General features: G+C 34.0%; 1 protein-coding gene across 1 annotated transcript; it reads left to right on the forward strand.

Moving 5' to 3' along the window:
- Window positions 1-5,664: 5,664 nt before the first annotated feature.
- On the forward strand, window positions 5,665-234,666 carry LOC150094600 (cell adhesion molecule Dscam1-like). Its single transcript, XM_090411601.1, has 21 exons — window positions 5,665-6,007; window positions 97,305-97,466; window positions 118,936-119,082; window positions 125,851-126,144; window positions 132,211-132,480; window positions 136,130-136,540; window positions 139,100-139,261; window positions 148,768-149,058; window positions 158,567-158,686; window positions 161,261-161,434; window positions 165,005-165,152; window positions 176,365-176,513; window positions 177,799-177,930; window positions 197,136-197,312; window positions 202,674-202,744; window positions 205,272-205,509; window positions 205,634-205,732; window positions 217,252-217,437; window positions 221,767-222,060; window positions 225,676-225,846; window positions 234,404-234,666. The coding sequence occupies exons 1-21, from the start codon at window positions 5,665-5,667 to the stop codon at window positions 234,664-234,666; spliced, it is 4,302 nt and encodes a 1,433-aa protein (XP_090267727.1).
- Window positions 234,667-288,358: the final 53,692 nt, after the last annotated feature.

Below are 288,358 nucleotides of genomic sequence, written 5' to 3' on the forward strand. Positions count from 1 at the left end.
GTTAATTAATGCTTAGCGGATTATTTATGCTTCAACAACTCAATGGTTCTCAACAGAATCGGTAGTGTGTGTCGAGTGTAGAGCCATTACCACGCAAACATATGTTCCTCGATAGTGTCCATAATATATGTACTGAATTTCGTTACCTCCAGGTAATAAGGATAGGACCGTTGGTGTAGAGTAATATTAGCAGCTCGTAGATAATTCTCGGTGTGGAAGCGACGTGTATATTCGAAGAGAAAGCTAATAGTATACACTGAGTTAGCTTTGCATTAGGAACACCCACATAATAATGCGTTGGTCTACCTTTCTGTGTAATCACGGCTCGCAAACGCTTAGGAACAGATTCCACCAGGTGTCGAACCTCCTCCATGAGTAACTCGACCCATGTTCGCTACAGCAACTCCGTCTGTTCACGTTCATTCCGTGGAGGAGGAGCAGTTCTCATGCCTTGTTTCAACATAGCCTACGCATGTACAAGTGGGTTACAGTCGGGGGAATATGGGGGAGAAGGCAATGTGGCGAGTTCGTTTTCGTGTTCCTCCAACCAATCATTAGTTTTACGAGCCCGATTACAAGGCTCGTTTTACTGTTGAAAGATTGCAGTATGGCGGTGATAGACCGTCTACAGATATGGATGGAGATGGTCGGCTAACAGGTCCTTGTGGCGTTCAACGTTTGTGCGATGACAGACAACAGACCTAGGGCTTGTCAGGAAAAAGCTCCCCGGACCATAACACCACCTCCCCCGGCCTGTTCAACCCCAACTATGCAACCAGGAGGCTTCATGTTGTTTACACCAAATGCGAACCCCGCCATCAGCATGGTGCAGTAGAAACGCTACTCATCACTCCAGGTGACCTTCCATCTGTCGAGGATCCATTACCGAAGTTCCATGGCCCATGCGAGGTGTTGTTTGTGATTCCTGGCTGTTATGATAGATACCCTTATTGATCTCCAGCTGTGGAATCCTAAACGAAGCAAAGTATGCAGAATGTACGAAATGGGCCAAATTGCCCCGCTGTACTAGTTGGTGAGCTGTGTGACTGTTGCACGTGGTTGCTGAGATACCAGACGTGACACCCGATGCTCACCTCTAGGATCAGCCACGTGTGGTTGGCCAATGTAAGTCCTTCTGCTAGATGTCTGTTCATGGAGTAACCAACAAGTGCGGGTATTTCCGAAAACTGCATCCGCCCTCAGGGTTCAACTATCTGCCCGAAGTCAAATCGGCTTACGTCGCTACCTTTCCCAATTACTGGCAAACGTTTACGAGGTATGCCTATTTATAGTAACCACACGTGACTTTGATATCACGTAGTACTTCGCTATCTCGCCGAATATGTAAATCAGGGGGGGGGGTTTCTAATGCACAAGCTGGCTCAATGTTTAATGTAGTTTTAAAATTAATGAATAGAATAATTCTATACTTATCAGAGAAAGAGTAAAGTGAATGTTGATTTCGTATTGGAAAAGAATCCAGTAGCACACAAGCAAAATAAGTGCATACGTAATTATTTACTAGAATTTAGCAAATGCTGATCGGAAGAGCGACTTCGTGTACCTCGTTTTAGAATACTCAGTTTTATTACTCGTGCACAGAGTGCATAAGGAATGTTTCCTTGCTAGTGAAGATTCGCATGATATATTCCGTTTTATTTTACATATTTTCTGCTATGTAGTATTTTGTATACATTCCGACATTTTTGAGAAAGGGTGGAAATGCGTTTATTTCCCCCCTCCCTTTGACAAGCGAATGTTTGAAACGTGCTAAATTATGACGTATTAAAACAACAGAAAAATCTAATGGTATCTAAAGTTTTCCAGAATTTCAGTATCCCAATTTCTGAGATAATTTTTGAGAAACGAAAACACTAACTATTTCGAACTGAAAAGCACGCAGAATGGAAAAGTCTTCATGATAGGTGAAATTATTTCTTCTCCGTAAAACGAGTGATATCGCGTATTAAACCTACAGCTTTACCCAGGGTCATTCAATAATGCTTTAAGTATCAGCTATACACTAGATAATTCCTTTGAATATATTCACTGAATAACGAAAGTATTGTTTCATTGACCGTAATCAAAAAACTAAGCTCACATCGTGAGCGACTAACTCACCATTCGTCGAAAGAGACCAGATAAAGGTTCCTCAAGTCACTGACGAATCGAACCTAGGTCTTTCCGACCAAATGGTGCTTCGTCTATACTGACTGAGCAACGGAGGCTCTCAGACCATCATACTCACGTCATATTCCATCATCCTATAACGTCAGTTTCGAATTTTTGTTATGCACACAACTCTTTCGATATGGAAAGACAGGATAGTGCTATTTCAATTCAACATAAAATCAAATACTAAAGCAAACGTTGCAGTACTTCTACGTCTTTCAAGAGAATTTTTTATCAACGTAATATGACCAGAGCTAGCATGAACCTAAGTTATGTCTCTGCTTTTCCTCTTGCTATCAAGTTTCACTAATTCCAACTTAAAGCATGATTGCTGAAATTAGGTACTGGATTTATGAAGTAACGATAGATAATAAGACACTTTAATTTTGCTTATTAAGATATTTCTCTTGAGCATTATTTAAAAAAATAGAAAATTCTTGGGCAGAATATCCATGATATCCAGCGCACGGCCATACTGATATCGGTTTATGCTGATTTCAGAATTCGTAATTGTTCCTGTCACACATGCTTATCTGTTCGGAAGATCAGCAGAACTTTGAATGCTCTGCATACATCGAAGCTTGTTAATTCTGAATATACCATCTTGTTGAAATAATCCTCACCATCTCTAATCTTGGAGGAAAAATTCCAGCTTAATTCCGCTAATGTGCCGATTAATAATGCATTAGCAATCACATATATATTGGACCATTGATCGCAAGTAAATGTTGGTTATATATAATCGACATTTAATCCTGATTACATTGATGGGCGAATTGTAGACTGCGAAATGAGAAACGAAAACAGCGTAAAAACGAATCAGAATGTACTTCGGTGAAGATACATCATTGCATAGTACTATAACGAGAGGAATTATTTAAAATTTCTGGTTTTGTATTTTGCTGTATTTTAATCTACGAATTATATTCAATAAAGTGAAAGTATATTCCTGGGATATAATCATGCGACAGCTTCAAAACTACAGAAAAAAAAAGTTGAATATAATTCCAAATGATTTTTTTCATTAACTTTCTAAACGAGGTTAAACAAAAAGAACTGAGAAAATTGAAAAGGTTTCGCTAAATGCATTGGACATCTTTGTTTCTCCAGTAAATAAATACCACAGGACTTACAAAAATGCAAATATACTTTTTTTTTCGAATATGCATAAAAAACAGCGCAATGCTACACTTTCACTTTATTTTTGCACGTAAATATACTTATTATTTAAGAAAAAAAATTCGATACTCTCCTCGTCTTCGTTACTTATTGTTTCCTCATGCTCCCTGTTCCAACTGAGACAAAGCTGCATTCGTTTCCATGGCAATAAGAACGCCTTGATTACTTGGTGATATCTCTATGCAAGTAAAAGAAAAGGGCGAAAAAAAGAAGTAAACTTCACTCGAATGAGCAAAGTGTCGTTAGCAGAAGGGGAAAAAAAGGTAATTCTGCAGTTCTTTTAAGTAAAAGTAAGGGAGAATGCTTTGTGCTGCGGGTCTTGTAAAGCGTGTAGCGTGCGCATTTCTTATGACATCCTCGCTCTCGCGTACTCTGGGAAAATTTGAATTCCACATTTTATCTTGCCAGGACGTGTGACAGACACAGGCCAATAAGCTGTGACACGTGTGGTTTCTCTGGTAGCAGCGCGACGAGATCTTTGTTAGGTAGTTCACATGACCGATATTTGTGCATTTTTACCGTGACGTAACAACGGAAGGCCCTATCGAGGCCGGAAAATGTAAGACACAGATAGAGAGAAGCGCAGTTCCAGGGAAGTCGGATCACAGTGCGGAAGAGTGCCGCGCTAGACGGACCGCAAGAATATATTGACCACACATCTCCCGCGCGCGCTTCTCTCTCTCTCGAAACGTGACGAGGTTTCTAAAAGCCTGTCTGCGAAAGCTTTGTTTGCTCTGGCTTCGATTCGCTGTTGTGACCCGAATACGAAGTTGATCTTAAAAGGCTACTTAAACACCCTGTCACCACGGATAGAAGGCACTGTTTTCTTAGAGCAGCACACACAACGAGAGGCAGCAATGAGTGTCTTGGTCTTATTCCTGATCACTATCGGAGGTAAGTGTGTAATCTAATCTAATTGATTGTAACTTGTATGGGAGTCGAAGCCGTTTCGTTTGCAACTCTGATATACGGCTCTGTTTTGAAAAGTGAACAATGTATCTTAAAGCGAAGAAATTTTGCAAAGTTTTGTCATAAGGTATTAAGTTGAAAAGGTTTAGTTTATGAGCGCGGAGATATATGCGAATGTCAGATAACTGTTCCGGTAAAATCCACGTGGTTTTTCGAAGGCTGCAGGTGGGCTCGAAGTCTCTTTGTAGCCGAATTAAACTATTGTTCGCGTAAATATTTGTTCAGTGTTAGAAATTGAATAAATAAAAATATCATGTAATTAGCATTATATTATATGACTGTTTCCTCCAAATTTGTTTATTTCTGTTTTTGTACAAATTATCGTGTTAGGAAACAGTTTCTTGAAGCTATGCCCAGTTTAATGAAGTTTAATTGCGATGCTTAGGGACTTCTAAATGAAAACAGTCTACTGCAACTGGTAGCAGCGCGATAATAAACAAATTGGCCTATAATAAACATAGGCCAATTTGTATATTACTTATGTTTAGTTATTAGGAAAAATTGATTTGCATACTAGATCCATACAGTTTTCTGTAAAAATAGACCAATTTTTTCATTGTTGTGTTAATTAAATAGTTTGAAAATAGTTTATTAAGATGCTGTTTGATAAAAAAAAAAAAAATCAGATGAAAAATTAAACATTTTAGTTTTTCATATATGATAAATAAAATAAACCCTGTTACATCTTAAACGCTAGGAGAATTTTTGAAGATTTTCGTGCTCTTCAAACAAGAATTTTTCGAGATTTCAACATGCTTTTTTTTTCGAAAAACGGAATTACAAGAGAATTTTTTTCTTTTTCAAGAATTAAATTTTAGATTTTTTCACTGAATTTTTCGTGATTTTTCAGAATTTTAAATTTAATTTTAGACGAAATTTAAGATTTTTATGAGAGAATTTTTTTTCATGCTTATTCGAGAAACGGAATTTCAGATTTCTAAATAGTTAATTGTTCATACTTTTTCAAGAAAGGGAATTTAATACTTTTCTTTCAAGAGAATTTTTCATTTTAGTTGCATTTTAATTTAATATGACGATTATATTTTACTGTAATGCATATACTGCATTTGCTGTTTTAGTGAAAATAATTCTTTTCCTCTGGGAAAATAACTGTTTTCACTAAACACTTAATTTAGTAAATTAGTTTTAATAAATTAATTTTAAATAATTTTTCACTAAATTATTTCAGCAAATAATTTTAATAAGTGTATCGATTTTGGTATTTCCCTGTTTTTTTTTTTTTTTTTTTCGCTTATTGGTATTTGTAATATAACCGATAAAACAGAGAAATGCATTGTGAATAATGTTTGCCTTATCAGCATTTTCTTAAAATAGCCCCTTAACATGCAGTTTCTTCGATTTACAGGAACGTGCAGAGGGGAAGAAGAAACCAGTTTGTCTTTCATTCAGGAGCCGCCAGTTAGCGTGGACTTTACGAACGCTTCTGGGGCCGAGATTCCGTGTAGAGCTGTTGGAAATCCCATGCCAACAATTTCGTGGATTACTCAAGAAAACGAGGTTGTGACTGATGTTTCTTCACTTAGATACGTCCGAAATGACGGCTCCCTGGTCTTTCTGCCATTTCAAGCGAACGCCTACCGCCCCGATGTTCATGCTACTGTCTATCGTTGCGTAGCATCAAGCACGGTGGGATCTATTGGTAGCAGAGACGTGCATGTGCGAGCAGGTGAGTAATTATGTAGAGCTGTGTGTGTGTGTGCATTTGGAATTCTCGTATAAAAGTGATGTTCCTAACTATTTTTCCCCTTCAAAGGCTATGTTGAATAACGTTGTTATTTGCTCCTAAGCCCCAGCCATAAAATAGCTTACTTGAGATATAAAGGCGTGTATATTTTATTATCTGAAGTGTGCCATTGCTTTCAGCCGTAACAGCTCACATAAAATATCTATTCGATAAAGCTCGATCGTTTTGTTTTTTCGAAGGCAAGTAATCAATTCTTACGGTAACAAGGGCAAATATTGGATATCTGACATTGTTGTCATGTTTGCTATAGTGAGAAATTCCAATATGCCATAGCCGCTAGATTCGGTAGATGAACTGTGCAAGCGACTGGCTATACAAAAACTGGAGTCTAGTAATCAGTATCTATAAACATCATAACAATATTTTTATACTGAAAGATAATTTATATCATTTAGTTTTATTTGGCGCAGGTCTTATTTCCTCAGATCAACATCTTTTTATACTTCCGTGCACTCAGTTTATCTTCTTTACTAGTTTTAAAAGCAGTACTTGAAAAAGAAAATACGTGGACTATAAAGGTTATAAAACTTAACCAAAATGTGCTTACGATATATTCAAAACTACGTTTGAACTTCGAAGTGAAGGTTTAAATCCTACTATTATTCACTTGCCTGTCATAAGCGAACATTATGCGGCCACATTTTATTCCTCTCACATAGAAAGGGTTAGCAACATGCCACCAAATACGTGACTGTTAGTAAGATACCGTCATCGCGTCAGTATTTTATGCTATCTTTATATTTACACATTAAAGGGACGTGGCAGAAACTATTTTCGTACCATGAAATAAATCAGTGAAATGGAAAATAAATCTGAGAAGGAAGATAAGCCAGGAAATGCAACATGCCAGAACCAGGTTGGAGCACGATGTTAAAAGAAGTTGAATAACCCGTAAAAATAAATCATCTTAACAACAGTTAGAAAATACGGTCAAAGTTATTATTTGGAATTACAAAAAATATATCTCAGATAAATCAACTGCAATTGTCATCCGAACTATAACAGTTGTATTGCATTTAGCAAACCTTGGTCTGCTGTTTTTAAGAAAAAGAAGTTCGGAAGAATAGCTTTAGCTCGTGAGTATTGCACTATATATTATGCTGTAATAGTCATTTCAACTGATGTGGGACAGTGGAAAGATATTTTTCGTTTAAGTCTATTTTTTACTCGATTGTTTTCCAGACAATCATCGAGTTTGGTTTAATCATTAGATTTCGATCTTAATTCTTCTAATCTGAGCCACTGAGCATATGTAGAATACAAATAAAGTACGCCGAATCAAACCACGCGGTCATTGCGAAAGGGAAAAGAGCAGTGGTAGAGGATAAATGGCAAAGTAGTTCGTGGGATGGGAGATGATTCTTTAAGATTTACAGAAAAAGTATTTTGTCATTATAATTTTGTAATGTTTTAAATAATTTTCATAAGATTTCTCTGTATAGCTGAACTATTTATTGTAATGTATTATAAATCCTATATATGTTTGAAAATCTGCAATCTCCTTTCTGATTTTAAATGTTCAGTTACTTTTCGTTTCTCTTCTTATATCGGGAAATTATGTGCTTGATAAATTGGAGAAGACCTTTGTTTCCTTTTGATCAATAAATCGCACTTGTAATTTTCTGATGTCGCATTTTTTTCGTATTAGAGAATTTACAGCATTCGAATGTACCTGTTCTTTTCTGATATTATTATTTGTCGCGTCCAGGGAGTCCAAAGACTCATCGAGGGAGGGCATCTCCTCTACAACTCTGCTTCCATCACTCACAATTCACCAACTGACATGAACTACACCAACTCCATCTACCGCCGACCACCACTAGTATTTCCACAGACAATCACAAACATCCATACCCACAGCAGGATTCTTGACTAGAGAACGGACACAATAATTACTCAGACAGACAGTCAGGATGGCATATGTAGAAAATAAGTAAATAAATAAAGTGCTTAAGATCTGCATGCTAGTATTCAGATCTACAAGAAAAAATATGCCAATTTTATTTTTAATTATTCAAACTAAAAAAAAAAAACATAAGGAAAGATTAAGAAAATATCTGACATCCAGAAAAATTTCTTCTGCTTACTTTTTTAAAATATTAATTTCATCTACAAGACCTCACAAAAGATATGATACAATAATACATACCGTATGTGGGCAAGTGGTCAGGGAGAAAGAAAAAAAATCTGTTAATGTTTATTAAAGAACTATGAGAAAGTAAACATCCGTGACATTCAAGAGGGAGGCTACTCAAAAGAACAAATAGATGGAATGAAGGAAGAAAAGGTGGTGAGGTAATTTTTTAGATAAACCGTGTATGAATTGTGACTGTTCGTGTGGTGATGGCATTTTGTTATCTGTAAAACTGCAGTGGAGAGGCTGCGAGAAAGCAATTGGATAGTGAGAGAGAGAGAGGATCATTATTTGAATTGCCTTCCTAGATACAATGGAACATAATTAGGGAGGATCTGTGTTTGCCATCCCAAATGTGAGAAGAATATTCTGAAATTGGCTGGATTTGAGATTTATTAAAGTGTTAGGAGGAGGGGTGGTATTTTGATCGTAAGTTGATTATGAATATGATGCGTTTGTGCTAGGATAGGTTAGATGTGAAAGTCAACCTAAGAAGAGAAAACTGATCTTTGAAAACTGATCAGTCCAACCAACAAACTTTGGTTGGACTGATCAAAGTAAGATGGAGCAAAATATTTTTTTTACCCGAAATAAGACAGAATTGTGTTTTGATAGCATTGAAATTCACTTGGTTATCTTCATCCCGCTAAAATGTTGAGACCAGTTTTAAGAGCGATGGTCATAGAAGATATTCAAATTAATAAGGGGAATGGAGTGCATCCATGGATAGGTGTGAGGTTAGTGAGAAAAGGTCATTGATGTTTAGGAAGATGGGTGGGTGTACATGAAAGAAGAGTCCTGAAGTACACCAACATTAATAGAGAAATCTGATGAGAGATTCCTCTGTTCTTCCCATGACATTCACGGGAAGAACAGAGATCCAGGTGTCAGTCCAGTTACAAAGGACAAGACAGATCATATTATGGTAACCTCTTAAGGACTCGATATGAGATTGCGTGATGTGTTATAGACTAGATTATTCAGAACTGGAAAATCCTGTTCAAATATTTGAACAGGATTTTCCACTAATAAAGTAGGAATATCTCTCTTTCATTCATACACGTACAATTAGAAACTAATCGATAATAGCATCTGATAAGTAAAATTAAATTATTTGGCTTAAGACATCACGTTAAAAATAATTTGATTTTTGATAAACAGCAAAACAAGTAAAAAAGGCTTGTATAAACTTCATCAACAGGTGAAGATTTATACCAGCTTTTGAGAGGAGAATAAACGTCCAGATCTCATTATTCCAAATAGACTGTTAGCTGCTTCCTTTACATTGATAAATGCGATTATCAATATTGTTGGTGCGCAAGAGATGATGATCATTGGAACCTTTTGTTCGCAATGCGATTTAGTTATTTATATTGTATTGGTTATATTGCATCATTATGAAATGTGATTATGACGGCCTCTTTCAGAAATTCTCTCTCTCGTTTTTACCTCTCTAAATAGGGTTCTTGATGCTTTTGACATGATTTTGATCGTCAGATTCTTGCTTTAACATTTCTAATGATTTTCAAAGATTTATACCAAAATTGAGTTACGTCTTTGTACAAAGTAAATTTCTCATCTTTACAACACCGAAGTAAACAGAGTTCTTTCGCTCTGATGGCAACATTCCGATTCGATTAATAACTAAATTAATCTATTAATTTCTGACACGTCAGGGAGAGATAGCGCATACAAAATACTACTTCCTCAAAGATGAAATTAAGAATTGTTTTTCCATTTTATAAGGACTGGAATTGAAAAGTAATGGTTCTGTTACATTTACACCGATGTATAAATCATATTTAATTCATTCGTTTGGTGTATCGATAGAGTTATTTTTTAAAATGAACAGTTTGAACACCTCTCGTCTTAGTTAAAAAATCATAATGAAACAATATCCATTTGATCATTTTCTTATGCGAGGGTATTTGTACTTAAGTATTCATTATTAATGAATATGTACAGAAATATTTCAAAATTCAATGATTCATTTAAACATAATGCTGGAATAAAATAGTACACTTACTGTACGCATTTTATTATTCATAAAATACATTCAGCTTCAAGGAGGGTATTGAAGAATACAAATATGTCAAAAATAAGATATTTTTTAAAATGTATAATAAACAGTTCTTATGTCTTTATGAGGTATAGTATGCTATACCCCCAAATAGTTCAGTTTAGGGGATTTACCTAGTCTGTGAAGAAGCCATTTTTGAACATTTTTCCAAATGAGAAAACAGTTTTTTTTTTTTTTCGTTGAAGAGAATTGTTCATCCGTATGTTCAGTACATTAATTTTAAATAACTATTTTATTCATTACAATTTTACAACAGAAATGTTTCCTTTGATAGCATTCCTCCTTTATTTAGACAATGTTTTAAATTAGATTTGGTATAATTTATATGGCGAAGATCTGAAATCACGACTATTTCTACATCACACCAATTAGCAACGATATTATTTCATTAAAAGTGCCGTGATATGTTTCGGGACAGAAATGTAATTTGCTTTAGATGTCTGTGTTATATTTAGCCTGAATTATGGCAATATAATAATTGAAAACTGCTAGAGCAGTCCACGTAGGACTCGAAAGAGATTACCTTCCGTATTGCAATTAGAAGTAATTAGGGCGGACGGATGACAACACTACAAGAAGTGATGGGTTCCTGATGTTGCACGCTTCTCTGTAACAATGAACAGTAACTATTTGTCTTCGAAATGACTGCAGTGATTAGTTAAAAGTCCGCACCTAACAGAATTACTTCACTTATAGGAAAAGGTCGATATTTCGATCATCTAAAACAATATAACAAACTAAAGATTAGGGATGAAATTGTCATTGAGATGGAGTAATAGGAAACAAAAAAAATAAGTTTTGCCCCACGATGTTAATATTATTGCTACAGCCAGTGTTGACTAAAAAGCTAATGTCGTAGTATATTTCAATGTTGTATTTTCTGTTTTCCATTGCGTTTCCATCGATTAACTAAAAGGGTCACATGGGGGAAAGCAATATGTAACATAGCAGCTCATTGTTTAGAGAGGGGGGTTTAAAAACCTCTCTCTAAACAATGGTCACACATCTTTCTTGCAACCACCAAAAATCACAAAACCTAAAAGTGCTTTGCTAGGTTTGAAGTTAATTGAAATGTAGCCAGTGCATAAGAAGCACTAAAGGTTACTTTTCATATCTTTGTAGGCTTTCGCCGCTTTGAAGTTTCATTTTTCCATGTAGGAAGAGTATTAATGATAATACGTATATGGAATTACTGAGTGTATCTGTATAAGTAAGAGACAAAAGTGATTGACGGTAAAGAAAGCATTTCATATAAATTACTTTGGTTCAATACTGATAATATCGAAACTGTTCCAACAATTTTCAATTAAGAAAATAGTGGAGGGTTAAAAAGATGTTTAATGTATCACTATGCATCTTAAAGCATGCTTCATTTTCTAACTCCCTAGATTTATGAGTCTAGCATTAAAAGAGCTCTTGCAGTTTTTTCCTTACCTCTTTGAACAAGGACAATTTTCATGTATATTTGGATTAGCATAAAATGCTAACAAAATTCTTTGTGCAAAATATTCATGTCAGGCATAAATCTATAGAAGAATAATCCCAGAATCCTCAGAAATAAATCCTCGATGAATATTCACATGCTTGCGAACAGTCACATCGTTTTTGTTTTTTCTAAATATAAACGATTTTCGTTAGGAGCATTTATTTTTTTTAATACCTTTCCTAATGCATTTGCTTTTCGTTAGTATTTACGAAATTATAAAACTGTGCAATCTATTTTTGGATTCGGGGGTTTGAAGTTTAATTACTGTAACAGAACTGTCAAAAACTTTATTTTCCTCGTCGGCAGTGATGATAAAAAAAAGTTCTGTTTGGCTTCACAGGTTCATCCATACTCCGTAAACTTCGTATGATTCATTTCACTTGTTATCAAGCATAGAATCTGAATGTGAAATCAAATCAACTTACAGCGCTTAGACGTAAAGTTGACAGTGCACGAAGCAATTTCCTGGTGGATAATGACGTTAGATGGAAATTTCTATTTGATACATCCAAGTCGTTCGCGAAAAAAGAGAGAGGAAGTATTTCTGTTGTGTATGCATCACCAAACTTTCGTATAAGTTCTGAAAAATTACTCGTGAAATTTAGAGTTGCGGCCGAGAGAACCTAGATGAGCTTGGTTAAAGCTGTGTGATATGCAAGTGAAACTCGTTTTGTTTTTTTTTTTTCATAGTGGAGCAGCAGAAAATATTACATGGGAATCCGAGGTTATTCTGATCTCACAAACGATAGTTAAAGTTTCAAATTTTAAAGATTAGTTACAGTTGTTTCTAAAACCTATTTTAGAAATAATTGAAAAGAATTTGTGAATTTTATGCTAATAGAGAAATCATTGGTGCGTTATTAGTTATTCAATTCTGCATTAAACTTTAATTTTAATATACACCAGTAACTGAGTTAAGAAACTTTTGATATAACTGATGCGCCACAAATTGTTGCATCAATTTTAAATCATACGTTATGGTAATTTAGAGAATAAACAATGCATGATTCTCAGATAATCTTAAATAAACCTTTTACTTATTTTTCAGTTCTGTAAAATGATGAAAATAAAGCATGGATTAACAATATTCTCCCCTTTGTAATAATCATATATGCATGAGACGACAGTACATAGTACTGATTTTGGCGTAAATATTAAATGTGCAATGGAATTCTGCTATTATATGTCATATATAATTTAGATCCTGTTTCCTGTATTCATTGCCTCTTCTGTTGCCATATAATTTTCTCAATTTTCTTTGTGGTACACAGCAAAATGATAAGTTTAATCTTTTACTAGAAACAAATCTATGAAATTCATGCATTCTATACGATACCCCTTCAGGGAAAAGCTTAATTGATTTAAAAGTAGAAAAGATAACTTCTGTGTAATCTCTGAGTGAAATTACATATAAAAAATTAGCATGTTCTTTATAAGTATATATATTATTCACATACCTTTGATACAAAATGCATATTAATAAAAGGAAAGTAATGTAAAAAAGAAAGAAATATATATACAGATGTTGAATACCGGCGCTATCATTTATTTAAACTGGGTTAAAAAAAATAAAGCAAATTACTTATTAGATATTCTATACTGCATACGAATAAAAGTTATATTAAATGCTGTTTGCTTAAAAAGAATTATAATTGCAATTTTATGAAACACAAAACATTTTGCTTGGAAGTGCATTGTTTTGTTTTATTCACTTGTGGTTTATGTAAAACTCTACATAATGCAATATGTCTGCAGTCTGTTCTTTGTGACTACTTGGTTGGAACGGCATGGATTCAAATTCCCTGTAGGGCGTCAAGAAACTTTATAAGTTCTTTATGAATTAAAAGATGTTTTTCAGCCTACGAACAGAATACTACGGATTAGCTTTAGTTGTTCGACCGTAATCCGAATTTCATGGTAATTTAATCCCAGTTGTGCTTTATTAACACTGTTTGTTTTTCTGTTATGTTCTCTATAGAACATAACAGAACAGAGGTTATAATATAACATATTATAACCTCTCGTAGAGAGGTGATAATATATATCCAATTGCAAGATGTAACCTAGTTTTTAAACCCGTCATTTTTGATGGTTCGTCTCAGAGTCTAGTTCTGGCATTCTTTGTTCGTATGAAGAAGGACCATCTTTACTCGTCCTCAAATCAGCAATGTAAAGAACGCCTAAACCTGCCAAATATCGCCATCTTCTAAATGATTTCAAGGATTCTGATGAATTCAGAAATGGGGAATTACATGCTGAAATACAAAATTCGTTTTCATTTTTGATGGAGAGCGAACAGTTTCGTCTATCCATTTGCATAGATTACAAATTTATATAATGTTCATATAGAAAGCATCTCTCCATTGTTGGTTGCTATTTTACTTTGCTACTAGTAGGAAAAGTGACAAAAAAGTTACTTTCCTCTCGCCAAATGTTCCAAGCAGTTATAGGCGAGTTTTCGTCTGCTTTTATTCATGTTAGTTCTAAAAGGTTCGTAGTTTATTCAAACTATGGATTTATAAGTTTAATTATTAACAAGACGAATTCTTTATTCAGTAGCACATTTTGTTTAATAGGGGGGGGAGAAGCAGACTGAGCATTTGAAAGTATTGCATGGCTTTATTGCTTGAAGTGAATAGTATGTAATTAAATATATAAGATGTGCTACATAAAGCACCGAAATTAAAACCCATTCGAGTCATGTACACAATGATTGCATTCAACAGAAAATATTTATTTGTATTTGAACAAGTCATGGAAATCAAAAAAGAATTACTGGGTAATAAACTATTTAAACAACCTTGAATAACATAATATTTTCCTTTCAAATGTTGCAAATATTTAAACCTCATTGGAGATGAAATTCAGGTGCTTTGTGAATGGGGTATAATTAAATAGGAATATTATCACACAACAAATTCGTATCATCACAAGCAATTCTTATGTCACCTGATTAAACTGGTTCACTAGAATGAAGAGAAGTTCTTAAAATTTCGTAGTCTTGTAATTTTGAACTTTCCATAATTTGCATTTATGATGAAATATTTGTTTAACCAACGTTTGCATTATTTGAAAAGCATGTTAAAAAGAGTAAATTTATTCAGATAACAGAACATCATTTATCTCTGTAATCGCATTATTTCTTCCTCACGATAACGTGCCCATAATTAAAACTCTTATATTAAAAAAAAGTACAGGAAATGCGCCTTTTCTTTATTTTAAATGTCGCTCCACTTTTTGGCGCATGCTAGAGGCTCTAATGTTTTCTGGTAAAAGAAAACACTATTACGGAGAACTGTTGAACTAATGATTCTAAAACGATAAGTTCAAAACAATAATTTCATACTTTGCCGATTAACAAAATTCCCTTTTTTAATTAAAAGATAACATTTTCATTTATATTATAATTTCATCCGAGAATTTTTACTCGTCGGATTCCATATTACAAGAATATGAATAATCAAACTTAATTTTAGACGAAATCACTATTCAAATAATTCTGATTTGTACAGATGGTAATTAATTGCTGTTTTTATTTTGAAATTCGCCAGAAACAAGTTCAAAAATTAATTTACAAATTGTTTATTTATAAGCTGCAAAATTAAAAACCAGATATTTCAACACTTTCAGAAAATAAAGCTTAGTCTGAACAACGCGCGTGCACACACGCATATATATATATATATGCACTGTTTTGAAAGACGTTAACGGACACCATAGTGTGAGGAACAAATAGCTATGCCTCCTTCCCCCCACCTGAATAAAACGTAGGACCTTCTTTCGCTGCGACGATTGTAACAATCCCCCGGGCATACTTTTCACAAGCGTACAATAGCGATCAATGAGGATTTTTTGCCACTTCCTGTACGCATGTAATGAAGTCCTGGACTGTTGTGGGGAGGATGTCCCTTGACCTTACGCGACGCAGAGATAAATAGGGTGAGATGAATGCTCTGTGGAGGCCAGTCCAGTATAGTGACGTTCATGTCCACAAACCACGCAGTTACAGCAGCGGCCTTGTTTCGGTGCATTGTCTTCCTGAAAGAGACCTACTTTTTGGGGGGCTTCTATGGAAGCGCCACAAAGTAAGAAGCATTGCATTGTCCAGAATGTTCAGACACCTCTCGGAGTTCAATGTCCATGGCACCAAAGAGAACCGAGACCAAACCAGGAAAGACTGGACCATACCATCACATCGTCACCTCCGAAATTAATAGTTATGGTTACGCACTCGGGTAAGATACGTTCACTGGTCATCCGCCACAACTACACCCTTCCATCTGCAGAGGATGTAGCCTGATCGTCGCTCCATGACACAGCTTTGCAGGCTTCCCTCTCCTACTGTACAAGCTCTTTGAACTAATGAAGGTGAAGCGTCATGTTTGTTGGGTAATGTGGGGCTTGCATATTGCGGTTCTACCATGAAAACCCGTGCTGCGAGCCTCGGTTCCGAATGTTTTTCTTGTGTAGATTCGTGTACCACCCAGTGCCCGGAATTTCTCATTCAAAGTGTCGTCTGAGGAATGGACGACTCACCATACTCACGTCCCGTGGGTGTGGTGAGTCGTCCACTGAGAGTTGCACTTACTGTTGACCCCTCCGCTTCCATCTCAGTACGGTATCACTTCCTGTTGACCTGGGATGGCCAAATTTTCCAACAGTTTGTTAGAACATGCCGAACACATCCTTTAAAACTTCGTCGGTTCCTTTCTCGCAGCCATTTCGCCCGGACGCATGATTTTCGATTAACGATTAACATTTCTGGCATAAAGAGTGAAGCAAAATGCTTTTCATACTCCCAGCTATCTGATAGGGAAACGGTGAGTTGAAAAAGATTTGGGAGCCAATTGCTCGCCCTGAGCGGGCTAGTAGATTAGATATAGGTATTGAGCTGATTTTCGAGCATCGTATTCCTCCAATTTATACCGGCTACAAACACGTACCTCGTTACATTGCACGATGCACCTTGCCCATGAATGTATCTGTTGTCTTCTTTCCAAGCAGTGTGTGTGTGTATATATATATATATATATATATATGTATGCATATATATATAATATATAGTTCTGAAGATATATTTTCGTGTCGGTGCAAAATATTTCACGATCAGAAAATAAGCTCCATTCATACGCTCCTTTCACACAGTGTGTGTGTGCATTTCTGATATACAGTATGGTAATTCAACAGTATGTTGAATTCTTGGAATCATTGGACTTCGTATCGGGTAGCAGCCTAAAGCTCGAAAAATTGCAAAGTTATTGATATTCATCATTTCAGGTGATTTAAAATTATTTTAATGGTTCTCCTAATATAATTGGGAGTATTCCACCTGGAATATGCTTAATGCGTTAAAATGGAGAAAATTCATCTGAAAAGCCACAATCAATCTCTAGCTCTCTTGCAACTCTCTCTCGAAAGCAATAAACAACTTTTTTTAACTGCGTGATAACTACTTGTTATTTCACTAGACATACTGAATTCAGCCTTTTATACCCATTCCAAAAGCCTTGCCTTGTTTGTGCAACTCTAATTACACTGTGCGAACTGCCCATTGAAATTGAAATAACAGTGGAATACTAATGAAATAACGTGGATACGAAGCATAAATTAAATGATATATTTCATCCTTATGGTCGTTTGTGTGTTTATCACTCCCTATAGTACAGGCTGAAAGAACTAAAATCAATTTCGTGTGTAGGCAGAAGTCGAGAGAAAAGTAATTTGATATTCTTTTTGAAGAGCTGAAAGTTGACATTATGGTATATTTCATGAGAAGGTGGTTCCACAGAACCGAGATAGATATAATGAGTGATGATTGGGAGTAGTAGTAGATTCACTTACTGTAAAACCATGATGTGACTATTGAGCAAGAATTCTGAAGAAGGTGCGGAAGGAAGTCCTTCATTCCAACCTGAATAATTTCTGTAAGGTGATATCAACATATCTGGAGAGCGAAAGCAGTTGTCCGACAACGGTAAAGTGAAGTAAAAATCCAGAAGACTTTCCCACTTGATGTTCTCAAGGCATGCCATTAGAAAAGAAATTTGGATGAAATTATGATCTGAATTACAAGATATCCTCTCAACAATGGTCGCTGGTTGAGTGGAGAAGATTGTCAAGTATTTTGGTTGAGGGAGAGTTTAATTTCGGTCGTTGCTTCCAGCAATTACCTCAGTCTCTCTTCAGATTTTTCAGTGGAAATGGGAAAAAAAGAGCCATTTGGGGCTGTGGACAGACACTTAAAGCAGTAACATTATTGAAATAATTATTTTTTAAATCTCTCAGCATTATTAAACCAATTCAAATAGATAATAAAAATGCGATTTCGTTAAAACTATTAGAAAATACTTTACAATTTTTTGTTTAAAGAATGGGAAGAATGTAATATTTTAAAAATGAATCAGTAGTTCAGAAATATGATTGTATAGATGATTGACAGAATAGCTGGATTCTATATATTTAAAGCGTCGAATTAAAAATGCTTTCAGCCAAAAAACTTCTTTCCTTCCCCTCACATTAATAATCAAAACAAAGCTGGCAGTTAAAAGATTGTTAAATGAACATAAGGAGTCAGACTTCAAACAGTTGAGTACGCTACTATATCACAATAATTAAGAAATTAAATACATGCATTTAAGTGCTGAACTATTTAATACAGACAAAGGTGTTTGCAAGAGGAAACAACTTCGTGTATGTCTTCAGTTCTCTGAAGAAACCATCAATAGTTTGATTTTTGTTGAATGTTGCTCCATTACCATAATATCTTGGTGGAATCATGGTTCACCTTGCTTGTTGTTCACTGCACCAAGGTTTCCAGTAGAGAAGTTCGGGTGACAATGAGGAAAGAATCTAGAGTAACATCGTGACCCACTCTTGCGGCACTTATAAGTTGATCAACTTATTCTTTATAATTTTCAGCTTTATTGTATTCCAATAAGCTTAAATAATATTTCGAACAAATTCAAGGCTACTAGTTATATTTAATCACTCATTTTGAATTCATCTTTAAATGCTTCTATAACGAATTCTTGCGTTTTATATTCCCTCTTGACGTAAAATATTATTTTAAGGCGATATTTTATTCACATAATGTCAAGTTGTCAAACTCTTCAATATGCATGTGTTGAGGCTTAAGTGTTGCGAGGAGTTCGTGTTAGAAGTTTAATGGAATACTAATAGTACTGAGAGAGGATTAAAACTAATTTTAATACTTCTAATATTTCGTCTCCGTCACAGAGACATTTTCGGGGATTACAAAAACGTTTTGTAAACAACACACACACAAATACAATACAAAGTGAAACTAAAATCCTATCTAGGTAATGCACCCTCTGTGGGCATTTGCAGGTGGCCTGGGATGTAAGGAGGGATCTCTGATAATTAAAGTTTCCCAAATTTTGGAAAGTTTAATGCAACCGTATTTGTTTAAATTAGGTTGATTCCTAATTTAACTATTCTTTGAATCTGCATCTGCACTCTGGAATCAACCTCATTTAAACAAATACCTGTGCATTAAACTTCCCAAAATTTGGGAAACTTTAATTATCAGAGATCCCTCTTTACATCCCAGGCCACCTGCAAATGCCCATAAAGGGCGCATCATCTGGATAGGACTTTAGTTTCACTTTGTATTGTATTTGTGTGTGTGTTGTTACAAAATGTTTTTGTAATTCCCGATGATGTCTGTTTGACGGAGACGAATGTTGGAAGTATTAAAATTAGTTTTAATCCTTTCTGAGTGCTGTTAATATTCCATTAAACCTCTAACATGAATTCTTCAATATGCATAAATGGTGGACATGTTTCATAAATCTTGTTTGCATATTCAGCAGTACTATCATTTACATTTATAAAAGTATAATTTACTTCTCTAAAAACTAAATCACAACGGGAGTAATAAATTATAGCGTAACAATATGAGGATATCATTTTGTTTCCTGAAGCATGGACTTCGTTTTCGGAGGTAATATGCCCGTTGTTGAAGGTAGGATCCTAGGTTCAAGCATTTGTTTTTCCAGTTCAGGAAAATTGTTAGTTGAAAACATAAATTCCTTCATCTGATGACAGCGACTTCCACATGAGGAGGAGGAAATGGGGGGAAAAAAGCCATCCTCTGTCAGTTTTTCGAGAGTCTGTGGTAGTGAAGGACGAAAGAATTAGGCACATGATATTAATATTGGTTTTATCATAGCAAATTCAAATTTATGTATTGCAATACATAAAAAATACTGTTGCACGACCTTCTGGTTTTCTCTAAATCAGTGACATTCCAAAAGTTATTCCCTGAATCAACTGAGCATGACAGCTAGGCAAGTCACAAGGGGAAAAGGAGGAGCCAACAATTTTATCACGGTTCTCAAAGTTACACGCCAAGTCAATAAACATTATATAATCCCTAACGCTTGATGTTGGGAAGATGCTTGTTCGTTTATGAGTGTTAACACTGTTAAAGAAACCACATACACACAATTCGTAGAACCAGTCCAGTTTTACACCATCTATCTTTTAAATATGATAATTATTAATAATTAAAGGATAAGTTGAAAGACATCTGTCTTTCAACTTATCCTTGCATGCATGAATTCTAACATGAGTTTGTATTACATTTCATGTTGATTGATGTAAGAATGATTCAGATATTCCAAGCAGCTTGAAATTATTCTAAGATGTTGCTTGACACAAAATGTTCGCTAGGAGTTTAAAATTTGTGCGGTTAAAACATTTACCGAAGTAAAATATTAAATTAATTTGCAGTCTGATTTGGAATTTTGGGAACTTGTGCAGTGGGAAAAAATTCCTACAATGAAATCTGGTTGAAACAACCCAAGTGTGGTTTTCAGTTTTAAGCAACCGCTTTGTGCCGTTGAATCAAACGCACAATTAAGTGATCATTATTCGTTTTTAACTTTATTTCTAAAACTAAGGGAAATTGTGAACGTATTTATATTAAGAAAAAGTTGGCATGTGTTACCTGGAATTCCAGTACTTGTGAGTGTAGAAGATAAATCATTTTTCAAGATTTCACGCTTTTGTCTGAAAAAAATGTTAATAAATAAAACTGTCTGTAATGCAAACAAGTAAGACTTTATGTGCATGTATTATTCAGCTCATTTTTCAATACTCTCTAAACCAAACGCTTAAATTACTCTTAATAACGTCTTTAATATGATTTTTTTTTAAATTTTACCTTCCTTTAACTAGAACGATAATTGATTTCCAACAACTTATATCTTCTGATTATCCATGCTAAATTAGGCTTTCCGTTCAATATCGCACGTCTAATTGCGTTTTGATTAACGTCTCAAGTTCATTATAATTATCTTAAACTTCATAAAATTTCTTTCTTCTTCGGTTGGCCCAGTTGATACGTCCAATACTTGAAATGAAGTGGTAGCTCATTTGTTTTCTTTGTCACGAGAAAGAAACAAATATGCCAATTAATAATTAAAAACTCCTTTGGGAATAAGAAGTGTTTGTTACAGTACTGTTCAATTCGAGTATATGATTTATTGTTTATTAATTTCTAAGAATGAAAAATTTTCCAATTAGCAATCAAGCAATTATGTGTGAATACTTTTATACGATTCAGGATTAAAAAAAGAGAAAAACAGTGAAAGCAAATTTTAGAATAAATGATGTAATTCAATTGTTCGTAACCATGAGAGAGAGAGAAGGTGAGTCTTAGAGTTGCATAACAAATTGTTTTAATCAATAGAAAAAAAAATAGTTTTACATAATATGGCAATGATAAGTTCACACTGCAACAAGGACTGAAATATTGCTTCGTTGTATGTGTGTGTGCGCGCGCGCTTATTAGATATCCAGTTAAATCATTGCCAGTAAGTCATCTTCATTTATTTTTCTCCGTAATCCCGTTCATACCTTTGTTGTAAACTTCATTTAAATGCAGAAAGTGTATTTTTATTTTTTTATTTTCCACAAAGCTGATGTTTGTAGGATTTTTAATGTAGCAGCCCTCTACATAAAAGGATGTCTCCTGGTGCAACATTTTCATACCCAAAAATTAAGATATTTATGTGAAATATGATGTTGCCTATAACGTAAAAGAGGTCACGTGGCTGGCTTTATTTTAAAACATGCTGTGTTTTATTTGTTTGTATTTTTGTTGCTTCTCTTTGGGTATTTAGTCGAATTTTATTCTCAGTTAAAACAGTAATGCTAGCTAAGTAGCCGTTTCTAATTTGCAGGCAGCCTCTTGCTGTTTAGAACTTAGCCTTATTGTGAAATGCATTGATTTAATTGAGAGATTATTATTTTTAAAGAAAACAGTTAAACTGAAATTAGCACTGCATGCGCCATTCTTCTATCTGCAGCATTTCGTTTTCTTCTCTTTCCTTTATTAATTACCTCCAGTTTCGTTCCTTCGATTGTGGCGATATTCTTAGTAAACAAAACGAAGGAATAATTGTTACAAATTAGGTCGAATGTGCTAAATGATTCACGTACAGTGTGTGTATATGCGGAGGAGAAGAACGACACTTTTGGGACAAATTTGTTGTTTTCAAAGTCCTACAATTCTTTAAACTGAATATTATGCCTGGAATGTGAGTTATATCCTTGAACATACCGGTCGGTCAAAAGTGGAAAGATAATGTAATATTCAATCTGGAACTAGAGGTGCGATGATTCCAGCAGAAACGGTAATCTCCAACTCTTTCAGTACTTCTCTTGGGAGTCACCATTGTTGTCTCTTAAAAAGATCTGATGCAGCACGTGTATAAAATATGCATGCGCTCAGTTTGGCACGATGTAGCGCGACGAGTTTAATATTGCATTTTTGGAATTCATTGCTAATATATGGAATTAATATATTAGCAATGAATGGTAATATATGCTAATATATGGAATTCATATATTAGTATTTTTGGAATTCATTGCTAATATGGCTCACCTTTTTATATGAAGTGTTTTTATTTTTAAATGAAGAGATAAAAACAGTCGAAATGGATTGACGATTCTGCGTCACTTTATCACTCTCTCTCCATGCATTCGTTCTGGTCGAATGTTTAGAGAACTTGAAGCTGTGTACTGGCGGTTGAAAATTTGGTGAAATAATTTATACGATTCGAACTGAAGAATTATCTGCAGAGGAAAATGAGGAAATCGGTTATTGGTCATTTTTCTCTGTTTCAAAGTACACTGATTCTTTCATCAATTTGGTTTAGTTTACCAGTTCAAGTTTTAGTAGACTGCGTTGTCCATTTGAAGACATTCTGTCGCATGAAGGAGGCGTCAGGTAACATCCATCTCAGAACTAGAATTACTATTAGTTGAAATTTCGCACTAATGATTCGTTGATTCGTGTAACAAGAGTAGTCAGTAAACCAGCTATTATCTTCAAACTAGTCGATTAAAACTGTATACACTGAAAAAATACATCGGTGTTATTTAATCACCCTGATTTTCCTTAAAAAAAATTCTTTTATTCTTTACAACTCAGGCATTTACTTATGTCAGTTCATAATGGGCATTTTCCAGGACATGGCGGTGCGCAAGGATTAATGTATCATGTGGCAATCATAATGAACAGTTCCATGAAAATCCATCGAAAGACAGTTTACCGAACGGTAATTCGTCGAATGAACAATTTAACGAATGGCAATTGATCGAATAAACAATTCGTCGAACGATAGTTCACACGACAATTCGTCGCAAATGCGGCTGATCGAAAAAAAAACAATTCAGCAATAATTTTTCGATGAATTCTTTCATAAATCATCGAAAGATGAATTTTCTTAAACTATTCTTTTGAAGTAGTCGGTAAGAATACTTGAGATGTTATTATTAATTTTGTTTTTTTCCATTATTCTGTAAGCATATCTGCTACTTCGCTGTGTAGATAGTGAATTCTCTAGACAAAAAAAGTTCGTTCTGCCTATTTTTTTCAAAACAACAATAATCAGATTGAAATGAAAACTGGCAAATTTTAATAGATCTTAACTGTAAAATTTCATTAAATTTCATCCAGGCAGAGCGGAATTATCAATATCATTTCTAAACTTCTTTACCGAAATTTTCTAATAAAAGCCCATTCTACAAAGTCAGAGAGTTATTGCAATATAAAATGTCGGCATCTTGTCCCTTTGTAGCCCGAATATAGTGGAACTGAAAACTTGGACGGTTCGACAAAATTTTGTAACAGGTTCAACCAAATCGAAGTAAAATTCATCCCATATAACTGGCGTGTGGAGCCTTCGTAGTTAAGTCGGTATAAACAGAGCCTTTTAGATAGAAAGACCTGAGCTCGAATCCCGTGTATGACGCGAAGAATTTTTATCAACTCTCTTCAAGCTGACGGTGAATTATCCTTCAGTCTTATATGGAGATGGTAGGGATTTACTCCAGGACACTCGGGCGTATCATCCTGGACTCTCTCTAACTGTGCACATCTGGAAAGGGGTATCCAGAAAATTCAACGAAAACAATTCATCGAATGAACAGGTTTAATCAACCGATCCCTGCGGATATAAAACCTTTACTGTATAAGGAAGACGATGAGAAACTATCTAATTATTCCCCAGTAACCATTCGTTTGAGGAGAGAGGAGGATAAGGGGAGAATAATAATTATGATACTTAAGATTTTTACTTTATTTATTTTCAGTACATAATCTTTTCCAGTTTGTGTAAAATACACGAAATACTTATACTGAGAGAGAGAAATATCCCTAAAATTGCCACGCATATCTACATAATATATATAAAGGGAATATCATGCTAAATTTCAATTACATCAAACTAATCCATTAAAAACTGCAGTGGGTTTTGATAAATTCACTTCACATGTCTTGTAATTCATTTCTCGGCGAACTGTTCATTAAACGAATTGTTTTCGGTGAATTTTCTGGATACCCCTTGCCAGATGTGCAGTGTTAGAGAGCATGGTTAATGTGTGAATAAAATATTATTTGTATTTATTCTCTTGTGTTACAAATTGTTTCACATTGATATGCTGTCAGAAGTTTAGTGCAAAATAAAACTGATATTCGCAACCTCTTCTAAACTGAAATCGAGCATATTTGCCTAATACGTGATGCTGAACGAACGTATTTCTGCCAGATCATACTTAACGTACCACAATTGCCTAAATTTTTGGCTTCGTTAGCAGAGTTACAAATGAGTAAAACTATTCTTTCAGATTAATTGTAGTAGTATTAACAGCGTTATTATCCTAAAAAAAAATAATATAGTGGAATAGATTTCTTAGTAATTATCATCTATCACATAAAAAGGTACAAATTCCATGGATTCAAACTGCAGCGTAGAGATTATTACATTTCAGAAATGGTTAGAGATTCTTTTCTTCGTTCAAAATAAGTGTCTGTTTCTTAGTAGCACAGTCGGATGGACCACTCAAATATCGAGTAATAACAGACAGCGTAGAACTCTTCTAACTGCAAAACCGACCAATTGGGGACCGGCTTATACTGACCTCTGAACTTTTATCAGCATCCATTTTTTCCACCAATATCTGCACGATGTCACCTGTTAAAAAGAAGACATTTACTCATTTATATCAGAGTTTTAGATCAACACTTTCAATTACTTTAATTCCGTATATTTTCACTGATCGATAAAGGAGTAGACATCAAGTTTAGTTTCTCCTTTCCTCATATGTACTTTGTTTACATCATTAATGAAATGAGAATACATAATTAATGGTTTATAAAGCTACATTTTATCTAACAAAAGAAAAATGTCCCAATTGTTATCTCCTCATTACCGTATCTTGTAATGTTTGGGATCCTCCTTTTATTCAGAAGCTCACTGATCGATCTGTTGTGAATATTATCCTTACTCGTTCACTTTTATCACCTTTATATAAAGATGATGTACTTCCAAAGATTCCGAAAAGGGTTTTATATAACCTGCTTTTTTTATTTCTTTCTTTTATTCCTTGGAGGTTACTTCTCTCACGGTTACTGCAGCAAAGGTTTTTAAAAGCATGTTATTGTTAGCACTGTGCAAGAGTGTTATCAGATTATGACTGAGAAAGACTACCGAAATAGGTGGATTGCTATAACGCACTCCTATTCATTTCGGATGTATACTCTTTCGGTAACAATCATTAAGTGTGAGCACTATCGTATCGGGTCACTCATTTATGTTTCGATGTTAGCATAAACGAGTTTAATCACTAAGAGTGGAACAGACTAAAAAGGAGATGCCTGGAACTCATATAGCAATAAAAGTGAATAAAAAGAAGACTAGTATGTTTTCGTTAACTGATATTAGCAAAGGTACTGAATGTTCAATGAGGAACATATCGACAGCTTTCTAAGGAACATGATACTTACTTGATGCCTGTTTACATATTAAGCCTTTGAATATACATTGCGCTGTCTTAGGAAGTGACGAGTTAATAATGAAGGGTGTGTAGGTGCGCATTGAGAGATAATGCAATATGATATATTAGGGAGAAGCCTGTCAACAGGTTGAGTAATTGTTCGTATTAGAGCATCAAGTATGGAGACAGAGAAAGATAAGGTTATGATGATGTCTAAATTATTAATCAGTAAAGTTACTACCGTTTTGTGGAGCATCATATTACGACATGAAAACAACTAAGTTTATCAGCACAAAGTCAGGAGGAGCCTCAAGCGTTTGTTCTCATTTTCTTTTCACAGCACGATCATAGGATGCGGCGAATGCGATGGTTCCCAAATGAGGATTTTATTTAGGAAAAAAACACAGGAAGTATTAAGCGAAAGATTACGAGTGGAAACAGAGTAATCATTGCAGACTTTTTTACGCACTTTAATGATTATGCAGTGCTCTTGATATGTATTCAGTGACAGCGAGATGTTTATTTCTTTTCGTTACTTTTTGGTACTCTTTCTTCAATTATAAAGAAGATTCACTAATCTAGTGATGCTGCCATCGCGATGGAGAAGTTATATTTTTCATTTTTTAGGCCATTAAAGCACTTCTTAGAAAACATAAGACATTACAATCAATTAAAATGAAAATAATTCTATTTGTAAAATAAAGTAAGAACTTAAGTCCTATTTCAGATATGTACCTACTAGGATTTTATATGTAGGTGATAGCTTATGGTTGGCTTATTTAAAATGAATAATACTTTTTCAAATATTAGACAAATTAATTCCACTTATACTTGTAAAGAATAGGAAGTGCATTATTATTGATTCCAAAAATACTTATATTTTTAACGGAAATAAATCTCCAAAATATTTATTATAACTAGATGCTTAATTTGGGAGACAGCTGTTCAATGCCGCTTTCAGCCCGAAAGCGATAGGATATTTGTATTTAGTCACGAGTACAGAGAGAATTTCAGTTCTCATAACTGAAATTCTGTTTCAACAATTTGTGATATTAAAGGAGTGATTTTTGTGTTCTCGGTTTTGAATGGAGGAAGTAGTATTTGCTCAATAAATGCGCAGCTATTTTCTCCTTATGTAGCGTTTAAGTTAATATCGTTAAAATACAAAAACAAAACTTTCATATGAATTTCTCCTATGAAAAATTGTAAACCTATAGTGTAGTGGTTAAATTAAAGAGGTGCGATTAAATAACCCGAGCACCCAGCTCTAGGAACCAAACATCAATGATATTTCTCGCTCTAATAAGCGGGATCCTGAGTAACGATTATACTAGTTTGAATATTTCTTTCGAATATTATCAAAATCAGCAACTTAGAATTACTCAAATTGCGATATGAGGATGATATAAAAGGAGGTTAGTCAGTATACTGAGTTTTCAGTAGTAATACCAGCCTTTAAGGATACTGACTGAAGATCTCAGTCAGTATACGTAAAGTTATTTGAGTTATTTGCGTTTGTCCGTGCAATAATTTACTGTCAGCTCCTTAGCACCAAGTTTTCCTTTTGAACAAGTGTTTAGTATCCATTAAAAATTTCTGCAGCTGGGTCTTTCCACATAAGTATCTATAATTACACAAAAAGTTTCTTCAACTTTCAATTTCGCGTTTTCTCTTTTTTCTCTTCGATTGTTGAGATCAATCTCCTGATAATCAAATTGCAAATCAGTCTTATTTATCAGTGAAAAGTTAATCATAAGTTTTAATGAAAGCATCATAAGGAAATAGTTAATTAACAAACCAGCGAATACATCTCCGTTAACGTTGCTCGGGTAATTTTTTTCTTCTTCAAAACTTTTAACGCCTCAGAAGGAAGATAGGTCATCTGCCTTGAAATGACCTATGTGTGTACCAGTGGGGAAAAGACTTAACATAGTTACAGAAGGTTTAACCTGATTATAATTATTTGGATAAAAAAAAGATTAAAATAACTTCTAAATCATATTCCAAATGTCGGTCAGTATTTGTATATGACGATATATTACGAAAGTTGGTATCCATATTTTTGAGCAACAGTCTTAAAAAATGCTGGTTTTAAAATTACCTCCACTTGGTCTGACAAGAGGATAAGTGATCACTGTTTAGATAAAAGCATATCTGACAGGTGAGAGGTTGAGACTGACTTACTGAATGTTGTCCGGTCATCACACCGGATATTAGTTAGTAGCTGTCTTATGCAATATAAAAGTTCTTCTTCCTCCGAAAGAGACTCAAATCTTCAGAGAACACCCGTAATTAATTAACTGAAATAACACAGTTTATCCTAGCCTTAGTAACTCACTCGATAATTTCTAACGAATATCGAGTTGTATTTCATAGGATTCTAGTCAGAATTCTGATGATCAGTGAATGCGCTAGATTTGCCTTTTATGAACCATATTTAGGATCAGTTGGTTACACACGTCATCGTAGAAAACTTTAGCATTATTCACTACTAACTTCAAATGCTACATAATTGAATGAGAAAGATGTAAGATTTCGAAGTTATACAGCGATAAAAAGGCGTCTTAATCACGTGGACAATCGTGACTGCAAGTTGCAGAAGCGATTTGCTTAAGACCTCCATAACCCTTATCACTAATCTTTGTTACAGTCAACATCTTTGCTTAATTTTATCTTCTCCTCTCCTCCTCCTCCTCTCTAAATCATGGGAGTAAGAGTTGGTGAGTTATTCGTCAAACTTTAGCACTGTCGAACTTTAATGATGCCCCCTCTCCGGTGAGACTTTCTGGCTAATATCTTCTCATTTCATTCCTGGCAGATTGTGAGCAGGATTGGACTTGGATGCAAGATGACTGAACCTTTACTCTGCGAATCAGTTGTTAAAGATAACATAGAGACCAAGTGATATTTCGTAGAAAGTCTTAAGGTAGTTTTCATTTCATCCTTGAAGTCTACATAATGTCATAAGGCATACATAACTTAATAGAAATGCGAAGAAAATTGGACGCTTGATGTTTACTGCCTGATCTCCAAACCTCCACTGTTGTGACTAAAGATTGTAATTGCTTTATTTTTGGCATTTTTTGTGGTTCCCCCTGCGAAAGGTTTATTTGCAAACCTATAGCACATTGGTAATTTGGATGAGTTAAGGATTATTATTTTTTATTTATTTTTATAGAGTTTATATATGTTTTGCATTGTTTTATTTTTATGTGGTTCGGAAATGGTGCTCTAGAGACCAAATACTCAACTTTTAAGCCACTTCAGACCTCAATAAGAGGGGGGGAGGATTTCAACCAGGCGTTGAAATCCATCTTCCACAAGACATTCGAATTCGCAGCCTCTTGGTTGGAGAGTGGATACGCTAACCACTCTGCCAACCATCCTGGATGTTTACATACATCCCTTTTGCATCCGATCCATTAAACCAGCAGTCTAATATTTGAAGAGCGCCAAGAGTTTATATATATATATATATATATATATATATATATATACATAATCTGCTCACTAATTCCAAGGTGTACTCTTTGATAGAATTTTTACAATTCTGTACGCATGTCATATCTGGTTCCCAAATTAATCCATTCATCATCAAGGACCACTTATATATCTTCATCTCATCATAAATATTAAACTCTAACTAAGCATACTGATGAGAGTTAACTTCATCAGTTTGACTCGACAAAAAGAGAGAAAAAAAAACTTCGATCGGACTAGGTTATTCGATGCGAAAGGAGATCTTTCTTCGTTCGATACTGCGTATCGAACGAAGTCAATAGAGTTGTATTTGCTTAGAACGTGCAGCAAAGGGTCACGGTTGAATTCGGTGTCCCTATTAGCATTCGTGCCGCGCACAGGTCAACTCTAGAAAATTTAATGTTTCGTAGTATATTGGCCGGGTATCTCCGGAAAATCATCAACTAACTAGAATGAAAGATCAAATCACAGTTGGTCTCGACACAATTCCAAAACCTGACCACAAACTACTTCTCCTTCTCCTCTTTTGAACCCTTCTCGAAACTCGTTATTTGTTCTTATGGTTATGTTCTGCTTTGTACTTTTATCCTTTTTCTCCCAAATGTCGTTAGCTATTACACATTTTCCATTTAAATTGTTTAGTGTTCTGTTAGTTTCGTTCTCGTGAAATTATTCGACCCTAATGTAACTACAGTGTTTCCTACTTTGTGTGAACTAAAAGTTGAAAAACCAGTCTTCTATTTGGTTTTATACGTAACAGTCCAAGTAAATTAATACATGCTGCTCAGATTTAAAAAACATAAATAGCGCATTCACTTACGATGCTAAGGTAAGAGTAAATAAAAAATGCTTCCGATACAATGGATTCCCCGTTTTGTTAGTTACAGGTTGCACCTCTGATAATTGTATTGTCTTAAAACGAATATGTATAAAATCCTTTAATCATATGCTGATCAACGTATCTGCTGGTTAAACGGATGTAGCGTGGTATTTTATCCAATAAGAAAATTCTTCTTCCCTTCAGTACAGCCAATCTTAAGTAGACATGTTTCGATAGTTGTCATAAAACAAGTGCCGGAAATTATCAGATATAAAATTTTAGCCATTGGATGTATCCCATTTAATGTTGAATAATATACCAAAATTAACGTATCTGTAACAACAATATACTTAAAAACATATAAAAAAAGTTTATTTTTTCTGTTCCTAAAACCAAATGAACACACGCTAAAAAGTAAATAAAAAAATGCTGCACTGTCACTAATTGAAACCACAGTAGTCATTTTACTCTTAACATGAGTGCAGTGTCGGTTGCAATGTGGCGGTATGACAGGTAGTATTAAAAAGTGAACAAGCAGATAAACATAACCTACAATTATCCAAAATACTTAGTAACATTAATTCTCTTGAAATACCAGTTACGTACGCTTTTTGGTTCTTTTTGATTGGCAATTCCAAATTATTACATATTTGAACTGAATGATCATCTACTGGAATGAAAAGGAATCAGTATTTTATTTGTAAACAAGAAACGGTTGAGAAATGCAATTTATCTGGATTCTGCATTTTCATATGAAAGGTTTTTTTTCAGTATTTCAAAAAAAAAAGTAAGATTTCTGCATGTTTTACTATCAATGTAGCAACGTCTAGGCTATAGACATCAACTGTTTATTTCCCAAATAAATATAGTCAATTGGAAAAACATTAATATCAAAACAATCTTTGCGTAATATATATTGATAGGTTCTTAGACTATCGTACACGCTTACTCAGAAACGATAGTCTAATATTATATAGTAGATACGCCACAGCCTTTTATTGTATGAATATGAAATGATATAGACATTAAAATATCAAATTTCGTTCAGGGAAATGACATATATGTAAACCATCCGTAGTCCAAAAACAAACTATGATGTATATGATGACCCGTGTAATCCGATATGATTCAGTTGAGGCAAAATATGGACTTTAAATCCGAAAGATGAGAAACGAATTTTAGTTGCAGAAATGAAATTCCAAAGTTCGAAATATCGAATTTCGTTCAAAGAAATGGCATAAGAAATATATTTAAACTATCCCTATTAAAAACAAAATACTGTAATAAAATCATATGTATATTGTAGTCCTGTATATAACAGCTTTAATATCTATGAAAGCAACATATGGACCGTAAAAAAATGAATGGAAAATCACAAAAAAAAGCCATTTTCCAATTGAATATAAAATAAAAAAATCATTACACAAGTAAATATAAAGTTGATAAAAAAAAATAAATTGAACGGATTATAACCAACTTTTCTCGAACTATTTAATAACCATAATACATGGGAAAAATGACTGAAAAACAGAAGTAAGAACCACAGGCCTAAAAAAATAGTTGTTTTTTTTTTAAACTTAAATATCATACCATTTGTTTTCGGTAATGGTAATTATGTATTAACACTGGATATTCTGTGGTCCCTAACAATAGATAAGTTCACAAGATTAACCTGATTCTGAAGATTATTTAGTTCAAGTTTAAACTTTCGGCATCCGTCAGGAAAATTATAAATTTATTTGTGTTAAATTTCAACACTTATTTTACTTAAAGAATTTCCGATTAATTATAGCTTATACGAAAAGCTATAAATTCTCACTTTTCTAGCAATGATGCGAGGATTAACTTTTATCTATGATTCAGATTTCTCATTAGTTTTCAAGATGTCCGTCTCTTGCAGTTAAATGTAAAAACGAGTTCGTTTGTCATGTGCTTAATTATGCTCATTAAATAAATTAAGATATGCTTAATTGCTTTTTATAAACGATTGATGCATACGGAGCCACCGACTATTCACACTAGAAATCGTCTAATTCGAAACCAACGTGCATATCCGAAAACACTATTTTCTATTAAGTTACGAGTTCCTTATTTCTTTGAGCAGACTAAAGCTAACTTTTTTTTCTTTATCTCGAACGAAGTGTCATCTCCTCGCTTGCGAAATCCCGAGGCGGTCTACATGGTGAATAGTTGACCGATGTGCAGCCAACCAGTTATGTTTACAAGGTCGATATTTGGGGAAGGCGACAAAAAGGAAGTTTCTTGTTCTAGTGTCTGGGATCGAAATGTACGGCCACTCTCTAAAATGATAGTTTGCCTTTTCTACTGAATTTTAGGCGATGACGTAATAACACCTTCCCGCTCTGCATAGCTAGGTTTCTAGATAGCTGAAAAGAATTAAGCCTTTCGGATAGTTTTATATGAATGGCTTAATGGTTAGATAATCCTCTTCTCCTGCACTAGAGACCAAACATGCTACTTTTTTTCATTTTTTTTAATATTCTGCTTTGACTATTAACTAATGTAGAAAATGCTGCCACAGGGCAATCAAAATGATTTACCAAGGCAAGAGTTGCTGGTTTTCCCGAATATCCTGTTCACGAGCAAACATAAAATACAACATTTTTTGCATAAACCAAACCACAGAGATTTCTTGGGTTTCGAACTCGCTGAAGGAAACCCTCTATGATTGAGATTAATGTAAATCTGCTAAAAATACAAATAATTTTGTGTAATACTAAAGCATCTAATCTCGAGGTCATATGCATTATTTAAGCCATCATCATGCTATTGCTCTTCTCAAAAACACTGGTATTTCTTAGCGGAAATTCATCTTCTAATTAGTGTGATTTCCAAATTATAAATAGCTTAATTTTCATAGGTATTTTAATTTTGCATTAATTATTTTTTTCATTGTAAGAAATAACGGAAACTTCTTAATCTAGATCGAACGTTCCAGTATTTGTATTGTCACAAGACTTGTAATCATTACCTCTTCAGAATAAAAAAGAAATTCAAATAGTTTCAAAATAAAACCTGCCAAAGAACATTCCTTTTATGGTTATTTCAAATATTTGTTCTTATTTGACTACCTTACATTACTTGCTACGATGTTTAAAAGTACCCTCCCTCCCTCCCTAGGGCATTCACGAGAACGTGACCAAATTAGATATAGGCTTAAAAGATTTCGGTTCATATAAGGTGTAAAACAAAAACCGTCAAACAGGCTCCTCATGCGATGAGTTAGCCCAGACTTTCAGGACCTACTTCCGCTTTTAAATTTTAGTAACGCCGGTATCCCCCTCATCTAAAGCAAAGACATTTTGGAGAAGTTGTCATTTCATTCCAACTTAAATAATTATAAAGGTATTTATTTTTTAAAATCTGAGTTATAATAAATTATAGATATGTGAAAGTTTTTATTATTAAATACTTTTTTTAGTCATATGATTCAATATACATATATTAGACTTAGTTTAGATATTTAAAGAAATTTAGCGGCAATTTCCGACTCGCTTAGTTCGAACTGTTTGAATTTAAACTTTTAAAGTAAACGGTTTGAACCATGGGACTGGAACGCGATCTTATCTTGAAACGCGGTCCTTAGAGGTCAGTCGTACATGGTTGGAGATTTTAAAACTTTCTTTAGTTTTTATAGTTGTTGAAAACTTAATTGTAGACCTTATTTGCGACAAAACTATAAAAGTTAAGGAATCAAAATTTGAAAAAGGGTCGTGTATCCCCATAGACCTTCCGCTACCCCTGAGGCCTACCACATTTTGGGAAACACTGGAGTAGGCGACCTCACAGTGCACTTCATTGTGAGGCGACCTCACAATGAAGTGCACTAATTTAAATCCGCAAAAATGACAAACCATATAATGATATATATATATATATATATATATATATATCATTCAATGTAATTTAACCTATTCGCGGGAGCACGTGCACTCTCTCAGTAATTATGTTCGTAGGACATCAAGCTGTCCTGTGAATCATGAAACTGATGATTGTTGACTTTCAATGAGCTACTTGGGCAAGAGTGCAGAAATGCCATTTTATAAGCAAATTAAAAATATAGTTTTACCACATATATCCTTCTGCTGAAAATCTAGCGAATTCATTCGACTTCGAATGTGGAGGGGAAGGCGGAGAGAGAGAGAAGTAGAGAATCGTGTTATGTGGTAATGAAACAAGAGAACGAAATGCTTTATGAAGCTGAAATACTAGGTCTAGCAAAGACATGGCACTACACATTTTCGTAATAAAAACGCGTTTCTTCCAAATATCTATTTTACGCAAGATGTTTATTTATTCATTTTTCTCATTTCAAATGATTTACATTCATATAAATATAGCCAATAATGGAAACAAAAATAAATGTGCAGCTGTAAAACTATTGCGCTTTCTACAAATTCAACAAGTCTTTCTTCTCTCATTTCAATGAGAGAAGAAAGACTTGTTGAATTTGTAGAATTTGTTGAATAAGACTTGTTGAATTTGTACTTCCAAGGTATGGAAGAAAAGACTTTCTTCCATACCTTGTACACCTAAAGTACTTTCTCCCTGTTGTTTCATGCCCACTTTACAGTTAAAATAGCTCGTTACAATTTTCCAGTGACATGCACTATCTCTGATAGTGTTGGTGAGATCCTCATAGAAATGATTAATTTCTTCATCAGATATATGAATATATTTGTATTATACTTAAATCACCCCACTTATTAATTTTCAATCTACGAGTTGTAATTCTCTGGGACATTGGTTTATTTACTTTCAAGAATGTTATTTTTCCATCTTTTATGGGCCATAGTTTTTCTTGATCTCCTCTAGCAGTATGAAGAATATAATTGCTTGTTTCTGAAAGTCCAATAATATCTCAATTTATTTTTGCCAGTGCTTTACACAGCTCTTCGTTTTCTTCTGCTTTAAAATTCCTGACATACAGATATTCATTTTCCTTATCAGGGTATTTTCACAGATGTGCTAGAAGGACCTCCCATTTGGGTTTGAGTCAATTCTATCATTAGCATGAGAAGTAGATATTACATTTGAGATGATATTGTCCTTCGCTGTTACATCCTTCAGTTCTCATGAACTTTATTTAAGGTGGTGGGTATTTGGTAAATCTTCCCATGCTGACCAGGGGTCTTGGGATTCAACCAGTCCTACTTCAAATTTTTGAACTCCAAATTGCATCACATTTCAGGATTTCAGCCAGCTTTAGTCTGTATACTGTGTTTGCGAGTACTCCTAGCTTCACTGAAAAATTCTTTAATAATAGATAAGGTAAAAATTAACTTAACTCTGAATTATTTCTGTCTTGCTGAATATTCCTGTTCTCTTCGTTCCATAATTAATTCAAACATTACTTCCAGTTGAATCGATTTTTTTTTTTTTTTTTACATTTTGTCTCAGAATTTATAGCGACGAAAGAAAAATATCTTAGCATATATAAAAATATATTTCGGGAACAAGAATTTTTACGCAAGTCGAAATCAATTTTGCAATCTTTTTGGGTGTTCATTGGAAACAGAATTTTAGAATTCAAGAGATGACTATTAATTTCGAGTTCTGTTTGACGTCTCTCGTTTGTCGTACGTTTTGCCTTCTTTAGTTCTTTTTATATTGGTAGTTATACTATATAAATGGAATTAACCTTTCAGTAGATGGCTATCTTCATCACCCGTTGTGAGACCAGTGTCTTGCTTGCTGAAGACGGAAAAGACTTGAAAAATATTTGCCTCGAAAACAGTATTTACGAATTTATCTATCGTTTAACTCGTGTAAGGCATCAGTAAACTATGGCTGTAAAGTCTTTCTAAAGTGAGCTCACCATATTGATTATGAATGATTTATAACTAAAATAAATCAAATCGGACACCCTTTATTCCCTAAAGGCAGTACACTGAGCTGTTAGTCCAACTAACTTTTGAAAATCGGTAGGCAGCTAGTTATCGCCCTCTGTCATTGATGATTTTAGAAAAGACATTGGGACGAGAGTATGACAGGCAGTTTCCGTCATTCCGTGATTCTTAAATCGCGATTCTGCATTACCAGTTTTTTTAAATCTAAAATACGAGTTTATTGTCGATCGTATGAAGTAAAGATCAATCTTTTATTCTTATTCTTCCTATTGAGTCCTGTTTCTCATCTGAAACGAGTGGTCTTCCTTATCGAATGGTTCTATATTAAGGATAATAAATCTTCTATTTTTTTTTATTAAATTAACTTCTATTTCTTTCAGAAGAACTGATGAATTCATATTGAAAGAAGTCATTTTTCTGATTTCATATAAACTGATTTAAATAAAACGAATCTAATAGGCATTTTTTTTTTCATTTTCCGAAGCGCACCTAAAATCCAGAGAAAGATCTTTCTCAATAGTAACCTAAGTAATATTTTCAGAATTAAAATATGAATGATGTTCCTTTCGTTTACAACACTGTTATAAGCTATTTTTATAGTTATTTGAAATTATTTTCTCTGAATTTCCAAAACTCTTCTTAATGGGGAAAAAATAATAATTACATCCCATGATAATGAAAAAGCGACCGCCTCTGAGCAAGTCTCTTATTAAAAATTTATTAATCTGTCAACACTTGGCTTAATATGTCTCCTTGAATTAAAAAAAAATGGTGTTACCTAGACTGAAAAAAAAAAAAAAAAAAGCTACTTCCTGTCATTCTATGAGAATAATGTTTAGCCAGGGCACCACACTGACGGGGCGTCTCCAACAAATATGGCATTCAGTTGACCGCTATACATTCGATAAGCGCAAAGTACTTCGGCTTCACTTTCATAAATTATAAAACTGCAGGAGGACTATAAAATGTGTGCGATTTTAAAATGCTTGCCGTTGATTTATTTCAGGCCATTCTTTAATGTTATCTCTGAAAAAACGTGCTTCATGTTGCGTGTTTTTCGCTTTGGAACGTATAATATTTATAACGATGGAAAAGTAGAGAAAGCATACAAATGAATTAATAAATGCTTGATACAAAAAAATAATAAATCAAAGTATGCCTATGCACATGTAGAGAGAAAATTTGTTTTGCTCCAGAAAAAGAAAATTCATCATTTAACAACAAACCCTGTAAATTATTTTAATGTACTGTTTCTGCATAGAAACAGTAACGAGCAATGTAACTCATGAGAAAGAAATTTTTATGTGCTGATAAATATAAAATTATCCATACGTAATAGCAAATGACCATTCGAGATATCAAAGTTCAACAGAAGATTCGAAAATAATGCACTCCATATTCATGTAATATTCTCTGAGTTGCCTTAGTATTACGTTCTCGAAATATACATTTTCATAGAGTTCTTTTGCTTTTTATTAGTATTACATTTTGAAAAATTATGGAAACAACTGTTATAGAGTAACACTTTAGTTTAATATAAATCAAAATCAATACTCGACGTTTCGGCCTTCATATCAAGGTCATCCTCTAGAGCATACACAATATATACAGAGAAACAAGTTGTACTACACTCTACATGGTTTGTTAAAGTTACTGACCAACCGTTACTACAATTATTGGCCTGACTTCTGGTGAAAACAAAAATGCTCCAGAGGATGACCTGATATGAAGGTCGAAACGTTGACTGTTGATTTTGGTTTATATTAAACTAAAGTTTTACTCTATAACAGTTGTCTCCATAATTTTTCAAAATATATTTTGATCACCGTGTAAACATGAAAGAAAGGATTTATTAGTATTACTTTGAAGGGTTGCAATGAACCAAAAGCACTGCTTCACACCCCTTGATTTCTGTATTTTTGACTAATCTCCGAGGAAAACCAATTTGAAACACGAAATATAGACGCACATGTCTGAATTGTGCTGTGAATTATGGAGTATTAGTTTTCGGAAAGTAGCGTTGTATTGCACACTCCGCTATGCATTAAATGTATTTGAACGAGAATAACGTTTTCTCATTAATATTAGCAATTCTGTTTCCATTTTCTTTTCAATAAAATATTTTCCTTGTTATTTTCGGACATTTATCACATTTTGAAGTTTTTATGTCACTGCTTCTTTCAAATCGAATAGATATAGGGAAAGGCGTAGTTATCAGTTCGGCTGGGTAAATTATAATGCCAGTTTCATTGCTAGGATCCCTGAGTATATCTCGGGAAATTGTTTATTCACGGAAAAAATACTGATGAGGAGGAGTGAAAATTTTTCGACTACTATTCGCGTGTTTCGCAACATTGACGATGAGCACATCTCATTGTAATGATTTGTAACAGTCCTCTATCAGTGTCATTCTTTGATTCCCGAGTTTAGCTATTCCGCTGAAATAAATCCGACAGGTGTTTAGTGAGATTTATATCTTGCGAAATCGACATACTCTTTGGTTTCTAGAATCACTCACGCGATGTCATCACACACAAAATGCCTGTATTCTGTTATGACTGTAAGCAAAAAGACAATCCTTATGTGTGCTATTGGCCTCATGCATGACACGTAAGGGCTTTTCCCGAAATGCGGAATATCGTTCGGCCTACTAGCGGAATCCTACCATTACTTAAATTAAGGGGATATTAAATCCCACATAGTTTTAAAACCGAATAAGAAACTCAAGGATTGGAATCAGAGAGTTTCTTGCCGAATATAGTAAACTATAAAGTATCGGCGACACTAGCGTTAGCCAATGCAAGTGATCCTAGTACGTAGTACAATACCGGACGACTCGTTGCAAAGGTGGGGGAAGTTCAGATCGCTATTCTTAGGTATTTTCCATAATGTAAAAACACATTTCCTAGGAAATGTATGCTGTTATTACATTATGGAGGGAGGTCACTACCCAGACCGGTTTCAGCCGTTTTTGAGGCTTCATCAGTGAGTAGCTAAGTAATTTAAGTAATGTTTTCATTGCCGAAATGAAGCTTATTAGCTCTTTATTCTTAAGGAATCCTACCATTTTTAAATTTATTCCTTGTCATATATGGCAAGTTTAGTCCCAGGATTTCCAAATATATAAGTGTGTTTCTGTTAAATATGTTCTGAAATTAGACGCAGGAAAATTTTTATATTTTCAATAAAGGCGATATGTAATTTTCAGCTGTGTCAAACTATTAACTTGCTTATTTGACTGCTTACTTCACGAAATACCAGGTTTGATTCGAAAACTTTCTGGGTTCATCTGAATCAGTTAACAGCAGTAGGGATGTCCCGCGTGTGTGCGCGCACGCACACACACATTATATATATAACAGTTGGCCCTTGAAGAAGGTGGGTTTGAACTGCGCGAATCTACTTATACGCGATTTTTTTGAATAAATATTCGAAAAATATTTGGAGATTTGCGACAATTTGAAAAAACTCGCAGACGAAACGCGTAGCTTATAAATATCGAAACAAAATAAGATGTTATATATGTCATGAACTCATAAAATAAATGTAGATAGTAGTCTATTTTATAATTTACTAACATAAAATATGCACAAATCTGTTATAAAAAGTTAAACTTTATCAAAACTTATGCACACAACACTTACAGACGCCATTCGCAGTCAAGAAATGTAAATAAACGTAAAGGAGCAGTATTAACTACTGCTAAAATTAGCAGTAGTTAATTTTATAACGATCCCTTCATTAGTATAGCAAGCCTGCACAACGTGATTGTCTTTGAGGGCCAAACCCAACTTGGACCACCCGACCAATTGCCAGATCACTTCGGACCTAGAATCTTAGGCTAGTCCGCTGCAACGGACTAGTCTAAGATTCTAGGTCCGAATTCTAAGTCCGATTTACTAAACTTAAGGTCTACAGTAAATACTAATTAATATGCATATTTAAATTTTTTAGAAAGTGATATCAATTTTTTAATTTATATCACAATTAAAATTATAATCAAAATTATTTACAAACAGATATAGCTGCAAAATTTCTCAACAAAAACTACCTAAACATAAACACAAAGTTTACTAATAATTTCACTGAGAATATCACACTTATTCTCGGTGAAATATCAGTGACTTTATGTATCAATATGACATTTCTTTGTTGTCGCTATTTTATCAAAGTTTGGTGTCATGTTTGAAGTGGCCGTTCTTAATAAGGCCTCTAAATTCATATCACTTAAAGATGAACTCTATTTGGTTTTGTTCAAGTTCATGACCGAAAATGTTTGTTCACAAGTATATGTGCTCCCAAACATCCAGAATACCTGGTAGGCATTATCCAACAAACTTTTAAATTTATTCTGATCCAGAATAGAATAAAACTCTTGTAAAGTATTTATGCTTGACCCGATAGTTTTCAGAACACTGGAGATCAATAACTTCCATCTGGAGTTTGACAGGTAGATTTCCTGCTTCGACAGAAAATGGATCCCCAATCACTTTTATGTTTTGAGGATCCATGTTCTCAATGGATCTTCAAATTACTAATTTCATTACTCAATGGCATTCTTTTCTGAAACTCCTCACTTAGAAGTGATATGTGCTTCTATTTTCCACTCACCATTGAATGATATTCTGATGAAATATTCTGTCGAAGTTAAGAAATGTGACATATCCCCCTTAGCAAGTTGATTTTCAAGAAAACTTAATTTCAATTTGAATGCCTTTATAAGAAACATTAACTGAAAAACAAACTTATTTTTTCCTTGAAGCTGTAAGTTTAGGTCATTCAAGTGACCCAAAATGTCACACAAGAAAAATAAATCTTTATTCCATTCTTCATCCATTATTTCTGGGAATTTTTCCATTTCTTGAGATTCCAAAAATTCAACTAGTTCATTTTTTAGAGCGACAAAGCGTGACAAAACTTTACCGCGGCTCAACCAACGTACATCAGTGTGGTATGGTAGATCCCCGTACTCGGCATTATTTTCTTCTAGAAACGCCTGAAACATTCTGTTTCAAACTCCGAGCTCGAATATAGTTCACCAGAGCAAATACTACTTTAATCGCATGATCGAACTGCAAAACCTTTGAACATAACACCTGCTGATGAATTAGGAAGTGAAATTTTGTCAATGGTTTACCTGCATACTGTTCAATAAATGTTACAGAACCAACATTTTTTCCACACATAGATGGGGGCACCATCAGTGCAAACTGCTACTAAATTCTTGAAATTTAAGGATAGTTTTTCGGTTACACACATCTTCACATTTTCTGCGATCTCCTTTCCTGTTGTTCTTCCTTTTATTGAACACAAACCAGCAAGCTCCTCTGTCACCTCAACATTCTTATTAACGCCTCTTACATATATTAAAAGCTGTGCAGTGTCTTCCACGTCAGTACTTTCATCCATAGCAAGCGAATAATAAACAAATTCACCAGCCGATTTTTGCAGGTTATCTTTAAGATCCTCGGCAATATCAGCCACCCTGCGCTGAACAATGATACTGGACAAACTGATCTTTTCAAAATTATTTTTCTTATAAGGACACAATTCACAAACGACAATCATCAGACACTTTTTTATCAACTCTCCCTCAGTAAATGATTTTCCAGCACAAACTATTTCTTGTGATATTTTTAAGCTTACCTTTGTGGCAACTTCATTTGCAGATATAACTTTTTTAAAGGCTTGTTGCTCACCGCTAAGGACTTTCAATAACTTTGCTGCTTTTATTTTCTTTTCACTTGCATCCAACTTGCCAAGGTTAGGATGTTTCGATTCAAAATGACGGCTCAGATTTACTCTTTCGGTACACCGATAGATTCCCTGCAAAAAATGCACACTATTTTGTCTTTGAACAACGTAAGAAATATTTGTTTGTCCACTGAGGGTTAAATGCTCGATGTTCCGAATCTATTTTACACTTTTTACTTAAGCTCATTGTGTCGAGATTGACAATATTAATTACAAAAAACTAATGATGAAAAACTCGCAATAATGCAGGTTATGATAACAATTATGTAATGTATTGCTCCAGCTACAACCAACCACTACACTGCCTAAACTAGTCAAGGCACGGCCAACTTTGTGTAATACGATTCGTTCTCGTTCATAGACATCAAGTCGTTATCACGGAGATGTAACTTTGAATTTCCCCGCAGCGACACTAGCGCTAACAAAACCTCGAAGCGATTGTAATAATTTGTTATTAAATACGACAGTGGGAATAATTCCAAATGCAATTTATTGTCGAGTTGAAAGAGTGTGACATTAATAGCATGAACGTCTTAATAGCATGCAGTCTTAGTAAAGATTTAATTCAACGTTAGGAAAAAATCGTCTAATTTCATATTCCCCTGTATGATTAAATAATTCAGTCAGGCAGGCGGGCCAAAATAAATAGCATTGCGGGCCGCATGTTGTGCTAGCGAAGCAATCGTATCGATTGCACTAGGCTACCATAAAGTCTAGAATGAATCCTGCCATGAATTGTTATACTGTACCTGTCAATAAATATATACGAATAATTTCTTTTTCACGTTATCTTTTCATTTTTGATATCTAGCGTTAGTAATACGTATTTCTACAACTACAATGTTTTGTATCACATAAGACAATATTGATGAAGGTACTGACAGGCATACGATTCATCTTGTAAACAGACGACGTAAACTTACGGTACCGATAAATACAGAACAGTACTCTAAATGTATTTTCTTCATTACGATTTTCTTTTCTCTAGAATGTAGTATATATTATATACTACATTCTTACTTTATTGTAAGAATGTAGTATATAATATATACAGACCATGCAAAATATGTGTTGATCGAATGTTTGTTATCGGTAAGTCTTCCGGTCAACAGTAGGATATTAGTAGTAAAGTTTTTAGGAGTCAAATAAGTTATATGCGGATTTACGAATAATGCGAGGAGAATCAGTGTCCCTAATCCCCGGATTGTTCAAAGGTCAGGATCAACTGTGTGTGTGTGTGTGTATATATATATATATATACACACATACACACACACAATGGACAAAACATTAGATACCTTGACAGCGTGTCGGTTCTCCGTAAATAACAGCCTGTACTCTGAGGCATTGACTCCACCAGATGCCGGTTGTAATTTCAACTGTGCCTGTTGAGCATTGACCATAAATACGCCTTAGATGTCTGTCCCAGATACATGGATCTGATGTCTCACTCTATGGCATCCCACAGAGATTTGAGCGGATTTAAATCCTGGAACGTTGGAGCCACTGGATGGTCCAAACTCAAATAAGTGTTTCTTGATCCATGCCTCAGTAGTTGCGATCCAGTGGGCGCATTGCCCTACTGAAACAGACCATCGGCTGCAGGATAGCGAAGGCCATGAAAGTGTGTAGGTGATCAGCCAGCACATTCTGATAACTCAGCGTTTAAGGACCAGTTCCAGACACACTAAGGGACTTAATGAGTCGCATCAGAAGGCTCCCCAATCCCATCACAGTCACCACCTCCAGAACACAGCTGACCTGGCATGATGGGGCCATGGTCTCATGCTGTCGACTACACACTCCGTTCCTTCCGCCAGCTCGGTATAACTGATAACGGGATTCACGATTCGATCATGATTCTGGTCCAGTTTTGATAGTCCCAACACCAGGTGAGGCACGACGCCCAATGATGAGCTGCCAATAGTGGTACATGATGAACACGTCGGCTGCCGTAGCCCATGGTATGCAGGGTACGCCGCACGGGTCGCTCGCTGACGCTGCTTGGACCTACGACGTTGAAACTGGATGTGATTTGTGTCGACGTTGCCTGGCGGTTGGTCTATACGAGCCTGGACAGTCTACGTCGACTCTAATCAACGGTGTGTGGTCGGCCACCACTTAGGGGCAGTGGTACGTCCGATGTTGATGTATGGTTGCAGTCGAGAGCCCTGGGATTCTTACCACTTGGCAGATAAAATAACCCATCCGTCTTGCGCCGATAATACGACTACAATCAAAGTTACTAAAATTGTCAGATTGAACGGGGCTGACAGTATCGTTTGCGATACACCTGGGAAGACCCGGTTTCTGCGTATTTACCGTTTGTGTTCGGTTTTGTTTGGATACGTTTCACTCTGCGGAGAGGAGATGCCGTTGTCAACTTCCTATCAATCCTATCTATGTTTTGCCTATTGAGCGTGTATGTATATATATATATATATAGTATATATATATATATTTTTATTTAACAGCTAGATATATATATATATATATATATATATATATATATATATATATATATATATATATATATATATCTTGTTTTATTTAACAGCCTTTGTTGCGATGATGCCCTAGAGCGCTTAAATTTTGAATTCCGCCTAAAACTCTATAAACCTTTACGATTTTTATTTTAATGCAGGCCCACCAGCTAAAAAATCCACTCAGTTTAGCAGAAATAATATATTCGTTAAACAACATTAGTTGTCTCAGGCGTAATTCTAACCAGTCCATTCCTTTCCTGGTAGGGAAGAATGACATGTAAAAAAATATCTTTGATGCATAGAATCATCTCAACTATCTGTTTAGTGTCTATAAAAAAAATATGTCAAGGTGCGCAGCTTCATACTTGGCTTCTTCAATATGAAGGGATGGATTTACATTCCATATGTCACTTTCGGTTCCTTATGGGGCCCCACTTCTTCCGTATGAAGAACTGGACCCATAAACAATGGGCAACGTTCCGAAGCATAATTGGCATTTTTGGTGTATGCCATATTGAATTCATTCTGGTCAGGTGTTTCTGGTTTCGATTTCTCTCCATCAGAGTAGCTAAATTCCGTTGCTATGAACATATTTTCTTCTTTTCTTTAGTAATAAACCGGTCTGAATACCATAAAATGACACTTTTAGTGGAGTGATGTCATCTTTATCCTCAGATTTTTCCTACACTATTAAATTCCTCAATCATCCTCTCTCCCTGGAATACAACATTCTTAACTGTAGTATGTATGCACTTAAACATACACGAACACAACTGATTCTTCCTTCTTTCACAGGTCTATACGAGGGGGGGGGGGGTTTGAATCTCGTTCCAGCGTTTCTTCGCTCTGTCATTATTTCTTGTTCCCTTTGTTTTGTAATTCATCATCTTCCTGAGTACTCCTTCATCCTTTCTAGGTGTTCGTTCCATTTAGTTTTCTGGTATTTTTCAATTGTTTTCGTTACTGGTTATTGTTTGCTTTATTTCTTTTCATATCTTCATTTCGATTTCTATCTAGTCTTGTATAACCTGCTGTTCTTCTCATATATTTCGTTTTTGCTGCAGCGATTCCTGTCTCGTATTGTCTGTGCGTCATTTCCACATAATAATGTTAGTTTTGATAAAATCTTATTCATTCTTTGTCGGTCAGCATTTTAACGAGTATTGCTGGTCTTAATAATTTAGTATTCAATGAACTTAAGAGAATATATTTTGATTAAAAAAAATAGAAATACTGATGGTAATCTTCATTTAATTGAGTAACCCAATTTTCTTTTCAATTCGACGGTTTTTTTTCCCTTGAGAAATTGACATTGCTTTATTATTAAATTCAATTTAAATAGTGCTTAGGTGTGGACTATCCTCAGTTATTCCAAATGTCACTTGGTAATCCGCAAGGAGTAAGGTAATTAAGATACTTCATCTTCCATTCTGTGATTATGCCATTCATATATATTTCAAATAATACTGAAGACAGAAGACATACTTATATTAATCCTCCTGTTCAAATGCTTTGATTCTTGCCCCGTTTCATGCTCATTATTGTTTTCTCATGTAGACAGCAGTGTGCTATTAACGAATGTGTGGATAATTGGCTTTCTTAGTATACCGAAGTGTTTCCTGCATATTTTATTAGTCCTGTTGGATTTTTCACTTTTTGCCTTCTGACATTAAGCTGTTTGATATAGTATTATCAGTTACATTTTCTAAAAGTCTTCAACGATAAATATGGTATTTATTTCCAAATTCCAAAACTTTTTAGAATTTGGAAATAAAGTTTTTTTAGATTTTCGGTTGTAGTTGTATAATTTTCTAATATAGTCATCCCAATGTATTCTACGGAGTCTCATTTCTCTTTTTCTAGTGCACTTTTTTCTTATAATGCATTTGAGATAAGCCAGAATGTTTTTTTAATCAATTATATTCTTGATTTCATCGTTCCATATTCGGAGTTTTTGTTTTCTTTTCCATTTTTAGTCTTTTTCTAAAATTTTTTGCTGCTTTATGTATATTTTCACTGCCAGATTTTTCCATTCTATTTCTCTCTCTCTCTCTCACTCACTTCTTTCCATTCTCTTTCTTTTAAGGTATTTGTTTTCTCGCTATTCATTTGTTTTGTTTGTAGTGATATTTATTTTATATATTTGCTCATTATGATTTGATTTTCTTTAGCTATTTGGAGTATATTTTCTATTACTAAATGATTTGAATCAATATTATAACCTGTAGCAATCAAATAGCAAATTGAGTTTTGATTGATAGCTGCACAGAGAAATTTAAAATCTTTCTATCTAAAAAAAGTATTCATTTTTTAAGTTGTTGTAGGATGCAAAATTTAACTTTAAAAAAAATTAAGACAGTTTTCGGCACAATTTCCTATCACAGATTGTACAAATTCATTACCTGTTATTGAATTCCAGTTACCTGTTAACAATATAAGATCATTTGGGTTTATTTTATTTAGTGTATCTTGTAATATGTTAGAGAATTCTTCACTATCTTTGTCTTCATCTTCTACTGGGGCATACAAGAATGTTTCTATAATTGTTAATGTCCTCTTCTTGTTCTAGCTTTGCTCAAGCATTCTTTATCTCCAACCCCACAGTATATCTGTATATAATGCTCTTTAATTCTTCAGTTTATTTTTTTTTGTTCTCATTGTCACCGAAAATCTTGTCTTGCGTAGTTTTGCATCTGTTCCTTGTGTGTGTTAACACTCCGAATTTCACGTGACAACTGTATTTTTCCATTTATTTGTTTTCGGTAACCGATATCCGGTCCTGGGTGTTTATTCAAAGAGGCTGTGCGATAAAATTTCTTTGGAGATTTATCAGTAATATGATTCCCCTGAAGTTCGTTACCAACAAAATTGAGGTAAGTCTTGTCGTGGGGTCGTTTCCTCCAGACAGGTACCAGGAAAAGCATTTTCTCAGTTCCTGATGTTCTGGCTACCGCCAATAGTTGGAAGAGGCTGTGTGTTGCGCGTTACTAACCCATTAGCGCCTTGGAACATAACTGCCAAAAAAAAATAATAAAAAATAAAGCAAGAATATACTATTTGATTTTTCGTGGATGTGCGTGCGTTAACTTGGACCACACCAGACTAGACCAGCTATCATTACCGCCCTCATTGTTTCTTTGTGTTGTTTACCAATGCTTCCGCACATATGGTTTAACCTAGGCCACGTCCAAACGAAAACAAGTTCGTTCTACATTTTGCCGCATCCAAACTGAAACTGCTGTTATTTCTCAACAATGAAAAGCTGTGCGACTAAAAATAACTAGTGAAATAGTATTATTACTGCTTTCCCCCCATCTTCACTACTACCTGAGTGATACCACGCTTTGAGAACGTATATATATATGAACCAGATGACAATATTTACTGCAAACTACCTTTGTATATAATGATTGTTTAAATTTAAAATAAAATTTTGATTGTTTTATAATATATAGTGGACACCTTCTTTCCTTTTCATTTGTCATTAAGGCAATATAAGGGTAATATAGAATTTCTGTGCTTCAACAGAATATAACATCAGTCGTATGCGTCTTTCATCATAAGCGAATACCATAAAATCAAAAATACGTTTTGAATGTTCAATCTGAAGATAAAAAGAATCATACGCACGTAGCACGATGGCTGGGGATCTTGCTGTCAACCCTTCACTGTGCATGTCCATAATATATTAATTACAACATAAAAGGACAGTGTTCATATTTTATGTGCTATTTTAAGCGAACAGCACCTGTTAGCGTCGTGTGTTGGTTTTGTGAAATAAATCAACTGCAGATTGTTGATGAATTTAATAACTGTGATATAACTTTGCTAAAACTTTTATAATTTTTATATAATGATATATAATACGATACGACTTTGAAATTAATCATACAGCAGTATTAATTCTTACTCAAATCGGACAGCAATAAATTCAACATTAAATGATTTTTCGTTGCTTCAGTGACAGTGCATCTACCCTTGGGTGCTATTATAATTTTGTGTCCACTCCCAAGGAAGATCATAATTTACATCATTCCCATTGCGTTTAGTTTATTCTGCGCGTGTCAATGATTTGTTTATCCTTCTGAGTGTACGTTCATGTAAGGTGAATATGTTCGAAGACAATAGTGTTTGCTTGCCAGGTATATTTCATATTACTGAACCACTGTTGAAGTTGCTATATTTGGATGCGTGAAATATCTCCATTGAAAGAATCAATTTTCCTCTTTGTGTCGCTCTGTATTTTTTGGTAATTTCTGTTGTCGTCCAGATTAATTTGTTGTTGTTGCTGACCATCCAGTTGTGATTTATGGAGATTTGAGTTTTCTTCTTTTCGACTGCGTATGCAATTATACATGTTGAATTTCAGACACTAATTATGCCTTGACTTCTCCTTGAAGAGTCCTAAGATTTATGGAGGAGTGCTGATTTAAATAGAGATCTGATTTGTTTAAGAAAACAAAAATTGAACTGTTCATGTCAAAAGGCTATTAATAGGTATTAGGATTACATATTCCTAATGCGTATTAATAACCTTTAAAATATTTATATTTTAAAGGCTGTCATATATTGGGGATGTAAAGTACATTTAAATCACCCATTAAAGGATAATCCCTTGAGTACGAATTGTCTTGTGAATAAAACAGTATAATAGTTTATTAATTACGTATTGTTTGAAACGGTGGTTTGAAGCGCTGAGAAGTTTTTCTCGTAGATTCCGTTAAACGATTCTTATTGTGCAAGCACCGAATACAATGTACTATCTGAATTTCTATTTTCACTTGGCAAGATATTTGTGATCCTGGTGTTCACGAATATGTCATAATCATCCATTAACAGGCTTACAAAGTAGAACGCATAATATTCCTCTCAATATTCTACTTGGAAACTAAACAACCAGTTCTTGACAATATAGAATTTTCCAGCCAAGCATAATTAGTGAAGGGTCTTCTTAATCGAGTAGGATTAAACAATGTAATTCATTGTTTAATTGCTGCTGTAATTTAATAAAGTAAATCGTAGTTTTGTTTTGGTTCGAAAGCTTTAGAACCTCTGACATGAACAATCGCTTAAAGTTGTTATTGTTCTCCTTAAAGACGCACATTCTACGCATTTTCGTGAAATCTTTTGGACAAGAAAATCAATCGATGATTAATGGTGTCCTCTGGGTAACATTTTTATTGCCGTTTTGTCATATTCAACTTTGATCTTCCACCTCAGAGAATCAAAGTTTATGATAGATATTATTCTACTTCTTTTTTGAACACCAACAAGTGAAGCTGCCCTTCTCTATGAAAATGACTTAAGAATAACATGGCAGAAATTTGGTGATAAAACTATAAAGTCCAAACTCAAAGAGGTACATAAGATGCTAAAATTTCCTGAAAATAAGGATTTCGGGATAGAAAATTTAAATCCATAAATAAACAAAATCGTTTTCGCATTATATCAATATTGCAAATATTTGCCTTGTGTCAACAACTTCCGCTTCCTACAGCCATTCATATTATTGTACATTTCCATACGTAATGAAAAAAAACAGCTTGATAAAAAAAAATACTTGCGTAGTATCTTGGCTGTGCTGCCTCAAAATTTGACCTATATTACGTAATGACGCCGACTTAGTTACTTCTTATAAAAAAAGAAAACAAATTCAAAAACGTGTGATTCCTCACTTATTTCACTTAGTCTAGTCCCACTTCAATGCAAGAAACATTCACCAGGCGAATGCTTCATAATTCTTTCTGGAGACAGAAATAAAATAAGGCAGCGTTTCCCAAATGGTAGGTCACGACCCAGCACCGGGTCGCAGAGAAGCATTAGCCGTCAAAAGAATGCCATTGCTTTTAAAGGCAACTATGCAAGAGTGTGTACAATTTATAAACTTTATAAAATCTCGTCCATTAAATTCAAGAATATTCTTTGCATTGTGCAAAGAAATGGGGAATGAACATTAATGTCTTCTTTTACTCTGCGAGGTGCGATGGCTGTCAAGAAGAAATGTTTTAAGAAGACATTGAAATGAAGGATGAAGTTTTAATGTTCTTAGACCGACATCGCCTACTGGCTAGGGATGTAATATTTGAAGTCAAAGACAGTTTGCATGGTGTCAATTGGTCAATTAAGGTTGCCTACCTTTGTGACATTTTTGATTTTTTGAATAATTTAAATCTGACATTACAAGATAGCAATGTAACTGCATTTAAAGTTCAAGAGAAGGTGAAAGCTACAACCAAAAAAAAAAAAAAACTCAATTTGTGGTCCCGTCGTGTGGAAGCAGGGAATTACAAATCTTTTACAAATCTAACAGAATTACAAAAAGAGTATAATCTGAGTTCCATGCCGGATGAGATTTCAGCTGTTATCAAGGAACATATGCGAGGACTGCAGGCAAGTCTGAAGGCATATTTCCCCCCAATCAACTGCAACAAAGCATGGATAAGGAACCCTTTTACAGTGAATAGATATTAAATCTATAACTGAACTGTCGTGTGATACGGCACTCAAAGACATCGTCAACACATTACTACTGATTGATTTTTGGCTGTCTTGACGTCAGGAGTACCCAGTTTTAGCAGAAAAAGAGATAAAATTTCTAATGCCTTTTGTCACAACCTATAAGTGTGAAACAGGATTTTCAACACTGGTTTTTCTAAAAAATAAATATAGAAGCCCAACCGGATTTAAGAATAAAGTTATCTTTTCCTCCAAACCTGAAGTTTCTAGTTAACAACCAACAGCATCACACTTCTCATTAATAAATTACTTGACTTTAGTTTAATTTCTTTATATTTTTGTAAGAGTAAATGCTTCTTTATTATAATAATAATAAATGAAAACTCTAAAAACATTCAAATCTGTTTTATTTTACCTACTGGCCATAAAAATTTTGTGGGTCACGAAGATGAATTATTAAAATAACCAGGAAACGAAAAAAAAAGTTTAGGAAACCTTGAAATAAGGAATTCATCGAAACAATTACATCGAATTGAGGAAACTTTTCCAGTCTTATAAAATAATTATCCTGAATGCTTCGATATTTATATATTAGTTGTAATATGATTTTAATGATATTTAACGAGCGTATCCTTGTACGCTGACTCAAATTTTGAAGTTGAAGATAATTTTGCATATAATTTTGACAAGTCATTCGATTCCGGTGCCTGTTTATACTGTAAACAGGCATTATATTGAAACACGGTTAATTGCAAATGACAATGGCGTGCATTTATATTCTCAAATATCAATATTTACAGTATATTTAAACAATAAACAGTTTGCTATCATGTTACTATAGCAAAAGCCTCAAGGCTTATGTATTATTCAGAAGATGTGAAATTAAAATATATAATGGAAATGTTTTTCAAAGCAGCTTTGAAAAAAATATTTTTTAAGCATTCCATGTCAATTATGAGGTCTTGTGGCTTAAAATTTTTTCGTTAGACATTATTTAAGTTTGAATTTCCAAAGTCTTATGCGTTCCTTTACCTCAGATATAGGAAGCAACTGTTGTAAATTCATGTGCCGCTTCTTCGATGTATACACATACACCCTTTTAACCATAAAGCATGAGACGCTGTTTATTTCTTTTTTTCTAAGCGTAATGAAAAATACGAACGATTCCTTTGAGACACAAAAGTTAAAGGTATCTTCCCGAGCTCTAGTTAAGATAGTCGTCTAGACAGCAGGGGGTTATGTGTGCATAGCATGTCTTAGCTGTGCTAACAGAATGATCCAACTGTATGTTCATAGCTCAGTAGGGAATTCCTTTTGAAAAGTAATGTCGCAATATCACAGGATTTATTATAAGCTTACTCCTGCGTTATTATTTCATCGTATCTTTATAGCCAGGGACCAGGCAAAACTGTAATCATACGAAACGAGGAATCGGGAAGCACAGGTGCACACAACAACCACAGCGAAGATCTTTAAGTCAGAGATATAACTATCAAAAGCTTAAAGGAATTCACATTTGGTTATTTTTTTTTCCTTTTGTGAAAAATGATTTAATTCAGTCCTTTATGACATAATTCTTATACGCAATATTAATTTTTCAAAGAAATTGAACAATCGTTTCTGTCTTCAGTTATTCCAATTATGGAATATAAGAAAATGTATTGATAAACTTTAAAAAGCTAACAGGAATTTAAATGCATAAATAGGGATAAATAAAGTTAAAAACCAAACTAGATAAAAGGAGGATTTTTGACTGAGATAAGGAAAAAGAATCTACTAAAAGAAATCGTTCAAATTCTTCTTTTATCTTGGAGCTTTTACATTGTTTTTATTAAACTGTATCCAAATACAGTTTGAGACAAAATTTTGAAACTGTACTCCAGCTCGAAAGAGAAATAATAGTTCCTCCCACAAAATATGCAAACTGATCTTTTGAGCACAGATTTTAACCAAGGATACTACACAAAAAATTATAGCATATGAACCAATTTGTGATCGGAAACTTTAATATAATAAATACATTTTATATGATCAACAACGACCACCATCAATGCATTTATAGAAATTATATTGTTCTAAAAGAAATGACCAATTACAAAGAAAATTATGTATTATGTTTCTTCCTTTCAGTTTTACTGCTTCTGTCATAGAACGTACAACATTTGATTTCCCACGAAGATATAGGCTGACTGCTATTTTACTTTGTCGTTCCTCGCTTGGGAAATGTAGGCTAGAAATAATAAATGGAGTGTGATCGTGCCTTCCATTCAGGAGGAGTCACAGAAGTGACTGTCATACATACTTGAATGTACATTTAACGAAAACTTAGACGAAATGCTACGATGTAAATTATAAATTACTCCAAATAATTTCCTTTTATATCTACCATATGTAGTGTTGAGAAATTTAATTAGTATATTAAAACAATTACGAAGATAGCATAGTTACTTATGAGTAATGTTTTTAACGGTAAAAGCATCATTAACATTTCATGAGACACGGCCTAATCTTTTCAGAGACACCACGAAATGGTAATATTTTCCCTTTGTAATGTACAAAAAACCTATACAAAAGCGAGCAAAAACGTTTTAATTTTTTATTTTATTAATAGAACATAACGTTAATAACTTTTTGTTAACAATTAGAATCAATGATTTTCTTCAAAACACATTGTAACAATCGTTAAAATCGTTTTGTTTTTTCTTTCTGACGTTGTTAATGAAGTGTTTCCATTTCAATGCGTTTCGCAACATGTGCATTAACGTTTTGTCTGTCTCCGTTCTTCCTGGTGTTATTCCTCGGCTCTTATTGGACCATTTTAGTGCAATTCAAATCCGTTGTTTCGTTTGGTTAGTGTATGTACAGGGATGTGTTATCAAAAAACAGCCTAGTTAACCAATCAGCCCATTGGTCGATTACCTAAATTCCTTCTATTTAATGCTTCTATTAATGGTTCCTAATCGGATCCTGATGTTTTTTCCCTCAAGATAAATTTCCAAAATAGCTGTCACAAATTGGTGTTCCACCTAGACAATGTCAGCCCAAGATTTAATGCATCCATTATATGCCTCGATCTTTGTAGTATGCTCTTAAGCGGTTTATCTTTTTCCGGGAAGAAAAATTCTGCCTCCTCCGTTTGAGACTACCGACTAACTCAGCTGTGGGTAGAATATAAGTATTCCAGAGACGTCAGCGAGATTAATCTATCCTAAGGTATTTCCATTCAAACATTGTATTCTTCGTCATCCTTCTTAGTGCACTATGGAATTTCTATTTGGCACTCTTACAGAAAAAAATAATAATGTGACCGTTGTGTTAGCATTCGAATGCATAGTTCAGTCGGGGGACGGGAGAGTATTGTGTATAGCTAAGACTGGCAACTGAGATTAAATTTACCTTTAAAATAACAAATATAAAGTTTTTATTTTTTTTATTTTAATATCGAAAACACAACATATTAGTTATTGGAGTCTAGATTAAGAAGATTTTAAACTTATAAACATTTATGCAAATCGTTTTATAAAAACACCTAAATTTCGGATTCCCAGTAATATAATCTCTGGTAAACAAAATTTTAATTAACTATTTGCTTGTTTCAAATGGTATTCATAAATAATTATTAGATATGTGGTAACAGGCATCATATTGCCGCAAATGTATTCCTCTGCAAATTATGAGACTGGCGTTATTTGAACACGAAGTCGCATCCCTCTCTTGAACTGATCCGTGCCGCAATGCGTCAGATACTGATATAGTTTTGCTTTCATACACTGTGTTTATAAACACAGTCATGAAGATTGATTTTCGTTGTAATATTAGTTGTAAAAAAATCTGAATTATGTATTACTTCGAATGATGTAAGACTGTTTTCCTGCATTATGATTTCTCAACACTCGTGAGCTGATCCTGAGTGAGATTTATATAAGAACTACTTGGAGAGGAGCATTTCAGACTAGACTTTACGACCTCAACAGCACTTCCATTTTGAGGTCAAAATATCCTCTAACCTATTCTAAATCGTTATTAGCAATTAAATTAGAGGCGAATCCTATTCCTAATCTTGATGGTTAATTAACAATTACACAAATTACATATCTTCATTAGCGTAATATAAACAACGTTTAAACTTTTCGATTTTAAACATTCCGCCTTTATTTTTCGAAAATATTTCACGCGTTATGCAGAACAGAACGTCATTCATTGTGGCGTATTATTACTTTTATTTCATTTCGTATTATTAGTATCTTTCATTGTGATCTCATTGCTCTCCAACCAACAGATTGTAAGTGCGAGTTCTACAGTGGGTACAAATTTTTGTTACGGTATTTAGGAGCTGGATGAATTTCGTTAGCCAAGATGAGACTGGTTAATTGTTAGAGCGAAATTACTTTACAATGTGTTTATAAATATAGTCATTATGGAAGTTGATTTTGGTTGTGATATCAGTTGTAGCAAAATCTGAGTTATGTATTACATCGAATGATGTAAGGCGGTTTTCCTTTTTTTTTTCTTGAAAAAACATATTTAGTCTTTAGAGGAAGGTTCCTGTATTATATAATCTGTCTAATCAACGGTACTAATGGATAATAAGTTTACAACCTTTAGTGGGTGTGATTCACATAACATCAGCTGAAGGCAGAATAAACAATAAATTCTTTTCTCACACTATAACAAGTGTTTAGAATGAAGAGTATTTCCTGTGAGCCAAACGTGTCATATGTTAATATATAATGGAAACAGAAATCTGTAGAGTCGTCTGTACATTTCTTGACGAACGGCGTGTGTAACAGAAGGCTTCAAAGTAGGTGTCATAGGATCGCTTTTAATCGGCCTGGTGGAAATGTACGAGTGTCCCCTTCAACCAAATAAATAAACTGAAATGATGAACCTAGTATTCTGGAACCGTCTTTCTTTCCTTTCTTTCTTCCTTCATCATGATCATCAGTACATAAACCGTCGTTGAGAATACTAATTACAAATATTATTGTTATCGCAAAGATATACTGTTCTGGAACTGTTTCTCCTGATACGGATTCGAACTTGGTTGCGGTTCTTTGAAATATGAATGTCAACGAATATGTAGCACTTCTAGATCATTTGCTCCACTGTCGCAGTTCAGGGAAGCGGCCTATGTCTCTTTTAGCGTTAGCGAATCACGTCATATTGTTTAATCTGCACACAATTCCATATCAAGTATAAATTTTCGAAGAAGTGGAATGTCAGTGAGAGTCAGATTTGTGTTTTTCAACAACTGTATTATGTACTGATCATGATGAAGGAAGGAAAGATGGTTCCAGAATAACAGGTTCTTCATTAGAAACTGGTAGAATGAGAACCGATATCATGATTTTGCCCTGATCGATGTATGTACACATTAGATTTCTCTGAAATCTAATTCTGTTCCCATAGTTTTCTTTATTCTGTGAATCCTACCCAACAAAGAATATCATTCTATAGTACAATCGTACGCTATGTAAGCTAAGGATAAATTATCCGGAAACTGCTCTACAGATCAAACATGGAACTTCAAGATACGTTTTAGATAAGCAGCATTCAGATCTAATACCTGTCACTGAAATTCAACAACTCTCTAAGACACTCACAAACATCCATCAGTTAAACGGATTTGAATCCCACCGTAGTCGGATTCAAATCCGTTTAACTGTTTAAAGAGCAGCAATTCTATTCAGTCATTCAACCAGGCCGACATTGATCAAAGACGCCATGTCTTTCATGGCATTCCGCTACCGTCAGCTTCTCTGATGAAGTACATCTAATAATAGTTTATTTAGCTAATTTCCTCTCATGTCTGTGGAACGCTGATATTCAGAGATATATGAATACTGCTGAGAGCAGGCAGTAGAAAAAATTATTACATTACTTCCTAATATGAATTTTAAATTACTTTTCAGATTGTGTTTATAGTAAATTGCAATTTTCGAAAGGAGAAAGTATCTGTCAACTTTTTTTTCATGTTCAGTATAGTATGTTTTATGTAAACATGGATACAAATGAAAGCGGAATCCTTAATTTATTTCACCATAACATTTTACCTCATTAAGATAGCTATTAATTACTTCAGATTTAACTGCTTCTGTCATACATACAACGTACACCATTTGACTTCCCACGAAGTTATCGGCTGATTGCTATTTTGCTTTTTCATTCCTCACTTTGGAAATGTGGACTAGAAATGTACTTGTTGAACCCATCAAGCAAATGGAAGTAGTTGAGTTTGATTAGGGTCAGTCCTTAAGTGATAGAAGTGTTTCTGAACTACACTTTCGAATGTGAATCGAAGAAGCAGACGCACTTCAAACTCTTCAGCAAACTTTGGAGATTAATTTTGAAAGGCAGCATGTCTATTTTACAACGTTTCTCACTGACTATGGCATTGAGTGCATACTGTATGAAGGAAATTGATCACTGACCAAGATAATTCCTTTTCTTTACCGAAAAACTCCAACAAAATTACGTTTTGTTGATGAATGAATGCATTTTGGAAATTTCTATTTTTCGGAGCACTCCACATTGTTTTCCTCTCTTAGAAGGTTTGCCATTCATCTCCTGCGAGGTTTCAATTTCATTCTTATCATGCTGGTAATATTCTTGGATGAAAATAACAAGGGTAGCCATTTTGTCTTCGTTTCATAGTCGAAGGCTTTATCAACCTTCTTCTTATAACATAGCCAGTTATGGATGATAATTTATCATCACCCACAAACGTAATTATCATAAGCAGTGTATTTGAGTAGTTTCAAATACCTTTGGTATAGGACAACAGCACGCACACCACAGCCTTATTGCCCAACGTTGTTAAAATTCTCAGCTGACCGGACCTCTCCTCATCATTCATATCGGCTTCTCCCAGTTTGAATTGCTTGCCAACAATTTCTCTTCCAACATAGTGAATATTCCCCAGTTCATAGTGACTGTGCCGATAAATGTCATTTCATCTGACCTCTGGCGACCGCGAGCGTCGTACAACCTTCTTCGTCTTTGGAATAGACATGAACAGAAATGATACTATATTTACAATATTACAAACACTGCAGTCGCAGTCGCCGAAAGAAATGATTAACAACAAGAATTCGTATTTTTGTGTATTATAATATATCGTTAAGAATATTAAGAACCGAATATTCAAATAAAATTACATTACCCTCTTTTATAATGGTGATGTGTACTGTTCATTCAGAGGTGGTAATAAAATATTTCAAAATAAATTCTTTTACAAAGTTTAAGTGAATAATTGCGTGTCAGACAGCAGTTCTTACAGGAAGGCTTAAAGATGCTTCCAGATCATTCTTCTGAGAATAGTCTTCGTCTATTTGATTTCCTTCTCAGAGAGCCGACATGCGTCTAAGTGGCTAACTCATAGAAATGAGTTAATTTTGTCAATGCAATTTATTTTTAAAATTCAGCACTGTGAGCAGCATATAGCACTCCAGGCTGTTGCATTATACATACAGTGTGTGTGTGTGTGTGTGTGTGTGTGTGTGTGTGTGTGTGTGTTAGTTTTGAATACCAGAGGTCTACAAGATGCCAGTAATACAGTACCCAATAGATCTCAGGTTAAGCAATCCCTGCTTATTTAAAGGCAGTTTCGTTCTTTGTTCTCTAGATGCTTAGTCCCATATGACTAATCGATATTTATGCTCATATTTTCTCTTCCTTTGAGGTAATATTGGACTACACAGGATTGCTTTGATTGCCGCATCTTAGATGGGAAAGCATATCGCTCTCAGGAGATGCAACGTTAATTAACGAGACGAGAACTAGAAATATTATCGCATTATATAGCAAAGTGACTTGGTGAGAAGACAAATGTGCCTTGTCGTTACTTACTTAGGTCAGCAATAGAAATTAGACTGGATGGAGCAGTACTACGCACAAAAATTAGTATTTTATTATACGTTAATACTGTATATTTATATATATATATATATATATATATAATCAGCTAACCCCTTTTTATTCCCGTATATAGGGAGTAGGCGAGGCCGTTTATCCCTATCTAACTTTTGGAGACTGAGTGGACAGTTCAATCTCCACTGGTAGCCAATCAGAGATAGCTCTTAAGCGGCACGAAGTGAAGATAGACGGCTCAACAAGTGCCACCATCTGGTGGTCCCTAACCTTAACACTCGTATTTAATGTCTAAAATAATGTGGGTTCTACGGTCGATTTTCTTGAGTTTACGGGACGAAAAACCCGAGTTTCCTGGAGAAAAAACCCCGCTTTCCCGTGCCAGAGATCGACAAATTCGGGAACCGGTCGAAAAAAGGCTTAGAAAAATTTCCTTTAGTCGACGACTAGATTCGAAACAAAGTCTTCCTTCGTGCGGTCAAGCGCCGTGGCGTGCAAACGCCACATCCACTTAGCTACACAGGCTCTACCTTCTGTAATTTAACTAGATATATAAAATTAAATTAAGCTAACATTATGAAAATCGTTTAATAGTGAATACAAGAATCTTCAATGATTATCATTTTTATTAATGTTTACCTTTTGGGAAGGTCGAAATCCTTTGCTACTTCAAAGTTAAATGCAACGAAATGGATACACTTCCGAGATAGAAAGTTTAGCAGGTTTTAGCATACCCAGCCTTTCAGACTATTTTTACAGTTTAAGGCCCGAACTATATAGAAGGAATTAAAGGTTTTTAATGTGTATTTAAATTCAGAAAACAGCAAAGAAAACTCATTTGAATTACATTTAAGTTTGAAAGTTAGAGATGAATCTGTTTTGTACAATTTATTTTACGTTTTATTTAAGGATTAGTGGAAACATTTCCTTCTCTAGAGATGAACTGGTCTTCCGCTCTGCATTTTCTATTTAAACAGATGTATGACTAGAATCCACTTTACAACTGAAGGTAAATTATCCAGTTTGATACGTGGATCGAACGATTTTCTTTCCTAAAACTAACTCCGGTTTTTGATCGAGTTAAATAGGCAGATGACTCAGAAGAATACAAGCAGTTAACAGATGAAAGCACTAGTTTCAAAGCTGTGGTTGCTTCGGATAAATTTCAACAATATGAAGGATTACTTCCGCTGACGAAGAGAAACAAGTATTATTCACAGGAAACTGACTATGTAAAGTGATATTACCAGAATGAGTTTGTAAGCTGAAATTACGTGATGAGTTTGATGCTACTCTTATAGCAGTATAATACTTACATAGCCAGATTGACACAAACAATTAAAGATTTGTACCGAGTTAATAATTAAGGCGCAATTTTATATTACAAAACGAAGATATTAAATAGCATTTAATCGTAAAATTTCGTCCATGGTAAGTATCAAGTTGCTTTGCAGTGTTTGAGCGAAGGTTTATTATATGTGGCAATTTATAGACTGTGTTATGCATTGTGATCAGTCCGTCTGAAAAAAATTCTGCACTTTATCTAGCAAATTCATGAAAGAGATGGTGCCTTTAAATGTAAAGTTTGAACAGGGCCTTAACTGACATTATGAAATATGCAGAAGAAGAACGAGCAAAACCCCTATGAAGAGTATGCAGGTGGCGTACTTCCTTCATTTACCTTTGTAAACGTCTGTCTAGATAACTGCGAACGAATCAGAATAATTGTGATTACATATAATGTCCGCAGTTGTATTAGTCAACAGAAGTAGTGCAATTATTTTCAGAAAGACTGAACGTGTGAGTTTGCAGAAATTCTAATATTCGTTTATTTATCTTACAAATCGGCAACGGGTTCCCATCCAGCCATTCGCAATTCAACCCAACTGTCTCGCGTCGGCTTAGAATAACAGAAGTAAATTGATTAACTTCTGCAATTGGCTCCGGTACATAAGGATCGTGTAATTCACTTTCTCAGTCAACTGCAAATGATTAATTGCCAAGACTACCGGATAGAATATTTACATATACAGTTCATAGGCTGTAACCATTAGAATGTTTCACTCTCACCTAAACATAATTTTCTGTAATGATAGGTTGTTTAAATTTAGTATTTTGGTTACAAGAGAAAATTGTTGCTTATGCAAGATAGTTTCATTTTCGATTATGTGAAAAACAAGTGGAATAATGTAGCGAAATCTGATATGAAAACAACTTGATTCATAAGTAATATTACAAATATTATACTTACGAGTTTATGTAAACTTTTTGATACTGATATGTAAAAAAATAGTCGATACGCAAATTTTCTAACCCTTGATATAATGTCAACTTCTTTACGTACTTCTTGATTGCTGTGCGTGTGTTTTACAAATCTCGAATTCTAAACTAATTTCAAAATGTAAAGTCGTACTCCACGTTCATTTGAAATGAAAGAAAGATGATCAAAGAAATTAATAATTCTCAGTAGTGTAACAATATTAAAGTCGTATATCTACAAGACTACCTTAATAGAAATATTTCCAGAACAGATCCCTTGAAATTTGATATAGAGTTTTATCGTAATTACAGTAAAAACGGTTTTGGAAACAAAATTGAGCTTAATAACCTAACATAACAAAACGTTCTTTGTCTCAGCAAATACCCTAAGTAAAGCCTTAAAACACCCTTATATTGGGCTTTCCTCTGCTATACTCAGCTCGTGCCAGTTAGGATGAAAGTGATGACAACGAAATGCATGATATCATTAAGTGTCGCACGAATATCTGCATGAATTGATGAGCCGTCCTTTGGGGAATAGTTCGCTGCACGCCCTAATGTGTTTGGATAAAAACCCAACGCTATTACTCACATTTTAAGGATAGTCCAGTGGTTTTATTACACGGTTCCCGTCAATTCATAATTCACTTCCTAAAATCAGATTAATGGCTTTATCTCATATCTTTAGATTGTTTGGAGACATAGCGATATGCAGTTCTTCTTCATGCATGCATATCCTATCCTACTTACGATCTGCATATCAAAGTGCAAGTTATCTTTGACAATGGGAGAGTGATAAATGGAGTAGGACAACAATAGTACCAGGATAATGGATTCCAGAAATTCCTCCTTGTTCACTAATATTTAAATGGAATGTTTCCTCCAAATGCAAATAAAAGAGATGGAGAACTCGATTAAAACAGCGACTTTTGAAATGGAATTAAGTCTTTTCGCTTATTCATCATATAGATTTATCAAAATGTAAAATTAATCAACTTGATGAATTATCGGCTAATATTATTCTAAACATCAAGAGATTTATTCATTTGTATATTCCTTTGTCGCCGAACATCTGTTTATAGCATATATCCAGCAACAAAAGCATTTACAAATGAATAAAATTACACTAAAATCGAGATTGAAACATCTTGCTGATTTCTAGCGCTTAGCAGGTATCTGTGAGGAGATCTGGAGAAAATACTGAAGGAAAGAAAAATATGTGTTCCGAACCATCTGTTTCAAAACTTCGCTGCGTTGAGCTTATTCCATGGCTACGTGTATTCCGGTCGTTGGCTAACATGATATTCTTCATTTCACCGAATACTACTGCTGGCTGTTAGTGTCAGGATTGCACGATGAGAACATAACTTTTTTTTAATGAAGTTTATATCAGGAAAATGCACCTTACGGAAAGATTTACTGCACAGCACCTCAGCCTAGTTATCTTCAGTTGCTTTTACAGACCTTTCAAGGAAGCATTCAGATTATGATAGATGTAACAATGCATCATGAATGTCTTTCCGGATTGAATACATACTACGCAGTCCTTCGCTACTGCAACAGTAATAACTCATAGTATTCATTTTTCTATCATCTGACTGACACCCATTCATAAAACTTTAAAAGAGGGAGAATTTAACATCAAAAAAAACAAAACATGCCAAATCTTTTTCTTTGATTCATAACTCTGCACATGTACGCAATTTAACAATTTCGAACTCGATTATGATAATAAAGTTAGTAGTCTACCCCGAAACTTAGTAAAAACAATTTGATCGTACATGAGTGCCTCTACCAACCTGGGGAGTACTATAGTATATGCTAACGCTCAGGATCAAACTCTGTTAGAAAGATCGATATCTGCTTCATAAAACAGAACGAAGGAAATGCAAATAAGTATTAAATCAATTTTGAGGGGAAACGCCACAGTTTTCTGCCAACATGCAATAATAATTGGCTATGATTCATTGAAAGCAAATATCACTAACAAGAAATTATTTAAGAATTATTTATTTTACTTGTAAAAATCGCATTATATCCTTCCTTGCCATTTAACGCTTACGCGTAGACTTACGTCATACCATGACGTGAGTGCCTGTAACCGAAAAACCATATCCGACCGAAAAAGGTGATTAATCGTTATTCTAGTCGTCTTCTATATTGCATGTGTTCTTCTGGCTAGTTTTTCTATTTTGAGGGATGAAAAATCAGTGTTTCTCTACAGAAAAACTCTTTCACATCCGTATGAGACCGACTAACTCACCTTCAGATCAAAATCATGATAAAAGTTCTTCGTCTTAGATGAGATCCGAATCCAGGTTTTTCGAACCTAAAAATCGTCAAAACAAAGCTACGAAGGCAACTTCATTATATACTAAATAATAATCATAATCCATACTAATTATTACTCTTTTTTTGATGTGCCATGTTATTTATTTTGACATGAATTATAGAATTGTAATACTTCCATGCAGTTAATTTTTTTAAAAACCTCTCAATCTTCATGCGAATCAGATTTGGTTTCCAAAATGGGGGAAAAATTATTAACAATGTTCTCTCAGTGGATGTGTGTAGACCGGGAGCATTCCTTTCCTATTTTTAGCCTCAGGGTGTTGCAATATTTATTTTCTTATGGTTTGAAACTGTTCCTATTTTTACCTGTTTTACCACAATATTCTTATTTTCATGAGCAGATAGGTTAGCAATACGAATCATTTCAAATGCAATCTGTTTTATTCACAGCTAGCTGACTATAGTCTCCTAAAAGTGGGATAATGTAACTGATCGTTGCGAATGTAAATTATGGCAGTTGCGTAACTACGATTGTTTCCTTTCCCTCATCAGGGACATCACCATTTCGAGTATAATAACGGCGACTCTTTGGATTTTTAATGATAGAGAATTTCGGCCACCAAAATTATAGTAAGTCCCTTTAGATTTGCTGATTCCCCCCCCCCACTAGATTACAGCCTGTATACTAGTTATAAACACAAAGAGCAGTTAACATTGCACTTTCTTGGATGAAATGCTTTTTCGAAAATTTTGCGTACCATTTCAGTCGAAGGGAGGTTAATTTATTCCGTACTACGGTGGCAGTTTTACTCCTTGAAACTTTGATTTTTACATCCATAAAATAGATAACTAGAACGTTAAATCAACATGCATCCAAAATACGTAGGGTTAGCTTAAGTGATATATATATATATATATATATATATATATATATATTGACTCGTAGCATTGTTTTTCTGTCGTAATTCACTGTTCCTGATGATATCTGCAGAGATTATTTATTCAAGATGATATTAATTAAATGGAAATATGGATGCATGAGCAATAAGGATTATTGCTTCATCACTTTCATCTGAAATTATAACGAATAGTTTCAGCAGAAATTTTAATGTATATTATGGGGGATTAAATTGTTTAATTATATTTTTTGTTTGTTTTGTATTTATCGTTTTACATAATCCAGAAACTGTTCTAACAAATATGGAACATTTTGAAGTGACTTAGGGCCACCAGTAAGCGATATAGTGGTCTCATGCCGGCAAAAAAATTCATCTCTCATCTTCATATATTCACTTTCATAAACATCACGACTGACACTTACCTTAAGTGTTAGTCGTGATGTTTATGAATGTGAATTAAGTGATAACAACGAATTCGAATCTCAGTAGTTTGTTGCCATGAGACAATTACGCTATGTACTCGGTCATCCAGGTTAGTGCTTATAAACGGTAACCTTTTCTCCCTCTCCCCTGTACTAGCGCTCAAACTCTAGTTTGAGCTCTAGTAAGGGGTCTAGTCTTGAGACCTCCAATAAGTATGGTTGCTTTGCACAGGATAGTTAAAACGATTTTTCATTCACAAACTATTCACAATATATATATATATATATATATATATACACCAAGATATGCATATGTTATTATTTTTCATATGTAAATTAAAATGAACAAATAATTTTAATATTCTATTCAGCGATACCAATGTTATCGTTGTCTATGGCCAGTCAATGGACACCATTTTGGGGACAGATCAGCATGGAGTCTGTTCAGCGGATGTGATAAAATTTCATACGAATAAAGAATATGAAGTTCAAGGCTGACGTGAACAAACATCTCATATATTATTCATTTGTTCTAATATATTATTCATCGAGACCTCTATTTTTAACCATTACATGCTAATTCAAGCTACTTAAAATCTTGTGGAAGGCAAGCAGAGAGTAATGTTCAACGAATTCTGGTATTAAAATAGCACTACTTTACCGGAAAGCTGATAAATACGGAAAATAATCATCTGCATTATATGGAGTTTTATCATGTGGAATTTCCACTGATGAAAAACGGAAAATTCTACACATCAGGGAATGCGTTTATGACTGTTACAAAGTGCAACCATACCGACCACACGATTAACGAGATGTTACTGCTTCTACAAGAGGTTCCTCTCGGTTAGCCACATATTTCGGACCATCTGGTGTATCCTTTTTTGATTACGAAGTCGAAACCAACAAGTTTCAAAGAGCAGAAGTCTAAATTACTGACTAGATGAATTACGCAATGCAATAACGGAAAAAATCAACGTCAACGTTCAAAAAAAAAAAAAAAAAAAAAAGCAGAAATCGAGACGGAACGTAACCAAAAAAGCAGTTAATCGACTTGTTGTCCCGCACTTGAAATTATAGCAAGGTGGATGATTGATGACAAGCTTTGTGCTATTTTTCAGTGGACATTTTCATGCAAAAATGTGTACTCTGAGTAAATGGATTCAGCATTTGTCACTTTTAAATGGCTACGTGAATACTGCAGTGTCCATAATCTACCTTGTACAAATATTAAACTGAGAACCGCTTAAACGTCCCTTGCAAACATACAACTTATATTAGCTGAATGACGATGTTATTCTGTCTGTTTTGGTTTTGTAGAAATGTATGAAGCAAGCCTCTCAGTGGCATCTGTACTATTTTCACAAGTCTTGTCTGCATGTGTCATGCTCCTCAATCGATCGGAGGAACTATTCCAGTATTACATGGTTTTATTTCACAATGCTTTCTACGTTTACTTTAAAATACATTAAACTATAAATTTATCGCCTAATGTGTTATTTACATTAGGCGATTATGGCATCTTACATTACCAAGGGTATGACGATATACTCATAAAGAAGGCATTTTAAAGAGAACAAACATTAGTTGGTTAATCACGGAATATTCTCAAGCTAGCACGATTTTGATATCTACTGCATCATATACGAAATGTGACCATTTCTACTTTATAAAACGCATCGGGAATTGCTATTTAAAACATAAAAATATACAAAATTATAAATTATGAGTACGAAACTGTGATACACTACACTAACCCTTTTCCCTTAGCGAGTGAAGATGACACCCTTTATTTTTTTTTGAAAAGTCCTGGGTATGAATCTAGTCGAACAAGAAGAGCCTCTACAGGAAATTGTGTTAGTCATTTTCGTATGGCGGTGGAAAGGTATACTTCCTGGAAATTCAAGTTTACATCCTGGGAAATTGGCTAACCAGTCAAAAGAACACACAAACAATAGTAGCACATGACGTATACTATTGTTTATTTGAAGTCAATTTTTCATCCCAAGATCAACTGCGTGTGTATGTGTGAATATTTCCGTGATTAACCAACTAATGTTTGTTCTCTTTAAAATGCTTTCTTTATGAGCGTATCATACATGTCATGCATATCATATATTGGTAATGTAAGATGCCATAATCGCCTGATGTAAATAACACATTAGGCTATAAATTTATAGTTTAATGTATTTTTAAAGTAAAAATAGAAAACGTCGTGAAATAAAACCATGTAATATTGGAATAGTTCTTATATATATATATCGAAGTTCTTCCATGCCTTTTCCATGGAATCTACTCTCAATTTTTAATGAAATTATGTGAATAGCCTTTTTATACTTAAGGAGAATATCTGGTCTCTGATATTTTTGTCTCAATCAAATCGTGATATCAAGCTGTAATATTTCCTCAATGATTCTTTCAATTAATTTCGCGCATTCGCAGGATAAACTAATCTAATGAGCTTTATTTTATCATTTTTATCATATATATATATATATATATATATATATATATATACATGCATATATATATACATGCACACACACACACACAGTGTATTGGTAATTTTTCGTATTGTTCCAAACAATAGTAGTTGTTTGGAACAATTAATTAATTATTAATTAAATACAAATTATATTACTTCTAAAGATTTATCGATATTGTTTAAATATCAATAAGTTGTAGTTTATTCGTTCCTCTGAGATTGTTTCATTTTTCACTGTGCACAAGAGTTTTTCTGATTTTTCACATCCCTTTATTTTTAATATTTATCAATCCTTGTTAAGAATCATATCATTCATTTTTTTAATCTGACTTTTTTCTATTAATACAAATAAATATCAATTAATAATATGGATTCTCTTTATATATATATTTTTTGTTTATATTTTTGTCAAGTTTGAAATCCACACATGCTTTTTTGATTTTGTCCACGTTTTATCTTTTCTTGTCTCTTGCTGCGTGTTTTATCAACTTCAGTTCGAGTCTTCCTATTTCTGCTGCAACCTTTCTTTCGCAGGAATAGTGCATTTATTCCATAATATGGTCCCTTTCGTTTCATTATTTTAAAATTCTTTTCGGTCTCACACATGCTTCCACCACTTTTTCTCGAAACCTTATTTTTTCTACAGTTTCCATTTCTTTTCGTTTTAAATTCAATTCTTTAAGCTGATAATATCAGTCGTGCAGTTTCGGAATCCTTCAGTTCCTGAAATTTCTTTTGATTTCCATTTTTAATTTTGCTAATAGCAATCCATTGTCGTTGCTGTCTAATATAATGCTAAAATATCTCTCACGGTTCTTCGTCCCCCTCAGATATTAAGATAATGTGATAAGAATATTTGCAATTCCTCACTTGTTTTTAATTAAAAAATTACTCTTAAGAATTATATGGAAATATTACAACATGGAAGTAACATCTCAAAGCGTTATCATTAACAAGAGATACGTTTAAAATATCATTACACGGTGTTTTATTCTTTTAACTATATCTGACATTTGGTGAAATATGATAAAGTATGGCAGAGTCTGAAATTATAAACAAGATATTCAAGTTTTCTATTTCTAAAAGCAAGACTTTCATCTTTAGAGTCTCATCCTGAAGAGAAGTAGTCATGCACGTTGTGCCGAGAATGTCCTTGTTATGAAAAGAGATGAATGGTTTTTCTACATGGCTACGGACATTTTGGTATTGAAGCCTTTCTTCAAACTCAGATAATGTTGCTTAATGGAGTCCGTGATAGTTTTAATGGTCAGAAAGATGGGGTCGAAAGTCTTAGAAATCCGAAGAAAGCTATCGGATATCCATTAGAGACCCCGCATGGAGATAGAAACGTTTCTCTCCATTTTCCTTATATTCCTAATGGACTTGACATCAAAACTGTTCTTAAATCCTTTTTACTTTCCTTCCGAAAGATTAAAAAAGCGTAGAGAATTTTATATTCCCAGTTCTAGTTTTTCAGTTTTCGCTAAATAGTCTTACTTGGTTACAGACAGCCCTGGTTTAGTGTGTAGATCGTCAAATGCGCAGTCAAAAATGCAATTAAGCCTTGAATCGCAATGTAGAAAATTCGGTAACCCCAAAGAAATGGAGAATATATATAAAGTATAATGTTTGAGAATAGCCTATAGGTCTTGACAGGCTATAGATAAACATCAAAATGATGTTTCTTTCCTGAAATAACCTCATTTGAAGACGGTGATTTTCATTAAAATTACTTTCCCTAAACCGCCGTGGATTTTTATAACTGTTTGAAAAAGGGGTATTATTATCATAATCGAAAACATTCATATAATTTCTTAATATGTTAGTTTGATTCATTTTCGGAGATCTAGCTGGTACTACCTTTAGTTGTTTTTCAACTGTTTTAAAATATGATTCCAGACCTTAAAACTTTGGTAGGTCAAATTGCTGCATGAGGATTTAGTTTTATAAAAATTTCCCCGGTGCTTGAAAGTTTGTTTTACGGTTTGCACCTGATGCTCGCCGAGGGGCATAGGACATCGATTTCACTACTGTACATGATTCCAGGAAATCCTGAATCATTACATAGCTTCACAGAGTGCGTAAGTCCTACATCTGTCAGCACCTGCAAATTATTGGAAGAAAGATGATCTAAACTGGATAATGTACTTCGGCTCGCATCCACGTGCTATCCAAATATTTGAAAACAAGCATTAGAAAGAGTGCATGTTTAGTAGGAACTTTGTTGCACGAATTTAAGGAAAAGCAGTTTATAAAGAAAATAGAGAAATTACGTGTCAAACCTGGGAAAGAACAAAGAGTATTAAAATAGATATTCGCGGATAATTTATTGAGACAGTATTTCTGTTGCTTTTACTCTTATGGTTTTTCTAGTTTGCTTATTGAAATATCAGTGAAAGGTTTTACGCATGATACCTACATTAGTAGTGTTTCCCTGATATAGGACTGCTCTTTATTCTTAGTACTATTCCATCGGGAATAATCAGTGTAATGGATACTGATTAACGGTAATTGTTATAAGAAGATTATAAAATTTCGCTGTTATGAGAATCACTTTGTGATATTTTAATGAAGGACTTTTTTATTCAGCTCTTTTTTCTGACATCATTGATCATAAAAAAGATTTGATTGAAAGTAATTATTGCAGTATTATTGGCTTTCTTTCTTTTTAGATATGTAATGTACTAGCTCAGTGGTAGCGAACCTTTTAATGTGCGCGTGCCAAAAATTTACAAATCGAGTTGCTGACGTGTCGGCGCGTGACAAAAATTTAACAATCAATTTGCTGACGTGCCGGGTAGTTTTTAATATTTATAATTTTATAAATATTTTATTTTATTCATAATATTTATTTATATATAAATTTATAATGTTATTCAGTGTAAAATTGATTATGGTATTATTAAATTGATTTTCAATATGTTGGTTTGAAAAAAAAAAAACAGTAGTGAGACAAATATTTATGCATTGTAACTCACCATCGAAGTTAGCTGAGCAAGGGAAGCAGCAGAAGGATGCCAACCTGTCGACGAAATACCATATTTAATCAAAAATAACTCGCCCTCGCGTATAACTGGCACCCCTGATTTTACTTTATGAAAAAAGACATCAAAAAGTGTTGCATATGACTCTCCCACGAAAAAATGATTAAACATGTTCACATCGAGGCGACAGTAACCCCCTCTCTGCGGTTAACAAGACGTCCTCCCCAACAGCCATTATACTGCAGATGCAAGAAAAACAAGTACATTAGTTTTATTGTATCCCGATTAAGGTATGGAGGCTTTTGCAGTCTGTGTAATATATTTCTCAACAAATAATGCAATTAGAGACAGCTGAAATAAAAACGGCGCTAACTAATGAATCACGTGTCCCCTCACAGAAACTACCCTGTATAGACTCGAACAAAACCATATGTTGCACTGGAAACATAGTATCTTTGTCCAATTTTTTAATTACAGGAAATAAGTGTTTGTTTTATTGCATTTGAAATTCGCGATGTCATTATGACAGATCACAAAGGCTAACTTCAAATAAAATTCTACCACAAATTGAAACATGTCATATAATGCATGTGTGAGTTCCTTTACCAGCTCAAACGCAAACAAGCAGCAATAAAATTCAACCAAAGGTTGAAACTTTGTGTGAGTTGAGCCCACCGATAAAGAGAAGTTCCGTCAGAACGATAAACTACACCCCGTCGTGAATGTGTTAAAACTAAGAAATATAGAGTGAATGTTGTTGTGACAGTTTCACATGTTATGGAATTCGGTTGAAGAGAATTAGCATTTCAACACAACAATTGTAGTTTGCCTTTGTTTTGAGGTCGCGCGACCTTTTGTTAATACCGCGCCAATCATATACACATCTTATTAGCTGCTCTATGGTGTAAAACAAAATTTAACTTGTATGTATTGATTGTAACAATTAAAAAAATGTTGCATAATTTATAAGCGTATAAAAGGATATTCTTGATGGGCCAGCAAAATTCTCGGACGTGCCACCTCTGGCACGCGTGCCATAGGTTTGCCATCTATGTGCTAGCTAATGCTGTCCATCTTGAGTTGTTGAGAAGAGGGTAAGAAAAATAAAACATTAATAAAGACTTGACATTTCGTTTGGATTTCTTTGATTTCCTGGTTTTTAAATTGCTACATAATTAATTTTATACTTCAAAAATTATGTATCATATTACCTGCCGATATCGTTTGAGCAGGGGAAGCTATTTTTATACCACATACAAATAATCGCATTTCGAGTAATTTATATACATGTTATTTATAATACAAAAGTTCCTAGCAGGCTCATTCATTTATCTTGCTCACTCTCTATGTGGAAATTTGCTGTTTATTAATGTAAATACACAGTTGATGAGAAATAGCGAGTCTCAAAAGGAGAAAGATCTTATTCCCTATGTTTACCCGATTTATATATAGATGTGTGTATATATATATATAATTAATCATAATTCGTATACTACCTGATATGTAACCATAATTTATCAGCAGAGAAATGTTAATCAGTTTGTGCAAGCTCAGGAGCCTTTTTCCTTCGTTTCCCAGTAATTTTGTTCATTATCCAAATAAAAATGTTTAATATTTGCATTCCATATGATACGTAAACATTTTTAAACTAAGTGTTTAAACAAATTCACGATTCACACCAAAACATTTCATAATAAAATTATAAGCCATGATTTTATTAAAATATATTTTCGTGATTTTAAAGTGAAAGAACTAAAGTATAAAATTTAAAATATAGTAATGCTTACTAAAATAAATATACTCATAATATGTATATCTAAACAAAAGCTGAATGTAGATTTATAAGAAATTAAAAGATAACGTAAAAATGATAAACTGGGCCAGTTCTTACTTTTTTTTTTTTTTTTCAGAAAGAGAATAAAAATAACTTACTTGAAAAGAAACTTTGGGCTTTTACTATAACCTCCTCTTCCAAAAAAAAAAAAAAAAAAAAAAAAAAACAAAACTATATTTTCCCTGCAGTTTGAAATATGTAAATGAATGTATATCACATAATTCTATATGGATATTTTTCAAATAGTCATATTTTCATTCTGCAATTCGAATCCACTTTCAGAATGTCAGAGTACGTGGCAATTCTTCAACTGTCTCACGAGATAAACCCATCTTTGAAGGTTGGTATTATCGCTACTTTGCTTAAAGGCAGGTGATGAAGACCTAGTTTTCCGCAGGCAGCGATTTCCGAAGAAAATGACCCGAAAAGCTTTTCTCAACTGCCAATATTTGTCTTAGTAAAAAAAAAAAAAAAAACGTGATTGATCTTTTTGGATAACCTTCGAATCAGTAGTCGCATACTTAACTTGGTATATTCCTATGAGTGAATTAGAGTAAAATGTGCGATTTAATTACATTCCTTTTTCACGCTGATTTTGCTAATGTTTTTTTTTTAAATTTATCTTTGCGAACATTTTCAGATACATTTAATCTCTCTCTTATTTCTTACTTATCTGGAAAACGTCGAAATCAAAGAGGTATCCGTAAATTTACCGTCTTTTAATACCTTCAAGACCACGTATTTGAAGTCTAAAACGCTTGTATCATCTGAAGGAAAAATTATATCGTCTTTGAATATATAAATTATTACTGCTTTTATATTTATATATAAGGCTGAGTTTATTTAAAATAAAAAAGGATACACCGTACATTGTCTTAGGATGGTGAAATCGAAGATATTAAATTCGTTTTATTTTGAATAAACTATTTGATCAGTGAAACGGTTTCTTTCTAATTTGTGCATAATTAATACCATATTTTGATATTAATAACGTTGCAACGTTTAAAGAAGAGTTGGATGCTATTCTTTTGGCACGATTTCGAGATGCCTTCAAATATTCGACAATATAACATGTTCCGTGCACTATTACGTTTGAAGATTTCATTTATTGAAACTCATAATTTATATGAAAATGTATACATGAAAAAATATTTCTGTAACCAAACATGGCTCAAGCATACACATAAACAAAATAATATTTATAAAATTTAATTTAATTTAGTTCAGAATTCATATCTCTTGCTTTATGGTATTAACATTAAAGAAATTGTTTTTTTTCCTTCTTGCAACAAATAAAAAAAAAAAACATCGAATGAGGATAAGATAAATGAAAAACCTTACTTTGACGCTAACTGACAAAGAAAAAAAAAACGGTGTTGATAATTACGTTTTGAAAAGCGAATTGACGTGTGTTAGCACAAAAAAGGAAGATAGTTTACAAATCTCTGGAGACCTTCTCACATCATCGTTTTTGAAGAACATGTTTTAGAAGCGAATGTCCTTTTTTTTTTAAACTTATGTACAAAAACTAACTGCGTATTTTTTTTTCTTTTTTAAGCAAGATTTGAATGTATAGCCATAATATGAGGAAATCGATGCCTGAGCTTCTTTTTGACATGCTGTCCTGGTTAGCCTAGGAGTGGTGTGAATATTTCTAAAATCCCTTCTGGTCGATAATTTTTGCCTTGTCAGACCATCCTCACCTTGCTTGTTAGAGGGGCCCTGAATTGGCATGAAAAGGGCCATGATTAGTTTCGAACGGCGCTTTTAGTCATCTACAGTACTAAATATGTATGAGAGGTTACAACTCTTCGTTGGTGATACCTAGATTTAAAAAAAAAAAAAAAAACTCAGATGAAACAACACTATTAAAATTTTAGATTTTGCTCTTGATAAAAAAATAAATATATGCGATACGTTTACTAAGTAAATGGCTAGTTTCTTCAGAATTACCAATACAAAAATGAACATGATGAAAAGAGGCCTCATTGTGGCTTAATACATACATACATCTTCAAGGCCTACCTTTCTTAATTGGGTTATGGGGCAACAACTGCAAGAGGAACTTCCAATGGTCACGATCCTCTGCCACCAAGCTTAGGTGTTCTGGTGGGATTCCCAAACGTGTCCACCCAAGGTGTTGGATATAATCTATCCAGCGAGTCCTTGGCCTTCCACGTGGCCTCCCACCCTCTGGCTTGGCAAAGAGGGCCTGCTGAGGGAGCCTCTCTTGTGGCATTCTGACCAGGTGCCCGTACCAACGTAACTGTGATCTCTCAACACGGAGAAGCAGCGGTTGAGTATTGAGGGTTTCCCGAATTGCAGAGCTTCTGACTTTGTCGAGTCTTCTCAGCCCAGCAACCCCTCGAAGGAACCTCATTTCAGCCACTTGGATTTGTGTCCGCATTCTTTCGGTCATTACCAAACTCCCATGACCATAGGTGAGGATGGGGGACATAGACTGTATTGATGACAGCCAGCTTTGCCTTCTGGCTTAACTCCCGCTTCAATACTACCGAACGGCCAAGCTCCCGCAATATTGAGCTTGCTAAGCCAATTCGAGTATCTAGCTCTATGTCCCATTTTCCATCATTCGTCAATATGGACCCAAGGTATTTAAACTTCTCCACCTGCCTCATTCGGACTCCACTTACATGTAGAGTTCACTGGGGTGGTTGTCTTGAGACCACGAATGTTTCAGTTTTGGCCACACTGATCTTCATTCCGGCGTCTGCGCAAACATCTACAACCCTATCCAGGGTCCGCTGGAGGTTATCTGTGGAAGAGCTAAGCAGAACTAGGTCATCTGCAAAAAGCAGACGTCCAATGCTACATTTTCCAATTCTGTCACACTCACTGCCTCGGCTGTGCCTATCAATCCAGTCCATAAATATTATGAAAAGGAGGGGTGACAGAACACACCCTTGGCGGAGGCCAACGGAGACTGTGAAAGGTTCAGTCTTTGTGTTGTTTACCCTGACACAAAACTCTGGGCATTCATACAGAGACTTGATGGAAGCTAATAGTTTGCCATCCACTCCATACTCCTGTACTACTTGCCAAAGCTTATCCCGAGGAACCCGGTCATATGCTTTCTCCAAGTCCACAAAACATGTATAGACATTCTTGGCATATTCCCAATATTTCTCAAAGACTTGCCTTAAAGTGAAGATTTGGTCAGTTGTGCTTCTACTAGGACGAAAGCCACATTGTTATTCCTGGAACTTTGACTCAACTATGCTCCTGCACCGTCTTTCTAAGCACCTAGCATACACTTTCCCAGGCAGGCTGAGCAGAGAGATGCCACGATAGTTACTGCAATCCTTCTGGTCTCCCTTCTTGAAGACTGGTATTATTATGCCTGTCTGCCATTGCTTTGGTGCTCGCCCAGATAACCAAGTAGCCTGACAACCTCGAGTCAGCCAGTGAACACCTTCTCGATTTAAGGCTTTTAGCATTTCGGGCCGAATTTCATCATCGCCAGCAGCCTTGCCCGGTTTTAGCAATTTTATTGCTAAATGGACCTCTTCTGCTGTGAGACTAGTCATTGCCCCGATCTGCGCCTCTTGGATATCCACAACTGTTGGACCACCCGGGTTAAGAAGGCTCTTAAAGTATTCCCTCCATCTGTGGAGATATCCTTCTTGTGAAAAGTGCACCATCAGAGGCCTTAATTGCCCTTGCTGTGCACGATTTCCTCCCTCGAAGGCGGCGGATGGTCTGCCAGAATACTTTGTTTGCATTTGCATAGGATGAGTTTAATCTTTCTCGAAAGGATTCCCAAGCCTTCTGCTTTGCTGTCTTTACTGCCTCAGCAGCAGCTTTTCGTGCTTCAGCATACCGCAAACACATCTCAGGTGACCTGCCCCTAAGCCATGTTAGGCAGGACTCCTTTTTTGCTGGGATAGTTTTTTGGACTTCTTGGTTCCACCAAGGTGTTCTTTTCTCACTGCCCATTGCCACACCGAGCCGCTTTCTGCCACAGCATGAGAGTGCAGAGGCAGTGACAGCTGTTCTGAACAGCTTCCACTCCTCCTCAACATCTGCAGTATGCTTGGGAATCTCTTTTTGAACCTGGAGGAAATGTCATCTGCAAAATTCTTCCTCACAGCCTCATTTTCCAATGCCTCCCATTTCACGCGGTATAGCTGCTTAGGCCTACCAGCAATGTTGGTAGCATCTGGTTTCTGAAGCCGTAGAGTGGTTCACAACAAAGTGGTGGTCAGTTGACAGTTCTGCTCCTCTTCTCACACGAACGTCCGATGCTGAGGAAAATAGGTTTGCTGGGACTATAAAGAAGTCAATCAGAGACCTTTCTAGTGTATCCCTGTACCAGGTATACTTATGGACTTCTCGGTGCTGGAAGAAGGAATTCATTATGAACAAGCTGTTAGTACAGCAGAAGTCCAATAATTTCAACCCATTCGCGTTAAGGTCAGGGGCGCCGTTCCTCCAAACCACACCTCTCCTTGTCTGGTCATCTGTTCTAACATTGCATTGAAGTTATCCATTAGCAGGACTGATTCTATTTCTGCCACCCTGTCAAAAGCAGCATCCACTTCCTCTAGGAAGGCAGAGTATTCTGACTCCAGATTAGGTGCACAGACTTGCACCACAGCCAAATCATGGTTTTTCGTCTGAAGCCTTAACACGCATAAACGTCCCCCAATGGGATCCACTCAGCAACACAGTCTGACAGCTGGGGCCTTGTGAGTATCCCCACACCCGCCTGAGCAGACATTGTCGGGCTCACACCAGAGTAGTAGAGCTTCCACCCCTTATCCAGGTCGACAGTTCCAGAGCCTCTCCTTTTGTTCGAAGAAAGCCCGACTAAGTTTAGCCAGTAGCGCTTGGCTTCCTCAACCAGTTCCAACTCCTTCCCTGTCAGAGAGATGTTCCAGTAGCCTAAAGCCATAGTCTGGTGCCGTTGTCGTTGCCATTTCCATCATTTTGCAGAATATATATTACAATCAAATAATAATATAATCCTATGGGAAATCAGTTTCTTATTGTGAACGTTATTTTTGCTATCGGGCTTTTTCATTTTTTTTTTTTTTTTTTTTTTGGACTTGACTAGACTATTTGTTTTGGACTATTTTTTATTTTTTAATTTTATTTATTTTCACGTAGTCGTAAAACACTGAAGTATTATAAGATTGGATAAGCCATTTCTCTGTCTTGAAAAAATTCAACTCCAATGCGATCGAATATCTTCAATACATTCCTTGGAAGATGTGATAAAATTATCTTTTCCCTGACAATAAAACAGCACATTTTGTGAAATGAGTCGTATTTCTTGCAAATACAGGACGCTGTACTCATACTAAACCATTACACTACTTGTGATTAGAGAAGGTTGGCATCTTGGCAATGTCGCTCATAAAAATTAATAAACAATAAAACTAATAACCATGTAGAAAATTGCTTATCGGATCTTGTAGAGTACCTCAGATCTCCCTTTGAAATTAAAGGGAAGAAAACATTATTATTTCATTCCCATGAGGCCAGGATTATGAAGGGTTGTACTTATTTGTAGCGTCGTCATAACATACAGCAAGAAATTTTAGCTTAACCATTTTAACTTCGAAATTGTACTTTCAATTTATACTCAGCTATAAGCTATAATCATGCGTAAGATGTCTAACAATATACTCATGTGTAGCAAAACTTGGGAGCTGTAGTAACATAAAAGAGCAAATCTTTTATGTTATTAAGGTAAAGAAATTGATCATAACCAACGCTTAGTCTTAAAATTACTGATTAAACTTATTTTCAACATGTGATGATTTGCATTAAACAGAATATTGACCAAATTATACCCCTGAATATTTATACATGATTAAAGTTAAAATTAGTTTAAAACGTTATTTTTATTAAATAAAAAATATTCTATTTTGTCCAATCTGTCGTTACTCGTGAGCTGGCAAAATCTACTCGCCATGGACGAGCGTATTTGTCGAGTTCTGATCATCATATGTTAAAATTTCAAAGTTATCATTAAGAAGATAAAGTGGTTATGAGCTTGTAGTGATGATTGTTAGTTTGAGAGTAAAAGACAGACGACCGCCGTTTCGGAGAGATTAAATAGGGTTTGATTATTTATGGCATATTATCATAGCTGTTGATTCTGAACCGTGTAATCTTTAATTTTTTTGAAAACCAATGATGGAAAATCATTTTTCATTTTTTTTCTTTTTGAAAATCGATCGGCATTTAAATTTGACCATAAGATTATATCACATAAAACACAAAAGTACCATAAACTTTCAAATATCATACTATCTGCACTCTCATCATTAATGTACAAAATAAACAAAATAATAATAAAAGCATCGATACACTCGTACAGTGGTAAAATCCCCATATACTCATCAATCAAGTCATCAAACGTATCTTCGAACATTCCAATTATAAAATTGCCTTTACTACCAAAAACAAATAAATTAAAGATGCCAAGAAATTATATACTTGGTTTAATCCATTATCCAAGTGTAAGCAAACAAAGTTTGCATCTGAAGTATCTTTCAGGACTGGGGCGCCTCGTGGCAAAGGTGGTATAACTTCTCATCACTTGCCTTAGTATTCCATAATGCAAAGCACATCTCCTTGCACAACTCCTATGCGTGTATAATGCATAGTATTATACATGTCCGCATTACACAGGTATGGGATAGTTGCCTTACTATCCCATAATGCAAAGCACATCTCCTTGCGGACATGTATAATGCTATGTATTATACATGCATAGGAGATGCTATGTATTATAATGCTATGTATTATACATGCATATAATTTCTTGGTATCTTTAATTTATAATATAACCAAGTGAAAAACATTAAAAAACTAAAGTGGTCTTGAAACATTCAGCTATAATAATTCCATAGAAATATTACTATGCCACACTGTTGTCATCTTGTAACTGTCACTATGGATGAATATTGGATCCGATATACTACATCGGATCCAATATTCATTCTTTGACATTATTAAAAAGAAACTTTACCATGATAGCAGTATCCCCATATTTAACTATTTACAGCAAGCAGTAAAAGCAAAAATACAAACAAAAGCACGCTATCAATATCGACAAAATCACTCTGAATTATCGTTACATGCCATACATTTAAAATACTCCCAGGAAATGGAAGACGTCACATTCTGATTTTCATAAAAACGAAAGCAGATTACAGTGCTCGGAATGTCTAGTTATAAGAACTGGTCAGTACGAGATAAACGCTAGTTCACCCTAAATAATTTTCCCCTTTATAAAATTTAAATAACATTACCTCCTTTACGCTCAAACCAAGCCTCATGCCGAGCTTATAGTTTCACCTTCAATGATCTAACGATTTCATTCGACAGTACACCAGCATCCTAATGGTGCTGGCTGGTTCTATATCTCGTAGGTCGTTTTCTCTGTTCCAGGATTCTGTTTAGTTTATCTTTTCATTTTCTTTGGTTGTCTCTTTTATTCTTGCAATTTTATATATCTCTGTACATTTATTGGTTCTGCACACTTTCGCATTTCAATTTAATATTATTTCTATCCCCATTATTAAATGTAGAAATGACTATTAAAAAAATAAGTAACCAAATATTGAAGCTCAGCAAATAAGGTGATAATTTTCCTTCAGGTGTATTTAGGTATGTTTTATTGTTTGTTTTATGTTTAAACACGTTCTAATAAGCGGGAGAAAGTTGAGAAAACACAGTGGAATCCATAGAATTTAACTTTGTTAGCGATTAAGGAAGAGGTAAGAGCTACATTTATCTCTCAGAGAGGATGGGGATAGGTTTGCCTGTGGAAGCAGTAAGAATGAGTTGCAGCTAGTTTGGGTGATGTATAGCCTCCTCGATGAGTCCTGACTCTCCGGAAGTATGGTAATACTAATCGTTAATTTTAAACATTTAAATATTTTCCCTTTTCCACGGAGCTTAACTCGTTTGTTACAAAACTGAATATCCATTAAAGTTACTTTTAGAAATATGAAACATTGTGAGACTCTAATAAGGCATTAATAAGAACACATCTCGACTATTGCGCACAGATCTGGTCACCTGGATAGCTTGGTGACGAAGAAATGGTTGAGAGGATCAAGAAGCAAGTTACAAATGTTAAAGATTGTTGTAAGACTGGAATCTTTCCTCATAGGAAATATTGAAGATCTGTGTGCTCCAAAAACTAGCTGATAGACGTAAGAGAGTAGTACGATAGAAGCATATAAATAATTAAAAGGGCTTTATAGGATTGATACTGATGCCTCTTTTCTGAACAGTGCAGCAAGGGAGAAAATGAGGGGTGATGCCTGGATATTTTGTAAGAGCGTGGTTAACAAGGGTGTTAGGACTATATATATATATTTGCTTGGAGGGTGGTGAATGTGTAGAATGCATTGTTAGAGGTGGTGATGAATGAATGTATTGAAAAGTATGGTAGCTGTTGTGTGAATAATAGTTAGTGTGTCAATATCTATAACAAACCGTTAGTTTTTAAATGTTTCTGTGTTTATTCTTTTTATATTGTATTATGTTAATCCAACCACTCATAAAGAGAGATAATCTGACTTAAGATTTATTATTACTTATTATGCGATAAGTGAAAAAGAATGTTTTAGTAATCGAAAAGTGTTAACGTCTTGGCCGTGATTTTTTTTAAAAAAAACCATCCTTCCTTCATGATGTTGCACTTTGGGTAGCGATTTGAGGAATGCGGTATTTTATTAAGGTGTGGAGTTGTATATTGAGGAGAGTCAGAAATCTACGAAATCAGTCTTATTTTTTTATTTTATTTATTTTTTTGTTATTTTCGATTAAAATATTTTAGCATCATTTAAAAATCTTAAATATTTAAAAAACGGACTGAATTCAATATTTGCTGATTGGTATCTGTATTTTCACAAAAGTAGCGTTCTCAAAAATCTTTACTCATCGGGATAAATAAAAAAAAAAAAAAAAAAAACCTAAAAAAAAATAGTCGTGGTATTGTTAATGACACCAAAGGCTGTCAGTAGTGTTTAGACATGCAATCCATTATATATAATTTCCTTTATTCTATTTCCAGACTAATGAAAAATGCATGTTTTTATTGGGAGAATGTTTTTTTTTATTTCCTCGCGAAATATTGAAACCAGCACAGAAAAGACCATTAAACAATACACTCGTCTTAGAACGTACATCTTGAAGTGAACACGCACTCATCGTATAAACTATGTGTGCGCGCGTGCATGAGTATGTTCTACTTTATTAAACTGAAAAATAGCGTCTTTGTCATTTCCTTCGTGTGTTGGATATTATTGTTTAGTTTTCCTCCATAAATAGACACCTAACGTTAGTTTTATTCCGTCTTCGAAATACATTTCACAAGCGCACGCACTCCTCCACATTCATATTTGAAATATGAGCGTTTTGCGTAGAAACAAAATTGTTGTAAAAAATTATATATAGATTTTTTTTACATTCCTGATAAGCCTAACCATTATCTTAATTAAGTAATCCTAAATAAGAAAAAAATAATTTAATGCACGACTTTGTTTACTAGAAATGCAATATTCATACAAACAAGAATAACGTATGAACAAAGATTTATATTTCGTGATTTCAAAGCTACTCAAATTCTCATAGGACGGCGGAGATGGAGTGTAACCTGAGCTTCAAAGTAATCAGAAGTAATCCAAGAATTTTGAAATGCGACGAACGGGTTTAAGTTTCTGAAATAACCTTTCCTTGCGCTGTAAGGTATTGATCTGTTTGTAACTTGATTTTTTTCTGATAAAAGTTGTTTTTCCCCTTTGGAATGTTTTTCCTATGCAGACATAGCATTACCCGAATAATATGTTTACTCAGGCACATCAACGAGCTTGAAGAAGCTGTTAAGTTTCAAATATTCATTGGTTCAGCTATAATTAGCTTATTGCAGAATATTTGATCGGAGCAGTGGCTGTTTTGGTTGCCACTATGAATAAATGTTACGATGTATCACTTGAAAATTACGAATTATCCGTGTACGTATACGCGGAAAATTGTGCATTTTTATTTAATAGTATTAAAATGCTTTCTTTTAATTAGTAATGTTATTTATTCATACGAAGATCCATCTTAATTGACTGGATTATTTTGAAAGGGTCCTTCTATGGGAAAGGAAACTAAATATAGTCGAGGTAGCCTGCCTGGATCTCAATTGTGTAAAAGGTTATGTCAAGTGCTTGGCTATGTTGTTTAGATGGGTACCCCTTTCGTGAAGGTGGCTGTTTTCCTGATAAATGATTTATGGAGAGATGGGAATAAAAGAGATATTATCTGTTTGGAAAGGGAAAGCATACTGAAGAATGTGACTGTCTGTGAGAAAGAATGGGAGAAGCCGCAACTATCGATTAGAAAGGATCGGAATTTCTTTCGATGTGTCCGTCCAAGGATCAAGAAAGAGACTGAGAGACCGTGGGGTAAAAAGCACGTACAGTCTGCATTAGTTTGAGAGTTGGTAATGGATGATTTAGAAGTAACCGTGTGCTAGGTGATTTATCGTTTAAGAGAATGGATATCTCTGCTGAGAGTTGCACCTGAATGGTGTGCACCACCACGCTTGAGAAGTTTGTTGATTGGGTGATGCTTTTAATTGCTCAATGTTGAGTGACTTGCAAAAGGTACTATGTTTGATCTCTAGAGTGAGGCTCGTATACTGTTTTCATCGTCAGTCTACCTATGGTACTAATGTACTACAAAATTCTAGCCTTTTGTGATGGCATAATGACGAAGCAAACCATGATAATTGAAGGTTTCACTTTTAATCTGAATGCTGTATATTAAGCATTTTCATAATTGTCTTCATGACATACCTCAACGTGGTAAAGGGAGAGTGAGTTGCGATTGTTCTAGAAGACAAGGATAATTGTGCAAAGGTTGCAGAACCAAAGATGATAATTCAAAAGATCTCTACTGGTTTGGTACAACTTCTTACGGGGACCTCTGTTTTATGCAACTCCTGTATTTACACTACATTTTGGGTAAATTAAAACTCCCAAATCCACGGAAACTAGTTTCACTACGGAAGCAGTATCGAGAGAAAGAAAGGAAGGGAAAAAAACACACTATTTCGGTTTGATGATATTTTTACCTTTTCTCTCACAGTATTCTTGTGACCAGGCATAATTAATTGCCTTAGGTTTTCATAATGTGTTGTGTATTAATTATTATTTAACTTGAATTAACGGTCTCAGGAAAACAGTTTCCAAGTAAACACAGTTTTCGATAATCTGAGCAGGTTAGCCTAGTGGTTGTGCTCTTCGCGACCGTACGCCTGTAGAAGGAGTGTCCTAGGTTCGATTCCTGTAGACGACGTGAGGAGCTCAAGGATTTTCCTCAGCCATAGCCAAGTTAGCCAGTATTGGGCATGGACAGTAGAGTTTTTCCCTGCAGTTTATCTGGGGTTTTTCATCCTTCAATCAGGCAAACTGGCCCCGTAACCCACACGGATACAGTCAAGAATTCACCCTTAGGGGATGCAGCAGAGGAGTGGCGAGCCGGCTGGATTAATATGCCAGTAACTCCTCATTAGGAGGCTACTCAACCTGTCTTAGATGAATGAGAAGGATGGGATAGGTTTCTTTATAATTCCTTCGGTTAAAGAACTATTTATCTTGACTGTGCGTAGTCTGTCAATATTAATTTAGCGTGTGAGGGATCTCGATGTAATTTGAAATGCTGAAGCACGTTTGGCAGGCATTTGGTAATGACTTAACCCTTTTTCGTAATGATGTTTTTTTTTTTTTTTTACATATAATTTACCATGTATAAATCTGTCCTGATAAAATAACTAAAATGGTGTTTTAATTTAAACTTTCATGAAGTTAAAATTATTTATGCTGGATTATTTTGTTTTGATAACAGAAGAAAATAATTTATTTACTTCTATTCGAGAAACAATGACAGAAATCCCATAGTTTCCCACTTGAATTCAGAGATTAAAACAAACAATTATTTGTAAGTCTGATAATGATATATTTTTATTACAACACGTCCAAGTGAAGGAAGCAACTTTTCAATGAGATAATATTTCCAATACACGCGATAAATAGATGAAAGTAAATTCCCGAGATAGAATAGTGGAGTGTCTTCAGCGAGAGCCCTCGATAATAATTTTAATTTACTATAATAAAACTTTATGAATAGAGAATTAAAATAAGAAACATTGTACCTTTTTTTTTCAGTCTGAGTGAAGTATTTATAAAACTTTTAAAAATAGTTTCGATCCATTTACCTGTAAGCTAGTTTCAGGAGGGAAAAACCCCTCAAGGCTTAGTCTTCGGCATCGAAAATTGTTGAAACAAAACAGATATAATAATAAATTCCTGACTAGAGTAAATTTCAAAAACTAGTTTCCATGGTATCGAAAGAATGTTTTCAGCAGAGGATTTCTCCCTGGTGTCAAACGGTTTGAAACATCTATCAAGGTTAAAACAAGTAATGAGAAACACTAATAATAAAAAAACGTGGTTTTGTCTTAACATTTTTTATTATTTATTTTTTATTTATTTATTATTATTTTATTATTTATTTTATTATTTATTTTTAAGAAGTAGCGCATTAACAAGAAACTCGTATTAAACGTCTTGTTCTCATAAGCTTTTATCCCATTAGGAAATTTCAGCTTCAAGGCAAGCATTGTTACACCTTCGCTATAAAACAATATTTACTATGTTAACCGATTTGCACGCACTTCCTAAAATAACTATGATCTACTTTGAAATTTTATTAGTTCTGAGCTATTGACAATTAAAATATTCAACTGCGCTCTTCATATATCTTTGAAGATGCTTTTACTTCTTTTTCCAAAGCCAGCGAGTTCTGAATTGGGACATACAACTTTACCTGTATTACAGAAATTGTACGTATGTTATTTTACTCTTTGAAACCGAAATGAAGCATTTCGTGGGAGGAATTTTTATTGTAGTCCTTGGTTAGCCTCCTTCTGTACTGCTGGTACAAAAGGAGACTAATTATTTTATTTATTTTATTTTATTTTATTTTTTATTTTTTTTCAAAATGGTAGGATACAAATCGATGGCATCTGGACTTTTTCTAAGAAAACTTAATAATAATGGTAAAAGTCTGTTTTGGATGGCAGTAGCCTAATGATTATGGACGCTTGTGCAACTCACTCAGAATAACAGAACAAACTTCAAATGAAGGTAGGTTAATCAACTTCTGATTATGGTTATAGTTTCCTCTCGGCAAAGAACCAAACAGTTAGTTTGTTTTTAACGCGAATCCCGGCGTTTGATAGATTTACTATCTGCCGGGATTCTTCTTTAATACCCACGGTGTGATAGGTTATAAACCTTCGAGAAATGAAATGCAACAGAAGGATATGGTCTAACAGGAGAGTATGTTGCAGAAATATACGCAGAGCCACTGTTATTTGTTCCTTAATAAATATACTATTGAAACGTAACAGTAACTGCAGCTTCAAAAGAATGTTTTTAAAACGAGTGCTTTCATCGCATTATATAAATCGAAATTTGCTGGATGTTTAGCAAATAACGTTCAGGGTGTGCAAATAAGAGAAAGCCGGAAGTAATCAGAACTTGCAGTCAGATAAATATTAATTGCATTTTCCACAATGAACTTATACAAAACATACAGTTTGTATATTTAAGTTCACTACGTATTTAGTAACAGATAAAATTTCTTGTTCAATTAGATACTGCACAAATATAAAATAATTGAATCATTGTCATTTGTTGTTGATTTTTCAATGATGACATATATTAAGACATGGATGTTATAAGAAATATATATATTCTAAATTTCAATCTTATCTGTTCTTGTAAAATTATTGTAAGGCTTTATAATGGACTGCAACACATTGAAAGGAAAAACAAACTCAAGCTTATTAAAAGCCAATATTTTTGTGACACTAGCATTTTCATAACAGTGATCAAACAATGAACAATTCACGCGAAAATTCGATTCACTTTGATAATCTTGTTTAAATTGAAAAGCGTTGCTTCTTAAAAATAAAGTGAAGATATTAAAAACGTTAATTTTAAAATAAAAACTTAATTATTAAAAGAACTACTAAACGTCTTCATCGCAATCCGGTAAGAATTCTTTGCTTTCGCTAAATCTTGACGAGACTTACTGCGTCATGCTCTCTCACTGGGGAAATATTTATCGATAAGGTGAGTATTTAAATTTTTTCAAATTTCTTCTTAGAAACAGATGTCGATTAAAAACTTCAGATTATTTTTACATTTCTTTTTTATTCCGTTATAAAGGCTTATAATAATATGTATAGTTCGTTAAATTCCACGCATTCAATTAAATATATATATATTCAATAGCCCCCCTGATATGTATGAAATGTGTACAGATATCGGATAGTCCCTATTCGACTATCTGTATAAAAAAACATGGATTTTTTTAAAATGTTTAAATATGGCACTTTTTAAATTGAACGACGTTGATTTTGTTTATTTAAAAAGAAAAGAGAAAGTTTTATTTTTACTATAAATGTAAACATTTAACTAACTGCCGGTTTTATTTCTTTTAGATATGTTTGGTATACAAGATATGTACATTTTATCTGAGCAAACTGGTTAATTATGATATTTATTGGTAACAGGGCAGAAAAAGAAGAAAAGGAAACCTCAGCTTGAATTTAATTTTATCTCTAAGTTGAAAAATCGACAGGAAAAAAAAACATTGAATTTTAATACTGTTTCCATGCCATTACAAACTGCTGTAGCCTTGTTTATAGCAAGCGATGATTTTGCTTTCTTTTTCACCGCCATGTTGTTTTGCTGGGCTTGGCAGCAGTGGCTTGCACATAGTTTGCACTTTAAAATTTTGATATAGTGGGAGAAGAATACGTTCTGGAAGATTAAGTTTTGGTGACAAATATAGTACAGTAATACTCAGCCTTACGGCGCTTTTCAACTATGACCATTTATACGACTTGGGCACTATTCGTGAACTCAGTTTATTTACGACGTCGTTGTTCGTTATATCTGTATTTAGGTGTTTCTCTGTGAATTCTAAACTGTTTATAACTATTATTTTGCTTCATTGTTGTTAATAATGGAAAATAAGATTCAAATTAAAAATGCCTTTGCTTCCATTGAAAATAAGACGCTTAAATCTATTATCTTACTCCCTAAATAAGGGATTAGATTAAGCGACGATGGCATATCGAACACTGAGATAAGCAGCAAGTTAAACCTACTTCCCACTGTTGTCGTGACATTTGTTCAAAACAAAGTGCTAGCGCTATTCGTAAACGTGACAATCTTATTGCTGAGAAAAATCTTTTAATGGTGTAGGTTGATACCCAGACTGGTTGGCATATTTCCCTGAAAGTAATTTGAAGCCAAGCTACTGAGAATAACATTTTTGTTTGGGAAAATTATTCTAAATCCGACGTGCATAAATGCCTTATTTACATCATTTATACGCATACATGACTGATAAATTATTAAACCATTATATGCATCTATTAGTCCCTGAAAACATCAGTGATTCACTATACAACGGTTGTGGAATGGAATCTAACGGATTATGTCCAGAGTATGTTTGTATAAAGAAAATGATGAGGAAAAAAAAGGTGTAAAATAACATTAGGAGGGAGAAAGTTTCTCGAATTAACGAATGAAATTTCTTTCAAAGGAAACTGAATTGAAGTGTGGATTAAACAGTTAGGAAGGATCATATAGTTTTCCTATGCGCCTTTTACGGGTAGATACGTTGATCAACAAGCTACTTAGTTCAATGTTTTAAACATGGAAGAGATTAACCATTTTTTTTTCTCAAAGATAACAAATGAGTTTAAAGAAGGAAAAAGAGAACTTTGAAATTATCTTTGTTGTATTTAAAAGAAAAGATAAGAGGGATTATTATATGCTTAAGGGAGGCATGAAAGTAGAAACACGGTCTAACTCAAGGAACATTATGCATAATTATTATTTACTTCCTAATTTGTAAGAAAAACGGGTATGAACTATCCAATTGGATTTCAATGAGCACTGTAGAAAGAAACAGAGCTTATTAAGGTTGGATTAACTGGTTTTGTTGGTTTGTTCACATAAAAAATCAATGATTCTGAAGGTAAGAAATAGGAAGATTTTTTGCGTGATGTTTGTTTTTTTTCTATCCCAGACGTAAAGTTTGTGGCCGTTTTTCTTTAGATTATAAGTTTTATGACCGACTTATATACAACGCTAGAGAGACAAACACTTATCACACCAACTGGTACCCATTAGTACCATATTTTACAGTGATATTTACTTGTAAATGAGATATTAATTTGAATTTATTTTGTTTCTCAGTCAACCTCTTCATTTTAATCAACTTATTTTCATAGCAGTATCCGGCATAGAATTATTTAACTGGATAAAAAAATCTAGTTAATAAGCCACTTGGTATACCGCTGATAGAATTCTGTGATAACACTCTATCGAAGTTGAATTTCTAAGTTCTTCCCCTCTTGCCATCAAGAATATACAGTGAATTCCAGGACGTGTCTATTTGCTATGCATAGCAGTATACATACTTGCGAAGAGACAAATATACATATTAGCATGTTTCCTTTTAAAATTGTTTCAAAACTAATTTCTACATAGGGTGTGATGATTACATCAGACTAATAAGAAGATATTCAATAAAGGATAAAGTGACAGCAGTATACTGGGATGTAGATCATATAAGCAACACGTTAAGTAAGTCCTATTTTAAGCTGATGAGATGTATGAGACGAAGCTAATATGACAATGTTTAAATTAAGTCGTGTACGACGACTTATTTGACAGGAATAATAATATGAATATGACAAATATCATGACGCATCAACTTAAATAGGATCTGAGGATATAATGAGGAGTATGAGATTTACCTGACATAATATAGATAATATTATATAAGCAAGTTAGGCTATGAATATATATAATAATCCCTTATTATACAGGGTGTTTCAAAAAGAATGACCCGATTTCAAATAATTATATTTAATAATGAATATGTGGTACAGTTACAAAACGCCTTCTGTTGACTAGACGCAATCTTCTCATTAACTAAGCGTAGCAGCTAGTTCGGAGCTAGTAGTGGCATCTATGAGTCGTCATATCAAACTCTGGGCCAAGGCCGTTCACATGGTACAAGTCGCATGCATTTGTGGTTCGTGGTTGCAGAGATATACAATTTTCAAATCGGGACATTCTTTTTGAAACATCCTGTATATAGCGTGACTTCGACTATAAAAAGTCAAGCTCTAGCTTGAAATTTGCTAATTATGGCAAACAGCGCTTCAAATAAATCAGGTATCAGATTCACACTGAGAGCAAATCATTAAGATCAGGTTAATACAACAAGTATTGTTGTATCCAGTCGCCCGACCGAGATTGATTCGAGTGTTATTATGAAGGATATCATCGACAAAAATCCGTGATAAACAGTGCGGGAGATTGCTGCAGTACTGAACATATCCCATACAAGCGTTGAAAACCATTTGCACAAGTCAATGTTTGGGTGCCGCATGAACTGACTGAGGCCAATATGGCTGCTCGCATATCCATCTGTGATTCGCTGCGACGTCACCAAGAAAACGACCCATTTTTGAAGCGAATGATTACGGGAGATGAAAAATGGGTCGTGTACGAAACGTAGTACGTAAAAGATCATGGGGACACGAGAGCGAACCACCGCAAACAACCTCGAAAGCGGGATTGCACCCAAAGAAGATCCTGCTCTCTGTGTGGTGGGATTATAAAGGTGTTGTCTACTGAGGTGTTACCGTCAGGCAGAACGATTGATTCAACTATTTATTGCTCACAGTTAACGCGACTGGCCCGTGCAATTAGCACAAAACGTCCTGAATTGGCTAATCGGAAAGAAGTTGTCTTTCACCACGACAACGCCAGACCCCACACATCGTTAACAACTCGGAGTAAATTGTTACGTCTTGGCTGGGATGTTTTGCCGCATCCTCCGTATTCAACGGACCTGGCACCTTCCGATTACCACTTATTCCGATTGTTGCAGACTTCTTTGAACGGGAAAACCTTTGCTAATGAGAAGGCTTCTAACAGGTGGTGGTGTTCTACTTATTATTGCAGACGAATCAAAAATCGCATGAGTCTGGAATTCTCAGGAAAGCTACTGTTGCATGTAATTAAGAACCTGTGGACTGGGAGAAAATAGTTAAAATTTTGAATGAGCATAAGTGGTTTGTAGTGTTTAATGGATACCATTCACTTGTAATAACAAGTGAATTTTTCCCTGGTGATTTACTGTATAGTTCTATATCAAATTAGCTGCAGTTACTGAATGAGGAAATAAGAATTAGTAAGTCAATAAAGGGATGCGTAAATAAATTCAAATACTGTAAAAGCGAAACTATCCATAACACCGAATTATTAGTTTGAGAAGCATCATTTTTGATGTATACATAAGAAAGATGCTTTTGATGCAAATGAAAGATTGGAGATACGCCAGACGTATTTCTGAGGAAACTTAGATACATTGGCAGAAACATCAACTGTGAAGAAGGAAAGAAAAACAATATTAAGAAAGTAAAATCATGCTTAATGTAAGATGATGCGGCTAGTATAAAAAGAATTGAAGCAAAATGGCAGGAATCAGAAGAAGAATAAGATATGAATCGATATATAAAAGTGGGTTAAAAAATGGAGTCAAGGATTATTAAATTAGACACTTAATACTTAAATAGAACAAGTTGGCAAAGGGGGATAGAAAGCTAATAATGCTAACTGTGTTGGCTTGTCGTGGCATCCATTAAGTATCATCAGAATTTTATTATTATTATTATGGTGAGGAGACGGTTGATGATGATGGCTGTCATTTTAAATGTTCAATAACTCACTCCTTATGAAGTTATTAATAGCAATAGCTGTACTCTTTTCTGCACTGAGCTATCCTCTGTCTTTCGGTTTATGGACACATTCAACATAAAGTGCACGAACAAGCCAATTTTCGCTTATTCTAGATATTGTGCGGTCCATACGAATAATATCTTTCAATTTCAACATTAAATCTAATAACTAAAACACACGATGTATCGGAAATGTTTCATAAGATTAAAAATAAAACAGTGCAGTAAGTAGATAAAATGAAAAGTTGATGGAAAGTTTCAGCAATTTTATAAATTACAGATAAATGCGAGTTTATATTTTAACACTAATTCTATGGGTTAGTGAAAAGAACAATAACTCTTTCGCCATATGTCGATTATAGGTATCATTTTTCGACGTTGGTTCTAACAAATAAAATATCTTTCCTTGAAGGCTTCGAGAAATCTGCCGTTTCCTTGATTTCTTTTTCTGGATAGACGCGGCACTAAGATGCATTATCTCCATGAATTTTACAACAACGGTGATGTTTCGATACGTAGAAGTGGAAAGAAACACGTAAAGACGCTTTGAGTACAACTGTTCTATATGTTTGTTCCTTATCAGAGAAATGATACTTAAATTGTGGCCACGGATAGAGTTGAGGAAAGGGCAGTAGAAAAAGACTACATCGGAAAGCAAAACATTCTCGGAGTATTCGATACAGCCGAGTTATATTTACGAAACATTCTGATAGCCGTTATTACTCGTCAATCAAAGTAAGTAATTTTGTATAAAATTTGTTTCGCCGTAATAAAGGAGTGCATTGTTTTCCTCTTATACTTTTATATTTCGGTTACACGCATTAAATTTAAAATAAGCAACAACTATGAAAACAAAACACTCAGTCCGTCGAGATGAACTTTAGTTTATTCGTAAGCTGGCTTTACATATATATAAAGCCAGAGGATTTTATTTTAGTATTTTCTGAGGATAAAATTTCCTATCTACGTCTCAAACCAACACAGGAGGCGTTGGTTTGAGACATCATAATCAGGTAAGGGCGAAACTTTGGAGAAAGTTTGCTAACGTTCAAATGAGTGTGTGTGTTTGTAGTTATTCGAATAGTCTTCATAATTCGAGCGTTATGTGGAAGTTTTACTGCGTAGTGTGTAAGTTTCTTCATGATACCCCTAAACGTTATGGAAAAGAGAAGAAAGATTTGAATAGATTTTGCCTCTTCATTCTCATCCGAATATCTGAGGTTTGTTTCGTGCAATCTGAATAAATGACAAACATTTCCATCACTTTTTCATGTTCCATCTTGTTTTTATCCGAAACCAAACTAAAGCAAGTATGCTCGCAAAAGAAACAGAGGTTGTAGCAAAAAATTGTACTTATTTTTCTGAATGCAATTTCATGAACATAAAAGATATCATCAAACGCTTGCACTGTGGTTCCAGATGATGGAGACTATAGTTAGTACAAAACTCCTCCGCTAGGTGTATATAGAAGAAATTTTTTTGAATTATTCGTTGTTTATTTCAAAGTTCATGTTTCGTTCTGGCGAAATGTAAATTTGTGATTATTTACGGTTCTCAATAAAAATGTCAGACTTAAGCATCTCCTACGTACTCATTCCAATTTCATACTGAGAAGATTGTTTATTATTCATTATTATTATTATTGTAGTTTTAACTTGCAGTCTTAGGGGAAATAGTGAGCAGAGCTTTTATAGTCAATTGTTTTTATAGTTTAAAACGAGTGAGATTTTACTGATATATATATATATATATTTTTTTTTTTCATTTATGGACTTATGCTTTGGGAATTTCGACCTCTGAATCAAGCTATGAAGTAATATTCCTGTACAAATGCAGGGCGGAGAAATGACGCGTTATATTCTTAACTGACCCCCTCCCCTGATGCTCTAATCAAGTCTTACATTCTTTACAAACGAGATTCTTCTGCGACATGCTACTTAAGGTTGTCTCGCATCAGCTCAATAAATTCGGCTTCATTTTGCTCATGAGATTTCACCGATACTCAATCAATGTTTGATAATTATTCACCCATGATGATTATCTGTTTAGCATCTATTGGGTTGATTTCGCAATGCATTTCACCAGCAACTGAATCTCTAATAACATCCCAACATGTAAGATGATCTTAGACTTTGTCTCACGCCAGATTGCTTCACTGCTGTATGGAAAACTAACTAATATTGCGATCATAACTTTCTATCCTAACTTGACCCAAATCATTTCCTGTGTTTACTTTTTCTCGTTTGGTTCCTATTCCTGGAAAATAATTGGATAATCGGAAACTATTTATTTTTATTTGATATTGGTAGAGATTTCTTTGCCTTGCCTATCTGGTAAAAACATATTTCGGGAAAATATATTTATGAACTATGGTACGAAAAATCTTAAAAGCTTTAAATATTTAAGCGTTAAGATCTTTCATTTAAATTCAAAGGAATTTCGCCAGCAAAGGTTAGTCGATTGGTAAAGCCTCTGCTACTAATGGCTCACGCAAAAAGTTAAGCAAGTTTAAGCGCTGTTAGTAGTTAGACGGGATAAAATCGTTCGATCTTTTTGGCACACTCTCCCTCGGTGACTCTTTAGACTCCCTGAGGTGTCACATAATAATAATATATCCATTTGTTGGTTTACGCTGACTTCTTCATGGTAATGTCATGTTATCCTTACTTGTTACAGTAATAGGACTGCGGCACAAATGTATACTAATATGTAATAGGTCAGCGATTTGAAGTACATTATTTCAAGTCTGAAAAATGGCTTAAATAGTCACTGGTGGTCATATTTTCAGAATTCATTATCACTTCCCTTAAATGAATCTTCTTCGGTTCAATTTACGGTACTTAAACGTATGTCCTATTTTTAGATCTACCTTATGTCTTTACTCTTTTTTCCAGTTTAGTAGATCTTAACTAAAACCCTGATTAATAATAAAGAGCAAACTGTCCGAAATGATTTCAAGCCAGGATAATTCTCCCTACCGTGGCATTACAAAAAGAGTTTTTTTCTTCCCTATTCAAATTTAATTTTCCTCTTGAAAATGGATTTATATTTACAGGTTTCAGTTATTGTAAATATTTCGAATGTTTGGGATTTTTAGTTATCATTCATATTTTTGCTAAAAATTGCATCGAACATGTTGATTTGCATCTTGAAAGAACACATCTGACATTCGATAAGATCACTGTCCCAATATGGTGAGAATTCGTCATTAATTTACATCTTTACGAATACAATTTACTAAGTTACTAATACAATAACGCTGAGTTAAATTTTGGAATTGGTTGGCTCACCTGTAAAATCAATCAAGAATGTCATTTTATTACATCTCTCTCTATTTCACACACGCACACACTACGATCCGATAGGGAAGAGTGCCTAGATTAATGCATTATATATATATATATATATATATATATATATATATATATATATATATATATATATATATATGTACACACACACACACTGTAAGTTGCAAAATCTTTCCTGATCATGTATGCCTTACAATATGTAGCCGAAAACTTGAGTACATAGGTGCTCAAGTGAAGGAGCGAAAATTGCAAATTTTAATTTATAAGGGTAAGAGGACATCATGCGTGAAGCATTGGATGAACTCAGGACAGGAATTAGGATAGGAGGTAGATTGATCAATAATCTGAGGTATGCTGATGACACAGTACACCTTTGTAATGACATGGAATAACTAGGACTAATTCTTGAAAACGTTAACAAACAGAGGACTTCAACTCAATCCTAGCAAGACAAAGATTATGGTTCTCAAAGGAAATACAAACAGGGAAGCTCTTGAGAAACAAGTGTACCTTAATGGAGAAAGAATTGAGGAAGTCAGTAAGTTTAAGTACCTGGGATCCATTATTAATGTGAAGAATTGCTGTTCAGAAGACGTCAGAAAAAAGTTAGGAATAGCTCAAACAACAGTCAGAGACCTGTCTAAAATTTGGAAGGATGGATCTATCTCCATGGGAACAAAGTTGAGGATTTTGGATGCAGTTGTTTTTACAACAACTTATGGATGTGAGACTTGGAATCTAAAGAAGTCAGATAAGAAAGGCGTACAAATGAATGGGTGTTAGAAAAGATCAGTCGAACTTTAAGGCTCCTTAAGGAGATTGACAGAAGAAACCTAAAATATTTTGGACACATAGAAAGGATGTAAGGGGGATTTCTCAGAACAGTAATAGACGGTAAAGTTCCTGGAAAAAGAGGCAGGGGTAGACCGTCAATGAGATGGATGACGCGTGTGGAGTGACCGATCTTCAGAGAGTTGAGGCCACCAGAAAAGCAAACAACAGGACTACATGGCGAGGCCTGGTGTGGCACATCATCGAGCATCGGAGTGACCATACGGCATCTGTAGATGCCAAGTGAACATAGGAGTAATGGTAGTAAGAAGGGTAAGGTAAAATTTCCAGAAATCATTTTCATGAATAGCAATACTGAATTTTTCCTTAATCAGGATAGACAAAATGAAATTTGAAATAAATCAGTGTCTAGGACTACGAAAATCAACAGTGAAGGAATTTTTCTGAATGATAATTCTTAGTTGTGCTATTTTCTAATCACCTTTCGATTCCACCCAGATGGTCGACAAGAAGCAATAAAATCTTTTCTATATATTTTACTACTGTAGACCTGAAATGACTAGCCCGAAAGCGCATTACCTTTTTTTTTGTCTCGAGCACATAGCCCGCATTATATAACCTTTAGATTAACCAGACGCACTAATGCACATTGTTCCCAGCCTTCTCTGGATTTGGTTTTCAAAACATTCACGTTTTTTTTATTTATATCCAGATTTAAAAAAAAAATTGCTAGAATAAACAATGAAGAAAATATTTTCCTTATAGCATTGTGATATGCAAAACCCACACAGCAGATCTTGAAATGGCTCACTTATTATATACGGGTTAGAGCTTGAACAGCCCAATATACAAAAGAGCTTCTGTTCCTTTATATTAACATATTTAGATAGTTTTAATGCTCCTTTTTTCAAGAAATAAGATATGCTTAAACTAAGAATAAAATGTTAATGAAATAAGGGATGAGTTTCAATTTGTGGATGAATGATCAGTAGAATTGACCAAATTCTACTGATTACCCTCTTCTTTTTTGTCTGTCTTCATTTTTCTTAAATTAAACAATGCATGTTAAGTGTAATATTTGAACTATGAAGAGCTATCCACTGTTAAATTCCTCTACGCTTATTTGCTTCTTCCACTTTATTTAAAGAATTTATTTTTAACTATCCATAATTCGTTCTATAAAATTAAGTTGGTAGAACAACGTACTTTAATCCTTATTTGTTCTTATTTATTTGTTCAAATCATCGTGGCTGCAATTTAATAACGAACATTGCAATTTAAAAGAACTATCAAAAGTTTTCTCATTTGAAATGCTGATAGGCAAAAAACGTTCTCAAACTTGTTCTTCTTTAGGCGGTTTCTTCTTTAATCTGAATGGATTTACAGGCTCTTCTTTTCGCTTCAAAACTCAGAATAGAAAAAAAAAAGTAGTGCAACGATTTATACACTGGAGGTAAGAAAATTGCTTCCTACTAAGAAACGGAAATCGAAGCGGCTTACTTTTCTTTCTTTCGTTCTTCCGGACCAGAGAGGTCGTGTTGCTCGAGCTAAATGTTTACGATAACAAATTAAAGGCTTCACTTCTGTAAAAGGAAAAATACGAAAGTTAGTTTCTTTCTCTGATAAGCAAAAATCATAAAAGTAAAAATCCAATGCATGAAATAGAGTAGAGAAATTTATTATTTTAAGTGGGAAAGTAATTATTCTGTATGAATTTCAAAACGAATGGATAGCTTACAAATCAATACTACAGATCAAAAGCATCAACTAAGAATTAAAATTACAACAAAAATCACTCATGAATATAGACTGCTTCGCAATTTTAAAAGATCCAAATCAATGATAATAACTAGAATATAACTGATGATTTATTCAGAAATTAAAATGGCAGTCGGATATTACTGTGCAGAGAACTTGCAGTTGTTTAATGAAAGCATTGATTAATATTGAAGCAACAACAGATATTCCAAGTCAGACGAAATGTTTGAAGTTGAATTATTTAATGCTCTTATTCAGAAATCCATATCCCTAACAGAAAAATTCATGCAATATTCTTAATTCAACCACATACTGATACAAAATATGTGGGCAATGATTCTCTTCTACCTTTCATAAGAAAGATTAATATACCACGATTCTTTTCGTGAAAATCATTATTAATAGTTTTAAGAAAATATCTGATTCATACACAAATATATTTCTTAATGAAATGGCTAATGAGTGAAATATGATTTTATTTTAAATGTTTAATAATATTAATTCAGAACGATTATTCGTGTATTTCTTAGAAATTTGTCATCGATACTGTTTTTGTTGTTTCAGTTGTCCTGCAACATTACGACATCAGAGTACTCGATGAGTTCGTTCTAAGGGGAAATGTTGCTGTTCTGCACTGTCAGATTCCTAGTTACGTCAGTGAGCATGTGAAGGTGACATCCTGGGAAAGAAGTGATGGCTTCGTCATTACACCAGGAACTATAACTGGTAATTCCTTACCTGCCTAGTTATTTATTATAAGGAAATGACTGATCTTCGTACTTTGATTGATCAAAAAGTAAAAATTAAGTCAATTTTATAAGGCACATGATCAAGAGCCATTAACATGTTAAACAGCTGATTTTCTTCATTTCCAACCAGATATACAAAGCGGTGAATTCCGCTTGTAGTTTAATATTGGCTTTCACCATGTTCGTTGCTAATTAATCAGAAGCATGTTTAATTACATTAGAAGGTGAACAGAGCAAAAATGAATCCGATGAATAAATGTTTTTATACCTGTTGCCAGTAAGGTAAACTTGGTTTTTTCAATTTATTGGAAATACTAACATATCACAAACAAAGTGTTCCATTTTTGTGGAAACAATGGATTATGGTTTCTAATGATTTGTTTTTGTATCACTTTACCGTGACATTTTTGTGTTGATATCTTTATCTGAAACAGTAATATGTACAACGTAGATGTTTCTTTTTTTCATTCACAATCCCTCCCACCAGAAAATTTAAGTAAGTACATTATTTATTAACTTTATCAAGTTATTAAATTTTATTATGCGAAAAAAATAGATAATTAATAATAGTTCCTCAGTAGTATAATTGGAAGAACGATGAAACATTGTGCTCTTCAATCGCAAAAGACCCAAGTGCAATTCTCGTCTAGGAGAATCGAGAGGAATCGTTGCGGCCATTATCAATTGAATGTTAGTTAGCAGATCTCATACAGACCTAGCAGGATTTTTTTTTCTCCCAGAAACTCGAGATTTTCATCCCGCATACAGAAAATACAGAAAAAAGAGCGCACACTCAGATTACAAACCAGAATATTATTAGTGGAGAGTAGATGGTGAAGTGTGTAGGTGTTGTTCATTCACAGGATTTGATAGTGTAGGTAAATAAAGTAAAAGTAAAATAGTACGAGGTTGGGTAGTCTCCTGCAGAAAGTCCTTGGAGGCCCCACGTAATAAAAACAGTAATTAATAATTGAATATTTTATGTATAATTGTAAAATCAAGTGTAAACCTAACAGACATATCAGTTGTCAACTAAAATAGTTAAGAGAAGATGAGCATATCAACAAATATTAAGAAGTTCATGGAATGGCAAATAAACCACACGCTATATTATTATCATTATATTATAATGACCGAGGCGAAAGGTTAAAAACTGTCGAAACAAATTGCTTCAAAGTATCCTTTAGATGGTGTTGTTATGCTCGAGCACTGTTCTGTTCTACTTAATCATAGCCATTAGCTTTTAAGTTATGCCTTCAATAAAGTACGCAAGTTATTAGATTACCTAACTAATTCAAGCATGAAGCAATTAACTTGTTTGTTAGCTGAATATCTGGAAACACTTGAAAAAAAAAAAAGTCTGTATCATTAGACTCTATTCTTAATTTAAATAACCTTTCTGTAGGTACTACGTTGTAGTGTTTTCGTAATGGTAAGTGCCTTTCTTGCAGTGGACAGCGACTAAATTTCTATTGACATAACTAGCAATTTTATAAATAAATTAAAAACTTGTAGTTAATTCTTGTGAACCTATGACAACTCTTGCACACCCTTACGAAAAAAAAATATTGTGTTAATCAGAGTATCAAAAATACTGAGAACTGAATCAGTAGATAAATGAAGGGCAGCGATATCTTATAATTGGCTGTTTGAAATAGGAATTTGTGAAATATACGTCAAAATATTATCTAACACATTCTGAATGAGAACAGATATTCATTCATGCATGATTGCTCACATGAAGTATTCTGTCCATTTTATAGACTTTATGAATACAGTAAATCTCAGAAAGGAGCGGGGTGTCTTCGGAGGAAGGGTCAAACGGTACTCTTGATAAGCATTATTACGACATAACCTGTTGATGTAGCGCTAGGAATGAGGAGCTCATGAGGCGGTTGTCAGAGGATACATATGTACTGTTGGTGATTTTACCTTATCCGGAAATCCTGCTCTAGAGACCAAACATGGAATTTTTTTAAGCCGCTGCAGGTCTCCATTAATTGGATGTTGAACAAAGGATGGAGAAAATATCACTCGTTTAGAGCCACATAAACAAAATGGTTCTGCTAAGAAATTAAATTTCGTTGGACATCAAATCTGAATATATTTACATTAGTATGCTAGTTTGGCTGTAACGTCTGGATAATTTTATCCTTTGTTAAATAACTTAAAATGTCGTAGGTCATGTTTGCGCAAGAGGAAGATAGCCCGCTTTAGTTTTCTTTTAATTTATGTATGAAGTAAGCATTCTAAAACTCAACTGCATTCCTGTGTGAGTGAGCATTAACAACTTTATAGTTTTGACTTTGCACGGTTTTAATTTCGATTAATTTCTTAATGTCTACAGGCTTTCATGACGTAGACATACTACAGCACGATTCACATTCCATCGTTTAAAGGAACCTTTTATGAAGTTTCCAATGCAGTACCGTGTTGAACGAAAGTGTCAGTGATTTTAAACCAGAAAATCCTCTTCAAAAACCGACAAGCTAATTATTTAGTTCACTTTGCAGCTAGCCTTATTACATGTCTGTAATTTTCGATACGTATTCGTGTAATGCACTCTAAGAAGGGGATATGATATGAAGAAAGATAACCTAATTGTTTTTTTTTTGTTTTTTTTTTACATTTTTTCCTAATTTTTGAGAATCACAGCAACCTTTCCTGTTTATTATGGCAAGGTTTAACACATGTACTGGGTTAAGTGACAAAGAAGCGGGTAACGCGAACATCATTCATCAGCGTATAACAAAGAATATTCAGTAACAGCCAGGACAGTAAGGTAGCTTTAGGAATTGGGAACATGATCGAATGGAGGAAGAATTGAATGGATAAGTAGGAAAGATATTTTCATATTTTGTAAAATTAAACTTGAACACGGTTATCAAGTTATCTACTTGAACAAGTAAATTGGAAAGAAATCGAGTTGCAGACATGAATATTTATGAATACCTTTAGGTGTAGATGGATTGAGTTACTTGCAGGAATACCAAAACTCTGTTTATTCAAGACCTCAAGTGGTTTGGAAAAATACCACGTTTGTCTGCAAAACAGGGTTTCCGAATAACCAAAACTTAGTATGTCCATTATACTAGTAAGAGCACTTAGGCATGGAAACTTGTAATGGTTTCATTTATAAAATTATCTGAAATATACAATTATTATAACACTTTTAAAGTAACAACGATTTAGTTTGTTAGAAACCAAATATACTCCCGAATGCACTACTAATTTTTTAAATATTTTTCGGAAAGAGCGAATTAAATACAAAGATTTAAGATCAAGTTGTAACCGTTTCTGGAACAATTGCAAAAACAGACGATATAAAGTGCCTAGTTAGTTTTATGGCTATTTTTTAAAAAGCAAAAAAAGTATTATAACCAAAAAAAATCAGAAATGTTCGTGTGGAACTGTGAAATACTAGATATTCTCGTAACGGAAAATTACTTTGCCTGTTTGAAATAAACTTTATGTAGTTAAACCAGGAATGGAAAACATTTGGTAGTTTGTGTGATTGATGGTCATTTTTTTCCTCCTCAGATAGTACATTTTATATTTGTATAAAAGTGAAAACTGCATACGATTTACGTTGTTTGCGATTGTTTTAAGGAAGAGTTTGGTTACGAATCCCATCTCTTTCCTTTTGACTATAACGTAGATAGAAATAAATCAGTGTCATAGTAGACCTGAAAGAGTACTTTCTACAAAATTTGAAAACTCTCTATATTCCAGATTAAACAAACGTACTCCATCAGTAAAGGTTACTGTTTGGAAAGCACACTTAATGTAGTCACATGTTTCCCTTATTGCCGAATTATACAAATATACATGAGATATCGCAATCTTCTCACGCGAGGGTGCCATTATCTTCTGTGTTACTAGCGCGCTACATGGTACTGGTAGAACAGATATTGCACTCCGAAATGACCTCTTTCACAAGCAGAAAGAAAATTGATTTGGGAATTTCTAGAAACTTGGGTATTTATTATTGTCGCCAGTCAGCTATCTATCGATAAGAATTTCACTTTCGAACAAGAAATGGGTCACTAGATATAATGCAGTTTGCACTGGAAATCCTATACTTTGTTTCCAGTAATGTCAAAACGTAGCAAAAAGGAAATTCTCATTACTTCAGTATCAGATTAGGAAATGTACTGCTTGAAAATCACATTTTCTGCACTTAATCGAAAACTTTGTGCGCCAACTCCTAACTGCTGTTCTGTCTTTACGTGGAATAATTCTCCTTTCAATTTATCCCTGCTACAACATCCAAGCGGAAATTGGCAATGCTGTTAATCAGCTAGACACGCTCTGCCTGTCCAGATAGGGAAAGTTCTGAAATTATAAGCACAGTTTCATGTGAACTAATAATGGCGAGGAGTTTAGTATTGCAGTATAAACTGATTTTTATAAATGTCAATCGTGTTGATCTGATAACGGAGTTCCGGGATAATTGTTATAAAGGATATCGTGCGATTCAATTTGCGGATGCGAAAAAGTGTCGACTGTTTCTGTTGCTAAGGAAACATACAGATCAGGAGTAGTATCGGTAGATAATTAGAGAGAAAATATAGTACTGTATTTATTGTGCAATGCTTCGTAAAATCGTCTTATTCTTTTGACGAAACTAAGCTAGTTTCGATGTAATAATTTAAAAAAAAAAACACGATTAGATTATATTTTAATAGGTTAAGAGTAATAACTTCTGAAACGTATATTACCTTGTAGCTTTTTGATTAATGCAAAATCAGGACTTAATAATGCCCATCTGCTAGTGTTTACTAAAATGCAATATACTATACTTTCGATTTTATCACCTATTTCATTACTGGCAAACTGCTATGCTAGTCGTCGTAAATCGATCATAAATTTCCCATCTGCTCAGTATCGTGAATTGGGGTTATGTTCTAGAAATAATTTGAACTGTAATATAAACCTTTTGTGTATTCATTAGGATGATGCTTATCGTAGAATGGGACAAATGAAACGGGTCCATTTCGATTATTCTTCATTCCTGAAGGCTAAACATTTCATGCTTCTAATGCTAATGCTGTCTGCTTATTTAGGGATTCTGTATTCTCAAATTCGTTTTTCCTCTTTCCGGACATGGTACTTTTAAGACAAAAATATGTGCAATGTGCATCTGTGAAGTGATCATGGAACTATGACGTAGAGGGGGGGGGGGGGAATGCGAATATGTATGCGTATTTTGTGACGTAAAATTCAACCATTGTATATAAAAATAAACTACGTTGATTCGGTTATTAAAAATTCATAGTGATTAAAATCGTTTATTCTCGGTTGTACATTACGATTCCCTTCACTGTAAGTCGCCGTGCCGGATCACTTAATAGGTACAGAGGAGAAGCATACGATTAAAGTGAACTGTTTTAATTTGCCTAGCTCATCATTTATCAGTTTACCTTAAAAACTCGGCAAAATAATCAAGAAGACAGTTACTTTAGCGCAACTTGGGCTATTCCAAACATTTCTATATTCATAATAGAAAATGTTGCCAATCATAAAAGTACGGGGTACGTTAAATTTCTTTCCTTTCAGTTATATTAAAATGCCAATTTTATTTTAAACCTTGTAAGTGTTGTGAATATTCAACATTTTAGCATCTTGGAGTATCCAGCAAGTTGCGCTAAAAATAACTGCGTGCCTTTTGATTCCTTTTCCAGTGGAAACGTAACATTTCATCGTTTTTTTTTTTCTTTTTTTTTTCGGGATTCATAATTCTATCTTCGAGTTTGTTGTAGTCGTTGGTGAGTTGTTTTGATGGACGCGTATAGCATTATTTTTCCATGTCTAACCAGGATTAGTCCCATGATGGGCACCTAGTACAATAAAACTAGCTAATGGGCACGGTTGTTTACGTTTTATTAATGAAATACTGTAGTATACTCAAATGCCTATTAAACTTGTTGAAATTGCTCTATAACAGTCCTTATATTTTGTATAATATCGATAAAAACATTAAAACTCGTGTTAAAAAGCAATTCTAGCCTTCTAAACTATGGATGATGGAAAACTTGCACATAAAATTCTAGCGCTCATATGCCACTCTGGTTATCAACTTCCATTAAATCGATATCGAAGCCATTTTGAAGCTGTCATTAAGATAGCGGAGCATTAAAAAAACCTGTGTGGTCCTCCAGCCAATAGAGTTTTCATTTACTAGTACAGTATGTTATACTGGTAGGGTTAATAATAGAACTGCATTTTTTTACCTTTTCCCCAAAGATTGTGCAGTGTAAATGACACGTTTCTAATTGAAAAGATGGAAGATCTTAATGGGTCTGTAGTCATATTTTGTGAACCTCATGAGAAAGGAATGAATAATTTTGAATTATTTATAGAACATCCAATCGGTTGTTACACTCGTACCATTCCTAATGGTAGTCACTCTTAAGATAGCGTTCTTGTTATTCATGTTAGTTTTCTGCATAGAAAAAATGAATCAAATGAGTTCAAAGAAAAAAGCTTAAGAAGAAATTAAATAAACTTAGTCCTTAAATAAGATAGATTTAGGTATTGAAGTACGAAAGTCATAAAATATATATGCAAACAGTGAATTGCTGCTAGTTAACATCTAAAGTGATCTTATACAATCTTCCTGCTCATCATAATTATCGATATTTTTGGGGTTTACATCTAAATATATTGCTAATTTATTGTAGAATATTTTGACATTTGTTTTTTGGATTCAGTGCCAGTTGATACATGGTAATGATTGTATCGAGCCTTCCAGTCATAGGCATCAAATAATCAATGTAGAGAAGAATATCTATTGGATTACACAGAATAGCTGATGAAAGAGGTGTGGCATCCACAGTCTTCAAAGGTAAGCTCAGAACTGGTACTAAGCACCCCGTTAGATGACTTTTATTCTAGTGGTCATTACTTGCTGTACGTTTCATGCGAACAGAACAATGCTATGTCCTGACAGAAAAGCACACGTTTAAAACTATTATTCTGTAAACTTTCACTACTTGGAGAAAGGAGAATTCAGCACCGACCTTAATGATAATCCCTGTTGTATTTCTGCAGATCTCACATCCGAGAAGTCGTATGTCGAACAGACACCTACCGTACCATGGTTTGACGAATGGTTGTATTTTCCCCTTGGGAAACTCATGATTAGTTTTATTTTCTTGGAACCAATATTTTTATAACGATAAACTTTTCTACACTCCAAAACCCCAATATACACACACTCCTCTTGACTAAATGAAGGCTTGCAAGAAACTCCCCTTGTTTATTTTACTTTCTTGAATAACTCAAGTTAAAATTTTTAGTTGCAAAGAATTTAATTGTGTATACAGTCTTTCGGTATTTACATACCAGAGATAATCGATTTAAAATGGTCTGTTTTCGATCTACTTTGATTCAGCTTCTCTTTCTTTTGGTCATATTCAAACATTGGCTCAATCTCTCTTCGAAATTCTAAACCTTATGATCCTCTCTATCATTTCATCTTACTTGATTTAACATCTCGAAATATGGTACAACACTTTGGAACTATATTTCAGGAAATTTCTTTTTCAACTTGAGGTGCGTAACGTGGTCGATGGCAAGGCATTTGTTGTCCAAATGCCTTGCCATCGATCTTCAAATTTACGCTAAGTTTGATACCATCAAGGCATCAAACTTAGCGTAAATTTACCATATGTTAAAGTAAAAAATCTTCTACTGGCTTTTATTCTCCAAAACGAGTAGGTGAAACTCCAAGGTAACATTTCGTAAATCAGTAGAAAGCTGGTTTCCATTCTTAGCCATCAACGAAACTGAGTGAGCCTGCGTAGCTCAGTAGGTATAGACGAAGCCTTTGGTCGGAAAGACATGGGTTCGATTCCCTTCCATGACGTGAGGAACCTTTATTTAGTGTCTTTCGACTAAAGGTGAGTTAGCTGGTCTCATACTGTGGTAGAGTTTTTTTCACCCGGAAATTCTGATTTTTCGTCCCGCAGAGCAGGCCCGTGGACACACACGGATCTACATTCATAAAATACATACTTAATCCCTCACTAGGAGGGCTCAACCAGTCCTCAGGGACGGGCGAAGGAAACCCCATATGAATAAATAAATAAACGAAACTGAGCTTGCGGCTACCGATATCGATTTTTCTAAGTTATAGAAAGAACTCAAGTTTACAGAAGGGAAAAAATATACTTTTCTCTGCCAAGGACAAACTGGGAAACCAGTCTAAAAAAAAAAATTGAAAAAGAAAATCCTCTGGTTGGCATATGGAATCGAACTTATAAAGAGCTTTCATCTGGGGGAGGCTAGCAGTGTGGAACCAGAAACGTTTCGATTGGGGCTACACAGGGATCATACTAATGAAAATAGTCCATTATTTTATTTTTAATAATTGTATTTCTTACTCTCCAGTAAGTTGAGTCTTCTAAGTACATGTGATTACTGTATTTACGAAACAAATCACATTCTGGAGTTATTTTCCTTTGGAATATCACTCGAGTAGTCAATGCAGCCTAGTTTTGGTGCAACATAATAATAATAATAATATATATGCATATTATTATAGTTTCTATTTTTTTTTATTTTCTTGATTACAGCATTGTTTTAATTCATCTGATAGATATATCAGCATCAAAAGTCTTCCACAGATGTGAAAACGTTTTACACTCCATCCCGCTTTATATTCTCGTTTTAATTTTTTAACAATCATTTTCACTCTCCGAAATAAGAATCCTGTAATACATCGCTATTGACTCTTACTGTCTTCCAAACTTCCTTTTGTTTAGTAACATAATTCACAATAACAGTTCACAAATCCAAAAAGGCATTTTTAAACGGACAAAAGTAGGAAATTTATCCTTCCCAAATCCACTTTCTTAACGCGATTGGCTGCAACTTCAATTCAAAACTGAAAATTTTCAGATTTTTCCAGACTTTTAGGTTGGCATTAATTACTCTAATTTTTTATTTTATTTCACTTATTACTTTTGTATATCAGCTTGCCTGAAACATTAGTCCATCACTTCCAATTTTCTTAAATGAGTCATAAGAATAATCCGGTTGGAAAACAATTCGAGATTCTTTCCGCGGTCTAACAACCTAATTTTCAACTAGTTTGATTTTTTTCCCAAAAAAAGTTTCTCATAACTGATATGAATAGCAAATTTTAATCCAGTTGTATTCTGTTCAAGCCACTGCCACCAGCCTTGCTGCGTAGTAATGATGTATGTGTATTTACTTCTGTAAGCTCTTTCCAAGTTATTCTGTTGAAGCTCAGATTTCTCATAACTGTATGTAATGATATATATCAATGATTCACCAGACCTCTACTACAGAACCATCACAAACTGCTACTAAATTAAATATACTGCAATATTACTCCTTTAAAGATATTTGTTTATAATGTATTTAATCCTTCCCTAGGAACAAAAAAAAACACTTTTTAAAGCCCTTTTTGGATGTGTATTCTATTCAGCCTGCAGATGAGGTTCAGATCTGCAAAAAGTGTTTAACTGTCTTGACTTTGAATTTCATTCATCTTGTTACAGAAAACGATACAGAAATATTTATGCATACCTCTCTATATAAAAATTACACTTAAGAAATAACTAGTAGGTAATTTGTTTCTGGATAAGTTTTATAATAATAAAAATGAAAGGAAAATAAGTATTTTAAAGCAAACCTTTCTCATAGAGAGATTAACTGGAGAAATGTCTTTCTGTCAGTGTTAATACTCAGAACACAAGAGTGGAATGAAATCCACACTTTCTACTTTAAATGTTCTTAATTTCATTTCATTTCAATGCTTGTGCGATTAATATAAATAAACAAACAGCAGTGTTTCGGTTCTTTGACTTTCGTAATGAAACGTGCAGCAGTTCATCCAGATGTTCGCAATAGGCCGATAAAATGAAACGTGATGTTTGCCATCACATTCGCAGTAGCATGTAGACAGACGTAGCCACGGGCATATAGACGGAATAAAAGCGGACTTCATAGGAACATGCAAATCTCTGTAGAACTGTAAGATCCGTATCGATCATGGCGAAGTAACGATGTTAATGATAGGAAGTTGTTTGAGACGGAAATGTGAGCATGAAAGATGATATGAGAGAAAATTTATGAAAAGGTGACTGAAAACAAGAGAATCAACGGGCATAAAATATTACTGTAAAATAAATAGCAGATTTATTGAAATGTTATAATGATAGTATTGTAGCCATGAAATAGTCAAATACTAGATATCACCAGACGGAAGACGTTGATTAGTTAGCAAATGAAGAGAAACGCATAGTAAATAAAATAAAACGCTTCAATTAGTTATAAATAAACTGTAAGGTATCATTGCCCTCTCTAAAGGACTAAAACAGTTTTTCTTTCATATTTTCATTTCCAGAAATATACAATTTTCAAAAGAGTACAGTCATAATGAAACCAATTCTTGTAGTGTATATAGAGATCATCTGGCAAACCAAAATTTGTTGTAAAATAATGAACTGTTCACTACATAAGCTGGCATCGGTCTCAAATATTTGTTTTCGTCTCTTCCCCCCCCTCATTCCACAATCTACCTTTCGCTTAGTCGATTTTGAAAATCATTGCTGGACTTATTTTTCGGGCACCCATGTTGTGGATAGCGCGGATGCATTTTGTTACATGAAGATGCATCACCAAAATTACACTTGTAAAAGGAGGAAAGAAAATAATTCAGTGACCTGTCGTCATCAGGAATTTGCTGTTCAAATTTGTGGTAGAGGCAACTAAATCTAAACAGCTGCTGAAGGCCAGCAGTTTGTCTTTATTGTAGGTGTATTCCAGTGACCGTTTGCCCGTTTCATGGCGAAACAAATGTCTCAATAAATCAAATCTATGCGTATATTATTAAGACATTTGGTCGAATGCAATTAATTGTAGGATAACTTTGAATATCAATTAATTGTAACCAAAACTGCGCTGAGTGGGGGACAATGTGTTTGTTTTAAGATACTATATATTAGAAAACAATAATGAAGGAGAATGCTATATTTGGTTGGTATATTTGAATAACTCAAATATACAAATTTTGGAAGAGGACGATGAGGCTTATCCCTTTGACTACAACACTGTTTCCCATTAGATATATGGGCAAAACACTATAATTTTATCGTAAATTATATAATAAAATCTTCTCTATATTATATATAAAAATTTGCATACCACGTCAGTTCATACTTCACGCACGCACGCAAAACAAATGAAACTCATAAAACAAAAATAGTAACTGATGGCAACGTTCAGTTAGATTGGTTGGCACAACAACCAATCACAGCTTCTAGGTGCTATTGTTTCAGAGCTCACCCTGCCTCGCCTTCTGAGCGGTTTAAAACTACTAAACGATAAGAATTCGACCCGCTGCGCTATCTGTGTACATCTTTACAAAGGGCACAAAAGTGTATGTATTTTGAACGCACACACACGGGCTATTAACGCGAATATGATGCAATGTTTACGCATTGAAAAGTGTCCTTTATATGAAACATTAGTATATTCTGTTTAAATTTAGTAATCACGCGAAGTCTGGAAACAGTTAAGGGAGTCTTCAATGGGAATAAATGCAAAAATATAATATCCGTGATATTGCTATTCGGTGGATGAGTATCTAGCGCACCTCGAATATTCGTCCCTGGATACTATGTATGCTGTTTAATGTGTGTATAAACTTGACAGATTAGATGGAAAGAAAACAGCATAAGGTTGCTCTCTCCATGATCAATCCTGAACCAAAGCGATCGCTTTAGATCCCCGCTAATTTTGTTTTAAAATGCTGAGGTTCTTTCAATAAAGCAAAAATACATATGAGCCAAATATTTTCTACACTAAAGATTTCACTATGCGGAGATCTTTCCCACTGTTCTGCTACCTTGCTGAAAAGAAATTGCTATTCATTATTACATGCAAACGTCGCAAACTGGCGGCCCGCGAAGGCTTCGTATCCGACCCGCGACCTTAATGATTTCCTTTCTAAAAATCAATGTTTGTAACATCCTGCGAGGATTAAAACAGAAAAAATTCAAACTTCTGAATGTTTTATGACAGCTTTAAACAAAAGTAAAACTTATTACTATAATTCTTTGTACCATGTGTCTATCATCAAATGTTGGCAACACTGAATGGACGTTACTTGTCACGCAGCCATTTTAAGCCACGTGATACAATGTCAGTAAGTTACAGGTTATTTGTAATACGATAGTGCGTTAATAAAAAGTTACCTCAACAACTTATATTCTTCTTTGCCCATAACAATGTCTGAATTTAAAGTTAAAATAAGAAAAAATAGATCAAGAAGGTAGAACTTTTCAAGAAAAATGGGAGAAGGCATATTTCTTTGTGAAAGTAAAAAATATTCCAACATGTTTGATATGTAGACAAAGTGTCGCCGTGGTGAAAGAATGTAACCTAAAACGCCATTATGAAACAAGCCATAAGAACTGTGATAAATATACAGAAAAGATGCGTGATAATGAACTGAAGTTTCAACAGAGGATATTTTCGAATGTTATCGCAATAAGTGATGCTGCTGTTAAATGTAATTACGTCATAAGTGAAAAAATTGCTCGAAGAATTACAAATGGAAGTAATTGAACTCCAGTACAATACTGAACTAAAAAATAAATATAACGATGTTGGCATACCAAATTTTTATAAATACCTCGGCAGTAAATATCCCAAATATAAAATTTATTGTGCAAAAATGTTGTCAATCTTTGCAAGCACCTATTTATGTATTTGAGCAACTATTTTCAATTATGAAACTCAATAAGTCAAAGTTCCACTCATGGATAAAAGATTCTAGATTAAATGCGATACTTCATGTTGCAACACGAAGCGAAAAAGCAGATATTGACATGTAAGTACAGAGGAGAAGATGTCAGGTTTCAGGATCAAAATCAAATTAAAAAAAGGACTCGTAGATAAAAATCTTTATTTTTGTAAGTCAAAATTATATATTTAACTAATTTTCTTAAAGTATGAATAAAATGTAACTGAACTTATTTTTTCTAAACTTCTTATATTTTAAAAATTTTAAAAATAAAAATGGTTATAAATTTAAACGGTGGTGTAACTGTTTACGTAAGTCGTAAAGGCCCGAAAACAAAAGGGTATTTATTAAAGCCGTTCTTTTTTTAGTTTATGTTTTGGTTCACAGAATAATATCGAATACGGCCCGCGTCAGATATACATCTAATTGACTGGCCGTTTGAGTTTGAGACCCCTCGTCTAAATGATCCTCAACATCATTCGATCCAATTACATAAGGCAACCGATGAGCATATCTAATTGTTTACGTCAGCCTCACCCATGGAAAGGTAATAAAATTATAGTACGTCAGTAGCACACTCGAGATTTAATCTTGGGGGGGGGGGAGTTGAGCAGACGATTCGAGAATACACACTACGCATTCATACGATCTATGGCTGAGCATCTGCAATGATCGCTAATTCATAAGTAGTATAGAAATAGAAGACACGGCACAATATAAATAAAAATATGAATTTTAATTAGGAAAAGATTTTTGGAAAATATTCTAGTGTTTTTTTCCTTTTTCGTTTGGGGAGCCAGGGTCCCCTTGCCCGTACCCTCCTCTTGGTGCGACACTGTAGTACGTTAATACCGTGGTTTATGTAAGGATTTCATTTACTATTTTGTATTAATTTTTATGACTATTTTGCCTATTTTTTCTTTAGGAATACCCCTTTGTATAACGTCATTGGCTTTCTTACTAAATTTTTTAAAACATTGTTGATATTTTAGAGACATAGATACATGAAAAATATAAGAAATAATTTGGACTTACATTTGTAGAATGTTCTTCTTTTGGCGTAGCATCAGGCGTGTAATGATAAACATTTATGTATCATTGATGGGACATGAGAGAAAATAGGGAACAGAAATGTGGAGATAGAGAAAATGTGGGAGCTAGAATTGCTGATAAAACAAAGGTATGTCGATTAAAAATCGAGTTTCAAAGGATAGGCTATAAATTCGTTTTTGGAAGAATGTGAAAGATAGAATACGTTTAGGGGAAAGGAGAAGGATAGTGTAAGATGAATCAAGATTAAGATTGGGAGCAGTAGCGTCCAGTTCATAAGGGCTGCATTTAATGCCGCCCTTGAAGCCCTTATTGACGAGCCGCCACTGGTTTGGAGTAACGGGGTGTGAGCGCCGTTTCGACTGAGTTTCGCAACTCGACGACACTTAATCGAAAACGAGAATAGCTATAAAAATTAATTTTGAGGAGTGGCATGAAAATTTTCCAGAAATAATATTTACTTTATATTTTAGAACATTTAATTAACAGATCTTGGAGACTTTAAGCCAGTAATAAAAGGGACTTATGAAATTTATTTTCTACCTAAAGATAATCTCAAATATGCTCACTCTAGGATTCGAACTAACAGCCTGGATAATTGAGCAAATTGGGTTAATTATCTGAATCTCTCATGAAAGCAGGAATCAACTTCAGAAGGCGATTTTCTGGTTTACAAAAGCGTTTAATATAAATGTTTTATATCCATGTTTATAATATGGAGAACTGAATTTATGAATAGGAAATGAAGGCATTTCACTCCAAAGGCATATTTTATTGCACATCTTTACAGCTGTAACGAAATTTGTAGTTCATTTAGTAAGTGTGAAAGAAAATTACATCAGCATGTCATTATACGGAACACAATCAAATGCAAGGACACCTTTCGCAAGTATATGGTGATTTAAGGTCATCGCACTTTTGTTTGGATTGCACTGTCTTTAGTCGAGTCACTACTGTTTACTCTGATCATGGGATAGTCGAATAAAGAAGGGCCTAATTAAGTATTCCTTAAAAGGCATCATTTTACGTGAAAGTAGTGTTTTCAAAGCGGAGTAACGAAATACTTAATGAAGGTATCTTTGTTAGCATGCGATCAAATAGCTTTTGAATGATAAGTTTCGAATACAAATTAGATGTCATTAATTTCAATGCATGAACATCTTCGAAATGCGTAGTTTCATAATGAGATGCGTAGTTTTATTCTATCAGTGATAAACAGATCGGAATTATTTTAGTATATTAATCAGAAATGCAAAAGATCGCAAATTATCTGGTATAATAGTTGTGTTTGAGAAAGAAATTAAGAAAAGAGGAGGAAACTTACTGATGTTTTTCTTTAACATCAGTAAGTTAAAGAAAAACATCTTTAACTTATTGATGTTTAAATCAGTAAGTTAAAGGGCTTTTAAAACTCTACGTAAGTAAGCATGTTCAGGAAGGCGTAGTTTAAGTATAAAAGATGAGAGAAACTGGTTCTGTGGCTTTAAATTTTGCGATCATAATTTGCTAGCGTATTTTTAAACAAAAAATTACGGGACTCTCCTTTACATACAAAAATGGTATTTTTTTTTAAGTGATCGACTCCGATAAGCAAGACATTAGTTTCACAGAGGGAGACAACTACCACCTGAAGGCATTCACAAACATCCATGCTACGCGAGGCTACGAACCGATATCCTCTATATTGGAGTATTGTAATACAACCTAGTCGACCAACCAGGCATGTAAAATTAGATTGCAGAGTGATATTCATTTTGACAGATTGTGCTATTCCATACAGCATCAAAATATTTTAGGATTTATTGTGCGCTACTTCAAGTGCGACCACAATATCCTAATGATGGGCGCATGATATATAGTGTCTTAAGATAAAAAAGACACCAAATATTTGGAGGCTGATGGACTGTGGATGTGTGTGTGCTAGGAGTAGTGTCAGAGCAAGAAGAAAAATCTGATTCTGTCCGGAGATCTGGATATTATCAAAATTATGGAGAGGCAAAGAGAGAGAAAGAAGACCAAACATTTTCAGTTACCCTTTTGTAAGACAAATGATAGACCTGTTAGAATGTTGGATGTCACGATATGCCATATTTACATTCTCATCTAGATTCTTGTATAGGCAACATAATTGATTACTTAAAAGTCCGTCATCTGAAAAAAAAATATTCAACTTTTGAAAGGACAAATCAAATGCTGTCATAAATATATTCTCATTAAAAAAAATCTACCACTTTTCTATGAGAATCATCGGAATGGCATATAGATTGTTTGCTGACTATTATCCGCAATTATTAATCATTAAAACTAAAGAACCAATACTTGCCAAAAATATTCATCAGAAAATGGTCTGTTCAAAACATTTAATAAGGGACTTATGAAGTCTTAAAATGCACCTTTACAAAGTTTCATAAAATAACGGTATATAGATATTATTATACAACTGGCATAGTAAAATGTAAAATGCACAGACACAAAATCGAATCACAATTGAGTAGCAGTAGTTGGATAGTAATAAATATCGAACGGGTAATTGAATCATCTAATAAAATTAGAGACCCATTATTGGTTTTCTAAACAAAATTACTGCGAATCGGGTAATTGTAGATGATAGACTTTTATGGCCTGCTCACCATCTGTGATTATTAGGATATTGAAATAGCATATTCAGCATTTAGTGTTCGCTTCCGGATTGTATAATCTTAGCTTATTCGGTACTAATGTTCTTTAAGTATGTAACATTGGCAACTTGGTCGTAAAAAATTAAATTTTAGATCATGACGTGTAATATATAATTCACAATGTTATGTTAAGCTGTCTGAACGGATAGGATATAACTGTATTTCATTTAAAATGTTCTGGAAAGAGGAGTACATTTGGCTAAGCATTGTGCTGCACGCAAAATACATTCCTCCATAAATTTCCTGAAAGGTGTCAACAGAAAAAACCCGTTAAGTTTAAACCGATAACACTGTTAGGTTTTTTCATAAATTACGGCAAGAAGGATGATCAACTTCCTTCCTTCTTTTGACATGCCTTTAATATGTACAATACCGTACTTCTATTATATTCGGAAGCCGTCGAATTAAGTATCACGGAATATGCGTGACATCCACTATGAACATAGTAACGCATACAAATGGAAAGCAGTAATAGTTACCTTATGTTTAGTGCAACGTCAGTGGAAATAATTTGTTTTCTGACAATGTTTGAAGCGAAATCTTCTGTGTTTACACGAAAGGTTATTCTGCTACCTCTCTTAACAACAGAAACGTATATTATCACGCCAAAGAATATTGTTTCGCTAAATAGCACAATTAGATCGTGTTGTTAGAGTTATCCCTGGTTTGTTTTCCTCGTATATATTCTGTCTGTTTACCGTCAGCTTACGCGTATCCGATGAACCCATCATATGTTTTAATTATATTTCCTGCAATTGTTCAGTTAGCACAGGAGTGAAGTTTTGTAAAGAGGACGTCAGTTAAAGATAACTTTTGTTCCACTGATCTGGGAAGTATAGCCTACCGAGCCACTTGCAAAGGATGCACTTGGTCGATCAGGTAATGCTGTTTTCAGTTCAGTTAGAATCACTTATATCACTCATATTTCTTGGCAAGTAGCAATACTTGTCGAATTAGCAATAGTTATCTCCTCAAGTCAAATAGACTTGATGAGATAAGCACCATAGAGCTCTTACAAACCATGGACTGTAAGCTTTCTAGTTTCTTCAGTGAAATAATATTACTTCTGACTTGATTAAATAAATAACGTGGTTTTGATTCTTAATTTAATATCATGGCGATAAGCGCTTTTTTGAAATTTTCATGACATAAAATAACGTGCTGACAAGATGGAATATTACATGATCCTCCTCCTTTCTGTGGTTAGTATATTTCTCATTGATGGTATTTCGCTTCAGTCAACCTGCTCATCCGACATGCCAATGCTTAGACTTCCCAAGCTTTAAAACCAGCGAGATAAACACTGAGTTTCCACACTATCTTTCAATGGGACGAGGATAAATCATCTTCAATGCCATCAGAGTACATTCTTGCCTTTTTTTTCTCACAAACGGGATCTCAACTCGCCTTCCCTTACACTTAGTAATACCCAAATCTCCAGAAAAGATTTGATCTCTCTCCTTGGACCGAGATTTACTTCCAGCCTCTCTTGGTATAAACACAGCTTCCTAACTTTCCAAAAGTAGGTATTCGTTTTTCACTCAGGGTATTACTTTTCATCCACCCAGTTTGTACTCCGTACAAATTCCTAATCCACGCATCCGCTGATTACTGTTCACGTGTTTAGGGTGGTACACCTCAAATTTCTCAAAAAAAAAAAAAGTCTTAATTCTGTCCGGAGGAGATCTATTTGACTGATAAATGACCTTCTCACTGACTCACTTTATCTATTATCTCACAGAGGCACTAGTTGGGTAACCAAATTTTTTTAGCAATATTTCCATGGACACTGCTCGCTGAACTGCCATTCATCCTTCCTTCACTTACTGTTGAGCTTGTTAGAAAAAGGGCAGTGCCTATCCGAACATTCAGTCTACCTCTGTGTTCGGTATAGGCCTTCTTCACGAGCGTCCTCAAAAACTTCAACCTCTAGCACAACAAGAAAAATGTCAACAGTTTTCTTCTTTACGAGAAACTCGCCGTCAGTTCGCACACGGCACAGATGTGCTAGAAGTTCTTCTACCTATTATGTATATGATTGGTATAAAAAATTATGTGGTAGTATAGATAAACAGAAGATAGAATTTTATAATGCTAAATTATTTCATTTTAAATATCTCAAATGTCCCTTATTTAAAGCGACTTTTAAAAGTCTGTCCTAGTATCCAAAAATGTTAGTCAAAGAATGATAGCTGGTGAGATTTTGAAACTGGTTTGCAGAGTAAGCTATCTGATTTAAATCGATAGTCAGCAAACAAAATATGTGTACGAAATTTAGAACCCCATTCAATATAACGTAAAATGCTTATCTTCACAGAAAAGAGGATTTTTATACAATAATCCATCCCTTACTCGGGAAGTCTTTATCTTTATTTTCCACTGTTTTAAATCGGTGTTACAGTTTCACGAAAAATAAGTCGTTCGTTATTATGTTTAGTGGCAACCTTTCTTCAACATTCTTTCAACAGTGTGACACTGCCTTATCTCATACATGGTTCCAACTATGACAGCTCTCCTTAAGATATTTTTCATAGGGATCTTATCTGCTCATAAAACTGATGTAACAATTTGTCGAAGTACAAATATATCTTATAGCTTAAGGGCTATAACGCATATATCAATTCTGTACCGCATACAATAAAAAGTGAGCAGCTGAACGAAATGCTAAATTAAAACTGAGCTGCCAAATTTCAGATTTTCATTAGTCAATTGCTGCAGGCTGAACTAGTCCAGAATAAATTACTCATCCCAGAATTCTCACACGGAAAGGTTGGCTTTGTGTTCATCTGTATGTTCAATATTCGTGTTAGAATTTAACCTGGTTGGTGTTTATTTAGAGATAAAATGCTAAGGAAAATTTATATTAACACTGTAATAGAGACTTTACTATCGGATTCCACCTGTGCACGAGGATTTCTTTTTAAGGCAGGAAAGTTTCGTGGCAGGAGTGTATCAAATTCACTATAAACATTTTATGCCGCTCATATTTGAGAAACGTCTCTGCGTAAAAGAGTGGTTGCATTAAATAATGCATGTTAAATCCTGAGAAAAATCAATACATATCCATGCATATAAAGTGAAGGTTGTTTTTACAGTATACTGGCGTTATCTACATGACTAATGCATCGTGCCTGAATCTCTCCAAAATATCAGACACTTGATCGATGAGCTAAAACGATCTGACTGATGTATCTCCCTACAAAATTCTTCAAAGTGACACCGATTCAACCAAAGGCATTTATGAAGGGAATGTTTTAGTTAGCGATTAACTCCCAGCTGAGCTAGTCTGCTTGAGAAGCAATGTAGAACAGGGTAATGCACTCGAAAGTTTTGTATTCAATAATATCGACTTTGTTTCGTCTAATTTCATTATGATGAGCGAGTCATATGCCGTGCGAAGTGCATCGTTTTACTAGTGATATACGCTTTTAAGAAAATGATTGCAAGGAACTGTTTTATTCAATTATGTTTCTTTATTATTTTGCAGTTCATAAAAATTTATAACCTTTAAAGTTATGCTTAAAGTATAACTAAGTAAATTGAGTAAAATAACTAAAATGCTATAAGTAAAATAAGCAGCCGATTAACAGTTATTTAGAAATTTCATATTTTCGTTTTCGCATACGAACAATTAAATGTATTAAAATGTTTGAATTGTCGTTAACAGTTTCCTTAGGATGCAGTTGATATCTCATTATCTAGCAGTTGAGGCTCAATATTTTTAAATTAATTTCATTTAAACATTCAGTTAACTTTGAAACAAATTTAAGCGCATTTACCAATTACACTTCATACTACTGTGCAATGCGTAATGAGAACCGATTCCACAATAACATGTCGTGTTGTTTAAAATACATTACTGACCAATTCTCCGAAAATGAAATGAGTGAGATTATTCAAAACTCCACTGTATTGAGAAATAACTCTAAATCCTGTAATCCGTTTTGTTGTCCAGAGGGTCAAGTCGGAATTCTTAATTATCAAAACTCACAGTCCGCTCCCTTCGTCATCACAGATACTTGATTTCGCAGTTATCAATGTTTTTGAAAACTTCGGGGAAGAGGTACGGCGCACAACTACAATCGTCTTTGATTCAAAAGCCTAACTTGTATTATATAAAGTAGAGATTAACATTTCGGTTTTTCTGAGTTCTAGGATTAAATATCCTCGTTTCCAAAACGAAAAAAAAAATTCTAGTAAAATTCTCCTAATCCGCAACTAGAATTAAAACAGTTTATTTTGGTAACCTAGTATTGTGAAACACTAAAGTATTTTTCCAATCCGAATCTTCTCCCATCTTAAAATATCCATATTGAGGTTTAAAAAAATCTGTTTAGATAATTCAGCTGATCTGCGATCTTTCCTCTCTGAAACTGTAATCACTAGTCATCAGTCCGAATGACGTAAAAAAATATTGTTCATATTTGGGAGAAAAAAGATTCTTGGTATTTTGATTCGTGGTGAGTTTAACTTATTGCTTGAACAATAATCTCTTTCTCAGTATATGAATCATTACTTTTTATGACTAGTTGAGATCCTTAATAAATAAATTCAGTATTGAAGCAACTTCTCGTTTTATTTGGTTTGATTTCATAAAGAAATGCTTCATATATGTTCTTTTGGCAGTCAATACAATGATTCATTACCTTAGTGCACAAAGGTACAAAATATATAATCCTCATATAATATTAGGCCATCCATACTCTTGATATCTAGCATGGCACTTTTTCAAATACTTCAGTCCTCCAGGAACAGATTTTTCGCTTCGCATTGCGAAGGAAACGAACTTGCTTGGTTTTATTAGTAATTAGTTTTATTAACCCAAACTACTTTTATGTCATTTTAATACAAATTTTTCCAGAAAAAATTGAAATGTTTTATTGAAAAATAACCTATTTTTAATCAGAAGCAATAATCTATTTCAATTATATTTTCAGGTAAATATGGAATTTTAGACACTGGTGATCTTTACATTCATGACGTATTGGAGCGAGATAGCGTATACTCTTTCAAATGCCATACAGAAAACACACTTTCAAAAGAAAAGAGAACAAGTTCTAATTTTTCCAAGATATCTGTTACAGGTAAGTTACTTCTGATGTTTATAAATTCCGTAAATATCTTAATGAATTTATAAACATCAGTATTTATAAAAATGTATAAACATCGGCGGACGATTTTATTTAACTGTGACTTTAAAAAATTAGTTCTGGCATAGTCTTCTTTTTCACGCAAAAAGATCGATTTTTAATTGTGCCTGTGTGATAGCGTGATAGCGTATACTCTGATAGAAACATGTGTGATAGAAACAGTGAGTACTTTATTAAAGACAACTTTCAAAGAAAATTCCTACTGACAATTTTAGCGTGCTGTTGTAACTGTCACATACTTTCAGGTCTTCATATTTGTTTCTTTCTCTCTCGCTCTTTCTCTCTCCTGATTAGTGTTATTTATTTGCTTTTGTGATATAGTCTACGATACTACATGTAAAATATAGTTTGCGATAATACATGAAGTAATTGTTTATTTCTCAGCTTCTCTTCTCAAATCTACAGCCGTGTATTACGAACTAAATCCTATATAGCGTGCTTAATTTCTCAGGCATTAAAGTTTAGTCATTTTTACTGTTCATTGTGATCTCACTGATTAGCGTTGATATACTTTTCTGCTAATTATGATTGGTTGTTTAAGGAAGTTACTTTGCTATCGTTAGGTTAAGCCTCCATTCTTCTTCAGATTGTTGATTAATTTTCTAATCAATAGTTTAATCCCTTCCAATATTGAAAACAATTAAGCGGGCCAACCTTGTATAGCGTTGTGTCTCGAAAGTATTCAGGATTCAATCACTCATATTCCTAACAGATTGGAAGTTCATGAGCTACTTAGATTTTTTCGTGTATCCATTTTTCCGAGTGCATGTGTTTTGGAAATAATTAGTAACATCAGGACGCCTAATAATTCGTTTTAATGACTTCTTTTAGAAACCATTACTTGTCTCAAAGTAACAAATGTCAGCAAAAGGTAACATTCCGACTACAGAGATTCGTGTATGTTTCTGCAAACACTTGTAAGAAATGAAAGAAGAAAAACGATTATTGAATTTTTTTTTATCAGGAAACCAATCCTCGATATCTGTTAAGTTGTACAAATTTTTCATTGCGCCAATACGGTTGTTTAAATAAATAAAATAAAATACTTATTGGACTAGCTTGATAATCAGATGCGACTTCAAATTAGTGCTCTTTCGATTGCGCGCTGCCCGTACTCCTGAAGAAGCAAGAATTTCCAAGCACATGTCAGTGACCACTACTTTGTTAGTGTATTTGGAAAGACGTTTTCTGTGTGCCAAAGACCCACTTTTTTGCGTACGTATTTCTTTATCAACAACCATGACTGTAATAAGAATGAACTAGGGCTATTTGAAAACAGCGAAATCAACCGGAAGAAAAAAAAATCTTTCTCCCTCGAGGACACCTCCATATTTCATTCGTTTTTTTTTTTCTAAATTTAGTGTTTATTGTGTCGTTGTTTCTTACATTGCGTAAGGCTCACCTGAGATATACATCCAAATTGGATCGAAAAGAAAAAAGAATGCTAAGAGGTTGCTTTCAACGCAGAGACATCGAAAGTTACATCGGCGCATTAATTTAGATCAAATTTTGAATGCAATGATCTTACATTGAAAAAGCTGTTCGAAGAAATTCCTTCTTATCGAAAAGCGTTTGCTGGAATTATTTTCTCCTTTAAATAAAAGATTTATATTACATAAAAATTTGTAATAGAGTTGTATTCTTTAATGCTTAAGTACCCCTAACAATTTCAGCAAAATTAGGTTAAAATAGAGAAGGTTGTGAAGGAGCAAAAAAAAAAGTGAAATTCTCAGAACAGAGGTGGTTTAGATTCTAGATGATTTTCATTTGCCCAGTGTGGAACCAACACTTATTAAAAGCCTGAAATGGCTTGAAAAGATATAATGTTTGGTCTGTAGAGTAGGATACCAGATTAGCCCACTAGCGGTAGTTGAACAGCAATTGGCTTGCATTTCCTGGATGAGATTCACTTAAAAAGAAAATTACAATTAGCATCGCTAATTGGTTTTCATAATTTATTAGTTGACCGTTTTACGTTGATAAAAATAAATCAATAAACATAAAAATAAAAGATTGAATATTCTACAAACAAGCATAAATGGAGCCAAGTGCTTTTCTTTGCTAATTATTTAAACGACGTCAGTAAAAGAGTTTTGTAAATTGCAGCCAACTTTCATCCATCGATATGCTATCCACTTTTCTCTATACATGTATGTCTAACATATCAGATTTTTTATCTTCATTTTATTGCATTGTCTCTGAAATTAAAAAATTAATGAAAAAATCAAAAACAGTGATACTCCACAATAATTAGTGCTACTGGACTCCGGAATGCACAATAATCTTTAAGTATCACCATTTATAGAGAAATACTGCAAGATTTCTCTTGCAGATAGCATAATGCACTGTGTACCGCATCAGTACGCATGATCTGACATCGTAAGAAATTCAGAGGGAGTATCGGAAATTTTAGCAAAATTGGAAAGATAGGCTTTCTAAGTAGATAATCGTCAAATCAAATTATAAGTAACGACAAGGATATTCTGATAAGAAGTTTAGAATGAAATGCTTCTGCGGCAAAAACAATAAAGATTGCAATAAATATGGCCTTTGACCTAGAATTTAGCACATTTGAGAAAAATGCTTGGTATCCAGATTATTGAAGGTAATCTCAATAAGGTGACAGTATCCTCACCAATATACCGTTGGAGAAGATACCATTTTCATATACAAAGACATTCTCCGCACTTTCGACTGTGAATATTTTATTATACGCCCTTTTAATGTTTGACCCACCCACTATAGTTTGGAACTCTGTGACCTGCTAGCATTGGGGTGGGGATGAATGTTAGGATAACCGATAAATGTCTCTACTTCGAACACATTTAGAATACCATTTTGTCCACTTCAGGAATACAATATACAGGATATGATCTCGCAGCAATCCAAGAAAATTATGCATCTAAAGTTATCTATTATGCTATGATTGGAACTCCCAATCGATCATTCGTGAACATTTTATTCACATTTTATTCGTGAACAGCAAACTAAAGTTAAAATGTATACACAAAATTAATTATAAACTAGTATTATTCTTGTTCTTTTATCACTAATTCAAGTATTTCATGTAAATAGGATTATAAGAATATGTAATTATTCCGAAGAAACACTAAATTATGAAATCAACAATATAATGCCAGTATGGTGATAATGCAAGAAAAATGTTTTACAGGACATTTTGGACTTATTTCTATTTTAACAATTTAAAACGTCAGATAAAACTACATTAAATCAAACTGCACAACAGAGTTAGTAACCAATTATATTGATCCTTGTTTACCATTAGGCAGCGAAACAACTGCTACGGTATTAATCTTCTCGGTCAGTAATTCTCTCTGGATTGCCGAATTACTACAAACATGATTTGCAAGCGTTACTATTTTGACTACTCTCAGCTTAATCAGCAATTTGACCTTGTATCATTCAATCATCGATTAATTTCTGTTTAGAAATGAAACCACTGAATTCAACAGATATGTCAGATAGCATGATAGCTTTATTCAAAGCAACACTATTATATATATAATTTAACTTTGGTTAAATTAAATTGCACAGTTTAGTATTTATTGGGCCTGGACTTCTTAATTAGGTAAATGTAATATCGGATATGATCGCTACTCTTCTGCAGTTGCCATTCACATACATCAGTTTTACATAATAGCTACAAGAAGGAAATTCTCAAAAAGTCCCTTCTCAAAAATATCAAAATTGGTTATAACAGATCCATACCATGTGATTCAGTAATATAGTTTATAAAATAGTAAATAATCGTAACGTGTGTATATATGTAGGTATGCCTTCACCAGTGGCATTCAATATCAGGTATATTTTGAATATACCTGATATAGTATATATACGCAACCATATATTGGACATCTTTTCTAAGATGTCCAAGATATGGTTTCTAATTTCTAATATTCTTCATGTGTGTCTATGTAAAAATAATAATAATAAATAAATAAAAAGCCCTCGGATTAGATAAGTTGCAATTGTGTGTTTACAGAGAACCTTGGGTAGGGATTAGGTGTTTAGGAAGACCACAGTTAATAATGTTTTACTTTCTACCTGCTATAAAAGAAATTATGCTCCCATGTGCGTTGAGTGATATATAACGTAATTTACGGACTTAGTTTAATTTTGACATTTGGAGAGTATATTATGTTTTTTCTAAAAATATATAAAATAATAGATATTTGTATATGTCTTAGGCCATTCATAAATAAAATATAGTAGAACGCATTAAAGAATACATTAATGTGCAAAATGTAAAGATTTCTCTGTGAACAAATCCGTATATGAAATACAATTAATAAGGTGTGGAACATCGCAAACTAACGCATTCATGAAAGTATATTCTATGTATAGAGAAGCCTAAAAGTGTAGCTAACATGTTTTAATTTAAACGAGCAGGAGGAAGGGAAGGGAAATAGTCCACTTTATATCGTGATCATATGCGTCAGACAGTGTTATAGCCAAAACCATAATTATCGTTAAATATGCTAGTAATTACCATGCTATTCAGTAAAATAATAAATAATCGTAACGTGAATATACGTAGGCATGCTTCATCAGTGGCAGTCATCAATATCGGGTACGTCCATTTTCCTAAGATGTTCAAGCAATGGTTTCTGCTATTCTTCTTGTCAAACGGAAATAAAAAAATGTTTGTTCAAGGAACATTCTCCTTTACCTTACTTCCTAGAACTGTTTTTATATCTTATCATTATTTTGGGACTGTTACTGGATCATTTTCCTAATAGGTTGTAATTAACCTATTTGGCTCGTTGGCTAATTAGGATATTCTGTAGGATATTTCCCGAGTGTATCATCTGAAAGTTAAGTATAGTGGTGAAGGTGTAATAGGAGAAAGCTCTTGTTTTTTTGTTGTTTTTTCCCCTTACGAATTCGATTTTTAGTCTGGGATATGTTTTTGCACGATGAAAATCTGAGTTTCCGAGAGGAGAGGAAAAACCTGAGAGGAAACTTACACTGAGTGTTATGCCACCAAGAGTATGCAGACAGGATTGCGTTCGTTAGGTTTTATTGCTATATAAAATACCATTGCTATAAGTCTGTTCATTGCTGGCGTATATCAACTTGCAATTAAATTTACCGTTTGTTTTCCTGCTTTCTGAGCATCGCGACAGTTGCGGACTCAGGACTTAGTCTGCCGTGCCTAATTCTAATACTATTGAATAAAATGGCTTGCCATAAATATTCCATTTTGGTATCATAAATGCTAAGCGACAGGGTAAGATGATGAAATATAAGCCTATAGATTCATACTGCTGGGCAAAGGCCTCCCTACTCTTCTTTCACAGGCCATCCACATCTCTTGTTTCTGCTTTTCCTATAATCTCATCTCCCCATATCATTCTCTGCCTTCTTCTGGATTTCTTCCTCTTTCTGAGAATCCAGACTTTAACTGTCTCATCCCGGTTACGTGGCCAGCCTTTTTATATTTTAACTGTTTGGATTTTAAATCACTTAAAACGATTTTGGCGTTATGCCTAATATCTGAATGTTTTTTACAGAATAGTGATTGTAGGTTTTACAGGATATTTTAGCGACAAGGACAGTCATCGTTATTTTAGAGTTAAGTACGCACGCAGTGGTTTCTTTTGAAACTCGATAGAGATTTCAATGAGCGATCGGTTTTCGTAAACAGACACCCCCTTGAATGAATTGCATGGACGTTATGTTACGTAAAAGGCACGGTTCTCATCCCTAGAGTTGTCTTTCACTAACATTTTTATTAAGAAATTTATTGGTCCGTCAGCTGTTACGAAATGCATTTCATATATGGTTTAACAGGAGGGTTTGCCTTTTGATTAATGCAACACCGACGTAGCACTTGCCAGAAAATTTGTTCTGGAACATTTCTACAAAATTTAAATTGGAATACTTATCTAAAATAACACATTAAATATCCATATCCTTTTCATTTATTAAAACATATCATGTTTTTTTCCCAAACATGTAAAAAATATATAAGAAATGATTTTTTAAGTATTTTATTTTAATAATACTGGGAGAAATTTTACGATTTACGTGTATGTTTTAATGTTTATCCCATCTGCAGCTAAGAGTTCGTTAATCTGGAAGTTCCCTATAGACGAAACGGATTTTTTCAAGCCATTTCTGGTCCACAATAAACAGAATGCTGGTTTTCTACCGCTGACGAAATTCCTCTACCACCTAAAAAGAACCGCAGTGGGATTCGAATTCATAGTCTTGGAACTCGAAGAGCGTTTTCCTCCTCAACTCTTGACCCGCGATTGAATGGAATATAGACCTCATTAATGCAAAAATTCTAACCGTTCGTTAAATAGATAAATCATCAAGAAACGAATACACTAATATTACGCTTCTATGAATTCATTAGATTTGATTGTCTTCGTTCTTTGAAACTTATTTTTAATTTATGTTTAATGCATACATAGAAATCAAAGTTAAGGCAATCTTTTGACAATTTATTCAATATGACAGAGAGAATGTTTTTCTGCTGCCAAATTTAATCTTTTTCAATAACTTGTTTACATTTAATAAAAGGTTCTCATAATATTTTGGCCATAAAATGTGTATGTTATAATATTTCTAAGGTGTTATAATAATTTTCATGCACCTTCCAGGAACTAATCACATTTGAGGAGCCATGAAGGTCTTTCACAACAGTAATCCTTTATTTTGGTGCTTTTATAGCTCCGGATGTTTCACAGCCTCCAAGAATCATGCGAAGAAGTGGACGAAGGATAAGTAGCGAGAAGCAACAAGTAACTCTAATGTGCATCGCTCAGGGATTCCCAGTGCCAACCTACAGATGGTACAAAATGCAAGATAGCCTTCTGATTTTACCCGAAAACGATCCTCGCGTCAGACCAAATGATGGCATTCTCTTTATCCAAAGCGTTGTGAGATCGGACAGCGGCAAATACGTTTGCGTTGTCCGTAATAACATTGGAGAGGATAGAGCCACCAATGAACTAATCGTGGAAGGTAATATTGTTTTAAATGACATTAATGACTCTGAAAGATCTGTTTTTCTTGAAGTTTTCTGAAAATTCTATCACATGTTATAATGGCTTATTAATAATAAAAAAAAAGCTGTATTTGCCATGTCTTCATATTTAAATCATGTAAAAATAACTTTATATAAATTTTATGTGAATCTATCATGCAATGCTTTCTGTATTTACGTTTTAGAACTTGAGATAGTTTTTTTTCTTAAAACGCTGTCATCCGACAATGGTAATGAGCTATTTCATATTATATTTAATAAATAATCGAATTTGATTCAATCCTTCGTACAAGATTTATGAAGCAACCGCACGAAAAGGTCAATGACAGTGTATTGTATTTACGAGTGATGTTTGATGAAATTCCGTTCAATTGAATTCAAGTTATGAACTGATTCATTATTCAGAGTTTTGTGTAAACTACTAAGTCTGCTATTGAAACAACTAGTTTGAGAAATGTTCTTAGTGAAAACAATCGGACGTGACAGATGCTGATAATGTTCGATCTATTTTTACAAGCTATCATAAGCACATCAAAGTAAAACGGGATATAAAAATTAATTTTTATAAAGGTATAGACTGAATGAAACTGCATTTCATTTAGTCTATATCTTTAAATATACTTTGTTACATTAAAGATAAGATTGCTTCTATTATGAAAGATTTTTCCCTCTCGTTCATATATTAAAAATATCAGAGATTGCAAAATATATAGCGCATTAATAGCATCAAAAGAATTCAGCATATCGCTATTCCTTCAATAGATTCCCGAGATTGAAGCAAGAAACAACTTCTGTTTAAAAATACTCTGTGAAGCAGCAATTCTTTTTTAACGTATTACGAAAATAATTGAATTGACACTTTCTTTTAGTGAATTTAGCTGTTATCAAACTTCGGTATACTTCTTTCCCTGTAATATTTGTTTTATGATTAATTCTAAGGACGAAACAATATGAGATTAAAAGAATCATTTTCAATGTATTTTAACCTCCAAGGAGATATTTCAATTTTCTCACGATGGCTAGGAATTCATAGAAATCTTCATTTAGTCTTATTGATGATGCTAAGGGAACGTTAGATCCTTCGGAATCAGCAAATAGCTTCGGGCATAAAACGTTTTGTGCTGAAGGAACCTCTGTTGTGTTGTTGCCGCTACAAATTATTCGCTTTACTTGAATGCTTATCTTAAAAACATCATATACTAGGAGGGGAATGAAAAGTTCTGACACCTATAACAAAAATTATATTAAAGCAACTGATATAACCACAAGAACATATTTAAAACTCTCTAACCCCCCATGTTTCATTAGATTGTCAGAAGTCGTCCCTTTTCTTTAGGATATATATAAGAAGACACATCAGAGGTTTGAAGAAGAAATTCGAAGAAATAGAGGTGCAAGCCGTCATCAAGTTCTTCGTGCACCAAGAAAAGTCTGCAATTGATATTCACCAAACGTTTGTGAGACTTTGTGGGCATGTGTCCCAGTATATATCGAACAGTTGCCAGATGGGTATCCAAGTTTATAACCGGGCATCCTGAGACAACAAATGCTCCCCGGGTCAGGAAGACCTTCCACAGCGATTACACTTGAAAACATCGATGCAATGCATGCCATGGTTCTTAAAGATATACCACTACTAGCCAAAAGCATTGCATAGAGTCTCTGGGGATATCCAGGGAACGAGTTGGGATCATTACCCACCAGCATCTGGATATGCAGAAGCTGTCAGATGTTTGAATGCCTACCAAAAGGGAGAACGTGTGCTGTCATCTAAAGGGATTTGGAGTCACTTTTAGAAATCAGGCGCAAATTATTTGGCTCGTATTGTGATAGTATTAATGAAACATGACTTCATCACTATGACCCAGAGACCAAATAACAGTCAGTGGAGTGAAGACACAAAGGTTCTCCACGGCCAAAGAAGTTCCGAACCCAAAAGTCAGCAGGGAGGGTTCTTACCATTGTCTTTCCGGATATGGATAGTGTAATCTTACCAAGTGCCTCAAAAATGTGAACTGTTACAACAGCAATTTATTTATTCAACAGCTCTGAAAGAATTGATGGAGGTACTGAAGGAAAAACACTGTGGGAAACTGAGCAGAGGCGTGCAGAAGTCATATCTGCAGCTCAGGGCTGGTTTGTGCAACAAGGGAAAGACTTTTTCTCAGAGGATTGCAAATGATGCAGCAGCGTTGTAACAAGTGTATAACACTTTGTGAAATTATGTAGATAATATGTAAGTTGCATTGTTCTAGTTAAATTCCTTCATGGTGATTATCACAACTTTTCAGCACACCCTCATTACCATCGGAAATTTTCAGATAGGGAATGGTTAGTTTATGAATAAATATATAATGCCATATACTGTACTCAAGTTTAGGATAATCAGCATTATCCATATCCTTTGGAACTACAAAAGCAAACAAAAAAACATGTGACAAATATACCTACTGTACAGTGTAAGAAATAATTTCTTTCTTTCTTTCCGATGGTGACCCATAACGATAGTTCTATGTTACCACGGGGAGAATACTGTTACAGACGACTCAAAATGGCGAATAGAAGAAAACTTGGCAACTACTTTCATGAAGATAATTAAATAATAACCATGTAGAAATTCACAACTGAAGAAAATGATGGAAATAATTCATTTTAACGAAAATAATGAAATAGTCATCATTACAATCAAAAAGGGTTAATATATATTAAAATTATAAATCACAGTTATATATATTAAGTATATATTTTTTTTATATTTACCGTAAGAGAAAAAATAAATCACTCATCAAAATAGCAATTTCTGAAGGACTCCTCATTAAATGAACTTTCAGTATTCAACTTTTTGGGTGCGAGGGGAAGGTAGAGTTGGGAACATATTGCTGTTTTGCCAATAGATCTAGACGTTATAAAATCCATCGTTTGTTATAACATCTCAATGCAACAGATTTGGAAAATATAAACTTATATAACAAAAGTTAACACTTTTCCAATATATATGAAATACGATATATAATATTCCGTAAAATATATAAATGCCATAACAAATAATCTTATGTAGCTGATTGAAATACCGTAGATCCTTGAATATGTGTATGCCGCTACAGGTATTATCCCGTATTTTTGCTATAATAAATCTTCACACTTTCCTAAGAAAATGATTTATACGTTAAGCTTCTAGATGTTTCTGGCTTCACGTGTTGTTATTTCTGGAGTGCGAAAGGTTTTTCTCTTCCAACTCACTGATGGTAACAGCTGTCAGAGATTATTTATTTATCTCTGATAAATAGATCAGCCTTTCCAAGACAATACCGAAATAACAAAGAAATATTGCTTCGCGGAAGTGAACAGCCACAGGTACACGCACATTGTATCAAGACCTGAGTCACCCCTTCTACGACGAGAAATAATTCGTAATTTTAGACGAAATTTATTACCAAGTAAACATAAACGAAACTTATGTTGCTCTAAACTAGGAAAAATATAAAATAAAGATTTTTCCTTACGAGGGAAAATAAATAGCATACTTCATTTAATGAATAAATATAAATGAAATACCTTGTGATTGCAAGTATCTGCAGCCATAATGATCTAGCACATAGGTTTCCAAACTTTTTCGGGCCACTGCCCACTTTGCAAGACATAAATTTTGTAACGCCCCCCCCCATTATTTTGCAACGCCCCCCATTGATCGTGTAAGACGGGTATAAGATGAATTAAAATGTAATATTTAAATTTTAAATGATTATCTAATCGAAAAATCACGAAAATAATTAATTTTTAAATATATATTATTAATTTCTTCTATAAAGAGCCACCGACCCCTAGACTGCCTTAACGCCCCCAAATGCTTCTGATCCCACTATACCCCCCCCCTAGAAGGCTTCAGCGCCCACTGGGGGGCGGTACCGCCCACTTTGGGAACCTAATTCTAGCAGATACATAGACAGTAGTGGATGTAATATCCTATTAGGTTTCGTTGCATATCATGAATATCTACGCATAGTGCATTACTTTGGTGCTGTTTTCAGTAATAAAATGTTATGAATTTTTAAACCCCCCTTCTTATTTATGGCTAGCAATATATTAACAGAAGAAACCATGCTCCTGAATATCGCTTTGAATGATCTAGCAATCATGTGCTGAGTTTCAAGTCCAACGATTGGTGTATACAGAATTCGTTAGCTGTTATGTACACGTTTCATTTTATTGAAAACTTATATGTTTTAGGGGACATCCACCCACGAAAAGTTGTAAACTTATATTACCTTTGTACTGTAGTGGGCAAAGGTTTGATATTTTATCGTTTTATATTTATTTTTGCGTAGTCCTAAAATCCTCCTCTAGAAACACTCGAGTTGAAGCTATATCAGGCCTGTGGTATGCGATGAAGTGTTCTCGCACTTGGCGATGAAATTCATTTACCACCTAAGAAAACATTCACAAGCATTCATGCTGGGATTCAAATTCACACCTATTAGTTAGAGAGCGACAGTGCTGTCCACTTAGGTAACCATATCCACCTGGTTCGCCAACAATAATTTGTTGACCAACTAGGCAAAACAGTTAAGGAAAACTCATTTGGTACGACAGACATCCACTCCACGATGTTCTGGAAACATTTCACGAAGATAAACGGAATTCCTGCAGTTCCATCACGCTTGCTGATGGTATCCTTCCCTATTCCCTTATGAACACAATTTTGCCATTTCCCTAGATCATCCATAGTGCAGATAGCCAGTAACCAGTGACTGGAAAGCGATAATCTATAAGATGAAGCTACTGTCTGTTCCTGTCAACCATTCCAGGACTACACATGTTAAGATGATATATTCTGTTGCAAGTGTTCATGCTCAGGGGTAAAAATAAACATGAAGGGATGTAGTTACTTGACAAATATGTTTAAATAGGCTGCAGCATTCAATATTTGTTCTACTGGCTTCTAGGGACTAAGAAATGACACAGAAACATACTTCCGGCTATCACTGCAGTGGCGCTGTTATGATCATGATGAGCCATGGTTTCGTGTGGTTATCACCCTCTGGTTTCTTCCGGGATAAAAAAAAAAAAAAACACTTGAGGGTGTAAACAGGAAGCAACTCTTCTATCGCATTCAGTTATGGAAGGATTCTTTAATGACTATTCTCAAAGGAATTTTTTTTTTAATTTTAAATTAAATTAAAATGTTTAGTTCCATGAGATAAAAGTGGGCGAAGAGACAGTAAAAACAGAATATATATAAAATAATCATTAATGTGAATTACGTATGAAAAAAATAGTAATCCCGATATTATTGTATTCTAAGATTATCTATCCAGGTGATTCTAGGTCGCTATCGTAGCTGTTTCCGATTTTTTCGTGATATTTTCTTGTATCCTGGCAATGGAACGGATTTTCCTTCTAATCTCTTTATTTGGTAAGTGTGCAGTTTATAGTATCTTCAAAAGTTTACTGTAGCACTTAATTTAGAAGGCCAAATAGTATTTTCCTCATCTTCGTTTAGCAATGTCTTATTATACAGATGTGAGAGTTGGACAAAGTTAACAAGGCTATCCATGAGATAGTCTTGTAACTAGCTGTATTTTATTGTCCTTCCAAAATGGCTGTAACCTCTCAAGATCAATAGTTGCTTTAGCAATGCGTGCGTTAATATATTTATTGATAGATATCTATATTTAATCTAGATATTTAATAATGTATAGCTCGACGTATTGTGTGACATGAATATTGATAAAATACAGGATTCGTACTCAACAAGTTGAATTTACTTTCTAAAGATTTCTTGTATAACCAGTCTACAATCAGGACCGTACTGAAAATTTTCCCGAGGCTGGCGAGGTCGAAGCGCTAGTGCCCCGGGACCGCCTCCTAATTTTGGGGCCCTTAAATTGGCCCTAATTTTTCGCGGTCCCCAGCTAGAGCCTCGTGCGCCTGTACATAATTATCGCCCTGTCACCAATATGCGCATGTTTCCTGAAAAGTTCATTGTATGTATATGTACAGCTTTGTTGGCTAGTAAAATGTGTAGTATTTTATTTATGTTACAGAGCTTCTGAACATCACAATCACTCCTAGTGAGGTTCGCACAGAGGTTGGGAGATCTGCTACTTTCAACTGCTCGGTCAGCGGAGGTCATATAGGGTCTCTCGCTTGGAAGAAAGATATGCATTTTTTATCACCTAGTTCAAGATTGAGCTTCCCGACGCCTACAGTTCTGCATATACGTCAAGTGAAGCGACAAGATGCAGGAGTGTATCAATGTTTTGTCTACCGAGATTTGCAGTCTGCACAAGCGTCATCACGGCTAATTACGGGAGGTGTGTACTGCTTATCAATAAACATTGCTTACTTTAGTATGTAAACATTCTTACATAGTTGACTTAAAATTTGACATTCAGACCTGCAACTGAGTTTTCAGAATATCTGAGATTCAAAAAATTTGTATTCTCTTGTAGAGAATGCAATTTTATAACTATCAAAATAAAATCGTATTGTTATCGTTGGAATCAAGGGTATAGTTAGTGTACATGGGTGTAATGATGATAAGACAACACCATTCCTGTCTGTAGAGGATCCTCTACCTACTCTTTAATTGCGTGTGCATGAAATAAACATTAATGATACAGTATTACATCAGCAGTAGTATCTAATATAATGCTTATCTAGTAAAATATTAGTTTTAGGACATCAGTTTGAGCATTTTTCTTTTTTGAATTATTTTCGTTCCGCAAATTCTTTTCGAGAGCGGTGGAGAAACGAAACCAAATACATGTTGTTATTTACAACAGTGTATATTGAAATCAATAAATACATACATTATACAAAATCAATCAATATGGCAGATATACAAATTTGAATTCCTCGTTGTCCCATAAGTTTAGCTAATCACTATACATTATAACTGCTTTGAACTAATGCAGTATTCTATTTTTAAAATGTCACAGTATTAGCACTAATATACTACTGTGTATATTTATCAGAGAAGCAGATATTCAATGAGAACTACACGAAGTTAAGTTTAGCACTTCATTCAGGCACACTAATTAACTAAAGGTACTTTAGTCCGTTTTAAATATCGTTTGTTTTCCGTCCTCTGTCACTCTAAAGCCCGCTTTAGTATCTTATCTTCTCCCTCTCAGTGCTGTCATCCTTCTATCTAATCCCCTTCGGTACACCGGTTTCTCACTTCTATGATAAAAGTACCTTAGATCCTGTCAACAGCTACTATCTCAATTTCTTCATTCTAATCTTGGACCAGATTATTACATACCTACAGTTTCTTTGGTTGCAGGAATAGCTGTTTGCCTTAAAATAATTGCAGTGTGAATCCCTTCCATGAGGACTGCAACCCTATAACACACTGAGTAACTGTACTGTGGATGGACTGAATGTAAGAAATTCAGGAAACCCTTCTTCTCTAGAGACTAAATAGTGAACTTTTTCAAGCTCTGTCACGCTTCCAGTAAGCCGGTCGATAACATTCACCTACCACCCAAAACCATTCATAAACATTCATGCCCACGTAGGGAATTCGAATCCCTCCCAGCCTGTTGTTTTGGGAAAATGGTAAGTTTTCTCTTCATTCAACTAGGTCAACAATGTTTGATAATTTTTGATCGCAAACATTTATAACAATCGTTCCCCTAAAAGATTATAAATGTTTATTAGGAGTTACTGTAGTTTGGAATTATGACTGAAGCCATTCAGGCTGAAAGTCCCATGTATTATGTCTCTAAAGTGTATGTGATGTAATCTGTCCAGTTCATCTATTGTACGGGATAAAAATCCCGAGTTTCTAGAAAGAAAACACCACCACCTCTATGAAATAAGCTTACTTGACTTCCATTGAAAAACCATTAAAAAGGCTCACATTTTAGATGGAATTCGAACCAAGGTCTTCCCAACCAAAGTGTATCGAGAAGAGTTCGTGAATGTGCTAATGGCAAAATTTTTCAGGTATCCTGCTCTGTAGATCCAAAATGCACTTTATAAGCTACTTCAGGACTCCAATAAACAGTTATTCGATTGGGAAATAAAAAAAACGTTTATTATTCCAACTTCTTATATGAATAATAAACATTCAGAATAATTTGTGTGACCCTCAATACTGCGAGCAAGAGCTTCCATGTTGTACGTCAAAACATCGATTTAAAAAGTACAGTACAAACAACACGCCTGAAATAAATATGCTTTTTGTAATATGCTAATGAGATGTATACAACTAATTATTGTTAATCGACTTTTCTACGTCAGAGGCCAGACAAGAATCACCAAGCGGAATATGATTCTTCCAGAAATTATTGAACAGGTTTAGTATATATTTATTTTCTACCATCTGAAATACTCACCGCTTCTTAGTTGCTGGCATAATATACTTTCATTTGCAAATTATGTGATAGGAGAGCTCATTAAGTAAGAAACACTTCAAAGTGCAATATAATTAGTAAATTCTAACTAATATTAAATTCTGTTATTGAGCTTTCCGCTTTCTCCTTAATTAGGTTTCGTATACTCTCTTCAATGTTTGCGCTGTCCTAACTCATATGGTTCACTATACTAGGAGTAATCAGCTGATATATTTCTGATTAACATTTTTTTTTCTTTTCTTTTCTACCCTGCTTTTAATGTTTTCGATGTCAATGAACTTTACAACATACTTTTTGAAAACCTTCATTACACAGCATGTCATTATCAACATTTACTCGATAAACACTCGTCTCGTATTTGAATGTAATCACATTAACGAAATGGTAATAAAAAAGATGTTGCATTTTACATCAAAGCATATCTATGTAGAATATTCAGCGGCACGACTCTTTCACTGTTACCTCATTAATAAGAGTGCTACCAATAGAAAACATGTTTTTTTAAAAAAATCTCTCATATAAGCAAACATTAAAAAGTCGAGAACGTTTGGATTGATTTGTAGATGATTACACAGGAATATCTCATATGTCTTTAAAAATACACATCATCGCCTTAATAAACCATAGAATTGCGATGTGTTTAAAACTCGAGAATAACATTTGAAATGTTATTCTCGAGAATAATTGAAATTAAGCAATAATTGATTTAACATGACTCTGTAAATAATTTCTTCCCACTTCAAAAACAAAATATAAATAAATAAAGATGCCATTAGTTTACTTTCATTAATTCATTCCATCTCACTTCATTTGCGATCATTTCAGTCATACTACACTGACAGAAGCGTGTTAAAAATGTAAATTATAAGGTGGTGGTGGTGGTTATTGAGAATTAAATTTGAATCTCCGCTATAGCCCTTTAATTATTTATCGAATACTTAAGTGAGGATAAATGCTCTACCACATTGCTGAGATTACTGGCAGAACAGAGACGCGAATAATGCATTAACAAAAATTACTTGATTAACCATCTATCTCTGTCTGGTCACTGATACACAAGGGAGTTGGGGATGCAGCCAATATGCCACTATGTTGGGTTTCTTCTTCGTGATAAAAGAAGAAAACAAATAGCCATGCTTATCAGATACGATGATCCCTGGCAAGAGAACGATCCTGTTGCAATCAGTTATCCTCAAAAGAACTGCGCACAGATAACCTAGCATTACAAACTCCCACCGGATTCTCAGAAAATTATTGGACCATCTGATGTGGGGTGCCTGTTGATAATACAAATGAAATTAGGCATATGCTCGTTTCTTTTAGGAACAAACCTAACTTAATGGGAACAGAACAGCAATTTCCATGTTGGGTATTCGTGTGTGTGTATATATATATATATATATATATATTATTTTTTCGCCTGATAATTGATATTCAGGTTTTTCTATGAAGTGACTAACTATTTTCTTCGTTACTTCACGATGGATTTTTATTCTTCATAAGACATGTAATTAGCAAATAACATTTTAGTATTTTTGATATTTAAGAAGTTGACAGCTGAATGTTTTAAGTATCTTCTAAATTTCCCTTTGTATTACAGATCTTCATCCAGAAATAAAATTTGCGTTTGTCGAGAAAACCGTTCACCCAGGAGCATTTGTGTCCTTCATGTGTATTGCTAATGGTAGTCCATCTCCGAAGGTTACCTGGATGTTAGACAGACTATGGAAGCTCTCCACCAGACCAGGACTGTCTATTAGTAGTTATAATACTGAAGACGGTGACGTAAGAAGTTACGCTAACTTCTCTTCGGTAGATGTTCGTGACAGTGGTGTATATAGCTGCACTGCGACTAATTACGTTGGAAGAGCAGCACACTCTCGTCGCTTGAATGTGTTTGGACAACTGTATATCCGCACTCTCAGTGATCAGTCGGCTTTGGCAGGAGAGAGTTTTGGAATCCAGTGTCCCTTCGGGGGTTATCCTTTTCACAGCATAACGTGGAAGAAAGGTATGTATCTAAAAGGTGGCGTGTGTAATAAAACATGGAAACACAGAGCAACTAAACAGATAATAAATTATTTTCTTTCATTTCAATTAATATGAAATAATCTTTTCAATATTTCTAGCCGTTTTAATAATTTTTAGCTTCTTTTCCTTCGAGGATATCGCCTGTTTATCCAACTGTTACTCGCGATCTTAGGTGAGGTACTTTTCTGTGGAAATTAACCTTAATAGTCGAATAACAAAGGTAGTAAAACGTTTATCATTCGATAGTCATTGACAAGTATTCTACCACCACAAGGAAATTCGTAAAAGCCCACTCGATATTAGTAAACTTTTCTAACATCGTTAATTACTTGAGTGCATTTCGAAATAATGGAAATGGATAGTTACATAGCTCTTGGATATTTGCCACATCCAAGTGCAACGAAATGGACATTTATAGAACAGTTTCTTCGACGCGACATCGTAGAGATCTAATTTGATATTTTTTCTTTCACAGGTTGAAGATTGGCCATTAGCACTGCAGGTTACTACAAGCATTTCAAAACTTAAAAAGTGAAAGTACACACACGCTCCCGCATGTTTCTTTGTTTTTGCAACTAAGTTGTTTATCATTGTTTCTACTCCATTCTTTAGAAATCATGAACCCCTCCCTTCAGTGCGTTCTTTCTCGGAATTTAAGAGGCAATGCCCTTCATGTTTTTCAAGACGTAACGACTAGCGATTACTTTGGTTTCTTTTAAGTATATCTACCCAACGTGTAAAATTCTGTGGAGTGGGCTATAGCAATAGCCACTTCTAATAATTCATATAACTTCTACAGTTCATATATCATTTCTAGGATATTTTTAAATATGATAGAAAAACAGTGTTATATTAATTAGTTGTCGGAAAACATATACTTTGGAAACAATGATTGTGTGCTTACCGACTTTGATATAAAAAATAGTGTTTCCATTCAATGTGAACCAGTGAGGTAATCTACCGCAAAGCAGAAGGATGTCTCTTTAAGATAGTTGGAAGAATGAGTTCCTATGCTTAAGAATAACTTCGATTAATCCTGTTATTTGGAATTTTCCAGTAACAACATAGTTCTTCAGCGTGTTATTTCAATTCTCCCTCAAAGTAATAAACAAAAAAAAAACGCCTAGAAGTCTCTCTCTCTCATTTGCACAATACTTTATACCTCAAAAGTTTCATACAGATCTCACCAACACTTATGTGACGCTTTGATACGTATTATTTGTTTCGTTTATTTTGTTGAATTCATGGAGTTGACAAGATCTTGTATTAAGCTTGACTCATGAACATTTGCGATGGCTAGGCTGAATTAATGAAATCGCCCCGGCATCCTTAACATATTATTACCAAATAGTTATTTTGAATAAAGGTTAACGAATAATCAATGCCAGAGTTAGCTCCAAGTATTGAATCGGGAGCGACAATGCAGTTTTTGTGTAACACAGTAAGAAAATGTTTGAAACACTAACGAATAGAAAATATAATGGAAGAACAAATGCAGATAGTTGGGGCTATGATCCATAAAGTAATATAGTAACGAATGTAATATAAGACAAAGTGTTATGTTTATGTTATCGAAGGTATAAAATTAAATGTAAACGTAGTTAGGTGCTTAGAACGAATTACTAGTACTATACCAGAGGAAGAGGTCTTCCTTATTAATAGGACAATTATTAAATAGATCGGTTTGATTTTGAGTCATGCAATGAATTTGTTTAAAGTTCATTATTAATATTAATTTTTAAATATTTAATTCTAATGTAAAAATATTGATCAAATGCAATCGTATATTGCACTGATTCTTAAATACAGTTTATCATATATTCATTGAAATGCTTAACAGTTTGCATTAAAATTCGGCCAGTCAGGAAAAAAATTGAAGTATTACAAAGGCTAAATCAGAAGAGTTCTCCATATCGCTCGTTGTTTTCGTTTTTATAAAACATATTGCAGATAATTTATACGCACATAAAAAATAAAATAAAAACGAAAATGTAATAGTTTTAAGGAGCAATTCGTGACAGTATTCTTATATAGGGAGGGCATTAATTAAAGTTGTTTGGCATTAATTTGGCATTTGTAAACATAATTGTTTTGTTGAATGAAATCAAAATTGACAGATTTTTATGACATTTAATTAAATTACATCAGCTAGAATTATTTGTACCAGTTCAAAATGTTTTACCATATTTTGCTTCCTCAAGGATATGCCTGAAATAAAAACTGAGAAATGTGACAATTTTTCCGGATGTAAAAAAAAAAAAATGTCAGATCAGAGTTGAAGAATAACATACGACAGACAAACAAAACAAATAACAGAAGCTTACACATTTTGTGCCGTCTTATAACAAATGATTTCAATTCCTAATTCAATTAAAACACGGCGATAAATAATTAAAACGTGCGTTATTTATTATTCATTGTCTTCGTTTGACAATGAAAAAATATATACTAATCTATTTTTAAATGACTTTTGATTTTACGTGTACTTCTAACCTATTTTAAACCGTAGTTCTAATATCTGATTTTTTCCCCCTTTCAGATGGGAGACGCCTTCCACTTAACCAACGTCACAAAGTTTACCCGAATGGCACGATGGTAATTTTTAACGTGCAGAGATCACAAGATGATGGGCAGTATACGTGTGAAGTACTCAATAATCAAGGGATGTCTGTTCAGCGTACATTCAAGATAATAGTGAGAGGTTTGAATAGCTCACATTGTACTGTTAAGATATATAATAATGTCATGATTTAAGTCAAATAATTTTATTTAGAATTGTTTATCAAAATATTCTCACTTTCAAAACCAAAATTTCATTAAATATACAATTTCATAAAATAAAGGATGTTGTGGATCCATCCCTATTCTATGGCCAAATTTCACTGACTTATAATCGACAGGTTATCATTATTTAGAGTTAGTTTAAAAAATCGAAATTTTATTTCGTTAAATTCGAAGGTCGAATAGCGTTTAAAGAATAACAACCTAGAGCAAGACAGGCGTCATCCAGATATTCCCCTATCGACTCAAGCAATTGATTATGTGCCCGACAACTTATTAAGGATGGATGCATGCAGAATAATAGCAGTATCAGATTTTTAAAATCTTAGTAATATCGTAAAACTTCTCCCGGGGACATTTATTAAAAGACTAAAACAGCTGAAATTATTCTGGGAAACTCATTTTTGTAAGAAGTTAACGCTTCCTTGATGGTTTTCTGAAGTTTTCAGACCAGCGACGAAGGTAAAATTTGCGAAGTAATTTAAATATTTACCACACTTCACTTCTGTGAGTGTATGTCTATATAAAGCTTCTTATTTATTCGCGGCGTCATTTTGAAATGTTCCGTTTCGATCGAAGTAAATCATTAGATACGTCAAAGATCTTTTGAAGAGTTCTTTACTATATCTTCTCTCTATTTCCGCACTCTTAAGCAATTTTGTCTAATTCACAATATTTGTTTCGTATACTCTGCAAAAGGAGAAGATTCTTTACGAAGGAATTGGTAATGAAGTGACGATTCAATTGCTGAGAGAACTAAAATGATTAGCACCACACTTCATTCCAGTGGTTGTTTCCCTAGAGGGCAGATTTGGGAAGCTAGCACACGCAAATGTTCGCTTCAACGAACAAAATATTTCAGCATGTGCTCTTGTAGGGAATCTAGTTACTGAGCTCTTTTTTAGGAAGAAAAGTTATTAATATTTAGGAGATATTGGAGAGTATAAGCCACGAATCAGAAGCTTTTCATTTCTACAATTTCATTAAATCATATTTACTAGTTAGTACATATACTCGTCTTTTTTAACTTGAAACAATTTTAAATATGGGGAATACGCTTCTCAAAATTTCATCGAAGAAGATTAAAAGAACTTCTAATACGGCATTGATTAGTGGGCCACTAGACATTAGCTATAACGGCTGTAGTAAAAGAAAATTTATATACATTTGAGGCGTAACTCCATTGATAAGGAATTATGGTCTTCTTTTAATACATTCAAAACATTTCAATTTATGCATTTCTATATGGCACACGGATGGATTTAAATACATTCGGAAACTGGAAACAACCGTTGGACTTTCAGCAGATTATGTATTATTTAAATATGATTGTATTTAAATTTATGGAGCACAGTCGCATTGGCACATTTGGCCTCCAAAACACCTGGGTTTGAATTCTGTCTAAGACGAGGAAAAAAACTTGAATAGAATGTAGATTATCTGTTGTTAGCCGTTGTTATTAGCTTCATTATGCAAAACAGGTAAACCTCTCAGACAATAGCATGCAATTAACAGAGAATATTCTCCTCTTCGTTCATTTTCTTCACTCTCAATTTCAACAAACTCATTTTCTATATTTGCTAATTTTATATTTAAAATCAGTGTTGTGTGATCCGACGTCGTAAACGCATATTTTTAAGGAAAAAACGGCGTTTTAATAACTAAAAGGTTGAGAAGAAAATAATCGATCATCAACACCAATAAAATAGACATGTCCAATTAAAAGTCAGAATAACTGGCTTAAAGTGACAGCACGTACTCTTCTCCAATAATTTAACACACCTATTTTAATCAGGAACCAGAGCTAAAAGTAACAGCAACGTCAAATCAGCATACACTTGATCTAGAATAGCGTTACTTATCATATCTCGAAATGCTTTTATTTATATTTGCTAATTTTATCCATTTTTATGATCAGCATATTGTTTATTTAATAATTAGCATCCTTGCTGTGGTCCGGAGTTATTCATTCAAAATTATTAAATTTCTTTATTAGGCATATGCTGTAATTCAAGCAATAGTTGCATATTTATCAGTTAATTATTCTTAAACAAAAATAAATAAACTCGCATCATAAAAATATCTCCTTTAAATTTTGTAGAGCTCATGAACGCTTTCCGGTTTTATGTTGATGTTTAATCTTGTCTTCCGTGAGCATTCATCAGTGATGGCTCGTTTATCACAAGGCATTAATTGATAAGAAATACAGTAATTAATAAAATAAGTTTGTATTACACATTACAATAAACATTTAGATTATACCAAATGATATACTTAACAACCTTTACTCAAACCAAAGTCGTGGAAATTCTGATTTGCTTTAAAGAGTGTCTTAGATGGAATCACACGTCCAGTAGCAATATATACGTATTTATTCTAGCATGGCGATATAATTATTGTTTCATGAAGCAATGAAATACGAATAACAATTTATGAAACAAACTATCTAATAGAAGTGCCTGTCTTTTGTCTCTGTTGGCTTATACTGTTCTACACATTATAGCATAAGTCACGACTATTAGTTCATGGATGCACCGACCGATAACCCTTTGACTGGAGAGATCTGGATTAGAATGTCATCTAGGACGTGAAAAACCTTTATCCGGGCTTAAGTGAATTAGCCAGTCTCATAAAGTGGTGAAAGGGTTTTTCCTCCCGATTTTCCAGCAGAAAAAACCCTGGCAAAGTGACTTAATGACAAGAGGCTATGTGATTTTCTAAAAGACCTTCAGCGTGCCGCCCTCAGCAGAGGATGTCTTAACTTGCCGCTCAACTTTCCTGGGCTGTGTGTGTGTGTGTGTGGAAGCATACAGTATCCAAAAGTTCATAGTATTTTCTTCCACTCTGGATAAAAGAAAACTATTCACCTGAAGAAATGAACTTTTCTCTCTGGGGACCAGATTCCCTGATCTCAAAGCATACTGAGATCAGAGAATCTGGTCTGAGATGTAGTGATGATGTTTTGTTTTAAACGATAGGTGTCGGTATTGTATTCTTTGCTAGCAGGAAAATAGGAATAAAACGGGACCGCATCCATTTGTCACTGTTAATAAAGGTGCAGGTACTCCGTACAGTTGAGCACCATCAAAAAATAAATAAATAAATACAAAATAATAATCAGAAACTGATTATAAAAATAACGTCAGTCTATTGGGTTTCAAAATATTGTAATATCAAAGAACTTCGACTTATATTCCTGGTGTCGGAGTTTCGTGATTTCATTTAATAAGAGAATCGCAACCACGAAAATTTGAGAAGAAAAAAATAAAAAATAAATATATATATACTACTCTCTCTCTCTCTCTCTCTCTCTCTCTCTCTCTCTCTATATATATATATATATATATATATATATATATATATATATAAAGATAAGCCGAAATTTTAAACGGTTTTATGTCACGTTTTTTGTCTCCGGCTTACCAGCCCGGAACTCGGGGGGAGGGGGTCCTCCAGGAAAAAAAACCTTAGTGTGTATATATATAGAATATTGAGATAGCAAGCGACGTGAGTGGATTTTACTTCTTATTTAAACAGTGTTACAATTAATTACAGTAGCCTTAATGAAGAGTAAAATGCAGATATAATTAATCATTTTTTTCATCGTCGACCTTGACGGTTCTTCTCCCTTATAACTTATTGACAGATAAATAAATCTTGTTTCGGTTTATCTTTGAAAATGGCAACTGAAAGTCAATTGTCATTTGTCTACTAGCATCACTACTGTTATCTGAAATCTTTCGTAGTCCACGAAAGATTTCGTTTACATACATCTCCGAAGGTCTGGATTTAATGTGATAATGCGTAAAAGACTTTCGTTGTAGGAACAGTTTTGGTACCGCATACTGTATTGATGAAGACTGTGGAAAAATCTTGAGATGACTATTTTATATTCTTGATAATTGTCCTAAATGGTATAATAGTACACTAAGGGTGTTAAGACCTCGTATTACACTCATAAACTCAGAGAGAAGCGGAATAAATGAAGCATAACGTCAATCTGTTGAGTTGCAAAATATTTTAATATCAAAGAACATCGACTTATATTCCTGGTATCGGTGTTTCGTGATTGCACCGTCAATAAATAAATTGATACTTGGTGTTGCAGCATTGGCGGTAAATTACTTTTGTGAATGTCGTAACTGACAGTTGTGTAAGATAGAGATCGCTTAGTTGTTCGAATGTACATAATGAACAAACCATCTATTCTTATCTCATACAGAACGGAAGTTCTAGGAGAGTGGAGAAAATTACTCCGGGAAAGGCTTAACATGCGCTACCTCAAAAAATCATACTAACCCAGTCGCTATAAAAAAAAAAATTAAAAAAAATGCGCATCCTGCTCGCCACACCAACACACAACACCAGATTCATCTTAAAAGATAACCTGCATTTCCTGTATAACACGCACACACAAACTCCAGGAAAAAGAAAAATCCACTAAAATATACTGCAACAATAAACACAAGAACACAATAGAAATATTATTAAAAATTAATTTCAAGAAACTAACAAAAGAGTACAAAAAAATATAAACCGAATCAACTTCGATGAAAATAAAAATTATGCGCATGATAGGTAATAGTGTACCAAACGGCGGTGCATCGAGCACTCGAGGCACGTCACTTACGTACTGTTGCTGTGCAACAATAGCCTGTTTTCTGAATACCATCGTTAATCGAAATCACATGACTAGGCGATAGGCTACTGACGTCATAAGAGGTGACGTCAATAACCTGTTAAAACGCCGTGATGCGAAAAGTTATTTATCATTGTTTGGCAAATTTCACAAATATCGAATTTGATTAACGGACGCAAAGTAACAAAGAAGAAAAAATGCGACAAATGACACTACATATGTAAATCAAGCATAAAAATAAACCGACATGATTATTACTACTATACAAACATCTCCTGGAGTCGAGAATACTCAACAAAAATCTGATAAAATGCAAAGCACCGCATTCACTTATTAAAGCAAGCAAGCGGAGGACAAGTAGCATAAGATTTTCCTATGCGACATGAAAGTTTCATAAGATTTTCATAGTAATAAGATGCAGAGGATGTTTTGTGGAGCAGGTACGTATGGTACTGTGTTCTTGTGTTCCGCTCTCCAGATGTGCTTGGTTCTTAGTGCTCGCGTTTCTGGTATTGTTTTTTCATGTTCTTAGATGTTTTTGCTTGTGTTTACTATAAATGGTGATTAGTTCGTTGCACTGAATTTAAATGAATTACATAACGTGGAATCAAAATGTTCTTTGCCTGTATATAATAATACGTAATGTACAACACATAACACACTCGCTGATTATTTTTCTGTAAACAGTAGTGTCTGCTATTAAACCAGAGTTCACGAATTCTCCGTTCAAAGTAGTGCCGCCATCTGTATTTCTATACCGTTATTTTCGCCACATATATTCTTAAATTATTCAATATTTGTGTAATATAGTTCTATAAGAACTATGAAAACAAAACTAAATATATTAGTTTGAATGTGCACAATGTTTCGACCAAGTGTAGCCATTCGGCTTTTCATCAATCACTTCATTGGAAGAAGAGGATTCTCCCTAACAAGTGTAACTTGGCATTTATAAAGTCGTTGCGATATTTATGACCGTAGTAAGGTTGTCTTATATCAGATTCGTCGACATGCCAATGGTGCAATAAAACAAGAGAAGCTGGCAGGTCCAATAAAAGTCCAGCTGTCTTGGAATGATTTATAATTTATAGTGTCTTCTGTAAATTCGGAAAAGCTCCGATGTTCCTTTTTATTTCCTTGCTGTCTAAGATGTTGTAGCATTTCCTGAATTTTCAGCGTCTTCCAATTCAATACTTATTTATTCTCGTTTCAACCGAAAGTAAGAAAAAATATATAATTTATATGCGTACAGTATATAAGTGGTAATGTTTTTCTGTAATGCAATGTCGAAACAACCCTTTGCGATCTTGTTCTAAACGGAGAATTCTCAGGAAGAGTTTAAGAAATTTGGAGCATCTGTTAGTCATTTATCGAAGAATGATTGTCTTGATGTTATCAATTAGTTACGTAAAAACAATTGGCTAATTGACAAGTGTTACCTGAAAACAAATTACTTTTGATTGTTGTTTACTTGTGTAACTGTTTACAAAATACAAATATCTGAAGAATTAGAAAAGCAGTGATCGTTCAGTTAAAATGGGGAAAAAATCCGTCTGGACTAAATGTAGGTAATATAATTAAAAATATTTCCCTCTTCGTTTAATTCAATACGTTTATTAAACTCAATATCACTGAGAAAACACAAATAATTATTTTTTTTTAACATCGTTTAGCTAAATGAGAATTAGTTTTTCATTTTTAAACTACGTGAAACATCAAGATTTTGAAATCAGGCATATTAAATGCAAAAACGCCGTTTGATTTTAATTAAATCTTATCCGCTACTGAAAGATTCTTAAAGAAGAATTCAGTTTGAAGGATTTCATAATAAAATATAAATCATCAAGACCAGGAGAGAAACACAGGACTAAAAAAATGATGTAGCAACTAGAATACTTTTCCTTACCATCAATCTTCAAAGTCAGGTGCTAGTTTGGTATTTTTATAGCTAAGAAGAACCATTTTTCATATACAAGATGTACTCTTTTGGAACGACGTCCAGGATGTGATTTATGGAAAATTTAAGCAGAGTTTCTAATTTGCCTTAAAAAATTAAATGTGGAGTTTACCTGTTGTAAAAAAACTCTTCTTTCTATGACCTCCGTACACCATTTGAAGTACGACGGACTTTGTGCTCAGCATCATAGTTAAGTTTTTAGAGCCCTTGAAAAATTCGTAGCTAAGCGCCTTTTATAGTGTGACAATTTCGATTATTGATAAAATATCCTACAACTGTCTCCCTTCTGACACCACCTCCTTTGGCAACTGCTCCGATAGCGAAGCGTTCTTACGTCCACTGATTGCACTAAACTGGAACGGACCTGAGTTCAATCATCGTGATTAGAAGAATCTTTATATGGTTTTTTTAATTGAAAATGGATTTGTCCATATGATATGCAGGTGGCAGATTTTCCCATCTCAGAAACTCTGGTTTTTCATTCTGTGCACATGCAAATCAGCAGTGTTTATATGCACATGCAATTTAGTGACAAAAACACTATTCTTGGGCGCTGCGTGTAGATGATGTACAGTGGTGTTGTATGGGTAGGTACTACCTACCTATACAACGCTTATACCTGTACAACTACATTCTACGTATTATAAAGGATTTAGCAGAATAGACAGTGGGATGTGTCAGAAGGAACACTATCCAAAAGTGTGTGGCAGTATCAGATAATAAGAATAAGTATGTGAAACGTATTTATTTCTTCTAATATTAGCAATGAAAATGCAGTCTCAGACTAAAAGTAATATTTCCGTGTTCAATGAAAGAAAAAACGCTTACGATACTAAAAGATGCTTTAAGAAATCTGCAACATTTTTTCATATCTTGTTGAATAAAGATGACTTCTTCATGTTGCTGAACTTTGATGAATTCAACAGTGCTACTGACAAACCTGTAGGACTTCATTATCGGTGTTTCTAGAATATCTAATTCATGTTTTTTTTTTTTAATTGCAGGCCAGACATAACTGAAAATGTAAATAAAAAGTCACGTAAAACCTTTATATAGCATTCCTTCAGCTGCAACGTTTTGGAAATCTGTTAGCATCCAGGATTCATCAACTTGAGCGCATTTTACTGACAGGCTGATTGGATTAAAGAACGCAGAGAATAACAACTAAGTGTCGCCATCTCATATTCGTAATCATGGCTAATGGAAAGAACCTCTTTCTGCTTCAGCTGAATTAGCTCGAAGAGGATTCATAAAAAAAAGTGCAGTACTTTTGAATGGTTTCTCTTTTAAAAGTAATTTCGAATTAAAGTACGTAGTTTAAGAGCCATAGTAAAATAGGCTTTTGCCACTTCATGGAAGCTAAATAATAAGTGAACGTAAGGATAGTTGTATTCGTTTAGAAATCATTTTAATCCTTTAAAACTAGAATTTTGATATTCATATATTGTATATCGCACAAATTATATTGCATCGATTAATCGTTACCTTAATCAGTTTAGCTAAAGGCAATTCTGCATCAGCTCTTCTTAATATACCAAACTTACTTTAAACGTACGTTATTTCGGGCATCCAAAAGGTCTAGTTGTGAGGACAAGACTGATCTTGGGATGCTTTCAGATTTGGGCGTCAAACTTTATTTTGACACCAGGCCGATATTATCAGATGGCTAATATCTCTTGATCAAAATCCACTGGGGCGAAAGCCTTATGTGTAGCAGATTTTCGTTATCCACTGAGACCAATCTTCTTTGTTCGATACCTGAAATAACTTGAAAATTTTAATGCTAGATTCTATGGTAAGAAAAACGGAATTCTGACATCATGGTGTGAAAATGTGTTACATTGAGTAAGTATGAGTAACATAAACAAAAAATAAATAATAAACTAAATATTATTCTGAAAAATTAAAAACATTCGATAAGAATGTTAGGAATCTTGAGATATTCATGAAAATTTTATTTCCGAAAACAAATTACATTATTAGCCTTTATCGATAATTTTCTTTCAAAATATAAAATATTTACTTCTGTTATTTACTCTGAAGTTATCACGATATCCTCATTTATTAAAACAATGAAAGTGGTAATGAAAAATGTGATTATCGAGATTTATTAAAAATACTTAAATGAATTAGCAACGAGCGAGCGGGATGAAAAAATGCAACACGTGTGAACATTATTCAGATATATAAAATATTTTTGTTTCCGTTGATGACATAATTGTTCACTAGATGGCACCACATTAATAGTGGAAATGCAAAGCATTTTCAATTGTAATCTTTAAACTCGGAAAATTTTACGATTAATATTTGCCCTCCTCACAACGAAACGGCTATATTATCATTGTTATTGTTTATGTGATGGAATTTGACTGTTGTAAATAAATTAATATCTGTTTTTTTTATTTTTAGAAATTCGTTTTGTTTTAATAATTTTAAATGACTACGCCAGCCTGGCTGACCGAGTGGTTAGCATATCCGTTTCCCAGCCAACAGGCTGTGGATTCGAATCCCACGTAGGCATGGATGTTTGTTATGTCCTCTCCCAATATGGACTGGGTCACCATGGGAGCAGTAGACCCAAAACCTCCCACAATGGGAGAGGCCTTCACCCGGTAGTGGGTAGAAAAAATAGGCTAAAATTTATTTATTTTTTATTTAATGTGCATATTAAACCAATTGATTATGGAACTCTGTGTATGAAAGACATATTTTTTTACTGATGTTAACTAGATGAGTTATCCCATATCATTTTTGATAAAGGTTCATTAATGTTTATGGCATTTGTTATAGCCCTGTCTAAAATTAATAAAAGTTTTCGCAAACATTTCAGCCGGTCCAAAGATTGCGCCTTTTGCTTTCCAAGATGATTTGCACGAAGGAATGCGAACTGCTGTAACTTGTATTGTGATTGCTGGAGATGGTCCTCTTACCACAAAATGGTTGAAAGATGGAAGGCAGCTGTCCGAACAAGATAAAGAAATATCCATCATTTACGACGAAGCAGGATTCATTTCTACCATGACCATAAAGACACTTGCATACCGCCACAATGGTAATTATTCTTGTGTGTCAACTAATGACGTTGCCACAGGGTCATTCAGCACCTCCCTAACTGTGAAAGGTAAGAAAGTAACGCACTTCACCTTATAAAATAACATGGTACACAAAATGCAAATAACAAAAAAAAAAAAAAAAATCGTTTTTCCAATGCATTTTATTACGATTTTTGGATATGATTTATTTTAATTTGAAATTTATTTGCTGCTTTTATTTAACTCCCTAAAAACCAATCCTTCCGTTTTGTTTTAGGAAGGAAAACAAAAGTATCGCAGCTAAAGTAAAGTCAAAATATTTTAGTTTTCTTTTGTTTCTTTAATTTTAGAAAGTGTTGTTTAATTGCCAATTCCTCCCACTTAAAAAAAAAAAGTTAATTACAGCTTATGATTGCTAGGGTTAAGTAATCCAGGAACCTTGCAGCGGTATTTCAAGCCTATTGGAGCCATGAAGTAGCTCCAATAGGCTTAAAATATGGCTCCAATAAAGCAGTGCTGTATCAGATCGAGTGATAAAAGTTACTTTTCCACTGTACATAAGATGCATGTTTTTGGATGGAAGTGCTATTCACACTCTCTAAACCAGACCATATGTATCCACTTGCAGCTTATAGCAAACAGCTTAACTAAATCAGTTTTTCTTCTGTGTTTGTGTAAACTATAGCCTCGAAGACATCACCATATTATCATTATTAGCATCTTTATTTATTTTTAAATTGTTCTTGTGTTAAGATCTCGATCTTTATATTCGCAGAAATTTACAATAAGAATTATCTAATGCTGTCGGGAGACAAGACTGAGTAATTGTTATGAATGAAAAATCACACAATATTAATCTAATAATGCGCATTTATTAATATAATTAACTAATAATAAGCCCAAGCGGGCAGCTCCGAATAATGAATAAGGAGCCGTGGACCAAAGGCGCACTTCAGAACCATGATCAGGAGAAGTGCTGTAGACCACTGTAAAGATGCCAGCAAGTAGAAGAAGAAAAAGTCTCCCAGTCCTGCGCGGCTCTTTGCAATTCCACCAAGGTGGTGGTGAGAAATCTGTAAGAGCAGGGGGTGTGCTAAGAATCTCGCAGAGGAAGGTAGACCACCATCTGGAAATTCGACCCTATTTATTGGTTCCTTCAACACTAAAACTCTATCTTCTGACTCCCATATTGATTTCCTGCTTCAAGAACTGCAAAATGTAAAGTTTAATGTCCTCGCTATCTGTGAAACCCGAAGAAGCTCTGAATTAACAGAAAATGGAACAATGGCAACCAAATTTTCCTGGGAGCCTCAGATAACACTACAAGGGCTGGAGGAGTTGGCTTCATCATAAATTGACAAAGAAGAAATAGAAAATTTCTATGAACACCTACGAGAAACATTACTGAAAAAAAACCAACATACACAATAGTGTGTGGAGATTTCAACGCAAAGATTGGTACAGGATTTATTGAGGAAAAATACGTTGGACTGTGGGGGAAATGGGAAAGAATGAACTAGGTGAACTCCTGGCAGAATTTGTAGAAACAGAAAGGCTGTACATTATGAATAATTTCTTTAAAAAGAGAACTGGAAAAAGATGGACTTGGCAATCTCCAAATGCAGAGAAAAGAAATAAAATTGATTTTATCCTAACAGATTGCAAAAGAATAATAAAAAATGTCGAAGTCATTGGGAAAATTTACTGCGACATTCATTCAGACCACCGTCCAATAAGAGCTACTCTCAAAATACATAAAAAAAATGAAGAACGCATATGAGCACAGTCCAACCATAAGAAACGCTCAAAACAGATAAACCCAGAAGAATTTAGAAAAGAGGTGGAAGAAACCGACTGGAAATTAAAAAATGACATCGACGAAGATTTAACAAACTTTAACAATAAATTAATGAACTGCAAAGAAAGAACCTCCTATGAACTTCCTCCTAAGACCAGTAAACGCCTATCAGCAAGAATAATAGAACTATTGAAGAAAAGTAGAATACTGAAAGATACAGGAAAGATCATCTAGAATATAAAATTATTTGTAAACAACTGAGGCAGAATATCAAAGACGACTATAACATATATAGAACAACAAAATTGGCAGACGCAGCTAGGCTTCGCAGTAGCCTAAACAAAGTAGAAAAAGAAATAAATCTAAAGCAACCACTACCGTCAGCCTTCATAGACAATCAAGGAAACAGACACACAAACAGAGGTGAAATGGAAAAAATAGTAAAATCGTTTTATGAGAACCTTTCCTCATCTAAACAAGTAATCACAGCTCCAGTACCAGAAGAAAATTTGAAAAATCTGGAAATCCCATCTGCCCTACCTGAAGAAATAAAAATGGCTATCCACCATATGAAAAATGAACGATCACCAGGAATTGACGGTATAAAATCTGATGAATTAAAAGTGGGTGGACAAATACTCTTTAAAGCTCTAGCAGAAAGGTTTACCCGATATTTAAAATTAAGGAAAGTACGTACTGAATGGAAAACATCAAAGACCATAATTCTGCATAAAAAAGGAAATAAAGAAGACATCAGTAACTACAGACCTATCTGTCTATTAGCGCACACACACACACACAAAATATTCGCCAGAGTCATCCTAAACCGAATACAAACCTCTATCAATGAAAATAGCTGCAAAGAACAGGCTGGTTTCAAAAAAGGCTTTTCAACAATAGATCGCATTCAAACTATTACTCAGCTAACAGAAAGATGCAGAGAATACCAGATCCCACTTTGTCTTCTTTTTATAAATTTTAAAAAGGCATTTGACACTGTTGAGCATAACGCAGTATTCCAAGCTTTAATAGAACAAGGCATAGAAGAAGAAGAAGGCATACATCCAACTCATAAAAGATATCTACAAAGAAAGCACAACAAATATCACCCTTTTAAATCAACCGATTAAAATTAACTTAAGTAGAGGAGTACGTCAGGGCGATGTCTTATCACCAAATCTCTTCACATCTACTCTGGACAGCATCATTCGAAAAATTGACATGAAAGTTGGAATAAACATTGAATGTGAAATATTAAATATCCTATTATTCGCCGATGATGTGGTATTAATATCTCACTCACCCAAACTCCTAGAATCAATGCTGAATAACTTAAGCCAAAAAATATTTTTGTTTACACTGTAGGTGAATGCAAAAGATCGGAAAACTCTTAATTTCTACTAATTATTTTTCATAAGTTTACTACAAAGATAAGCTTTTAGATTGAAATGCTTAGTGTTTCTCTGTTCACTAGGAAAGATTGGCAGCAAATGGAGAAAATGGATACTTGTAAAATGTTCTCTCAGGGTATCAACAAATGCAATAATATAGTGATTTTGATCGCATATCTGCCGTTTTACAAAAATTTGCTGATGTTGATGTGTTGAAAAAAATCGAAATATTTCTCTACATATCATTTTTCATTCTAATGCAAAACTGAGACGGACCAAGATCTTGGAAAGAGCAATGACTGAGAAATTTCGTATTCCACAATCTTAACCATTACTCCCAAAAACTATCTAAATATGAACTGAATTAGATCGTATTAGACAAATTAGACAAAAGAGGTGGACCAATGGGAACTTTGTTGTTCCAATTAATAGCTTTAGCAAAGATCTAGAAAAAAGTGTTTTAAATTGAAACCAAGCACAAAATATCTTTCGAAAATCTTTCTGGAGGAACATTTTCACACGTGTGTGGTATTTTACCATAAGTGTGTGTGTGTGTGTGTGTGTGTGTGTGTGTGTGTATATATATATATAAGACCTCTTATAGCAATAAATAATTGATTAGTATCTTCTGCTGAGATCCACTGTAAGAGTGTTTTAAATTAACCTATAATCATTATCTAAATATGATGTCTGAAGTCAAATCTTAAGGGAACCAAATTCGGTTGGGTGTGCTGTCGTGTGGATTATGCAACCAGCGTTACAAATTTCACATCAATTTTGACCGTATGCATGGCCGTGCATCTGCAGAAAATTTTCCAGGGGTGGAAGGGGGGGGGAAAGCTTAGAGACAAATAATTACATCTTCTTCTTCTTCTACAGCTTCTCCCACTTAAGTGGGGTCACTGTTTGTTATGAGTCTCCTCCACACCTTCCTGTCTTGGGCTGTCACCACATCCAAGTTCTTCATCTTCAAGTCCTCTTCTACCAGCTCCCTCTATCTCTTCTTTGGCCGCCCACGCTTCCGCCTTCCTTGCACATCCATCTGCATAACCCTTCTTCCATCATATTCGTCCTCCCTCCTCATCACATGACCAAACCATCTCAACCTTGCCTCCTGTATTTTCGCTCCTAAGTTCGTAACGTTCACTGTTCCCCTGACATAGTCATTTCTCAGACGATCCTTCCTGGTCACATCACACATCCACCTAAGCATTCTCATCTCTGCTATTTCCATCCTGCTGATGTTATTTTTCCTCAGGGCCACAGTTTCTATAGCATATGTCTTAGCTGGCCTCACTACTGTCCTGTAGATTTTGCCTTTCGGATTGATCATCACCCTCTTATCGCATAACACTCCAGCCATCTCCCTCCAGTTTCTCCAACCCGTTTGTATCCTGCATCCCACTTCCTTCTCAGCTCCTCCATCTTCTTCCACTGTTGAACCTAAGTATCTAAAGTCTCTCACCTTCCTGATGACATTTCCTTCCAGGTCCAGATCTGTCTCCTGGCCACCGCCCACTGCACAACACATATACTCTGTCTTACTTCTGCTCAGTCTCATACCTCTCTCTCTTCCAGTACTTTTCTCCATCTTTCCAGTTTAGTTTCCGCTTCTTCTCTTGAATCTACACACAGCAAGATGTCATCTGCATACAACATTGTCCAAGGTGCATCTTCTCTCACCTCCTCTGTTACCACCTCCATCACAATATTAAACAGAAACGGACTTAATGCTGACCCTTGATGCAAGCCAACTGTTATTTGAAAACTTTCTGTCTGTCCCAAACAGGTCCGAACACTTGTCTACACATTTCTGTACATTTCCTGCACCAACCTGACATATTTCTCCGGCACCTTCTTCTCCTCAGACACCTCCAGACTTCTGGCCTTGGCATTCTATCGTATGCTTTCTCCAGATCAATAAATATCAGATGTAGCTCCCTTTGTTTCTCTCGATATTTTTCCATCATCTGTCGTAACCCAAAGATAGCATCTGTTGTTGATCTACCAGGCGTGAAGCCAAATTGTTCCTTTGCAATCTCCACCTCCTCCCTCAATCTACCATCAAGAACCCTTTCTAGGATCTTCATTGTGTGGGACATCAACTTTATTCCTCTGTAATTTTTACAGTCTTGTGCATCCCCTTTACCCTTGTAGATGGGAACAAGAGTACTCTCCCTCCATTCCTCAGGTATATTTTCCTGTTGGCAAACTTTCATGAACAGGTCCCACAGGGTCAATTCCCTCTTCCCCCAGTGCCTTCCATGCCTCCACTGGAATTCTGTCGGGGCCCACCGCTTTTCCATTCCTCATCCTCTTCATGGCCTCCGTCACTTCCATTCTACTGATGTTCTGCACCATCCTCTCAGAGGGCTGCCCATCTCCTCTGTGAGTCCTTGCATTTTCCTCATTCAAAAGTCCCTCAAAGTATATTTTCCATCTGTTTCTTATGTCCACATCCCTCCATAATACTCTTCCTTCAGCATCTTTGATCTGCCTCACATCGCTAGTTGGTAAATTTTTCTCTGTCCTTCCTTTGTTTCTAATTGATCATACAGATCTTGATATGCCATGGCCTTCGCCTGTGCCACAACTCTCTTGGCTTCTTGCTTTCTCTCTTTGTACACCTCTCTGTCCTCTTCCACTCTTGACTCATCCCACTTCTGCTTTGCCTTCCTCTTAGCTGTCACTGCCACTTGTACATCATTATTCCACCACCAACCCTCCTCCTGCTCTCTAATCTTTCCAGATGTCTCACCAAGCACCTCGATTGCACAGCTCAGGATTACTTTTGAATTATGTTTCCACCAATCTTGTACACTTTCCAGTCCATCCGAAATCCTCTCTAACACTCTCTCCCTAAAACGATTCCTCACACTCTACTCTTTTAAGCGAAACCACTTAATTGTCTTCATCCCATGGCAACCAGAAGTTCTTATCTTCGATCTTATTTTAAAGTCTGCGCACAGCAGTCGGTGTTGTTGTGCTACTTGATCTGTTGGAATTACTTTACAATTTGTCACAACCTTAAGATGTTTTCTTCTAGTCAAAATGTAGTCAATTTGTGAGCTGTTGTTATCACTTCTAAATGCTATCAAATGTTCTTCCCTCTTGAAGAAAAACGAGTTCACAATTGCCAGATCAAACGCTACTGCAAAGTTTACAACCCTCTCTCCTTCCTGGTTCATCATTCCCACTCCGTGGCCACCATGCACCCTTTCACAGTCTCTATTCTGTCTTCCTATGTGCCCGTTTCAAGTCTCCTCCGACAATCACCATCTCATTTTCTTCCAATTCCCTCATTTCTTCATCTAACACGTTCCAGAACTCATCTTTTTCCTCTGCTGTACAACCAACTTGCAGGGCATATACACATAATACGATCACCCGCCCTTCTCCAAGACCCAATTTCATTCGCATGATCCTGTCGTTCCTTCTACCCATGTCCAGTACTTCATCCTTCATTCCGCCACACACCACAATTCCTACACCATTTCTTCCCTCGTTATTCGCTCCAGAGTAGAACAATTTATATCCATCTCCCAGTTCCTTTGCCTTTCCCCCTTTCCACCTTGTCTCCTGCATACATAAAATGTCCAACTTCCTCTTCCTCATTATGTCTGCCACCTCTCTTCCCCTTCCAGTCATGCTTCCAACATTCAGTGTTCCCACTCGCAACATCCTCTCCACCTGCTGGGCTCGCTTCTTTAACCGCACCCGCCCTTGATGCAGTAGCCCTCGTCCACTTCTCACAGCTGTAGGGCGATGTGGCTGCGCGTCGCTTAAGGGGTACGCCCTAGCCCTTATATCATTTTCTCTTCGACTCATAATCATAGTTTGAGTTGGCACTGAAGTTTTCCGACCGGATGCCCTTCCTGACATCAACCCTCGCATTTATCCGGGCTTGGGACCGCACCTATTGAGGCTAGCTTGCCTCCTTCGGTGGCTGCATAAGACGAAATGACTTAGCAAGATAGGAAAGACTCACCCCTAGCCCTCGAATACTCTAATAACATCAGGGGGAAGGAGCAAGGAGAGGAGAAAGAAGCAAAGAAAAAGAGGAGGGCCAGTCTACAGAATAATATAACAGATGTATATTACATGAAGTAAGGCATGGTGCAGCATCAGGTACCTCGGGTTTGCCATGCCCATACTCACTAAAGTGAGCCCTTGAGGAAGACAAATAATTACATCAATAAATTTAATTAAATCAATAAATTTTTATAATTATTGATTTAATTAAATAATTACATCAATAAATGACTTTTAGTTTTTTTTTTATTTGATGTAATTATTTGTCGATGTAAATTATAAATACATTATTTTCATTTTGCATCGATTTTAATGATCTTTAATTCTTCGGGGAAAAAAAGGGTATTCAGAATTAATAGTTTTTAGCACACTTTCATATATAAAAAAATTGACCGGCATATTTTATTAAAAATCAATTAATTAATCCTAAATTAAATTATTTCAGTTTAAAAGCAAAACAATCATAAAACTAACAAGTAAAATAATATTAAATAACATACACTTACCTTTTAAAAATGTATTTTTCTGTTTAAATTTGTTTCACTATAAATTTGCAATTCACACTTCACTCAATGACTCACTAGACACAGAGGGCAAACGATCTGGTCAAAAATCAGAAAAAGATGAACCAAAAACAGGAAAACGTGTTTTATTGCTGCAATAAAGCACATGTTCTATGGCTACCCCGTAACAGGCCAACCCATAATAAAATTTTAAGACAGACAAAGCACCAAGGGTAGAGGGTGTAAGATTACATATCTCAATCAATTTTACGATTATAATTTGTGCAATTTTTTAATCGATCCTTGGGAGAAGGCCCCCCCCCTGTGGACGCTATGACCATGTGATTGAATTTTTATTGATGTATGAAAGTTTTGAGAAGGTATAGCGCATCAGCGCTCGTCTTAATTGGTCCAATGCAATTAATTGCAGGATGACTTCTGTGTAGAGTGGGGGAACAATCTGTTTCAGGATTTATTATAAAAAAAACAACGAAGGAGAATGCTATATTTGAAATACTCAAAGTTGAATATATGTGAACCATCATTTATAAGACATGTAAGAATAGGAAAGAATAAGTGTGAGTAGAAACACTTTCATTAATGGTACAAGAATTATTAATAATTATCATTTGTAATATGTGTGTTTTATAAGTTGCTGGATAGAGCGAATAGCACGATCTATATATAAAGTCTAAACATAAATAAGTGAATTTATGATGGCATAATCAAAAAAAAAACTTATCAGAGAGAGAAAGAATATTGCAGAAATAAATATGGTTTGATGGAGTAGCAAATCATCTCGTAAAATTTGTTGCACATGTTATGTGTATTTCTCTGGTTTGTGTATATTTCGCTCCGTTTTCCAAGAATTTTATTTTGTTTACTGAGACTCAGAATACATAACATCCGATCATTATCGGAATTATCCACACTTTCAGGAATCCTACATTCATTAGTTTTTTAGTATCTTCTGTCTTATCAATCTCACATATGCTGGAATTTTGTTGTAGATCAACAACGTCATATAATACACAGAATATTCATTTTTATTCAGGAATAGATATTTTTACTGTCTGTTGTTTCCGAAGACTAGAATAAAAATGTCTCTATATACCGTTAAAAATCTTTGCAACCTCAACAGATGCTATACCGCACAAGCAAAAGAAAAAAACAATTAGCTTTTTTCTCCTAACATCCACTTTCAAATTTTCAGTTCCAGAAAAACACGTGTAACAGCTGTTTGTAATACAGCCTTCAGATACAGGAAGCGCTCAATTCATGACAAGTGACAACGTTCAATTGGATTGGTTGACACAATAACCAATCGCAGATGCTAGGTGCTGGGTGAGCTCAAAATGTTAGCTTACCTAGCATTACCGCCTTCTCAGCAGTTTAAAAATACTAGAAAGCTAAGAATTTGACCTGCTGCGTCCTCTTTACATCTTTTCGAAGGACTCAAAGGTGTATGCATTTCGAAAGCATACTCGGGCCATTAACGTGAGTGTGATGCAATATTTACGCGTCGAAAAGTGCCCTCTTCATGAAGCACTAATGTTTTATTATCCTCCTGAAGAGGACAATAAAGCATTAATATATTGTGTTAAATCTTAAGTCTGCAAAAATTTGGGGGAATCTTTAACGGGAATAAATGCAAAAATATAATATCGGGGATACTAATATTTCGTGGATGAGCACCGCACACCTCATACCATTTAAAATAATCGGAAATATCTTAATCTTGAAAACTAGTATTTAATCATAGAAGTCGTAAGAAAGAAACAGTAAAACGAGGGACTACACTAGTTTCTTGATTGTATTATATAAAAGTTTGTAACATTAGATTCTTAATTATGATATGAATTTTACCTTCCAGTACCTCCCAGGTGGCAAATAGAACCAAAAGACACATCTGCGGTGGTTGGAAAGCAAGCTGTGATCGATTGCCAAGCGGAAGGTGTACCACAACCTACTGTACGTTGGAAGGTTGCAACAGGTAAAATTGACAAATATATATTCCTAATATATATATATATATATATAGCTAATATAATTACAAAATATATCATTTTGTAATTATATTAGCGATGAAGAGTTCTTTTGTAACGTTATTTTTGAAAATGTAATTATTAGAGTTTGCAATTTACTAGAAAATGTTTCTTATTTTTGTACTTATTATTTTAGGTTTGTTATGATTTTGAGGAACAGGACTCCGCTCATTTAAACCGGATGAAAGAGAAATTCGAATGTTAATAAGAAAGTTTATAGCAGATTTGTTTTTGTATAATTACGAAGACTTGAAATTATATTCGTATTTTAATCCTTTACCCAATCGTGGGCAAAGAAAATTTGCGGGTGAAATATAGTCCATCTGAAAAAAAGAATTTCCTGTTTTTCACTACTTAATCTGAGGCTAATTTCTGAAAATAACACAAAATTCTGTTGTGTTGCAATTTTTCTAAAGAACATATACCTGATTAGGAGGAAATGGATTTTCGTCACTCAGAATGAGACCATCACCCTGCTTAATGAGCCTGAACGGTTTGAACAAGAACCATGAGTGGGTTTCTAGAGCGCAAGAACTGGATCATCTAAATCTTACAACAATTACGGTACTAAATGTGGAATAGCTTTACAAACTTTCATGGGCGGGATGGATATAACAAAATTAAATAACATAATCCAGCTAACAGAAATGTAGAAAGTTATATATTCAAGTACTGCATACACCAAGATTCGCGTTGTTAATGTTATCACTGTTATGTTGCTACTCACTTACAGGGCCGTACTTAAGCTCAGGTGCACGAGACTAGCTGGGGAGCCCGAAAAATTAAGACCAATTTAAGCGCAACAGATAATGAGGGAAGGGCCGTCCCGCTTCGGAAAAAGTGTAAGAACGGCCCTGCTCACTGAATAGAAACATGAAACATCTTTTGATCGCCACTAACTAGAATTTCAGCAGTGACATGAAGCACAGTACATAAGAAATCTCAGGGTTGATATATATTATTAAAGTTTCAAGATATTGAAAGAGAATAATTAGGCATCCTAAAATATAGATTTCCTTTAATAAACTGTCAATTCGCAGTATTTGAATTCATATCATTTTCATCCAGGGATTATTTTCAGGATACAAATATTTAATACGTTTATTAAATAATTGCTTTAATAAGCGATGGCCGCTCTGGCACAACTTGTATCTCAGGGAATTTCTATTATGTTTCAGAATTATGAATGCATGTAAAATTTAATCCCTGTGGGATGATGAGACAAATTAATTGCTAAACTTTATCTTCACTTGAATGGATTATAAATAATTTTTTCAAAAGATACAGTTGTTTGAAATATCTACTTATCTATGAAAGAGTTTAGAAATAAGCTGTTAAAGTGAAGCGGAAGTTATGTTTGAAGGATGGGAGATAAACTTTAATAGCAATTACTTTATGGAAAATTTAATAAAATAAAATATTCAATTCAAGAGGTGAACGGCATCAGAGACAATGTATGTCGTCTTCACTGACAAAGAAAAAGAAATAATGAACCGGTTAGGAAAATAGATTTCTCTGATTATAATAACTTTTGCAAGCTTGTTGAATGCTGTTAGAGCATTCCTTCCTATGAGATGATTGTAACGATGTTACAACAATGCGATATGCTGGTGAGTGTAGTTTATCCTGATGACACGTACGTCCGGATGAAATAGTCAGAAAATAGATAACCCGAACAAACCATTTCTCATGTTACGAAAGGCGTACTCCTGAGATGTTGCTTCGACCTCTGCACGCACTATTTCTTTATAGAATATTAACAGAAATAATCGCACATTTTATAGTGAGACATCAAAAAGGTATGTGCGGTGTCCACATTCCTTTTTTAAAAGAAATCTAAACTAGCGTTAAATTTATGGAAATTTGCGAAACTTTTTCGCCAAGGCAATAAGGTCACTTTTCTTTTTTGAATATTTAGAAATGCACAGCGAGTCGCAGTTTCTTTTCGAAAAGGGGAATGATATTAACATCTTAGGCTTATAGTTTTGAACTTTCTAAGTAGTTTCGAAATAGTTGAATCTTTACTTTTAATCCTTGTTGATCATTGAGACTTTAAAAATTCTTTACGAATGCCTCTGAGAATTAAAAACCGATTTCAGAAGACGGTCGTTTTAATGTCCATTTGATGCAGAAAGCCTTAAGCGCAGCTGCAGTGTAGAAACTCCAGCGAAAAATGACTGAAAATATTGAAATACAAATTTAAAAAATGAATTCTGCTCCCGTGTTCGATTAAAACATTCGATGGAATAAATATCAAGGCATCTGCTGGAATGATGATCCAGTGGAGAATTGTTCGACGTCAATTAAATACTACTAAGATATAACTTGAACGCTTTCTTTAACTTTAATAGATATCTTAGTCTTCCGGTTTTAGTTATGCAGATTTCGTTTTGCGAACTTGGAGCAATTAGTTCCCACATTGGCAGATTTAATTCAACATTAAGTTTAAAAGGTATTACTTAAACAGTTTGATATTCGCTTCATCTCTGAATTAAAATTATTAATTTTTCTGGAAATTTCAGGTTCTACACCAGAACAATACAAGACAATTGTGAGCAGTTCGCGAATTCACATACTTGTTAATGGCTCCTTAATCATTAGAAGTATAGAGGAAACCGATGCTGGGTATTATCTCTGTGAAGCAAGCAACAGTGTTGGAGCAGGCCTTAGCACGGTAGTTACGCTCAGCGTACAAAGTAAGTTTATTTTATTTTTTAATTATTTTTTTTTGTCTCTTACAATGGTTACTGATTTCATCTCTCTCTCTCTAAAAATCGTATGAATCGATTATTTACATACTTTGATATCAACTATCAGCCGGTTATTAAGATGGTGCAGAACATTTCTTGTGCAGTTTTAAGAATAAGCATATAGGCACATCACACTGCACTAATGAGCCAGCAAAGCTAAATATTTTATTTCTTAGAGAGTTTTGCGATGTCAGAAGGTACATAAATAAAGCATTTGTATTAAATACGGTCTTAGAATTATCAAAAACTGATGGAAAATGATTTATAGAAATAAATAAATAAATATAGAAATAAGGTTAGGAGATACTATTCGACATAAGAATGTATTTCACTTTATCAGTTTAAAGAATATAAATCGAAGTGACATGCACATATTTCTTTAATAGTCGAGAAATAATTAACTATGGAATGCAGAAATTATTAGCGAAATATAAGAGATTTGACTTTATTCAGGCTCATGCGTTTTGATTCGAAAAGTAATTTGTGTGTTCAGTTTTGACCACAAATAGACGCATTTGAATAAAGGTTTTTGAGAACTGACATGCATCTTGAAGTTCACTGACCTTTGAGTTAAAAAAAGCTTTACAAATACTCTAGTTATTACTACAATCTCCTCTTCGGTTATAAGAAAGAAACAAAAAAACTTAAGTTGCGTTAGTGACTGTTTTTTTTTTAAAACCAAAATATTAATGTTCATTCCACATTTACTGATATTTTATCACTTTTGTACATTCGTCTGCCATTAGGTTTTCTTCTAGTATTTCTGTTAATTATATGCGAGGGTAAAGGATATTTGAAATGACTCTACTAATATGAAAATACATAATGGTCGTGATATTTATAATTAAACTCCTGTCGAAATTTTTAGAATAACTTTTAATTGGCTTGAGATAGCGAAATGTTGGCGTATATTTATATAGTTTAGTTGTTAAATAATATATTTTTTTCGTGTTCCACTTAAGTCCTTTTGTATAATACTTTGAAATGAGCATTTTGAATAACTGCGAAAATTAAATTATGGAAATGCAGCATCTCTAATTATACTACAGTAAATGCATAATTAACACACCGTCAGCTATTCTGAAATGTAAGAAATTATATTTCTTAATTTAATTAATATTTTATCGATTCTGTAATAAAGCTTCGAGAATTAATTCATCCTTATAAAAGATTTCAAAGTCTTTAATTTCTAGAGATAAAATTCGAGAGTTTAAATTGCAACAAGCTAATGCGAGTTTAAAATAAGACCAAATCTATTTTTCCTAAATACTATAAGGGAAACAGTGATGACACATAATGGCGCCTTTTATTTATCTGTCTTTACTTCAGGAATTAATTGTTGAAAGACAGATAGTTCCATGCCACATTGTAATACTAACCACCGACATTTCCAAATTTAAAATTTCCACTTCCACAGGGAGCTGAAGCAGCTCTTCAATTAATTTTTAGTTTTATAGCATTTTCTGAATGACTAGTATAAAAGTCCGCATTCTAAAAGCTTTACTTTATTATGCCTAAAAGGATCAAAATATCATTCAAATAAATCGAGATTGAAAACAAACTCATTTATGTTGTATATTAAAATAGACCTCATCTAGTGTATCCGGTAAAGAAACTTCCTCGTCATGCTTACAGCAATTCGTGATTTTAAGAATACACTAAACTGAATTTAATTTCTTCCCCGAAATTAATGATGCGAATATTTAACAGAAGAAAGGACACTGAAAAAAAAAAGTGAAAAATACCATAGATCTATAAACGAAATAATACTGGAGTTGGTTGTGGTATCGCTGTAGCATGTGATAAAGTTACCTGGGCTAATTGTTTGTGGCAGCAGACACTTCCTCCCTTCATTGTTCTTAGCGATAGAAGTATTTGCTGACTTAGTTTCTGACTGTTGATGATATATCAAATAATGCTAACGTAGTTTTATGTTTATCTCTTCCAAGAAAGATTGTAATAAGCCAGAAAATAGGCCGAAAGACTCCAATTCTTGTTGTGTGTATTTTATCAGAAGAAAGAATAGTATTTTTCCATCTTAGTAACCAAACAAATTTTGTACGATAAAATCCAAAGTTCGCTAATAAACCTTCAAATTTTTGACACTCTCTTTTTCTCTCGACAGTTGTACAGGTTACCATGACTATATGATTAAATTTACATAATTACTAATCTCCTACCAACAACTTGCCTTTAAATAAATCTGTTTCTTGTCAATACTCCAATATTATCATATCTTGTATATACATCTTATCGCTTCACCCAAATCTTAGTCTATTTCCTTCCACATGTCAGGTTTCTAATGCACTTTTCTTTTCAAGAAATGAAATGCAAAATTCTGTTTTCCCACTACAATTCTGTTACTGCTTATCTCATTAAATTATCTTTCAGTATAGGCTCACCAGACTAGATACATTATACAATATATTCATTTTTCATCAATTTCTGCCTCTTTCTACAGTACTTTCTTCCCTTTCAGAGTTGGTGTTATATTCTAAAATATTTTGCCACTTTCATGATGCTTGTTTTGCTGTACTCTCACCATTACTTCTGTTTAACTACGTCTCCATACTCATTGGCTCTCTCTTATGTTATGTATTCGCATTCTCTCCCTGGACATCTGCTGACTTACTGTAGGAAGCTTCGATGTGCTTTCTTCATTTTTATGACTTCATTCAAAACCATGCATTATGGTACTGTATTATGGATTTTCTTTCTGTATTTCAGTGCTGCACTTTTGAATTCTTGTGTGCACATGAAGTTCGAATTTTTCTTTACTTGCCTCCCTCCTTGAATCAATGTTTTACTCAAGAGTTTGACACCAAGTTTGATTCTTTTTACGTGATGACGCACCTGACCTTTATGCAGATTTACGTTTACGTATATCTGCATAAAGGTTTCTAACTCAGTGGCTGATATGTGTGTATTAAACAATGAATATAGGATGTTATACAAGGCAACAATAATCAGAGAAAGGAAGGTGTAATGACGACATTCAACGCTGAACAAATAACTTTTGCACTTAACTTTGCTTGAAATTTATCAATACACTTCTCGAGTGATAGATTTTAGGCAAAGTTATGCAAAACGTTATTTTTGTTTACTGTTGAATGCCGTCATTACACCTTTATTTCTCTGATGGCGCTGTGGCAACACGGGGAAAATCTATATTTCTATTTTATTGATTCCATGTTTATAGAACCTGTAGAAAACGGATGCTCTATGTGACAAACATGGCACTGAAATACAGAAAGAAAATCTACAATACACTAGCATAATGCATTGTTTTGAATGAAATCACCTAAATGGAAGGGGATAGAATACGATCACATTTTGATAAAGTAGTAATCTTGTGTGATCATAAACATGCACATAATTGGGAAAGGATATCGATTGTCTGGAAATGGAGATTTCATCAAAGGAAAGAAAAATGTTCAGTTTTTAAATGAATTGTTGAAACGTTTATACGAGATTACGTTACCATGTAAACAAGCTAACAGAATTTCTATATTTCAGGTGGACCACATTTTGAATCCAAATTCAGAGTAGAAACAGCAAGGAAAGGAGGGAGACATGTCGTGAAATGCAAAGTCAAAGGTGACAAACCCATGTCTTTTTCATGGAAGAAGAACGGTATTTTGATTGATTCAGCTTTAGACTCGAGGTAAGTTGAAATTATTTCGAGAGATTAAATACCATTAAAACCTGCGGAAACGAACAGTGGGAAACACATTACCAATAATCTTTTCATCAATATATCAAAGAATGAGTCGCACTTCATCGTTCTTCTCCCAAGCCGTATTTGATATTTTAAATTACAGAATGACAAATTTTTCGTAACTATGGTAAGTTAGTACTTACAGAACTCCTATGAATTTAAATACAAGAGCATTTAATAACTGCAGTTATATTATGTTAGCAATGCTGTACTGTAGAATACGTGGGTATATAATGATGTGTATTTATTTCCAGTAGACTGAATATATTTCATGACAGAACTTCATTTTCGCAAACCGGATTTATATTTCTCTTTAATATTCATATGACGTGATCAATACCAATATAGAGAACTCATACTTAATCGAAAGAAACATTTTTTAAAGTCGCTTACAATAGGAGATTTTTATCCCATTCCATAAATTTTTTGGCATCCGACGCATGCTATAACTTAGCATAATGCAATGAATTACGCTTGTAAAAATCCCCATACACATTCCTCTCACTCTATCTTACAAAATTGCTTTATAATTATTTGTAAGAAAACATATCCAGCTGCTTTTATAATGGCATAAACAAAGAAACACATAGATAGGTAATAAGCAGATAACACTACCATTCCAACATTTTGAAAGTATATCTCGTGAATAGCACAGCCTATCAGTCACCTTAGGAAATACTGTTCACTCGTCTGTCGGAGATCGTAGCGCAGTCTAATAAGGGAATTTATACGTGCATTGGAAAGGCTTAGGTTAAAGTATCGTCCAGGACTCTAGGGGAAATTTTATAAAGACTCCTCAACCAACAGATGTATCGACTGTCGCCCAGAAGTGACAAGGTAGTTCTTCCTAAAAACCAGTTTTGCTCCCAATAATCAAATATCTCCTGGAGAACATATGCAATCTCCCGGAGAGCAGCTATCAGAGGGAATGTGTGCTAAATCCTCATGGCTATACTTGTCCTCAAAGTCCTGGAAATGATTCTTCTGGGATTTAAAGCAAGTTTTGAACATGATGTCAAGCTATCAGTAAAAACCCCATGGTTATATTATGCGGCCATGTAACTTACTTTATCAGAGGAAACAGTGAAGTACGAAACTTGGTTTCCTTCTTTTATCAATTTTCTCACTTGATAAAAGAAGGAAACGATTTTTAAAGACAAAAAAGTCACCTTTCCTCTCCGTTAATCTGTACAAGAGTTGGCTGCGAGAGAAAAACTACATTGCATCAGGTTTTGAGGCAACTTACTTTGTGCAGTAGAACCGAAATAGTCCCGCAGCATCTGCATTTTTAATTTTTCATTAGAGGTAAGCTCCTGAAGCAAATTATTACTCTTTTAACAAGATAAAACGTTCACTTACGTCTATAATAGAAACTTACGTACCACAGTCCTATTTAGGTCGACCACTGTCTATAGTTTTCGAATTAATCCAATCAAATAATTTAATACCGCAGAGCTTTTGGATTTTAGTTATCAACCTACACACGGCTTGCAATCGTTCTAATTTCTTGCGTAATTCGTTTCTCCAAATGCCACTGAACTTATCTCTCAAAGAGGTTTTTTTTGTGTGTGTGTGTGGGGGGGGGGTAATTACTACTTGCACTCTTGGAATGCTTCCATCTTCACCTCTTTGCAAGGGAATTTTATTTTATTTATTAGATATGTCTTTATTTCAGTTATCACTTGAAACCTATATTTTCTTCACTAACTGATTATCTTACTTTTCTTTCTATCTCTTAATTCAAACCTGTGATTTATACTTGACTTAATCCTCCTCTTCTACTTTTATTACACTGTCGAGGTTATTCTTGGAACTTGCAACCGTAACTCGACGATAAGGTGGTAACCCCTACACCTCCAGGTGTGTCCTATGTCCGTAGATGCGTGTGTTCACGGGGTTTGTCTGTTCTGGGGAACGAAAAACCCCCACCTCCGTATGAGACCGGCTAACTCACCTTTCGTCGAAAGAGACCAGATTCCTCACTTCACTGACGGGAATCGAACCCAACCCTTTCCTACCAAAGGGCTTCGTCTATAACTACTGAGCTATGGATTTATACTCCATTTTAATTATTTTTCCGTATCCACTAATATACACATACTTCGACTCATTTTTCTTGTGTATTCATCTTGTACTGCTTCGCTGGAGTAGTTTTTCTCTCCAAAAGCAGCCACTAAAGAATGACTGGAATATCCACTATGCAACACACGCATTGTTCAGTATATGGTGCAAACCCCAAAATAGAGAACGAATTTAGAGGTTCTCTAACTTTGACGGAGAACGGCATCCTAATTGCTGTTTAAGGTTTTGCTCGAGCAGCACTTAATTCTCTTCCTCTCCCCAAAAACGTTCAAACCGCATTTTTATGAAGAGTCAACAATCTCTGGTTCAATGATCCTGCGGACATTCCCGTTCAGTGTATCAAAATTTTCGATACAGATTTCGAAGTCCTAACAATCCTCAATATACGACTACTCCGCCGTCACATGCTAGTTGGTTACAACAGCACGACACAAATCTATTCTTCCAATCTAATCTACAAATCCCTAAATTTATTTTTGTTTCTGCTATGTTTGCTGATTGTAGTTTTCAATGATGAGTATATGGGGTTCTCTTGTTTATTTAAAAATAGTTTCCTTGTAGTGGGAAAAAGAGATATTTTAGCCATTAATTCATAACAATTTTGATTTTATGTCATGTCGAGGAAACCGTTGTTTATTATTATTATACTTCCATGAAGCCAAGGACTCGTTGAGGGAGGCCATATATCACCAAAGACTAACTGTCATACCTTCCCTTCAACACATTCATACTAGAGTAACTCACGGTCTTTAAGAGAAATAATGTAGCTCTTTCCTCCTTTTTAGCTACACACACACACATACACACACACACACACGCGCGCGCGTAATTTCCACGGAATGTCTCCTTGTCCTCTTCCCGCCTTCCATATAATGAAATATTTTATCGACTGATATAACGCCCTCTCATAAATTTATAGACCTCTATCAAATCAACTCTCTTTCTGCTGTCAACCATTGTCTACAGTCCATACACTCTCAATCTATCTTCGTAGTCTACATTCCATATTCCCGATATCATCTTTGTAGTTACAAAGTTCTTACACATACTCTTCTTTGCAGTCTTTTCACAGCTTCCTTATTCCCTTCTAACCCAGGAAACCAAATTTGCACCTAGCACTCCAGGTACGATGGTATCAAGGCCCTGAAAGAGGCAAAATGACTTCCATATCGCTATAGATCAATGTTCGTTTCAACATCGCAATTTTCCAATAAGTTGTGTTATACGTTTTTATAATGTGACCTTTGAACTCTACCTTTCCATCCACCAACTGCAAGATTTCTTGAGTCGTCAATTGAACCAAGCATAATCCCACCTATATAATATGTTGCTGAATATCGCATCACACCAAAGTGCATAACTTTACGTTTACTATCGCCTTCTCAAATCGCCCTATAATTGCTATACGAGTATATTAGGAGCATCTCTGATTGGATTGCTCTACCTTTCTCTCCATCATCAGCAAACAGTTGATCTCATGTCAGACCGTTTTGAATATCATTAATATATAAACAACAATGGTTCAAGAATTTGTCAGTTTTATGTTGACTAGTGGTGTATTCCAGGGGGAAGCCCCCTGGAATACATCACTGGCAACTTAAAACTGACAAATTCACATCCTGCACATTCTGAGACCTGTCCTCAATCATCCACTTATCCAAGTGAATAGTTTACCATTCCTGAGATGATTCAAATTATATGAACATGTCAAGGGTACGAACATGGCAAGTAGTACGTGTTGATATCTCACCTTTCTCATGACGAATTCTTATCGAGGTTGTGCAATAGCTCTAGAACCTCCTTCTCATACTCCTCTACTCGTATTTCTTCGTCCAGTGTAGTGGTGGAACTGTGCACTATGTTGCATAAAACAGGTTGATATACAGTACATCTTGGCGAAGTGAGCGATCATTATGATTATTTGAGTTATCGTGTCTGCTTCTGCTACAAGGATACCGTCTGCATTCAGTAAAGTTTTTCTTTCTTTTATTTGCATCAATAATGATAAAATTCTTTTGAGTTTCATTTAGCCTGTTCTTATCATACTCCAACTTAGCTTTCCGTATAGTACTTTTATCTTTTCTGCCCTGAGCTTTGTATATTTCATAATTTTTCTCAATCTTATTCTTATGATATTCCTTACACATTGTAATTTTTCTTATGGATCTCTTGCTTAATGATAGAGATTGCATATCGATTTCATTCTCATCCTACCTGTTCTTCAAACTTTAATGACACATTCAGATACCGCGTCATTTAAACATCATTTCAAAGCTTCCCATGCACTGCTGATATCCTTTTCATTCAGCAACTGATACCATGGAACCAGGCATTGTATTCTCAGGAACATTTCATAATTTCGAGATTTGAATATAACCTGTCCCGATTCAAACATCCATATAGTTGGCTACTCACCAGGTCAGTACAGCATGATCACTGTCATCAGCTGGTGGCAAAACAATCGCATCCTTAACTGACGCTAGATTAAATATAATTCTTTGTCCCAGACATGCTTCTTCTTTCACATGATACTTGAGAAAGTAGTCTCGAAACAGCTCAATAAATTCTCCTTTCTTCTTATCATGAGTTTTGTCTACTATCCAATCAATATTTGGATGATAAATTATCCAATTAATTATTTAATAATTACTGTTTATTACTCATCAGGATTATTTCGCGATGCATTTCTTCATCCCCAGAAAATGAACAGCCAGGCCAGTAGCAACATTTCACCATGATATGGTTAATAGTATCCCCACCAGCATAACTTATTTATTCTGTCAGCGCTAAAAAATACTCTATCCTTTATCATCTCTTGCTCATTGATTACCAGTTACTGCATCTGACTCACAGGCGGATGTAGTAACTGTAATTTAATAGATCAAACATATTTTTAAGATATTTCTCGCCTCCAATAAATAAGATTGTAGTTTCCCATTAGGTATGAAAGTCATCTCTACCTTTTGACATTCCAAATTTTTCATGATACTCTGAAATTCGAACCTAAAACCTCTTGCTGGAGAGAGCAGAAAACTATCCATTCCAACAATTACTCAAATTAATGTAGAAATAGTAGTGATTCATAATGTGCATTATATAATGTGAATAATAGTTCGTAGCTTTGCAAGGCTGCACTTTCAGTTGAATAATGAATTAGAGTGCATTATCAAAACTAGTATATAGACTTCAATTCTATTGGAGGTAAAAAAATCATAGCAACCAATAATGTGCAACTTTTTAGAACATTTGAATGCAAAGTACTTCAAGGACCAGACGGAAAATGTATAGTTTTTTTCTATACCAACTATGTATTTCATATGCCTTTTAATTAGTTCGGATTATATGCGTTGGTTTTAAACATTGAAACAATATTTTAGCAAAAATGTAACATAATAAGCGAAAGTGAAGCTAGGCATGCAACAGAAGCTGCTTTGACAGAGAGCAGAGCCCACGTGGCAGATATCACTAAACCCACTGAGCCCCGATATACTGCGTGATAACAATATATATATATATATATATATATATATATATATATATATATATAATCCATTACAATAATAAGGTTGTAGAGTAGAGCAGAGTTAGTGTAATATACAAAACATAAGGATCGAGATAAATAGGTTAGTAACATGAAATTGATGAGTACATCTGAACAAATTACAAAGTGTTATTACCATAATCCCAATTACCAATATAGACCATATTGGTCTCTTCCGATATCATTATTCATCTAATATCCTCTTTCCAGTTGGTTTATATTTTATTAATTCTTAAGGATATCCGGTGTTGGCTATTCGGATTACATGTTCCATCCAATTTTGTTTGTAATGTTTGTAATTGTTTAATTTTTCTTGTATTGATTTTATTTTTATTTTTTTAAATATCTTCGTTCATTTTTGTCTAATGTTTATTTTGCAGTTATGCTGATGAATCTGTTTTTATTCTTTATCTTCTTTATTACCCAGATTTCGCTTCCATATAATAATGTGGACACTGCTAAAGCATCGTATATTTTCAAGCGTGTTTCTTCTTCTTTTTCTACAATATTTGGATTGCGGGACCTATCAGACCTATAATCTGTAAAAATTTTGAAGTTTTTATTTTTGTCATCTTTCTTCATATGATATTCCATATACGAGATAATTGAAACTATTTATCTCGTCTATTATTTTATTAATAACTATTTTACTTCTAACTGGAACTTGTCCACAAAATGTCATTATTTTAGTTTTATCTATGGATATTTTCATTCTAAATCCTGTAATGTTTAAATTATATATTGCTCTTTGTAAATTTTCTTCCTTGTCTGATATTATTACCTGATCATGTGCAAATAATAGTTTATTTAATTTACTATTCTGGAAAATTTCTATACTTGGTTATTTAAGGTGTTCCAGTAAATTAATATTCATTAATATAAATATTAAAAAGTATTGGAGATAGAGGACATTCCTCTCTTACTCTTTGGTTTATAGATTGTTTTTTATACATTTTTTTCATTTATTTTTATTTTATTATTTTGTATATATTCAGTACTGCACGTGGTAAAATATTAGGTGATTTATTCTTTGTGATATATAAAACAGTATATATCCTGTTACTTTGTCAAATGCTTTTTCATAATCCATAAACAGATGAGTTTCCATATTAATTCTCTTCTTTTTTCTATAAGTAAAAAACAAAAAGCTGCGTTCCTTGTAGTGGGTCCTTTTCTAAATCCATTTTAACATTCTAATAATATTTTTCACAGTATATTACAAAGCAAGAGTATATAAAAAAATAAGCTGCGTTAACTAAATGAAGGCAGAGAAAAAAATTGAATTCATTTTCAAAGCACCATGAGAATAATTTCCAGATATTTGAAACGAAATCCGTGAGATTGGAATTAATTCCACATGACTATTCCAAGATGATACAGGATGTGGGATGAGAATCTGTCTTAGGACCTTAAAAATCTGCCATTTCACTGAGTTGGAAATAATATGACTGAACTAGGAAAAAATCTTTTGAAGAGATACCTGGTTAATATATTACACTTGGTTTTATTTTCCTGTCTCCGAGAGAAATGAGAACTGACTAGATTTATTCATTATCTCATTTCTAAATATTCAGTTCAATGGACTCCTCTTTTAATGAAATTTTCGATACATTTCTCAAGGAAGAAGAAGAAGAAAGGACAATAAAAGTTGTCTATGAACACATGATTAGAGAAACAGATATTGAAGGTTAGAAAGACAAGTGTAAACCATTTGTACTAGCTGAATGAGAAGTTACGCATAATTCTGTTAGTTCGATACAGCAAGGAACATATGGCTACCATCACGCAATTAGATTATTAATATACCTAAACCTCATTAGCAAGGCCGATGCGAAACATATTTTCTGTTTAAGGTTCTTCAATTGGATAATTATGGCATTAAACATCAAATTCGTTCCTTGGTTCTTTAGATCGTTTTTTATACCCTTAGATAATCCGAATTACGCAGCAGATGACCTCTTTCGTAACAGGTACATCTGGAATTATTTTTGATGATTAACATCTTCCAATTTTTCCCTGCATTTTGCGGATTATAAGGTTTCTTTCATCTTCACTGTATTTATAACTCTTTTTCCTGTAATAATCTTGTAATATGGCTTAATAATATTCACTTTACTAAACTTGCAAGTCTTTTCAACAACTCTACTTAAACTAGAAAAATTCCCGATCACCAACATTTCCTTCCTGTTTTCTGTTGAAATCCATTACCAGCAAGGAAAGCTATCAACGCAGTACAGTAAAGTCGATATGTAGTATGCCTGGAATAAAGAAACTAACGGTTGACATGGAATAGTGTCTGTGGACAGATTTTTATGAGTCTGACAGGGAAAAAAAAAATCTATGCCGTTAATACTGTGGGTGTGAACTAAGGATCAGATAATCCGAAAAACCATGTTTTAGCTATCAAACCTATAGTTTTCATGCTACTTTTACCTTACGTTAAGCAGAATAACCGGATTGTACAACCGGAATGATGAAATCAGCGATTACCTGATCGCATGGATGTGGACATTCGTACATATCCATGCGATCAGGTAATCGCTTCCATTGAGAGAATACAGATTGTATTTCATGGGAAACATGCGGATGAGAAAGCGAGATGAATAAGAAATAAAAAGCATTTACTGGACAGATACGTGATCTATTCTCACAGGGTAGCAAGATGTTGAACCAAGAGGTCATTCTTAGTTGATTGTCTATTCTTGTTATATATAGAAATGGATAAGTAGTGATTAAATTCTTTATTAGCGAGCTGAATTAGTTGCGAAAGACAAATATAATCATCTAGCGTAAGTGAATGCACCACTGTCTGATAATTTTACATAGGTATTGAGATGGGTATCTTGGATCGGCTAAAATGAGTCGCATCACTTAATGGAGTCTAAGAAATAAAGCAGCAACTTCTCACTCCTTTGCTATTCTCAGTAGTTGTTCCTCAATGCTAAAAAAATATAAAAAAAACTGTGCTCCTACAAAGCGATATCGTTACTATAATAGAACATTTGGGGTGTCATTTAAGATATGCAATCATTGATGTAGCGATAATGGAAGAATAACTTGGACATTCCCTTACATTGCAATTGAAAATTATGGTATATTGGCTTGAAAAGATCATTTGTTTTATGCTACATCTGTACTTGATTCAAGATTTATTGCTGTCGAACATTTCAAAATTATAAAGACTTATTTATTGTAGAGCTCCCCGACATTGGTATATTTCTTGATTTTTCATAAATCGAAGACATTCTGCTCTCTCATACACATTACTTTTCTTTATTAGAATGTAGCCTCCGAAAAGCTTGTAAAACTAGACTATATTAGTATTAGCCATTGGCGAGCTAAGTATTAAATTCTGAAACCCTGCTATCTAAGTCGCTTCAGATCACTGGTGAATTGAGGCTACTACGTAGTAATTTAGATTACTTCACTCTATGAATCCATAGAAGAATTCATTGAATTCCACAAAGAATCCATAGTAGAATTATTATTCAACAAATAGAGTTCAGTAAACTGAAATTACTGAAAATATTGAGTTCTTTCACATGTTTATGAAATAAAAACATATTATTGAATTTTTGAAAATTTGCTTATTCAGGTCATAGTATCATGAAATGTTAATGAATACATCATAAACAACCTAATTAGGCGGATGAATGAAGTCTAGTACATTGCAGAACAATATAACAGAATTTGCCTATCAACTTTTGAATTCTATGTTATCAGCTGTACTCTCGTGTAGTGTAGTGTAGAAGACAACTGGAAGGCAGAATGTTTACTGAAACGTATAGCATGTGAAGGAGAATAAGCTCGTATTAATTGAGAATAAGAAATAATTACATACAAACTGTTTAAATATCAAATTACAATTGGGGTATGTTTCAAGTGAAAAACAATGAGGTTAAGTAATTTTTATGTAGTCGTAACTGATTCCTGCTTTTGGTTAAGAGACTAAATAATATGCGAGGGCGGATAATTTCCATACTACTTCCTGATATAATTTTTCAATGTGTTTCTCTAACTACAGTGACTAGAATAACATTTAAAGATTATCCGAACTATAAACTAGAATTGTGTAGAAGACATCTAAACTGTGAACTAAATTTACAGATTAAACAATTATCAACGTCCAGGTATTCAGCACATTTTTAGCACCAGTCATGGACTAAACAAGGCGTGATTGACATGAAGATGTAGCCATTGCAGTCTGTGGAAAATGCTTAATAGGTCTCTTTGCTGCAAAACTCATAAAATGAAATCTGAGTTTAGCGTAATAATCGAAGATATCATTTTTATATGATTGTAACTTGATATGACTTTCACTCATCTATAAACATAAATAACAGTAAAAAATCGTAGTTTTTTAAGTTGGATCATTTTTCATACCTCCGGCTATATTATCAGTGGGTGGGCTAATATAGCTGGAGGTAGCAGTCGATTGGCTAAGAATTTGAGACAAGAAAATTCTGAAATAATGCTGGAAAAACAGCTTCAGACCACTGTTAGATAACAAATGCACTTAACTCAGCCAACCACCTCAACAGACCGGGAAATTTATGAACAGAATATCTGATCTCAATTGTATATCATCCATAACAAGCTTGTTCATTAGATGTACTATAACTTTTCACTGTCTACTTTTATCTTCTACTTACATTTGTATTACTCGAATGTGAAATGTATGTTTCACGCTTAACTAGTAGATCTTTGGATTTTATCTCTAATGAATTTTCCTTTCTTCCTGCATAGAAACGTTAGGAAAATAAAATCTCAAACTTTGTCATTATTATTTAGTTTATTTCCTTTCTAGAACCATCAGCGTTGCGCTTTCCGACTTATCGAAGTATTTAGATTATTTACGTAGGATTTTTGGATTTCATAAATCTTTGTGTGACGATTACTTATTTCTTTCTTTATTTATTATTTAGGATTATTCATCCATCGTAATAAACCGACTATAGTATGTACTCGTATGTGCTTTACCAGCAGCAGCAAGAACAACAACAACACGTCCCTAAAGGAAGCTGCACAGCTGACTCTTTCGGCTGTTAACACTAATAATGTAAATGGATAGAGAATGTGCCTTGAATGCGTAAGATGCGTGTTTTTATCACAAAATATTTGGATTCGAGATTATGATGCTAGAAAGTTATTATTTAGGACCTTTAAATATTCGGTTGTGTTATCGTTTCTTTTGGCATAATTATTGCTTTAAGGTATAGTAGTAGTAATGGGCAAGAGCGAAAATGGTCAAGTCCGTAAGGTCAATTCGCCCGACACGACAACCAATACTACAGACATATGACAGAAGAAAATAAAATAATTTCAAACTTCCAAAAAAAAAAAAAAAAAAAAATCTTAAGTGACTCACTTTTGCTTCTACATTATTGCCAGAAGTATTATAATGAGTCTTAAAAGTTCGCAATGCATTATTTGCTTAAACAAATAAATAAGAATTTAAGTAGACATTCAGTGAAATAACTAAATCAGTGTTACTCTATTTCAGTATTAGTTTAGAAATATATTTATTTCTTACAGATATTCTCTGACTAAAGAAGAAACTGAAGGTGGAGAAATGGCCAAGTTAACAATCGATAAAGTGGAGAGAAGAGATTCGTCGTTGTATAGTTGCGTGGCTAAAAATAATTATGGAGAAGATATATTGAATATACAACTGACAGTCCAAGGTAAGTTATTTAACCGCTAACACATTCGGAAATACGCAAACTTAATGCGTATCTTGCCCTTTTTTAAATACGATAGACAACTGGCGTTAAGCTTTTACCTGTGAGTACTGCCTTCGTTCAATCGGAGTTATTTACTTTATATTTTAAAGATTGCCACTGTAACGAAGGATCCCTTGACTCAATTTATCTCAACATATTCTTCATGTTTGGACTCAGTAGCCTGTCATAACAAAGCAACTGGCATTCCTAAAAATCTAATTGATGCCGTAATAGGGCGGTTAATATCTGCCCTATTACGGCAGATATTAACTTCTATGTCTGGCAACCTCATGCATTCTTCTTTGACCGGTTCTGGAATGAAACACTGAGTTGCGGACAAAAGCCCTTCCATCTCCATATGAGTCCGGCTACCTCGCCATCAGTTGAAAGGCCTTTATCCGGGTGGGTTCTTCGCGTCCTGGACTTGATTAACGCATCCTATTAACAACCTTAAAATGAGAGTTCAGTATGATTAATGGAATCGGTTTAAAATGTTTTTGACGTTACTTTTCGTTTTCTACTCTTTCTTTATTTTAAAGTAAATGAAGTATTACTTCGAGAGACTTACGAGATGATCTGATCTTTTTTTTTTTTTTTTTTTTTTTATTAAAACCGTTACAGTAAAACCCTACTCACAGTAGACGTTTGGTCGCTTAGTGACGTGATAACAAAAATAAAAGGGAAACCTTTTTGATTTCATAATAAAATGCAATGACACCAAAATAGCAATATTGGATTCAGTTTTCAAGTGGGCCAAGCTGACAATCGTATGTTATCTTCATGTTGTATTTAAATGTCCTTTATACAAAACTTTCATAACAGCTAAAATTGATTGTATTAATAAACATAAGTGGTATCCTCCAGGTGGTATTAATCATCATTTTAGGGATAAATGTAATTAGCAATCATTTCGACCCTTTTTCTGTAGTCAGTACTATCTTATCACAGAATTTGCCTCTTCATTGAAAGGAGCTAAGCATAATTATTATGATGTTCTGTAGTACACCAGTGAGATACAAAATTCATGATCATGAAATGGCTTGTATTTTCATTTATTTTTAGTTTAGAAAGTAATTCTAAATTTCAGTCAACTCTTGAAAGATCATATTTATACATTGAAATTAGTTGATATATTTAAATAAATACATTCCTAAAAATAAAGCGATTTTAGTACATTGCACAAGAATTAGTTGTATATTGAGAAACGCATGTGGATATACGAATTTCTCTTCTGACTTTATTACAGATATTCCTGATCCACCGGAACACACAGAAGCTCAGGAAGTGACTAGCAGAACAGTAAAATTTTCATGGTCGCTTCCGTTTACTGGAAATTCACCAATAACGCAATTCACTTTGCACTGGCGAAGAACGGAAGGTTAGCTGATTTATTTGTATTCATACATCGTAATATTTCTAAAAGAGCGAAATATTTATAACAAAAATTACATTTGTAATGATTTTTTTAAAAATCATGTTTCAGTAAATTTAAAATTTAATATTTATAAAATAAATATAAATATTTAATTTATATTTTCATATTTTTGTAATTTTAATATTCACTCTGAAATAAATCCATACTTAGAATATTAGGATATGTTTAGATGCCATATTTGTAACGTTTCAAACCTCAATTTTGTTTAAATATTAATCGTTCTATGCATTCATTCCCTTGTGGTGTTCATAATCATTTACTTAGTCTCTTTTTCGTCTTCTTGATATGAAAATATGGCGAATATTATATCAGGAAATGAAAAATCGCGTATATTTATCGATTTCAATTAAAGTTCATGTAATTCATGGACTTCTTAGAAATAAATCAGAGAGAAAATGGAAAAGACCACTATATATATATATATATATATATTCAAAAAAACTTAATGACTGTTACCGAGAGGTAAAAAGATGACATGGCATATTTAAAAAGATACCACTAGTTAACAAGTTTCGTTGAATAGATCAACATCTTCAGGTATCACAATCAAATAAATATATAAAGAATTACAGAGACTTAAAATTGCATTAACAGAACAAGTACAAAAAGACAGCGTATTTGTAAACATTTAGTGTTTGTTTTCAAACACGCTTCAAACAAGTACAAACAGACAGTTTTCAAACTGTCTGTTTGTACTTGTTCTGTTAATGCAATTTTAAGTCTCTGTAATTCTTTATATATTTCTTTGATTGTGATACCTGAAGATGTTGATCAATTCAACGAAACTAGTAAACTAGTAGTATTTTTTCAAATATACCATGTCATCTTTTTATCTCTCAGTATCAGTCATTAAAGCTTTTTAATAATATTTCCAACCGAGTAACAATGAATTATATATATATATAAATTTTATACAAAATCTATGAATAAACCTCCTTAACAAACGTAGTAAACAGGCTAACTGAGATTCAAAAAATAATAAAATAGATAAATATATCATTAATCAATAACACAATCTAGTGTCCCCGTGGTTAGCCTGGGGAAGGAGTGTCCCAGGTTCGATTCCCGTCGAAGACGTGAGGAACTTGAGGATTTTCCTCAGGCATAGCCAAGTTAGCCGGTCTTGGGCACGGGCAGTAGGGTTTTTTCCGCCAGTTTATCTGGCGTTTTTCATCTCGCAGGCAGGCAGGCAAACCGGCTCCGTGAACATACGCCTCTGCAGTCAAAAAAATATATCCCCAGCGGCGGACCCTGCATAGGAAGCGGGAATAACGCGTAGTGAAAGGAGAAGAAGAATAACACAATCTAGTAATCACAATGAAATTACATAGAAAACCGATTTTAGCATTTTAGGTCTGTGTGTGTGTGGGGGGGGGGGAGATATTGAATTTCGATGAAAATCGTAGTGAGATTAGAATTTCATGTCACATCGAATAAGTTTAAATCTTGATTTTGCTGGGTTCTGCAATTCACATAATGAGATTGTTATTTAAAAAGATAGGTCCAGTTTCTTAATTCATACATAGCGATTTATGCATTTACTTATCGGTGGGATACTTTTCTATTTTTGTTCACTTCCGATCCAATGATAAGTATGTCGGTAAAGTAAATCGATACTATCACTGTTATCTTGGAACTCGAGTTTCTAAAACATTTTATGTTAATGACACCTTTAAATTATTGCCCCTAAAATAGGAGAAATTTGATTATATTTTCCAATTTCTATTCTCTTGCTTCTTTTTTTCATATCCTGTAAGATCACGAGCATAGCGCAGGCTACCATAGTGTCATAAAATATACTTAAATACCTAAGAAACTAAAGTATATCAACCAGCGCGCATTCACTCTAATTAGTGTACAATCTATATCAGGGGTTAGCAAAGTGGGTGATGTGGCTATCCAAGGGATCGATAAATGTCTAAGGGTCAAAAGGGGTCAACACTAAAACGATTTTGAGTAACACCTAGTAAACATGCAACGGCAACTGTATACTATTCATTAAACACATCCTTCTCATTAACTATTCTAAGTAAATCAATAAAATGTAAGTAAATTTTTAATGTTCTTTATAAATTTCTGTAAGTATTTTCTTTAAATTCTTGAAATATTTCTTATCGAGAAACAGTAATGAAGTAAAAGGGTGAAGGAATTATTATTTTAAATTGATAAATTTATTATTGATAACATTTATTCATTTATTTAACATGATGGGGATCCATGAGGGATCAAGGATTCCATGAAGGGGTCGATGGTCTAAAAAGCTTGCCAACCCCTCATCTAGATGAAGAACTTTGGTCTGGTTGTAGAACTTTCAATAAGTAAAATGGATTCACTATCTTGTCAAAATATTATGACGACGTCTTAATAATTAGTAGTTTACTTTTGCTGTCAGAACTTCCTCTGCGCTGCCTGGCTGGACTCTGTAATACTTTGAGCATTGCAGGGGACATCCTGTACTACGTCGTTAGGAACGCTTCCGACAGATTAGTGAGCAGTGCCGTAACGAAAGAGGCGTCCGCCACGAGCGCAACTAGGTTTCGGGGCACAAAACGTTAAAAATAAATAAATAGATATAAAAGTCCGCTATTTTATGTTGTATTTTTAAATTTCGGCAATACGCCGCTTTAGACACACAAATTCCAACACACTGCAACTCATTTTGATGGAGTTAATAGTAAGTATTTAACATATTGCATTTAGTAAAATTTAACTTGTTTTATTTACATTTTTGAAAATTTTTTGTCATTTTTGGGTTGGGGGGCGCAAGTTAGACACTTGCCACAGGCGCTTCATACCCTCGTTACTGTACTGTTAGCGAGTGCTCTTTGAGGAATACACAATGCCTCGACATCATTGTCATATTCGGCGAACAATGCTTATCGGTAACGTGCCACACGACCCATTATGAAATCTGGGTAGACTGTCACATTAAGAGGTGTACCCTGATCAGCTACGATGGTATAAATGCTTTGTGCTATTCATAATGTATATATCACCTGCGATACCTAGAAGTAACAAGGTGGTAAATATTTTGACTGGACTGCGTATATATCGTATTAAAAATGTGATATTTAGATATTTCTGCATACCCTCATGATGGCATTGAGTGATAAAATGATTTGGGGAGATTTTTGCAAACCCGACTTTGGTTTTGCTCTTGTGATGTCAACTCGTCAATGGTATGTAGACTGTTATGACGTACCTCATTCATATAGCTTATACGAATCAACATATTCATAAATTTATCTACAATTCTGTATGTGGAACCTAGAAAGCATATGTAACATATTTTAAAATGCTTTAGAAATAATTTAACGAAGTAGGCTCATCATATTAAATGTTGAAGTGAATTTATTAACGTTAACACATAGCACAGATGCACACATAGTACAAGAGAAGATAAAATACCAGATAAGTAATTACAATTTGAAACTACAGTACACTGGTATTATTAACTTTAACCCAGTAAAAGGTAACTGCATTACAAAACGAGATAAAATTACAATAACGGATGGTACAAATACATTACAACATTTACGGTATGGAATGATATTACAAGACGTAATTTAAAAGAATAAACATAAATGTATAAGTGTATAATCAAGGGCGATTACGACATCGGTTACCCGTAGTGAAATAGATATTTACTTTTCTAATATTTACTATATTTTCTTTTTTAAAAACACTGTTTACTCATTACTTCCTCGTCCACTTTGCATAGGTATATCATCCGTGCCTGTAGTTTGGAAGTTACAATTACCGTTACTGGTAAACTGGAGGTTTATTTCATTGAGCACTGTCGTTAGATCACTGCAATTTGAGATGACCATGTGGGCTTTTTTAAAAATCTCCGATTATAGAACGGACTTCAAATAGGAGAATTTTTTCACATTTTATTTTTTCTTTAAGGTTGTAGCAAAATTTCTATAGTCATTGTAATAGACTAGATTGTGCAGATTCTTTCTTTCTTTCTGTTCTTATAGTAAAGTTTTCTCTTATCCTTATCACATTTTTAATTTTATCATATTATCCTTATCATATTGAACAAAATTTTATATATTTTTTTATTTTTTGTTTTGTAGTATTCAGATTTATCATTAACGTATCGGTAATTATATAATCGACATAATAATCTACATCTGACTGTTCATCATAGGATAGGCGGTAGATTTTTATTCATTTGTAAAACTTATAAATGAACCCAATTTGATGATGATCAGTGCAGTTTGAATGGGCACCACGTGGCAATGACACTCAGTAATACTGAATGATAGTCTCAAATGTTGCTGAAGTAGATTCCTAAGGATGTATCAAAAGTTAGTCTATTTCTTACGAAATATGATATATTTGACTTACCGAGTTGTTTACCTTCCTCTTACTACAGCCTGTGTTAGCTAGAACCCAATCGCCGAGTTTAATATAGTTTTATATTCCACAGTAGTGTTATCAGTTTGCCAGTACATCCATCAGTATACCATAAACCTTTATGGTTTCTACATCATGCATATTTATATTAAGGTTGTTAGATGTTTTCTTAGTACACAAATTATTCCTTCTAAACGATTACAATCTCGGCAATCATAAATATATGGCATAAACATTTATGGAGAAATTAGAAAATTCAAACCGTTTTATTCATATTTCCATTAGTGTATCGATATATTGCTCGATTTCTGTAGAGTACGAAAATTATCAAAATTCTCTACTTGTTACAAGTTGAACAGAGATACGAACACTGTTAAAAAAAAAAAAAAAAAAAATTGACCTAGTTTAGATTGCAAATGTGTCCATTGGCAATAGTAAATCACATTACATGACGTTTATATCAAGAGTGCATAGCCCTTGACTCGAGTTTTCTGTTGTATTTACTGAGGTCTTCAGTGAAGACGTCAGTGAATAAAACAAAAAACGAATTCATATGCTGAATTTTGTTTCTACTTCAAATTTTGCCTTCCGAGGAACTACATAGTCTAACATAAGCATCAAAATTGCCTCATACGAATACATTATTCTGGAATTCACTCCGGTTATCTAGAATGAATTTAAGTAACCCACTACGTTCCATCATGGAACTGGTAAACTAGAGGCATCGTACATACAAGAAATAATGCTCTGTAATTGGTGTGCGCGTGTGGGGAAGCTTCCTTTATAGACTCATAGAACTTATTAATGGCCAATTGCAGATTAGATTTTATTCACCAACTCGAGGAGTCCTTTCAGGTCATCATTTGAAACTGAAACCTCAGTTCACGCTTGGCGCAAAGAAAGTAGTATTTTCTTCTCAAAACGACTGTTTTTGCTATATATCTGAAAACTCGAGCACGTCCGGCAGCGCGAGTGCGCACACATGCGTTCACATAAAACGCATACATATAATATCAGTTAGAATTAAGAATGAGACTGCAGCACGTTTCAGCTGTATTTTGTTCCCACACAGCACGCCGCCAGATAATGCATGCAGCTGTCATGATAGTGAAAAATGGAGACAGTATCAAGACTTTCCCTTCGTCTTTTTTATGTTGTTATATTTACCTTAAGAGTATCACTCTTTGTCTCTTGACACAACCTCTGTATAATGTTGGAGTAATCTGTTATATATGCTGTGTATGCTCATTTGTGTATGCAACTTCGTGATAAATCTTTTTCTAACTTCAGCATTATCACAATATAAATTTTTGTCTTAATTTTTGGTTTTAAGTCAACAGAAATTAATGCCTTCAAATTGAGTATTCTATTTTTAACATTACTATGAATATATTTCGCATCTTGACCTTTACCTAACTTTTCTACTTCCTCACTGATCTGCTACAGGCTTTACATCCTCTCGAGTGTAGGGCTAAACACACACACAGATTTTCCGGCATCCTTGGATCCAGAATCTTGCTGGATCAACGGAGGTCATGTAATAATTCATCAGTACATTTCTGAACCACTGTATGTTTTATACTGCATTAAAACAGTATTAATTTAATACTGTATTAAATGAAATGTTTAATGATCAAATAAAATGTAAGCGGATGTAGACTTATGCTTGACATTAACACTGAACTGGCTCTAGCTAGGGTTAAATATAATCAAAATAAACTAAGAATCCCTCAAAATCAAGAGTTCACCATCAAGTACAGAATTAACGATTAGCGTGCGCACAAGAATTCCATCTATGATGATTTTGTCAGGGGATCTTGTATTCTTCATTAAAAATATATTGAAAATATCTTCTAAAGAATGTTATTTCATGGAATAATGCTTCATAAAATGAATTAAAATTTAAATGAGAAAACAGTGTTTCCAATGGTCTTGTTTGAACACCATATAGTAAATGGATTAATTAATTTTAAAATAATGTATGAGAACTTGTAACATTATATACTCTGAAAGGAATTTATAAATAAATAACTGAATACCATGGAATCTATTCGAACTAGTAAATTTGCTTGAAAGGATGTGCTACAGTTGAAGTAGGTGTAGATTTACAACGCGTTATTCCAACGTCTAGTTAATGGGGACATTCTACTCTCAAATAACCGTGCATATATTATCACGATGACTAGCTCTAACTGTCCCTCTTTATACGAGCGTGACTACGTGAACTAGCGAGGAAAATGCTGGTGCCATTGACAAAAGAAAGGATGTAGCCAGGAAGAGCAATGAACAACCAATAAAGGCAGCATTTCGCATATATGCTGTAAAGATAATGGCAGAGCAATTTAGCGACTGTTAGCGCAGAATATCTTATTAGTTGATTATCAACAAGGGAAGTTAATGCATTTATCATCCGGTAAGGAATTATCCGGCTTTAGGGTTTTCTGTAGGCGCCTTTGTTAGAATTCCTGGTTAACAATAGAGAGCGTTAATGACGAATGCTTTGGGTATCAACTTCGAATCTTACTGAGCTCTTTTTGGAACTTAATGCAAAGTTAAGAGACAGAGTTAATAGTTTATATATACTTATCTAGCAGAATATAATTGGACAATTTATCACTAGACAAAGAGAAGACGGTCTTTGCTGAAATTCATTTTGTAAATCTGTTTGCTTTTAATTATAGCTTAATAGCTTACTTTCTTCGACGGAATTAGTTATCGCAGAGAAGCATTAGTTACCCTACCCCAAAAGCAAAATGCAACGAATATAAATATATCTATATTAATGAATTAAATTTCTGTTTTGTGTCGGCCATACTTTGCTTACTTTCTCTTGAAGAAATGGACTTAAAGAAAGCACACTGAATATCGAAGTGAAGTTCAAATTGTCCTCCTCTGTCAAGAATCGGTCTTTTCTGGTTCTCTTCTTGGCATGAGTAGTTTGCACTAAAGAGAATTGTGGCACTTTTTTGTTCGTACTGCAAGGAAATAGTAACGAGACTTCAGAGCAATAATGGTTTTTATCTGTTAGGAAAACATCACGGCACTACATTTGTTGTAGCCTGAAAAAAGTTTGGCTTAAAAGAGCGGAGAAATTGTAACTTTTTCAACATACTATTCTGGGATCACCAGAAAATCTGTTTTGCCGAAAAGTAATCCATGCTACTGAATCAGTTGATCAAAAGGCTTATAGATAGAAATTAATTTGCATTTGTTCTGACAGAATGCATCTTCTGAGCATTCGTTCGTGTTGGAGTGCGATGGTGGACTCCATATGAGAAGTATGTATAAATGTCATATCTAATATCTGATTACTGTCCTTGCATTAGGGTGTACTAAATTAGTGAATTTAGAACTTTTACAAAGCTTACACATTCCAACTCATTTTAATCTAACACAACAGTCCCAGATTTGGAACACCCCCTCCAAATCCGTAATGTATCCAGCAGAATTCAATTTAAAATAATGACAGTCGATATCCTCTTGTTATTAATATTCTTAGAATGATATTCAAAGAAAAATTCTAGTGAATTTTTTTGTCAAAAATGAACACTTTGTTTTTTTATTTCACTTCTATTGTTTGTTGTTTCACGAAGAAGCTCGAGTTTAAGTACAAATATCCGACTAGCACTTAGAAAATTTCTTTGTATAGTACGCCCAGCCTTTGCAGAGATCCCCCTTGACTTTCTGCCAAGAATAGTCGATTCATGCTGTAGGGGAGAAAGAAATGAAGGATGTACGGATTGGTCGCCAACATGCGAAATCACGTGCTTTCTTGTCTGTCGCTGTACTAGTTTAAAAACTAAAATGTTCTTAAAAGAAAAGCTAAATTTTCCGACCTGTGATAATAAACAAACTCATCCCAGAAGACGGATTGATTACCCTATTATCGGAATGGATTCTCGTTTTTGTGACATGCGCAGAAGTGTCGAAGGGTCTCGAATTTGTGCGTACTATAAATATCCAAGCATTCTAATATTTGATGGAGCATCTCCTCCTCCAAGTAAGATGCTAGGAGTTTGTCCGCTTTAGGAGGGATGTCTTTTCTACTCCACCGCCATACCACACCACAGGTACATAAGATCCATTACAGAAGCAGAACGTTTCCGTCCATCTTCTTTTGATGAAATCATTTCCAACTAGTTTATCACCTGAGGAACCAAAACCGCTTTACTGATGAAGTCCGTCGATTCGACTGGTTCTCCTGCCTATCTTGAAAGATTTAATTCATCTACTTCTGTTTACCATCGTATCTGCACGAGTTAAGAACAGTGTTCATTCCGAATAAGGAAGATGCATCTGTCTACCGTCCAATTATAGATGCTCCTGTTCTCTAAAATCTTTTGCATAAAATGTTCGCCAAACATTTGCAGTCATACATCCAACATGATTTTAGGGGCAGAAAACCTTCATCCCTGCGGATGGCTGTGCTCAGAATATCTTAATTCTTTCCTATCTTCTCCTTTAAACCCGACGTCAACTTAGTTCTCTGATTATGACTTCCCTAGACCTCGAAAAGGCCTTTGATATGTATCCCTTCAAGCTATACTTCCATCTCTGTCTGTCTGTTTCAGGATGTTTAGAAGTTTTTCTCACCTACATATCAGATATTAACTCTGCAATTCCTTTACTATCACCAAAGACTCCAAATCGAACTTCAACAAAGCATTTATGGGTGTATGCCAAGAAGACCCCTCTCCTGTATTCTTCCATTGTGTCATTGATGAGTTTCTTCTTCGCTCTCCTCTTCTGTCTCTTGACACAACCACTGTTAATGCCATGGCATTCGCTGATAACTTGATACTCATAGCTCTACGAGAGAAAGCTTGCAGGAACTCCACAACCAAGCAGTCAATTTATTTCAAGTTAGAGGCTTAAACCCCAGTGTCAGTACACTTTCTCTTGTTTCCTCAGGAATAGATAAGAAATTGAAGATTGATAAGTTTGAGTTTTTCTTGCATGGCATGGCCTTGTAATCTGTCTCTGTTCTGGAGAAGTGGAGATACCTTGGTGTTCTCTTCTCTCCGACAGGTCTTTCATCTTTACCATCTTCTCTAGTATCTTTGCTTTCTTCTCTCTCTAAAGCTCCACTTATACCATAAGAGAGGCGCTTTCTAAATTATTTCCTACTTCCTAGACTTAATCGTAGGCCAGTCCTAGGTAAACTTTCTCTCAATACTATACTAGATGAATGTAACAGTTCGGTCAGTTTCATATCCCTCACGATATGCGACTAGCATTTTACCATGGTTTCCAGTGGCATGGAAACCATGGAGGTCTTCGGATTCTCTCGTTGCGATGGTTAATACCTATATTACATCTATTCAGATTACAGAAAATGTCTATCTCCATTTCAAAAGTATGACTTACTGCATCGAGGACTTCATGCATTAAAGATAATTATCGACCTACGGTGGAGGAGCTTCATTACAAGAATCTAAGCAAGTTCTCTCTCATCATCAATCGATCAAGGATGGAGCTGACTTACTGTCTAGTTTTGAAATGTAGATTTAATTAGGACAAGAATCAATGCTCTATCCACTCGAGCTCGTCAAACTCTGGGAAGAAGTGATGAAAAGAACTGCGGAACCGGCTGTCAGAGTTATAGAAACTTTGGCTCATATTGCTCAATGTTGTTATCGCACACATGGAGTACGTGTCAGAAGATAAAATGAAATAGTGAGGGTTATAGAGAACAGGTTGAATAACAGCAACAGAAAATCCTACTAGAGAATTAATATTGGATAAAGGAAGTTCGGCCTTGTATTAAAGAGAACAGATGAGTTAGTCGTTATTATCGTACAAGGATTGGATGCTGAGAGGCCGCTCACCAACCTCCATCATGAGAAAGCTGTCTACTATGCTAACAACTAAGACTTGGTTACGGCTACTTCAGGAATAATACTATATTGTCCTAAAATTTACCCCTCTGCAACTATGCCTTTTAACGGTGTATGGTGTCAACAGAGTTAGGTGAATTTTCTCTCCAGATGAATGTCAAGATAACTCTCTCCGGATGATTCTCTTTGCGTGCCTTGAATGAAACACTGGGAGCATTCAAGACTTACCAGAGAATGCTCCCAGTAAGTCTTCTCTGGTAGGTCTTGAATGACTTCTCGAATTCCCAGATATGGATTTGGATAGCACAGGATATTGTTCGGGGCCTAGAACTCTTTTGGTCCTACATGTGTGATGACTATAGTATGTCCCACTGTTTCAGTTCGAAGTCAGAAAAATAAAATATTCATTAAGAAGGACGGTACTCTTGTATAGGACGATGGAATTCATCTGTCATCTAGAGACATTCACAAAACATACCTTGTTCACATTCATAAAACAACCTCTTCATGGAAAAGCGGATGATCTTGCCGCCAAAAGTGGTAATAAAGTGGAAAATATGTTTTTAAAAATTGTTTAATGACACGTCAGTTTTACTTTCAGTTTCACAATATCATCTAGTTCGAATGAAAACCATTTGAAAAGTGACTGATCAAACACCTGTTTTATAAGAAAGGGCAGTGACTACTGACTGCATTTTCCAGCGATGTACAAGGGTGGTCTGAAAGGTTCTCGGCCTCGACCTTAGATGTCAACGCTATAGGCAAGAGTTTTTTTTTTCCAAGTTGGTAAATCTGTCATAATGATCCATGTGAAATTGTAAGTCATCTATCAAGTTTGTTTTATATAGCTGTATGAAGTAAAAGTGTTGTCTGTATCCCTTGAAATTAATAAAATTGAGTATCGTGCGTTATAAATTCTTTGTAAAAGAAGGTTTAAGAAAAAACGAAATTCATTCGAAGTTCATAAAAGTTTTTGAGCACTCTTTTCCTTTCCTTTTCGACAATTAAGAAATGAGCTGCCGAGTTTAAACGTGGCCGTACCAGCCTTTAATATGATCCACGTGTAGGACGTCCAAAAAGTGTAACAACACCAGAAATCATTGATCAGTGCACGATATGGGATTGGATGACCGGCGAGTCAAAGTGTGCGAAATTGCTGAGACTAGGTATTTCTAAAGCACGAAGAATTTCAAATGAAAAAGCTTTGACCGAGATGGGTGTCGCGCTTGCTCACAGCAGATCCAAAACGTACTCGCATGAAAATCTCTGAACAGTGCTTGGAGCGTTTTAACAAGAATGAAAATGATTTTGTGCGTCAGTTTATTATTATGGATGAGCCATGGATTCACCATTACACACCAGAATCCAAACAGTGGACAGAAGTCGGTTGTTCAGCGCCAAAAGACAAAGTCGGTTCCATTAGCAGGAGAGGGCAGGGAATCGGTGTTTTGGGATGCTAAAGGCATTTATTTGTTTATTAATTATCTTGAAAAGGGTAAAACAATAACCAGGGAATATTTTTCCGATCTTTTAACCAGACTAGACGAAAAAATTCGTGAGAAAAGACCCGGATTGCAGAAGAAAAAAATCATCTTTCATCAGGAAAATGCATCTGCTCACAAAGGTGTTTTGGCAATGGGAAAATTAAGGGATCTGCACTACGAATTGTTTTAACATCCGCTCTATTCCCCATATTTGGCTCCCTCTGACTTCTATCTCTTCCCAAATCTAAAACTCTTCCTTGCTGGTCAGCGTTTTTCTTCGAATCAAGAAGTGATTGCAGCTGTAGAGGGTATTTTGCAGATCTTACTGAGAACCACTACAGGGACGGAATAAATTGCGCTGGAGCATAGCTGAAATAAATGTATTAGACTTAAGGGAGATTATGTTGGAAAATAAAAATAATTTTGAAATTCTAAATTCGTTTTTTCATTGTCAGGCCGAGAACTTTTCAGACCACCCTCGTAAATTAAGAGTAGCGATATCTAAATGCCCATGCTATTTACATATCAGTTTATTCATAATAATACTGTTCATACAGAAGCAGCCAAAGCATTAGAATTGGATGTCAACATAAGATTTAGCTGTTACTGCGAACCAGCACTGTTCACTTAAATTGTTCAGTAAATATTTATATATTCAAATTGCATTTAGATTTTTAAGGAAGAATTTCCTATATTCTAGTCATCTAGCTGGATCTGATTTATATAGCAAGGCTTTGGACGTAAAACTTAGGACGTAAAACTTCCTAAGTTTTACGTCCAAGTGACACTACAGTGTCACCTGGACGTAATATAGGAATATACTACGTAATATATAATGCATATTCCGTAATAAAATACATAAAAACAGGAGTGGCATGATATTTCAAATCAAAGCGAACGGTAATTTAACTGAAATTTTATTTAAATGAACGTTTACTTCCAAGTGACACTATAGTGTCACTTGGACGTAAATTACTATAGTTATTTACTGTGACTAAATTATTATAGTAATTTAATCACAATGGTACCATAAATTTTCGCATTCTCTAACGGTTGTGAGTTATTTGTTCAGACCGATTCTGTATTACATTTCTTTCTGTCTGTATTTCCGAAATGCTGAAGGGTTGTTTATTTGGGGGGAAAAAAGCTACTGGATCTAAACATATTACATGCATGTATAAGTGCAAATACCACTAATATAGGAATGACATTTAAAATGAATACATAAAAACAGGAGTTGCATGATATTTCAAAGCGAACAGTGATTTAACTGAAATTTTATAAATGGATTTTTTTTAAATGCTATGAATCAAAAAAAAAAAAGAAGAAAACAAAGAAAAAGAATACGTGTGTGATATTAACACTGCATTCCAACCAGACAGACAATATTGATTTTCCCATGTAGGCTCGGAATCTCCAATCCCGCCCCTTCCATTTTTGTGGTCTATTGGTAATGCTTGCAAGTGTACCATATGCAATTTTAACGTCCACAAATTAATATTTTTGCATGGTTCCATGAGGCAGAACCTGCTTTCTCTAACATTTAAAGGGAAAAAAAAATGAAGATAAAAGCATGTCGTTTTAATGGTATTATCTGAAAGGATCCTATCAGGGTTTTCCTAAGATAACATTAAAGAATATTTTTCTTCAGAAGTTTTCTTTCAAAAAATGTTTCACTTCTTAATCCTTAACTATTCCAGAACTATACTTTTTTGGGCTACCCATTTCTGTGTATCGGTTTCAGCAGACTAAAAATTTGGAGCAAGAAAGTACATGCTGAGAGTTTTGCTTGCAGACACGAAAACTCATCTCGCATTGAAATTTAAAAGTTTCGATATACATAAAATGGTTTACGAGTTACATTTGGCCCGAACTCGGTCACTTCTCTCAAGAGAGTATGAAACAGTTTCGCTTCGTCAGGTCGTTCCGTTATGCTGTCGAAAGTGTTCTACCACTGATTGTTAAGGGAATGCTTGGCTCTGGTATGAAAGACAGAAAATAAAAACACGCACTGCTTTGACTCCCTAATGTGTGTGTGTGCGCACTTCGATAGTGCAACAGAGGAAATATCGAGATTGAAAGACCGTTTTTTGTTCTCCGTAAAATTTGAATACAAGCCAATATAAAATGTCATTCAAATATACCTTCATTTAAAGTGAATTGGAAAGAAAACTAATTTCTTTTGCTTTCCTGAGCAATCATTATTTCCATTATACTTCTAAGACGCCATAATAACTGTTAACTTAGTACTTTGCAACTAACCTAGCACAGTTATGAATTCTGATAAATATTAGAATACATTCGAAATATTAGAAATTCTAATAATCCAGATAACTGCAGAAGTTGTTTTAGCTCTATTCCGAAGAATTTCAAGCTCGTAACCATTGATGATGCACCGTACCATTTAGTCCTTAATGACGATATTCTGCTGCCAACAGCGCATACATAAAGTTCATTGCTTTGCAACATTCTATACTCAGATAGGTTTGGCAACAACAACAGATAGTACCAGTTGGCAACAACAGGTACTATCTGACCTGTTGTTGCCATAAAAACAAGGACAAACATTCATCTCTAAAATTGCATGAACTACGAAATCGATACGAATATTTAAATATGAAATTATTAATATTAGGTGACTAATATCACATTTACTTTCAGGGAACCAAGTCTCGAAAATACATCATTTATGACAATGAAACACAAAGGTAAACGTATAGTCTAGCCATAAATACAGGACTTCATCAAACTACTCGATGCCTCCAATAAATGGTGTTCTTACACTGGAGAATGAAAACCCTGTGCTACCTAGAAACACAGACGTCCTTTGTAGATGCTCTGCCTGCTACATTCCTGAACATTATTTCTAACACTTGTAAAGCTTGAGTGGGTAATAACATCCAACTCTGTATGTTAAGTATTTTACAGTATTGAATGGAATCAAACCAAATGCTTTATGTATGCGAACATAAACCAACACGCACAATTATAACAAATGACAGTAATTATTAACTAATAAGAAATGTTATAGAAATTCATCCCTTTACATACGTTTTATTAATTAACATACTTCTTGAGAGTCATCTTTGGTCAGGAAATTTTCCACCTGCGTTAAATAAGTCTAGGAACAGAAATGTAAACGATGCGGATTTTCATACATTATTTTATCGAAGGATATCAACTTACTATTCAATGTTTATTTTTAAAGGTGTGTAATGAAGGCTCAAAATTTTTTATACTATAATTGCACATCATGATTTTGTCGTATATTATTATAACAACACTACCATGCCTTTTAAGGATGTGTCCACGATATGACTTTACTGAGTACAAATTTTCTGTTCAAGTTTATAGCAAACATAGAACTGAAAATTTCCTGTTATGTTAATTTTTTTCTCGTTTGTCTAATTTTTTTTCTATATTTATAAAGTGCATTTTTCTGAAGTGGAGTAAACTTCATGTAGGATAACTGCTATACAAATAATAAAACAGTTAATTTATTAGAACACCTTCGCGTTGTAAACATTATCTCTCATTAACTCTCTAAAAGGCAGTGCCGTAACGAGGGCGTGGCGAAAGAGGCGCCCACCACGGACGCAAAAAAATAAAAATAAAAGTCCGCTATTTTATCTTGTATTTTTAAATTTCGGCAATACGCCGCTTTAGACACACAAATTCTGCAAAACACTGCAACTCATTTTGATGGGGTTAATAGTCGGTATTTAACATATTGCATTTAGTAACATTTAACTTATTACATTCAAATTTTTGTCATTTTTGGGTTAGGGGGCGCAAGTTAAACACTTGCCACAGGCGTTTCATACCCTCGTTACTGTACTGCTAAAAGGTGTTGTTTCGCTCTATTAATAGAAGAATAAAAATGCTAAACCTAAACCAATACGATAAGATAGAACTGCAACAGGCACTACGCCATTTGCTTTATTTACGTACATCTCACCAGTAAAGTTGTAAACCTATCGTACGTTAGTACCATGGATAGATTAAAGGTTAAATAATGCAGCCTTGCTCTATAGACCAGATAATTTTTTGAAGCTACTTCAGGCTTCTGATAAACAGCACCATAAAAATTGCCTTTGATTTAAATAGATTTTTAAACATCTATGTTCCCAACCTAATTCGAACTCATGACCTTCAGCAGAAAAGCCAAACGAGCCACCAACCAGGTTGTCAAAATGTTTAGAGTCATTTAGAGTCATTCCTCATCGCCCTTAATTCGGTTCGTGTTCTTATTGTTTTGTAGTTTTTGTCGCGACAAGATTTTCGTTACAAAGTTGTTCTGCTCACATTAAATCTTGGATTAAGATTACTTTATTGTATTCCTGATGATAGCCGGATTAGTTCAAATCATTTCCACGAAATAGCTAATTCTATATTTGTTAGATGAATTTCATTGCCTTGTGCAAGCTCACCCTTCTTACTTGGAGACCTTTCTGTAGATTTTGATTTTTAATGGAAAGATAAAGATATCATTTTAAAAATCTAAACACAGCAATTTGTGGATCAGATAAAGCATATTAAAATTCCTTGGTGTTGGTTAAAATGAGTGTAAAATAATGTTTTCAATACTTGAGAGCGTGTCATCGTTTGAGCAATTTCAGATGAATGCTAGAAGTGATTTAATGATTGACTTCATTTTCGAACGGGCGAATGAAGTGCACTCTTAAGTCAAATTTACTTTTAATTGGCATTACCATTGGCAACTTGTTATGGCATCAGCAGGAGAGTATTTGGAGCTTTTTAAAATATGGCCTGCATTAATGAACACTATTATACATGATTTTCTTTGAGGTGAAAGTTGTTAAGAGCACTTGATTGCAATTCCCATTACAGAAGCTGTAATTCGACTCCATTAATGGTCGCAGCATAAGGAACTAAACCAGCTTTCTCTCTTTTTTCCCACTTTCCTACAGGAGAATTTAATACACTCGAGGCTGTGTACAAATGACCCACACATTCTAGAAACCATTATGTTGCAGCTGCAGAATCACATTACTTGCAGCACATTTTATTTTAACGAAAAAAAGTGACTTCGCTGATTGTTTTTTTTTTCTTTCTTCTTTTACACTTTAATTTTTGAGATACAATCACTCACTTATTTCTTAGACGGCCTTTCGTTTTTCTTATATGTTCAATATGCTCACCAAAATCACTACAAATGATGTCTGATTTTTACGTTTCTTTTAAACTGCATTATGCGTATTTTTATGCTTCATTTAAATGCTTCTCTCCTCTTTGACATTATCTGATTGTAAAATACGGTAGAACTCTCAAATACCTCCAAAAACCTAAAACACATTTACTAATAATGTTTCTGAATTGGGATGTATTAGAATAAAACACATCATTCAGAAACCAGAAAATTCTGTTGTAGAGACCATGGTTTTCCAGTGATATGTGATGTATCAACAGTGTTGATAAAGAAAATGCAAAAATTGATTTGCAGTGCAACAGAGCTATTTTGTTTGTGTCAAGGCATTTTAGTCTGAAAATTACACTCTGTGCTAGGGATGCTCAAATGACACCCTGTGGGTCATTTCCGTCTCGTGTGGTTATTTGAACGAGCCGATTATTCAGTAACTAATGAGTATGGAAATTGAGGAAAAAATTACAAGTTTTTTTTTTATGGAAGTTATTCTGAGTTTGTCACCAAGCCGAGAATAGCTAAGTTGTAGTAATTAGTGATATAACAAATAGAGATAGCGCCTCTGTCACGATGAAAATCACTTTCTGAGAGCTTTCTGATCTTCGTGGTTGCCAATATTTTCTAATTCAATGTAAATTGCATGAAATCCAATTATTTTTCGAAACCAAACAGCTGTGTAAAAATTCAAATTGTTTTAGAATGCCCAAATTTGTGTCGTTGATAGTGTAATTGCTTTTAAAAATAATTATTAATATAAATGAAATACAGCGAATTGTACTTTACTCGTATTTATTTTTTTAGAAGCTCAGAATTTTTATTCTAAAGTGTCGCTATATTTTAGCTTTTTTTTTTTTTTTTTCATTCGTAATATTTTCTGAAGTGTCACACCTCCCACTGACTAACGATTGGCACACCAGACATTTACCCATCAAGGTTAGTGAGCCTCTACTTAATTTAATTGAGAAGCCTTGCTCCAGGCTAATAAATTTGTTTTTAATGAAAACAATGCATAAAAAATATTAGAATGTCCTATATAAGTTAGATTTCAAATTATTATTATACATGTGGCTATTCAAAGAAATAAAGCAATTTGACAGATTGGTGGCCAAGTGGATAGGAAATCTGTAGCGGATAGGAATCCAGCCAGTAGATAGTGGGTTCGAATCCGAAGCTTTCATGGATGTGTGAATGTTTTAGGTTGTAGATGAATTTTTCACTAATAATGTGAGGTCCTGCTTATTGGAGAACTGAAATGGTATGAAAATAGTTCCATGTCTTATCTCTAAAACCAAGTTTACAGATTATCTAATCCTCAGGCTCTCCTTTGTATGAAGTGCTGCACAGCCTTTCTTGGATGAGTTCAGATTTTTTTAAGAAATTAAAAATTAATTAAATCAAATACAGCAATTAAGTAAGAATTAATGATTTTTTTGAAAACAAAAATGGTACCTTGATGCTCTCAGTGCATATTGAGAGCATCACGGGACTCCGTGTTTTAAAGATAAGTGTGAAATACTGCTAGAAGTACTTAATGACACAAAAATTGCTGTCAAGAAAGTATGTCTTACGATTGTATAGTTGATAAATAACTGATGGTATTAAAAATGGTATCAGTGCAATGGGCCAACTAAAAAAAAGTTGAAATTAAAAATACAACTTAAAAGTCCTCCTACATTTATCGGAGACACATGCGGCATTTCCATAGGTAAAAAAAACAACAACTGAACAATGATTAAGATTGCAAATTAAGTGAGTGATATCTACCAGGTTATCGATAATCCAACAATCTAAATATACTGGGTTGCTTCTTGCATTGGAGTGAGGAGGAGTATGATAGAAGATATGCGATTATTATATGTCGGCTGCATAAAAAGTCAACTTTTATTAGTACAATCCACACTCATTTATAATATTTCTATTAACTATATAAGGAATTAACTATCAAACCGATGAAAGTGGTATGAAAAAATCTTCGAATTATAAATAATTACCACTTATAAATAAAAATAGTTTTTATTAAAAACTTATTTGCAATATTTTAATTTAGTTTTTATTAATAACAGGTTAGTTTTTATTTAAAAAAGTCTCAATTGCGTAAGTCACTTGAATCTTCACAGTGGAATGGAAATTTTCGCATACGTTCCGTAATGTGCATACCGAATAGTGAGTATCTTGAAAATACCAAAATATACAATTAACATTCCTTTCCTTAGCTGCTGTTTGTTAATAATATTTGTACAAACTGTTAAATAATTAAAAAAATGCATGCTATTATATTTCCATTTGTTTATATTATAGCAAGGGGAATCAAGGACGAATCGAGCATTAATCAACTCCAAGTGCCAGGAAGAGAAACATCAGCCATAGTTAGAGGGCTAAGGCAGTTAACAACGTATTACTTTAAAATGAAATCTTCTAATGCTCTTGGCGACAGTGAATATAGTTCTGAGGTACTGGTGACCACCTTAGAAGAACGTAGGTATAGAAACTTACATGCATTAATTCATTGTAATAATTATATTAATTATACAATTCAGTTAAGACCTAACATTCGAATGCTGTTTATGAAACATACTTTTCGCATCTGAAGGCAGCCAATAAACGTTTTGTTCAAATTAAGATTTCTGGATTATTAAACTTAGTCATCGACTTAAATATTTAAGTGAAAAGCTAATCAAACCACTATGCTTGATTAGCTTTTAACTTATCTACTGTGACTTTATAGGTAACGTGTTCTAAGGAGATTTGCAATAACTTGACTTTCACGATTCAGCTACGTCCGCCTGCATTACCGAAATTATTTTAATTTTGAAACAAGAATTACTGTTGTTCTGTTTCCCTCTGTAGTGCTAACGCAGCATAAATGAAAGCTACAGTATTCGCTTATTATTATTATTATTATTATAGAGTGTGTAGTAAAGAATGCTGTTATATAATTTATAGTGGCAAACCTATGCACAAAATAAAAATCTTATCGTATACCAGAACTGTGAATACACCACCAAGGGTTTATGAACTGTGACTTTTGTTCTGGAAGCCGACAGCTGTTTAATGCCAAATAATCCGTGACTGCATAACATTAGCAAATAAAATTCATTTAATTGCTTAACTATTTCTGTGAATGCTATTGGTTGCTAAATTATACCACATTGGATGTTTCATAATGTATGTAATAAACGGTTAAAATGCGTTTTAAAATTTTCGTACATTTATTAAGGTTATTCCGTAAGTGTATGTATATACTGATTACTACCGAATATTACATACGAATCTTATATTCGAAGTTATTATAATATGCTCTGGAAATACGGGTTAACATTGAATAACACGACGTACCGTCTGTATTTTACTGTAATCTCATAAACGCCATTTGTTTTCCTTTATTTCTGAAATAGTGACGGCATTTTGAAGTAGCGATGTTGATAAATCCTCCTAGATGGCGCCAAATGCCAGGGATACGTGCGAATGCATACTTTATCTTAGTCATGATTTGAATCACACTTTCCCTAATATCAGATACACTATTATGTTACAATAGCTATCCAATGTTATAAATAGCCCAGCAATTTTCGAAGTATATCGTTTTGATGGTGAAGATCAATATGGTGTTAAATATATTAGGAGATTTAAATCGCTAGCGAATAGCTTAGATAACGATATTGTGTTTTTTTATTTAGAAATTTCAAAATGAAGTTGTTTCGAATTCATTTTATGTTGTTGCATGCTTTCTTCAATGTTTTATATATATAGGTGTTTTCAAATTATTTTTTCATATTAATATCTAGAAATAATTGATTTCGTGAAAAATTTTGAGAAAAAAATAAACACCATGGTTTGATTATGGGACTGTAATAACTGATGTTTATTCATTTTTCCGATGGAAAAATGGCATATGAAAATTAGAAACCGTACTGAATATTAATTGCACATTTTCACCTTATTAATCTTAAATATAATTTTTTGTATTTAAGATTAATAAGTTTTCTTTGCTGTGTAAGTTTATCCAGGTATACAAACAACATTTTTTACTGATATGGATGTCTGAGCTACGGGGAGACCAACAATACTTCTCTTTGCACAGCGAAGAAATCCAGTCGTATAAAAACATGAATAAATGCAAAAGGGAGAGAGAGAAAAGTGTATTACCAGCAGTATACTCTATGAAAGTACACACAAGCTAAAAGCAAACACCCGCATCGAATAACAACGTAGTGTATTGAATTGTTTGTCCTTGAAGAAAGACCATAATGCAGCTCAGGACTTTTTCTTTTGATGTTAGTCTGAGAAATTTCTGATAGCATGTTATCTGGCAATGCTGGTTTGCATCTGCTGGTAATGTTCTGTTAGAAGATAATATCAGCAAGGAAATATTCCTACGTCAAGAATCCGATATCATTTTTCTCTGTTTTGGTACATCGTGAAAAAGAATTCGCAATTTTTTTTTTGTAAAAAAAAAAAAAAAGTATTGCATACTCTCCTTGGCATTTTTTTTGTCTAATTCTCCTTTAAGGTTGCTGTAAAGTTAAAAATTTAGCATACCGTTAAATATTATACCACACATACACATATATATATAATATATATATGTATACACACTGTACAGGGTGTTCGGGATAAATTTGACAGTTTCGTAAGGAAAAAGAAAATCTTCTTTGTATCTATTAAATTTAATGAATTGACAAAAAAACATTACAGGCAGAGTTAATACTATCAACAAGATTTACTCAAAATAACCACCATTAGCATCGATCACAGCTTCAATTCTGCTTCGGAACCTCGAACAAGCTGATGCTACAGTCTCCCTGGGAAGGGCCGCAAAAACTGTTTTAATTTTATCCATTAACTGGGCTTTTGTATTACTGGAAGTGCGATTGGTGTCTTTTTCAACTGCGCCCCATACAAAATAATCCATGGGGTTAAGGTCTGGGGAGTTTGGAGGCCAAACATTTGGACTGGTGAAGTCGTAGAAATTTTCAGACAACCATTTTTGACTTTTCCCAGAGGTGTGGCAAGGGGCCGAATCCTGCTGCCATACATACGGCCTACCATTGGCTACCCTTGTTATCCAGGGCTTGACTACAGTTAGCAACTCCACGAACAAAGCCCGAATTCCAATGCCAGGGTTCTTCAACACCTGTTCCTGCAGATTTGCGAGGAATTCTGCTGTACGAACGCAATCAGATCGTCTGCTAGGGATCTTTCTTCTTGCTGCATCCTCGTAGTCACCATTGCAAGTCTCTAGTTCATGCCTGATTGTTTTTACTGTATTCAGGGAGCATTGGGCAGCAGTCGTAATATCCTTATTTTGATGGCGGGCACGAATCATCATGATACAAGTTATTCTCTTCCATGATTCAGGTGGGTTCCAGCTATCCATCCTTTCTGACATCTTGTATATGAATGAAGAAGGGTCCAAACTTTTAAATGAAGAGAAGTGTGTGTTAATACATGTAACTTACGGAAAAATATAATTAATTATAAATATGTCAAATTTATCCCGAACACCCTGTATATATACTGGATATATGTATGAAACCAACATCTTACTTAATGTGAAACGTTAAACTTACAACCTCCACCCGTATATGCATTTCCAGTTAACAAAATATAATTCATTTTTAAAAACATTCTGAATTGTTTTATTCTCTTTCAAAGTGAATAATTTGTTTCTTATCTCCTATCTGAATACTAAGTTTGTTCTTTACGGAAATATACTTCAAAAATACAACATACATATGTATATTCAGACGACAGTCCTATTCTTCAAGTAGTCACTAAAATCGAAAGGAATATGTATTATATGTATTATTCATGAGGGTTAAAATTCCAAATAAAATTAATTTTAGTTTGTAATTAAATTTTGTTAATCAGTACTTACATATACTGCTAGGATGAACTTTGCTAAAAAAGGAACCGTTGCAAGCCTTGGTCTTATTACAGAACATCCTTAATTGCTGTTAAGGATGTGAGCACAGTCCGGATGGAGGATGACTGAAGAGAAATCTGAAGTTACGATTAATTAAATTTTATATAAAAACTATTCTTTCTTTTCTTAGTCCTAATGAAAGCAATACGTGAAACAGTTTTGATTCTGGGCATTGTTTTTTTTTCAGTAAATAAAAAGATGACTAATATGTTAGAGATTTTTCTGAACTTATGTTGCTACTTAGAAGGCTTGCAAGTTCTTAAAAAAAGTTTTACAGTTTCTGTTACCCTCAAAAGATTAATTGGAAGTGAGAAAGCAGACGGTTTTTATTGATCGCTTTTCTAACCCTTATTCTATGCCTCTATTCCTTCTGGCTTGGCTTGCACGGTGTAAACTTTGAACGTAGTTCTTGGCATCATACCAAACGCTGGGCAATAGTAACTTATTTCCAACTAATGCAGAACTCAACTATATGGGAAAGAAATGGATAGAAATAGCGATAATGGCCATTATTGCTGAAATTTCAGTGAAGAATGAACCGGCCAGAAACCTTAAAATAAGTGACTGGTACATATTACAAATGCATCCTATGTTATGATGAGAGTTTTTACAAGTTCAACTGAAATCTGCACTTTGACGTGATGGAAGAAATCTATTAAAACTTGCACAGATATTCTCAAATTCTGCGGTACAATGCTAGAAAACCCATTTTATTTATATCAGTATACTAAATACGATAAAAATAAAATCTAACTTGCTCTAAAAGGGAAAATAACAAATCCCACTTTGTACGTTTGGTTCACTGTGTGATATTCCAAGGATCTTTTACCGTAGTGACCATGGCTTGTATTACAAACTACAGTAGAAAGACAAAATGTATAGTGATATAAAAATTATACTTCAAATTTAGAAAAAAAGTTAAAAATTTGATGGAGAAGAAAGCAAAATAAAAGGTGAACATTTTTACTAGGTAGTGATAGACAGACATGGCTAAACATACCTAGTTTTTGGATGATAGGTCTCTTGGTCTAAATACAAAATAAACTTTTCTTCTAATAAAAAGGAGTAGCTCGATACTGCCATTACCTGTTATACTCATGAGTTCAACTGAGTCAACAAACCACAGCTTAGAGAAATTACTTGGAGGAATAAAATTTAATAGACTTTTTAGTAAACATTCCTTTGTGCATTTACAGACCAGTTAGTTGGTTTGGCGCCATCCAAATTAAACATTTGCTGGCATCTTTCTGTTTTTGCAAATTACATTGCCTGAGTCCTTCTCTTTCAAAATATTAGGAGCTTCCTGTATCTCATTCTGTAATGACGATGTCCTTTAAATAGAAAGATCTGGGTTTCGATCTCATTTAAGACTTAGATAATTTGATAAACGCTTGGTGGCCCAAAAAACATAGCAGTTAATAAGCATAACACACTGCCCTCATAGCTTGTGTTGCTTCGAATATGATTCAAAATACCACAACCCCATTTCCTTGTAGTCCTGTTCAATCCGAAGTAATTCTAATTAAACTTGATTCGGTTGTTAGTACTGGACAGCCGATAGCAGTTAATTGAGTCTTAAATAGAGAAATAGTCTGAATAGTGTATTTGTACATACTGTTTACATTTTGTGCTTCCTCTCAGAAACGCGGGTGTTTCATCATAAATAGGTAACCGTCTAAAACAACACATGCATTTGAGAGAGACAATAAATTACCCTCATCACCCCAGTTGCTTCCACCCTATCATAAATAATTATTTCACTCTGTGCTGCGCGACGACAAATTAAACTCGGTCATTCCCAAGCGACTCCAACGTTAACTTTTCCTTACTTCATAGCATCAATATCCACAAAAGATCATAAATATAAAATCAATTTGTGCAATTAATTAAAATTTTGTTTTTATTTACAGCACCTCGAGAGACGCCTAGGAATGTCAGAGCAGTAGCAATTTCATCCAATGTAATAAACGTTTCTTGGCAGGTGGGTGAAAATTAGTTATTTTTTTACTTACATGTATTTCAGAAAATTCATTTCATAAAGAAGTTAATGCATTTCTCCTCGTTATTTTTACATAGTTAATCTACAGAGGTTGAGTTGTAATGGGAAAAAAAAACACACCAAAAGCTGGGTTCGAATCACGTCAGCTGTATATAGCGGTACAACAGCCTTTGGAAACAAGTTGATAAAATATATACACACACATACAGTTGTCTTGTTAAAACAAGAAAATATTACATAATTCGTCATTATATTAGCTAAGTGAACGAAAGTTAAAAGTACGAGTGGATAGAGAAATTACAGCATTAACAGAGAGAAATATTCAAAAGATAATAATAGTTGATAAGGAAATTAAATCGCAGATATCAGTACTATTTCTTCGAGGATCCCTCAACTCCCGCATTACTTAGTCCGATTTGGATTATACTTGTACTGTAATTCTCCTGCTAAGCCTTGATTCTCCTGCCTTCATTTCTTGATTTCCTGTCGACAACGCGCTCACGACCTGAGTTTGTTTTGAGTTCTCGAATAGCCCCTGAAAACCGACTAGTTTGAAGCCATTCTTAAGTTCAGCGAAAGGAAAAACACTATTACTTTAGGAAAAAAAGTCAGACGAAAAGTCGTTTCTTTTTATATTGTGATGCAGATGCAACCAGGAGGTATAAATAGCACACCCTTCATAAACGATCATAATGCTGTCAAGAGGTATTTCATTTACTTAAATTTACTAGGATGTTATTTTTCATTAAAACTTCTACTAAAATATACAAACGTGTTGGGAAGTATGGTGAGACCGGACATCAAAATGTTACAATTTTGTGTTTCAGCCTTCTCGCAGCTGTTAGAAATATCGTTCATGACGCTGGCTTGTTATATTTGTTTAGTTCTATGAATATCAGGAATTCGAAAGGTTCTTCAGTTAACAGAAAACAAAATTCCACACGCATTCTAGTCCACTGAATCTGGAGCAGTTGATATTAGTGGGATATTTCGCAGTGTTTGACCACATGGCATACATTTTAACTCAACGTACAAGTTCTGTCTACGTGGTCTAAATACATATTGGAGTCAGAAATGGTTTACTACTCATCATTATAACGCTAATTACGGATATAGACCATACTGATCTGCTCTAGTCTCCATTATCCGTCAAATATCCTCTTTTGAGATCTACCCTTCTTTCGAAATGGTTTATATTTTATTAATTGTTTAGGATACGGGTGTTGGCCATTTGGTTAACATGTTCTGTCCAAGTTTGTTCGTAATTGTTCAGTTTTTCTTCTACCGATTTTATTTTTAGTTTTTTTTTTTTTTAATGTCTTCATTCTTTTTGTCTAATAATCTGTGCTTTGCAGTTCTTCTCATGAATCTCATTTTACTTGTTTTTATTCTTTAGTTTGTTTATTGCCCAAATTTAGCTTCCATTTAATAATATAGGTACTGCTAAAGCACATTTTCAAGCGTGTTTCCTGTTGTACAATAATTGGATTGAGCGTTCTATTTATCAGGTCTATAATCTGAAATTTTACTCCTTCATTTTGATATCTCTCCTTCATTGTGATATTTCACATCCAATATAATTGAAATTATTTATCTGTTCTATTAATTTATTAATACATATTTCACTTCAAACTGCAGGTTGTTCACAAAATACCATTGTTTTAGTTTTATCTATGGATATTTCATTCCAATCTGTTCTACTATAACGTTTAAATTATATATTGCTCTTTGTAAATTGGCTTCTTTATCTGATATTATTACCTCATCTGCAAATAACAGCGGTTTTTTTTTTTTTTGTTATTCCAAGAAATTTCTATACCTGGGTTATTTAAGGTGTTCCACTGTATATTTCATTAATATAAATACTAAAGAGTTGGTGATAGAGGACATCCCTGTATTACTCCTTGGTTTATAGATTGTTTTTTTAAACATTTTTTTTCATTTATTTTTTATTTCATTATCTTTGTATATATATTCAATATTGCATATAGTAAAATATTAGAGATTTATTCTTTGTAATATATCAAACAGTACATATCTTTTCACTTTCTCGAATGCCTTTTCATAATCTATAAACAAAATATGAGTTTCTAAATTAAATTCTCTTTTTTTCTTTATAAGTAGTTTTAAACATAAAACTGCATCCATTGTACAGCATCCTTTCCAATATCTATTTTGACATTCTGATATTTTTTCACCGTATATTTTCAATTTTTCATTAAGTATTCTACTATATTTTTGTAGCATGTATTCAAAAAAACAATTACCTCTGTAATTAGCAGGTTTACTTGTATCTGTTTTTTTAAATATAGGTATTGAATATAGCTTTACTACTCTATTACTTATAATCCCAGGCATATTCATTTTATACCATATAACAACAAAGTGGTGCTGTCATTGTCTTACACAGCGGTTGTGTATAATCAATTATTCATCGCGATTGATGTGTTTTGTTACCTCTAGCATTTCAGTAAGCCTGTTAACAAATATTGTTTCATTTTTTCAACAGGAACCAGCGATTAACGATGACGTCGGTCGAATAGATGGATATTATGTGGGCTACAAAATGCACGGATCAATAACACCTTACGTTTTTAAGACTGTGGAAATCTCAGAATTTCCCAAGTATGAAGTTCAACTAAGTAACCTTAATAGGTCAACTGAATACAGCATCGTAGTTCAAGCTTTCAACACCAGAGGTGCTGGTCCACCATCTGATGAAGTTCTTGTGCAGACCTTGCAGTATGGTAGTTAATATATATTCAATTATATAACCCTTTTCTTTACAATATTTAGCTCTAAATACTTCATTTACAATTCAAAATACCATGCTTACGATAAGGCGGACATTATGTGTTTTTTTCGTTTCAGATCGTCCGGGTGTACCTGTCACAAAAACATTCTTCACAACGTCCAACACAATTAAGTTATCTTGGGAACAGGGTAGTTTTCACGCCGCACCCATCTCAGGTATTTATGTTGCTTGCTCCGTTTATTAATTTCTAGCTTATTACTTAATTAAATTTAATACGCTTAACTTATTAGATAATGACTACGCACCATGTAAAAGAGATGCATTCTCATGCGTATTGTTATACTCATTGAATGAGCCATGTGAAGTACGATCATGTTTCTCCAGATTTAGATTTATGGAACCCTTATTACAAATAACCTTAGAAATCACTGTCAAATTAATGTAATTCGTAAAACAAATATGTTTATATCAAAATGTTTTGGAAGAATCAAAGTGCATACGTATAATTTAATATTCCTGGCGTTTAATGAAATATCCTTAGATAGAAATACGTCTAACTTTATCTTTGTACTTCGCATTTATAACTAAGTGCAGAAATCTAAGTATACATCATAAGTCTGCTTGCAGATGATAACAGTTGTTCACTTTATTCCATTAATTTATAATACCAAGGCTTTGGCCATCCTATTTCTGATTAGTCATGATAAAAAAAAAACAGATAATTTTCTAAATACCGTATAACCTCTCGGTAATTCCAAGAAATTTTTATATCTTATGTACTATACATTCTTCTTGAATTATCTGTAGGTTCGCTATTGTTCCAATTAACACTGATTTCAATGAAATTGTATTACTTACAGAATACCATTTCGTTGGTGAAATATAAAATTTATTCGGGGATTCTGCTCAAATCATATTTTATTTTACTTCTCGTATTACGAGGCAGTATTCTATTTATTTTTATTATATTTCGATGTGTAATAATTTACATATTATTGTTACATTGTGTAATAACAAACAAATCTTCCATTGGCCTTTCTATTTTCCATGGATTTGGAGGCAAAAAATAATTTCTGCTATAAATTTTGGAAATCGGTAAGCAGTTAGTATTCACCCTTCATCACATTTATAGTTGAAGTCATTTTACTCATGTTTTTTAGAATATGAGTAACAACAGTATAGTGCATATGACACTTGCTGCAATCCAATGTGTCAAACCGAGCTCGTATTAATATGATAAAGATTGCATGTTCTATGGTAGAATTTTAGAGTTACAAGGTTAAAATTCTAAGTTTCTGGGATTGCTGGAAACCCAACAACGTCGACTAACTAGGGAAACAGACTAAAATGCATACGAATGTTCCACATGTTGGAAGAAGAACAATAATGCTGTTTCTTTTGAATTCTAGCGTCAAAGAAATTCCACGAGCTTACATATATTATCACTGTATTTTGTTTGTTTTCTGGATCAAGATATATTTGAAAATGTTTCTTCAAAAAATGTATAATTTCAAAATCCTCACTTTCCTCTACTCTTTTTTCCAATTTTACTCACATTCTACCTTTCTTTTTCTTTTCTCTTGGAATCCTTTTTGGTATAATTGGAAGAATGTAACATGTCGTTTGATTGTAAAGATCTAGGTTCGATTCCCGTCAAGGATATGAGATACATTATAGGTCTTGGCAATCGAAGCTGGGAGTTGTCGGCCTCACGCATAAATGGCAGTGTGTTTTTCTCCAAGAAAGCAGATTTCTTTTTGAAAAACTGGATTTTCAATTAAAATCTTTACCTAAATAGATAATTTTGTTCGCATCCTTTCCTTTAATCATCGTGTATGTTCTGGGTTTGAAATGATCTCTTCCAGTGATATCCGCCTACTGGGGCACTTATTTCTACGCCTGTTATATACATAACAGGCGTAGTACTGACTATTTTGTAATCGACACATGCAGGATTGGTTAAACCAATGGAACATCGGTGCGTGTTGCCGATGTAATTGACAGCCGCAACGTTGATGAACGTCTCACTATTGTTCAAAGGGATGAAGAATTTTTAAGATGATGCGGAAATTATTCATTTTCTTGAACGATATCTAGAGGCATTATAAAAAATATTTATATTTTTATTAAAATATTATATTTTAATAAAAGTAAAATATTTTTATTTTAATATGTTGAATGCAGTGCTGACATTACCTTAAGATATTAGGAAGCGAATGTCCTAAAGCTCTTGACCTAGTACATCTAACTGTTGTTTTCTGTATAGTCATTATGCCGTGTTTTCCTCGCTGAGGCCTGAAGTAATAGAATGAACGAATCTTTAACCGAATTACCCTCATTAAGTGTACTTCAAAGGTCATTCAAAATTAATACCTTTGGTAAATTCAGAACTAGTTGTTTCACTGCATTCTGTCTAAAACAGCCGAAGCCAGTTTTCTTTTCTGCGAGTCATTTCCTGTTTTTCTTTTTGTATTATTTCTATCGCTACATAATTCCCTAAGAGAATTAGCATGCGAGTATTAGTATCAACAAGGTAAGTTTCACTAGCAAACTATTTTTAAACAGTGTTATGCAATCATATTCCCACTCATATAAGGAAGACGTTTTACATTTCGGTTGATGGCAAGATTATTTGCTTATGGACTGAAAACGTTTGTCATGGTAATTCATAAACTCTTTACTATATATTAATAACAACATATCTGTGATTATAAATTATATATGAAAGGGACGTAAATTGTAATCATTTACAATTTCAATTCAGTTTATTCTGCACTTCAGTTTGCGGACAGTTTCGTTAAACATTGTGACGCGGCATATAAATATCTTTGTATAGGTGTATGTATTTGATTATTAGCTGCATGTATTGTTATATAAAAATTAGCATTATCGGCGCATTTGGGAAAGAAAGAAGTCAAGACCTGTGATGTTATTTTTGGATAGTAAAACATTGCTATTACCGCGAAACCACAGGAGAATATTAAAATTACGTGTTTTTATTGCATAATATAATTTATATTCGCTTGATCCTAACCTTTACCCTGTATATCTTGCCGATTATAAATAAAATCTTTTGAAGGCATACGTGCGAGGAGTAAGATTATTTTAAACTATTTCACAGAGGACAAGCTAAAAAACCACGTTCACTACGGTACAGGTACTTCGAAAATATGTACCTGTAGAAAATATACTTAGTTGATAGAAAATATACTTTATTGTTTTCAGTCAACAGCGTAATCATCAGTGACGTCATTCAGTAGCATAATCACTAGTACACACGTAACTCATTTTCATTTTAATCTCATAATTTAAAGCACTACATATTATTAATTTGGGCAGTAGCCTCATGGTGGAATAAAGCATAATACTGATATTCCATTTGAATAAAAGACCTACGATCTTTTATGGTACATTCCTAATATTTGCTTTTTGTAGTCATACGTATTTAAGATTTTTTTTTTTTTTTTTTTGCAATGTTCTCAGTGAATAAACAAAGTGTCCAGGACATCTATGGTCTTTATTATTGTAACCTTTTAAGATTCCTCGGTCTCACAACATTATATTAAACTACTGTGTTCACTGAAAGTAGGATCTTGTGAGGAGGCACGTCAAAATCTGTAAACGAAGTCATCGTGGAAAAATAGGCGTGGTATCTCTTACTTGCGTTACTGTCGTTTGCTTATACAAATGAATAGTTTCTATATGAGAATAATATTTTTGTGACAAATTATCGGTTATTATTGATGATAAAGAACTTCATATCAGCAGTATTTATCAAAGAATATTTAATACGTAATATTCGTCGTTTCTTTTTCGTTTCCGTGCTGATGACATAAAGATTCTCCTTGAAGTGTACCCTCTCTATTTACCAATGTGAAATGATCCATTACCGATCGCATTATTAACCTTAATCTTGGTGTAGTAAATCAGATAGATAGTCAGAGAGAACAATTCGCTATACATGCAAAATAACAAAGACGATTATTTATACTCATAGTGTAATACTAGGATTCTTATGTGTAGTCTACCATTACTGTTGGAAAGTTTCTTTTTCTTTTTTTTTTTGATGCTGTTCCAATTAAACTGGACATCCTAATATGGTATTACTGTCTGAACTCTAATAAATAAAAAAAAATGTATTTTGAGCGCTAAATCTATTTTAAAGTACAGCGATCTGGTTTGATCGTTGTCTCAGCACAAATATTTCATCCTACTCAGCAAAACGTCTTGATTTATACAGTCTCGGACAGTTGATTGCTGACCCTTCAGAAAGTAAAGAGGCTACGCTATCATTCTGCGTAGAGTATAGGGATAAAAAAAGAGGTATTGTCAGACATGACTAAGCTTAGGACAACTATTTGCGAATGTCATAAAATGATAGTGTATGTGACAGTAATATTAATGATAAAAATGCTGTTGAGGTGAATCAGTCTTGCTCTTGTCGTTATTTTGTTGCCGGTTAGTATAACAATCGTTTCTGATATTATTTTATTACCAAAAAAAAGGACACCGACGAATTAATAATCGTTTTCATAAATGATCTAAAGCAGCCTCATCTTAATTTAATGATCTATCTTGTCAGTAACAAAAGCTGCTTTAAATGGCTAAAGTGCTATAAAATATTACTATATCTTGTTCACTGATATGCAAATTTCCTTAATTCACTTAAAATGCTTTTCTCTCCATTACTAAAAGCATTACCTCCTCCACTTTCCAATGATAATACCTTTTGATTTGAATTCCGTTTCAGTCGTAATAAAAGTGGAATATTTATAATAGCCTTTCAAAAACGATGAATCAGCGGTGTCACAAAGAAGTGGCATGATTCCCCCCCCTTTTTTTTTCAATACAGAACCGGTCATAGAACATAAATAACTGACATAAAAATCTTCAGTATCTCTTGCACCAGTTATTATTCCTTCGTTGCATCATAAATGAACACTTGCCCGGCGCATTCAGGAGGACATCGCAGCAAAATTGTTCTTCGATTAGAAAGACCTACATTCGAAGAAACTTAATGAGAGCTTTTCAGATGAAGGCGAATTACTTTGATAATGACTGGTTATTATCAGAGTAATATTAAATAAAATCTATAATAGAAGATTGCAGGATGTCCATGCGGATCAGTCTTAATTTCAATCAGATCATTTTTACAAAATGATTTGAATTCATATTAATCACTCCCTAACAGAATACTGACTATAATGAAAATTAGTATTTAGGATCCCCATTAAACTTTGCCGAATCCTGTTAATTTTAGGTTAATTCAATCCATTTATAGCCACAAAATAATATTTATAAGGTAATATCCCCAAACCGGTTGAAGTTTAATAAAAACGCGTTATAGCTTTTGATGTGAATTTTCATATTTTTAAAATAAACGTACAACTGTTTGAATATTGTGAATTTCCCATAAACTTTATTGTGTTCGAGAAAGTCGTGAGTCGAATTAACCTTGAATGAGAGTAAATGAAATGTTTATTATATCAAAACTTTCGAAGATCTTCGTAGTGTGATGTGTATTTAGCACCGTACACTGCATTAGTTTTTAGTCAGTACTTATGAATCGTGAAACATGTTTTATTTTCGTTATAAAGACGTTTTTATTAGCAAAAATGACTAAATGGTATGGTCATAATTCCTCCTGACGTAATGGAATTCAGTGAAATTTTGTATATTTTAATGTTAATCTAACTATTGAAAGGTGAAGTTTAATCATGCTTATTAATGTTATATAGCGCATGTGTGGGATAAAAGTTAGATAATCCATAAATCCTGATCTAGATAACAAACATGGAATTTTCTTCAATCTATTTGGGACCTCTGATAAGAAGTGTGGAGGAGATCCGAAGTGTGTGTGTGGGGGGGGATTTCTACCCTCATACGATTCAAATCCACCGTTGAGAGTAGATACACTATCCGTTAGGCCGACATTTCGTTAGCCTAATTTTATAATCATTATTAAAATTGGTCATATCAATTGGGAATACCGGAATGTTCATTAAAATGAAATTATGTGGAATATATTCTAAAACAGCTCTATATTCAAAAGTGTAAAAAGTGGTGTCTATACATAAATATCAAGAAACTGGCATCGTTATAAATGTCTACAGTCATATCCTTCGTTGTTAATTTTACCTCCGTTGTAGAAATTTCGTCTTGTTTTGAAGGCGAATAAAAAAAAAAACATTTCAAATTCAAAAAAGATTATTTCCAACTGATATAGTTCTAATCATGACAACATTTGTTCCCTGCTTGTTTTATGACAACATAAATGCTGGTGAAAGGCCAAGCCCTAATTTATCGAAAGCAACATTATGTAACATAAAAATCGTTCTGATAACTGATAATGTGGAAACATTACTGAATTCCTTTGTCTCAACAGGAGCCAACTGACGTGATATTAATCAACCGAACAACCCATATATGTCAGAGCATTAATGGAATGGTTGTTCATTAGTTCTTATGATGGAAAGGTGTTGAATTATTGATGGTTCAGCCTTGGTGCTTATCACATATCTTGGGTCGTTCCCAGCAGTTAGGCTAAATAACCGAAACAGGAAATGCCCTTCTGATGTGCTTATTTCGAAAAGATGGTATCTTTCGACAAAATTCAAAAGGGTATTGACTATATGGTTTTGAACTGCTTTCTTTTATGGAAGGACGCCAGGAGTTGTCAACCCGGTTAAGGGATAAAGACACAAAGGTTTAAATTTTTACATTTTATACAGTGATAATTACATATTTACTGAATATAGGATTATTAAAGTTTTAAATTTCCTCTCCGAAACTTGGGAAATGTTGGGATCTTTTACAGACTTTGTTTCAATGAATAAGAAATTTACGAGTTTCACGCAGGATGAAATTCTTCCAACGTAATGATAAAGGAAACGGAAAATTTATATCTTCCAAGTAGGATGGATATGTTTAACTCGTTGCCAACTACGAGTATACTCGTAGTTCGTAGATGAGCTTCACAAGTCAACTACAAGTATACTCGTATGTTGATTTATCGACCTCCTATGCCAAACACGAGTTAACCCTTAGTATAATTACCTTATTTGGACCCTTGGATTCTGAATAAAGCGGAGAGCACGTCTGGGGGCTTGGTAGAAGGGAAATAATTTCAACTAAAATATAGTATATTATGTATGTGCCTCAGAAGCCAACTACGAAGATACTCGTATGTCGATTACCAACCTCCTATGCTATGCCAAGCGCGAGTTAATCCGTAGTATAACACGTAATTTGTAAATCAATTTGAAACTAATAAAATCAATAAAATAAGAAACCAATCAATAAAATAAAAAATCAATCAATAAAATATCTGAAATTTCAAATGATACTTCCCAAGTTAATCTGCTGCAGAAAGATAACCTGCGAACTAATATGAAAATGAATCACTGGTAGGTAGTGAGGCGAACTTTTTTCCACTAGCCAATATGTCGAAATCATTTTTAAAAATACGGAATATTTTTAAACTCTCGCTCGCTCGCGCGCGCGCGCACGCACACACACACACGCACACTCACATTCACCAATAATATATAGCAACGCTTTTTATTCAGTTTCAATTTTATTTATTTATATGCTAATAAACTTAAGGCCATATTTTTAGATAACTGTATTTTAGGTGATGTTAGGTTGCTAAATAAATTTAAAACCAGCAGAAAATCTGTTCACTGGATCAACTACTTACTAGACAGAAGATAACCTTGAGACGTTTTTTTTTTAATCTCCTTTAAAATTTGATTACAGTAATACCTTACGTAACAACGCTTCGCTTTACGATAGTTCGCTCATACGATGATTCTCAATTATGACCAATGTTTATTTTACGACATTCTCTCATATACAACGGTTTTGGCGACAAGACGCTACGCTACCGTGAATGAATTGACTGATGCAGTTTATTTACGTAACTGCTCGCTATATTTCTCTGTTTTAGTGTTTCTCTGTGAATTATTGTTAATAATATTAGATAAAATTTATAGTAAGGATGCTGTTGCTTCCTCTGAAAAGAAGACGCGTAAACCTGTTAGCATTGCATGCTAAGATAAAATCATTAAATTTAGTGACGATGGTGTATCGAGCTCTGAGATAGATTGCGGGTTAAACTTGCTTCCCACCACTAAGTGGCGCACCCAGGGGGAATAGGGGCCTTGCTCCCCCCCAAAGAAAAAAGAAAAAAACACTAAAAAATTTTCCAAAAAATTTTTTCCTAATTAAAATTCTTCCTTTTTTTTATTTATGTTGTGTTGTGTCTTCTATTTCTATACTACTTATGAATTAGCGATCATTGCAGGTGCTCAGTCGTATGCGATGCGTAGTGTGTATTCTCAAATCGTCTACTCAACTCCCCTCCCCCCCCAAGATGAAATCCTGAGTGCGGTGCTGAAGTTGTTAGAAACAAAAATAAAGTGAAAAGCTACACTAGTTAATACTGCAGTTACTCGTAAACGTGACACTTACTAACGAAATGGAAAAACTTTTAATAGTGTAGATTGATGATAAACTGGCTAGCTTACGCCCAGCTATTCACAATAACTTTTCCGTTTGCGAGAAAAGATTCTAAATTCTTCGTTTGCATATCTTGAAGTAAATAAATGCTTTATTTACATCATTTACACACACACATGCTGCTTAAAAATATTATTAAACTAACTATATTTGACAAGTGGGAAAACAAAGGCAGTGATTTGCTATACGATGGTGGTCTGGAATCTAAAGTCGTATGACCGAGGTACGTCTGCATTTCTTGAAATATTCAAGTATTCAAAAAAAAATAAATTAAAAAAAACATTAATTAATAAACATGTAGAATAAAATTATAAATTAATAAAATTGAAATTATAAAATATTAAAAAAGTTTATACTCCCCAAAATCCTTGAATTACCGAAATGAATCGACATAAGTATGAACTCATGTTAAAAAAAGTAATTTATTACTATTTTATAAATGTAATATTCATTTGGAAAAGTTGGGTTGGGTGTCAAATGCACACACATTAGACACGCTAAATATATACGGATTGTTTCAAATAGTCATACCGAGTACAGTAAAGGCTGTGTATCATGTTTGGAACCTAATAATGTATCACCTTCCCAATAAAGGTCATCACATGACTAAACTCTTCCATTATTCAACTTAAATTGCTGCATTTCATGTCCACCAATTTGCACTTACAACCTTATAAATTAAGTACACTGAACACAGCACTGTTTACTATCCATTAACTCGATAATTGTATTCTTAATTAACTCCAGGCATCAACTTTTCATTGCAACCCTATCGCAAGCTTCCGCTTTCCGCAGTTTGCACTAAATGACTAAATCATTTGTTAGCAACCTGGAGAATTTCTTGTCTCGTGCGCAGTCAACCGAGTAAGCAGATGTCTTTTATGGTAAATATGTCATAGAGGTTTATAAATAATTACATAAATGCATTGTTAATTTGTGTGTATGACAAATATTTCATCAATCTTGGTTCTTCCTACAGAAAAACAGAATATGCTTGAGGTAAATCTGAAAGATGTATTGCAGCATAAAATGTTTAAAATGAATTATATGTGACTAAGTAGCCAACAACAGGAGCATCGGTTAAATGAATTATTAAAGTATATATACAAAGTCGCAACGAGGATAGATGGATTAACTATTCAGGGGCCATAGGTTTCGTATTAAAAAATAATACATACTTGTGGATCATCAATGAAAATTTGAGAGCAATGTATGTGGTCCATGCGCTAGTTTGCCCATCCAAAGTAAGTTGTGAATAAAAAAGTCGATATTTGTATAAAATATTTATCACGAACAGAATTTTTTAAAGATCGTTTAAAACAAATATTTGAAAAATGATTTACATTAAACAATTCAGTGCAGTAGTAATACTCGTGGAAAATATTCAACCGACATTTTTATTGTTTTATGTGAATCCCACATGCGAGAAGTTGTTAACCTATAGTACATTAGTATTTTGAGTGGAGTAACTTAGATAACTTTAAGCCCTAATGTAGGGACCAACCATGGAACTTAATTAAATCACATCAGGTATCCAATAATATAAGCAGTGCATTAGTTTCAGGCTGGACGATGAAAATGATGTATGAAAGTTGGCGTCACCAGCTAAATTATTAAAACATTAATAACCTCTATTGCCCCACTGAAATTGAACTATACTGAAGATCTCAATGATGAATAGAATCTGGTCGTAACATGGAACTAATGACAAGAGACAGGAAGTGTTTTATATAAATATGAAATACATTGCCTGCGAGATACCTCCCATTATTATAATTCTGTTATAATAACGATAAATTATTTCTCTACGGGGATCTAAGTAATATTGGGATCTAAGCTGCTTATATGAATACAAAAAATCGATCCCTTTTAAAAATAAGATTTGATTCGATAATTGTCAGAGGTTTCGTATAGAAAACGTCTGACAACTCTATGAAAACTCTATTGGTGATAGTAATACTACAGAGGAAATGTGCATATTGATAAGTATTTTAATAATGGGTTCCATTTATTCGTAACATGATCAGATTTACTAAAATGCAGAACCGAATATTCCTGATAGAGTAATAACAGCAATTTGACGGAAACAAATAATTAGAAAGCAGTACCAAACGTTCAAATCAAAACAAAAGCTAAATTGGGTCTTCAAGCAATGTAAATTTACTGTTTTAAACAGCAAAATCAGGATGAAACTTTAATCCATTTGTTCTGATATGAACAATTTACCTTCGTTTTCTTGCTAAATATACACTGAGAACTGAACTAGATCATTGAAGTTAATTCTTTATAACAGCAACGTTTCACAACATTGGAATTTATCGATTTCGGTACTGTAATATTTAATATTGGGATCTAAGTAATATATCGGTCCCATTAAATTTTGAAAACCAATGAACAATCAGTTTCCTCATTATGCCAAATGCAAGAATTAAGTTGTGATTCTTGTAAAATGAATAAACTGTTTTTTTTTTCTCTCCTCCTAACGAAGAAATAATAAAACTATTTATAGATACAATTTTTCTTGTCGAAAAATCGACAGAGATCAAGAAGATAATTTATTTCATCGACGGTATTAAAGACGAACGCCTATGTGATGCCTCTGTATTCTTTCCATAAAATTGTGTGTGTGTAATTTAGTTTCTAAATCTGAATATGATCACATAGATAGGCTTATGTCGTTTACTTTTGTATATGGATTCATACTTTGTTCGCTGCACTCCACATTAAAAAAAAATACTCTAAAATAAATAGCTTAACAAGGAGTTCGTCATTATCCTGGTTATCACTGGATTGTTTTTATGAGAATTATTGAATTATTAGGAAAAAAACAAAATTTAATTATATCAAATTACTATGTAAGCTAGGAAGTGACCAAAATTCCTCAATTTTTAAGGAAATCTTAAAAATCTTAATGTCTATACAGTGTATTATGTACGAAGGTACACTTTTAATAAATAAGAAATAAATAAGAAAGTTTAATATTTTAGCAAGCAGGCTTTTAGATAAAAGATTATAGCTACTTTTAGTTTAAATAAACAATTGTTTATTGAGAATAGGATGAAAGATACTGATTTAATACATTAAAAAACTGACACTTGGAACTATTCAGGTTTGTGTCCTTAACTAATAAATAACTGTCATGCGTTAATTTTAATCTACTCTGATTTTTTTTAAAGAAAAAATCGGAATCTACAACATTTGTTTTGTTTTTCAGGTTATATTCTCCACCATAAACGTATTGGATCGCAGTGGGAGGAGACTCACTTAGCGGGAGACAGAACTAGTTATACGTATCACGATTTACAGTGTGGAACCACCTATTCTTTCTATTTAGTAGCTTTCAACAATGCTGGAAAAGGACCACCGAGCTCAGAAATATCTGCTAGAACAGATGGAGGAGGTAAGGTATAAAAATGAATTATTGATCAAAACTACATTTCATACATTAGGAAGTATTCCAAGACGACCAGTTAATATTTGCGACCAGTCATGACAAGCCAGTAAGATCTCATAATTCCAGAAAGGAAAAAAATAAAAGGAGGGAAACTATTCTGAAAGTTGTAAAGTACAATCGGTTTTTAAGAAAAATTTTCCAGTCAGAACCATGAAACATTTTAGATTTAAACAGTGACTAGAAAATGTATAAATTTCCTCCGGGAATTCTGATATATTTACTGGAACTTTATTCTTTTTACATAAAAATTTCTGCGCATTCCTTTAGAAATTTATGACCAGCTGTAAGTTTTATGAATCTCCAGCTATCTGTTCTCGAAATTCTTCGAGTGCATGGGAATTCACCTGCCATGCACGAGATATGAGTTCTTTAAGTAGCTTTTTCAAGTATTTTCACAATATGTACAAGAAAAAGACCCTAAGAACACTTCAAAAATCACGTTTTAAATACGCGTATATGAAAAGAAAACAAATCTGGATATGTTTTATTTTTACAACATACATCAATGGAGATGAAAACTACACGCGGTAGTCGATGGATTAAGGAGGGGAGGGAGTTCAAGTCTTCTGATAGCTGAAGCAAGGCTTGTTTTCTTTATCTTTCTTGGAAATATTTCAAAAGGATAACTACATGTATAACACTATATAATAGTATTTATAATCATTCATACATGCAAATAAGAAGTATGAAATAAAAAGCACTCGAACACAACACAGAAAATTAATAAATTCACTCTTCCTTTTCATGGCATATGCAGTAGAAATATTGCGTCGATTAAATTCACACTTTTATTACACAACCTGTATTTTGCTATTGGATGGACTCTGTCATAACTTAAATTATAAGTGAAAAATACCCTGAGAACTTCTGTTTAGGTTAATTACTGCCAAGAATGTACGTTCGGAACAGTATGGAATAATACACCATTACCAGATAAACATTGACCAAATCAGAAGCCATGAAAGTATGAGGTGCAAGCTGACATTCATAGATGTCAGAATGTAAAGGTGTCGGACTGATTTAGAAGATTGTTGTAAGTTACTTAGTCTATCAAATTATTCGTATCCTTAGTATACAAAAGAGTTCTGACGACACTGCTTCGAAAGAAAAATGATTCCGCAGATTAGACAGATATCAAAACATCTCAAAATAATTCTCTTTAGCTGCAAATTAATGGAGATTCAGAAATTGGATCTCCGTTAATTTTCAGGAACCAATCACAACTGCAGTAAGCCGCGGTATAAATGTTAATAAAACTGAAGTATAATCAGAAGTAGTAATCAGAATAATGCATAGTCATCATTGGAATGAAGAAGGGTTAAAAAAATCTCTTGTTTGGATAAACGTTATTGCCACAGTATGCTGCTCCAAAAATAGTCTTGGTCATGGAAGTGGGGGGGGGGGTATGAACGCCTCACTTAGGGGAGGAATGAAAGAGATACTCAGATATTATCATAAATCGATAAGACTGTCTACCAGAACAATCACAGCTGTAACTCAGATCAAAGGAAAGATGATTTATAACTTGTCCAAATGAATATAACATAGCAGGAGGATAATCAGAGCTTCGAAACAAGCGTCTAACTTAGTAAAAAGATAAAGGGAATATCAGTTAAAACAATGAAATCATACAAAGAAAATCAACAGAAATTGTACGAGTTAATTATGTAATTCCTCAAAAAAAAAAAAAAAATGCGCTTGGCTTACATTCATATATTTGTATAGCGAAATCACAAAACAAACTGGAAACCCAGAGAAAGTTATTATTATTTCTAACAAAATAATGCAAGATATTAAGTTATCAGCAATTTGGCACTAAAGTAATTGAATACTTCTTTCTCCAATATGTTCAGGGTATTCGGCATCGTCAGTCTGGATGGTGGAATAAAATGTATATCTACTTTCTACTCAACCAAAGTTTCATTTAGGTCTCTGAACAGGATATTGGTATTAATCCGCTATTAATACACTACAGATTTACAGCTTTTCTTGAATGAGTTCACAAAAATTAAAATTAATTATTAACTTGCACATGAAAATGTATAAGTGATGATATTTATCCTTAATTTTGAAGTTCCAAACTGGAAAGTATTTGGGTTATCATTGCATACTTTTTACATTTGTTTAAATAAACATAGTTTTCACCATATCGAATAATCAGTTGCACATTGGCTTTTTGAATTATTAGATTTAACATTTGACTTGCTCTGTTGTTAAAAAGTATTATTCAAATATTCAATAAACATTGAGTTTAAAATAACATTTTGTATAAACTAAAACAGATCTTTTACGTTACGAATGTTTTAAACTTTTCTCTTTATTTCACTACGTTAATGAAGCACAAAAAATTTAATTCGAAACTCGAAAAAAAATTAAATTCCATACTACTCCTACTCATTTGAATTAGTTATCTCTTCTTTCTAGAACCAATATTTCTTATACTAGGATAAGGGACATCCCCTTGACTATAATTTGTTCTTTAATAAGTGATTCCTCAAAGTTTATTTTTTAAAATAATTTACAGTTTACTATAAAATATTTTTCCCTTTCCGTTACATGAAAAATCCTTTGACTATAGATTTATGTTTCAATAAGAGAGTGCTCCTGATATATTTTTTTAATTTACAGTTTAATATAAATTAATTTCCTTTCCGTTACACGAAGTAATTTATAGTGTCCCTTCATATTAAATTTGATCAATGTTTTGCATTTGCAAGTTCAGTTGTTCAGGAAGAGAAATAAATGTGTTCATTTTCTTATAAGTTCATCATTTTAATTCTAAAAACAAATTCGATTAATTTGAAACGCTTAGCTCATAAGCTAAAATGTTGGATATAAAGCAAAACTTCGGTATGGGAGAAAATAAAAGTTTAATTGAGTGTAAAACAAATTGCCTGACAAGGTTATTAGCAATAAATTTCCTGTGAAAATATTACTTTCATTTTTGCAAAGAAAATGCTTTTTCGCATTTAACCGGCTGTAAATAAAATTGATTTACTGACACTTTTAATTAACTGTTAGCAAAGAAGTGAAGAATTATTGCATGGACCTAAAAACCGCATTCATAAAATATCATAATTTCATTTAGTGGGAAAAACATCGTAGCATTCTTTTGCTAATTAAAATTTCCTATATTCAACACCAATAAACAATGTAGTGAATCATTATCTCAACAAAATGATTGATTAGCACCGCAGTATTTGAATAGCTTTCGTAAATAATAATGATGATATATTTAATCATACCAAAAATAGCCGTACAAGTAGAGGGTTTCAAATAATGAGGAAAATGAAAAGAGATACAGCCGATTTTTATTTTCTGTAAAATGTTAGTTTTACAGCTTATCAGCTGCATTCAAAGATAATTGAATTAACAAATGCATATACGCTTTTAAAGGCAGATGTAAATTTATTATTTGAAAACGCCATGCTGTTTTAATACAAAGAATTGACGTGTTTAATCGTGCTTGTGACATAGTAAACTATTATTAGAAACATGCAGGCACAATCAAGAATTAATAATAAAGATTTTGCAGCTTTTTCGTTTGAAAATATCATGCCATCGTCAGTGCACAAGAAAATTCACAAAGTACTTTACGAACAATCAAGAGCCACGTTGTGAATTTGCTTGTGCACAGATGATGGCCTATTAGGTTCAGATCGAAATAGCTGAATAATAGTTATTATTATTAATTCTTGTGCCTACGAGTTTCTAGTAATAAAAAAGTGACGAATTTTTATAGATGCTATTAATACTTTATACCTCCCTATTATGAAAATGCTGCAATATGTGTAAGGGTTCAAGCATGATTATTTAAATATACTACTTAAACACGTTTTTTAAAAAATCAGAATTCGATTTTTCAAAATATCCAATATTTGTTTGATTTATTGCAACACAATTCGTGAATCGATACGAATATCCATAAATTCATGGAATATATTCTGGTAATAACTGTGTGTTAAGTTCCCAACTAATTACAGATCATTCGGAGGGGTGGGGGGGGGGGAGTTAAAATGTAGCATTTTCCAAACCAACTACAATAACAGAAAAGTGTTCAAAATATACTTTTCATAGAATTTCTCCTAACAGAAATGATATTTTATATATTTTAATGTATACTTTATATCTGATAATTGCATTATTCACAGTGTAGAATATTATTTAACCAGTAATTTAATTATGCTTCTTATTTTGAATTTATTATTTAGTAAAACAAATGTTTCCTGTGCACATTTTTATTGTGATCCTTCATTGAAATATTTATTCTTATAGTTCCAGTTGCTCCAGAGAAGACGAGATTATTGACTCTTAATTCTACTTTTGTGACCATTCACCTGAGCACATGGCAAAGCGGAGGTTGTCCTATAACTTTTTTTGTCATCCAGTATAAGCCACGAGGACAAAAGGAATGGACATTAATGTCAAATAACATAATCCCGGATCAACAAGATCTTATAATACCAGATCTCAGTCCCGGAACATGGTATTCCCTTTTAATGACAGCACACAACGAAGCAGGAGCCACTGATGAAAAATACATTTTTGCTACTTTGACTTTGGACGGAGGTAATTTGAAAGATTATGTAGATAAATGCTTTGATGAGGGCTGCGTTAAAATGATGAGAAAAGTTCATTAACATAACGAGTTAGAACAAGCGCTTATTAAGTTTCTTATTACCATAACTTAAAAATGTCGCGATTCCATTTACACCAGAATACTTATCATAAATAGAGCCTATTATCTTAATTACGGCTTAATGAAAGAAAATACACATTTGAAACAATAGCTAAAAGTATATTTAATTAAGGATATGTTTTAAGACATAACACACTGCTAAACTTTATTGTTGGCAATATAATGGAAAGTGGAACAAAGACTTTTCTTATTTTCCATCGAATACTTTAGGGAATGGACTGTTTTAATGCTTAATGAAATCGGTGAATATCAGGGATTCCATTAAATGTCACTTTCTCCATTTTGCTGATCATTAATGATATATTCCGATGGCGACTTTATTCTTTACACGGAAGGGATATCCTCATTGACTTAGGGAGCTGAAGTGATTTTAAATGTTCTCCGGAGCAGAATTCCTGGAGTATTTAATCCTCATCTTACCAAGTTGACTTTGATATAATTTGTTTTAAGCAAATAAAATTTTGTTTCTTTTTTCCATTTACTGTCATGTCAATATTTGAAAAGCTAGATGTTATCATAACGTTATGCAAAATTGATGTTTTAAGTGATTTACTTCGTGATTCGAAAGAGTACGAAGACTTATTTAGTATAGTATAACTGTTGTTTAGAAGTGTACAGGATTTATTCACATATGAAGTTTTATTTAAACTTATATCAATTAAGTTTCAACTCTCAAAGGGTATCGAAAGCTTTGATAAAATCAATAACCTCCTTCATAGATTTTACTGAAGCTTATTTTTATTGACTCAACAAGGCTTTTGATTCTGTTGATAAGCAAAACTTGCAGAAACTGTAAGAGCTTATGGAATGCGTGACAAACTATAAGCATTATGATGACTGCCTTACATAATAACAGTGAGGCTTGTATTAACGTTGAAAAGGCTTATAGTGAATCGTTTAAAGTAATAACACAAAATCGCAGGATTATCTCCTGTGACTTTTTCTATTTATTCTTGTAATTTAATTTGTGATGAAAAAGACGGAAAGGGAATGATTTGGAATTAAAGTGGCCTCAAGTATCTTACAGTACTTGATCTGGATTGTGCTGATAATTTGGATTTATTCACAAATTATAATGTGGAAGAAATGAACTCCATATTTTTGCAATTGATGATGCTGGGACTCAAATAGGTTTGACTATCGGTATTAAGAAAACGAAGCTACGAAGACAGGTGATAAAGATGAGATCTCTCTTTTCTAAAGAATATATAATAGAAAAAAATCTCATTTCATTTACCTTAGGAGCTGTGCAATCGATATTAGTGAAGTGAGGAATGAAGTGGATAGCAGATTACGGATGATATCAGGAGTGTTCAAAAATATGGATAGTTGGGAAAGATGTAGACTTGATGCTTTTAATCAACGGTGTTTAAGGAGTGTTTCGGGGTTACGATAGTTTATCGTAACCCCGAAACCCATGACTAATGATATTTGTTGGATGAATGATAATCGCCTTTTAGTTCTGTCCTGTGTAAGGAAAGGATGTGATGGCTCAGCTATGTCCTCAGAATGCAAGACATTCTGATGGTCAACAAGGTGATGTATGTTCAGTGGTCCAGAAAGTGTTCGGGTAAGAGGTAGGTCCGGAATTAAATGGATCGACAATCTCAAACAAGACATTTAACATTAATACATGAATCGATAGCGTTCGCTCAGGACAGATACACGTTGTGTAGGAAGCTATTCCATCTGATCAGATCTTCGTGAACTCTTGGTTGCTCGACATATGTATTTCGAAATGAAAATTTTTGACATTCGGTTTTAAAATTAAATAAATGCTTTAATATCTCGTTGCTGAATGACGAAAGTGAAATCCTTCTTCCTGAAAAGCTGTTTATTACTAATTTTGGGAAAAAATTAGTATATCTGAACTTCCGGGCATTGCTACATTACAAGGTATTTTGATTATTAACTTCGATTAATATGATAGTCAAATTTATTTGCTTTCCATAGACTTTCAAATTCTAAATGTTCCACATTACTATACTCAAGCGCTCGACATAAGCTTTAAACATTCCATTCAAAGGCATTTCAGATGTAACAAACTTTGTGTGATCTGAACCAAGCCATTCTGAACCTTCATGAAGATCACTATTTTTTTTTTTTTTTTAAATATGTCACCAGTAAAGAAGAGCAAAACACTTAGCTCCTTATTCTGATAAAAACCTAAAGTAATCTTAGATTCTCACAGTTTGAGAATCTAAGATTACCTTAGATTCTCAAAGTTTGAGAATCTAATGTAGTTAAGAACTCATCGTTTCCACAAAAGGAAATTATGTGAAATATATCAATGTCTATTCTTGTTAAAATACTTATCATATTGTACGCAAGATTTAAGAGGTGGAAATTTTCACAATGCTCTCCAACATTGGTCAAATCATTACCCCTTTATACAACTCTGCATTCGCTGATACGACGGTTTTAGCGACATGATGCTCCTTTGAATTAACCGATGCGCAGTTTTCATGACCTGTTTATTTACGACGTCATTACTTGCTACGTCTGTTTGTGTTTTGGTGTTTCGCTGTGAATTATAAACATGTTCATAACTTATTTTTTATTGTTAATAATGGCGGATAAAATTCAAAATGAGGGTGCTGTTACTTTTACTGAAAAGAAAATGCGTAAAACTGTTGCATTAGATACTAAGATTAAATTTTTAAATTTAATGACGGTACCGAACACTGAGATGGCTTTCAAGCTAAACTTACTACGCAGTAAGTTTAGCCTGAAAACTGAAACTGTTACAGTTGTTTAAAACAAAGTTCTTAGTAAAATGAAAAATACTTCACTAGTTAGTAGTGCAGTTGCCCATAAACGTGACAAGCTTATTGTTGCAATATAATAATAATAATAATAATAATAATAATAATGGTGTACTATTCATAAGAACCTTTTCATTTGCGAAAATTATTCTGAATTTTTCGTTTGCATATCTCACGTAAAAATGCGTTATTTATGACATTTATGAACATCTATGACTGCTCAGAAACCTTATTAAACCAATACATGTATCAACAAGAGGAAAAAAATAGATAGTGATTCTCTATACGAGAGTGGTCTGGAATCTGACTTGTATGACCGGAGTATGGCTCTATTTTATGAGACTATTACTCTTGCATTGTTACTGTCCCGTACTCTACCTGAACTAAAAAATGATTGAGATGTCTAGTTATGTATGTAGTTATCAAATGTCCAGCAGTCATATTTATAAACAATGTGTGTCGTTCATTAATAGCGTTATATAGCACATGCAAAGTTTTGGGCGTCATACATGGTACTCAATAACATAATGGCTATGAAATTTTTCATTAGTTCCTTTTAAATTTTATTTGTGCAGACAGTTCACATGTAGATAAAACTGTTGTAGAAATAAATATTCTTTTATTTAATTTATATCGTTTATTATACATGGCACTACGAAGATCAATATATTCTTCTTTTTTCCCTTTAATTCATGCTTTTATTTTATTATTTCTCTATAGAACCACCTCCTCATCCATCGGAAATCACAGGGATTCACAGTGATCTCTACCGTCATATGACAGTGACCGTTCCAGTTGTAAGTTCATCTGTTGTATTAATAATTGTTCTTCTTGCTCTATATGTGATAACACGAAAAAGAGTGTCACAACCAAGGCAGCATACACCTGACGGTACGTATTTGTTACTTTCGTATGTAAGTTTAATTCCATGTATGGCCATGATAAACATGCTACTGATTGCATTCCTAACAACCTTCAATTTAAATCAGTATTAATTTTCGTACATAAAAATATTTTTTTCTGATTAGAAGACAAATTGCATGATCATGTTCTATTCATAAACAACATTATACATTGAAGGCATTTGGAGCCCATCAACCACTTCATTACCTTAGTTTCTAGAATTGAATTGAAGAAACATTTATATTCATTTATGTCTGACTGGAAAAGCGCTAAATGCATTATCCTGAACACTGCCATTCTTGATGTCAGTCTCATGTAATATTTGAAATTTGGGAAATAACAGTAATCTACAGAGTTCAGTAAACCGCTTTTGCTTACAAAAAAATGATATCTTTTAATCTCCATATTTTGGTAAGATCCTTCAACCACACAGTTTCTCAACTCAGTGTTTGGAATAGTCAAGCTGCCTGTCTAAATATTTAATCAAAGCAAGCTGACACTAATAGTGGCTAACGCAATTTTGTCTTATTTCATTAGCAGAAACTTTACATATAGACATAAAATCTTACTAATATATGTTCCAATAATACAGACTTATTGTGCAAGAAACGTATGTGAAACTAAAGCTAATATCCTACTGAAATATCTGTGACTTTCCCATCATTTTTATCTTAAGAGAATTCGCAAAAAGAAGAAATTTGAAGACCTCTTAAATAATTTAAAGTAAAGCAACTTAAAGTATTCATATATATAAATGAAAAATATCAATATCATTAAATAAGCTAAAGATGAAAATAAAGAAAAGAGTTAACAGAGGTAGAAGATAAAAATTGAAAAGGGGCGAAGAGAAACAGACTTGTAGTCAGAGAACAGCTAACAGGCATTAGAATTTTAATAGATAAAAGTAATTCATTCATTCATTCATTCCTAAGCATAATAACAGCAATATTTGCTCTGAAGTGCTTGTTTATAGTATCAAATATGTTCATATACAATGAAATTTTATTGAAATGCTAAACCATCCCAAACATTAGGTATTTTATTTAATCTCTTAACATTAGCTGTATTAATTTTAACATCATAACGTTTATTGGCCGAGTGGTCAACAAATATGTAGTCCAACCAACGAACAGGATTCAATGTGGTAATGAATGTTTGTCTTAATGATAGCAATCTTTGTCATGATGATAGCAATGTTTGTATATTAACTGAGTATCAGTGTTGAAAAATGGAGGTGACTTTTTTATAATATTTTATTTTGAATTGAAACAACTTCTGCCATCCTATATATTTCTCCAAATGTGTGACTCTGGCATCTCTTCTCCAATCTGGTTTCACTTCTAATATCCACATTATCAGTTAACTCATATCTTGCTTCATGGCTGAAGTGTTCACACTTTCAGCAAGGACTTCACATTCCTGTATTTTTGTACGAATTTCAACTTCGGAAGCCTTTATCATCTACCTTTTACACTCAGTCTCTCTTAATAAAAGATCCACTATCTATGTTCATGTGCTTATATATATATATATATATATATATATATATACACGCACATTTTCTAATGCTTTCCTCTCAGAAAATTTAATATATTTTCCATTTCCAAACAGTTGTACCGGCTGCCTGCTGGAATATCGCTAGATTCAATTTTTTTTTCTCTATGGAAAAGTGCATTCTGATTTCATTAAACTTTTTTTTAGTATAGTGTACACAGTTTACTATACCTTGGAATATATAAATATATATATTTTTTAATTTATATTTTTGTGGAGTGACTGTTTTATAGGATGTAGTTCTTCACAGATACGGTTCTGAGGCTCTGCGCTTTTTAGAGGCCTCTAAACAAAGATGAAGAGTCATGTCTACATATTCAGTTTACTGAAAGGCATAATATCAATCCAACGTCTTATCTTGGTAATTAACTGAATATAGGAACAATGGATATTTGAACGCTATTGAAGATTCCGCTCTCATAGTAGTTTAGTATGATCAACTTCGCTGAGGTTGAAATTGATAGCTTTATCTACAAGACGCCGATCTCATTGAATGGTTCTAACATTTTTCATTTATTTTTTGCTTTACACAGCAAAATGAAATTTAATCGTGAAGTAAAGGGAAGCAGCGTCAGTAGCTGCTGTTGAATAAGAATAGTATATGGATAACAAAATTTGAACATGTGGATCATAAGTTCTTAGATAAAATGAGATGAGTAAGAGAATATTCATTTAATTTAGAAATAAAATTGATTTTTAAATGTTCAGTAAAATAAAATGTGCTACTGATATCGACACTCCGATTAAAATTTAATAATATCAAGTCTTTATTTCTCGGTAGAATTATTTAGGTTGCCAAGAACAGGTTTAGTAACGAATTTAAGTTTAATAGTCAAATTTACACAATGTTTAAATATAAGTTTGTTATTGAAATACGCGAATTAAACGTTCTTCCCACTTCACCTGCTAAATACTTCCAGAGAATATTAACTACGGCATTACGTCTGCATTGACACATTGATAAAACACACTGAAACATAAACGATTTTAACAGACTCGCTATTTTTACTTATCTGGTATTGATCTTGCATTCTAGATTTTGATAATGTGTAATGTTCAGTGAACAAGGCTCTTTTGTTATTATTTTGGATTATTCAAGATATTTTATAGCCAAATTAACTAATAGAAAATGCATCATTGAACAAATTTTCGTTATGGAATCATTTCTAAGAATAATTTCGGAAATAAGTTAAAATTCAAAACATGAATCACCACATATAATGATTCATGTTTTACTACTATTTTATGTAATAATATAAAACAGTACTAGTCTAGTGTGTATATGGTCCTCTTCTGAAAAATGCGAAATCACGTGGTAGACAACCATAAAATTGGCGACGAATCGTATGAAGAGACGCTTTATAATAAAACGAAAATTAACAATTAGCATGAGCACTGATTACTTGATCAGATGTAATTATAATAAAGATGTTTCTGTACTTAAATGCATAAATACTTATTAAAACATTATACAATATAAATAATTTCTTTCTATTTAGACATGTATGTCCTGTTTCATTCCATACATTATGTGAAAATAGTCTCATAGCACTTACTGTTGTATAAAAATTGTGTTGAAGTGTCACAGGACATGTTAAAATATTCATTTCATCTTCCAGTTAACATATTAAGCTCTACGGAGCTGTCAATGCCAAGTAACTTGAATTCATGTAACCCTAATTAGTATCCCTATAGGACAGGTGATTTTGTCCAATGTCTGTCAACTGAGGATGTTCTCCGGTTTTCAGAATTGTGAAAAGAAAAACCTTGTCACCTCCATGAGACAAGCTAACTCATTTTCATTTTGTATAAGTATTTCTCCGATTCCGAGAAAAATTAAAAACAAGGTATTGCCAACCATGGTGTATTGTCGCTACTTATTAAGATAAGGATGATTTCTCAGTTCTGAAATATGCCATAAATTCAAAACTTTTCCTGGATGCGATTGCTGTTATATAGTAGTGAAAATGAGAGAAAAATGTGCTTCAATAATGCTTTCTATCCGTACTATTAAAGAGCCTACTGTGTTCGATCATATCTAACAAAATATTGTAGTGAAAATGTTTAGAAAGAAAACCAGTCAGAGGAAGACAGTTAAATGTGGAGAAATTCTGTGATCGAATATATTGTTTCAAAATGCGCATTTTCTGCAGTTTGAGTGGAAAACGAAACAGAACAAGAATTTTTATAAAAGTTGATAAAAGAAATTCAATGACGAAAAGGAAATATCGGAAAAACTTGGAATCCGTATTGGAAATAAGCTAAATCTGACTTTTACGAAAGCTAAAGAAATTTAGAATCTAGTATTTTATTCATTTTTTTACTAGTATTAAATAAACTATTGACAGCAAGAGTAGACAGGACGAGCACCACTGTTAAAAATTGAACAAGAACTTTTTCCTATAGTGTACGTCTGTCTAGAAACTCTTTCAAATGTGGGACCCATGCTACAGAATGACAGAGATAAACGTATATTTCATAGCTGGAAATGAAATATTCATCTAAAAAAAGCCGACTTTGCTCACCTACATAACTTCTACATTCTTCCTAATGGAGAAAAGAATAGACGTGACTAGAGAGCAGTAATGTACCACGCTGCCTATTGCATTCAATCATGCTTTTTCCTTTCATGTTTGGCATTGTGCAGAAGCTCGATCAACTTTCATATGCGAACCGCGCTATGTGTAGAACTAGCTGTGTAACATGAAAAAAGCATAAAATAGTTTGGAAGAAAATTATAAATATGCAGAAAAATAAAGTAATATAATATATATCATTTACAGAACTTTTCTGACACAAGCATTCCATGCTTAATACTATTTTTCTTAATACATAAACGCATTACGTCTCTTATTATAATCACATTTTAACTTTTATATTCACAGATATAATAGAGTTGCGATTAATCGAATAAAAGAACAGTCAACAGCTTTTATTGGTCTGCTGGTGAATATGAGTTTACAGGAACACAGAATGGGTTCCTGTAAACAAAATGTTTAACACATCTTCGCCACACAAAATAACAATTTTTTTCTTATTTATTTCTTTCAATTAACCAGCTATCCTCGGGTTCTCCTCACCCCGGCTAATTGTGACTTCACTGTATATGCATTACAATTTGGAAGAACACCCCCACAAAGTAATCCTTTTTTGTACTCTTCTTTATTTATTTTATTTTATTTTTTATTTTTTTGTAGCTCCTAGCCACAATTTTTTTTTTTTTTTTTTTTTTTTGTAAACTTCCAGTATATTAGTAAAATTTAAAAATAAATTCCTTCGGTGAGCCAAGAAATTTGTTTATTAATTTTAATATTTATTTTAAAAAAAAAATCTTTAATGCATTTCTTCAATATTTCATCCTGGAAATTACGGTCCGAAATACAAATTAGTTTCATACAAGGTAGAAAATGCAAACGATGAAATGATTTGAAACAACGGGAGCTGTGTGATGTTATACATGACACAACGCAAAGACATTACTGAGGAGACATTATTTATTTATAAATCCATTTATTTAATTTAAGTTATAATTATTTATAATAAATTACAAGTATAATTTAATTTAATTAATTTTTACGTGCTTTTGAAACTGCGCTAGAGAACTAACACGGAACTTATTCAAGCCACTTCAGCCCTACAAATAGTGGGCGTGTCCTCACAGCGGGAGTGAAATTCCTCTCCCACCTAAAGACAATCACAACCATCCATGCCCATGGCTAAATTCGAACCTACAGTTTGGAAAGAGGATAGGTTAACAACTTGGCCAACCAGATCCTTAAAAAGTAATAAAATAAATCCCAGAGGCACCGCTGGAAACGAACCCACAATTTCCTGGTTTATTTCTTTTGTTGCAGAAAAGTATACGTCAATCAGTTTCTTTGTCAAAAAACATACAGCCAATGTTTTATTATTATCTGTTTTTTTCTTATAATTATCGTCTTTTCTTGATTATTATTTAAGAAAGAGATGATAATTTAACCATCCCTTTAACTATTTAAGAGATCCAGTTTACAAATTCCTTAATTTGATTTCTCTTGACTAATACACGAAATTAGAATACCGGACATGTTTGCATTTCATTTAAAAACTTACAACGGAAATTTCCAAGTTTCGTTCTAGTGCATAATAAGTTCCACTGCGAAGTGTGTTGGACACCGAAACAACTGTTGAGGTACAATATCAAACGCAAATGTTTCTGTCATTGATGGATTCGTGGTCCTAGTGAAGCAATGATCCAGATATGCTCTTCTGCTTTACTGAGCAGAATTAAAAGGTTTACTGTTTGTTGAAGTGAAACACATCTCCAGTAAAGCCATAACGTCATAAACTTTGTCTCATTAATCATATTTTCGTGCTAAGAACTTCCAAACTTTGAAAAGATGCGTGTAAAAATAATAAAAGCAATAAATGGTTAGGCAAATCGTGTGTCTGATAATAATGCATACATTGTTTAAGCGCGTTTCAAGCAGACAACCGACTCCATTAAAGGGCATTAGCACTTATCTCCCAAACAATACAGATAAGAAAGAACAGCCTTACTTTTCAGCATTCACTGAAGTGAATGTTACCGAAATGCTAAATAACGGTCATTATCTAATAATTTCCCATGACTATTATAGTATATTTTTGTTTTGCTGGCAGAAACAATAAAGTGATAATATATAAAGACAATGTTTTCAAGAACAACTCATTGTCCACTTCATTATGTCGAGTACTAAGAAACTCGTTTGAAAGAGCTTAGAACAACAAAATTTTGCTGTTCAATCTTATTTTTTATGCATCCCGCTCACGTAAGGTTGTAAACCTCTAGTACCATGGATGACGCTATGGATCTTTTGTATTTATTTATAAATTTAGTATTTTCATTATCCGGAAACTGTGATTCAGAGAATAAACATGGAATCTTCAATAAGTGGGGCAGTAGTATCACCTTATTGTAAATTAATTGGTTAGTTTTTCAAATAAATACAGAATAAAATATTGAAGAAACATTTTGATATGATATTTTTTAATTGAAAAGACTTCTCAGCCATTATACGGAATGTCAGGTGACTAAAGTAGTACCACAGCGTGTAGAATTGGGTACAGCGGGTCATGATAGAAAGTTAACTTATACCCAGTGCCATAACGAGGGCGTAGCGAAAGAGGCGCCGCCTATGGGCGCAACTAGGTTAGGGGCGTAAAACATAAAAATAAATAGATATAAACGTTTGCTATTTTATATCGTATTTTTAAATTTCGACAATACGCCGCTTTAGACACACAAATTCTGCAACACACTGCAACTCATTTTGATGGGGTTAATAGTCGGTATTTAACATATTGCATTTAGTAACATTTAACTTGTTACATTCAAAGTTTTGTCATTTTTGGGTTAGGGTGGCGCAAGTTAGACACTTGCCACAGGCTCTTCCTACCCTCGTTACTGTACTGCTTATACCTAAATGATATTTCTGGTATTACATGAATTTCGCCCGAAAGCAGTCTAGTAAGTCTGATGGCGAAAAATACTTCATTACGTAATTATCGAATTTAAGGATTTTCAAACGTTTAGGAATTGATGTTCTCTTTCATCTTTTATTTGTTCTGTTTTTTTTTTTTTTTTTTAATTCTGATAAGATCTTAGTTCTTCCTTTATCACAGAAGACCTCACAAGTATTGCTCATGATTGCCATGCTAACAGTTAACAAAATAAAACGAATAAAAATAAATGGAACTTTCATTGTATACAAGAACTCTCGTATATGTCATCACTGCATTCTTAGTTGCTAGAAAACGTTTTAACCGAATTTTTAGATATTTTATCACTTTGTTCTCTCAGCAGGATTCCAAGTTCACTTAACACTTGACCAAAATAGAACTGCTAATGTGGTATAGGTCTACAAATTTTAATGGATGAGATCGCGAAAATATCACGAAATGCAACATAAGATTAAAATTTTCAATGGCGAAGTTTTTCGCCATTAGAAAAGCTGTCCTTGCACATTATGCCGTTGTGTGCTGACATTTTTACTATCAACGTCCCAATGTGTTTAAAAAGTCTCATCAAAGTGAATTTGTTTTCTGATTATTTTATTAAATTATCAGTCAGTAAAACCCTTAAATCCTGCTGTAATAAAATTGTAGGGCTATATAACATAACAATGATAGTTGTATCTCTATATGTGAAGAAACTTTTAAACAATTCTAGTCATTTTATATACATTAATACATCGTAGAAGCAGGCAGGACAAAACTGCCTAAAAGAAAATATGAAACCTTAAACTGAGTTGTGGAAGTTCGTCTCCTTTCTTTAAAGTTCTTATTCGTAATGCAGTCTACTACCAGTTATGCACGTCTTAGTTCAAGCTGGGGTATTCAGCATCAAAAGATGGTCTTTATTTTATCCCTGTTCTGTCCCGATAAAAAGCTCACGCACCTATGAAAATATCATGATTGCGAACAGCTGCTAAATTTTTGGAAGGACATAAACCTATACTTTCAATATTAGATGGCATTAGAGCCTGGTAAAGATAGTTTAGGATTGTTCATTATCTGCTTCTTTCTGCATATAAATGCCCTGGTTGCTCTTTTGAAATGCAATGATTCTTTACTAAACTAAACAAAATAACATAAAAAAGATTTCAACATTCATATTTGATGCAGATTTCCTCTTCTAAAGAAATGCCAATGGTGTATTATTATTATCTATAGGTAATAATTTGCATCGTCATGGTCCTTATTAGTTTTATTGTATATCCCTGTTGCCTTAATGTCGCAGAACAGCTTTCGCATTATCCATCTATAACTTATTTTTGTGGACTCAGCTTCCTTGGTATATCCCCAAAAATGTAATAACAGCACACAATCACGAAGGTGTTTAATTAGTGCGAATAGTTTTTGTTACAATTTGCAACATAATACAAAGTATCATGTTACTATGTTTTCTATTCTTCAAGGGTTATAGAATTATCGTTTTACGTATTTTAATAAGTAATATGTTTTGTGCTAGGTGCAGATAATTCTCAGCCAGTGAAAGGAGAAAATGTCTCTCTTTCGGTGACCTCCGACCACACGCAAGATCCTGTATATATTGCAGCGCCATACGATAATAACAGAAGCTCAATGTATCACAGAGAACAAGGCTCATCTTACAGAATCCCTCATGTGGAAAACTTAGCTTTGTTTGAAAAGACTCGTAGTGAATATAATTATGACATTCCCTATCCTGCTAGGCAGGTACGTATGGTCATTCTGGTTAAGGAAATAAGTTAATTATTCTCTTTCGTAAAGCGATTCTAGTGGGGAGAGAGAGAGAGATCGGGCTTTCTCTTATCTAAGTATATTTAACTACGCGAAGCAACATTAATAAACCTTGTGACAACTTATTTTCTTGAATTACAGTTGACAGTCCATTATATAACATATCATAATCTTACTATCAAAGCATCTTGGCTAATTTTTAGTTAAATACGCATAAATAGTAATAATAATCAGACTTTTCAAAGTCTTTAAATTGCAGTGTATCATAATTAGTAAATCAGAGAAATTCTGGCGTGTTTTGATATCGAAAAAAAAAATCATGAAAAGCTCTAAACTAAAACATTAGAATTTATCTTTTCAGCATAAGCTATGTATTATCCATAACTTATCATCATCTTCATAATTATTATCGAAGTATTAAAAATATCAAGAAAATATTCTATAATTAATAAATAAATATATCTAACGATACTTCATCCAATGATAATATGATCAGGAGTTAACAAAAGCCTAACAACATAGTCATTATTGTCATCGATAAATTTAAACGAGATATTTAACGAACAATATCATAGTGTAATAATTCGTTAATTTTGGCACCGGACTCAGACTTAAAACTGACAGGTGCCTTTCTAAAGGTAGGTGTATTTTGTTAACTCGCAAAGATGTAATCTACACTGATAACGAAATATGGAGTATAATGTAATTATTAAAGTAGTTCATGTATATGTTATTAATCTGAGAAATTCAGAAAGAATGCTTGTGCTTCTGTGCACAAACGAGTGTTCGTTTTCAGTAATGGCAGTTAATTCTATTGTGGAGTGCATTGATTCTATTAACAAACATATGTAGGTTTTCTAAGTTGTCCTTCCAAAAGATGAAGATATCATCCACATATCATGAAAAGGTCTGCACATGGTGGCGACAGAAGGCTGCCCATGGCTAGGCCTTCTAATTGTTTGTATAACTTGTTAACTTTGAAAAAATTTGATTGTAGCCAATGCTTGAAGATCTTTGTAATATCTGTAGGAAAGAGATCTTTGATAATTTTCATTACTACTTCTACTGGCACATTCGTGCGTCTAGACTGGCCATTACGTCTGTTTATGTTATTTTAATGTTTTTGAGTTTGTCCACAAAGTGTTGAGAATTTTTTAAGTAGGACTCTGTTTGTCTAATTTTTCCCTTAAGTAAGTTCGCTAGGTGCTTAGCCAATAGGTACGTTGGGGAGGACCTGCCATCCACAATCGGACGAAGTGGCACTTCTTCTTTATGCACTTTAGGCGCTCCATACAGTCTAGCAGTAATGGAATATGAGGATTTAAGTTTTCGTTTTAGTTCTTCAGGTCAAGAATTCATGTTACGGATCAGGAAGTTTGTCTCATTGTGGTTCTTCATGGTAGTATCTCTGTTGATGATTTTGTACGTGGAACTGTCAGATAATAAGTCGTTTATCTTCTTAAACTAGTCTTTTGAGTTAAGTATAACAGTGGCATTCCCCTTGTCTGCTTTCGTTATTATTATTTCTTTGTTCTTCCTCAAGTTTCGAATAGCTTTCCTATCATAAGAGTGGTATTCAGTTGTGTTTGTTTTTCTGTTGCTAGGATGATAGTGCTTTTGAATCTAATATCGTTGGCTACACCTCGTGGTAGTGGGTAGAGACTTTTTTCAATTCCACACATAAAGTCCATTTTTGGTATGTAATTAGGAGTGATTGAAAAGTTAAAACCTTTCTTTAGAATCTCTGATTCATTTTTCGAAAGGCAGTGAGTCGACAAGTTGAAAATCACTTTGTTAACTGGGAGGCCTTTGTGTGTCTGGTATTTTTTCTTGTACAGTTCATTAAATTTGAAACATGAATCAGAGATTCTAAAGAAAGGTTTCAACTTTTCACTCACTCCTAATTACATACCAAAAATGGACTTTATGTCTGGAATTGAAAAACGTTTCTACCCACTACTACAAGGTGTAGCCAACGATATTAGATTCAAAAGCACTATCATCTTAGCAACAGAAAAACAAACACAACTGAATACCACTCTTATGATAGGAAAGCTATTCAGAACTTGAGGAAGAACAAAGAAATAATAATAACGAAAGCAGACAAGGAGATTTCCACCGTTATACTTAACTCAAAAGACTATTTTAAGAAGATAAACGACATACTATCTGACAGTTCCACGTACAAAATCCTCAACAGAGATCCTACCATGAAGAACCACAATGAGACAAACTTCCTGATCCGTAACATGAATTCTTGGCCTGAAGAACTAAAACGAAAACTTAAATCCTCACATCCCATTACTCCTAGACTGTATGGGGTGCCTAAAGTGCATAAAGAAGAAGTGCCACTTCGTCCGATTGTGGATGGCAGGTCCTCCCCAACGTACCTATTGGCTAAGCACCTAGCGAACTTACTTAAGGGAAAAATTAGACAAACAGAGTCCTACTTAAAAAATTCTCAACACTTTGTGGACAAACTCAAAAACGTTAAAATAACACAAACAGACATAATGGCCAGTCTAGACGTAGTGTCCTTGTTCACGAATATACCAGTAGAAGAAGTAATGAAAATTATCAAAGATCTCTTTCCTGCAGATATTACAAAGATGTTCATGCATTGCCTACAATCAAATTTTTTCAAAGTTAATAACAAGTTATACAAACAATTGGAAGGCCTAGCCATGGGCAGCCCTCTGTCGCCACGATGTGCAGACCTTTTTATGGAGAAATTTGAAGATGAAATCTTCACCAGCATTATTCCTAAACCTTCTATATGTGGAGATATGTGATGATATCTTCATCATAAATGAAGGACAAATTAGGCAGTTAATTCTGTGACAATATTCATCCATATATACATATATGGATGAATATTATTTATATATATATATATATATCAACCAAACACATAGAGATTATAAAACACCTTATGCCCGAAATGTTTAACAATAATCTTTTTTTTTTTTTTTGCTGTATAAAGGTGTTTTCAACTACTGTTATAAGAAAAGTGTTTCATAGCAATAATCATATTGTATTAATTGCATTTTATACAATTACCTAATACCGTAACTTTATTATATCTTGTCGTATAAACATTTCGAAACCAATTCATCCAATAATTTGTGAAATATTTAACCTTCAAATAAAATTGCGTATATTTTATTTTTAAACTAGAAATAACCTCTCAATTATATGGCAATAACAAAATAAGTAAAGCATACGCCATTTGCTTTAATATTAGATTGGTACATACAAATGGTAGCATGCCTGCTGCCAAAAATTCTATCCTTGTTGTCAATATTTTCATTAATAAATGTAATATACAATCCATATAAGGATTAGAATACTCATGAGTTTATACATGTTTCGCATAAGACAGAAACTAACAGTATGTTATATTGCAGACAGAAAAGAGATGTAGTCCATATGAATCCGTAGGTGTATACCGTCCATCCAGCCAGAGAGGCAAGTTTTATCTAACTGAAGAGTGAAATTTCGTTCATAATTTGATGCTATTTCGTTTTAGTAATAGCTATATTCTAATATATAATAACGTGTTATAAACGATTTCATAAAAATTGGTTATATACGGTAAAGTAATAGCTAATTCTAACTGAGATCTTAACTACAATAAATAAAGCCACATACATCAGTTTTAAAAAAATCGAAACAGTTTCTTCAAGACCAATTTCTGTAGCTTCTAGAAAAGTCGTCGTCGAAGGCAAAGGGTAATAGTGAAAATTCTGCGACTGTCATATATTACTATGACACATAGGAGACATTCCTGACAGTTAATCTAATATCTGTAGCTCATAAAATCGAACTTTTTTTCCTATGAAGAACACAACAGGAATTTAGCTCATCTTTTTATTATTAACTTTCACACTGTCTATGTAAAACAATATATTTCTCTGAAAAATATAAAAATATATGCATATTCCTTTACTGTAGTCATTAGTTATTGCAATGATAAATATTAAAAATATAAATTTTGTCGTCTTGAGAAATAATTCATCATTTTCAAACATGCTAGAGTTAATTCCTTAAATATGCAATTTTCACAGTAGAAAAGGAGTAATCAAGTTATTAATTCAAAGCATTTCTTACTTAAAAAAAAAAATGAATTACAACATTCTAAAAAAGACTTGAGCTATACACTAGGTATACGCAAACGACACCATTTTCAAACTAAATAAAGATGCTATTAAAATAAACAAATGGAATGTTGATCAAAGAAAATGTGACTATTAACTTCTGGATAATCTCTTAACAAAGTTAATAAAAAGATTAAGCCAATGGCAAGGAAGTATTTTAATTTTAATATGTAGGCGCATGATAAGTTTCTCTCCTGACATTATGAAACATCTTCCCCCTGCAGATTAAAGAACTAAAGAAAGCATGATTTCATTTGACTGTCAATTTTCTGAACATCGAATCTAAGTATCTCCTGGTGGTAGAGCTCTCTTGTTTCGTTGTACTGCACTGTCATTATCAGCTTTTAATGTACTTATTCTGCAGGAAACACACCTTTTCACTTTATTTCTTTCTTCTTTTTTCTTTTTTGTAAAGTTGTCTGTTTCAAAGTGCTTAGATAAGGTTCACAGCGTGCGTGCTTTACATGTGTTGTCTCATTAATCTCGTCTTTTGTATATGTGCATGCGTCGCTCACGTGTGATTAATGATCCTATCATTTACTTTGCTGCTTCACCGCATCCATTTCATCTATGCGTTCTTCAAGAATAGCAACTTCATCCAAAGTTTGGAATGAATTATTCTACATGTTTTACATCGATATTTTACATGTCGATCAGTGAATACATCCAAAACAGCTCAGTTTCTAGATGTTTCAATGAATTTCTTCAATATTTCAAAGAATTTCCCTAATCCAAGGTTTATTTCAGATTTATAAAATAAATTAAATCAAATTGCATATTCTTTGGATTATCATGTGACTTATTTCTCATTATCGTATACATATAGTTGAAATGTTCTAATTTTTATGCATCAACGTCTATAAAAACTTCATAATGCGGTTTATCCCATTTCCATATATCCACTAAAATAATTTTTAGAATATGTAAATGTGGGATTGGTTACTATGAACGAGATCTTTCTAAACATGGAAAATATTTTATTATTACTCACAATAAAGGGAGTAAGAGCTTTTTGTTTTCTCTTGATGCTTAATTTCCGTTATATCCAGTTAAGCAGATTTAAGAGAAATGGAGGGGAAACCTATTTTAGATTTTATTTTCTGAAACGTAAGAACATTATAAATTTAAGAATAGGCGTATTTTATACGGATACCCGAGGGCTCTTCTTAACTTTGGTCCTTTGTTGTTTATCTATTACAGTTTTGGTTACTAGAAATTTATTTGCAAAAATCGTTTTAAGTAACATACTTATCAACAATTTATTAACAAAATTAGCAATTAACAAATAAATACACTGGCTTCATGGAATATTATATTACGGTCGATGCAGCTAAACACTGTCCAGGTTATTAGGACCAAACATCAGTTCAGTTCACATTTGTAAGAATACATGAAATAAAATCATATCAGTTTTGTGATATAATTAAGAGAAAATGCCATTATCGGGTCATCGGATCGATAATAATCATGAATGTGCAGCATTAAAATAAACACATCACAGTGATGATTTAGCAAAAACAAAATCACAGTGATGATTTAGCAAAAACAAAATCACAGTGGTGCTCTAGCAACAATGGTCGAGATGTGTTAAAATACAATGCCTTTATTTCTATGTATTAATCATAGCATGTGTACAGTATTTATATAGTCATATTGGTATCACGAATATCTTGTAAGGAAACACGTTGTTTCCTTACAAGATAAACTATGCGGGATACTACAATAATTATAATGCAAAGATTCAAATAGTTATTGCTAGTGATATCATATATATCGTTATTTACAACTTGTGATGGAAAGGAATGTTGAATGATAAGCAAAGTGCTTTTAAAGCCATAATTCACATTGATCAGCATGCTCTGAGAGAGGAAGATTGATGGGTCAATAAGTGTAGACAGCTTGCAGTGAGTGCCGCATAAGGAACGTAAGTTTAGCCCTATAGATAAGCAAATATAACATTTCCTACAAACTCACATTTTACAGAAATGAATTATTTTTTAATGATTTTAGCTATGTTTATATAATTCCTAATTGTGTTTTATATGATATTATATTAGTAGATTTTTTTGCCTGGAAGTATAACAAGGCAAACCTTTTGCTACCAGATATTATTGTTAATAAACATTAGCAGTCAATTCAGAAATATATCATTTACTACAAAAACTAAAAAAAAAAAAACTGTAATGGTCATTAGTACCTTTAATTACTGACCCAGTAAACATGTTGCATCAATGTTTTTGCCCTTAGTTTGTAATGAATTTCTCTCCTATTTCACCACCATGACAAAATAGGGAGAATGATACCTGCCATTTGCTTGAAAAAGTTTTGTCCCAATTCTAAATAAGCGAAGAACATTTTCTAGATTTTTTCCTCTTTAAGTGAAGCTGAGGAATAATTGTAAATGACGATGACCAGTTATTCTGAGTATTAAATTGAATGTCATGGATACTAGAAGAGGGCATAAAATACACACTCTTTATAGCCTTAGCAGTCTTGAGTTACTTCTAAATAACCATATAACCATAAGTTATAAAAGAATGAATTAGGCAGCTACGTTTCAGTGTTTCGGGTTTTTTCGTTTCTTTTATGACAATTTTATTAAACGGAACGTGGACTTTTATATCATGAAATAAACTTTCTTCTTTCGAGACCACATAATTTTTTCACTGTTCTCTAAGATTCATATATGCGAACGAAATATGTTCTCAAACAAAAGAGTTACTTTACATAACCGATACAGGACAACAAATAGAAGATAACAAATCATTTTGTATAGAAATATATCATGTGTGGGATAAGTATCGTCCTGAAACTGTTCATCGAGAAAACCTATATGTCAGAACATAAGTCGTTCGATTTCATAACTACTTAGAAATGATGATAATCTCTGAAATCAGGATAAAAATAAATATACTCGTATATAAAGTATATCGGCTAATATAATTGGTATATGATTAGCATCTGGTTCATAGAGAATAAATGAATTTCAAGTATCCTATATTTTAATTAGTTTTGCAGGGAGACTTTTATATATATATATCAATAACGGGTTTTTTCAAAGGATAACCTAGCTAATTGTAATCCCAAATTAAAACGTAAATATTGATTTCTTTGAAAAATACCTCATTTGTTATAAAAATCTACGTAATCTATTTCTGTAATGAATTTTGAAAAAAATTATAAAGGGAAGATATTGAATTGGAGTTAAATGCATGTGAAACGAAAATAATCTGTCAAATATGTGGCAAAGAAGAATGGCATGACAGTAAATAATATATATACTTATAAATCATGTCTATGATGTCTAAATATCATTATAAACTATTTGGGCAAACTCCTAGTCAATTTAAAAATATTTTAGACAGATTTCTCTAGTATTACAGCATTTAACTTAGGCGAGTTATTTCCAACTATTCACAGCAGATTGGTATATGCGAAACATTGCCATCAACAAATGAGTGGCTAACCAAATCCATTGAATATCCTTTATAAATTCACCCACTTTCTTAGCTCATGTCTCTAAATAGGCCCTTTCCATTTCCATTGAAAAAAAAAAATGTCATAAAAGGGAGGGGGGGGAGGTTAGACGGATGTATTGGAAAATATGACTTAGTGATCACACAAATAGATAGTAGTTATAAATTTAAATAATAAAGAAAATTAAGAAAAGAATGTTTCATATTATCATAAAAGATTAAAATTTAATGCGTGAAATGATAGTATGAGAAAAGGCAAACCAAATGAAACAACAATACTAGCCAGTATGAAATGAAAAACAAGAGCTGCCGAAAAGATGGGCGAGACGTTTTATCTCGCAGTACATGTAAATAGAATCATAATAAAATTTTATAAAAACATCGAAACTCAATATATTTCTTTTTCTTTCTCTCCATATATAATAAAATACTTTCGCTTTTTGACCAATGCTTCTATGTTTCCATGGAAACGCGTTCTGTTTGCACGCAAAAATGGTTGGTGTGTGTTTCATTCTCAATACATAAGCCGTTGGCACAGCGGCTTATGAAATCTAAGCACTGCTCAGATTTCAAATTCAGCTCGTCCCACAAATATTGATTTCAGTTTTGTAAACAAAATAAACGGAATAGTATTTCAGTTACTCGAGTAATTCACTTCATCCATGAATATCCGTAGACATTCCACACTGATTTCAGTTATTATTTCATTACGTGAAATTACTGAATAGCTTAAATGCCAAGAATTATCATGTTTCTTACTATTTTATCAAGTGTTTTGAGCAGTTTACGTAGACAGAACGCTACACGCATAACAATAACCCATATCAAGATAAAAAAAGTGGAAACACCATGATGAAGCTTAATCAACAAAGACTAAGATAACGGGATTTATTCGTACGTAGTAAAAATGCTTTGCTGTATTATGGACAGGATGTCTGTTATTGCCTTTAAGCGGTACATTAATATCATAGCCCAGTGCGAGAACCAGCTTATTCGAGACCTGAATTTGTTTGAAAATGCTTCATATTGACTCTGTAAAGAAGGATTTCCGGAAAATGTAAAAAAAAACAATGAATAAATAAATAAAAAAACCTTTCCCACTCAGTATTAATGGCTCCAACCTTTCGTGAGTAGCAGTTGCAAAAAAAAAAAAAAAAAAAAAGTTGAGCTGTGGGAAAACCGTTCAGCTTGGGATGTACCATTTCGTATGTACACACCTAGAAAAGGGTATTGGATATGAAACAAGTTCTACAAGTTTTACTAGAGCTTTCTGTCTCTGCGTGCTTAAACAGATGACATTATTTCAAAGATCTTGCTTTACGCAGGATTTAACCTTTTAGTATTGCGTGAGCATTGACGTAAAAACTTCGCCACAAGTTTATCGCCTCATAAACATTTTTTCTACGATACTTTATTCTGGCAGAGTCTAGAGTATGGTAGATTTATTTTTAGAATCACTCCAACTTTAAAAGATTGGTTTACCGAGAGGATATCATTTCTATTCTCCGACATAGAAGTGGTTTAAAATATGTTATGTTAGGTTAAGGTGAGTTTTGCATTAGAATCATTATTTTACTTATTCTACCATTTATAATTACAATGCATTTAGAACTGCATTGTAATTGTAAATGCATTGCATTGATGGGATACCGTTAAAATATTCTAAATGAAATACAATAATTCGTTTTTATTATAGAACGATTGTGTTAAATTCTGCATTGAATTTTGGAACTTGTTTTAAATGGTATAATATGAATTCCACCCACGAAAAGCTTCGGACCCTATAGTACATTTGAAGTAGAATTTGTATGAGAAAATTGCTAGCACTCAAGAAACTTATTTAATGGGAAGAAGAGGTAAAAATAATAAAGAACTGGAACAGCGAATTGGCATGTTGATATTCTATACAATAATGACAAGTTGTCACAACGGAGAGCAGATTTTTTTCTAAATTTGGTTGGTATTGTATTTTAAAGAATGGTCTCTTTTGTGTGATATTTTAGTTAGTTTATATTTGCATCCAGCCAGAAGAGTTTGCGGTTCCCATCCATCTCTTTGACAAGCTGCCAATAAATGTGATAAAATATACCGGGGAGATGTATCAGTTTTTCTCTTTTGACATGTTAACAGCTATTGAATTTTTCTTAATGCAGCAGAGACCATCTATTCTCCCACATTGCAGTTACTTGGAAATTAAAAATAAGATGAATCACGAAGGAAAAGATTAAACTTTGAATAGATCGTTATCATTTCTCTTAACATAAAGAAATAACGGTACAGAGTGAATAATTTCAATTATATTGATAAATGGTTTAATCCTTATGGGTAAACGAAATGTTTAAAACCATTCAGATGGTTAATTAGATCTCTTTCAATCAAAAGGAAGACTTAATGTGGTTTATGTGAGATCAGTGATGTCCAAATCGTTCGGATATGTTATCCGATTACAAGCTAAAGGCTACGTGAGATGAAAATGTATAGTCGAAGAAAACTGAAAATAAAATGCATGTAAATATGGCAAATTAGTATCATTTAGTTTTTATTGAAACGCTTAAAATGTCATAATTTAATTATAAATATTTAGTAGTATACATTTTTATGAAAATATGCACAGTTCTGAGTTATTTTCCATATTTCTGTTTGGATATTCAAAAAAAAAAAAAAAAAAAAACATCGATTCGCAATAAACTGTGAAGTTTATCATATTTCTAGTTTTATATATTTTAATTTCACGAGAAGGAAAAAAAAGTAGTCTGCTCTGCGAATTCTTGTGGGATTAGCACGCCAACTCAATGTCCGGATAGTTTTATATGCACCAAGTAGAAATTCGAACAAGCATTCGATCCTCATCTTTGATTATTTGATTTGTATCAGAAATCAATTTTAGATGAAAATTGTTAGCACCGTAAGCTGGATAGGTATTCTTGTATTAGCTGATGGCGAAAATATATTTATGTTTAGCTTCGTGATATTAATAATAAAATGATAATTACTGCACATCTTCTCCAAATAGCTTATAACTTGGGAAGCGGACAGAGATATTCAAGAAAGGAAGAAATAAGATACGAAATCCCCGAAAGGCAAAGCATAGTGAAAAGTGAAGTGACTCGACTATGGAGAGAAGAAGGAGATGGGTAAGGAAATAGTGAATAATGTATTTTAATATTTTATCAGTTTATTGCATTAATCTCAGCTATGCATATATATATGTCAGACTACAGAACTGTTTCGTAATTTAAGTTCGAAACAAATGTTTAAATTCAAATCGACATATTGCATAAATCATATATAAAAATCAACTTAACTTGCAGGTTAAACACATGAATCACATCGGCAATGTCTTCTTTCACATATTACCAGAAAATGTGTAGTTAGACAACTTCATTACAAAATCCGTTAGTACAGCTGGAACAGTTTATTGAGAATGGTTTGTAGTTGACCTTTTTTCACTTACCATAGTTAACCCGAAGTTTTATTGATGCTGATTGCTACGAAATGAAAACATTTGTGAATTACACATATTTAACTACTTATTTTGGATGCCGAGTACAGAAAATATTTGGTCAGGTCTCATAATCTTGTTATTCGAACTGTAGGAATTGAATAACGATTTCTGATAAGAAGGCGGGGTGGGGGAATTACAGGTAATTGAGAAAAAAAATGAAACGGCGACACGTTTCGATTAAGTTTTGAGTCCAGCCTGTATTCTTCGCGGGAGAGACTATCAGTGCTTGGAACTCAACAGGAGGAATTTTACACCATTTATCCGACTGAAACTGAATCAATTCGCCTTTGTTTTGTGGAGGTGGGAAACGTTGCCTGAGAGCTACCTTCAAAATGTCCCATAAATGTTCTGTAGGGTTTAAGTCTGGCGATTGGGATGTCCATGACAGAGAGGACACTTCACCGTCATATTCCGCAAACCAGTGAGTAAACAACATTTGCTCAATGAATGGGAGCATTATCTTGTTGAAACGTGGTGGCTGCGTAGGAGAAAAGTGTGTCAACATGGAATGATGATCACTTATGAGTGAAAGAAAACGTGCAGCATCCACTATCCCTTCCAGTACAACACGTGGACCCAAATCATGCCATGAGAATGCATCCCAGACCATTACAGAACCACCAAAACCTTTCACTGTTGGAAACAAGCACTGTGGCTAGTAAGCATCCTTCGGCTGACATCACACACGTGATGTCAGCCTTCGTCCATTTGCAACACAAAGTGTGGACGTGGATTCATCGGACCATATCACATCCCTCCACAGTTGTGTAATCCACTACCTATGATCTTTGCACCATTGGACGGACGATATGCATTGATGGTAGTGATGGAAGGCTTGCGTAAAGCAACCCCACCTGGATATCCACCTCTGTGTAGTTCCCGGAGCAGAGATTGTGTTGAAATGAGTTCTCACGACCATTATTGAATTTTTCACACAATTGCTCAGTATATTTTCGAATTACTTTTGGTACTGTTTCTACGTGTTCCTTTTTTACGTATTTAATATCACTGATTGGATGGTACAGGATGATACACCACATTTAATTTGATGTGCTCCACGATTGTATTAAGCGTGGATGGACTTGTGCTAAGGAAGTTACGATCGCATCATGTTTTGTATGTAACTTTGATGTCAACTCTGAACTGTCCCTGTAAGTGTACCCAGAAAATTAAGATGTCATGAATTATATCAGATGCATTTATCTACCTTAATTTGATTTGCAAAGCAGAGTTTATGTATCAAGTGTTTTTGGAACTATTTCATGAGAAAGGTAGTAAAGGCAGCGAGAGAGGAATCCGGCAAGACCAAAATCATGTTTGTAGATCACCTCGTTTGAAAATAGTGGTTGCTGTATAATGAAAGAAAAGTTCTTTCGTCTAAAGCAGATAGAACACGCTAACAATATAAAGTTTCAATAACGAGAATATTAATCATCATGCTTCCTAGCATTATGATGATGTTTCTTTACGTCATTCAACCAGGACTGCAAAGTTTTTGTGAAACACACAAACTTCGGTATCATTCATTTGGGAGAAGTGGAGTAAAATCCCAATGTCTTTTCAAGACATCATACTGATATGAAAATCCGGAAGCCATTTAGGCATTGCAATCTATACAAAAACTCACAAATCCTGAAAATAGTAAATTTCACCAACCTTGAAGTCGAAAATTGAGAGTCCTGGAAACATTAGAACAAAGCATGCTTCGATAAAATTCTCTTTGTTCCCATTTTCGGAAAGTAACCAGTAACAAAAATCGGGAAAGATGCAGTTTCCCGTCCCTTCATTCAATTCGCTATTGCAAGGTGCAGTAGTTCTTTCATGAATTACAGTATATTTTGAGTGATTGTCTGCTGTGTCTCACTCCTAGCAAAAACAAACGACAAATTCATCATTTTCACTTTAAGATCAAATTACAGAAGATCGAAGATTAGTCCCTATGATTCGTATATGAGAGTATCCAATGAATCTCTATTACCTGGCTTCTAAATCAATGCATTTTCTTGATTAATTGTAGTTGCATATGGAATAATCGTAGTTCTTAGGGGAAGTGAAATGGCCAACGGTAAGTGTGAAAATTTTGATTTCTTGGCATTTTCTGCTTATGAAGTCAGCTGGAGCTAAGTTTAAAAGCCTTGCCCCACCTGATTTCAAGGCTTTTAAGCTACAGAGTTAGAACACAAAACACTCATCTTCATGATCACAAAGAACATAAAGAATTGTACTGTACACCAAGCCTGATGTTATACAGATATTCAAATTTCAAAAGGCCAGCAGCTGGTATGTTGGAACTTTCAATAATAACATTAGACTGGTGTATTTTTATGCAATTACTTATTTTGTGATCTTATAATGACAAGTTATAAATTACAAACGTAAAGCTTATTATTCATTAATGTTTGATGTTCTGCTTATAAAAACTAATACAGCATGAAACTACTTAATATCGTATCACTAAAACGATTTCTTTAGGTAGACGGCATGTACTCGCATCTGAATCGTTGCCTCCTGGTTTTCCCTTTCAGTCGTTTCCGGCTTTGTAACTTTTTTGGTGACTTTGTAGGTATTACCCACAAAGTATTCCTGGTGAGATTCTTACAGGGTAGTTCACCATTGCTCCCCCCCCCAACAATTTTATCATGAATACGTCCCAGCCATATGCCGGGGACCGGCATATGGCTGGGACGTATTCATGACTAATCCATGTATGTTCACGGGGCCGGTTTATCTGTTCTGGGAGACGAAAAACCCCTACATCCGTATGAGACCGGCTAACCCTCCTTGATAAAAGAAACCAAATAAAGGTTCCTCACCTCACTGACGGGAATCGAACCGTGGTCGTCCTGACCAAAGGGCCCGTCTATACTGACTGACCTACGAGGGAGGCTACGTATTGATGCAGCTAGACATAAATTCTTTCTTATTATACTAGTTAACAAATATTTTATATTCATGATCAAAATAGGTGTTAATATTTTGAATTCAATGTTTATCCCCCCCCCGGCCTCTTGGGTTTATTGTTACAAGAATGGTATACACATTAATATCAGTATTGTTAGAGATAAAATTGCAGAAAAGAAACTGAATTAATTTTGCAAAATGAATATGATCAGAAAATTTGTATTTGCATATTTTAATAAATATCCAGATACAAATTATAATAATAATAATAAGAGACTATACAACATCTAATCAGTGCCTGCAGCAAAATAGCTCAAACTGACTATAAATACTGCCATGATCAAGTGGCCAAAATAATTCATTGTCATGTATGCAAAAAATATGGCTTTCCTTCTTCTGATAACTGGTGGCAGCATAAAATAGGGACTGTATTGGAAAATGAAACAGCAAAAATTCTCTGGGACTTTCGAATACAAACTGACCGGCATTTGGAACACAATAGACCTGACAATACAATTATCGAACACCGACAGGTTTGGATTATCGATATCGCAGTACTCGGTGATAACAACATTAACAACAAAGAACTGAAAAAATTACTAAATATCGAGATCTGGCAATCGAAGTTGGCAGGCTGTGGCTTAAACACACTAAAGTTATCCCAATAGTTATCGATGCACTTGGCACAATTTCAAAGAAGCTATCCAACTATTTACAACAATTAAACATCAACGAAGTGACCCCATATGACCTACAAAAAAATAACATTACTTGGAACAGTCCATATTTTAAGACGCTACCTGACAGTCTATTCTTAGATTCTTGGGTAGAATCTGAATTGTTCTGTATCACCAGTCAAATTTTTGTTTATATGATATCTTGTTTTGACTGTGTATCAATTATAAACTAGTATTAAATCTGCACAAATTTAAGTAGTTGTAAGCAGTCATTTCTTTCTATAAGCACTTACCCTCCCCTCCTCTCTTTGAATAAATCAACAATAGTCCCCTCGTATTCTTCCTACCAGCATTTTCCCTCTTAACGTTGCATATAGAACCCCTTCTCGTTTCCAAGCAAGAATGTGAATCTTCAGTGATATTAGGGCCTTGATCTTATAGTACTTTAATATAAGTTGTTCAGTTAATTCTTTATCATTTTTTTCATCATGTTTCCACACAAAAAAGGCTATTAGTAAATCTACAGTACATTTGTAGCAGGGGTTGGCTAAGAATTATTTTCAATTAAATAAAAGTTACTTGTGTGTGTATGTGTGAGTAATTTTTTACTTAATTTTTACATAGTCCAGATACTCTGCTCTAGAGACTAAATGTGAAACTTTTTAAAGCCACTTCAGGCCTCCACTAGGTGCAAGTATTCAGTTCAGAAATCATTTATCAGATCTCTGAACAATATCCATGCCTTCAGAAAGACACACCTTGCTCTGTAGATTCTGAATTTTTTAAGTACTACAAGATACGTCAATTTTTAGTCCAATTATGTAGTGAAGTTAAATCAAACTCAATTTAATAATTTTCAGTGATGACAAAAATATTTTATTACTGTGAAAACAAAAAAGTTGAGATGGTTATACTTTCTTCATAGAATAGAACGTTAAGAATCTTCAGCGATATAGAATTCCAAAGTTTTGTAAATCTTTTTTCGCAAATCTCGCAGTAATCTTATTTTGCATCAATATTTTAGTTGCGGCCTTGCTACATTATGTATACATTATGAGATTTCCATCAGGGAAAGCAAAATTCAAGTCTCCATATTGTTGTGCGCGCGAGAAATACGTAAAGTATTTTGGAACTATTAAACCATAAAACTGCTTTAAGCTTGTCTTACATGACTCCTTAAAAACATCACCAGTATTTTAACCATGAACATCGATTATTTCTCTAAAAAAAGGGATCATTATGCAAGCAGCAACACATTTCATTCTTTCTCTCGAAAGATAAGGCTTGGATTTAGAAATTTGAGTTAAAAATTATTAATTATATGAAGAGCTTTTGGCTTTTCATAATTAATAATTGTTAATTAATTAATTAAAAATTATTAATTAATTCGGCGACCTAAACTTATTTAAGTTAAGGGATATTACATCCTATATTGTTTCATAGCCGAATAAGAAACTCAAAGAGTTTCATGCCGAATATATAGTAAATATATAAAGTTCGGCGAGTCCAAGCGTAAGCAAATACTTGGATAGTGTTACAACTGACCCCTTAGGGAGTGCAACACTGAGGCAACTCATGGTAAGGGAGGAGCAAGCTCCGATCACTATTCTTGGTATTTTCCCATAATGTGAAACCCAGTTCCTAGGAGCTCTGTTACTGTTCTACATTATGAGTGAGAGAAGGTCACTAGCCAGACCGGTTTCAACTTTTATTGAGGTCTCATCAGTGAGTAGGTAGAATGGGAGTTCATGTCTTTCATCATCGGCCTTTGGAGTATAAAAGATTGCTGAGAGTCAGTTGGTAGTAAGAGGGGAAGAGAGCGAAAGTTAGAGTATGATAGTAGGAGGTAGTAAAGAGGCCTCAGTCAGCCTGTTTAGCTGTATAACCCAGAGGTTGTGGCTGAAAGGTCTGTGAACATCTCCTTGCACCTATTCTTTAAAAAAAAAAAAACTTTGAAATAAACTTTTCTTATATGCGTTCGTAAAATAGTTAACAATTAAAAAAATTAACAATTTAACTAACCAGGTGCCTATGGAGGTCCTCTCCTATACTAAAACAGGTCCTCACCTGTTTTAGTATAAAACTTAAGCCGGATTTTTTTTTTTTTTTTCCGAAAAAATAAACACTTAGGTACGGGAGTCAAAAGGTAAAATTACTGCGGGAATGAAAGCGTTTCTGAGTGAATTAGAGCATAAAAAAAGTTATGAACTTTTTTCTTTTTTTTTAAATATATATAAAAGAAGCAGTAAAGAACTGGCCAACCTTACACCACAGGGAAAACAAGATTTGGGGGAAGAATCTGGCCCGAGAGATGCCGCTCCTAAGGAGCAGCACCGCCTCGCAGTAAGCCTTCGCAGCCCGGGTTCTCAGATCTTCCTCCTCCTATATGAACTGTAAGAACCTGTGAAGAAAGAAAAGAGAAAAACACATGTTACTTTTAAAGGAACAGACACGGTATGATCAGGCCCTGTCTCAGGACACAGAGGATAGGAGGCTTGCACCATTTATTTACAAACCTCCCATCCCCTAGTATATGCCTTTCTTGTGCGAAAAACCTAGGGAGGTAGAAATAGATCCCGCTGAGTATTCTGGCTTGTATTATGTTTTCATCGCTGATTTGGGACTTTTCCCGCACTTTCCAGATGTGATACTTGATTACATTGATGAGGAAAATTGCAAATTTCTGAATTTTCTTGACTGGTGGGGGAAATTGCAGGTACAAGACCTCCTCTAGTGTAAGCGGCTGGGATTCCCAGTACTGCGCTTAATCTCTGCCAGACATTTCGGGCGGGGGGGGGGGGGTGCGGGGGCACAAGTAAAAGAAATGTCCCACAGTTTCAACGCTCAGGCAGACGTCGCAGAAGGTGTCGCACGGTCTTGAATTGTATCGGGACATAACCAGTTTCACCGGTAACTGACCATAGGCTATTCGCCATGCCAGGTCGCGGTGAAATGGCTATCCCCAGCTATTTCTGATATTTTGAAATAGCATTTCCATGTTAGTTTCTATATTTGGCGTATCACATCTGGAAAGTTGAAAGAACTCCCAATATCTTGCTTGTGGCTTTAAGTTTAGTATTTTCCTCCCTTCGGTTTTAAATTTTTTAAGCTGTTGGCATAATGGATTATACTAGAAATACCAAGTTTGTAGCAAACAGAACTTACACATACCCTACTATGAGAATTGCCAAGAAGGTGTCCTAATAAATTATTAATTATATGAAGAGCCAAAGGCTTCAATTCGGCGACCTAAACTTATTTAAGTTAAGGGGTATTACATCCCATATTGTTTCATCTTATTCGGCTATGAAACAATATGGGATGTAATATCCCTTAACTTAAATTGAGTTAAAAAGTTTTTGTTGAAGAAATCCAAGCAGTTCAGGAAGCGGAAGTTAACTGCGACTGTTAATTTACTAAATTGCTACTTGGTTGACATTGTTTTAACTGTTAAGAATAGAATGCTGTCCCTCTGTAATTCAAGTTAGCAAGATTACTATTTATTTAAATAACTAGTGTTAATGTTTAATGTTATTTTCGACCACTGAATATTATACAAAGAAACAATAAAACAATTTAATTGGTCGAATATAACATTAAACACAACATTATTCCCAAGTTTTTAAACTAGTGTTACTGTTGTCGCTGTCAGTAAAGTACAGCCTAATCTCAATCGAAGCCAAATTTCTGCTTCCTCAGATTAAGTTGAATTTTCTGATATACGTATTCCAAGAACTAACATGCTGTCTGTGACAAATTTACGTTTTTTCCTTTCAACTTGATGAGGAATGATTGCTATCAAACGCAAACTGTGTTCCAAATTTTGGCAGTAAATGAAACCACCTGGAGAAATCCAATTGAAATTTTAACCAAAAATTTATTAACACCTCTAACCAGAGCAGAGTTAGTAATATAATTTCAACGTTTTGTATAAGAATTTGTATAAGAATTCTAAATACCAACAGTCCTGAATTCGCTTGCGTATAAATACGGCAAAATGAATTTAATATTCTCTTGCACATTTCTGACAGTGCCATTTAAGTTGCATTTAGGATTTAGGATGTACAATTAGATTGGCCGTGTTATTCGTTTTGGTTACAATGGGATAATTTTATTGACTAAATAATGTAACTAATAGTAATTCTCTATAGGGAATTAATATTGTTACTATCGAATAATATAAAGCCTCTGCCAAAGGTTTTATATTATCTTAGTTAAAAGTGCAGGAATCTTTAGAAATGTATTCAACTCTGAAAAAGTGGAAATATTCTTAAAACCTGCCATTGAAGTCGCTACTTATGAGGGAAAATTAATTTATCATTGTTCATACCGTCAAATGTTACAGAAAGCAAAAGCACAGATATTCTTATTTATGCTTGGTTTTCTTTAAGAATAAGCAAAATTATAATTTGCAGGAATTCAAGCACCGAGTCCGACAACGAAGACTTAGTGTACTCCCTCCACTCAACACCCTCAATAAAAGCGGTTAGGGATGATGGCAGAGAGTGTTCGGAAACTGAATGCGACAGGCTGTGTAAGTGCCACATATGTTATTTCTTTACAAAATAATTACATTTCACATTGATTTTAATGAATAACTGTTCCCGGGAAAATATGTTTATAGTAAATTTCTTAAGGCTTTGAATAATGTCGATTTTTAGAATGAAAGATAAAGTTCAAACTGAACCACGACTATGCCATTAGTTGTTAGGCTATAAAAGTCATGTTAGCACTAATTAAAAATTTAAACTGAAATGGAAAAATAGAGGAAATTCTGGCAAAACAAGTCTAATATTCAGTGTTTTCAACGACTAATCAAAAATATTTTTCGACTCTGAAATGTAAATAAATAAATTTTCGGTGATCTCGTACTTATGTATTCATATATATTGCTATTATTATTGTTAAATCCATCACTGTAACAGGAGAATGTGTCAAAGTATTTGTTTCGATCGTCCGTTATATTACACTGTAATCAGCATGGACTCACGTAATTATTGAATGGTGCCTGTTCACTGCAGACTTGTATCGGATAATATTTAGGCCATCAGACTGGCATGAAACACTAATAGTTGAAATATATTAACAGATACTAAGCAATAATATTATTTCTTTGGCTCTAAGTTGATTTTTTCCAATGTCGTCCAGTTACATCAAAATAGACTCATCGGTAGAAAGTGACCACACACTTTTTTTTAGCTCTACTAGCTTTCAGGCCGTCTAATTGCTGAAACTAAAAAAAAAAAAAACGTATTGAAAACTTATCAATACTTGAAAGGCTGTGGACGGTTTCTGATCAGGAATTGCACATTTTATTTTTGGCGAGTTCACAACGAAGAAACTGGTGTGGAATATGGCCGTTGCTTCTGTGTTATACACAGCTATACCACTCGCTCAAAGCTTCTCTTCATTAAGTTCGTTGGGTAAAAGGAGCATCTAATAACTGAAATGTTTTATTTGATTCCAAGCAATATTTCTATATTCGACAAAATAGTTTCAAATATGCTTCGAAATGCAAGTTTGTTTTCAGTCTTTTTCTTGTTTTCTTTACCGTCCCATTAATACGTTCACCAAATTCTACCTGAAACCCATAGAGCTGAGGGCTTTCTTTCTGTCTTCAAGGCATATTATTTAAGAAATACTTCTGTTCTGGTTATCGTCGCTACTCAGGATGAGAAAATCCTCCAAGACTTTAGGAGATAATATAATATCTTGCAGATATAGCAAGAAGTGTAGTAGTAGCAGCAGCAGCGTATGAATGATATTTGGAAGAAGCTGCTGAAATATATGTTCAGTAAATCAAAAGATTCGATAAAAACAAAACCTTACAAGAGATTGGTGACAAGATAGTGCTGCTAGCTAAGACGTTGGAATTAGAAGTCGGCAATAAAGATTAAATGTAGAGCATTTTTTGGAAGCTGTGAAAGAACAGCTCTCAAAGGAAGGCCTTATGCAGCTAGAAGTCCAGAAAGTTGCAGAAAGAGAAAACGGAATCAGTCAAATCTCCAAAACGTTTGAAGTGATAAGAGGCAGAAGCATTTGCCTCTGTTAATAATGAAGTTCGATTGATTGAAGAACTGGATTATAACATGGAAAGATTTAACAAAGCAGACTGAATTAATCAAGCTGAAATTGCTTTCTACATAGAAGATTATTTTACGCAGAAAAGAATACGAAACCTTTTTATGCTAAGTTGGACGTCACAGAAATTTAAAATAAGCTCTCCCCGCGGCCACGTCATCCTCTGAAGATGAACTTTAACTGTCCAAACGTTTTGCCTCTGAACCATCCTATATTTTTGCTTCAGTTCATGAATTTGAAAAAAAATCGCTGTTGATTACGTAGCCTTTTCTGCTTTATTTGTCTGATGAAATGTCCAGTTAATAAAGCAGCAACTTTGAACCAACATTTATTCTTCTCTGGCTCCGTGTGTTTCCATGTGATTATTTTACTTAAGCGCATAGAACAGACGCACTGGTACATTAATGCCTTTTTATATAATACCGTTAATACAGTACTGTACACAATAATTATACACCATGTTATAATTTATAAATTGTATTATTTCTCTATAATACAAAAAGTACAATTAGGGCGAAGAAATCAGACATATTAAGTGATTTCCACTTACGAAGAGGTTCCGTTCCAATGATCCCATCGTAAGCAAAAGAATGATACACATTTTAGCAGTCCATCTGCCCTTCCTTTAAACTAATTAAATACAGAACTGCCCGGTCATAACTATAATTTCGAAAGAATTGATGTCTTACCCTAAAATTTCAATACGAATTGTAGGTATGCTTCTTCTATACAAATATGATCACCTTTAATGGAATAGGGTGATTGGTTCTCATTCTGTAGTATCCCATATCTGTAATATGCGAGGACTATCAATGGAGTTTGCTCGCGAGAAACCCTTTCATGTTCACGTAAGGTTTTTCTTGTTATTCTCAAAACGTCGCTTAATTTTCGTCGATTTTTATACATTGTTTAATGCCACTCAGTTATCCTTACAAATGTTTATAATATTATGGCATGTTTTCTGAAATAGATTGATTTTTAGTTAAACTCGGAATTAAATACGCTGATGAGCATTTTATTCCACTTTCATAACTCGCCCTTCGCCACCATCCAATTAACATGTTCTAACTGAATAATCCTTAATGTGAGCCACTTGGCGTATTACTATTTTTTTTACATCTTCTGTCAGTACCATTCTTTTTACCGTATATTAGCATAATATACGGTAAAAAGAAATAGATGGACGAAGGGTTAAATAAGCGGAATCCGTTTTTAGAGACCAGAAATAAATTTGTTCCACTTCGGAAGTGAAGCGTAATGACGATCTGACAATTAATAAAGTAAAGTATTAAAAGATTTGTTCAGAAAGTAAATCTATTTCATACGATATGCGTAATTAAATTCATGAGCAAAATATATTTCATTTTATGTATTCTTATAAGCCAGTTATGTGCTTCATCGAATAAAAGAATATTTTTTGTGAACTTAAACTTTGAATTTAGATTTTGTTTTCAACTGAACAACGGTTAAAAATGCAGCACTGAAATTGGAAAATAAAAGTACAAGCAAAAAAAAGTTACCTGTATCTGTGTAAATTAGTTTTTACCAAACTCACATATTTTGTAAATTTCCACCTAATGTTAGAGCACTGTGAACTCCCAATTCCCAATAGATATCTACAAAATGAAACGAATGCGACTGATTTTATATAACTGAGTACACCAAGTGGAGAAGTGGATGAAAACCAACACAAACGACACACTAGCTCTGTACCAAATAACTCAGCACTGTCATATGACTGAACTTTCTGTCCCTTTATAATCTGAATTTCGATGCAAAAAAAATCGGTATTGGTTCTACTTCACTTTAAAAAAATTCTTTAGATTCAGTTTCCTTTTTTAATTTATTATTCACATTCATAGCATTGAAACTGAAGTGAAACAAACATTTCCTGGGAAAATAGTGATTTTTTTTTTTATAAGTCAAAAATGCATTCTTAAGAGATGTATTAATCGAAAAGTTTTTCGACTATTACATAACACACGTTGAGTACATCTTATCTTATATTTTGGTGAAGATTTAATGGTTTAAACCATTAAATATTCAGTGTAGTACAGATCTAAAAAGTGAAGGACAGATTTATAAATCTGTCTCCTTCAGACTACGCATGATGCTATAACATCAAGCGTAGTCTGCTATTTGTAAAAATTTTGTAATGGCATTCAATTTCGAGATTTGCCGAATGTGGTTCAGATGCAGTAGAAGACTGTCATAGTTTTATGGCTAACTCCAATTTCATTCGGAAACAGTTAGATATCATTCTGAGAGAATTCATACAAAGATGAGCCGGTTTAATAGGGATACACTAAGGAACATGAACCAGTTGCATGTGCATTGCTTCATCACCACAATGAAAGGAGTTAAATGATTTTATTAATACTCAAAGGTTATAAGATCGTGCACTCTTTATAAAATTCCTTCAGAGACCAAATAGTACCACGATTTATCCTTTACAAAGCAATATATATATATAAGCAAACCCGTCGACAGATTTGTCAGAAAAAAAAAAGCGAATGAAGTCGTTTCTTTAAATTCTTCTTTTATATTCAATTTTACGAAAAATCTATAGAAAGCTCTCTCTTTCTCTCTCTCTCTGTGAGAGAGAGAGAGAGATTCTAAAAAGGTTTTGCAAGTAATTATAATATTTTTATAATCCTGTAAATTATATAGCATTATGATGAATTAAAATGTTTTATTATTATAAAATAAAGAATTGGCAGTTTATTTCGCAACTGTTGAAGATGGTTCTGTGCATATGCAATCCGCAGTTTTCGGTAATTTTGAATTTCATTTTTTGTTTCTATAAAGAGACCGTTATTTATATATTTATTTATATTCATTGTCTCTCTCTGTAACACACAACAAATTATGATGCCTGAAGATGCTGCGGGTAGAATGACTTCAGTTAGAAAGACTCGAGTTCGATTAGCAGCTCTTTTAAAAGGAATGTATTTATAATCAATTATTGATTATAAATACTTGAACTTCAAGATTAACTTTCCATTATTGCAGGCTTGGTTAGCCGAGTGCCCGGTTTCCTAATAAGAGGTCATGGGCTCGAATCCCGCTGTAGGCATGGATGTTTGTGATTGTCGTTAGGTGGGAGATTAATTTTCGGTGTGAGACCACCTCCCCTCTTATTGGAGGCTTGAAAAAATCTGCATGTTTAATCTGCAGAGCAGGATTCTGGACTTTGTAAAAATAAAGAAAAAATTACAAAAAATATATAAAATTAATTTAAAAAAAAAGAAAAAAAATCTTAGCTTAGCCAGTACAAATGTACTATAGATTTACTAATAAGCTTTCGTGAGTGGGAACGAACTTTAAAAAAATAAATAACTGTCATCAATACTATTCTTCCAAATTAAATGTTTCAACAATGCTATTTGGCCTGATTCGCCGAGTGGTTAGCGTATCCACTCTCCAGCCAAAAGGCTGCGGGTTCGAATCCTTCCCTGGGAATGGATGTTTGTGATTGTCTGTGAAAATACTAGTGGTGGGCAGTAGATGATGCGGTTCGCTGCCATTGATGGATTGAGTGGTGGAGACGGAGAGCTGTAGAGTAGAAGCCCTCCCTCGATGAGTTTTTCAACTCCTTGGAGGTGTCACATAATAATAATATTGACAGATCTTATATTTAGGTTTTCAGCCTGGATTGATGACGTTACATCTTGGTGTTCATGTGAATATTTTCCCCTGCAATTCTAGATTAAAACACATTCACCTTTCTTAAACCAGCTCTGCTCACATATTTGTAAATACTAACAATATCTTAATCTTATATCGCCGAAATGAAGCCAACAGGCTTCATTTCGGCGATATAAATATTATTTAAATTAAGGGGATATTAGATCCCACGTTGTTTTAAAACCGAATAAGAAACTCAAAGATTGGAATCAGAGAGTTTCATGCCGAATATAGTATAAAAAACTATAAAAGTATCGGCGAATACTAGCGTGAACTAATGCAAGTAGTCCTAGAGCGTAGTACAAACACGGGCAACTCGTTGCAAAGGTGGGTAAAGTTCTGATCGCTATTCTTGATATTTTCCATAATGTAAAAACACATTTCCTAGGAAATGTATGCTGTTATTACATTATGGTGGGAGGTCACTACCCAGACCGGTTTCAGCCTTTTTTGAGGCTTCATCAGTGAGTAGCTAGACCATTTATATTTAAGTAACTTAATGGGTGCACCTTTTGGACAACTCGTATAGCAGAGTATATAAGTTCTTTTCGCTATACCCTTTGGTATTAATTTGGTCTAGCTACTCACTGATGAAGCCTCAAAAAAGGCTGAAACCGGTCTGGGTAGTGACCTCCAGCCATAATGTAATAACAGCATACATTTCCTAGGAAATGTGTTTTTACATTATGGAAAATACCAAGAATAGCGATCAGAACTTTACCCACCTTTGCAACGAGTTGCCCGTGTTTGTACTACGCCCTAGGACTACTTGCATTAGCTCACGCTAGTATTCGCCGATACATTTATAATTTTTTATACTATATTCGGCATGAAACTCTCTGATTCCAATCTTTTGAGTTTCTTATTCGGTTTTAAAACAATGTGGGATCTAATATCCCCTTAATTTTAAATAATCTTAATTTGTGATTATTCTGTCTCATGCCTTCTTTTAACTTCCTTAATTTTTTCAGGAGACCTGTAATACTTTTCATTGCCTTTCAGGAAAGAAAAAATTACGTTCATAAAATAAATGATACTTTTAAATTATGTAGAGCTACTCTTGTTTCCTCTGCCCTTCTGTTTCGAAAATAACCCATGGATTTCGGAAGACTTTCTGTACTTTTCATATATCACTACTCGAAAACTAATGTTAATAATATGGGAGCCGTATTTACGCATCCAGAGGATGTTTTATAATCACTGTGCCGTCTCCATTTTAAATTTCTTGCTATTACCGGGACGTAAAAATAGAAATCGCGATTATAACTTACCTTAGAATTCTTTCCATTATGGTCAGAGCAACATTTCGTTCTCACTGCTCTTAACAAACTTATCGCCATTCTGAGAAAAGGGGTAAGTCAGAAAATGATTGCGATTTTTTTTTTTTTATTATACGAAGATGAATTTGTCATTAGCTTTGTGAAACTATTCCAGTTAATAACACGACTTATTTGAAATAAGTAGAAGTTCTGCACTTAAGTCATTTACCAAAGACGGAACATTGGTTATAACTCTTACTTTCTTCACACTGTTCGAGCAACTAAACTTTCCAATGAGATCATTATTAAGGAAAGTATCCGATGAGGAGGAAAGAGAGTTGCAGTTTGTAGCCATTAATGAAACAAGCTGTTAAAAGTACTGAACACTTTAGAATATATCGCACTTTGGCACTCATGTCCTCTTGAAGAAAAGCGCATGAATGTGAATTAGCATACTATTAGTATATTTCGTTGAATGTTGGCAAACATGCCTTTCATTTTTTTATCTCTTGTTCTCCTAATATAGAGAGAAATGGTTATCAGACAACATAAAAAGAGGAGCAAAATGCAATAAGACCAAATAAAGTAAAATTTTCAATCAAATGAAACAAGATTCTAAATCAATATTATACTACTTTAGGAGAAAAAGATGTGGCAAAATGCATTAATATGATGTTTAGTAATGTTCAATTACTGTAGATGAATCGGAATTAACAATGCTCTTTATTTTGGAACGATTGAGTTCGATTCGCATCTAGGATGTGCGAAGGAACTTTAAGTTTTTTTCCATCCCTCATCTGATGGTAAATTATTCTGTTTCGTACGAAGATATCAGAGTTTTTTCTCCGAAAAAACACGAATATACTGTTCTCATATTTGTAGCTACTTCGACTGAAATTCCAAACACCCTCCGATTAAAATATAGTATTATATTTTAGCGTAGGTATATTGTCTGAATATTTTTTTAAAAAAAGTTATACTGATGTTCTTAATATTTCAGTAATGTTTTTGAGATTATTTTATTTAATTTATTTTCCAAGAAAGTGAAAATCGACTAATATCAGAATGTGAAAGGATACAATGTGAGTCGCTTCAAAGTGTATACCATTCATTCTGTTAATGTTCTATTTCTCATACTACGAAAACATACGAATACATCTCATGTGCATGTTTGGCGTAATATTAAATCTTTGTTTTGCATGTGAAAGAATCACTGCACAGAAGGGAATGATTTTTTTCCTTTTCTTAAAATCACAAACGTCTCTGAACAAATCAAAAGAGTTAATCTTGTACATTATTATGGTTACATTCTTAAACAGCCGTGTGAAGCGTAAGGATGCTAAACAACCAAATATAATTGAATGTCTGTACCTCACCATCATTTATTTAACAAGTTTTCTTTGAAATTACACAAATTAGTTCATCAGTATAGAGGTAGTAGCCATGGCTGCAGGAACTCGCGACCAGTCTCTTGACACTTGTCATCAGGATTCATTTATCAAAGAAGGGCGTTTCGTCTTAAAACAGTGGTAGGTGCTTAGCTGTTACAAGAGCTCGGAGAAAATCTTCAAAAGCATTCAGTTATTAATCGAAAATGACAGTTCTGACCCATTTTTCTATTTAACGTCATATCAATTATTAATTCGAGTCAAACCGCCGGGACTTCAATTTATAAAAGTTGTATTGGGTTTTCCGTTATGAACGCGGGTCTCATAACAGAAAAGCAGCAATACTGGCTTTTCCTTAAATACATTGAATTGTTTTAATCATTTAGGAATACGAAACACTCGAAAACAGACTTTTCGTGATCTTCATTAAAAGTCTGAATTACTTAAGTTAAACTCTGCTGTCATTCAGAAAGTGTGAACACATAGTGGTTAGCCTTAATTGCTTTGACGTAATCTCCGAGGTGACCGTTCATGCTAGTACATGGCATGAATATTTTTTTTTTCTTTAGACCAAACCTTGTCACTCCCCTAAAGGTTTCTCTCAACTTCCTACTGCGTAGTGGAGGCGAACTGTTTTTTGAAGCAATCAAAAATATCAAAACCCAGTGAGAATAATAGATTGCTTTCCTTCTTTAAATTCTAATGCTCTCATTTAATTAATAAAATCGATTGAAAGAGATAAGTGTGTTTCAATTTATATTTCTAAAATTAAGTCTTTATTCGTAGGGATTGTGAGGCCTTCTATAAAGAATTATATATCTGTACAGAGTTCTTGATCATTAAGAACAAGCCAGTGATGTTGATGTCGTACTTCGAGTACATATGATATTTCGTCTTTGTCGAAATGGTAAGAGTGGTTTTATTTATCTTACATTTACTCTTCAGCAAATATGCATTCAGACTGTATATAACTCATCTGGCATTTTATATATGACACAGATTATTGTTTTAATATAATGCGATCTGACATTGAAGAATATTTTTTTTTTAATGTGGAGTTAGCAATTCGTAGTGTAAGTTAATAACAATATATATTTTTGAAGCGTTTAGGTTTGCTATATTTAGTAAAATGGATCATTTCTATATTAATTCTATGCTTTTTATGCAGCTATATCTATTTCTCTTACAAATTATTTTCCGTTGAGATAATGTATGCCAATGTAAGGCATATACATTTGCCTTACATACATATATATATATATATATATATTTAGAATTAAGATGTTTAGTTATAGTAAAACAGTGTTTTACTATAACTAAACATCTTAATTCTCATTTTTTATTGGTGATGTCATGAAAGTAATCGGTCTACTTAAATTTTAATGCTTTCTTCCTACGTTTTTGTTATTTTGATGCTCATCAGTTTTGCTTTCAGTTCACATGTAACTATACCAGATGTCCCATTACGAAACTGCATGATACACGAGTTTGCATTTAGTTTCACAAAGGAAATGCCATTCTAAATACATCACACTGTCGATCCATACCGCGAGTTCCCCAAATAATGGAGATGCTCATTAACGGTCAAATTCTTCATAACCTGAAATATCACCAATACGGGTTCTGAAACTCGAGATCCAAAGCAAGTATCCTAGGGTACATGGAAAGATTACAAGAAACCTGAGCTTTTGCACTTGCTTGGATTTGGCATAAAGAATTGATTAGCGAAATTGCAACATTAGCTCTTTACACCAAATCCAAGCGATTTATACGAGTAGATGTCAACCGAAGACCATAAGAGCCCTGTGATGATATTATCACGTGATACCTCCAAGGTGTCCAAGGAATCATCGCGGGAGCAGCATGCTGCTCAACTACATACTTCTCACCGTTTCTCCTACTATTTAATTCTCCAAATACACACAACGACACCACTACTTCCATCAACTCCATCTACCACCCACAACAACAACAACAGTATTTTTTTCTTTGTGTGTAAATTGTGTGCGTTCTCATGGCCGATTTGTCAGTACGTTGGATGAAACACCCGAATTTCAGGGAAAAAAAAACCCCGGCGATCTCCACATGAGATCTGCTAACTTATCTTCAGTTGAAAAAGCCCATATACAAGATTCCTCTCTTTACGACGAGAATCAAACGAAGGGCTCAATGTTCCAATATTCTTCCAAAGCACTTCGAAGGCAAGTTAGATATGTTCTATCGAGTAGCTCAGTTATCATCTCTTTTTTCGTAGTATCCTAAGTATAAGTAACCTTGTCTTGCTGATCATAAAGTAAAATATTACTTTCTTTGCTCAATCATACCAAGTTTAAAAATGTTAAACATACTACTTCAAATATTTTTCACTACTTTTTGAAGATGGCAACCGAGTATCTTAGATATATCCAGAACCATAATCCTATCTTTTTTTTCTTGCAAAATAGTTTTTCGTTAAATCATACTTTGGCTTAACACCCAGCTCGTCAGACAAGACTGGATCGCTTGGACTTGCATTTATTTCTAGTGCTTCCTGATGCATCATATCTGTAGCTTTCCCAGTCTATAAAAAAGACGTCCTTTTCCCTATTCACCCACAAATACTATACGTATCTGCGCCTTAGAATGATTCTCTCATATATGCGGCAATGCTCCAGAAATATCTTTCTCTCCATCCACAATTTCACAGAGTTCCGTTAAGAATAGAACCTCCAAATATTCAAAGAGAATATTAAGATATAGTTATAAAAATAGTCTATTAAAGGTTAATAGAATTTAACTTAAAGAATATGTGTACGTTAATATGATTTCAACTTTTACTTCTTTACAACTTTCAACAGGAGAAAACGAAGTTCCTCAAGTGTGTGTGTGTGTGTGTGTGTAGCTGAGTGATTAACTTATCCACTCTCCAGCCAAAAGGCTGCAGGGCCAGGGAGTCCAATGAGTCATTGGACTCCGTGGAGGTATCCTAATAATCATAATATATATATATATATATATATATATATATATATTTGATTAAATTTAATTAGCAGATCGTGCAGCATTAGTATTATTAAATGTTATTGTTCGCTGCTACACCTTATTTCAGCTTCTTCGGGAGGAATAGGGATTACAAAGGAAACTCCTTTAATATTTGGACTCATTTAGACTCACAATGTATAAAGTGCACTCGTTGTAGATTCCAAAAAAAAAAATAAAATAAAATATAGCTTTTATTGAATAAAACCTCAGATGCTGGTTCTGTTTTTTTCCATTTTAGAAAGTTAGCTGTCGCATCTAAGACACACACGGGTGATATAACAAATACCCTTCTCTTTCATTTAGAGTGGAAGTTTCCTGTTTATTATTTCCGGTTACTTCATACTGATGCTGAATATTTCATATTAGGATATGTTAAACTGATAATTGGACTGGCGTAATTTACATTTAATCTGCGACAGCTTATGTAGATGACCCACTGGGGATAAGTACAAGTCGCTGATAATAAAATTAATCATGAACAACTTGTAAAGTGTAAGGAACCTTAATTTAAACCAGTGGTCGCCAGAGTGGTCGATATCGACCCCCAGGGGTCGATAGAAAAATGTAAGACATTATTGTAAGGGTAATATTTAATTCGGTTAACTTGAATTATCTCCATCCTGAATGATAACGCAATTAAGAGTGAATTGTGGGAACAGCGACATGAATAGGACTTGTAAAATGGAGCAAGGTCATGAAAATAGTTACGGAGGCCAATCAAGTAGGCCAAAAATGACGTATTTACCAAACAAGCGTCTTTTCTGCTTATCCTGTTATAATTACGTAATAGAAAAATAGAGGGGTCGATAAAAAGTCAAGAAACTCTTGAAGGGGTAGATGGTCAAAGAAGTTTGGCGATCCCCGATTTAAACAATGTTTCTGAAGATTTTGCATTTCAATAATTCTTTTTTTTTTATTAAATAATTAAGACTATCACCAGATCTCGAGCAAATCAGATTTCTATAATATATCAGTAGAAATTTTACCGGAATATTTTTTTCACGAAATTATTACGTGAAAACAACTCATTGTCCAGTTTCGAATAGTTGGAGCCCATTATTCATTATTTTATATCTTTTCTTTCAGTTTCTGAGGAGGATAGAATGAAGAAGGCCACCATTTGGAAAGAAATACGTGAAAGTGTGACGACTTCTGTAAAGATAAAACATTGTTCAGCTACTTGTTTTAAAAAACTAAATAAAAATTGTTACAAATTTTAAATTCCATATTAATTAAGAAAAAAAAAACACATACAATCAGCATTTCATTTGCTACCAAATTATGTTGCTTATAATCCATCATGTAAACCTGTTCGATATATATTCCTTGTTTTCATCTTTATGATGGCGCATGAACTGTCTTTAAAACTGGCTTTTAGAAAGCCAGCTACCATTCGAATATAAATCGTCGCAGGTATCATTAGTAAGCCCACAATTTTATATTATATTGCCGTACATTAAGTGAGTTATTTCATAGACTACTTTCATTGGCTCATGTATATAGTGAAAAATGTTTGTTAGAGAAATCTCTGTATAGGCACCATATACGCTTTCTGAAAGTATACAGTGCACAAACTCTAACGTAGTGTAAAATATATTAGCATAATTTTTGTTTCATTATGTTAAGTATATAGGATTCCCAAACCAAATCAACGATTAGATACATATTCGACCATTTCAGGAGTTTCGAGTTTCGTGCCATGCACATCTATATCGCTACTATATGTTTTATAGTACTCGAAACTGGAATTCGCGATTAATATATCTTGAAAATTTAGGATAATTCATATGAATTGCACCTTTTATCTGTGAGTAATTAGGCAGCCGTGATGTGTTTTTTAGACATAGAGTTTAATCACATTATATTCGAATTAAGGTAACGACATATATCTTCCAAGGATACTTGGAAGATATATGTTTTTGTGATGATATCCCTTTTCTGAAAAATATCTAGGCAGGTTAGGTAGGAATAAAGTTATGAGAGTCATTTTTAGTATCCAGTCGAAGTTAAATGTCTCTTAAGAGGTGGGGAGAGGAGGATTTCAGCCAAAGAAGTTCAAAAACAGAATACCCGAGGGGAGGGAACATATGCAAAAATACCACTTTCGAAGAGACAAAAGATTCAGGGGGAAAAAAACGAAGCGACTTTGTTCGGTAAAGTAGGCGTTTTGCAAAGGTAATCTACGTGCAGTCGAAGGCAATTCTTTCAAACCATTCTAATTTGCTTCTATTTAAATTTATGCTTGAGTTTTCAAGTTTTTCAGGGGCAAATTTTGAACATACGTTTGCCAAGAGTATTCCTGGAAAAACAAATTATCATCCCTCCTTCAGATGCACCTGGCAGCGAAGTAACTTATTATACTATACCGAACCTAATGGTAGCACGATCCAGAAACTAGTCTGCAGTATAGCATTTTAATTATTTTCGAGAGTACCGTTTAAAACTTGTCTATTTCAAAATTCTATTATTGATAAGCAATCTGGCCATTAATAAAATTATTTGCCTGTCCTGACCCACCTATTTGCCCTTGAAAGAGGAGGAAGAGAAATCTTTATGGAGGAGATAATAGCACTCTTAGAGTGCCACGCCACGAGAAGGTGGGCTGCTACGGAACAGACTGCATCACTAACCCATATCTGAACCCGAAAGAGTCATAGTCATTATTTCATGATGACATTTATTATTAAAATCTTCAAAATTCTCGACTCATTTTTAAAATGCGTGCGCATTTTTTCTTCTTTTCTTCAGGTACATGATGCCGTTGGCCGAATAGGTTTTCTGTACCTTTTAGAAATGTGAATTTTGGTCCAGGCACAAAACAATATGCTCATAAATAAACTTTCTAAGAATCTAGATTCAATTGTGGTATAAATGACTTCAGTATACAAAGTGCAGTTACGAGATGCGCTCACCCCCGATCATAGTCTCATCTGTATGAATAGATACTGTGTATATATACACATACACACATATTCAAATTTGTTATTAAAATTACGAAGCTAGTCAGAAGTCAATTAAATATATAACTCGAATTATGTTTTTATATATAATTTTGTGCAATTTTCGTTTTCGAGGTAGTAAAGGATGTAATTGGTATAGCATTGTCAGCTTTAATGTTTGACATACATTAAAGTATCTATTTTTTTATCATTTAAAATCTGATGGTAAAATTATGGAGACTTTCACGATATTGCAAAATTGAGATGGAACGTATCGGAGAACTGTCGGTGCCCTCGTTGGTTGAGTCTTAACACTTGGTAGTTGTATAATCTTCCCTTCTTTTCGTTCCAAGAGTGGTGAATAAGTTCAAAACCATTTGGACGGTTAGTATTTGGTATTGGATTGTACAGAATGATATCTCGTAGGGTATCATTTCACATGATGTGACTAGGTTTCTCAAAGGCATCGTCAATTTAATGTAACTTGAAACAGATTGTTACACAAACTTTTTTGCTAAATCCAAAGTTCGAGCATTTGGTAATTTTTTTATATATATACTCGTAGAACTATTTTTATTGCTTAAACATGTAGTATCAAATTGGCTGCCCACTGAGTGGTTAGCGTATCCGCCCTCCAGCCAAACGTCTGCGGGTTCGAATCCCGCCATAGACATGGATTTTTGTGATGGCCAGTGGTGGTTGTCGGCAGTAGATAGCGTTGGTGTAGTTGCAGTTGGTGGATTGAGTGGTGGAGACAGAGTTGTAGAATAGATACCCTCACTCGATGAGTCTTTGGACTCACTGGAGGTGTTTTTTTTTTTAAATCATGCTAAAGCAATCTGAAATCTGAGAAACAAATTTTGATCTAATATGGCCAGAACATTCTCATCAGAGTTCAGGCAGAAATCTGAGGATATTTATTTCTCTTATTCTTACTTTACAATGTCAAATTGAAGCATTTTAAGTGTTTCTTCAAATGTTATAATTTATGCATCTACCAAGATCTCACATAAGTAAATCAATTTTCTTAGGATCGCTATGATATTGAACTGGTCTGATATAATAACCAGATAAATATGCAAGTATGAGTGCTCATAATTCATCTCATTTAAACAGTGGGTTCACTGCTTAATATATTATGCATACACAAAATCTGACACATAAAAGGTTTCGAATAATAAACAAATACATGTTTGGCTATGAAATATGATATATTTATATATCCTCAGTTTCTGTAATAGTTACAAATATTATGCAGTTGCGTAAATGTTATTTAGACACTCCCAAATATTTATCTTCTGCAAGGATGATTGGATAGAATATATCCAATCATCCATCCACTCATCCTTGAATATAGATATAACAGAAATAGAATATAGAAAACTATCGGTATAAAGAACTCCTCAGAAGGCGTTCTTTATAACGATAGTTTAATTTCAATGAAAATACCATTGATCACCAGAGGCATTTTTTAAATTAGGAAAGAGATAATGGCCAAAAATTGCAGTTGTTTTAATGGAAATACGCGCATAATGGATATCGCCATATATTTTTGTTGTGTGATGGATTTACTTAAGCTTATGACGAGTTAATAAGTCAAGCCAGCGTGTGCTAAAATAATAACATTTATCCATTTTTACCAATGGAAACTAAAGCACGAAATGTGTTTAATTTTAATATGCATTCCTGATGGAGAAAGATAGGGGCGGAGTGAGATTAATATGATTAAAATTAATATGCATTCCATCAGGAATGCATATTAATTTTAATATGCATTCCTGATGGAGAAAGATAGGGGCGGAGTGAGATACCTTAAATGCATTTCTGAAAATTATTGAAGGGCATGCATGCATTTTGACCATAATGCAGTAGATTTTCTATGAGAAGCACTATTGCTTTGATGTTTAGGTGATGCGAAAACATTTACGAAGCGTTCACAAAGAGAAGATGCTGAAATGAAATCAGGAAGGTTGCCTCTAAAAATATGATGCAGGTATTTATGCTCCTGCGTGAAGTGTCGATTTTCTTCTTATATATCATGCTTAATTCAACTGCTATAAGTTCATTAATCGAAACTGCAATATATATATATATAATATATGAAATCATTAGTACTGGAATAAACGAAGGGTTACGTGATGCGGAATACACAGTATTGACAACAAACATGCATTGCATTCGCCAGCACTGTGAGCGGGTTTCTACTCAGGTACTGAGAGTAGTGATACTAAAATACTATGAATAAACCGCTCATTTAAGATTTACTGGTTTGCAGCTTTCTACCGTGATTTTTGACTCCTCTATCTGAAGTTTAAAATCCTTGAGAACGAAAGCGACATAAAGTGGAAGTATTTCTTAATACATTTAAACAAACACTATACAGTATTAGTGGAGACAGAAAGAGCATATTTTATATCCTGCAATTTGTTATATCAAGTCATTTTTTATTGAAAAGAAATGACATTTCTTAGTTTGTGTTAATTATTAAGGGGCAGAGTTAATAATGTTAATAACTCCATAATACCGATTCCTTACACACAGTGCTTAATATTACTTTTCTAATTCACAAAAATATATGGATTTATCAAACTTTATCTGATATATTTTCATTTGGTTATGTTACGCTCCAGCTATCTCACATATGTGGAAAATAAGCTTTTCAAAATGCTGGAAGTAAATGTCACCTTTGAACTTTGCGTTTTTTTTTTGTTTTTTTTTAATAAAATGAATTGTCAGTCTGATTTGGAGAATTAGCTTTGAAATTCCTATCATCTAGAATTTCTTCCCTCAGCCGTAAATTAGATAAAGAAAGAGATCGAGGTAGGCTATTTGTGCTTCTAAACTTACCTCAGGAGAAAGAACAATCCAAATATAAACTTCATCCACAGCTATTTCCGAAAATGGTGTGCAGTTTTACGATCTAGTGCAATGGAGATCTAATCTTCATCTTTGAGTTAATACAGAGCGAGCCAGATACAATCTCTCCGTAATAAACGAGGTTTAGCCTATGAGATACCAGAATGGAAACGTAATTCTTAGGTAAAGCTTAAAAATCGTCGGGTATTAGCCAATTTAGGTTTTTCCAACTTACAAAAATGTTTAACAAATGAGGGAAAGTAAGACTGGGAAAGTAATTTAAAATTTAATTGCAAAATTTTCACATGTCTCCCTTTTTTTGTTTTCTATCCAGAATGATCAAGTATTATTGGGTTACAACAAATATTCAATAATGACTGCTTTGTCTGATGTTTAATATCTTCATGAGAGAAATGCATACTCTCCACACATATTTTTATCTTTCCAATGCACGTTCAAATTCTATGAATTCATCAGTCATATTAGCTTCGTTAATAAATTCGTGGCGCTGCAGTCTTTAGGATTAACTCAAATGGAATAGATCTGCAAAAGTTGTCGACAATTTCAATACAGTTAGGAATGTCCTAAGGTAATATTAGTTCGTGTTGAGTATTTATCAAGAGCCTGATTGTTGGTGAGCTTTCTAATGGAGATCAATAACATTAATCGAAGAATGTTTTACGATTATTGGAAGCATTTTTAGACAAGATCAGTGCAATGTTCATTCTTAGTCTTTTCTGTAATATATTACATTTTTCGTGCTGAAAATTCTTTTAATATTTAGTGATGTAAACGAATAAAAGTCGTGAAATGATTCATAGGGAATTCAACTTTCTCCTACCAGAGATTAAAACATTTTAATTACAGTGCTTTTTACGCTACTGTATAGTGAGCAGCGATAAGAAAATTTTCTCCTTTACCAAGAAATCCTAAGTGTTCGGATTAATTTATTCGTAATTTCGAAAGGTTGGAGATTTTGAGAATTTCTCGGTGATTTCCATTTTATGCAAAACTTAATACGAACACAATACTGCCCATGTAATTAACAAATATTGCTATTGTCGTTTTATATAGTTATTGTCAGTGTATAATGTATTTCCCCCTGATTTTAAGCATTTGTACTTGCCTGCACTTGATATTAGAATGGTTTCGGTCAGATTAAATACGCCAATTGGAAAGAGAAGGCAGGGTTGACCTCAAAAAAAGATATTGGATGGATAATAGACCGGAACAGACCAATATAGTCTATACCCGAAATTAGTGTTATGATGATAATTAAACACTTTTGATTCTAAAAGTGGAAGCACTCTCTCTCGCAGAGCCATTCTTGCACTTACTTCGAGAATTTCAAAGTAATAACTCTAACGAAATATAAGCTTCGAGCCGTAGCTAGTTATTTATGAATTCTTACACCATTTGTGTTTTTCCTCATTACTCCCCCTCCAAAAATGCTAGGTATTGGAGAAATGTTATAGACTAATACCAGTCAATTACTCTACACAATCAAACGAAATCAAAATTATAATGTAAATTTTTACTCATTTCATGAATCTGAAAGAAGTTCATTTAAAAAAATAAACATTGAAACATTTTATTTCTCTAGAGTTGAATCAAGCTTACTTAATTTTGATTACTAATCAAAATTTAAGTTGCTTCTGTTTCATTTCTTAGAATTTTGGGAGATGCGAAGTTAAAAATCAGTTTCCTGGAGGGGCAAAATAATAATAATAATAATAAAAAGGCTATCTGGCCTGAAAAAAAATTTCCTTAAAAATCTTTATAACGGCTTTACAACCAGGAACCCGGACAGTTTACAAAAAAGTATAGTCGTGGTGCTCATGATCTGATAACATAAGTTTTTAATGATGGAGTCGGCAAATGCAAGCGATATGGAACATTGCCACATCGCTATTTAAAAGTAGAAACTCTGAAAATTTACTTTAAAGAAAAAGTAATTTTGAGCGGTTGTGATAGATGCACCGTGTAAAAAGTTTCACACTTTTTGGCATGAGTCGAAATTAGTTGGCCGTATTATTTATAGTAAATCTGAAGAATAATATACAGCTTCTGTAAATTCCCGTCCCACTTCTACAGTGTAAATTCCCCTACGTGATGTGAATTAACACATGTCATTGCGTTGCGCACAGAAAGGCGAGTAAATTTATCGTCACTTTGCTAATAAGTATTAATGGCTGCTGTCTTCAGATTCTAGTTGTTTTTATTTTTTAAATGGGAATCTAAGTGCTGAAACGTAGAATTATTTGTACTCTCATGGTGCGAGGAAAATATTGTATTCCAAATGAATGATTTGCTCCTCACTTTGTTCGTATTTGACAATATGTACACGACGACATGTATCACAGAGTCTCCGTAGCTCACGAATCCCTTTGGGCAGAAAGATCTGGGTTCGATTCCCGTCCACGACGTGAGGAACCTTTATCTGGTCTCTTTCGGCTAAAGGTCAGATAGCTTTTTACACCGTCGGGTTATTCGTCCCTCAGAACATGCAGACCGGCCCAGCCATATGCCGGTCCCAAGCTAAAATAAAGGAGGCTTGGGGAAAGGGACGGTGAATTACCGTGTAAAAAGAATATCACCAGAACAATTTGTGGCAAGAGACACTTGCCTACGGAGTTGCTAAGGATCGGACAGGACTGAAGGGTTAAATCAATCGCCCCATCTCACATTTCGGATGTTAATTCATTTCACAAATGCTTGAAACGGGAAAAAAATCGGGAAATCAAGACATTAGTCATATTAACCTTAGCAAACTTCGGCTTTATGTACATAATGTTGTGGTACACACTTTAACTTGCTACAGAAAGGCTCCCTGAAATCTTAGGTGAGAGTTAATCGTTTTCAGCCATTTCCTATCCCTTTGTTTTATAGCTGCGTATCAATCAATTGGTACAGTTAAAACAATCAACTGAATAATCTCGCTGCTAAACCAAGTAGCACTTAAATGTTGGGTAAAAGAAAGTTTTTTTTTTGTTTCTTAAAATTCCATACACATACACGTTTCCAGCATCAGGTGTCATTCTCTGAACCCGTTTTTTCAGCTTCGTTTGAATTCACTACACACGCTGGACCATAAAAATTGTCATATACATAGCCACTACAAATCTCGTTCCAGTTATTCATTCTACGAATTCAATAACTTTGCTTGCATGCTGCTAATGAAAATATGCTATAGTGGGTTAGATTAATCACCATAAATCACAGAACAAAAGGCGTCAGACTTTTCGCTTTCAAATTTAGTACTGCACCACATTTAACTCGAAAAATTAATACGTCGGGATAAGTTCTCTAAAAAAAAAAAAAACTGGAAGTAGACAGTCCTGATAGCAAAAGCCGCAATGTTCCGAATGAGACTTTTTTTAATACGAAAACGTTTAAGATTAATGTAATGAATACCGGTGCAAGCAGCATATGAAAAATAAAGTCAACTCCTTGCTGTCCGTCAATTGGTCATTGATTACCCTTGAACAAGAGACGAAGAACTTCGCACTTAACTATAATAAATAAAGTTTAATCCTTTATCCAAATGTGAGCAAACAAAGTTTGCACTTGAAAATATCTTCAGGACTGAGGTTAGGTAGTACAATACCAGGCAACTTGTAGCAAAGGTGGCCAAGCTACCATCACTCCTATCTCAGTATCTCCCATAATGCAAAACACATCTCCTTGTGGACATGTATAATGTTATGCATTAATAAATTTGTGCAAAATAAACTTTCAACATCTTTCTCTAAATCCAGAGTAATTTAATAATATGGTGGCACACCTTATGACAACTCCTATAGGTAAAGATGACCCTCCATTGCTTCCGCCTGATATCTCCACTTCAGGGCCTGCCTCCCACTGACGAGACCTCAGTAAATGTTGAAACCAGGTTTTTGTAGCGGCCCTTACCTTAATGCATAGCATTATACATGTTCACAAGGAGATGTGTTTTGCATTATGGGAGATACTGAGATAGGAGTGATGGTAGCTTGGCCACCTTTGCTACGAGTTACCTGGTGTTGTACTACCTTACCTCAGTCCTGAAGATATTTTCAGGGTGCAAATTTGTTTGCTCACACTTGGATAAAGGATTAAACTAAATTTATTATAGTCTAACCAAGTGCAAAATAAACTTTCAACATCGTTCTCTAAATCCAGAGTAATTTAATAATAAGGTGGCACACCTTATGGCAACTCCTATAGGTAAAGATGACCCTCCATTACTCCCGCCTTAACTATCGTAGCGAGACTGCAGGTATGTATTGCAGACAGGTATGTATTGCAGATATAAAGTGTGCGGATAAATGCGAAATTGCAGATATAAAGTGTGCGGATAAATGCGAAAGCAGTTACTTTAATAAACCTGCACAAACAAACAAACAAAAAAAAATGAAGAAATGAAATTTGTATTAATAAAATCGGAAATAACTTACTGCTTTGCTTGTCAGGAAATCTTCCTGGTTCTTTGTGACTGACGCCATTACAGTGCCCTATCCCAAAATTGCTCATGCATTCGATATATTGCAATTACTTGAACGATAGAGAAAAATAAAGTTCAACAGAAAGCCATTAGGAAAGTTCTTGTTAATGAACTTTCACCAATGATAACTTAATTCTCCTTAATATCATAAACGTCAACATTTTTATTTTTTTGTGGTTGAAAAGGATTCAACACAAACCAAAGTTGATAATATCTTTAGCGGATTTTTGAGAAACCATAAAATAGACTTACGTTTATTGAATTTTTAAAAAGTAATAAATCATTGCGGAGTCCTCGATAAAAGGAACAAGCTTGCCTAAAATTTTCTGAAACGTTTTACCGGCATAAATGTCCAGAGGTTCAATTTATATATAAAGAGCAGTTATTTTTATCGATGCAGAAGCTGTGACTTCCTCGATCATGTAATATTATTAAGAAAAATGCACATCGTGGTTGCTGTTGTAATTAGAAAATACAGCAAAGAGTTCAAATGAAGAGCACCTTGACCGAATGCCAGCTTATCAAAACTGATGTTCCTCAAAGCTCAGTTTTGATCCATATGAACGACCTCTGTGCAAAGGATCCTAGTCACCTGTAGTTTTCCATTTCAAATGATATTTTGAAATGGGAGGAAAAAAACAATCAGTCGGTTTACATATTGTATATATTAGTATCTCAGAAATTTTTACAATGTTATGTACACAAAATATCCTTTGCAATAAAAGCTTAATTCTCTTAACGAAGAGCGCAGAAATGCAACTTCCAGGGATCGATATCATCCCTTAATTCAAAACTAAAAACAGAGAATATGATGTGGAGTGCTGTAATTTTCATCGGAATCCATCTGTTTCCATCACAAAAATTACATCAAGTAATAGTTCACCAATAGTGTGGCTATACATCCGCTAAAATAATTTAACTTAAAGGCAAGTGAACGCTTGGCTTGAATTCCGAAGAAAGGTAACACTATTTCTAGGTAGGATGTTTTGATATTAATAACCAAAAAAAAAAAAAAAAAATGTTTTTATTACTTTCAAGACGTAATATTCAATTGGAAATTCTATATGTACAATCAACATGAAAGCTGACATTTACAGGTAAAGGAGTATCTAAACAAGAAATGGAGGGGGGGGGCAAGATATCTTACTCCAAACATTAATGCATTGTTCAAGCCCCTACACACCAAGTTAATCCACATAATATTCCCACACAAAAGATTAAAACAAACAAGTAAGCCAAGTTTGCGCCTGAAGTATTTTCAGGTCTGAGACAACTTGTGGTAAAGGTGGAATAAGCTCTGATCACTTGCCTTAGTATCTCCCATAATGCAAAGAATATGATGTTATATTCAGATTATTATTATTTCCATTGGTTTGTGTTTTTATCCAATTTCTTTTCTGTATTATTCATTCGATGAAGAACATTTCAGCCAGGCTTAATAAACGAATACATTAATGTCCTATCTTTAGCCTAAAGGCACCATATCAGTAATGTTGTCTGGAATGCTTCCATCGAACTAAATTTAAGGAGGCTGTTACTGGTAGCAATACATTTTTTCTTTCTTCAACATCCAAACTGTTAATTCCTTAATATTAAGTTAAGGGGATAATAAATCCCTCATTATTTTACAGCCGGATGGAAAATAGCCTCTTGGCTTTATCATCCTTAATATTATATTATAATTTATATTTATAATATATTATAAATATAAATTATATGTATGTATATATTATAATAATATAAATATTTATAATATCATCATCAAATTCCTGCCATGTACCCTCAAGGGGTGTACAGGATATGACAGTACCACATGAAAAATTTACATCATTACTAACTTCCTATCTACAATTTTCCTCCAAATCAGTCTGTTACTTGTCAAGACTCCAACATTATCAGATCTTATATTTCTATCGTCTAAGGCACTTTGTACCCTATCACTCCACCTATATCTTGGTCTTCCTCTGGGTCGTTTTCCTGCCAACCTGGCAGAGAACACTTGTTTTGCTAATCTTTCCTCTCCCATTCTATTTAAGTGACCATACCACCTGAGATTGGCTCTGCTAACTATATTGCAATATTATAAATATTGCAATATTTATAGTATTGCAATATATAATTTATACTATAATATATATATAATATAATCCAATCTTTGTCCCGAAGTTACGGATCTCTCTTGCCGACTTCCCTTACCTATATATATATATATATATATACATATATACACACACACACAAAACACGATGGAGTGTCTGTAAAGTTCTGATAATCACCTAAATATAAAATGATATTAATGCAACTTATATACACAAGAATGACATAATTAACTTCCTTACTCTGCTACTTGCATGCTATCGTTTTTTGTAGTTATAGCAGTTGCTTTAATATCATTTTGTTCCAGGTGTTAATCAGTACTTTCCAGATCCTCCTCATATATATACAAGAATTTTAGAGACAACTCCTTTTTCGCTTCTATACCTTGTCATAACCTTCGATAGTGTGTAATCGTGATACACCTATGATTTCTCCAGTTTTTCTTATGGCAGCTCCTGCAAGCCACACTCCAATGATCATACCTTTTTGCAGGTCATTGAGGTCTGACAATTTGCACAACGGTTGATTCAACATTGACTATCGCAATTCTATGCAGTAGCCGATTTGATACTGGACAGTATTACGACGGAGGGACTGAAAAGTTCTGATAAACACTTAGAACAAAAATGATATTAAAGCAACTGATATAACCACAAGAAAGAACATAACTTAAAACCCTTTAACCCCATGTGTCAACAAATTGTAATAATTTGTTCTTTTTAGGGTATATAAGACAACAAAATTAATTAAATTTTGTTCTAGTTGTTTATCAGAACTTTTCACCCACCTCAACATATCTACACATCACATCGCGGATGGCATTATCTCTGTGATTGTTGTGCAAAATCTCAGTGCCCTCCGGAAAGGTATGATCATTGGAGTGCGGTTTGCGGAAGCTGCTGTAACGAAAACGACAGAAATCGTAGGTGTATAATGTGCCACAGTATCGAATATTACGACAAAGCGTTGTCTCCAATTGATTCTATCATATATTCCACCTGCAACATCACAGGCATATATTTTGCAGGAAGATTGGTGCCAAATTCCATTACATTATGTAGATTTGTATCCATCTATCGTCGAATTCATGGTGTTCTAATAGCCCCACTTGGGTCAACAGTTTATTAATTAAAAAAAAAAATTGTAGGTGTATTTTGATAAACCCCTGTATATATATAATAATAAACATATATTTAAAATTAAAGCATCTGAGTTATATATATTTAAATAATTTCAACCTACGGTTAGAATCAATTGCGGTTGCGATTAATTCGGGTCCCTAGTTCTAAAGACAAATATCGTCCTTTTGTAAAGCAATTTGCAAACGCTCCCAGCCCAACCTGTTGGCTTGAGAGAGAGAGCATCACTCCCAAGCTTTTCTTATTTATATTTAATTAATTTATACCTGACAGATCAATTTTAAACTGACATTCACACATATGTTAATTTCCAGTATTTGGAACAAAGCTTCAAATCCTTTCCTTAATTTGTTAACTTATGTTCTTGTTTAATCCAACTTAAAAGATTTTCAACATAATTTCTTGTCGTTTCTTATAACGAAATTATGCACGTGAAATATTTTCTGGGCTACTTGTACACAGACAAAAGCCAGCGTCACATTAATTGATTTAGTATCTCCCACTGTACACATTCTTTCTGGTGAGCATAATGCAGTGATGTAGCTAGAGCTTTTGCCGCTCCCCTCAATACAAATAAAAATACTACAAAAAGTCAAAATGACGTATAGGGAAATAAATTAAAACACTATGTTTATTTTTGAAGTAAAACTTTAATTTCAACATTCCAAAATGTTAGTTTTCTTACTTTTCTGTTAGCAAAATCGTCGATGACATTGGCGAAGTCTTTTTCATAATAATATAGGTAATTTTTAATCTATGTTATTTAGAAAAACTCCTCTCACATCTAGCAAGACCTACAGCAATTGTGGGGAAAATTCTCAGTAGTATAGTTCGCCCACCATTTCTAGATCCCTTCTTGGCTTGGTGCCAAGAATAGTCGATTCATGCTGAAGGGGAGAAAGAAATGAAGGATGTATGAATTGGTCGCCAGCATGCGAAATCACTGCTTTCTTGTTTGTCGCTGTACTAGTACTAGCTTGATTTTTGTTGTTCTCTTTTTGCATTATTTTTTTTATTAATTTGTATGATGGATCCAGTACAGTCAACAAGTTCTATTGTTACACGTTTCAGTAACTCTTGCAAAAGAATATTGAATAATGTGTTGACATTCTGAAAAAAAGAATCGTCAGAAGGCCGTCTTCTTGTTCCCCTTTCTCAAGTCATAAAACGTGCAAGTGCAATTACGGGCGTATCGGGGTCGACTGTTAAAAGAATTCGTAGGGAATCAAAAGGTGAAGGTAAGCCAAAATTTAAATCTCCTAAAAAGAAGCGCCAGAGAAAGAAAACCATCGAAACCGCAGCTTTGAATAATTTTGATGTAGACGTTATAAGAAGAGCTATTCACGAATTTTACGTGGTCGAGAAAAGAGTGCCAACTGTTCCGAAATTGATTCCTGTGCTTAAAGAAAAAATTAATTTTCCTTGGAAAAGAGAAACTTTAAGGAAAATACTTCATGAAATCGGATTTTGTTTTAAAAAGTCCCAGAATAAAAGGAAACTTATCATGGAGCGAAGTGACATTGTTTTATGTAGAACGCGGTATTTGCACATATTAACACTCTACGTACATTTTTCCAACTGTTATACAAGCAGAATAGTTACACTTTAAAAACAGCAATGTTCGTAAAAGAAAAGCTAAATTTTCCGACCTGTAATAATAAACAAACTCAGTTTGTTTATTATTACATCCCCGAAGACAGACTGATTACCCTATTATCGGAATGATTCTCCTTTTTCTGACATGCGCAGAAGTGTCGAGGGACCTCAAATCGGTGGGCGAACTATATTACAATATTTGGAAATGAGTTCTCGAGACTGTATTTTAGAATTAACTGCAAAAGTTCAAAAAGGTTCAAAGTGCCTCCCGAGGCGGACCCCCCTTCCGCCCCTCCCTAGCTACGCCTCTGGCATAATGGGCCACTGTCAAGGTGCTAGGGTACTTTTCTTCAAAAACTCTAGAAGTGAACCTTTGAGTTTGAGTGACCACAAACTGTTTCCAATGTCTCTACTCAGTGACAGGCTAAACCTACCACCAAGCAGAACCGATGTTTCACTTAGTTTAAAAAAAAATCGTCAAGAATTCTTGTTTAATCCTTTATTTTATGCAAGTGTAAGCAAACAAAGTCTGTGTATTAAGCATCTTCACGACTAGGCTACTTGTATATTAATTGCCTTAGTATCACACAATGCCAAGCTAAGGTAACTGGGCTAATTCAGAACACCGTTTATATCTTACTGATTTCACAGCGGGATGACAGGTAGCAAATAAAGTTTCAAATATACTTGGAAATCTTAACACCGCTTATAAGGTCACATGAACACTGACAAATTTAAAATAAAACCTCTCAGGATTTTATATTTATTATATTTCCATCTGTTAACACTTTCAGTTCATAAATGTTTATTTATTGCCTTTAATGGCACAGCAATATTATGATTTGATCGTAATTTTCGTGCATTAGTCAAAACTATCGGTTATTCGCATAAGTATCATATCATCAAACTCACAAGAAGAGATTGTTAGCATAATATGTTCCATGAAAGTACATCCTAAGCTTTAATACTTATTTCGGACATATAATCATCTTCAAGTCCACTACTTATGTAAAATTTCCCATCGTAGTGGACTTGAAGATGATTTAAAATCATATAAAGATTTTCGCTTTGTTCATAGAAGGAGTGAGAACGATTATGTCGATTTTTATTGTGATCTTGTTTCGATATTCTTATATAAGGTTATGTAATATAATATGAGGAGCAAGGAACTATCCTCTCCCGGCATGGGATAGTTCCAGTAGGAATTCCTTGAAAATCCAACACACCGAAAAACGGTATGTTAATTTTTCAAAGAATATGTCGCTGTGTATATCCTATTATAAGGTCAGGTTTCCTGTCTGTAAAAGTAAATCGGAGTACTCGGAGGAAACCTTCACGTCTACGATCTGAGACTGACTAACTCGGAAGAGAATAGAAAGCGGAATAAATTTTCTAAATACCGCTGGCTGGAATCGAGTAGCACGCACGTTGCGTTTAAGCTAGTTTTTTTTTTTTTTTTAACAACTTTATTATAAACTTTTGCAATTATTTACATCATAATGAATTCTATATACAATATATACATTTGTTATACCATTATTTCAATCGAAGTTTCATTTTATATTATATCATCATGTTATAATGTAGTTGTTACATTACTGTTCTCTTAAAATGCCTTAACTTCCTTTACTTACAAACAGGGAATCTCATCTGTTAGTTACATACACATTATTTTCTCTATTACATCAATTAAGGTATAATTCAGCTTTTTTTTTTTTAATATACAGTTAATTCTATTTGCATACCATATATATAATTATATATCACACTTCTTATATATTTAACAATCTATATATTCTACAAGATAAATCATATATACATCTGTACAGCGAAATAGCATTCGCATGCAATGAAGTAGGAGAGCACTTTTTTTTCATGCGGTAGGAGATCTGTTCCAAGTGACTCAGGTGCTGTTTCCTCTGGTGGAGGTGGAGAGTTAGTATCCTTCCGAATTTACTTCCGATTTGCCCCATTTCCACTAGGAGTGATGAAGGTGTCGTTCTGTTGTTGGTTGGAGGGTTCATCTGATGTAAGGTTGGAGGTTAAGTGTGTCCATTCTTCTGTAGTCATTCTTCTGGACTGGACCGAATTGGTGATCTCCTCCTGGATGTAGTGATGTAATTTCGATATTGTTCCGGGACTGTCTTCCCTTCCATACGCTTGGTCGCACCTGTGAGCCCAAATTGCGTACATCGTTAGAATTAGAACAATTGTTTGCACCCTGTTTATATGTTTTCCTTTTAGCCAGAATAACATTTCTTCATTGATTACTTTGATTTCAGGAAGCCATCTTTTAACGGCTTTCCAAGTTACTTCTGCTTCCTTGCAATATAACATTAGGTGGAATAGTGTTTCCGGTTCCTGGCAAAACTGACATGTTGCATTCCCTTCGAGGGGTATACCTTTAGCCACTATCCACATCTTGGTTGGTAGGCAGGCATGGTGTACTTTAAAGAAGAAGGTTTTATACTTTGGATGTATTGGGAGCTTGAAGATATTGTTTAATACCGGACTGAGTGTGATTTGTCCTCTTCTTAATTCTCTATGTTGTGGTATGGGAATGGTTGTTCTGCTTAGTTTGTAGTATGTTGCTTTTGTTTTTTGACTTGTTAAGGTTTCAGTGTTGATGCGCTCTGTTACAAATACGTATCCCTCCGCCATCTCTGTAAACATTCTGTGAACTCTTCCATGAATCTCTGGCATTGTGCTGATTATTCTGTGTGGAAGGCATTTCTGTAGGAATGCTATTGCATATCCGTGGTATGACTTGGTGTTTGCTGTTTCTGCAGTCTTCGCTCTGTTGATAACTGTTTTTAAGTGGATATTAATTAGACCTAGACCTCCTGCTTCAAATTCGTGAAAGAGCGTTGTTCTCCTCATCGGTTCGTACCGAGAGCCCCAGATGTAGGTGGCGCACAGCCTGTGGATCTTGTCTGCCCATTGCCCATGGTACGGGATGTTGTTCACTTTGTACCAGATGCGAGAGGATAAATATATATTGCATATTCGCGCTTTTCCTCTTACAGATAGTTGTCTTGGGCGCATAGTATTTATTTACCACGCAACAGCTGCGTGAGTTCTTTCCACTGTTTTTCATACGTTTCTGGACCGCCTATTTTAACTCCCAGAACCGGTAAGTATTCCTGAGTTCTTATGCCTTGAGGAATCTCAGGGTTCTTTTCCTATTTTCCTATTAGCATGCAATGAGATTTATTCAGGTTTACTTTCAGGGCAGAAGCTCTTGCAAAGGCGTCTAGTAATTTCATTGACTCTTCAATGAATGTTTCCGTCTCTAGGGTTAATGTGATGTCGTCAGCATATGTCAATATTTTTGCTTGGCTCTCCCCGTGAATGTTTGTTCCCTTGATTTCTTTGTTGGAGTTGATCGCTCTAATGACTGGTTCTAGTGCAAGAACGAAGAGGGCCATAGAGAGGGGGGGGGCTCCTTGTCTCATTGAGCATTTCATTTTAAAAGATGCGGATAGCTTCCTGTTCACGATTACTTGACTTTCTGCATTCTCGTAGAAAGTTTGCAGCCAGTTCCTAAATTTTGGGCCAAATCCCATTTCCTCTACAACTTTGAATATATATATACGTGGCTTATGGTGTCAAACACCTTTTCTATATCCAAGCCTAGTAGGACACAGGGTTTGTCAGTCAGACTGTAGTACTCGTATACTGATCTTAAATGAGTAATTGTGTCTGCTATATTTCTGCCTTTAATTGCACAAGTCTGTGCGGGAGATATTAATTTCTATAGGTACTTCTGTATTCTATTGGATAGGATTTTTGAGATGAGCTTGTAATCGGTGTTTAAAAGTGTTATCCCTCTCCATTGCTTTATGTCTTTTAATTTTTCTGTGTCTGAAGTTTTCGGGATAAGTGTGATGTACCCTGTGCTGAATCTGTCTGGTTTTATTTGTGTTTGGTATATTTCTTGCGTCATTCTCATAAATAAATGCTCGAATTTTTGGAAGTAGTGCTTGTAAAATTCGTTTGTAAGACCGTCTTCTCCTGGGGATTTCTTGTCTGGTAAATGCCTTACTGTTTGCCTGAATTCTGCTGCTGTTATCGGGATGTCAATTTCTTCCGCCTCTTTCTGGGTTATCTTAGGTATGAAGGGGAGGAATTTGTTTCTGTCCCGTTCCTCGCTTTGTTTTTCCGAAAACAGTGTTGCGAAGTATTCGTGAATAGCATGCAGTAGTTCCGCATCTTCTTGAATGTTTTTCCCATCGTAGTGTAAACATTCTATTCTCTTTCTTTCATAATTCCTTTTTTCGAAAATCCAAGCTGTGGATATTTTGCCTTCATCATTTTCTATGGTTCTTAACCGGGAGTGGAGCCATCTCCTTCTATTTCCTGAAGTTGTTGCGCCTTAATTTTTTCTCTAATTAGATTTATTTCTTGTTCAACTTCTGGTTTGGTCCGATCCATGTGGTACAGGCTGGATAGTTTCTTTAGATCTGTCTCTCTTTCTTGGTTTTGCTGGTGTTTTCTTTTAGTGCTAATTTTTATGGCTGCGTTTTTAATTTTTCTTTTGAAAGTTTCCCAGGCTATTATTGGATTGACTATTTTTTCTACGTCTGATATTATATTTTGTACTTCTTTGTTGAATTCTTCATCTTTCGTTAAGTTCTGATTAAATTTATACAGTGGGAAATTTCTGTTGACGAATTTTGTTCTTTTCTCCTTGTGAGGGGGTTGAAATTCAGCTATTACCATGTAGTGATCGCTGAAAGTTACAGGGATATGTTCAACACTGCTCGCAGTGAAGCCTCTGTATTGGGACACGTAAACCCTGTCGATTCTTGAGGCGTTCCCAGGAGTGAAATGTGTGAACTCCTTTTTTCTTGGATGCAAGAATCTGAAGGCATCTGTTAGCCCGCAATCTACAAAGGTCTTGATGTGTCCTTTCTGTGGCGCTTGTGACCCTTTCTCCTGATCAATGAAGGGCTGTTCCACGAAGTTCATGTCACCTGCAATTACTGCTATGTTCTTCTGTTGCAGATTTTCTTTGATTATCTGCCAAAATGTTGTTTTTTCTTCACGTTTTGTTGGACCATACACATTCATTAAGGTTATTATTTGATTGTCGAGATGTATGTCAACTTCTAGGGTTCTGTGCCTGACATAGACTTCGTGGGACAGCAGTTGAATGTGTGGTGCCTTTTTGATAAGGATAGCTACTCCACCGCTAGAACTACTGCTAGCAGGTTCATTGATTAGGATGTAGTGATGGGCTAGTCTTTTTTCTAGTCGTATTATTGGCTCTGGCGCGTGAATTCTTGTTTCCTGCAGCATTACGATGTCTGGCAATTTTTTGTGAATTTCATTGATCAGCAGGTTTTGGCATTCTTTGGTATTTATCCCGTTACAATTTAGGCTCATTAACTTCATTTTGGTTGTGATTTGTTCTATTACAATTATTCGGGTAGTTTTATGTTTTGCTTCTGGCTCTGGTGGTATTGGGCATGACCTTAATTTTTGTTCTTCGCTGTGTTTTAGGAGCTACGTTTTGCTGGCGACTTGCTACTTGTTTTCCCTTGGGATTTCGGATTACAGGTTATTTGTGATTCATTTGAGGTTTTCTGCTTGTCACCTGTAGTTCTTTCCACTAATCTCTTCCCTCGGTAATGGCTCAGGGCGACTTTCTGGAATTTCACTTTCTCTACCTTCCCCCCTCTTATCGTCTGATATAGACATTTCTGGAACAGTGGTTTTGTTGTCTTTTTGTAACGTGAAGTTTTTTTTTCTTCCCTGTCAGTTGATGAGTTGTTGCTTCCTTTGTTATTCTCCCTATTTTCTTCTTTACCTTTGTTATGCCCATCTGTGTCTTGCACATCCTCTTCTCCGCCTTCTATGTCTGGGGACTCTTCGTTTTGCCTCAATATGGAAGCGTACGTGCTACCCTTGCATTGATCTGCTGTATGACCTATGCGGTTGCACTTTTCACATTTTGGCTCATTGCAGTGTCTGCGTAGATGTCCGATTTTTTTACAGCGGAAGCAGGATGGCGGTCTTCCTGGGACCACGACTAATCCCATAACCTTTTTCACTCTTATAGTATATGGGATGTCGTCAATTTTTGCACCTTCGTTGAGTTCTATGACTAATTTTTTTTTTGTTGCTTAGGACATGAGACCCGTCATCATTCTTAATTGTTGATATATTTTCCAGAAATTCTATTTTTCCGAATCTTTCAAAGTGGAGAGCAACCAAGTGATTTGGTATGTGGGGTGGCATCCAGTGTATTAAAATTTCTAATTTTCTACATGCATTTATATTAATAATTTCACAGGTGCCATTCCTCACTTGGATGTTCCCCATGCTGGCAAATCGTTCTTTAACGGTCAGTTGTTTGAACGACAATAGAAAAACATAATTGTATTTTAGATGACCTAAATGCCACACATCACTTCCTTTAACTTTGTTTTCCGTAAGGCTTTTAATTATGTCCTCCTCGCTGTAAGGACCGCATTTTGCGTCACATTTAAGAATAACAGTTTTAGACCAGTCTATTTCGGGTGGTAAGTTTAGCGATTTTAATAGGTCCTGCGAGTTAAAACCTTCAGACCGATTTTCTTGTTCACTATCTGCTTTAGGTTCAAAATTGTTATTTTTCTATTCATTATGCTATTCATATCACGAAATGGTTGAAACCAAGAGGTACTTACAGTTCCTTCTAACCTTCGTATTTGCCTGCGAAGCTACGGTTGATCTGCGGCCTGCAGCTTGGGGGTCGGGGAAAGGGTCGCGCGGATTACTAATAATAGGGAGCACTAGAAAACACGTCTGCACTTTACGAAAGCTAGAGGCACTCTGTTGCGTTGCATTTAAGCTAGTGCAGACTGCAGACGCAACACCACTAATAGTGGTGTTGCGTCTGCAATTTTATGTTTTAATACGCAGAGGAAAGGGGAAAATGGTAGAGTGATCTAAATTCAATATTTATCGAATACGCCTCAAAAGTCTGTACGATTAATAATCAAAGTAATAAAACTCCTAGATATGTTAATTACTATCGTTAAAGAAAAAAAAAACTACTACATATTTAGAATATTTAAATTCAACCGAGTAATATAACATAATATGATTATTGTTATCGGATACTGCATTATCTCATTAAAACGACAGAAGTAATAAATAAATAAAAATATATATATATATATATATATATATATATTCAATGTCTTTAAATTACAGATGAAAAATTCTCTTAAATTCATCCTCAGCTGATAAACTTTTTTATATCCAAATGGCAATCGTTTTCCACTCTCCCGCGATATACGAATTAATAATGTAATCATGAATTTGCATATCAAAATATAATATTATAAACGCGATACTGAACAGATTATTTTATGAAAGGACTTCGCCAGTGTCCCCTAGAATTTCTTGGCACGACACTCTGACAAAACAAAATCGTTTTTTGTCACCATTTCCATCCTCTTCCCAAAGTAACACTTTGAAAAAGTCCCAATTGTTTTTACTTCATTTATAATGGTTATGTCTTTTTGTATTTACTTTCGTTAACGAAAGGGCGCCGAACATTGAGAAAGTAAAAGGTCATTTGTGGACATTCATTAGTGATGCACATAAAATTTTAAAAATGTATCTCTTAAATGTCAAACAGCGTAATTTAAGATATACTGTAGTTTAGAGGAAATTTATGAACAACTTCTAATCATTTGAAGGATGAGAATCGCAAAGGGGGCAATGGAGAAAGAAATGTATTTCCCATGCAGACAAAGTTTTCAGGTAAAGAAGATGTTTTAAAAATTCTAAATTTAGATCTATGCGAAGAGAAAATAAATCATGCATTTGGTATTTTCGTCTACTTTCAAAGTGTTATTTTCTTTTAAATAACTGGATTTAACATAGAATAGGAAGATAGAATGATCAATAATATTCATGTAACACTGTCACTAAAACAGTCAGTTATTATTGTTCCATGAAGTCCTCAGATCTTTGAGGGAGACCCTAAACTTCATGCCAAGCACTACCCAACGTTCGCGTAGTATCTATCAGACTTTACTTTGAACTCATTGCAGTCATGGCATTCACAACAGACTCTGGCAATCTATTCCACTCATTCACCACTCTCCAAGCAAAAAAACGTGTTCTATCACCTCTGCTAGCTACCCTCTTGCTCAGTTCCTAACGATTACCTCCCAGTTCTCCCACTACCAGACCTATTCTGAAAAATTTACTTTGTATGAACCTTGTAAAACCCTTCAGTGATTTGTATGTCTCAATCATATCACCCCTTTAACCGCTTTCCGTAACCAAAAAATCTTCAGCCTGCTTTTTTCGTAAGGTTCATTCCACACACTTGCTGCCATCTTGGTCACCCGCCTCTTCCTCATCGCCAAGGAATCGAGATGACCAGATCAACGCACAATAGGCAAGATGAGGTCTTATCAAGGCTCGATAAAGAGGAAT

Source organism: Typopeltis vanoorti, chromosome 21, assembly GCF_054136105.1.
Source record: "Typopeltis vanoorti isolate ZY-2024b chromosome 21, IOZ_Tvanoo_1.0, whole genome shotgun sequence".
NCBI lineage: Eukaryota > Metazoa > Arthropoda > Arachnida > Uropygi > Thelyphonidae > Typopeltis > Typopeltis vanoorti.

Excerpts from the sequence above, each read along its gene's own strand:
- LOC150094600 (XM_090411601.1), top strand. The coding sequence starts at position 5,665 with ATGCAGTTTCTTCGATTTACAGGAACGTGCAGAGGGGAAGAAGAAACC. Across the intron at positions 161,435-165,004 it reads AGTTACGCTCAGCGTACAAA|GTGGACCACATTTTGAATCC; the intron begins GTAAGTTTATTT and ends TCTATATTTCAG. Across the intron at positions 222,061-225,675 it reads TACTTTGACTTTGGACGGAG|AACCACCTCCTCATCCATCG; the intron begins GTAATTTGAAAG and ends ATTTCTCTATAG.